The 219,935-nt window shown below is 39.1% G+C and overlaps 28 protein-coding genes, 1 long non-coding RNA gene and 4 other non-coding genes across 56 annotated transcripts; 19 read left to right on the top strand and 14 right to left on the bottom strand.

Moving 5' to 3' along the window:
- Positions 1-11,131: 11,131 nt before the first annotated feature.
- On the top strand, positions 11,132-13,130 carry LOC125500044. 2 transcript variants are annotated; one of them, XR_007277218.1, is made up of 2 exons: positions 11,132-11,655; positions 12,707-13,130. It is a non-coding gene; the product is annotated as an uncharacterized LOC125500044 (long non-coding RNA). The 2 variants fall into 2 exon arrangements; XR_007277219.1 differs by lacking the exon at positions 11,132-11,655 and adding an exon at positions 11,664-11,983.
- Positions 13,131-13,243: 113 nt separating this feature from the next.
- On the top strand, positions 13,244-50,986 carry LOC105689342 (homeobox protein 5). The gene is made up of 3 exons (XM_012406258.3): positions 13,244-19,557; positions 40,279-40,439; positions 40,568-50,986. Exons 1-3 carry the CDS (start codon positions 18,174-18,176, stop codon positions 40,625-40,627), a joined length of 1,605 nt encoding a protein of 534 aa, XP_012261681.2. The 5' UTR covers positions 13,244-18,173; the 3' UTR covers positions 40,628-50,986.
- Positions 50,987-51,228: 242 nt separating this feature from the next.
- On the top strand, positions 51,229-52,936 carry LOC105689487 (peptidyl-prolyl cis-trans isomerase E-like). The gene is made up of 6 exons (XM_012406524.3): positions 51,229-51,448; positions 51,549-51,716; positions 51,831-52,030; positions 52,134-52,349; positions 52,414-52,699; positions 52,784-52,936. The coding sequence occupies exons 1-6, from the start codon at positions 51,365-51,367 to the stop codon at positions 52,880-52,882; spliced, it is 1,053 nt and encodes a 350-aa protein (XP_012261947.2). The 5' UTR covers positions 51,229-51,364; the 3' UTR covers positions 52,883-52,936.
- Positions 52,937-53,235: 299 nt separating this feature from the next.
- Positions 53,236-55,671, top strand: LOC105689486 (malonyl-CoA decarboxylase, mitochondrial-like). The gene is made up of 10 exons (XM_012406522.3): positions 53,236-53,660; positions 53,738-53,878; positions 53,949-54,089; positions 54,167-54,319; positions 54,387-54,540; positions 54,599-54,738; positions 54,814-54,949; positions 55,014-55,226; positions 55,294-55,399; positions 55,468-55,671. Exons 1-10 carry the CDS (start codon positions 53,424-53,426, stop codon positions 55,592-55,594), a joined length of 1,548 nt encoding a protein of 515 aa, XP_012261945.2. The 5' UTR covers positions 53,236-53,423; the 3' UTR covers positions 55,595-55,671.
- Positions 55,672-55,673: 2 nt separating this feature from the next.
- LOC105689488 (nascent polypeptide-associated complex subunit alpha) lies at positions 55,674-57,733 on the bottom strand. Of its 4 annotated transcripts, none has more exons than XM_020854215.2 (6): positions 57,595-57,733; positions 56,771-57,041; positions 56,567-56,686; positions 56,277-56,372; positions 56,040-56,201; positions 55,674-55,924 (listed from the first exon to the last, which is right to left on the bottom strand). In XM_020854215.2, the coding sequence occupies exons 2-6, from the start codon at positions 57,029-57,031 to the stop codon at positions 55,910-55,912; spliced, it is 654 nt and encodes a 217-aa protein (XP_020709874.1). In that variant the 5' UTR covers positions 57,032-57,041; positions 57,595-57,733; the 3' UTR covers positions 55,674-55,909. The 4 variants fall into 4 exon arrangements, with proteins under 4 accessions (XP_020709874.1, XP_012261949.1, XP_012261950.1 ...); XM_012406526.3 differs by having other exon boundaries at positions 57,591-57,725; XM_012406527.3 differs by having other exon boundaries at positions 57,470-57,610.
- LOC105689493 (malate dehydrogenase, mitochondrial-like) lies at positions 57,621-60,066 on the top strand. Of its 2 annotated transcripts, none has more exons than XM_012406534.3 (4): positions 57,621-57,756; positions 57,859-58,355; positions 58,430-58,816; positions 58,884-60,066. In XM_012406534.3, the coding sequence occupies exons 2-4, from the start codon at positions 57,996-57,998 to the stop codon at positions 59,265-59,267; spliced, it is 1,131 nt and encodes a 376-aa protein (XP_012261957.2). In that variant the 5' UTR covers positions 57,621-57,756; positions 57,859-57,995; the 3' UTR covers positions 59,268-60,066. The 2 variants fall into 2 exon arrangements, with proteins under 2 accessions (XP_012261957.2, XP_020709873.2); XM_020854214.2 differs by having other exon boundaries at positions 57,624-57,756; positions 58,215-58,355.
- LOC105689491 (endoplasmic reticulum junction formation protein lunapark-B) lies at positions 59,715-64,744 on the top strand. 2 transcript variants are annotated; one of them, XM_012406533.3, is made up of 10 exons: positions 59,715-60,066; positions 60,770-60,811; positions 60,896-61,083; positions 61,175-61,361; positions 61,586-61,597; positions 61,793-61,952; positions 62,268-62,429; positions 62,529-62,702; positions 63,563-63,643; positions 63,728-64,744. In XM_012406533.3, the coding sequence occupies exons 1-10, from the start codon at positions 60,040-60,042 to the stop codon at positions 63,865-63,867; spliced, it is 1,173 nt and encodes a 390-aa protein (XP_012261956.2). In that variant the 5' UTR covers positions 59,715-60,039; the 3' UTR covers positions 63,868-64,744. The 2 variants fall into 2 exon arrangements, with proteins under 2 accessions (XP_012261956.2, XP_012261954.2); XM_012406531.3 differs by having other exon boundaries at positions 61,793-62,072.
- A 306-nt stretch (positions 64,745-65,050) lies between these two features.
- Positions 65,051-67,279, top strand: LOC105689330 (membrane-bound transcription factor site-2 protease). Its single transcript, XM_012406247.3, has 6 exons — positions 65,051-65,421; positions 65,589-65,861; positions 65,918-66,268; positions 66,343-66,501; positions 66,569-66,826; positions 66,896-67,279. Exons 1-6 carry the CDS (start codon positions 65,347-65,349, stop codon positions 67,256-67,258), a joined length of 1,479 nt encoding a protein of 492 aa, XP_012261670.1. The 5' UTR covers positions 65,051-65,346; the 3' UTR covers positions 67,259-67,279.
- Positions 67,280-67,931, bottom strand: LOC105689331 (LYR motif-containing protein 2). Its single transcript, XM_012406248.3, has 3 exons — positions 67,721-67,931; positions 67,519-67,659; positions 67,280-67,453 (listed from the first exon to the last, which is right to left on the bottom strand). Exons 1-3 carry the CDS (start codon positions 67,760-67,762, stop codon positions 67,370-67,372), a joined length of 267 nt encoding a protein of 88 aa, XP_012261671.2. The 5' UTR covers positions 67,763-67,931; the 3' UTR covers positions 67,280-67,369.
- LOC105689445 (arginine/serine-rich protein PNISR-like) lies at positions 67,925-72,826 on the top strand. Of its 3 annotated transcripts, XM_048651356.1 has the most exons (13): positions 67,925-68,058; positions 68,134-68,454; positions 68,569-68,757; positions 68,840-69,096; positions 69,161-69,338; positions 69,416-69,597; positions 69,671-69,916; positions 69,995-70,097; positions 70,793-70,864; positions 71,059-71,162; positions 71,233-71,389; positions 71,460-72,278; positions 72,710-72,826. In XM_048651356.1, exons 2-12 carry the CDS (start codon positions 68,361-68,363, stop codon positions 72,254-72,256), a joined length of 2,379 nt encoding a protein of 792 aa, XP_048507313.1. In that variant the 5' UTR covers positions 67,925-68,058; positions 68,134-68,360; the 3' UTR covers positions 72,257-72,278; positions 72,710-72,826. The 3 variants fall into 3 exon arrangements, with proteins under 3 accessions (XP_048507313.1, XP_048507314.1, XP_048507315.1); XM_048651357.1 differs by having other exon boundaries at positions 68,042-68,454; positions 68,843-69,096; XM_048651358.1 differs by having other exon boundaries at positions 68,042-68,454; positions 70,802-70,864.
- A 609-nt stretch (positions 72,827-73,435) lies between these two features.
- On the bottom strand, positions 73,436-75,183 carry LOC105689446 (dehydrodolichyl diphosphate synthase complex subunit nus1). Its single transcript, XM_012406463.3, has 4 exons — positions 74,868-75,183; positions 74,637-74,759; positions 74,291-74,540; positions 73,436-74,207 (listed from the first exon to the last, which is right to left on the bottom strand). Exons 1-4 carry the CDS (start codon positions 75,181-75,183, stop codon positions 74,117-74,119), a joined length of 780 nt encoding a protein of 259 aa, XP_012261886.1. The 3' UTR covers positions 73,436-74,116.
- Positions 75,184-75,333: 150 nt separating this feature from the next.
- LOC105689447 (FAU ubiquitin-like and ribosomal protein S30) lies at positions 75,334-77,211 on the top strand. Its single transcript, XM_012406465.2, is given in 6 exon segments — positions 75,334-75,472; positions 75,979-76,065; positions 76,413-76,548; positions 76,812-76,867; positions 76,991-77,008; positions 77,010-77,211. Coding segments are annotated over 5 exon segments (411 nt in total). The 5' UTR covers positions 75,334-75,472; positions 75,979-75,987; the 3' UTR covers positions 77,133-77,211.
- A 1,203-nt stretch (positions 77,212-78,414) lies between these two features.
- Positions 78,415-80,472, top strand: LOC105689337 (transmembrane emp24 domain-containing protein 5). Its single transcript, XM_012406253.3, has 4 exons — positions 78,415-78,855; positions 79,104-79,300; positions 79,552-79,618; positions 79,751-80,472. The coding sequence occupies exons 1-4, from the start codon at positions 78,664-78,666 to the stop codon at positions 79,979-79,981; spliced, it is 687 nt and encodes a 228-aa protein (XP_012261676.1). The 5' UTR covers positions 78,415-78,663; the 3' UTR covers positions 79,982-80,472.
- A 132-nt stretch (positions 80,473-80,604) lies between these two features.
- LOC105689453 lies at positions 80,605-93,830 on the bottom strand. Of its 2 annotated transcripts, none has more exons than XM_012406473.3 (12): positions 90,813-93,830; positions 87,802-89,678; positions 87,534-87,688; positions 82,938-83,483; positions 82,765-82,862; positions 82,567-82,669; positions 82,141-82,492; positions 81,956-82,069; positions 81,730-81,891; positions 81,466-81,660; positions 81,090-81,406; positions 80,605-80,997 (listed from the first exon to the last, which is right to left on the bottom strand). In XM_012406473.3, the coding sequence occupies exons 1-12, from the start codon at positions 91,194-91,196 to the stop codon at positions 80,786-80,788; spliced, it is 4,515 nt and encodes a 1,504-aa protein (XP_012261896.2). In that variant the 5' UTR covers positions 91,197-93,830; the 3' UTR covers positions 80,605-80,785. The 2 variants fall into 2 exon arrangements, with proteins under 2 accessions (XP_012261896.2, XP_012261897.2); XM_012406474.3 differs by having other exon boundaries at positions 82,141-82,489.
- Positions 93,831-94,734: 904 nt separating this feature from the next.
- On the top strand, positions 94,735-96,534 carry LOC105689398 (acyl-CoA-binding protein homolog). Its single transcript, XM_012406385.3, has 3 exons — positions 94,735-94,861; positions 95,988-96,102; positions 96,285-96,534. Exons 1-3 carry the CDS (start codon positions 94,847-94,849, stop codon positions 96,416-96,418), a joined length of 264 nt encoding a protein of 87 aa, XP_012261808.2. The 5' UTR covers positions 94,735-94,846; the 3' UTR covers positions 96,419-96,534.
- Positions 96,535-97,680: 1,146 nt separating this feature from the next.
- On the top strand, positions 97,681-99,867 carry LOC105689397 (acyl-CoA-binding protein-like). Its single transcript, XM_012406384.3, has 4 exons — positions 97,681-97,814; positions 98,025-98,126; positions 98,933-99,047; positions 99,460-99,867. The coding sequence occupies exons 1-4, from the start codon at positions 97,740-97,742 to the stop codon at positions 99,597-99,599; spliced, it is 432 nt and encodes a 143-aa protein (XP_012261807.1). The 5' UTR covers positions 97,681-97,739; the 3' UTR covers positions 99,600-99,867.
- A 230-nt stretch (positions 99,868-100,097) lies between these two features.
- Positions 100,098-101,698, top strand: LOC105689396 (uncharacterized protein CG1161). Its single transcript, XM_012406383.3, has 5 exons — positions 100,098-100,346; positions 100,572-100,693; positions 100,813-100,927; positions 100,993-101,133; positions 101,353-101,698. The coding sequence occupies exons 1-5, from the start codon at positions 100,287-100,289 to the stop codon at positions 101,500-101,502; spliced, it is 588 nt and encodes a 195-aa protein (XP_012261806.2). The 5' UTR covers positions 100,098-100,286; the 3' UTR covers positions 101,503-101,698.
- On the bottom strand, positions 101,522-103,369 carry LOC105689395 (ADP,ATP carrier protein-like). The gene is made up of 5 exons (XM_012406381.4): positions 103,164-103,369; positions 102,900-103,103; positions 102,582-102,840; positions 102,277-102,508; positions 101,522-102,199 (listed from the first exon to the last, which is right to left on the bottom strand). The coding sequence occupies exons 2-5, from the start codon at positions 103,051-103,053 to the stop codon at positions 101,942-101,944; spliced, it is 903 nt and encodes a 300-aa protein (XP_012261804.2). The 5' UTR covers positions 103,054-103,103; positions 103,164-103,369; the 3' UTR covers positions 101,522-101,941.
- A 140-nt stretch (positions 103,370-103,509) lies between these two features.
- On the bottom strand, positions 103,510-108,772 carry LOC105689394 (flotillin-1). 2 transcript variants are annotated; one of them, XM_012406379.3, is made up of 11 exons: positions 108,521-108,772; positions 107,826-107,901; positions 107,648-107,738; positions 107,369-107,512; positions 107,056-107,175; positions 106,408-106,416; positions 105,737-105,952; positions 105,457-105,644; positions 105,187-105,397; positions 104,946-105,110; positions 103,510-104,876 (listed from the first exon to the last, which is right to left on the bottom strand). In XM_012406379.3, the coding sequence occupies exons 1-11, from the start codon at positions 108,570-108,572 to the stop codon at positions 104,859-104,861; spliced, it is 1,290 nt and encodes a 429-aa protein (XP_012261802.1). In that variant the 5' UTR covers positions 108,573-108,772; the 3' UTR covers positions 103,510-104,858. The 2 variants fall into 2 exon arrangements, with proteins under 2 accessions (XP_012261802.1, XP_012261803.1); XM_012406380.3 differs by lacking the exon at positions 106,408-106,416 and having other exon boundaries at positions 108,521-108,749.
- Positions 108,773-109,213: 441 nt separating this feature from the next.
- LOC105689424 (vesicle transport protein GOT1B) lies at positions 109,214-111,334 on the top strand. The gene is made up of 5 exons (XM_012406423.3): positions 109,214-109,859; positions 109,994-110,085; positions 110,214-110,392; positions 110,476-110,596; positions 111,248-111,334. The coding sequence occupies exons 1-5, from the start codon at positions 109,835-109,837 to the stop codon at positions 111,254-111,256; spliced, it is 426 nt and encodes a 141-aa protein (XP_012261846.1). The 5' UTR covers positions 109,214-109,834; the 3' UTR covers positions 111,257-111,334.
- Positions 111,335-111,822: 488 nt separating this feature from the next.
- LOC105689423 (ADP,ATP carrier protein 2) lies at positions 111,823-115,661 on the bottom strand. Its single transcript, XM_012406422.3, has 3 exons — positions 115,406-115,661; positions 114,117-114,378; positions 111,823-113,172 (listed from the first exon to the last, which is right to left on the bottom strand). The coding sequence occupies exons 1-3, from the start codon at positions 115,566-115,568 to the stop codon at positions 112,695-112,697; spliced, it is 903 nt and encodes a 300-aa protein (XP_012261845.1). The 5' UTR covers positions 115,569-115,661; the 3' UTR covers positions 111,823-112,694.
- A 1,657-nt stretch (positions 115,662-117,318) lies between these two features.
- LOC105689393 (protein furry) lies at positions 117,319-162,727 on the top strand. 6 transcript variants are annotated; one of them, XM_048651349.1, is made up of 48 exons: positions 117,350-117,503; positions 117,985-118,056; positions 118,149-118,190; positions 118,819-118,995; positions 119,085-119,272; positions 119,330-119,529; positions 119,595-119,804; positions 119,890-120,097; positions 120,190-120,327; positions 120,400-120,634; positions 120,722-121,125; positions 121,213-121,585; positions 121,668-121,870; positions 121,962-122,097; positions 122,170-122,340; positions 122,408-122,597; positions 122,697-122,873; positions 123,672-123,818; positions 124,093-124,263; positions 124,334-124,483; positions 124,581-124,750; positions 124,843-125,114; positions 125,202-125,356; positions 129,900-130,063; positions 142,484-142,525; positions 146,666-146,866; positions 154,006-154,142; positions 154,894-154,995; positions 155,087-155,221; positions 155,298-155,566; positions 155,667-155,796; positions 155,880-156,468; positions 156,556-156,718; positions 156,796-157,105; positions 157,179-157,473; positions 157,636-158,150; positions 158,235-158,543; positions 158,662-158,830; positions 159,159-159,331; positions 159,420-159,494; positions 159,625-159,660; positions 160,142-160,315; positions 160,403-160,540; positions 160,650-160,831; positions 160,894-161,086; positions 161,166-161,423; positions 161,498-161,993; positions 162,072-162,727. In XM_048651349.1, the coding sequence occupies exons 2-48, from the start codon at positions 118,014-118,016 to the stop codon at positions 162,224-162,226; spliced, it is 9,570 nt and encodes a 3,189-aa protein (XP_048507306.1). In that variant the 5' UTR covers positions 117,350-117,503; positions 117,985-118,013; the 3' UTR covers positions 162,227-162,727. The 6 variants fall into 6 exon arrangements, with proteins under 6 accessions (XP_048507310.1, XP_048507306.1, XP_048507305.1 ...); XM_048651348.1 differs by having other exon boundaries at positions 118,134-118,190; XM_048651352.1 differs by lacking the exon at positions 123,672-123,818 and having other exon boundaries at positions 117,351-117,503; positions 118,134-118,190.
- On the bottom strand, positions 154,232-154,304 carry Trnaa-agc. Its single transcript has one exon. It is a non-coding gene; the product is annotated as a tRNA-Ala (tRNA).
- On the bottom strand, positions 154,394-154,466 carry Trnaa-agc. The gene has a single exon. It is a non-coding gene; the product is annotated as a tRNA-Ala (tRNA).
- On the bottom strand, positions 154,548-154,620 carry Trnaa-agc. The gene has a single exon. It is a non-coding gene; the product is annotated as a tRNA-Ala (tRNA).
- Trnaa-agc lies at positions 154,709-154,781 on the bottom strand. The gene has a single exon. It is a non-coding gene; the product is annotated as a tRNA-Ala (tRNA).
- On the bottom strand, positions 162,557-167,236 carry LOC105689297 (myosin-9-like). 2 transcript variants are annotated; one of them, XM_012406211.3, is made up of 13 exons: positions 167,095-167,236; positions 166,753-166,981; positions 166,399-166,662; positions 165,817-166,016; positions 165,599-165,703; positions 165,322-165,486; positions 164,987-165,235; positions 164,757-164,899; positions 164,536-164,682; positions 164,118-164,416; positions 163,882-164,046; positions 162,933-163,773; positions 162,557-162,674 (listed from the first exon to the last, which is right to left on the bottom strand). In XM_012406211.3, the coding sequence occupies exons 3-12, from the start codon at positions 166,496-166,498 to the stop codon at positions 163,670-163,672; spliced, it is 1,677 nt and encodes a 558-aa protein (XP_012261634.2). In that variant the 5' UTR covers positions 166,499-166,662; positions 166,753-166,981; positions 167,095-167,236; the 3' UTR covers positions 162,557-162,674; positions 162,933-163,669. The 2 variants fall into 2 exon arrangements, with proteins under 2 accessions (XP_012261634.2, XP_048507316.1); XM_048651359.1 differs by lacking the exon at positions 167,095-167,236 and having other exon boundaries at positions 166,404-166,662; positions 166,753-166,954.
- A 14-nt stretch (positions 167,237-167,250) lies between these two features.
- Positions 167,251-176,844, top strand: LOC105689434 (tyrosine-protein kinase Abl). Of its 2 annotated transcripts, none has more exons than XM_012406443.2 (14): positions 167,251-167,588; positions 168,024-168,180; positions 168,470-168,579; positions 168,781-169,079; positions 169,165-169,306; positions 169,421-169,551; positions 169,640-169,902; positions 169,992-170,163; positions 170,295-170,550; positions 170,716-170,850; positions 170,940-171,072; positions 171,174-171,280; positions 172,562-172,773; positions 173,060-176,844. In XM_012406443.2, the coding sequence occupies exons 1-14, from the start codon at positions 167,462-167,464 to the stop codon at positions 175,244-175,246; spliced, it is 4,431 nt and encodes a 1,476-aa protein (XP_012261866.2). In that variant the 5' UTR covers positions 167,251-167,461; the 3' UTR covers positions 175,247-176,844. The 2 variants fall into 2 exon arrangements, with proteins under 2 accessions (XP_012261866.2, XP_012261865.2); XM_012406442.3 differs by having other exon boundaries at positions 171,174-171,301.
- Positions 176,845-176,941: 97 nt separating this feature from the next.
- LOC105689435 (NTF2-related export protein) lies at positions 176,942-178,744 on the bottom strand. Its single transcript, XM_012406444.3, has 4 exons — positions 178,198-178,744; positions 177,723-177,809; positions 177,344-177,488; positions 176,942-177,259 (listed from the first exon to the last, which is right to left on the bottom strand). The coding sequence occupies exons 1-4, from the start codon at positions 178,204-178,206 to the stop codon at positions 177,084-177,086; spliced, it is 417 nt and encodes a 138-aa protein (XP_012261867.1). The 5' UTR covers positions 178,207-178,744; the 3' UTR covers positions 176,942-177,083.
- A 220-nt stretch (positions 178,745-178,964) lies between these two features.
- LOC105689433 (PHD finger protein rhinoceros) lies at positions 178,965-191,174 on the top strand. 4 transcript variants are annotated; one of them, XM_012406440.3, is made up of 10 exons: positions 178,965-179,332; positions 181,043-181,095; positions 181,180-181,697; positions 181,939-182,095; positions 182,268-182,420; positions 182,533-182,820; positions 182,920-183,093; positions 183,255-183,424; positions 183,553-183,676; positions 183,796-191,174. In XM_012406440.3, the coding sequence occupies exons 3-10, from the start codon at positions 181,237-181,239 to the stop codon at positions 190,846-190,848; spliced, it is 8,580 nt and encodes a 2,859-aa protein (XP_012261863.2). In that variant the 5' UTR covers positions 178,965-179,332; positions 181,043-181,095; positions 181,180-181,236; the 3' UTR covers positions 190,849-191,174. The 4 variants fall into 4 exon arrangements, with proteins under 4 accessions (XP_012261863.2, XP_048507311.1, XP_012261861.2 ...); XM_048651354.1 differs by lacking the exon at positions 178,965-179,332 and adding an exon at positions 179,401-179,638; XM_012406438.3 differs by lacking the exon at positions 178,965-179,332 and adding an exon at positions 179,401-179,737.
- Positions 191,175-194,112: 2,938 nt separating this feature from the next.
- Positions 194,113-198,171, top strand: LOC105689306 (protein arginine N-methyltransferase 5). 3 transcript variants are annotated; one of them, XM_012406220.3, is made up of 12 exons: positions 194,113-194,552; positions 194,961-195,081; positions 195,289-195,407; positions 195,485-195,708; positions 195,856-196,041; positions 196,125-196,334; positions 196,426-196,637; positions 196,716-196,838; positions 196,916-197,091; positions 197,185-197,388; positions 197,477-197,658; positions 197,936-198,171. In XM_012406220.3, exons 2-12 carry the CDS (start codon positions 194,993-194,995, stop codon positions 198,086-198,088), a joined length of 1,878 nt encoding a protein of 625 aa, XP_012261643.2. In that variant the 5' UTR covers positions 194,113-194,552; positions 194,961-194,992; the 3' UTR covers positions 198,089-198,171. The 3 variants fall into 3 exon arrangements, with proteins under 3 accessions (XP_012261643.2, XP_048507266.1, XP_048507265.1); XM_048651309.1 differs by lacking the exon at positions 194,113-194,552 and adding an exon at positions 194,833-194,851 and having other exon boundaries at positions 196,429-196,637; XM_048651308.1 differs by lacking the exon at positions 194,113-194,552 and adding an exon at positions 194,833-194,851.
- Positions 198,172-198,698: 527 nt separating this feature from the next.
- On the top strand, positions 198,699-200,962 carry LOC105689426 (glycine cleavage system H protein, mitochondrial). Of its 2 annotated transcripts, XM_048651344.1 has the most exons (4): positions 198,699-198,845; positions 198,918-199,144; positions 199,498-199,641; positions 199,748-200,962. In XM_048651344.1, exons 2-4 carry the CDS (start codon positions 199,000-199,002, stop codon positions 199,975-199,977), a joined length of 519 nt encoding a protein of 172 aa, XP_048507301.1. In that variant the 5' UTR covers positions 198,699-198,845; positions 198,918-198,999; the 3' UTR covers positions 199,978-200,962. The 2 variants fall into 2 exon arrangements, with proteins under 2 accessions (XP_048507301.1, XP_012261848.1); XM_012406425.2 differs by having other exon boundaries at positions 198,813-199,144.
- A 61-nt stretch (positions 200,963-201,023) lies between these two features.
- LOC105689425 (nuclear hormone receptor FTZ-F1) lies at positions 201,024-218,188 on the bottom strand. The gene is made up of 5 exons (XM_012406424.4): positions 214,327-218,188; positions 205,984-206,669; positions 204,467-204,725; positions 204,195-204,295; positions 201,024-203,763 (listed from the first exon to the last, which is right to left on the bottom strand). The coding sequence occupies exons 1-5, from the start codon at positions 215,492-215,494 to the stop codon at positions 203,617-203,619; spliced, it is 2,361 nt and encodes a 786-aa protein (XP_012261847.2). The 5' UTR covers positions 215,495-218,188; the 3' UTR covers positions 201,024-203,616.
- Between the last annotated feature and the right edge of the window lie 1,747 nt (positions 218,189-219,935).

Here is a 219,935-nt window from a genome sequence, read left to right as displayed (position 1 = left end):
AAATACATCGGAATAGAATTTCGATTTTTGGTTCCTGAAAGATCGAGAAAAAATCAGAATAACGCCCCAACGAAACGCGGGGCGCGCGTGTTAAAGATTTCCTCCAATTTTTCATTTTTCATTTTTCATTTTTCTCGAACCCCGCGACGATGATGAATTATCGGTTGCCGCTTGGTTATTCGTTCGGTGCGATAAAAAATGAAGCACTAGTTACAGGTTAGGACCATAAATTTCGACCTATAAATTAGATTTTGTTGATTTTTTATTTATTTTCTATTCTTTTCACTTCCTCTATTTTTCACACGTTTCAAAGGACCCCCGGCTAACTTTATTTATACCACGCGTACCGAATGTTCGATGGAAGAAGCAGGAAGAAATTGAAAAAAAAAAAAAAAAAAAAAAAAATAAGGGAAGAAATAAGATTACCAGAGCCAAAATGCGACAAAAACAGGAGCGCGTGTACAGAAGTTCCCGGGCAGCGTGCTTGCGACCTTCACCTGGTGGCCCATTTTCACCTTTACCCCTACAACATCATATTGTCATCCCGTAGAAGATCCTCGCCCATCTTATACATAGTAAACTTTAGTACATATGTATATAGAGTACACATAGGTGCGCATACATATACTGCACGAATATACGTATTATATATATATATATGTATATGTATACACAGATGCCAAAGTGGCTAGAAACGAGTGCATACTGCGAATTGTCTAGAATGAAGAACAGAAAGTCGAAAGAAAGGAGAGATTGTATAAAAACGCTCGGACAATCGTCTGAAAATGTTCAAAGGAATCGCATCGGCGGCACGAGGTTGTATTTCCGGGGCGGGCGTCTCGTTAGGATTTTCGTTATAGTTTCGTCGGATCGTGTCGAATCGTTGGTACGTGTGTATTTTCTCTCATTTCACTGATCGATGAGAAGTAAACCGAAAAAAAAAAAAAAAAAGGGGAAAGAAAAAAACAAGATAAAAGGTGTATAATCTTGGCGGTGTGTCGTAGAGAGGGGTGGCGGGGGGGGGGGGGGGGGGGGGAGAGAATATATAAGAGAGAAGGGGTAGTTTGGTTTGCTTATCGACCCGGTGGCTGCAACCTGTAGAACCTGCGAGGTGTGCGCTTTAACCTTTATATACTCTGTGTGCGTGCGCTTGTGTGTATACGTATGTATATATGTATATACTCATCCTAGGTGTACGGTGTATATATATATATATGTATTTCGTATACACGCGTGCGTATGTACTGAAACATTATGTGACGCTTCCCTTGACCGTTTGTATCTTGCTCGTATTATGTATACCTACGTACGGACGTAAAATATCGCCACCGCCCCGCGCGCGCCAGATTTTCCATGCCCTTTTAGCCACCCATCCCCCTAGATGGCTATAATTCAAAAACGGGAACTCAATAATAATACGACGTAAGAACCCTTTGAAAAGTTCTAACAGGAAACTAACGGCGTCGATACCCATCTTGATCACGATATTCCAAAATTTATTCGAAGATACCGAAATTAATTTCTCAGGATTTTCTGTTCTCAAGATCTTTTGTTTCGCGACGAACAATGAAACTACGATTGCAGCGATGGAGAGGGGGAAGGGGGCCGGAAATGAAAACATTTATCAAGGTTTATCAACTTGGATTTTTATTTTATTTTATTTTATTTTTTTTTGAACGTAACTTCATATAATCTGTAATTCGTATTTTCTAATAACAAGAAAAACGATAGGCGATAGGTACTCCGTCCGACTAGTTTCTTCGATATTCCCACGTCAATTGTTTAACGACCTGGTCGGAGATTATTCCGATAACGATGACGATGATTCGGTGGAGCAGAGGATGACTATATTAATTTGTATGGTTAAACTATTACTAAGAATCGTCGGATTAGTCATAAACTATAAAGTTGATTCACAGTGCGAGGTGTACACTCGGAGCTTTTTTTACGACCATATGATATACGTATACAGGGTTACGCGACGGCGCGAATCTATACGTCTATTCGTAGAGGTATACAGGGAAGACGAATTAGCGCGTACACACGGGGAAACCGTCCGCGTCATCTCGATAAGCACATGATCTGGCGTACCGTATATATATATATACCGTACGTGGTTATATATATATATATATATGTACATCGCACACGTGTGACCGCTTACACATGTGTGTGTATATATAAGGTAATAAAGCTTTGCCGACGTATGTATATAACGGCGCATCAACGTCACGTATATATAGTTATAACGAAGCACGTGCTTCTATTTGACTACAGAGAATTAATAATTGACAATCAGTAATCCGATACGGCGTAGAGGAGTTTGAACCGCAACATCATCGGGAACATCGTAGTCGTCGTCGTCGTCGTCGGGTCTTCGTTAAAGGGTTGAATATATACCGCGGTGCAGATCGCGTTAATTATCATCGAACGATATATGTGTATACATATATATATATATATATATACGAGTGACGATCCGTCACTTGATTAGTCAGCGGGCTTCGCACCTCCGTCTCTACAAATTATGCGTGGGTGTGTCGCGCGCGTGTGTGTGTGTGTGTGTGTGTGTGCGTGTAGCATTGCAACGGTATACAAGGTCAGTCCGTTCGGTGGTATCGATGAACGAATTTCGATGTACGTATGTGTATATAATATACGCAATAAATGATAGAAAAAGGAACCGCGGTGAAAAACCGTCTACATGTAGAGACAAAAGATAGGGGGTGAAAAAAAAACGCGAAGCAAGCGCGCATACATGTATAACCAGGTAGGTACGCGTATGGCGCGTTACGAGGGGAGCGAAAACCCGAGGCGTCTTTCCCCGAGCGTGTAGCCCCGGGGGTGGGCGACTAGAATTTCGGGAGCAGCGCAACGTCGTCGCTATCGTCGTCGTCGTCGTCGTCGTCGTCGTCGTCGGTGGCCTCTTTGCTGCCAGCACCCCGCCGCCCACAATTTTCCCACCCCATTCTCGCCCGCCGTCAAGAGCTGACGTCACCGAATTCGTAAGGGGTGCGGCCCGCCATATTGATTCAAACCCCCACCCGGGTGCCTCGCCTTCGTTCCATTCACAAACACTCGCCCTCCCCCTACCCCCTGCCTACCCTCTACCCCTCCGCCCTACCTCCCTCCCGCCGCTCCTTCCTTCCTCCTTTCCCTCCCTGTCCCTCCCGCCCCACTGCCCCCGACCCCCCCCCCCCCCACCCTCCGGCACGTTCTCTTTACACGCCGTCGCTACTGCAGCCCTTACATACAGATGCGAGATGCCCTGTCCCTGCGATCCCCGAACCCTCGCCAGCCCCGAACCCTTTCATTCCAGAAAAACCCATCCCCCCTCCGCACCCCTCCCGCCCCCCGCCCTGCCGCGGCCCGGTCCTCTCCTACCTCAAGAAAAAACGCGATACGTCGTTGATATTTTATCCATATACTTATACGTGACGCGTTATTGGGAGATAAAAAGATGGAGAAATTAATAAATGAGCCGGTCATTAACGTGTTTAATAAGAATAATAACGATGAGGATTATATACCATTCGCTGTACATTATATACATATATATATATAGGTGTGCGAGAGAAAATTTTCATTACTTTTTTTTATTAATGTACACGGTTGCGGTGTATAGATTTGACACGTGCCGCGTGTATAATCAAAACGAAAATAAAAGAAAAAAAAAAAAAAAAAACATTGCGTGCATATATTTGCACGTTAACCTATATCGGTTTAATTTTAAGTATAAGATAGATGTAGAGTCACGTGTTGTGATTCTCATCCGTTTTTGTTAAGGGTGGTTACATGCGTATAGGTACTGTACTATGTACGGGGCATTCCACGCCAAAGCGACCGCCTCTCAACCTCGCATCTTTCGATGGTGGACGAAATTTATGTGTGTTTTTTTTTTTTTTTTTTTTTTTAACGGAAAGAAACCTTTTCACGAAATCGAGCAAACGAGATGTTTCATTTTTTTAATAATTTGCAAAGTGCGTTTGAGAGCGAAAAATTTCAAAAAAAGAAACGTTTCGTTTGATCAATATTTTGGAAAAAAAAAATCGCAGAAAATCGTGGCGTTAGGTGTAAAAATTTTCTGCCAAATCGAAAAATGGTGGGGATGAAAGTTGGTCGATTTGTCGAGGAATGTCCGATACATGTATTTACGTATGTACGGTTCATACACAGATAGCAACCCTTCTTTGTTTACCTCCCCTACGACGCACGAAGATGATCGTAAGAAAACTAGAGAAACTGATTGTGAGCTGTAAACAGATGACATCACTACCGCTGGGCCATTCAAACGCCCACGTGTTTGATGTTACCCATACACATGTAAAATATGTATACGTGTGTGTGTGTGTGTGTGTGTTACAGGTTATGCACATATATACGGAATCCTTCCTCGTCGATTCGAACCCCGAAGATTTTGAATCCGAGTCCGATATTGCCCAGTGGTTTGCGTCGCGTCGCTCGTCGTTACTTTTCTTGTATTTTTTTTCTTTTTTCACAAAAAATTCGCACTCGGTCATTGAAAAGTTGGAAAATGGTGAAAAAGACGAAGAGCGATTCGTACGGTGCGATGGGGGGGCAAAACGCGGCGCATGAGGAAATCCCGAGCTTCGCCCAACTCAAATATACGATGGAAACTTCTCTCCCTTATTTCTATTTAAAGTGAATGACGAAGATTCTCGGTTATAACGTGAGGAAAAAAAAATTCACAATCACCTCATTGGATATTAATAATGAAAGTTACACCACATTCGAAGTCAACGCCGTCGATATTTCTTTGAAACTGGATACGAAACAGAAAAAGAAAAAAAACCTTTTTCAATCCGGAATGACATCAGATATCCTTTTCGATCATTGGAGAGAAAAAAAAAAAAAAAAAAATTTTTTTTTCGGGGTGCCCCGTTTTGCCCCGCCTTCCCCCGTACATTGCCGAGAAACTTAACGGAACTCGGAATCATATCGGACCGCGATATCTTCCGTTGTACGCAAATTTACGAACGTACCTGTGTCCGTGTTACGTTACGTGTATATATATATATATATTCGTACACACGTGTGCAGTAATTTTTGTTCGCGCGTTTCGTGACGCTCGACGTCATACACATCGTCCACACGTATACGTACGTACGTACAACCCATATACATACTGTATACATACGTACGAACGTGAAGAATTGCCACGCATTAATTATGAATGCGGAGGATACAGATATACATAGGTGAACGTGTGCGAGTTATTTATCTGTATAAATAGTACATAGTTCGACGTAGGGCCACCTATGTAGGTACGTAGGTATATATACATATATATATATATACGTGTCTATAGGTAGGTGTATGCAGGGTGTAGGTACGCGTGAGTCCTGGGCTCGGCCCAGGAACGCGATAATATTCCGCAGTATCGATCTTTTTGTGTGTGTGTTCAGTAGGGAACACAGAGCGTGAATTTCAGGTGAGTGTCGCATGGCGTAACTATATATATACATGTATATCCGCGTCTACTCGTACGTGTGAGTCGGTCTCTCTCCGCGCTGCATGCGACGATCTACGTAGGTACGTATGTAGGTACGCGGTACGCGGTACGCGGTCCGCGACTTTGCAAATCGCGTGTTGTGAAATGAATCGCGTAATCGCGAATTACCGCGAACGAACGCGACTGACGCCGTCAAGTCGGAATCGGTGAAATTTTGGCCTCTGTATACCTATGCAAAATAATTGCCACCGATTGTTTCGAAGCTCCTTGGTCGCTCCGGTTCTTCGGATGCGGGTGCGTCGTGACTCGGATTACCGACGCGACGCCCTTAACTTCGGAGTCAGCGCGAAGGGAGATTTTTGAGGTGATAATCGGGGGTACGGGGTGGCGTTGCGTAGACGCGATAACACCTGTTATGCAGGTATACCACCTACCTTCGTCGGGATGACGATTTTTAATTCTTCGGATTTAGAAAATTTTTGATTTCCTTCCGAAATTATCATCTGGAGAATTGAGCGCGGTGGACGAGTTGAGATGGAGTATTAAAAGCGAGTGAGGGAAAGAAAAGGGAAAATTTTTCGATTCGACCGTGAACAAATTTGAACCATTCGCATATCTACTTCGTTATCATCGCGATTAACGAGACCTTCGAACACCCTTGAACAAGATGCAAATAGAAACAGTTCTCGAGAACGTTATTTCGTATGTATGAAATATCAACCTATCGATTCACCCAAAGATTTAGCGATTCATTAATTATTAAAAAAAATCTTAGCTAGACTACAGAGGTGGAAGGTGGGGCAAAACGGGTTACTCGAAAGAACTTTCTTTTATTTGTGTTTTAAGTAAATGAGAAAGATTTTCGTTTACCGCTGCAGAGAGAAAAAAAGGAATATTTTTCTTTGGAGCGAAACGGGGCGCTAGCTAAAAGAGTAAAGATAAAGAACAAAAAATTCCACAAACAGAATAAAGTTAATATCATAAGATTGGGAACCCCGTTTCGCCCCCCCCCCCCCCGCCCCATCTCCCCTTTTCCTAAATGAAACGATGTAGTAAATAAATTATTTATTGAACGGATTAAAAATTTCACACACACACAATTCAAAACAATATAATGAATTGTTCAATTGCTTCGTCATATTTTATTCATATATATATATATAAATATATACACGTTATCGTATGCTCCTCTTCTGCATCAATTCCTCCCTCTCTCTATCTCTATCTCCCTTCAGCTTCCGCTATTTCTTCTTTTCAATTTCTTGCTCTTTCGGTGATTGTCACTGCGGATAAAGATACACGATATACATATAATAATAATAACAACAACAATACAGAGCCATGAGACGATCGGTTATTCATTCGTCGGTTGATATCAACCGGTTGATGCGACCGTACATAAGGCATCGAAGGAAGGGTGGTTTCCATCGAGGGTTTTCCAGAGAGAGAGAGAGAGAGCGACAGAGGGGGGGGGAGGGGGGGGGGGGGTAGTGGTCGACGTATGAAGTGCTACAGGGTGAGAAGAGGGTGAGTAGAAGGAACGAGAGAGAGAGAGAGAGAGAGAGAGAGAGAGAGAGAGAGAGAGAGAGGGAGCGACGGAGACGGAGACAGAGATAGAGAGAATAAACCGGGAACAGGGGTCGTTTGGGGGGCGTCGGGTTCGAAGGATGAATGAAGCCAGGCTGGGTTTTGGCGCTGCTCCTGCAGCCCCCAGCGAGGAACGAGCCGCGGGGGGGAGGGAGGGGGAAGGGGCGGAGGGGGAGGGGGGGATAAAAACCGCGGGGCAAGGGAGGAGGTAAGCTCGGGACGGTTGTCCGGGGGCGAGGGTCGGGGGGGGGGGGGGGGGGGGGGTGGCGTGGAACGGCTACGACGGAGGCGGGGGAAAAAACGGGGGAGGGTGGCGGCGAAGCTTGCGAGGCGGTATAAGCGGGACCCGGAGTTCTCCGGCTCTGACGTCACCCCCCGGCTCAAGGCCGCGCGCGATCGTTATTGTTGCTATTCTCCGTTTCACGATCACTTCGCGACGTCAAGACGAAGAAATTTGGCCCCCGCGTACACAGAAACTATTTAAGTAAATTCACGTAATGTCGCACACGTATCACCGTACGCACGTAACCGTTATGTACTCGCGGTAAATATGTAGGTACAGGTATCCCCTGTACGATGGAATGGAATAGAATAAACGCGTGCGAAACGGAATCAAACGGTAGGAGAGCGTGGTAAATGAAAATGAAAATATAGCTACCGTTGATCGAGGATTTTCTTGTCTACGATTATCGTTTGCGGATCTATTCGGCTGTATGCGGAGGACCGAAATTTGACGAGGAACGTCCGACGACGCACCATGGCGCGGCGGCGGCGGGTGGGCTTCCGAGGTCCTCGGAACGACGAAATGGATCCTCGTTTTTTTTTTTTCACTCATACACTCTCTGCACCGAAAATAAGAGGAGTAATTTCTTTTCATTATAACGCGGACCAACGAAATGTACGCTATATACGAGTAAGTATAATACATGGATGTACAAGAAAATTATTCTTTCCTCCCAACAATACTCTACGGGGGCGAGTCTTACGGTTTTATGTGACGCAGATGAGTAGATCCCTTAAGGCAAATTATATGGAAGTCAGGTGTACGTAGGCGACGCACTTGCGAGTTTCATGCAGGCCGCCATATCATCTACTTACACACGAGCACATATGTATACATACGTATATATGTGGTAACGTGTGTTCTCATAAAGAGCGCAGTACACGGCTCGACGTTTCCCAAATCAAAAGAATTCCTTCCGATTCTTCTCAATTATTTCCCCTTCTTCCGTTTTTCATATCCAAATTTTGCAACCCACGCGATAATTGTTCCGCGTGTGTATATAATATATTTTTTTGATTTTTCCGAATTGCACGTACACGTACGTACGTCACATGGACCGAGTGTACATATTTACAAGAGATAGAACGCAACGGGTTGCGCGAGTTCCTAGCCGGCGATGATGCTGTTTGGTCGTCCCATTGACGGCGCCCCGACGCCACGATGTCTCCTTTCGGACGCCCACGCGATCACGAAACTACTAAGTGACGTAACGTTTTCGCTACATCCACATATACATATTTATCTCCATATATATACCTATATATATACCTATATACCTATATACCGACTAATACATACTTTACACACACATCGCACGTACATATATATATATATATATATATATATATACGCAACGGTTAAAACCCCTGGCGCTACGCGCTGTATTACGTACTCTGCACCCTGAACCGTCAACGCGGAGGTTACATACTCATTATACATACGCTTGTATGCATATCTATACATATATATATATATATATATACATTCGTTTCACGCATCAACTTCAATCGCGTTCGATATACATATATGTACTGCAGCATACGATCGTACAGTTATTCTTCTTCTTTTCGTCTCAGGTAAACGAAGCACGAGAAAATCAAAAATGGACTTTGAAGACAGAGGAGGAAAAGAGGAGTCCTCCCGTACCTACGTGAAAACGTCTGTATGCGTACCCACGGATCGCGGATTACAGGTGCGGATACACGTCTACACGTTACATATATATATATATATATATACATACATACATACATACATACAACAATATTCCTTCTTCCCAAGGAAGGGGGCAATAATAGGGCAGGTCTTACGTCGAGTTAGGTTACGTTATGTACGACACGTATGTACCGTCCTATGTAACGACGCCAAGCGTCGAGAGGAACGTCTGCGAAGTTACGTACATACGTTACATATATATATATACATATATGTATATATGCACGCTCGCGACGTGCATGAAGAGGATTATATGCGCGAACGTATCGTGTAAAGGGGGATCGTTGAGAGGTAGGTAGCTAGGTTGTATACATTGGTACGTTGTACATCCAACATACCCATGTACACGGGTTAAGCTATACGCACACACACACATGCGTGTGTATACGTACGGCTAACAGCGCGTTACAAGAGGACGCGGACTGGGGCTGAGGGAGAGGAACCGGGGTAACACGGGTATGGGTGAGTAATAAGAAAATGTTGGTTGGAATAATTCGAGTGTATTATTAATACGGCAAACACGGGTGAAACGTGACGAGAGCTATTCGTCGCGTGTAAAATTTATGTGCATATATATACGGGTACATACCTGTACACGGATACACCCGTTATGTGGGTGTAAATATATATGTAGGAACCGTCGTCTCTGGTAGCGCACGGACGAAAGATCATCGGCGAAATTAGGAAATCTGGAAGGAAAAAAAAGAATGGAGGAGAGGAAGGAGCGTTTCGAAGCTATGGATTTGATATTCGATTTTGGCTCGCGTGGTTGAAATCCGGTGTCGGTGATATACACGTACTAGATCCGTCAACGGACCTATCGTAACGCGGGCTTTGCGAGTGTTACGTTGTATAAATTAACCAGATGATCACGATTTGATGTCAGCGATTTCAAGTTTGGCTTGTTAACTTTGCTACGCGCGCGGTTTTCCCGTTGGTTCGGTACATACGTCTCTTTGATACGGGTGGTGGTACGTACGTACGTACGTATCGTACAAAGGTTTACCCATACAACGTCTGCGTCGTATACCGTTCGTTCGTAACATGACAAGGGTGAAGGTTCGGTTTCATTCCACCGTCGAACTTTCACCGTGCGTCTATCTTGTATACATATATATATGTATAAACATATTATTTACACTACTTTGCAAAACGCCCTCCGGGTGTACCTACGTTCGGACTGATATTTTCTCTCCAATAATTGAGATGTTCCAATGGTTCTATTAATTCAAAGTTTTGCCAAAGATTCGGGGGTAACTTTTCAAGTTACCTCAACTTTTCGATACTTCGTATGATTCGTCACTTCGTACGAAGATAAAGCTTCGTTCGTTACATAAAATAACGAATTGAAAAATTGGCTGGAAGTTGTCAAGGGTTCGCTCGGAGGAGGGTGAAGGTGAGGGAGGGGGTTGACGGGAACAGGATTTACATCACACTGATTACAACATAAACGTATATGCATATGTGTACTTGAATGTGTGTTTGTTGCGTACGAGTGTGATTAAAAAATTAATCTGAGCAAAAATGAATACGACCGCACGCGTGTAAAACATATGTCATAGATGTGAACCTGGTGATTTTGTTCGAGGGGTTGTCATACATCGTCGCGTTCTGTACAGTATAATAACGTGTCAAAAATACGATATATAGTACAAAACGGTCTATACAAAACGCGTAAAAGTAAAGTACAGCGATATAAAGTATAGGAAAATTTCGAATGGAAGGGATGACGTTCGCAGTATAACCGTACAGAGAGTAGTTACGCCGTACAACGGGTGCGGAGGGAACGTCGGCGGCGGTGGCGGGTCGTTCGGCGGGGGGTGGCTCGGTGGCTCGGTCGGCCAGAGGGAGGGGGGGGTGGCAGGAGGAGGGGGGGGCGGAGGTCGCAGGGGTGGAAGTGCGCGACGTTCGCGATACGGGCGTAGGATTTCGCGCAGCGTGGGAGTTTAGTTCTGGTGAGGGAGTCCGTCGACTCACCCGCGCCAACCCGCGGAACCTCCGATATACGGCTCAAGCTTCTCCTGTACGGACGGGAAAAACCGCCACCGCCGCCGCCCCACCCCCGCCTCGCCCGCCCTCCACCCCCGACCCCCGACCCCCCTCACCCCTCACCCCACCCCGCCCCCCTCCGCCCGCCGTCCTCCTTGATCCGTCGCGAGCGCCCCGCGACCAAGGATCGTCCCGGTCGGCGCCCGCGCCCAACCCGCCCCCGGTTCGCCCCCCCCCCCCTCCTCCCGCCGCCGCCGCCGCCGCCCCTCGTCGACGCGGTCGCCGGTGCCGAGCTATACGGACCGACGGTTACTCACCACCTTCCGTAGCGCCGGCATATCCCATCCCGACGTACCCGTACCGTACCGTACGCGGTAGATACAGGTATATATATATATATATACCGGGTAGCGCGTACGCCTACGCCTTCGAAACGGCGAACGGCGAACGCCGAACGCCGAACGACGAACGACCACCGTCGCCCCGTTGCCGTTCCCGTTGCCGTTGCGCCGCTTTTGCTCTTCTTCTTGCCACTTCCACCACGCATAGAGAAGAGAGGAGGTGTTTCTGCCCCGCGCCGTTAAGCGGCGATCGCGCGATCCTCGAGGTATCAGTCAACCCGACCGTCGTGTTACACTACCAGACTCTGTCGTATTATAAAGAATTACAAGGCATCGCGCGCACGCTCGCCCTCGAACGCGTACGACGTCGCTGCCGCCGATACTCGAATTCGGATCGACGTTTAATTCGGGAAATACCGAAAAGACGAAACGACGAAACGAACGGACTAACGACGAACGAACGGACGAACCAGAGACGGATGTACGGAGGCGAGAAAAAAATCGAGAGAAAATTTAAATTCGAATAAACATATGCGTGTAAATATGGTACATGTATGTTAACAGATGTAGACAGATGTCGTCGGAATTGCATACGTGCGTATAATAGTTTTTCTTTTCTGCTTACCCCGATAACATTTATTTACTTCAATCGCGTGTGGGACACCCCTGTTATTTACGCGATGTTACGAAACGTAAAAAAAGTAAAATAACATGTAACGGGAAACGGAAGGGCGAAAGAGAGAGAAAAAAATCATCAATTTGTAAATAATACGTTCGTACATATGTATATACAATAAGTTTTCGTAAAACAGAAAAAAAAAAATCAGTAACAATAACAACGGTTGTTATTCTCGTTGTTATTTTCTTTTGAAAAATCGAAGCATCGAACGTTTTTGTCGTAAATGAAATATTAAAAATTGACAAAAAAAAAGGGGAAAAAAGCAGAAAAAAATCATTTACACATTTATAACGGTGAATGAAAAATAATTGTGTACTGCATACTTTCGCTCTTCCGTGCATACACATCAATATGTATGTATCTTCATGATTATTATTATTCTTATTGTTATTATTTATATTGGCGACATCGTGGAAAATATTTCTATTCCAATTACGAACAGAAATAGAGAGATAAATGTAATTGATTTAAATATCGTGGGTATTTATTTTATTGACGAGCAAAGAAAGAACGAAATAAAAAACGGAAAATATCTATTTGAATATACGTACATATATATATATATATATATATATATATATATGAATATCTATATGCATATGTGTATATATTTTTGAAATAAAATTATTTAAATGCAGAAATGAAGAAGACGGAGAAGAAGCAGCTACCCAGATAGGAAACTAAACGAATATAATTAAGTAAATATATTAAAAGAAAGAAGAAGAGCGGAACATCGTCTAAGGAGAACAAGAAAAAGAAAAAAGGGGGAATAAAAAAAGAAAAAGAATTAAAAGAAGGAAAAGCAACGTACGCATATATATATATCGTAATAATAATAATAAAAAGAATAAGAAGAAGACGGAGAAGAGGAAGAGATTATACGACGTAAAAATGATGCCGTCTGCGCAGGACGCGTCTAACAAAACTACAAGATTCTCTGAAGAGCTGGTAAAAGGATATCGCGATTCGGCCTAGTTATCACCTACGTATAATATACATATATATATACATGTACAAATATATATATATCTATATTAAATAAAATAAAATAAAACAAAGAAAGTAAAAAGAAACAGGAAGATAGATAATTTTATTTCGTTTTCGTTTTTCGGTTTTTTTTTCGAAAAAAATCGTAACCAAGTAAACAAACGAGAGAAAAAAAAAAAAAAAAAAAACCACCGAAGATCAGTTGAATCGAATTGAATCGAATATTTAATACCACGGAAAGAGGAGAGGAGCAATTTTCAAAAGTGAACGAAAAAAAAAAAGGGGGAAAGCAAAGAGAAGAAAAATATGAAATACGGCGTACGCCGAGCAGGCTAATTTTAGAGCTCCTCTCCGCCGTAATAATCGTTATCGTAATCAACGGCATCATTGTAATTGGGATATACACACCAGCTCTATAGAAGTGTTGAAAGAGGATCGGGGAATCAGCAGCAGTTCTGCGTCATCGAATTTGAAAGTTATACATACGACGGGTGATCCGTAGTTCGAGGGTTCACGACAGGCTGAATAAGTATAACGTTAATCCAGTGTTGAACGTCCGTGTCACTCGCGCGTTACTGTAGTCGCGGTTATGTTACAAATGAAAAATGAATTAAAATAAAGTTAACAAATGAAACGAAGTCTGATTGTGAGTATAATTTGTAATAAAGAAGTAGAGGACAGTTGAGATAGAAACGAAAAACCAAAAACAAACTTAATAAAACGAAAAGCCGGATAGAAAACCGTTCCAACGAATTGTTCCACGGGTCGCAAGAGGGTTGAAACAAACCGGAAACAAAAACTGAGAAGAAAGTTGAACGACGAAATAATTTAAAGAAGAAACATACCACAGAATTACGTAGAGTGACGAATGAATGAAAAATAAAGTGAAGTAAAAGTGTGATCGAATTTAAAAAAAAAAACATCCGTGAATTGAATAAAACAATAAGGAACAGAGAAAAAGCAAAATAATAAAGATACGAAAATACGTGGGGACTCGATGGACTGTCAAATAATTAATCGTTATGCACCTCGTTACATCAATGAGAATAAAATCTTGCATAGGTATACAATGAGAATGATGACGATTATTATACAGTTTGAAAAAGAGTAATAAAACACCGAAAAACATCCAAACAGATAAAAAATAAAAGTGAATAGAATAAATAGATTAAATAAATAAATTAAAATAAATAAATGATTGTGAAATATGAATATAAAATACAACAATAATATATAAATCAAATATTTTACTTATAAATATACATATATATCATATGTGTATTCCAATATACGTTATTATGTGAGTTCATCTGCTTAAATAATACATATATATTATAAAGATATTACATTGAAATTATAATCTTCGATTATTGTGTTTGTAATTGTTCTGATAATAATTATGACGTTATCATTGATCGTTTATTAATATATTTATAATAAAATACTGCACAACAATATTCGGAAGGAGAATCGAACGACGAGGAGTAAAAATCGGAAGGGGCGGATGATCTTAACTACGTCCAAAATTCTTCGCACACATTCTATCTTCGGGTATAATTAACGAAAGAAGAGAAGGAAAAAGAAAAAGAAGAGAAACGCTTACACGTGACGGGGACAAAAAAACCACCCTGTCATATCTCTGTACAATTTATCGATGATGACAAATGTGTGAATAATTCGAGCACATATATTAATTATAAATATATAAATAATCGCGATTCGGTGTTGTTAAAATTGAAAATACGATAAGATAAAATAAAAATATTAACGAGAGAATTCAATTATTCGGTTTATCTGTAACATCGCCAAAATCAACCGATAATTACCGACGAAAAATACATAATCAAAAGTCAATATTTATCAATATTTCATTGAATTAATTTCATTTCAAACACAAGTTTGTTTAATTTAAACGACGACTACCACACACTGTTCCCTTGTGATAGCGTGAAAACGATAAGCCGCAAAATAAAATTGATAAAAATAAATTACCAAATTTTATGATTTATCGAAAAGGTTTTTCAATCGTTCCGACACCCCCCGTCCGTGCGTGAGTACGAGTGTTTCATCTCGCGAAAAAGATGAGAAATTAGAAAAGGAAAATGCACAGAAATAAATGAAAGAAAATAACTATACGTTAAAACGAACAACAACCTGCGCATCGAAGTGACAAACTCGAACGAACGATCTCAACTTCAAGTAACCAAAAACCAAAAAAAAAAAGAGAAACAAAAAAACGAAAACCAAAAGCAAGTATTACGCAATCAAATACATTTTATATTCACTTGTAATCGATATATTATTATATCACTGCACTATTTCATTTCACTGTACAATATCGTTGTGTACGTGTATCATATGTGTTTTCACATTAAAAGCCGGATCGGTATTTAATAAAAGAAAAAAGAAAATCGAAACCAGAGTAAAAGTATTCACCGATAATCGCACCACCTTTTATAAATAACGGCTGAGTCGAACATTGCTCGAAAAACGATGAAATAAATACGAGTAACATACAAAGATAAATAAAAAAAAAAAAACAAATACTTCGCACGTTTGTTTAACGCTGCACTTTTTTGAGGCACCTGTTGATATTCCATACGAAGAGATATGTGTATATATGTATAGATATATGTATATATTTATTTCGATAATGTCGGTATAGAAAGGAAAAAAAAAAAATTAATAATTGAATATACATGATGCAATATATAAATATATATGAAGAAATTATTTTGTATTTAGATAACAAAAAATTGTAAGGAAAACGTTAAGGTTCAAGAAGAATAGAGAAGAAGAGAAGAAAATAGAATAATCGAATAAAACAAATACTAGGTACATAGATAGACAAATTATTGCATATGCATATATTTAGATATATACATTTAGACGTACATACATACATACCTACATATAGTTTAATACGTATATTATATTATTAGCATTATTATTATCGTTGTTGTTGTTATTATTGATATTGTTGTTATGGATACATAAACGTAAGCGTACATTTTTCTATATTTTTAAGCACTTTTTGCACAGAAAAAAAAAATAAAAAACCAAACGAAAAAGAATTTAAACTTAAAATATAAAAATAAATTAAAATAAACATAAAAAAATTAAATTAACAAACTATAAAAACACATTCCGCCCAAAAAGAATGCCTGTAAAAGCAATGATTGATATATTCGTATTTCAAAATTGTTCTCGTTCAACAAATTAATAGAACAAAGTTTATTTCTACTGCGACGAGCGGAGAACAAGTTTTTAATTGTAAGAGAAATAAGAATAGAAAGAAAGAGAAAAAAAATTTTGAAACGAAAAAAAAAAAGAACGAACAACAAAAACCTTTGTAAGAGAAATAACTAAATAAAGTAACATGTTATACATAATGAAAATTATACGTGATGAATATACTGTAGATATTTTACGAGTGATAATAGATTATTATATAGAGTATATATGTAATATGAACACATAGAAGTTTTGAAGTGTCGGTCGAATTTACTTCTATTTTCTTTGATTCGATATTTTATTTAACGTTGCGTACGTAATATTTCAAGATTTAAAAAAGTAAAAATTGAAAACGCACACGATCATCGCACTCACTGCAAACTACACCGGAAAAAAAAAAATAATCACACCTCACCAACTTGTAGAATAAAAAAGAAAAAAGAAAAAAAAATCACAAAGAACGTCAAATAACCGATCAAGAAAATAATAAGCGGGCCATTAAATAAACTGAAGTTATATGAAATTGAAAAAAAAAAGAGATCGGAACCGAACCAAAAAAAATTTATACATCTGCACCGCTAAAAGCTATACTGTGTATATATAGTATTATATGCACTAGATATGAAATATAATAATTTATTTATTATATACTGTACCTTATAAATGTATATTTTAACGCACAAAAAAGTAAATATTCCGCTGCACCTGCACCGCACCACTTAGAATATCTGCACCTCAGCACTTCTGCACCATTACCCGTGATAAGAGCAAAAAAAAAATAATATACATATTTGGCGAACCCTCCTCAAAAATATATTTCACACGTATAAAGAAAATATATTACATTTTAATTGGTACCTGATTTCAGGACTAATCAGAGGCGAGCCACCAATCGTATAAGACAAGCATCTGAATCTGAAAAACAGAAAAAAAAAAAAAAAAACAAACAAACAAACGAACAAACCGAAGCGAAAAAGCAAAGAAATTAGAGAACAGAAAAACGATAGAAAGAGAAATCTAGGAAACGAAAAAAAAAAAAGGAGGAAAACTGAAAACTAGAGAAGATCCAAGAATTCAAATCAACCGAAAGTGAAAAGTCCGGTGAACTTGAAACATCCCTCTGTCACGACCGTGTGGACTGAGGTCCGGACGTAACACCTCGACGAAAAAAAGAAAAAAAACCTAAAGTTACATCTTGATTTCTCTCGGAATCTCGACGTTACAAGGAGATCGGAGATTCTCAGAGATATTGAAAGGCAAGAAAATTAAGTTCACGACTGATAACGAGAGAGAAAAGAATAAACTCAATCCAAACTTGTAGCAACCAAAATCCTTGAAAGAAATAGTGAAATAGAGAAGTAACTTCGAAAAGCTGACGGTGATCTACGTAGAAACGAGTAGCTTGTTATAACTGGCCTAATTACAAGAAGAAAAAAATAATAGTGCGAAATACTTACTACTCTGTGGTAGTAAACTTGTAAACCTTGTTAGACTGCAGATTCTAATAATAATATTAATAATAATAACAATACTAATAATAATAATAATAATAATACTAATAACGACGTAAATAAAGAAGAACTGTATATCGCTGTACGAAGGAGGACTGATTTTATAGGATATAAGGAACCTATTATACTTATATGAGACGAAGAAAAATAGCGAAAAAAAGAGAATACCAAAAAGCAAGAACGTATAACAAGGGAATAAATTAAGCGAATGAATAAACAAATGAATAAATGAACAAACAAATAAATGAATCTATAAATAAATAAGAGGACAAAATAATCACGAAGTTTTGAATCTCGAATCAACGCAGGGAGGAGATAAAATTGAACGAACAAAGAAACAAATAAACCGACAAACAAACCAACAATAGTAAAAATGACAAGTAGAACACTTTGGTTCTTCAGTTATCTAGGTGTGGGCTTAGCCCTTGCGGCAGGTAATCGTTTGGACAATGGATCCGATAGTGGAGGGGGAGGAAGTGGGGGTGGAGGCGGTGGAGGAGGAGGAGGAGGAGGAGGAGGAGGAGGAGGCGGTAGTGGAGTTGATGACAAAAATCAGGATCAAGGTGAAAATCGTGTTCCCGTATTAGTTAGTCGTGGTGGTGATAAAGAAATAGAAATAAATGAAAATCGTTTAAAAACAAATCTACACCAATTTCATCATCTGAGGGCACATCAAGATTATGGATCACGTAGTCGGTCTCTACCCACGATAGACGATGATTGGTTGATGTACGACGAGGAACCTTTCACGATCAACAATAACAATAATTACAATAATATTAATAATATTAATAATAATCATAATAAACGACCCCCTCCAGTATTATCCCAAATTTCAGGTGCAGGTTTTAGGGGATTATTAAACGTTAACGATCAAAATAATGATATTAATAATTATAATTTAAATAAGAATGTTATGAATAATAATATTAATAATAATATCAAAAATAATCGTCAGACTCGTAGGTACAGAAATATCATTTTCGACGATCTGAGTAACGATGTTAATAACAATATTAACAACAATCATCTACCGATGATTTTAAATCATCGTGGTGCAGGTACCAACTCGATTAAAATACCTATGGAAAAATTACCCTACGTGGAATACGAAGAGGCCTTCTTCCGCCATCAGCAGCAACAACAACAACAACAACAACAACAATTACAACAACGTAACAACAACAAGAAAATTATTAACAACAACAACATCGTCAACGGCAGAAAACGACCCGGTTTATCGGTAGGTCCGTTGGGTGGATTTAAAAAATCTAAAAAAGTCGTCGGTCTACCGCCGTTGGTTTACGGCGGTACGGAAGAAGAAACTCCACCGGGTCAATCGGATCAAGCTTCGTCCGGAGGTCCGTTGCAGTTTGGATCCGATAGATCGTTGAACCTCGATGATTTATTCGACAAAAATTCGGCGGCGAGAAGTACGTCGTCCGGAATTGAATCGTTCGACAACATCGGCGGTCTTCCGTTCGAACCGCCCGATCATTCGCCGCACAAGCCGCAGGGAGGTGGCATCGGATTGAGTCCACTTTTATTCGACACCGAAAAACCACCCGGCAAACGAACCGGCTCCAATCTGATCGGAGGATCCCAATCCGGCAACAACAGACAACAACATTCTTCTAACGACGGACAACAACAACAACAACAACAAATTTCCTCGCCTCCCGGCAGCGCCGCTATTGCCTCGCAATTCATGCTGAGATCTGCACGGGGGAATAGACAGTACGACGTACCACAAATCGGTGAGTGAATTTGTTCGTTTATTTATTTATTTTTTTTTTTCATATGTATCGTGTATACGACTTCCGCGTAGGCGAATATTTACACGAACGCTTTTAGCCGAAGGTGCGAAAAACTTTTTCATCTAGTTAAAAAGCACAAAACGCGATGACGCGTAGTTGTCGGAGAAAATTAAATTGCCAATTCGCAGGATTTCTCCGTCGGTTGGGGTAGAACATGCGGGGTATACTATACGCGGAGAGTAACGAAGTCATAGAAGGGAGGGTTAGTTTTCCACCTTGATTAGCTGCGAAGCTATAATTAATGCTTCTGGTATAGCGCGCTGTGTCGCCGTTAGCCGTCGACAACGAGGTTTTATTTTCGAAATCCCAGGATATTCCGACCCGCGACCGACAAGTTGTTAACTTTATTGAATTTTACTCACCGTCATAGATTGCATGGGTGATATTTGATTTATCGTGCAAAGAAAAAAAAAAAAAAAAAAAACAACAAACTATAAAACCAAATAAATAAATAAATGAGAGCATCGCGGCTAATATTAGCCCCTGAATTGGGCTGGATGTAATATAATATTCATGGGCATATATCTGTATAGAGTTAAATGATACGACATTGAGGGACTAAAATAAAAAGCCGAAGGGGCGTAACCCGTTCTTTCTCGATCGCCGGCCATTCCGCTGCCGGAAGGGCATATCCGAAAGAAAAAAAAAGAAATTGAAGGAGTAAAAAGAGAGGAAGAAAACGAGAACAGAATTCGGTATCTTCGAAATACCAAGTTCGGTATAAATTAATTCCTTTCTTTTTTTTCCTCTTCGCCGATTTTCAACCGTCGGGCTTACTTTCTCGCCTCGCGGATGTCTCGAAATTTTTCATTGAACTCACCGTGCTTTTTGCCACGGAATGGGCGTAACTTTAGGAAAATTGAAAGAATCGAATTTTCCCCAAATAAAGGTGAAATCGCCACGCCCCTGTATCATTATTTTACGATTTCGATGCTACGGTCCGATTCAGTCTGACTCGTGAAAATAAAAATAGAAGAATGACAAAAAAAACCTATTCCAAATTGTTTCGTTTTTCATTTTATTTTCTTTTCCCATCTCTCCTGCCAGAGGAGAGTCTCTCGAAAACCCTTCAATTCTTACCTCGTCCTTTTCAAAAGCAGCCGAGTTAAAATACATCGTACACGCATGTGTACGCACACATTTGTACGCAATATTCATGTATTTATGCATGTTCATAAGTAAAAGTATACCATATACTTAAATGTATTGTGTATGTAGTAGACGTACATTCTCGACCTGCTGTGGTGCACGGGTAGAATGAGATTTCGCGATACCGAACGACCCACATATGTACGTAACGTATACCCATGTGTACAAGGAATGAAAATTATGTGTATACGTATATATATGTATATAACACGAGTCGAGTGGCGTAAAAAATATTCTTGCTTACGCCAACTATAAATACAAAAAAAATATTTTTCTGTTTCGTTTCAATCTAGGGGTTTCTTTTTCTTTCCCAGTTTTTTTACTCATCCATTTATTGTTAGTTTCATTTTTACTCTCCTTATTTTTTATTTTATTAAAATTTCTCCATCTCGTTGAATTTTCTACAGAGACCACTTTTTTTGAACCCCCTTCCGAAAACTAGTCTGTCCGTATTTATATTTCGATATGAAAAGTCATCAGTTTTTTTCCGAAAAAGTCAAAAATTTTCTCGAAGATGACTTTGAATAGTTTCTTTGTATTTTTTTTTTTTTTTTTTTGTGCAAAAGACTCTCATTCGGTGAATTTTTAACAAGTGAAAAAGAAATGCTTTTTTTTTTATCAAATTGATAACTTTTTTACCGTTGTGTATCTCAGTCAAATCAAAAGATAACGATTTGGCGTGGAATGCCCCATACCTATACGTAACCTTTATACATTTTTACGTATATCTTTTTTTTCTCTCCATTTTCTTCAGTTACTTCTTCCATCATTTCTCTCTCTCTCTCTCTCTCTCTCTCTCTCTCTCTCTCTCTCTCTCTCTCGATTTATTTTTAGCCTAGAAATGCTTCGAAATTTCCATCGATATCTTTTTTCTCTGTTCATTCATTTATTCATTTACTTATCAATTTATTAGGAAAGAAAAATGTATTTCTCTCTCTCTCCCTCCCATCTCTGACGTACAAAGTACTCTCAACGTTCATTAATTATTCATCGCACCGTGCAGCGGCGATTACGTACGATATATACATTTTCCGATAAAAGTATCGTATAAAATAATTCCGTGCATGACGACGATTGTCATTCATTTATTCATCTAATATAATTTCTTCGCTCATTCATTTTTCTTTTAAATTTATTTACCGCTTCCTTTCCTCCCTCTAATTACTATTATACGACAATTTTTATTTATTCCCTTTCCAACGTCCAACGAGTGTATCGACGTCCCCGCTATCCAGATGCCCAAACGAATGTACATACGTACGTCCAAAAATAAAATAGAACCGTCCGAATAGAACCTTTCGAATATTATTCGCGAAGCGGCGTCGTCGCACTTGTTGAGCCTGCAGGAGCAACACCGAAATCGATAACTCCGGGGCACCCCGAGAGACTCTATTCCTATGTATATACATGCCCATGTACTCGCCTATATACACACGCGTACCTCTCTCTGTGTGTGTGTGTGTGTGAGTGAGTGCGAGGCGTATAGCTACGCCATATATACGTTATATCCGAGCGTTCATTCAGTCCGGGGGTTTAGTCTACGTCATCTGCCTCGCCCGCGGCTCGCAATTGATCACGGCACCGGCTATATACATTTACCAGAATATAGCCCGACCACCGCCGCATACCGTTGCGCCACAGACTTTACACCGGACGATTATTGTGCCGTTATTTATTAATTTTAATCTCGACTCCGTTTTTTTTGTTAATCTTATCGATATACGACTTTGTCACTCGTCGTGAATGCCATATGTATAGTAGATAGATGGAAAAGCGCACGCGTTTTGACACGTAACGTACTTTATGTACGAGGTGTGTGTACATAGGTATGCGTATGCCTCTACCCGATATCGTTTGAAATTGATTACCCTTTACCGTCGAAAAGGACTCGAGAGACTCATTCGCTTCCGCAATAATTTATCCGCGTACAACGTAGTCGGGGGGGGGGTTAAAAAAAAAAGGGGATAGAGAGTAACTCGGGCTTTTTGGAATTCTGGATGATTTTTTTTTTTTTTTTTTTTTTTCTCGAAATACGTCGATATAGTGGCGCGTATAGCAAAAAAAGCTTCGTCGCCGTCGGAATGTACGTATGGAAAGTTGGAGGCGAATAAATAAATCACTATAGGCGCGGTCGATCGGACGAGACGTGCGATTCGAAGAAGCGGGAAAAGAGAGACAACTTTTTTGTCGACGTTACACTAAAATCGAAGAAGAAAGAAAAAAAAAAAAAAAATAACACGATTTCGCCCACGATTGAAACGAGTGTACGTATATGATTAGTAACGAAAATGCGAAGATCACCGTTTCTCTTGATCCCCGGGGTCAGGTGATATCAGGGCAAGCGTCAAGTTCTATTTTTAGTCTCTAACCATGGCGGGCGACGCGGTCGAACGGTCGGTCGTCGTTCGTTCGGATGGTTAGGGACTCGAGACGCGACGTGACCACCCCTCAGAAATATACATATATATATATATGTATCGTGTACATGCACATAATATGTACGGATGTACATATATGTATATGTACATATAAACGTCAAAAACTTGCCAGAGGCAAAAAAGAGAGTAGCCGAGTACCTTTGTGGGCTACTCTTTCGAAAACTTGCAGTCTATTTTTTGCAGTAGAATCAGAACATGTGACGCCAAGTACCGAGACCCTTGCGCAAAAAGATGTCGGCCGGAATTCAGAGACTTATAGAAACTTTAAAGAATCTCTGGTGGCGAATAGTGGAAACACGACACCGTGCGTCGCCGCGACGCACCTCGATTTATAATTTCGCTCAATCTCGTCGACGCGGTTTCGGATTTTCGCGAAAATCAGTTGGCTCCGAGAGCACGATGGCAAAATTCTCTGTGTCAAATTTGAAAGAAATCTGCGCAACGATTCGGAAGATATCGGCGTCGCAAGCTCGGGTCTACGAAGAAAAAGAATACCGTGTTTTTCCACCATCTTTGACGACTGTAATGATTCAACGACTACTCGACGGATCCGAATGAAATTTCGCACGTAGAGTCTGCCGCACGAGGACTCTCCGTATCAAAAAATTCATCCGATTCCGTTGAATAGTTTCCGAAGTAGGATAGTCTGGCTTCGGGTAGACCGTATCGGCGCACACGGAGAACTATAGAACCGTACGTGCTATAATTTTATTTACGGTGCAGGAGACTAGCGCGAAATTATATCAACGAAACTACCGTCGAAATTAAGGCTGAATGGACTTTCAGACACGCCACCGCCGCAGATAAACTCAATAACGCCGGGATGCGGGATTAAACGTAAGACCATAAGTAAATAAATAAATGAATGAAAAAGTTTATTGCCACGGGATATAGAGGGTGCTCGATAACACGTAAAGTATACCGTTTATTCGACCACTTCTTTCATAACTTTTTCTCATTTGTTCATTTACCTTTTTCCATTACAATAGGCCGCCGAGGATTCGTATTCTCGAATGAAATAGGAACGAAAAGGAGTTTCCAAGAAACAGTGGGAATGAAAAATAAAAAGAGCGTGAAAACATTCCGCGAACGACATTCGAACCAGATTGCACGTGTAATTGAATTCGCTGGAACTGCGTTTCCTGGATCGATGTCGTCACATTTTAACATTTTTACTTTTGAAGTAACGATTCAAATATTTATATACTTACGTATACGTAAGTACCGCGGTATGTCAAATACTTCTCGCGTACGAAGAAGTAACTTCAATAACGCTTCGCGAGAAATCCGATCAAACGTAAATCAAAGGAAAATAACTAAAATTGGCAAAAACGTCTCGACCATTTTTGCTTGCTCCGGGGTGGCGGGGGGCGGGGGATTTGAAGGCGTCTCGGCGCTCCGCGGGGGCGCTGTGCTCTTAAGGGTCCGTTGCTCCCCGGGACGGACGGTTGGCTGCCAATGCATCCCCTACTGTTACTCTTCTTATAGTATTATACGTACAAATACGTATGTATGTATATATACGTCGTACATGCCTATATCCGTTTACCGCGCTGGTATACCTATACGTCTAGATAGGTATAAGCTAATGTATAGCATGCGCCTCTTACAAATATTGGCAGCATTGAATCAGCACGCTTCTTTTACTTCCTCTCCTTCTTTTTTCGACTCTTCTCCATTTCATGCCCAATCCCTTCGTTCTCGTGATTCTTTTGACTTTCTTTTCGCACACATATGAATAGACTACACGTACGTAAGTCGTGAATGGTACCACCTATGGTACCGTCACCCAAAAAACCCCTGGATAGTCGCCGTTTATTGTCTTTTCGTTAAATTCGACAAAAACCAAACGAACCTTTCATCGGAAAAATCCGGCGATTTTCCTCCCTCCTTTCCAGCTACACCGTGAAATTTCTCTAAATTTCGTACAGCATCGAAAATTTTTTTTTCTCACCACCGAATTCAAAATAGAGAACGAAACGTAGATCCCGTTGCGCGTATGCTAAAATTCACTTGAACCGCGCTGCAGTTCGGCGCATATATTTGCTAGAAAAAATATTTCATATCTTCAGGTCCTCCCGCTGATTTCGTATTCCTCGTGTGCAGCGCGCAATATCGTCTCTTCGCTAGCCACGAACAAAAAGATATATGCAGATGAGAAGAGAAGTGGAAAAGAAAAAAAAAAGAAGAAAAAAAAAAAAGAGAGAGCGTTTTGCACGTACCTCGTACGTACCGCGTGCAGTGTAACGTCGCAGGTGTACATACGCTCGGGCGTCGGTTCATCCGAGCCCCGGGTGTCTCTTGGGATTTTTTTCAAAGAGTGAGAAATAAAGGGGGTGGTACGGGGGGTACGGAGTGAAAGTGGCGGTACGGGGAAAGGGTGGGAATTGAGAAGAGGGCGGCTGCTCCCCAGGGGTTCGGTATAATGTATCTGGTTGAGTGTCAAAGGCAAAGACGACTCGCGCCGACGACGTAAAAGGTAGTTTAGCTATACACACAGCCCTGTAAGATGGCTCGCTTACTTTCTTTCCCTCATCTTCTCCGTCTCCATGTCTCTCTCTCTCTCTCTCTCTCTGTTTTTTTTCTTTCCTCTCCCCGTAGTGTCTCTGATTTTTATTCCATCTTCGGTTATCGTTGTTCCATTTGATTTTCATTTTTATTCATCTTCTCTTTGCTCGGATGAATTTTCACGTTACTCCTTCTTTTTACCTCTTTCTTTTTTTTTTTTTTTTGTTTAGTATATCTCCTTGTTCGATATCCGCTCTTCGCGCGGGAGAAAACACGAGACATTAAACATGAACGATACGCATCTGCACCTACCCACCGCGTCCCGCACGCCCTTCGCAGCGTATGCATATAATATACGTACGTACATGTAGGTGATACGCGCACCAGGATGTCCACCTCAATTTATCCTGCAGCCGATCGACGAGAAACTTGACGATCTCAATTTAACCGATCTTTTATTCATTCCTTTATTTTTTCCGTCTCTTTTGTTCGCCTGGAAAACCGTGGGAAAATAATTTATAACGCGTTACGTATGCGTTACCCCCGATGCGTCGGGTTCACCGTTTTTGTTTTACATTTTTAATCTTATGAGGAATTTTTTTCTTTTCTTTTTTTTTTCTTCCAAGCAGAAATTCTCCCTCGCACGGTAAATACAGATATAGATACTCGCGTTCTTCCGTCGAGCGATATCGAAAGAACGAAGAAAACGGATTCGAAATTGTTCGAATCGTTTTGGTGGTTACGCCCTTCTGGCTTTGGTCGCCTCAGCCCTTGATGGGTATGTACGTACAGTATGAGAAGCATATAGTATACAAGAGCGAGAAAATGAAATAAGAAAATAATAATAACAATAATGAATATAACGATAATAATATAATTCAAAAGTGCCGGAGGACTTATTGTTAGATGGGGGGGGGGGGAGATTGGCGAGGAAAAAGTGAACGGTATATGAGTATAGGTTAGCCAAAGAGCGGTTTTTTGTATCAAAGAGGAAGAAAAAAAAAAAAAAGAGGAAAAGGTTCGAACAAAATAAAAAAAGAGAATAAAAATAAAGTAAATAAAAATAAAGAAAAATGTAGGATGATGATGATAATGATAATAACATAAATAAAAAGTACTTTCAACGCGTTTTCAAAGAAAAAATTTTACAACTTTGCCCGGCAATTAATCGCGTTGGACCAAAAAATTTTACTCTGATCCCTCCAGGCTGGAATATTATCTGCCTTTGAAACTGAGTTATTAATGCTTTATGAATATAATGTACATACACGTGCGCCCAGGTGATGAACGTACATGTATACACGTACGTACATGAATCTAGATGTATATTTGAATTAATTAGATAAAATAATGAAGTTCTTGATTGATAGAAAAAAAAAAAAAAACGGATAAAAATCGAGAATCATAGAACGGATGTAGGTGATTATCGTAATACTTTCGTAAATAATTAATTGAGTCAACCGCCATTATTCCTACGCGCTTCCTATTTCATTATATTTATTATTGATCGATTTCGATGTGTACGCATGCCGATGCACACGAACGTTTATCTATCGCGGGTATTATAGGTATACATAAAAATATATATATATATAGGTACATATATACATGCGTACAAGATGGATGAAACCCAAAGTGAATAAAACAATTGGTTTCTATGGTGTAGAGGGAAAATTAAACTGTCGTATTTCATCCCTCGGGCATTTTATCAATGTAACACCTGCAGCGAAGTCGGTGTTTTACGAACGGTGTATTTTTTTTTTATTTTTTTGGGGTTTTTTTTCTTTCTTCTTTTCGCGAAGACTAACGACGAGGACCGGTTTTTAACGTCGTTAACGAAACTTCAGAACCGACCATCTTAAAATTACTACAACCCGGATGCCGAAAGATTGTCAAAATTATACGACAAATGATTCTTCGTTTCACTCTCCTCTTCGCCATATCGTTTCGTCCAATAAGTTAACTAGATGTTCCGATCACTTCGTAAACGCGATTCCCAATTTCGTCAAAACGACTAATCCGTTTTTAACGAAACTCGGGCGAATCGCACGATATCATGGCAAAAAGTGGCCGAGTATTTCATTTTTCTAAAATTTTGAAAAAAAAAAAGAAATATCACAGATCCCCCAAAAAAGCAAAATCGAAGTTTCTCGGTTATTTTTGGCTCAAATCAGACGAACCAAAGCTCAAAATACGCGGATTTCCTCCACCGGGTGACTGATCGTCATGGAATCGCAATACATTCGACGAAACTGGACAGTCATCAATTCTTCCGGTGGTAACGGGATCTGTAAATTTTTTTTCAAGATTTTCTAAAAACGAAATACTCGGGAAATTTCTGCCACGACGTTGTGCAATTTTCCCCAAGTTTCACTCGAATCGGATCGGTCGTATTGAAGAAAGTACGAATCGCTTTTACGAAGTGATCAGAACGTCTCCTATAACCCCTTAATCGTTGGACGGAGTTTTCAGTTAGCTATGAACGTACAAATACACGCACGGGTGGCGTAAGTTACATTCAGTTAGGTAGGCTATAGGTAATTCGGTGGTACGGGATCGTTCCACTTCGGAAATTGTGCACTATAGTTTCTGGTTTAAAGCCTTAATTAGCCCGCAAATGTAGTAAATACATGCAGACGGTGTTACTCTATGCACATTGCACGTACACCGCGTTACGCGGAGGTGTTATATCTACAGGGATTGCGCTCGCTACGACCCCATGTGCGACGGGGAATTATAGGTTAATTGTAACACTATAACGCCGACTGTATGTACGTACGTACGTACATACCCATGTATGTACATAGATGCACGTATCGTGCACCACGTACATACTGTACGGGAAGGATCGAGAAGGATGGATTGGTGCAGCTTTCAGGTGGTGCGAATTTGCGGTATATGCGGGACGGAAATACCTTCCGGATTAGCACACCTACACCTACCCTGTATGAAATTGGAGAACTCCACGCGGTTCGCGAAATAGAAATTAATAGTTCAACTGTAACACCCACGGATGGCGCGACTCGCATTTTTTTTTAATTTTTTTTTTTTTTTTTTTTTTTTTTTTTTCTACCGGTACAACGTGTCAACGGTGTCCCTTGAAGGCGGAAAAAAATCGAGAACGTTTCTTCGAAAATATCAAACTTTCGAAATTCACCTTTTTCGCGCGATTCGTACTCCGTCGAAATTTGTGGAAACAAAAAAAAAAAAAACCAAAACAAACGAGTAGACGGAACGGATGACAGAAATAAAATAAATAAACATGCGCGTAGAACGTGTGCAGTGAAAAAGGGGTAGTTTTATAATCTAGTTGGAGAAACGACGACCATTGTGTACAGATATTCGTGTAATGCCGTTACCTCGTATCGTCGTTACCAGCCCATTGCTGCATCGTTGTGTCAATTTGCATAATGGAGCGGTAAAAAGTCGCGGAAGCCAACCACCCATGTACGTTACATTCCCGTAACTCTTCCCCCCCCCCCCTGTATACCTACATTGAATTTATCTCATAGAGCACATGCGGGTTTTCCAACAATCCAACGTAATCTACGTACCCGTATCCCCACCCCCCTCCTGCCCCAACCCTGCAGGGTATAACAAACTTTGAATAAGCTTTTCTTTCAATTCATTTATTTATCAGTTCTCTATTACTTTTCCGACGATAATTACACCCCATCACCGGCGTATACTACAACCGACGTTATAAACTGGAAAAGTACTTTGATTGTTAATTTTTAAAACCTGAGAGGAAACGCTCTTCCCTTCTATTTTCGTTTTTGCTACATCGTCTCTCTCTCTCTCTCTCTCTCTCTCTCTCTCTCTGTCGCTCTCTCTCATTTTCTCGTTACTCTTCTTTTTCCTTCCACCTAATTAACTTTCTAAAATGTTCCATCGCCCGTTTCGCGTTCAAGTCACGCTCAAAGGTCACACAAACCATACTAACGATATTCCACCCTTGTACCCACCACTACTACTACCGCTGCCGCTACCACTACCTATACTATATCACAGCTGCGCACAATACGTAATCTATATATTTAACGTATAATATTAATTAATTTCTTCTTCATCCTCCTCGAAAATGGGAAAATCTCATTATTGTACACGTATATTATATATATATATATAATACGTGTAAATATACTACATTACAATCGTCCTTTAAAAGCGTTAAATTTTATTTCATTTCCCTTTTACGTAGCTGCACCGTTAATTAACCATGATTTTCGTCGTCTCGACGTAAGATTCTCAATTACAAAATTATCTTCACGCAATTTTTCTTCGCTATTCATTTTCCATTTCAGCGTCATCGTATAGGTATTATCGCGCGGAGTGCGGCAAGTTTATCAAATCGGAATTACGACGTCCTTCTTTCTTCGTTCGCACTAATTATTTCTTTCTTAAAAAAAAAAAAAAAAAAAAAAGACGCTCGTAGATTACACGCGTACCGTATACGCATGTCAAAATCTGTGAGAACTTTTGCATCTGTTAAAGAGACAGAGACGTAGGTGCAGGCAATGCACACGCACGCGTGGCACGCATATGTATGTACGTATTTATACGGATAAAATGTTTGGCCGAGTACCAAGGAGTGCGGTATAATGATACCTATATGCTTTATTATATATTTATGTTGTATACGTATGTGTATACGATATTATACAACCGGGGCATTTGTACCATTGTACGTAAACCGTACGGAATTCGTTCGGTGTTGGCGTATTTTCTCCATTTTCTCTATTACCACCGAGCTTCTACTACGGGCGCTTGCGGAAAGATCGAGAAAATAAAAGAAGTAGAATAAGAAGAAAAATAACCGATACACGGATGATGTAAATTATTCCGTTTATAGGACACCGCCTTCCTTTATCTCTGCGTGTGTGTGCATTTTTCGTTTTTTGCAGACGAGGAGAGAGAGAGAGAGAGACTGAAAATGAAAACGTTAATTCGATGGAAACATAAATTTGAAGGAAAAAAACAAACATTATGTCCGTGTAGCGGGTGTGTTCTACTCTTGAGATTGTTGAAATGAATTTCACGGTTTCGTTCGGAGGAGGATAATCGTCCGTTGTCGATGCGAGGAGTTGAAAAATTTCCGGAGAGTTTCGCGTAGGTTTGATTCGTTAATGTGGGGCAAGAATATCGATGATTTCTAAAAATAATATCTCACATTTTATCCATTATCAAGCCTATACCCTAGAATCCCTCTAAGGATAATGTTATTAATAATGTACGCTGTGTACGATATATACTTTCTGCAAAAGTGATTATACAAGATTACATGAATTTACTATTTTCATATACATACGATACACCGGTCTCATCGGGTATATATTTAACGGTTCATTATAACTTCGTCGTCACATGACATCGTGGCGTCTGGCGGTGAGAGGAGGTAAAATTATTTAGCACAAAGGTCCTCGGGATCTCCTTTATTCCCCGAAATCGCTCGCTATTTTCCCGGGGCTTTTCTTTTATATACACCGTAACACGCACGTACGTATATACCCACGTATAAATAAAGCCCCATTACCCGTATCGTCTCAATCAATTCTTGGAAATATGCTTCTATTTCACCGAATTAAACCCCCATCCCACCCCCTAAGACGTCCGTAATCAACTCTCAGCCGACGGACACTTGTGTCTAGCGTGAATGCAGGTAGATATACATATATGTTGTCGCCCTTTTTGTGCACGACTCGGAAATTCCTGAAGAAGAGCTTTCGAGCAGCTATTTACCTCGTCTGGTATACATATCGAAGCTGTGTGTATGTGTTAGGTATACGTGCACGTACACATACTATTATACGCGTGTACAAATCCATGCGGGGACGTAGGTACATGTACGTACGTACCTACATGTATCGCGTAGAAAACCGAAGTCGAAGGAAAACGAACAAACTCCATTTGCACCACCTTTTCTCTACGCGCATATATATATATATATGTGTTTATGTACTTAGGTAGTACATACCCATAACCTTTATTTATATACGTAGACGGCGAATGCTAAACCGAATTTTCTGCTTTTACCAACTACATTATCGATATTCTTATCACGTAGACTTTTCTCAATTGCTCTGCGGTATTTTGTGAGGTATATTTTTATATAAATACACAGCCACCTCGGCAACGGGTGAAATAAGAAGAAGAAGAAGAAGAAGAAGAAGAAGGAAAACTCGAGAAACGAGAAAATAATTTTTAATTTCATCGAAATCGCTTCGTTGCGAAGCTATTTTTAAACAACCGAGTAAAAGATGGCTGCAATAAATTTTCCGAGGTATTTCGAAAAATATTTCCGATTCTCTGGATGCAGCTTATTATTTATTATTTACTATTCGGATTATTTTTTCGAAAATATCGAGCGCTCAACCCCGACATTTGGTCCAGGGGGGGGGGGGGGGGGGGGGGGTGTTCCTTACGGATCCCCGTTGCAGTTTTCGGTTCCAAAATGGCGGACCTTACTCGTGTCGGTGTACGCGTATTTCATAAAAATCATTCGTACGGAATCCGCACGATATTATTTCAACGACGAAATTCAATACTCGTAGAAAATAATTCAGTCTCACAGTGGATCGCATTCGTCGCCGTTTTGCGGATAATAAAAAATTACACGCCTCCTCCAGTTCTTCCGTTACAGGGCAGTTCGTTTCTTTTAAGTATAACGTAGGCGCAGTGTCCGATCACGATCGGGTTCACGATCTGGGTAGTTTTGTTTTTTCTTCTCCTTCTTCGAATTTTTCATCTCCTCCGTTTTCGCATCGAGCGTAACAACGCTTTCGACGGCGTTGCAGGTTGCGTCGCCGTGTGTATAGTATATGTATATCTATAAGAATAACATATTCTATATTTTCGTATTCCGGTATAATTGGATGGGTGAGGTTTAGCGGATTTCATAGGGCTTTAGGGGGCATGTGAGTTCCATTAAAATGCAAGAACTGCTGCCGCCGTTACTCGTGTACATGTAATGGATATACACACACACACACACATGCGTAACACACTTGTACACCTGTACGTACGTACGTACGTACGTGTATAAAACTTACATACGTTATAAACCTTATCTTATTCCCTTCTCCATCCCTAATTCTTTTTCATTCCCTCTATATCCTTTACACACGTTTCTATTTATTCAGAAGCCTTATTACTACACATAATACATATATCCCAACCGATGCATCGGGATCCCCCACTGCCCAGGGATACGGCTATCAACTCATCCCTTTTTATCCAGAGTATAATGTGGGGCGAAAAAATCAACCGCCATTTTATGGGTGTAAAAATTTTTTAAAGTAAGATAAAAAGAACACGACGCGTTCGGACGAACTGTGACTTTTTTTTTTGTTTCCTTCAAATTTATAGGCTTACCGTGCGATGCGATACGTATACATATATGTATAGGTGGCACGTAAGATATGATATAATATGAGATGAAAAAAAAAAGAAGAAATTCTAAAATCACAAGATACATAATAATAAAGTTATTGTTCCTGCCATGGGGATGAAATGAGATCTGGAATGGAATGGGATGGGATGAAATAGGATAGCAGCGTACAGCGGTGGGGGATTTAGGATAAGATAGAGAGACGAATGGTCTTGTTTACCGTCTCGGTGCCGGTCGAAGTAACAGCTGACGTTATATCTATACATCTGTGTGTATATACATATCCGTGTATGCACGCCCTATACGTGCGCATGTATTATACCTGTATACATACAGTCACGCGTCTTTACGGGGTTGCAGATATCATGCTTCCGCATTATATCTCTTTTTTTATTCAATGTTGAAAACTGGAACGAATGAAATATATATATATATTTATATATACATACCGGTGTAACGTGTGTCGCGTGACAATGACGGCTAAAAATCGAGAGCTGATTAAAAATAAAACAGGGGCGCGCTCGGATACCCTCGGTGATGCGTTTCAATTTCCAACTATTTTTTTTTATCATCGTCAAATCCTGAAAAATAATTCCCTTCAATTCCGAGGCCCGAATCTCCTATTTTTTTTTTTTCATAATCGACGATGGAATCGAAAATTCCAAGTATTCTTCCTTCCTCTATTCCCCATTTCCTCGTCCCTCCTACTCGTCACAGCTTCCGGAGTTTACGACCTTTCCGCTTTTTCCATTTTCCTCCTATATGAAAATTTTCTCGGGAGTAACGTTCGCCCGGCGACTGCTGCACGCGTCCTTTGATCGCACGTCATACACCTGTGGGCGTTTTGACTAGAAAAGTAGAGGGAAAACCGTGCGCACAGGTCAGGTTGGGTACATACCTATACCTATAGCTGGGGAAATTGACGATAGAGAAGAAAGAGGGGAAACGGCGGTTGATTTTACATCGGTGCGAGGGAGAGGAGCTGGCGACGTCCAGACGGAACGTCATATTCCCTGCAGCATCCCCCCCCCCACACACACACACACACACACACACACGCGGATACACGCGGGGTGGATCCACCCCCTATGTACTTTACTCCGCTAAAACCCGGTGGCATGAGCAGCGGCGGCAGCGACGGCAGAAGCGGAGCCGAGCAGCAGCGACTCCGATATTTCCGATTCTCCCAGTATTCCAGAGAGTTATCTCATCCCATTCTGTATTCTCATCCCAATCCGCGTCCCACGTCCCCCCCCCCCTCCCCCCCTCCCCCCCCCCCGGTATCCTCCTCCCCCTCTTTCTCATCCCCCATCCATTTTATACCGTTTCTGTAAACACCAATCTTCAACGTTCTATCTAGGGCGTTTGGTCGAACGGTTTTCTTCTATCCGTATTACATCCGTATACACGATACATACACATGACACATATATGTATATGTGCCGAGTCTAAAAATACCACCCCAAAGGATCATTCGATATAAAACCACCTTGGTATCCGAGAGAAGCGAATGAAAAATATTTGCGTAAATCAATAAAAGTATGAAATAAAAGATAAATTTCATTATATCTACGGTAGAGCTGAAAAATCATTTCCCCGATGTCATAGATATTTTTCTTGTCGATGAGAAATAAGTGAAATACTTGATAAAGAAAAAAAAAAGGTAGCTCAAAATAGAAAAAATCGACAAATCAGAGAAAAACTTGAAATTAATGATTTCGAGCTAAAATCCGCGCCCATCACAGAATCATTGATACTATACACATGTGTATGTATCGTGTATACATATGTGAAGTATGAGGATCGATATGTGCATCGGTTGTGTATATATATATGTACCGTTGTATATTTTTTGCATACACGTGCATCGCACATTATACGTATATCCTATGTAACGTGGCTGTGTGTACGATATGTGATAATGATATCCGATTAATTTATCCTACATGAAAGCTGACGTGAGCGTATGACGTCGACTACGTCGACGACGACGACGACGACGACGACGAGGAGGACGACGACAACACACTTGCAGAAACGTTTCATCGATTGAAACCATTTCTCGTCCTATACCACGTACGCGACTATAGATATAATATACGTACGAACATACATATATATATTAGCGGGTATGTACGGCGACTACCCACTGCCGTATACCACTACCATTGCCAGCTCTATGTCGGTGTAGGGAACTCCAACTGTATTCCCTTTGTCATAGATAAAAACTACGACTAGGACGACGACGAGAAATAGAAAATATCTGAGAATAGGTTGCAATATACATGGTCGTACAGTGTTCTAAAAGTTTCATAGTCACGTTATCATTTGTTCTTGGTTTCTTTTTTTTTTTTTCTTTTTTTCTCTCTTTTTCTTCTTTTATTTCACTGTTAGTTTTTTCTCCACAGTTTCTATTCATAACATATTAGAACGCGGAAATCAAATTAACGTTGCTTCTGCATTTATTCCATTCGTTGGTTCTTTTTTTTTTTTTTTTTTCGTTCTCTCTTTCCCATGCTTTTCTTTCATTCATTCATTCATCCATTTGTTCGTGATGTTAGTTTTCTTTCACTCTTTCAATTTTCCCGTTCCTTATTATTGACTTTACATTTCATTGATCCTTTTACTCCCACGTGTGCAATAATTGCGTGTAACAACCTGTGGCTGTTGCGTACCGGTGAGTTTTTTTTTCTTTCTTTTCGCACGCACATCGTTTTCTTTCGATTCAACTTATTTTCGTTTTTTCGTTTCTTTTCTTCGATCGAATCCGTCGAACGTTTTCGCTTCGCTCGTCTCATCGTCAGACGTGGAAAGTTAAACGGGTGAAATGAAAATAAAAAAAAAAAATCACCTTCTCTTTGAACCCTGCTATTACGTATATCGAGTCAAACGGTAAAGTAACTTTCATATTTATCACCGATGTTGTTTCTCTCTTTTTTTTCGATCTCATTTCGTCTCATTTTTCACAGACATGCCTTCCGCCCTCGCGGCCCGACAATGAGACGGATAGAAAACTGCATATCACGCTCTTTTAGTTTTCGCTACAGATACGATGAAAAATCACGAGATAAAAGTTCAAATATCAAGCAGAGACACCCCCACGCTGCACCCACTTTCTTAAAAACAATGTCGCTAAATTTATGTCTGGTGCAACGGCGAAGATGATACAAGAAAATAAAATAAAAAAAGGAAAAACGAAGAAGAAGAAGAAGAAATGTGGAAAAAAGTGTCTCGCAGCTATTATAGCAGCTCTAGCCATTTTCTCAGGTGCTTTTCGTTGGCCATTAATTCAAAAAGTTTCCCCAATCTTTTTTCTTCCCTTCTCTTTCTTCTTCTTTTTCTCACCCCGTACAGTTATATATATATTTATATGTATATATATGCGTTTCGTATCCGTATCCTCTGTATACGCTTTATAAATGAAAGCCCAAGTTTGGAGTAGTTTTAACATCTGCAGTCGGTTACACCCTGCAGCTTGTACGCGGTATAGGTGTATAGGCGTAGACAGGTATTTTCCATAAACAAGCGAAGTTTGTTTGATAACTTTGACTTTCCTATGCGACACGGGTTCAAATTCCCTTATACTTACGCCCCGCGAAATATACTCCACATACCGCACCGGTACGTGTACAACGCGGTATAAATATAGATGCTGCTCCCCGGTCGGACGGGGGCTATAGGTTATAATCGCAACAATTTCTTACCCCCTCGGTCCCGCCTCCCCCCCGCCCCCCCCCCCTCCCCCCCTTACAGGCGAAGTTGGTATTATGGGTAGAATTTAAAAATAAAACTAAGGAAGAAAAATAAATAATGATAATCTTGATCTACACATACATAAAACTTAAGTACAGCAAAAAACCACCATATCTAGATTAACCGCGGGTGTGCTATGAATAGAGCGGAATAAGGTGAAAAGGAAAAGGGAAAAAGAAAAAGGAAGAAAAATGAGGCGAAAAAATCAACGAAGGGAGAAAAAAAAAAGAAAAAAAGCGAAAAATAAAAGCAGAGGAGAAGAAGGGTTGGATGGAACCTCCTCCCCCGCTCACTTTCATGCCTCTCTTTTCATGTCGAAGGAGGTCGTTCCAAATTACATACCCCTTTCATAAATATACTCCATATACAGACCCTGTGTATATGTATACATATGTACTGTATCATTTGTACCGGATCTATTTCAAACGACTTATATATGTATGTACCGCGTGTACGCGTGTCCGTGTGTCCGTGTGTGTGTGTGTGTACAACTTTGGAAATGAAATTTTTCAACAATAACGACGATAATTGATCGAGATAAAAATTTCAAATCCAATACCGACCACTGTGCGCGTAGATCGTACTATTGGAGCTTTTCAAGCTATCGGATTTGTTGGTTCAACAGGTGGCGTGAAGAGAAAGAGAGAGGAGGAGGAGGAGGAGAAGAGAAAGAGAAAGAGAATAAAGAAGAGCGAGCGAGTGTGGGGGTGGAAAAAGGGAGTCGGTGGTGCGAGATATTGCGAGTTTAGTCGTCTATTCTATTTATACAACATATACGTAGTACAACCTTATCGGGGTTGGGATTTAGTTTGTTATTGGTGTGCGTTCGTAAGTAGCTCGTGATTATGTCTAGTTAAAAGTATACTACTTTCCCCCGCGTCTATCCTGTGGGGAAGTAGAACTCCGGAAACTTTGGACGTTACGTACGTGTCGGTGGTGGTTAACGTTCGCGAATAATATTATTATATGCTTTCGGTGTTACACGAAAAAGGGTCCACGTGAAACGAAAACAAAATCGAACAAATAAAAAAACATGATCGACTCCGAGAAGATCATCCATCCGGTTTGAATGAGGGGAAATTTTTTCACCGAAGAAGGGGATTTTTTATTCGTAGAAATGTACACGCCTTCGAACGAATGAAATTTCGAGAAAAAAAAAAAAAAAAGGAGAGACGAAAAAAAACATGCAGTTTGCAAAGACGCGAAACGTAGAATTTTTTTTTTCGTTTATTCAATTTTTTTTTCTGTCCATCCTTTCTTTGGGAACGGTATACATGTATATCGCGACGACGATTAATTTCTCTCTTCATTTATTTATTTGATTGAAAGTAATTATTATTCATTTATTTTTTCCCCCCTTTCAATTTTTTTATCCGTCTATGTATTGTATATACACCGTTTTTATTCGACTCGCATATTCTGTACACGGGTAATGTAATAATATAATGTATATATATATATATAACGTAGAATGTTTCCAAGTTCGTCGAATTATACCTGATTCGATGTAAGTAATTTAATTCAATTCGTTAGGTCGGGTATACGCACATAGGTATACGACCAGGTACATGTACCTCACGTTCGCTTATATACGAATACATATAATTAGATGGGTACATCGTATATATATATATGACTCGGAATTACGAGAACCTTTCACGCACAATTAATTTCCGTTCCATATTCATCTAATCATTTCAAAATTTCTCTTTACCTCCCGAATCACCGACTACCCTCCCCCCCCCCCGATGCTCGTCCGTGCGCAACCTTATATTCTCTTCAACAAATTAACGTTATTATTAGAACTTGATTCATTTTCAATTAATATCGAGGTAATTATGCCGTTTAACGACCAACCCTCCGATAATCCGGAAATTTTAGTATACGTGTTGTACAGAGTTCCGTATGCCTAACAGGAATATAATTGTATGTTGGGCGCGGAAACCACATGGTTTTTTTTTTTTTTGTTTTTTTTTTCTAACATTACAAGGAGGTGGTCGTTGTGTAGCAAAAGATGACAGGTAAATATGCGAACGGTGCGCTTGCGCGCCTATCTCACCCTCAGTAAGTCATGGGGTTGCGATAAGTTCGGCTAGGATCGTAACCAGGAGCTTCAACAGCCCCTAGCCTCGAATGTACAGTTTGAGGTCACCCGCTATTCAAGTCCCTGGTTACGATTCCAGTCGAACTTATTTCGACCCTGTAACGAAGGGTGAAAGCGGCGACACCACCTAGTTGTGAATTTCATTCCATTTTTCGATATGGTTTCCGCCCGGCAATACGATTATCTACCGTTACATCGATGCAATGGTGTATAAATTGATTCTTCCCAATTATTCGTTTTTTCTTTTTCTCTTTGCCTTATTCTTTCCAATTCTTTTGCCCGCGCGACACGAAGAAGTTCCGTCCGACCTCCGATAGAATTTTATTCGGAAGAACGAAAAGTTTCTAGAAACTTTGCAATTTCCAGTCGGAACCGATATTTATTTATTCATTTTCGATGCGACGACAATTTTTCGACCGCTCATTATTCAAATGGGACACCCTTTACGTGGGGGCGAAGTACGCGCGAAATCGATCCAACTAAAACCCTGACCCACCTTGACCCTCTCAGACTCGGTTCAAACTTTGTAAAATGTTTGCCACGGTATTATTATAGCCATATACCATAGATATACGTATTGTATATCGACGTGTGTATAACGCCATGGTTGGCAAATTTGATTCGAAGAGAATGACTTTTTTCTTTTTTTTTTTCAAAATGTGGTTCTTTATCCATTTACATTCTCATTTGCATAAACTTTGCACAATCTAGCGGTATCGTTACCGATTGCGAGGTGAAACTTACAATTAGATTAGGTATGACTACCAGGTGTACATAAATGAATATACACATGTATACATACGTATACGTGAATCATCGTACACATGAATGAAAACGTCGTTGATTGATATTACGTAATATAATCAGATTACGTGGTTTATATATAGGGTTATATAAGTGACCTTCTTCCACGAGCTTTGGGGAAAATCTAATCTCGAAGCTTCGTGGAATTTAATAAAACTGTATTACCAGCTATAATAATAATAACAATATTAATAATATTAATAATAACAAAAATCCTACATGGTTCATAATTCCCACCAATCGGCGTTAAGAAAAAGAAACGAATATACATATTCCACGGAATTTTCGGAACTCTGCTCTTTTAATCTTTCTTAAAATGAAAATCAATTACGTGTACGGGTTCGAATATTCGAAAAATAAAAAATAACGGTAATAATACTTGACTCAAAGAAAATTGGGAGGACGAGATGTACGAAATGAAAAAATTTGATCTCTTCGAAATCTGACTCGCTGACTGATTATCGCTGTTATTATCGTCGTTATTGTTGTTTTGAAATTGTTATTCCTTTTTATTGCAGAGTGTCCATCTTCGGAGGACGGAATGGAAAGATTCGCGTGTCCAACTCCTGACCGTATGGGAAGATATCGTTGCATAGACGATCACGTGTTGTGCGACGGTTTTATAGACTGTCCGACAGGCGAGGACGAGGACAGACAAGCCTGCATGTTCTACAAAACGGTAAGAATACAGAATTTTTCTATCCTTCGACATTTTTTTTTTTTCTTTCATTTCAATTTCGAATAAATTTTCTTCAATTCACTCCAGCCTTCACCGCATTCGTTAATTTTATTATACAATTATTACAGACAAAAGCACATCTCGACGTATTAGCGGACGCACTCTTACGGTGGGCAAGAGGACGCTAATATATTACGATAATTATAATAATAACAATAATAATAATGTTAAAATAAATCCGAATCTACCGATGATAAATCATAGAAAACTATACCGATTGATTACCAACCACGTTATCACACGCGACTACATAGCTACATTTGTTCACACGGATATATGTATATGTATATATATATATACATATACATATATATTCTATAAAAACAACAATGACATAAAACTATAGCAACATAAACAATTTAACAACAACAATAACAAAAGATAATTGGTAAATTTGACAAATCATCAGCTCTCCTAATATCGGAAAAGAATGTTACCTATTTATTTATTTATTTATTTAATTAATTGATTAATTCATTCACTTTCTTAACCGAGGAAACGATGAGATGTACAACCCCTTATTCCTAACCAGCGAATGGTCGTTTGATACACCCTCTCCTCCTCTCCATCGCCCTTTTTAGCAAATTTTTCCTCGCCCACGTTTGAGAAAGACAAGTAAAGAATAGGAAATAGGGAAATGAATAAACAATCATAAAGGACTAATAAACTTTGTGAATCTCAAAAGCTTCCGAGGCAGCCTTTGAATTAATTTTATGTTACATACATATATGTAGATACACTGCGTAATATATTACATGGATATACTATATGGACAATATGTGAATAACGTATAATTATACATCTTTTAAAACAAATTGTATTTATACGTTATTATACATTCCAATCGAATAGATATCCATTTGCATAACAAAATTCACAACTTATACAAGGACAAAGAAATGGCGTAGGTTCGTTCGCTGTCGAGTGGAAACAGTTCGGAAAACATAAAGATAAAACAAAAGGGAACCAACTGCGTCAAGCATCCATATCTAATGATAATTATATGGGGGCGATTGAAAATTTACCAACGATACGTGGGCTTAAAAATTGAATACGTAATAAGACGTGACCAGAAGAAAGAATCGCATTACGATTGAATTGAATCTATCGAGATATGATATAAACTTGTAGCAATCGTAACCGCAGACCTACGCCAAAATCTGAAAAACTAAAGCAGAGAGTGAAAGAAGTGAAAGAAGATCTGAATATACTGTATCTATGTAATATATAATATAAATATACAGACACACACGTATATAATATACTTACACATAATTAATGCAACGTATATTAATTACCGACGGACGGTTCTTCCAAAAAGCAAAGAAAGAAAGAAAGAAAGAAAGAAAGAGACAATGAATTGAAGGAGAAAAGAAAAGGATAACCGAGAAACAAATAGAAAATGAAGAAGAAAAATGTGAAAACAAAAAAAATAAGACAAAATAGTTATTTTTCTATGTATTTCCCTTAATTAATCGTCGTTGCGGGCGTTTTACGACCTCGAGAATTGATAAGAAATAATTAAAAAAAAAAAAAAAAAACTAACTAAAAACTGAAAAAGCAAACAACATCAACCACAATACAAAAGGAACAAAATCTAATGTCAAACTGATCTACGTGTAGAGGCTCTTTATTAATTATACTGACCCCTTGCTCACTTCTTTGAACTATTATATCTATATTTATAAAATATAATGCGTATTACACACTTTGCGTACTTCCCTTTTTACCTTTCACTTTCCTTTTACCCTCCTCTCCTCTCTCCCGGACCTTCTTCCTCCGCCACACACACGCACATACACACACACACTAAATGTTCTCGAATCTTTGCGAATCTGCAAAAAGTTTATAAAGAAATTGAAAAAAGAAAAAATAACAAAAAACAACGTAATATTAATGACTATACCGATAACGTTAGTAATAATGATAATAATGACGCTAATTCTGAGTTTAATTTTAATCATAACGTTATTCTAAGGATATTAATAATATAACAACTAAGAAGCATACTGTATAGGTAATGATAATAATAACAATAGTCATGAAAAAAATAATAATAATAATAATAACAATAGGAATATGTTACAGTGATGACAACACAGAAAAAGAGAGCAGGCGGAAATAGAGAGAAATTTTTTCACGTTTAGTTTCGTATAATCTGTTAATTTTTTGGTCCTTGTAAATTTTCTCATGGGTACGTGTAATTACTTACAACGGTCATGATGATGATTCATCGTGGAAAAAAAAGAAAGAAATTTTCAGTGATGGTAGAATAAATACAATAAAGCATCAGAAATTATTATTGGTATTGATAAAATCGAAACGGACATAGAGAAACAAAAATTGAGTGAAACAGAACAAAAAAAAAAATTGTCAAGTTGAATATTATTTATCAAACAATGAGGAAACGATCGAGAATAAGTTTAAGATAAAAACTATAAAAGCAAAAAAATAAAACAACTAAATTAATGAGCATCGCGTCGTAACGACGGATCATTTATAATAGGTAAAACAAAATGAATGAAAACTGAAAAAAAAAACCTCTTTCCATGTTAATATGATACTAATACTTGATGAGAGACAGGATTAGTATGGAATTATTGTCGAAAAAAATTCGATAAATGACTTAATCAATACATTTCTAGATATTAGGTTAGGGGCGGTAAATTCACTTACAAATCAATTTATTCATCAGTTTATTTATTACATGAAATATAATTTGCTTAGGACACAGCGAGAGTTCAAGTGAGAAATATTGAACGTGGAAATTATAGCGCGAATCGATTCAAATCATATGATTTCACGAATAAGAAGTTCCAATATTTTAATACAAAATATATTAAACATTATCTCAAATCATTGTCATTACGTCGCTATCGCCATCACCATGATCTAGTATTAATCATCATCGTAACCGACGTCGTCATCGACACACAAATATTATTAGAATAATCATCTCCATCAATAATAATAATGATGATAACAAAGATTGAAGAGAAATAAATAAATTAATAATAATGATAATAATAATAATAATATCGTTGTCGTTGTTCTTGAAGTTGTTATTCCACTTATTGTTGTTGTTATTGTTCTTGTTCTTTGTATATTCTTGTTGTTCAAATTATTATAAATACACTATATATTTATACATATATATATGTATATATATATTATATGTATACGATAAACGGAATGTCTCTGAAGATTGTCGATGTAAATTTCTTTAAAATTTTGCATTACAATAATCGTTTCGAGCCTTGAGAAAAAAAAAAAATATTAATAAAAAGAAAATTGTTCTATGCGCATCGTACGTACGTGTACGCATATTATATTCAATTACATGTTAGAAGGCAAATCACAAAAAGAGAGAAAGAGAAAAAAATCGACAGAAAATTAAACAAACATAAAATGCCACTAAGAAGGTTTCTATATAGTATTATATTATCTTATATGTGAATGTATATATATATATATATACATAAGTATGTATGTATATATTTAAATATATCTATTAATCTGCAGTCACTCGAAAGTATCTGACATTTATTAAAAGAAAAGAGATGAAAAAAAATTTGAAAGAAACAAAAAAAAAAAATTAACAAATTAAATGACATTACATAAATTAAAAAAAAAAAAAAATCCGTAACCAAAAAAATAATAATAATTTTTTCAATTGTAATATTACGGATACATTATGTGTACCACGTATTGTTATTATTATTACTATTATTATTCGGATTATTCTGATCATTATCCATTTGACATAAATTTTATATTACGTTTCAGTACCTATTTTTGATCATCATTATTGTCATTACGTATTGTTATTTATTATCAGATATAATTATTATATCATATAATCATAATTATAATTTTGAACGCGAATCAATAATGAATGGAAAACGATACAGAGAGAAAAATAAGGAGAGTGAGAGAGAGAGAAAGAGAAAATGAAAGGGAGTGAGAGAATTTAGAAAATCATATTATGAAACGACAAGGTAATTGTGAGATCGAAATCAATTGATGAATATTGATGCGAAATCATACGTACATACCGGAATCGAGTGGGTTTAAAAATAGGTAATCGATTGAATTGACTGTCCGCGTCACCAGCAGTGACCAGTCTGCATGCGATCATCATAATGGCGGCTGTCGATACAAAGAAAAAACGAAGGAGAAAAAAATTCAGAGAAAAAAAAACCAAAAAAAAAACATGAAAATCCAAAAAAAAATAATAACGATAATCCTAAAAAATACAAAATATCGAAAAGAACAAAAAAAATTAAATTGCTTAATAGTGCTGAATATCGCCTATAATATATCTGTACATCATATATAGCTATATGAAAATTATCATCGTGTTATTAGAATATTGTCGATGTTCGTGTTCATAGTATACATAAATATACTCTGCATATACGTGTATACTGAAAATATACCTATATACCATATGAGAAAAGTAAAAAGGAAAAGAGAAAGAAAAAGGACAAAAAAAAACAATCTGTTAAATAAATCTAATTGTATCGTATTTATCATACGAATTCTTATAAATATATATTATATGTGTTTGTAAGTGGAACTTTTCATGACGACGGTCGCCATCATATATGAATGTGTAACACTACCTATATACTATAATATATTTAAAAATCATGATTACATGAATTGAAAAAAAAAATAAATAAATAATTGAATTAAAATAACGGTTATCGCATTGCAAGATGTTGGGTGTTACTGAACTGGTGACACTGACGTCGTGGTTGAAATGAGGAAAAAAAAAAAACAAAAACCAAATTCACTCGTTCGGAGGAAAATTTCATAATTATATGTGTAATATTGGCAATGATGATGAAATACGTCCGCACAATGGTTGCCGTATACATAGCGAGATTGTTGTATGAATGGCAGAAATTTGTCTATACAATTCAAGCCATGAACGTTGTCATTGTTCACTTATTTGAAACGTGAATTGAGAGGAAAAAAAAACAACAGAACAATCACACGTCAAATAAGTAGACAATACAAGAATACGAAGATGACGTGTTGCCATAAAGGTTTCATGCATTATATATACGTATATTATAGTTAATAGATATTTAACATTATTATTGTAAAACTACGTAAAATGCCGTTAGGTCCAGGAGGCTGGGCCGAAGGATGTGCCGTTCGGCGAATCATTTGGAGTGTTACTAAATTTTCAAAAGGGAAACAAAAAATCAGACAAAATTTTAGCACGAATATTATTATTCCTAAAGTTATGAAGTCCGGGCGATGGGGTGGGCCAATTATAATATGTGCCCCAACCATCCTGAGCCACCCGGTTCTGAAAACTGGCGGAAGAAAATATGGTTAATATATGAAGAAATACTTTGAGAGAAGGATGAAAAAATCGTTGAAATCGATCGACGAATAAACAGCGTACTGTATAATTGGTAATAAATTGGTAAATTCTTTCGGCATTGGATAAAATTTAAAGAGAACCAACCGGAGTGGTGGGTCAGGTTCTTGGGAATTGATCAACGAACGAAAAACCTCCCAGTGAAATAAGCTGCGTCACGATATTCTCGGTACCATGGAACTCTAACGGCTACCGATTATGGAAACACGTCAAAAATCAGGAGACGACGACGAGGATGGGAAGAACATAAATTGTATATGATTCGAAATTATAGGTGCATGATCGTTGATCTGGAGTGAAACAACAAAAGTGAAAACTAAAATGAACGGAAGAGGAAGCGAGACTACAACTATTAGGGGATGAAAATGACGGAATTATCACATTCTCCTTTCATAATTGATTCGCTATTAATGATGATTAATTTTCTATTCCAAATAAGATAGAAATAATTGAATATTCTTCATTTCTAAATTGAAATTCAGCAGTAAATACATGGGCGAAATTCTTCTTTTTTTCAAACGTTTTCTTTTTTCCCCTAGATGGAGATCGGATGAGATAGCGAAAATGATAATAGATAGGGGGTAGTTTTAATTATAGTATTGCAATATGTACATACATAAAAGGTGACGTTGCGTTACAAAAAAGCGAAAGTATATTAAAAATGATGTGAGAAAAATAGTGACACGTACCACCAAAGTAGAAAAAATAATTGAAAAAAAAAACTGAACAAAAGGCAAAAGATGAATATAACCTGAGAAAGAAATAAAATAGAAACAGAATAGTTTAAAAAGAATAATGATCAATCTCAGAATGACAGCATAATATATAAGGATAAAAAAATTATTCCAAACCAAACTTTACAAAAGTCTGAATTCATATATAATAATTACATATTTCACCGGTATGTAATTATATTATTATATAATATACTAGATAGAAATCCTTGGTCAGAAATATATAGTTCCCAACCCCTGAATTCGATATTATAATTATATCATCGTCATCATATTATAATTCATACGATTAATTAATCATATAACAATCGTAAAAAATTTCAGCATTCAAAAGGCAGAAAAGTAAAAGAAAAACAAAAAGAAAGAAAAACAAAAAACAAAAAAACGAACAATTCATTCCCTTGATTGATTGACAGACATGATATATTTATAATGTATTGATAATAATGATAATTATATTTATTAAAACTGACAATGAGAAGAAAAAAGTATATATATATATAAATATGTATATATATATACATATACATATATATGTATATAATATTATATTAAACCTACTCTCGTATCCGTTCCCCAACCCCTCTCCACAATTATCCCCTTACCCTATGATATGACGATAGGAAAAAAATTAATAATAATACTAATAATAATAATAAATAGTTTGAAAAATAAATAAACAAATAATAAGAATAATAATAATAATAGTAATAATATATTATACACCGATGCAACTCAAAGGTTCGATAATTGTATTATACTTAAATAAGACTGCCGAGTATTTAGAAAACAAACAAAAATTAACAAACCGAAACACAAACAAAGAGGAAAAAAAAAACAAGAACAAAACCAGAAGTAATGAATGAAAAAAATAAAAAGATTGGAAATAAACGCTCGTAATTTCATTTGCTTTCTGATTCGTGAATATAATCGGTATATACTAAATAAATTACCTAAAGAAAGAAATAAGCAAAATGTGTTATCTATATGTATGATATGTATATATATACACACAAAACAAAATCCACAGTTACCACTACCACTATGAATTTCCAATACATTATACATACACATATACATACATACATAGTACGTAAATGTATTCATATAACAAACTAATTTCCCCGATGACCCCTTTTATTTGTTTATTCATTCAGTAATCTGTTCGGTAACATGCACGATTCTTACCTCAATTTTAATTGTTGCAGAACAGACCTCGAATTACATAAATTATTATATATAGATATACATATACGTATATATATTCGATAAATCGATATTACATCATTGCAATAAAAGACGACCTGTTGAATAATAAATTTAAGCACCGCGCTGTCGTCGACGTCGTACAAAAAACCGAAACAAAAATGAAAAAAATTAATAGCAAAACAAAGCGAAAATAAAAAATAAATAAAGGAAACAAGAAGTAATCAACAAACAAATACACACAACGCGTCATATGCAATCATTATTGAAATTCCTATAATTAACGAAACGAGAGAAAAAGAAAAAAAAAACAAGAAGTGATAAGTCGCAAAAAAGAATTAAATAAAATTTCATTTCCCTGAAACTTATACCTATATATATGCATATAATTATATACCTACGCCTACTTTACATTACCTATAAATTATCATACGGTTCTTCGATTCCTATTATATTATACGTATGCTATATACTATATATATGATAACACTTCGGAGCCAATCATTTATATCCTTCTAATTAAATACCTACAGGTATACGTCGTACATCTATATATGTATGTACGTGTGTATGTACGTGTGTATGTGTGTATGTACAATGATATTACAAAATTTAAAAGCGAACTCAAGCAGTTTTCTATGTATATGCACTATATTATATTAATACCTGTGTAAAGAGAACTTCTTCTAATTTTATCGCCATATTGATCTCTGTGTGACCCAAGAATAACGTGTGTAAATAAGAAGAGAGAGACAGAAAAAAAGCAAAAGAAAAATCAACGTGTACAAACCCAAATAATTAACATAATGAATGAATATACGTCAGAGGCCCTTTCCCTCTTTTTTCTCTTCCTTCCCCTTCACCTCGGCTCCATCCACCTGCACTTCTGTCCAAAAATGTATCTATGATTTTGAAAAAATTAAATAAAAAAAACAGTGTACACATACCATACGTACGCATATTACGTTTGTAAAAAACAAATAAAGAAAAGAAGATTAATCGTACAATATTATGTTACAATAATAGTGATAATAACGATTGTTGGATATTATTATATAATAATGAGAATTGTACGTACTATAATTAACATGCAAACGATAATGAGATTAGCTAATAATAATTTAAACATCAAGAAAGAAGAACAAGAACAAAAACAAATAACCATATAATCGAATGGATCTCGATAATCATTGATAATGTTGTTATTATTATTGTTATTATTGTTATAAAGTGCGCTGATTGCATGAGAGGAGAGGCGAGGAGGAGTGGGAGGAGGAGGAGGAGATCGTTGGAGAGTTATAACCGGGTAGAAGTGGAGAAGAGATTAAAAATTTATTGCAATCAACTGAAAATTAGAAACGGACTAACACAAAAGGAATATTAAAAAAGAAAGAAGGGTGGGGAGAAAACTTGAATATCTATGCATGATTATATCAGGAATGGATAGTGAAATTGAAGATCTATATTTATATACATATGCATACCTATAAGTTATATATGTATATACATGCTATGTGTATATAGGTATGTCGAAATATCGATTACGCGAAATATTAATATATATCCCTATAAATATACGAATGGGGTTAATTATGTCGGATGAATTACTAATATTGTACTAACTACCTACCCCTGGAGCGCAGCGACTGCCCTCGCCAAGAATCCGCTTTTGATGGCGGTTAAAAAATTATTAATTATTATTATACATTACATACATAACATAATCAAATTGGCAAATTTTCAAATATCCTGCAGACATTATCTTATGTAATAATTATAATAAAAAATAATAATTATTACGATAATTAATAAAAAATAATATTCCAAAAATATTAATAAATTAATATCTATTAAAAATAACGATGATGATAATAATAATAATATTAACAGTAATATTATTATTGATAATAATAATAATCATGACAAAAATATTAACAGTAATTAAATTTCCGAAACTGTTGAATGTTTCGATCGATAATTCCAAAGAACAAATAGGTAATTCGAAACCCAATTAATTGACGCTAAAAAGAAAAGAAAACACACACACACACATTTAAATATAGATGTATTTGATACATGTACCTATAGTATGTATATGTATATTTTATATATGAATAAGTATTCAATTAAACTCTTTCTTTATACACACACGTAATACTAAATATTGTATCTGGATCGCGTACTTGCGTGTTGTGTGTGTGTTATGTTTTGTGTGTTGCGCGTGTGTGGCTAACTTGAAGCGTATAATCTGCGAATAGAAAGATCATACTTATAGGTACGGTACCTACGCAGGTGAACAAGAAAAGCAAAATTACGCAATACGAAATCTAAATTTGAGAGAAAAGTATGCAATATCTCGAAGGAAGATAAAAGGAAACAAAGTCTAAAGAGAATAAAACAAAATTAACACTTGAAACAATTACGAAGAGAAAACTGAACGGATAAAAAAAAAATAATGCGATGCATATACGATAAATTACATGATTATACAAAAAAAAAAAATCATTACTTATTATGTGTATATTTTACTATAAAAGTAAATGATAATAAAATTTATATATGTACGTACATACCTATATACATGTATACGTATGTTACACAGGGAAAAAACGAAAACGAAAACGTAGACCAGATGAAATAGATTGGAAAAATTCTGTGAAAAAATTGTCATCGTAGTTCATACGTATCACCGAATTTTTGTCAATCTATCCCTTCATTATATAACGATTTATTATCTACGTGCGTGTATACTACTCGTATGCATTTGTTACATGTATATAATAAATTGGGGAGAAAGAAAAAACACGATTAAACGACAAACGAAAAAACAGAAATCGAATTATAATAAAAAGACGAAAGAAGAAAACAAAAATTTACCCAACTACCCACTTATACTATGACAAATACAATCTGGTAGCATATACGTAATATGTATGCACTGTAAATGATGATGATACGATGCAACTTCAAGTGCAAGTGCCGCCAGATTGAGAAAAACCAAGGAAAAGAAAAAATAACGATAAGAATTACGAATGGATTATATTGTGTATAATAGGGGTGGAATAATACGACGAAACCCTAGAAGAAAAATCGAAAACACCTGAAATATACTGATTTCAATGAATAATAATTGATAAAAGAAAAACAAAACAACTAATAATTGAATATAAATAAAATAAATAAATATATTATATATGTATAAAAATAAATGCCTAAGCCAGTGAACGAGATATACGTGAAAGAGTATGAATTATTTTTCAAATACCTTATCCCCCTTCATCCTATGAGATATGTTAATTTTTCTATTTCGTAAGATGAAAATTTTACAGTGAAAAATCTAAGCAGGCCATATAGTTTTCAAACAAAAGAGCATTTGGTCCATGGGGAGGAAATAGACGGCTCAGAATTGACTCAGATAGAAATTAGTAACCTCTAATGAAAATTATTTGATATTTAATCAATTGAAAAAAAAAAAAGTGATAAAACCTTTAAGCGATTAATTTTAGTAATATCAAACCAACTTTATAATGAAGATCGACAAATTTTCGAAAATCAAAAAGAGGAAATCGAGAGAACGTGACCGATGTTTGCCAGAAATCAATCCTAATAAGGTGCGTTATAAAAATATCTTGAATTTTATCCATTTTTTTGTTTCTTACTAATCTACATCTTCGCATACATTTTAAATCATTCTACAATTATTATATACAGATCGATCTGTCATCCGTCACCGCTAAGATTGACAATAAAGCACCAAGATTGAATCCTGAGAGTTATTTAAAATCTCGACAACTATTGGAAGACACAGATCGTTTGAGAGCAATAGATAGAGAAAATTTACAGCTTGTACAACGTATAAATCTGATTCACCGCTTAGGTGTAGGTTAATCAATATGTCTTGACGATAAAAAATAGAAAAGAGAAATCCACGAATAGGTATTACGATAGATAAATCGTAAAAAAAAAAAAACAAAACCCTTTGAATAATTTCAGGGCAAAGTTGACTGTTGGTTCACTCCATCTGATAAATCATACAAATCAAAATTGATTGAAATGGAATCGGATAGAACAATGATCACTAGAGAGAATAAAAAATTATTGAAATCAATCAATTCTAGTAGATCTTCATACCCAACATCGGAATATTTGAAAGATTGGAAACGCATCGAATCAAATATGGAACATACTGCAAAGTAATAAATTAATTTGTGACACTTTTTTTTTGATTTCTTGCATCATATCGTAAGACAAAATTATGTTGAACATGTGCCGTAATGATTGTGTCGATTATCACAGGTGCCCATTAATTTGGAAGAGTCCTAACGATAAGAATGCAATAAGCGGTGGATCGACATTCTCAAAAAATCTTTCACATTGTTACTTCGACATAGAATTAGCAGAATCTTCGGAAAAATTAGGTCGCATAGTATTTGAACTATACCTTGATATAGCACCTATGACTTGTGCAAATTTTGAAAAGTTGTGCCGCGGTACAGAAGGACTGTCTTACAAGTAAAAGACAATAATAATAGATAAGATGTAAATGCCGTATCAACTATACAACAATGAATTACAGGAAAACACCGTTTCATCGGATATTACCAAATTACTGGTGCCAAGGGGGCGATGTGACGAAATTTAATGGTGCCGGTGGCAAATCGATTTACGGTGATAAATTTGAAAATGAAAATTTCACTCTTAGTCACATCGGTCCGGGTGTTTTATCGATGTGTTGCAGCAATAGATCGGAGGATAATAAATGCGATTCGAAATTCAATATCACGTTTAATTCGCTACCAACGATGGACGGAAGAAGGGTAGTTTTCGGAAGAGTAATCAGGGGGTTGTGCAACCTCTATAAGGTATCTCGGAGCACGTTATTTTTTTTTGTATAATTCTGCCTTTAATTGAAAGATTATAACACGTATCTCATTATGCCCGAGCAGATTGAGGAATTGGGATGCCGATCGGGTAAGCCGATAAAAAAGGTGATCATATCCAAATGTGGAGTACTGTTACAGGGCACGACGAAGAAAGATTATTAACAGAGCAACTCGATTGGTAGAAGAACATGGAATTTTTTCTTAGATAATAAGCAGTACCCCCGTTACAGCTGGAATCATCAAAGATCAATAAATAATCAGCGAGGAAAATTCTATGCTTAAAAGTATCACTGATCAGCTGCAGTGTGTAGGGTGTGAGTAACGAATTCAGAAAAATCAGAAGTCTGAATTCGTTGTTCGAGAGTCATATCTAACCAGCTAACTGTGTTCCAGCGGATAAGCTTCATTATTCATCAGTTAGGAATCAATGACACTGCAGTGGCTTAACAATAATGACCACGCATAATTTATGAACTCATTGTTAGTTCGTACCCGCGTCCACACGTTACCTCTCTGGAATCATTTAACATGGGTACCTAACCCAATATTATAATCTGAACTAACCTGTCCTGAGATAACAAATGATAAGGAGTGATCAAAGTAAGATTACTCTCAGTATAGCTTATAATTAGTGTATCAGAGTCACTTTAGGCTAAATTTGAATTAAAAAAGTTTCTATGCGTGGAACGGAGAATAACCATCGATGACAAGAATGTTTTGTGCAGTATCCGTTTTGGCAAGGTTGATACCAATAAAAAGAATTTCAAATAATAGTTGGCGTAGTTTTAGAGTAGTTTTAGATCCCACAGCAAAAGGCAACATTCCAAATTACATCATGTCAGCTAAGATTGGCACCAGTAATAATCTCACAATCGTCAATCAGCTGGAACAACTATTTAAGCTCAGGGAGCTACCCAATACTAGCAATTGGATTATTGAGGTTTGCAAATTACAATAAAATGATACCAACCATCTGTGCAGATTTCCTGATGGTTAATTAGCCTGATAATTTTCCAGGCTAAGGTTCAAGCTCTGTGTAACACCTATAAGGGTTTATCTCAGGATGAGAAAAAAACATTCCTTCGAACTCTGGCCACCGGGTATGCGGTTGATCACAAAGTTGTGCATCAAATGGCAATGAGACTCGTTCAAGATGAAGTAAGGAAATAAAACTCCAAGATCTGTTGTACTTCGAAGAGTTTATTGAATATTTCTTCTCTTTTCTTAGAAGCAAGATCAAAGGCAAATTATAAGCACTGAACGTATACTGAGCAATTCCTTGACACCTCTTTACCAGTGGCTCTTTTTGCTCACTGGAAGACTCAAAAATGGAGTAAAGTTTCTTGTAGACCTTAGGACAGATGTTTTGGTACGAGTAACAAGATAGGTGTTTCTACTCCATTGCCATGTAATCTACAGATTTTACCAAGTTCTATAAACTCGTAGGAGTTGATGTTGGAACTAAAAGACCCGGATGAAACTATTGTAGCACAGCAACTCAACATCACTCTTCGGAATCTACTATTGCAATGGTTCTCTGTCGGATTTTTCGATCTTGAACGTGTCACCTGGCAGAGCTCCTGTGAAATGTTGGAAAAGGTTTGTGAAACCACAAAGTTCTCGTTTATTCAATTGGTAATGGTTATTTCATTTGAAATACCACCAGATTTCCGAATACGAGATGATTCACCCGATCAAAAATTGGACAGATTTAAAACGGAGAGTTGGGCCCTATAGAAGATGCTATGTCTTTACACACAAAGCGATGCCTGGGGAACCTGTGGTAGTTTTACACACCGCTTTGTGCAATACAATATCAAGTGAGCAAAGTAATTACAATGGTAGAGGACCACTGTTATTATCTTTATTTGCACATAGGTACTGTAAAAGAGATTGTCAAATCGGAACCTGAAACTCCTGCTGAGGAATCGAAGAATGTATCATTCGGTCAGGAGGATAAGTCAAAAATCAGGGCAGCAGTATTTTACTCCGTAGCATCTACCCAAAAGGGTTTACAGGTGATTGAGAGAATATAAAAGCGATAGTAGAGAGCAGCTGTGTCCAACGTTATAACATTAATATTGATGTTTAAGGGCATCGAATTGGGGAATTATTTAATCAAGAACGTAGCTGCCAAAGTTTTGGAGGAATTCCCTCAAATTGATCAGCTCTCCAGCCTTTCACCGATCCCCAATTATAGGACCTGGCTGTTAGAGAGGATAAAACATGGTAAAAAACTTTGATAGTTATACTCCGGTCAACAGATACTATAAAACTCGCAATTTGTTCTCAGATGCGAGTGAAATGATCACAAGCAAAGAACGTGACGCCATAGAAAACCTTCTACCAAACACAGACATTTACTCAGCGATGAAAAAAATTTTAAGTAACTCACTGTGGATGAATGACAAAGAGATAGTCGAGACACTAAAAACTCCATTACTACGTGCCTGTGCTCGATACTTGTACAAAGAAAAACGAAGAAATTACGCACTGAACAACGTTGGTGAGTATTATTTATTGCTCAGACTGAAAGTCACGGGGTATAAAGTAACTGCCTCTGTTTCTTCCAGCTAATTTTCACTTACGAAATGGAGCAGTCATGTGGAGAATAAATTGGCTTGCCGATCCATCTCCACGAGGGGCTGCTAATAGTTGTGGAATTATGGTGAACTATAGGTGAATGAAGGAACCGATACTTCAGCAGCTGCGACCTTGCGATACATAACTTAAGTCTGTATTTTCAGGTATTACCTACATGAAACCGAAACGAACAGTAGAAATTACCTTGAGCGGTACGTAATCAAAGCTTCCGAAGACGTGGTCCATCTGGCAGCCGAATCGGAAAAATTATTCCAAAAGTCGCGGTTGTGATAACAGAGGAACTGGCTGTATTTAGTTGTAACAATAATATGCAATACTGCTAGAAGAAAATCAATTTTTGGAAACAAGGTGATGTTCCATGCGTTTATTTTGTTATGAATAATGTATATACATGGGTTACTTCAATGTCCTGCAACTGCAGCATTACTGCCAATGCCGATCCAAGTACAATTTTTTTTTTTTTTTGTCTGCGATGAGATAAAAATGAATGATTGTTGGCTTGTGCACTGTCCATCAAACGCTGATGACGCAGTGCCTGTGTGTCTGTCTGCCTGCTGCTGCATATACAATGTGTGAGCAGCTTCATCACATTGTCAATTCCTGGAAAATGGGAAAGCGAGATTCAGCAAAGTATAATACAAACACAAGGCATCAACTCTCTGGGTGTGTTAATAAGCATTGACATATTGATCAACAAAATACTCAGCAGACTTACCATGATCGCATTAACGATGTCGTTCTGATTATTTTTGAGAGCTTTGATCGCCTTCCCTCGACTAACGTTAGCTTGGGACACAACAAGGTCGACGTCTTTTTCTTCAACCCCCGTCTCGTCAACTTCCTCCTCCTCCGACTCCTCTTGGATCGGCACTACCACCTGGGAATTAGACTCGAGGTTATTTGTCATCCCGAATAAAAGGATACTATTGTTTCGATGTGAAAATATTCATACCGTCGTACGACCACCGGCTTCTGTAGCAGGAATAACTTCTGGTGCCTTGAACTTCTCGGCAGCAGCAACCTGTGCCTGTTGGCTGAGATCTTCAATCTAAAATTCCCATAAAATCTAATTGAAATCGCTTCATTTGACAAAAACCACTCACAATGTGTGACTTTGATCATTTTCAGTCTGCCAAGGTTATCTTCAAGGTAAATTTCAGCCAAAAAAAAAGCGAAACTCAGTTGGTATCATCACAATGATCAACTCTTGTCTTAGCTTAATGCACTCCATCTGATAATTACCTTAGCTTCGCCAAAAACAATGTACGTGTCTGAAGCCGGATTTTTGTACACATCAGGTTTGTTGATTACAAAGAGAATATTCTTTGATTTTCGGATCGTTACCCTGTTCACTCCCTGGACCTACACAAAATCAAACAATACATATTAGTAGCTAATGGCCACAGATTAATGGCTACGAATGAGTACCCGCAGGCGATGACTTACAGGTTTGAGCCCCAGCTTACTCATGAGTTTTCTGGCTTTCTTTTCTCCGCGACTTTGCTTCGCCTTGGATACCATGTCGATAGGCAGCCCAGTGACGGTACTACCGGGAAAACCTCCTGCACCAGCAGATCCGGCATCTTCGAGCTCTGGGATCGTATCATCGGAATCTGAGTCAGTTCCAGAGCCTGCCGCAGCTGCTGCTGCCTCAACTTTGATGGGCTCAGAGGATGCGGCCTTGTCAAGCTCAGTCAATTCCGGCATATTTGTGAATCTGTTAGACAAAGATCCATAAAGAAACTATCATAGTTGAAGGAAAAAAAAAGCAAGGCTTTGGCCTCGAAAAAAGAAATTCCACATTTCAGTCTGCCAAGATTTTCAACATTTATTACATATTCTGATAACGTAATTGTTAAGCGAAACCTTGATAGATGTCATCATAGTGAATAATTAATTAACTGATAACGATTATGATAAATTGTCGAACGAACGACCGAAGCCAAGGGATATTGTCATGGCGGCGGAATTCCGGTTCCAGGGAGTTTAGAGACGGTCGAGAAACTCGTAAGTGATCAGTGGAAATCATTATTCCAATATCGACAGCACCGGGGATCAGGAGATAATTGCGGTGGAATATAACGGAGGGTATATAAAGATCGGCGCTTCATCTACGTGTAAAGGCAAACGTTCGGTGTTACTAACGTGCGCGACAAACGGCTCTGGGAACGTTCGGTTGAAATCGCATTTAGATATGTAACTAAGATGTTATTCTTTTAACCGTTTCATAAAAATATTTTTTCATTATTCCAGATTTTATCCTCACACACAGTTGATCGCTCAGCTCTACGATGCCGATTTTACAGTCGGATTTATCCAAGATGATCCCTCGGCAACGGGCAGACACAATTTTACACACAAACTGAGGCCGATTCACATTTACTCACTACCTTTCTGGGCAACTTGACTTGAATCTCTCTAACTGAAAAATGGTACGTACGACTATCGAACGGCAGCAGCACAGTCGACTGCAAATTTCTGAAAGCGCGAAAACTTATGAAATTACTAATTGACAACCGAATCGTTGACCTAAGATACGAACCTTCAGTCACCGACCGGATTGATGTTGACCGAAGATGAAAAGAATCAGATTCATTAAAATTTACTGTTCTCGTGAGTACGAATCTGATAAGCCGCATAATTACCAAATTCAGACAAAGGGATCAGTAATATGACGAGTCCGATACTACAAGGATATTTTGGAGGAGCATTCCGTTTTTATGTTCACAAATTTTCTCTCATTTGGTCTTCAATGAGACCCATAAGTAACCGAAACGAATTATTTGTTAAAAATAAAGCTACTCAAATCGATAGTAACGAGCGAACAGTTTCGGTCGCTTTAGTTGGAGGTGGAAACACGCCAACTTATACCGCACTGTTTCTAAAACAGGAACCAATTATAAAAGTTGTGCGCGTAGCTGATGTTGGTAATAAATCTGCAGCGGGCCATTCGCTAGATGCAAACCATATTGACACATCCCCAAAAATAAAGTACTTCAATAAAAAGAATATGATAGAAGGAATTGAAGAGGTATAACGATAAACAGAAAAGTTGCGAAACTTATTGAACCTTTATTCCAAATTCTATTTTTAAAACAATTTCAGGTTGATATAATCGGGGTGATGGATGAGGAGGATTTCACTCTGGGAAAAGCGAGTTCACACGGTCAGTTCTTAGCCGGTTCTCAATATGTTAAAGGTGTGGCTGAAAAAATGGTGAAGACCTGTCCAACAGCACTGGTTGTCATTTTTGCGCACCCCGTTACGGCTATGACGCCCTTGGTTTCTGAAGTCTACAAATCTGCTGGCTGGTGGCATCCTGATCGTATCATCGGTTCGTTAGCCATTGATTCCATGCGGATTCGCGCCATGGCTGCAGATCTATTTTATCTGAATCCAGCGTACATTCATGTACCAATAGTTGGAGGGGCAGATGCATGTACAATTGTTCCTCTTTTATCACTGGCTAGACCTGCCAATCAATTCTCCAAAGTTCGTTGACGAACTTCATGAGTCTTTAGAAAGTTTCGAGTATTCTACTGAGTTTGTTTCATTCTAGGAGCAACAACACTCACTCATCAGGTGCCTTCGAGCTGCAGACAACGAATTAGCAAGCTTTAATGAAAATTGTGGCAGTTGGGGCAGGGAAGCCGGTCCTAAATTGTCTTTGGCGACAGCAGCATCAAAGTTTATTATTACATTGGCCCGAGGGTATTGCGGTTTCAGAAACTCCATTGCATCCGCCTTCGTTCGATCCAACGTTTTAACTGCCAGCCAATTTTTTGCTACGGAACTGCAATTCGGACCTGGAGGGGTTCAAAAAAACTTTGGACTTCCCAAAGTTTCCAACATAGAAGTTGACCTGATAGAACAAGCCATTCCCTTGATCAATGCCAACGTCGATCTGGGTGTAAACTTCATAAAGGAAAATTGTAAAACTTAAACAATTATTTTGAGATTTAAAATGAATTAAAACACGTCGCGTTCATCTTGTGATCCCACAAAATTCAAATGCTGGATGCTCTCTGGCGCCGGAAGCGCTGACTAAATCAAACTGAATGGATCTCCGAATGCGCAACACTCTTTTCGCCAGTCGATTCATGCCTCTCGTGCAACGTGGACGAATGTGAATCGGTGTGCTGTAATTGATGTTTCAAAATCAAAATCAGAATGTCAAATAGCAAGCGTGGCGGCGATTCTGATATTTTAAAAAATGTCTAAAGTTCACTTGACCTATTCCGGTGTTCAGATAACTATTCTGAGATGATTACGAGGTGTGAAATTAACCCAGATTACAGCTATTCCCAATCTGAATCCGAATAAACAGCCCGGCAGCTAAACGGCGTGTCTCTTCGTGCATGTCATCGCAGCCTTTGAGGCCTCCCGTTTCCACCGAGCTATAAATACAAAATTAAGAGACATTTAAATTTGGACGCGTTAAGTATCTGCCCGTTGCCGGCGAAAACAGGCCATAGGCAACACCAGACCGCAGCTGAACTACAGCCCCGACTTCCTAATCTATTTTAAACCGCGCAATCACTCTTTTCATACTGACGTGTTTGCATGCGAGTCGTTCCGAGTCATAACTTTTCAACGTTGTTTGTAACTTCGCTTTAAAATTTAAAGCTGTCAAGATTTAATTTCTTAATATCAAAGCACGTAAGGTTGATTCAGCAGGATTTACATCGGTCAACAATAACGCTGACAAATACACGATGGGGTTACTATTTTCCAGATTTCGAGTAAGTCATTTACTCATCCTTCTAAAAAAATGACGTGACTATCAGCAAATGTCACTTTTAATCGCCCAACTGATTTCAAGGTTAAGCGTCTTTACAACCATGTTTTCCATTTTCCCTCATTATTATTCTATCACCTATTTATCTATTGTCGAGAACTGAAGTTTAGCTCAATTCCCAACCTCTTAATTTTTCTTACTTCTCTTCACTATGTACTCGAATTTTCAAGATTCATTTATCAGATGTAACAATATCAACATACTTATAAAAAATTGTGTTTTTATTTTCATTGATGTTACCCACATTATTTCCCCTTGCTCAAATTGATTCTTCGGACAGTCATAACCACCTTTGAACCGATCTACTGCACAATTTTGACAGCAGCTCAGCATATTATAAAAAATTTGTAATTGAAATATTGAGTGCGAAGGAAAAATGACTTCTTGTTTCAGTCCCACAAAGTTTAATTTTCCACTCGCAATGATAGAGCGTAATAAGTGAACAGAATTAATTACTTTCGAATACGTAGTGAGAACAAGAGACCGACATTAACATTGAATATAATGTATAATTTGATTCTGAATATGCTCACGATAATGAATATTCAGGGGTTCTATTTTGAGCTCTTTACCTTTTTGGTTGATGCAGAGCTCCGAAAGGCAAAAAGTTTTGGATCAGTAAATTTGGGTTTGTTTTGTGATTTCAGAAGAAAAAAGCGACATTTGACATCCTGGAAGATCTTGAAACGGTAATATTTTTATAAGTCCAATAAAACTCCTTATGATGTTTATGAAGCAATAAAAAAGATGTTCAACATAATTTTTGCAAACAGAAAATTCAGGAAATCGAAGAATACAGACAGAATACGGAGCAAAGGCACAAAAAGATTGTTGGAACGCTGATAGTCTATAGCGTGGTTCTATATATCATAGCTGCGCTCGTATTTTACTTCTACTTCTTCCCAGCTGCTTTATACGACCAAATATTTTACATGACACCATTACTCATATTCCCAATAGTGTACGTATCTAAAAATGCGTTTGTTGCACACTTGTGGTTTTTAGTACTATTCGTTAAATAATAGATAAACATGTGCCTTAACCATATTTAGGATACTTTTTACCAAGAAGCTTGTATCCTGGTATTACAAGCGCAAGATATCGCGCAATAAAACGAAATTGTCGACAATGCAGCAAGAGAAGAGAAAAATCTTGGACGAAGTCATAGAAACTGAAACGTATAAAAAGGCAAAGGAGATTCTCATTAAATTTGCTCCTGACCGACTCAGGATGACACCTGTACGTATAATTTTATACTGCATTCCTCTTGTCATGACTTAGCTCAAGTGCCATTGACAAAAGTGATTCTGTGTTGATTTTTAATTCGCAATCATAATTATCTTTCCGTTTACTGTTGAATCATCGAATGTTATCTAATTTTATTCCACCCATCACTGTCTCAAATTATTTTGCCCTTTTACTAGCATTGATTTACAATTGTGTCTTTTCTTTTCCATTTACAGCTCTCCCCTCAGGTTTGTACATTGCTTTTGGATGCTAATATATTTTTAAAAGTGAATCCAGTTAGCTTTCAGTTCTATCGGTATGTGAAATCAATTTATGACAGCATTTCAACGACTTTATTTCATTGCTTAAATTGTTATTCAGAACTTGAACACTCGACTACGTACTGCGCAAAGTAATTGAAAAATTTCGTAAACTCCATTTAGCCAACGCCAGCAAAGTCTGCTCCACAAAACGAAACTCCTCGTAGGCCAAGCACCCCTCAAGTTTCAGCACCTGTCAATGCCGCATTGCCGGGTGGAGGTGCAACTGAACTGCGGCGAAGACTTTTACCAGTTTCTAGTCTCTCTTCCACAAAACCAATCGGTAGGCTCGGTAATTCTGGTGTAGTTCCAGTTGGCTTGGTGCCTCCACATACTCCACAATCAGATAATATCTACCCTGCAATGGCTCCTAGGCAGTCTAACACTCCCGTTGTTACTCCCAGTTAGTATTTCGAATATTTTGATTTTTTTCTTTTCCTTGTTTTCTCCATCTGTTGCTCTTCGTTCTCTTCAGAATTTATTTTTAAATTACATCCTTGCTGATGCAAATTATAATAACTCATGTGACTAAAATCTGAAATTTTTGCAAGCCAATGTTTGACGCTGGTAACGATTGGTCTTAACTTGTTCTACCTAGAAGCACCTTTGCCGCGTCCGATTCTTCCGCAACAGAGAAGTTATCTGGATCGCTTGGTCGAATATTTAGTTGGGGATGGGCCATCGAACCGCTATGCGCTGATATGCCGGCAATGTGATTCCCACAATGGAATGGCGTTGAAGGAAGAATTTGAGTATTTTGGTACATAATAAGTTTTTCTCTTTACTTTTATAATTTCGTTCATTACTACTGCTTGTCTTATCAGCGGATAAAACTCATGTGGTCATTCACAAATTATAGGATTCAGATGTTGTTATTGCAACTTTTGGAATCCAGCTAGAAAACAAAAACCATCCGCTCCTAGGCTCGAGCATGATGTTAGTGGAATGATACCTGTGTCTCCAAGTTACAATACCAGTCAAGCTCTGTCAGCGCCAAAAATTTCAGAGGGCTTATCGAATTCCTCAGACACCGGTGAGTTTGATCCAGCATTAATAAATAACTTGTAAAAAATCACCTTAAATATTAATCTCGCTAAGTTTGTCATGTCCTTGTGGTCTGGATCTACTAATGTACTGGAAATCTGAGCTCCTTTTTTGCGTTTCATTAACAATACTTGTTTCATTCATTTATATTCTCTTGCAGTGTATGAAAATCCAAAAACTCAAGTATTCCTGAAATCCAATCATCAAAACCTCACTGAAAAATTTAACCCACTGAAACCTGCTAACGTATTTGCCCTTGATAATATACAAAAACCGGTTGTCTCTGAAGTGTCGATTGACGAACAGTTGAAAATAAAACTCAATAATTTACGTAACCAAACCAAAGTACTGATAAAAATGAACGAAAAGAAAAAGCGATTGGAAATCAAAGACTGTAAATTAACACTCTATAATTTAAGCAAGAATATATTTTCAGAGTAAATCAATCGCGTTACTGTATTAGTTTTTGTGATGTATTTATAAAAAAAGATCCAAACTTCCAATAAACCTTACCATATCGAGTTCCGCTACCATGATATTGTGTGTACTGTTTACAGCAATGTTTCAATAAGTTTATGCTTAGTCACCCCGCTTGGTAAACCTTGGAAATTCAAATGGTATAAGTTACACTATCCTTGCCCATTGAATGGTATAGATTTACAAGCGCAATTACAGTATTGATTACTGCTAGCTCTTCATTCATGTTCAGATACAATGGAGATTTCTACTGCCGTAATAATTTGTTTGAAGCTGGTATTAGCTAATAGAAACGTTAATCACATAGGAAGCAGCTTCCGTTATCCACAGCAGAAATTTTTCACTAATTTGCAAAAATATTCTTTATTGTAGATTCGGATATCGAAGTTGTCGAAAAGCCTGAAAACACGGAAGACAGTACGGAGGAGAAGTCCGCCTCTGAAAAGGAAGAAGGTATAAAAAAATCTGTTGATTTTTTTTCTCAACGTTGAAAAATACTCGAAAAATCTAATAATGCTTGAACTTTTCTTTGCATAGAAAAAACCACCGTTGTAACCGAGGAGGATTTCAAAACCGAGGCTGCAACGGAAGAGCCAACAGAGAAGGTGGAGGAGAAAAGTATAGAAGACCTACCAGAAAGAGAAACGGAAAAAATGGAGGTGGACGGATCTCCGTAAAAAGAAAATTTTTATTCGTTTTCCAAAAGTTTCACGTCATTAATTTATCTAAAGCTGATTATCCATTGCAGTAAAGACCTCACTGGATTAATGATGTCTAATGCCTTTGCAAAACTTGTTCTTTTCATTAGATCTTCGTTATTCCGAAAATTACCTTTACTCTTTTCGTCTTACAGAAAACTAGTTAATTCACAGAATTAACCCAAGTAGCAGAATCGGTTTTCAAAAATGCCTACTTTCTCTCTTCCGATACAAGCACCTGAATTGAATTTCACTACAAACTTAGCTACTGGACGTGTGCATTTTCCGCTTTATTTTATATCTATATGAAGCAAAGAAGAAGACCTAATACCTGTTTGTGTACTTACGCCTTATAACTAGAAGACTTTTGATTTATCTTCCAGAATTTGGGTATCTTCTTTGTTACAGTAAAGATCGCAGGTGGTATTCGAGATTTACTGTATTTCCTGTGATCTTAATCTATTAATCGATCATTTTACTATACTTGGCACTATTATGTTATTGTCATCCAGGCTTCTTAACTGACCTGGTTTCTGACCCGACTGCTTGTTTGTTTAATGCTGATTAATTATTATTTAGGCGATATTGTCGTGATTTTAGATGTAAGTATTACAGTTTTTTGCAATCACGGTTACGTTTATGCGTCTACATAAACTTTCCACCGTCTAAAGTATAAATAAGACTTATTTTCATATACACATAGGCTAATAAAACAAATCTCGCAATAGAGAACACGACGTATTTATAACAGATACAATTATTTTCGCAAATATTGTAATTAATTGTAATTTACAACGAAATCCGAAATAACTCACTGCACGTATTTTATAGGCAATAAATGATATTCATTTAATAATTCACTAGTTCTTTTCAGACTTAAGATTTTATTTTATCCAATGAACATAGCTATTGGGCTCTTATGGTATAATTACGAGATTCCCAATCCGATTTTCAAACGGACCGATCTCAAATAATGAAGATTCACTCTCCGTTTTTGGATTAAGAAAAGTTTTCAGATTATCAAAATTAGGTGCGTTTGAATCTCGTCAAAAAATATCTGGATTAATAGTGGGATCAATCGAAACATGTTTATCTAATTCACTGGTAAATACATACTTTCCACAGCAAAAGAGTTGCTGTCTTCAAAATTCGTAACTACTTGAGTTCATGTATTCCACCGTTTCCGATCTTATATCCAACACCTTTCATATCACACGAAAACAAAACCAGACGAAACTCAGTGATTGTCCGCTGTCTGATCCGCATGCACATGTAGACGAATGCGGTCGCAGTGTTTACGGATTTGACAGCACTTGGGATCAGTGGCATTTAAATAGCTTTAAAGGCCGGTACCGATACGTGATTCGCTTTAACCTCTCCGATAGCAGTGAGTGAATTTATAAGATGAGGAGTATTATTTGAATGAAGAAAGATTAGCCGAATGGTTGAAACTGAAAGATGGATTCTATCAATATTCTTATCGGAATTGGTCTCATTCATTGTACTTTATTCTTCTTTGACACATTTTTCAAGGTAAGAATATTTAACCTTTTTGAATTTTTCCGAATTGAGGTACTCGGTATTTGTGACTAATTAATAATATTTGAAAGTATTTCCGGTGTTTGGAGGTTTAATATTCAATGTCTTCAATCTTGAAATCAGCATTGCGATTTTTATCGTGTTCTCATATTTATTTCCAGTCATGTTCTCACTACCCATATCTCTATTTCCTCGAGAATACCGGCCTAGAAATTCAAGTGTTACGAGTCAAATGGTATACAACGGCTTGCAATAGGATGATCATGAAATGGGCAATGGACCGTTCTAGGTTCTGGTTAGCGTGGTTCAACGCAGGCGTTATTATAACTGTTCTCCTATTGCCCATTGCCTCGTTCATCATACTTAAAATGACATTCAGTCTATGGATCGGTCAATCTCCGAAAGACAGTGGTATTCAGACACTGGAACCTATGGTAAATTGCTGTTACATATATTTTGAACACATACTCACCTGTGTGGAATATTTCAGTTACCCGGAGTGAATCTACCGCTAAATGAAATTGGCTACTATGCTGCAACATTGGCTCTCTGCAGCATAGTTCATGAGTTTGGACATGCTCTAGCTGCGGCACGGGAAGATGTCCAGGTTTTTGGTATGGGTTTACTTGTGGCATTTGTTATACCAGTTGCGTGCGCCCATCTAAACAGCGAACAATTAGGAGCTCTTCCAATTTATAATCAGCTGAGGATTCTTTGTGCCGGAGTTTGGCATAACATTGTACTTGCAACTCTTGCCGCTGCTACCCTAATTTTAACCACCTGGTTATGGGCGCCACTATTCACAGTTGGACAGGGAGTCACTGTAAAGACTATACTGCCTGTAAGATAGTTTTCTGTTCATTCTGATTCTGTTAATAGAATTTCAGTAATCCAATCAGTCTTTTCTGCAATTAGAACTCACCCCTGTTGGGGCCTACTGGACTTCTGGAACGCGATACAATCTACAAAATCAATGACTGTCATGTCAACGACGGGGATGATTGGTATCATTGTATTTTGACTGCAGTGAGACAACCCACACCTGGCTACTGTATAACACAGAAACTTATCCAGGTAATTAATGAGTAAGCTGTTTTTGACTTTGATTTTATGCCTTCAAAATTGTACATGAAAAATCTAGGATCATGACGAGTCTGTACCAGCCTGGCACATGGCTAATGGAGCGGTAAGTTGCTGTGGCGACGATAGCGAAGAAGGTGGAAGTCTTTGCTTTGAATACATTGAGGGGCCGCCAGCAGCACCTTTACAGCTTCCACCCCATTCTTGCTTACCTGCGAGATTAGTGATCTTAAACACGCAACGTTTTTGTCAATATAGTCACCACTGTGCACCACATGAGATGCACTGCATGCAACCATCTTTGGATAATGTAACAAAGGTAGGCATCAAGATTTTCAACTGTACAAATTGACGTTTTTATTTCGGAGGTGTGATGGGAATTTTGCAGGTTGTCCAGATAAAGAGGAGAGAGGGAAAGGACGTGTTGTTCATTGGACATCCCGGAGAAATTTATCGCACCGTTGACGTTTCTGATTGGGTTCCAAAGTATAGTTTTTTAAGTTCAGATGTTCCAGAAGCCTTGGCTCTTCTCTGTAAATATGTGACAGTGTTTTCTGCTGGCTTGGCTATTGTAAATGTTGTACCATGTTTCTACTTTGATGGACAATATATCGTTGGGGCACTTTTCTTACTCAGATCTAAGATACGACACAAAAGCTTACGCCAGGCTCTAGCTCTATGCGTTACTTGTATAGGGACTCTATTGCTCGGTGTTAACCTTCTGTACATATTTGTTAATAAAATAATTTAGACAATGCCAATAGAGACCGAATCATGAGATGTCGATATTTTTATTTTTCCATAATAAACTAACTACATAAATAAGGTTTATTTTCTCAGATGTTAGTTGCAACAGTAGCTTTCAGGATCCCTTTGTTCGACTAAGATTTTTTCGTAACTCTGCGAGCGAATTCTCCCCATGTACTATTAGGGATTTTATGGCAAACTGTAACAAGACCATGACAGAGTCAGCAAAGCAACTGGGATTTCATGGGTATCGTAGAAACTCACATCGTCTTTGACGTCTCTATTTGTCCTGAAGTCCGACCTTGCCCAATCCCTGAGATACTTTTTATCTTCTTCATTGGGCACCTCACGTATAGCCTTCAAGATATTTCGGTACAATTTCAATACTTCCTGGTGTACCATGAACTGAAATATTTCGGTTTCACGTTTATTTCTATTGCATGGAATCTTCAAAGCTTATATTGACCTGCTTCAAGCTCATCGCTGACCGTGGTAACTTCCCAGACATTTCGATTTTTCATTGATCACTGAATTTTTTTCTGAAAGTCATCTAGTACTTCCTCAGCAGAAGCCTGTAAATTAATTGAACCATGTGCTAAACGTCAAATGTTCATTGACATTAAAGTGAATTACATAGTATGTATGAAATTGAAAAAATGTCGGAGGAATTGTGAAGTTGACATAATGTCGACAATCGATATTTTGCAGCTGGCTACTTCGCCTCACTTCTTGCTTGTGACTAGCGAACAATGCAAATGGCCGAAGCGGCACCCCGGTTTCGTACGGATTGATCGGTGAATATAGGTATTGTTTAGATGTTATTGACACGTGCAATTTAAAATCGAGGAAATAACCATTTCACGAAAACAATTCTTTCAGCTATATAATTAGTTTTTCAAGTGGTATTATTCGACACCATCATCATTTGTGTCGTGAAGAACTGTTTGTTTTTGGACTCCCTGGTGCTTCAGAATCATCGCTTGTATGGCCCCGATTTTGATGCTGCTGCCATGTTGTGATGATTGAGAGAAGAATAAAATGAAGATAAATCCCAGAGAAAGTAATATTCGATTTTACAAGACTCGCGTTCGTGAAAGAAATTGCAGATGAAGATGAGCGGCGAAATGTTTGAGGGCAAAGATTACCCCACTCAGTGGGCCCTGAACCCTTCTGCATACCAAAACATGAGTAATGACCAAGGTACTTCAAAATCTTATGCGATTTATTTACTGCTATTTCGCATTCACACTCTGATTTGAATGGAAAGAATGTATTCATATACAGAATTATAACAAATTAATTTTCACATCACAGTCGACTGGGCGGCTTTGGCTCAGCAATGGATAAAAATGAAGGAAACGGTCGTTCCTCCTGCTCCTCCGCCTCCCACAATCGGGTTAAACCAGGGAAGCGAAGGAGGTGGAGGTGAAGCACCTATGGATATGGATACTAAGGAAGATGAAATGCCTCAGGCACCACCTGCCCCTGGTATCAGTGGAACAGGTGGCTGATTAATTTATTTTATTGACTGAAAGAAGTCTGGATTTCGAGCATCGAAATATCCCGTTTATTTAATTTTCGTCAGAAGCATGGAATCAGTGGAATCAGTGGGGCCAATGGAACACAGCAGGGCCAGGATCTACTGGTTGGGAATGGGGTGGAGTCCCACCCCCTGGCAGCACTTTAGGCCAAGATGGAAAACCTGTGACTGTTCCTGCCAACTTACCCTCGGCGCCCCCTGCTCCAACGATATCTGGAACACAAGGATTCAATGTTCCGCCACCCACTGCTCCACCCTCTTACAATTATAATACTGTTTCACCCACTCAAGCTTATAATCAGGTGAGCTCCTTGTGACTTTATTGAACAATTTCAAGAGAGTGTAACTCATGCTGCGATTTCTCAGGTACCTGGTTACTGGACAAGCGAACAGTCCCCTGGAATCGGAAACGTGCAGCAGCCTCCACCTTTCATGAAGGGTGTGAGACATTCTAATAGACTTCCACATATGCGAGGTGGTGATATGGTGAGAGGACGTGACGAGAAGGAAAAGACTCCGGAGGAGGACACGAGTACCACCATAGGTGAGGAGAAATCGATTTAAGATTCTATAAAGTCGAAATCGTCTGAAAATACTTACTAACCATCTCACATCATTCAGATGCAGCTAAAAGGAGACAATTACCGGCATGGATTAGGGATGGACTTGAGAAGATGGAGAGGGAGAAACAGAAGGCGGTCGAAAGAGAGCGGCAAGAAATTTTGAGAAAACAAGAACTAGAGGCACGCAAAAAAGCCGAAGAAGAAGCACGGGCAGTTCTGAATCCCGCAAAAAGCAAATTTGTATGTTGCGACCTAGCACATACTAACTTTTGTTTGTTTGCTGATTTAATCTCATATTTTCCATTGTACCTAGGATTCTGACTCCGAAGAAGAAGCTGAAGCCGAATCTGAGTCTACGTTCCGTGGTGCAGACAAAGAAATCGACAGGGCCAATGACAAGAGTCCAGAAGTTGTTGTCAGAGCACGTCGCTCACGGTTCCGTGATGCTGCCTCACCCGAACCGCGAAAATCAAACGAAGAAAGTCCGCGTTCTACTCCCGCTCCCATTCCTATTCCAGCTCCTTTCAAACGTTCCCGAGAGGAGGTGCTGCAGGATGTGGTAAGCAATTTTCTTGACTCTGTTGCATCGCTTCTTTTTTCATCATTTCAAAACGCAAAATTAATCCGCTTTGTGTAGATGTTGAAGGTGCGGAGATCGCTGACTGAAATTCTACTTGAAGTAACCAATGAAGAAATAACTGCTGTCTGCAGAGAGGTTTGGAGCCGCGCACGTGCCAAAGGTACCCCAGATAGACCCGATAGACTAATATACCGAATTTTCCGATATTTGCCGGCGGGAATAAAACGTAATTCACGTTGTCCCCTCTCCGCATTGTACACAATCTTGAAAGTATTAAACAAGGTTTTTTTAATTCATAGGCTTCATTATTTGACATTTTCAAGTATGCCCTGTTTTACTTTTTCAGGATATAAGCCTTGATTTATTACTGCTTAATCTGAATATTTTAGTTACAGCTTCCAATCAACTTTCATTTTGAATATAATTATCGCAGAAAAAAATCAGTCGTAATATTTGATATCGAAACATTTTTGACAAAACAAATGATTGCTGGATTGCCTGTACCTTACATAAAAGGAGGTATCTCCAACTTTCGTGCGCTCGCAGATTAATTGATCCATGCTCATAATTTATTATCATTTTTTACCTCATAGAGTTGGTAATATAGCATGAAAAGTTTTTTAGTTGATAAAATAGGCTCTTCTAGTGAGCGTTGGCTATTTTTCATGTTGATTAATCCCAACTCTTTTCAGTAATTGGAAATTAAGTATTGTATAAGGCATATCATATTAACAAGGACAGGGAGAGCGTACATACTCTCCCTAACGCAGACCAATCAAGACGGTTCAAAGAGGGGGGGGTACCCAGAAATTGGGTGGCGCATCGATTGATTACTAAATGCGTGTGTATTGTAAGCCCCTGCAGGACAGCCCCCCGTCGCATCCCTCAACAACTCGGCCCCTCTTGCTCAGATCACCCGCAAACTTGGTAAGTTTTTTTTAACCAAATATACCCTATCCTGAGAGACTGCGGGGATCTTTTTCACAATAATATCTCTCTTCCTATATATTCGATACCCGGATAGTTGAACTTTACTCTCTTTTGAAGAAACATTGTCACGTAGGAGAGTGATGCGATTTTGTTTTTTGAGTTTGGTATAACTTGGAGTTTGTGTGCGGTAGGTCTGGGCATCTATGGGGACAGCGACAGCGAGTCTGATGATGAGCAGAGCGAGGCTGAGCAGCACCAGGATGTTGACAGTGATGAGGAGCTTCTCCAGCTGAAGGTGAGTGCTCTGCTCGTACTAGTGGTAGCTGTATTTTTCGTTCCTTTTTCTCAATTGTCTTTAAAAATAGGAAGTTTGGAAGCAACGGCAGCAGGCATTCAAGAAGGTCGAGGAAGAGATTGAGGCGCAAATCGCAAAGGAAGAAGAGCAGGAGCTGCAGCATGAAGAGGAGAGTCGTCATAAACAAGAGGATAATCATATTGGTAATACTAGCAGCAAAAATCTAGGTACGTTCTATAAAATAACATTAAGTTTTTGTTGTAATTATTGAGCGTAATTCGTGACGTCATACTTTAGTTGATGAAAAAGAAACGATAAATAATCAAAGAGAAGCATCAGAAACACTATCAAGCGGTGGGCAAACGCCCCAGCAGCAAAGTGTTACCACAGATACTGCAAAGGCTAGTTCATTATCAAGATCTGTGGACTCTGAATCTAGCAGCGAAGAATCGAGCAGCTCCAATTCAACTCATAGTTCTCCAAAAACTAGCCGGAAAGCCAACAAAAACAGCGACAGGGGTCGCAGAAAAAAATTATCGAAGAGTAGGAGCAAGTCTCGAAGTAAACAATCCAGATCACGTTCAACCGATCGTAGCCACAGACATAAATCTCGTTCGCGATCACGTTCAAAGTCTGCCAAACGCCATCGTTCAAGATCCAGTAGTTATAGGTCCAGTAAAAAGCACAGATCAAGATCATGGGAACGTAAGAGATTGCGATCCCGATCTAAGGACAAAAGAAGGTCCACATCACGTTCTAGAAACCGCAAAAGATTCCGATCACACTCTAGAGACAAAAAGAGGTCAGTTTCTTACTCCAGAGAAAGAAGAAGAAGCCGATCTAGATCCAGGGATACAAGGGACAGAAGAAGGAGTCGGTCTCGTACCAGGGAACGAAGGAGAAGTCGTACCCGCTCGGGCGACAGAAGAAGATCTCGATCTCCGTCAAGGGATCGTAGGAGATCCAGATCTTATTCTCCTAGAAGCAAGAGAAGGAGTCATTCGAAGTCTAGAGATAAAAGAAGGTCACGATCCAAATCACGTTACTCGAGCCACCGTGACGGTAAGAAGTCGTCACGTCGGTACAGGGATTGAGCTTGTCCATCATACAGCCAAGGTTGTATTTATATTCTCATTGTTCCAATCACAGATTAAAACAGACACACATTATATGTATGAGAAACTACGCACAACGTGCACGTCGTGTTTATCATTCGTTCAATTTAATCAAATATTCAATTACGAACTAGAAAATCTTTACCATTATGGTCAGGTAAATCAGAAGCGGCATGCTAATGGGGACATTCATAAAATTACAAACGTTTTTATGGTGCCAGATAAAAAACAACTTTTTAGAACTGACTAACTGTTGATTGAAACGCTATCATTCTTCTTTAATCATCTGTATTAATCTGTTTCGAAATAAAGTAATTAGTCCGTAGTGCCATAAATTGATGTGCAGTAAAGATAGCATTGCGAACACAAATTTGACCAACTAGGCAATGATTGGATTTGGGGATGGGTCTTTTGAATATTTTTTTGTTTCAGCTGTACGCTGCCATCGCGAGGTCACTTGTGTTTATGGACCCCCAACTTCTAAAACTCCAACTTTCTTTCATCGAACAGTTCAACACAGTGGTACAGTTTTCTTTCAAATAATATTTAGTCTTTCCCTACCTCTCTCTCTCTTTCTCTATAACTCTATCCGAGATGCACATGACTTGATATTCTGCTAATAATAATAGTAATAGTGTTCCATTACAGTTCAAGTTGATATCAGTCAGTTGCCAAAAAAAAAGTAAATGAAATTTAAAAACAAAAATTTATACACATATTTAAATAAAACGTTAACATGAATTTGCAACGTTTGTGTAAATAATAATAAATATATATTATAACCACGTCGATAATTAATAATCTTATTTTTCAATTACCTGCATCGAAAATTAAATTTAATAACTATATCAATCATCGAACGATAGGACTATTATAAGCTTCTGCATGACGAAACGACGAATAATGAATAAATTATCGAATCAATCATATTATGAAATACCACAGTTTATTGGAATAGTTTCATGGGTGATTATGTCCCATTCTAAATTACACAGTGCGTACATTCATCATCTTGATTTTTCAATTATACACACCTATGTATTTTTATATATGTTGTATATAAATGTATATACACCGATTCATTGTCACCCGAAGAATTGTGATAAATGCAACCGGACAAATATTTCACGAATATTTCGGTCCTGGAGCAGCTTGATATTTTTTTTTCATTTTTTCAAAATAAGATTTAATTAATATCATTGACAAAAGTACCGTAGAATACCCGTGCATTCTACATCTCATTATTGTTATGTAAAATTCTAACATTTACATCCTGGTGGCTTAATAAACATCAATTGAACTATTTATATTTACAAGTTAGATAAATATTCAATTCACCCCTTCTTAATTTACCTAATATAATTATCTGGCGATCGTTTTTTTCCACAAAACGATGGTGTATATCTTGGGTACATAAATACTACTCTTGTCACCATATGTTATCTTTCTGGAACTATGATTGGGAAGAAGAAAATAAAAAGAAAAAATAATGACAGGTATCACTGACCACGACCCTAACTACATCTGTGTCACTCAGAGTTGCGCTATATCGTTTTATTTACAATTTAACAGAAGTCCTTATTCCCTGTTCGTATATCTAGAAACAAGGTTCTAGCATTCTTTGAAAATAAAATAGATTGAAAGAATAATGGCCGCATATATTTACATAAAAACAGGTGTTATATTCCCATCCCTTGATAAATCACTATCCCAACTCAGTCTTTTGTCATAATGATTAGTTCGGTTGAGGGTCTGGGTCTCGTGCTTTCATACAAAAACCTGATAGGCCTGGATAATTTTTTCATTCGTATTTTGCACTCTAGAATCTAAGCGCACTCATCACTTTCCATAACGCTGTTCACACTTAGTGTACTCCTCCAACAGACTCACAAAATCCACGACTCGTAAATTGTGATGCGTATCCAGTTGTCTGTAATGAATGAATTTATTCGGTAATAAGGAAGTTACGAGTACATCAGCTAAGTAAGGGACAAAATAATTTTGCAAACTCACAGGAATTCGGTAGTTCTTATATGCCATGGAAGAAGGCCATAAGTACTGCAAGTTTTACCACAAACAATAGCAAGATCAGGATCAGGCAGCATTCCCAGTCTCAACTTATTTTCAAGCAACTCTGGCCCAATTTCTTCTACTTTCAGGGCTCCTGCAATTACTCCTTTTCCAAGAGACTGAGCCAGCAAAGCCACCTCTCGCTTTCCATCCATATAAGATAGTAACTGCACTTGTATTTTGTGCTTCACTCCTAAACAAAATATAGAAATTTCAGGAATCAAATCAAACTCAATATTGGGTCAAAATCTGAACGGACAGAGATTCTGGAAGCAAATGTTCAGCTTACCATTGATTCCGTTTCGAACTGCCTTTACTGGACAGTCTGAATTCCAGTTCACATAATCGACTAGCTCCGGCTTTGATTCGGACAATACTTTCCTAGCTTCATTCTCGCTTTTCCTGAGGAGACCTGGAGATAAAATGAAGGGTTTGGAATTGAAAATCTTCTTCGAGATTCTTTTACAAGCCTATAAACAAAAAGTGAGACTAAAAGAATAAATTAGAGGTGAAATTTTACCATTGTGATCGTAGAAACTGACGCAAGGTATGCCGGCAGTTGCGCACCACCCAATAACCCGGACGATATCTTGAAAAGATGCTCGTTCGTGTCCGAGAATAAGAACAAGATGCTTTGGAAGTTTACTTCGTTCTATCCTTTTGACACTGTGAACTATGACCTCCGTTTCCGTCTTCGCATTTTTCAACGATTCGAAGAGTTCAAAGGCGGCGATGAAGTTCCTTCGTAAATCGGCCCACACTCGACGGAAGGTTATTATAATAGAATAGGCTATGTGCAGCAGCGCAAGAACCACGCGGTAAATATTTATTAACATATTGTCCCGTTTTAACACAAATTATTTTAAACAGCATAATAAAGAATCGGTAAATTTAACTGTTATTGTATCACGGGCGTTCCGGGGCAGACGACACTCGTCACGGGTGCATCATTGTGATGCTCGATTATTTTGTCGTTCCACTATTACCGGAACACCGATCAGCTGCCTAACCACACGTCAGTCGATCAGTGGTCGTTGGTCGGAGCTGGTTACAGGAACGGTTTCCCTAGATTCGGTCTTTCAACTTATAACTTTTCCCTAGGTCAACGGTAGTCAACGTTAGAAGGTTTGCACACCGTTTTTACTTCCTAATCATTTAGCTAATAAATTAATTTTCGCGTACATGAAATCAAATATTTTTAAGTACATTGCTGAATCCGATACATTTTTTATGGGTGAAATTATCTTTTCGATATTCCATGGGCCGGTCATCAATTACTCAAAACAATACCATAATTCGTAAAAAATTAGTCATTTGATTCGTGCGTACTTCCGGTACAAATGGAGGTTCCGTTTTCTTTCTTTACGTCGTGACCGATCAAGTGGAGGTGAGTATTCCGACTATCTCTTCAATATTATGCGCCTCGTGTACGAAATCGCGGAGATTAATTCGGGTTATTCTATTACACGGTGTAAATAAACGTGCGACCTCTGAAAGCTGATCGCTTGCCTGGTGATTTCGATGACGATTTTAACGTTTTTATCCACACGTGTTGTTCGGCGTGGTTCACTCGATTATCTGCCAAACTTGTATGATTTAAAACTGACAGTTTTCTCTTTATTCTGTTTCAGATCATCGCTATGATGCAGTTACACATTCGTGGACAGCAGTCCCACATCCTTGATTGCAACGGGGATGAAACTGTTGCCCAAATAAAGGTATCATATTTCATCGATCATTGTTGATTCTCAGGATCTTTTCTGCGTAGCTAGAAGGTCAAAGTCGATAAACACAATTCGACGTAGCTCATTTCATGACATCTAATACGAATTCTTCTTTTTTTCACAATTCCTGTATGCATTATAATGATAACCTGACAACAATTAATTCTGTTGTGGTCGGAACGAGCAATAATGCTAGATAAATAATTTCATGCCTCAGGGAGTCCAGAATTGTGATTTGATTGTGGGCTATACGAAGACATGGAACAATTATAACTAAGCTGTAACAAATATTATGTTCGTACCTCATTGTGGATAGTAATAACAACTTTTTGTAACTTAAGGCCCAAATCGCAGCCCTTGAAAATGTCGATGCTTCAGAACTTAGCCTTTCCTGCGGAGGAGCTCCACTCACCGATGATTTTGCTGTTGCCGAGCTCACATCCTTCTCTCTTGACCTGACGGTACCGATGCTCGGAGGTGGGTTTATTTTTGATTTTTAACATTTAGATTAGTTTCTTTTTCAAATTGCATTAAAATGATAACCTGTTAGACTGTCCAGAGGTCTGATGGAACGAGCAATAATGCAAAATTAACTATCACGCGGTTTAAAGTGAGTCTACAGCTTATTAGTGGCTCTAGTCTTTCATGAATTAGCGACAAATTATTACAACGAACAAATCTTGTTAATTCATGAAGTCTGAAAAGCTTTTCTTGACTAAATTTTACCATTTTTTCATCAGGTAAGGTCCACGGATCCCTCGCTCGTGCTGGAAAAGTGAAAGGACAAACCCCCAAGGTACTTTAAATGATTAGAAATTTACAGATCTCTAAGACGAATAACAAAATCGTTGTATCCGTAGTGAGAATCGAATGGTGGTTGGGAATTCTTTTGCGATACATAGTCTGCTGGGTGTTTTAGGTCGAGAAGCAAGAGAAGAAAAAGAAGAAGACTGGTCGTGCGAAGAGGCGAATTCAGTACAACCGACGATTCATTAATGTCGTTCAAACCTTCGGTCGTCGTCGTGGACCGAACGCCAACCCCAACTCGTAAAAAGTTATAATCTGTCAACGAAGGTGCGCTGCGTATCTGTAATACCATGTAACTAGCAAAATACTGATAATACAAATACGTCTCGCAGAGACCTGGCTTAATTATTATTACTACCATTAATATCAATTACTAATACATGAAATAAATTCTATTCCATTACCGAAAATCCAATCCTGATTTACGGGTATACTAAAGCTCCTGTGATAATTGCTTACCGAAGACAACCAGCGGGGTTGAGAGGGTTCGGTGTACGGATATTTCTTACAGTTATCGACCGGACGGATTAAAAGAATACTCGAAATGATCAATTTATTCGTTTTTTCCGGCGACTGATCTTACATTCTTTATAAGGCCATTACTTGATCGCCCGATATTCTTACAAGCTCCTGTGTGAAAAAATTATCTAAAAGACCCTAATTAATTGATACGAAATGATAAGTCGCATGAATGACCAAAAATCAAACACAGCTAAACAATAGGAGTGCGTTGTATTAACAAATACGTGCAAACGAGCTTGGTTCACAGCAAAGAGGATAGGGGTCACAGGAAGTCCTTTACGCAGCCTCTGATTGGCTCGAATAAAACTGCAGTGGTTCGGTTACCGAACGCTGATGCAGCGGCGCCATTTCCTCGTCGAACTTCGAATTGTCAGCTTCGTCTCCACGGAACTTGTTGCTCTAATCTTCAGTCAACGCGTAGCTACTTCAACCATACGTTGTAATATTGGATCATAAGACATGTAACAATCAGCTCAACAATTGATTGTAGACTTCTGTCTCATCTGTGCGTATAAGTGGCTTCATTCAAACAAGTTGAAAATGGTGATGTGACAAAACAAAGTGAGTGGCTCTAGTGTAAATAATTTTCGAATTCCTGCTACAACTTCTGCAGTTGATTTGAAGTTCATACTCGATGTATACGAATGCTTCCGGATCTTTGCTTTTCCTACTTGACGGAAAATGGTGAGTTATGATTTCATTCATTATTTTTCTGCAACGGAACCAGGTACCGCATGGCAGCCGAGACCATCCGATTCGACTCGTTACGATTCGTTCGCACGTTCGAACTGCCCCAGATGCAAATAAATTATCGAGCATTAATATTTTGATTTGGGATGAACATTTTTTTTTTATAAAGCCGCGAGCGCGAGAGCTTATATGGAGTAGCGTGAGTTTTCTTATTTGTCAACAATATCCGCTATGTCAAATTATGAGCGCGCCAATTCATAATACGTTACCGCGCCTGCTCAGAAAAGACGAGGATATCTCCGTCGTGTAGTGGAGATGGAAAATTACCTTTATGTATGAGTGCGTGTCCTGTGATTTGTTGTGTGTGAAACCGTGTACTGGCTTGAGAATCTCTACAGTTGACCAGATAGCGGTTCTTTTTCGTATATGAGAATAAAAATGTTACTGTATCGTGCTGCTCCGGCGAAAGCAATTACATTAGTTATTCGGAGTGGGGATAGGTAAAGTTGTTCTTGTTAGTAGAAATTTTGGAGATGGACTTTAGTTCTCGTTCTTGTTAAATATACAATCCTGATGCGTTTTATTGTGGAAATACTCATTTTCGGAGCCCTTTTGGGACTCGTACAATCGCAACCTTCCACCCAACCTTGGTATGAGACTCTTCCGGCTGTTGCTATGGATTATAAAGTGCACATAGATCCCGGCAAGGAAGACTGCTACTTTCAATACGTCAACCCTGGAGCAACTTTTTATGTCAGCTTTCAGGTGCGAGATACACAAATTATGATTCGTACCTGTCAAACTAACATATGTTGCAATTCAATTGATGATCGACTACTCTGATTGTTTCTCTTCTCACCATATGGAATAATGTTTTCACCCTCCGCAAACCTGATCACCAATGCATTATTGTATTACGTATCACAGAAAACTATATCACCAAATACCGCTAACTATATTTTCTCAATTATTCATGTACCGAGCTGATTTGGGGAAGTAATTCTTCTAAACAGGTATTGCGAGGTGGAGACGGAATGGCAGGTTTTGCAGTTCGAAATCCCAGTGGGCAAATAGTCTATCCTTACCAATGGAGAATGAGCGCTGATTATCAGGATCAATCCGTTACTGGAGGCTATTACAGTGTCTGCATAGATAATCAGTTCTCTAGATTTGCCTCAAAATTGGTTAATCTTTACCTAACTGTGATTAGGTAAGTTGGCGATAATATTAATTGCGCTCTCATCTCCCGTAAAAAATTGAGCTATATCCTTTAATACAGCAACCAGTAAAGTTTCACTTGCGATCAACCATTTTGATTGGCTATATATTTTCTCAATGTACTTTGAGTTTGGTGAGAAAATCTATTTCAATCCATTGAAATCTATTTGATGATCAAGAAGATTGTTTGCTGACCAGTTAGTTAACTTCTGTTTGATGATTTCATTGTATCGTTATTGACAGATATGATCAGTGGGATAAATTCACAATGGAGCTCGCGGAACTGAATCTCTCCGTTCAGAATTTCACTGTAAGTATAATTTGAAAGTTAAGGAAATTTAGTAGACTGATATTTTTCAGTATGACGTTTGAACCAGCTTGCAAGAAATTCACAAAGCCCGGTTAGCATCGGTCTATTTCACCGAATCTCATATTTTTTCAGACAACGATTGTTGGAGTTGAGAAAAATATCAACGAAATGCTCCAAATACAGCATTTGAGCCGAAGTCGAGAAGCGAGAGATATAAATTTGTTATTAGACAATAATTCGTATGTTCAAAATTGGTCTATCATACAATTATTAGTAATAACAGCAACTACCACGCTGCAGGTTTACTTTGTGAGAAGACTGTTTGAAGTCAAACCATCCGGATATTCTAGAGTAAGGATATAAACGCAAAAAGATTCCATTGAGAATAGCGATCGAGTAATGATATTTTGCAGCAAGTTAAAATACTTGAGAAAAAATGCGTGGAAGCGATTTGTACTTCCTGCTCAACTTTATTGTCACCGAATCCTCGATTGTGCCAAACTTTTCTTATGCGTTTGACTGAATTATGCCCATTATTACCTTACAAATCTTGTTGCGGCTTTTGCAACGGTCAACTTTGGACAATTAGTATTCTGTAACACATGCCCGGCTAAGTTATCGTCTTAACCCTCCAACATATTAAATATTAACCACACCCAATCACAGAATGTAGATTGATATTTTTTGTCATTCCTCGTGCAAATGTATTATTGCATTCCTTTTAGGCCTAAGCTTCATCGACTGTATACAATCTATATTTATAAATGAGATGATTAAACTGAGAGTCTGCTCTATGTCTACAATTTTCAAAAGATATGATGAATAAACTTTCACATAATTTTTTTACCTATAAATAATCTTCATTCATTTGAATCCATGGCATTTTCCTTCTTTATAGAATGAGTATAGCCAAAAACTGTGAGGTGCTAACAAGGTTTTCTTGAAAGCTCTTGGATTTGTCTTTAATAGAAATGATACGAATGCGGTACATAGTACAATAAATATTATTATAGTATTTACAGTGTAACAAATTTTTCAATTTAACAATATTTGAGCACTGGATCATGACCTCCCTCGATAAATAGCACTATTTCAGATGTGCGATTGCTTTACGTATCCAGTCGAGTCTGAATTATTTACATGGAATTTATTTACTGTGCCTTTGTGTCAGTATATGACGTTACTTTTACCCCTTTTTCGTAGAATATTTCCTGTCACCGCCAAAAGACGATGTCTCTGCTTGAGATTTCTTGCACGGACATGTTCAGAACCCACTTCTTTTGTATAATTTGCCGGAAACCAGCCTTGTTCTCCATCTAAGAGTTTTTCTCCATGATTCCAACCATCTGTCATTTTCCGTAGAACGTTTATAACATCTCCTTCAAGAAAAAAATTCCATAGTTTGAACGAACGTCATGAAATATCATTAGATTACCAACTTTCATCGCCAAGAAATCAAATCCAAGCTTACCAGGATGTAAAGCGAGCTCGTCCGGTTGTACAGGTGCATAGGAATAAAGCGCCATTACCTGAGGGCAATCCCAACTTTCATAGAGTGTTTCACCAATATGACTAGATCTTGGTGGAGTTATAACATCCAACCATCGCATGAGCTCCGTGTCACTGTCACAGGTCAGAATGAACTCAACTTCACGACCCATGTGATTTTCTAGCAATGTTAAAATCATTGCATGCCGTCCCACCCAAGGTGAATCATCGGGAACCGCTTCCATCGTTATCAAATTTCTCTTACAGGTATCGATAACTGTGTAGTTCTCGTCAATGGAGCTAATGAAATCAATGAAATTGAGTATTGGATTTTATAAATCCAGATATTAGTTACCAACCTTATTTTCGGTTTCGTTACTAGAACGTAGTCTGTTAGCAGAAAGAGATACAGCGGCGTCTTGTTTAGTCTTTTCCCAAAAGTGAGCTTATAGTCTGCATCTGTTTTTGGCAATATTTGCACGACCCGTCCACTTCTAATTAAATGTCGACCTCTTAGTGTTATTGGTGTAATTTTGGACGCGTACTCCAATTTTCTAAAACCCAAATATGGTCAATGCCTGTGTCTAATCTTCATTCGAATACAAATTTCGCCTTATGATCACCTCGCCAATGCCTCCATTTCCACTTGTCTTCCAGCTGCTCTAGCTCCTTCGTTGCATTCTGCTACGACGCTACTCAGACTTGCCAAAACATTTTCCCAGGAAGAACGCTCGGGATGCTCAGATAATAATTTAGTCAACACTGCGTCAGCCAATAAGGGTAGTCTGAAATATGAGATAGTTATTCATCTTCAATTTTTACCAGGCGTTATCGACATAAATATCATACCTCGTGACTCTCTGCATCGGTAACATCAAAAATGAGTGCAGCGACAAACTGTGACATGCAGGATGTGCTTCAATGGTAGATAAAACTTCGAGGAATTTTGATCCTTTTCTTCCTCTGAAAAGATGTTGATTTTGAAATGAATTATAATCTTCAATTATTTAGTAATTTCCCGAATCTTTCCTTACCTCAATTCTTTCAAAGTAGTATCGATGCTGACTTGGTTAGAACAGTATTGTACGTAAACGTTGCGTGACGTTCTAGCATGTTTCAGTAAGACATCTGGTAGACCATGCAGCATGGGGTCTTCGGTCCAGACGATTTCAAGGTCGGCTAGCAATCTTTCAGAAGCTTTTCGTATACCAGGAACACCTCCGAAGAGTTTTTCCTTCTCAGATGGAGTTAAAATTCCAGTATTGGCCTCAAAGTTCTTTACAAATTCTTCTTCTAAAACCCGTAATGAGCTCAGGTATGACGCCTCTGAAGTTAGGATTTCAAATTTTGCTTCTTGTAGTTTGCGCTCCTCAGCTGCTAATCCTACTACAATTGAACGATATCACCGATTACCTTTGCTTTTCGAATTAGAATCATTTTATGAGTAATAAGCTACTCACCATGGAGACCATTATTCACCACTTGAGGTGTTTGACACCATAAAGTTCTGTGTCCAGGTTTTGCAAGGTCTGTTGCTGCTTGAGTTGGAATAAGATCTCTCACCTGTAAAGATCAAAGTCAAATTCAGCCTATTATAAACTGCTTTTCACCAAAACAGCTGTATCGTATTCAGGCTACGTTAAAGTAAAGATCTTCACCTCTTCGTAGCCATCGGAATCTGACTCAAAAGCAACCCTGGCTGCTGCAGCGGCATAAAATTGGTACAGAGGTTCTTCGGCAAGAAGATTACAGCGGTCTACAATGTAATGAAGCATGTCAAAGACATAAGCATATGCGATACGCTCAAGCATAAATCTGTATTCGGACAAACCTGCGTTACTGTTCTGAGACTGTATAGAATCGTCATCTTGCCAATTCTTCAATTCCCCGCTCGACCAATTGCCATTGCTATAAGGTCTCTCGTCTTCATCGACATAATTGGCAGTGAACTTGTTTTCATTATTATCCAAGTAGAATGTTGACAGGCCAGTAACACTCTTACGGAAATGTTTCTTGAAGCTAAAGTATTTTTTATTATCCCCTGAGTTAGTTACGACGTTATTAGCCATACTGTGAGGATCTCTTGGTATCGCCTCTTGGTAAATGGGTTCATTTTCCCCAGGAATTTTTCTGCGAATCCTGCCCAAGCTCCCTTTAGTCAGACTCCAAGTACGGCGCAATAATTTCATTTTTCTACCCAAAGTCTGGGTGAGGCTCGCCTCCCTCGGAGGAGGTGGTGTAGGACGAGAAGGTGCCTCGGAATAAATCTCATCCTTACCAGACGAGGCATTTTCTTTTTCTACTTCAGAATCCGAGCTAAAGTCATCCGGGTGAGAAGAGTACAGAGATTCATAGTTGCTGTTGTCAGACCCTGAATCTGAATAAAATGAAAAAAAATACATACATGTATATCGAATATTGGAAATTAGAAAACGCTGTTGAGAAGTATATGTATAGTGCTAATATATGTATCAGACACAGCAGTATACGGCAGTATATCAAGTGGGAAATTAAAGGGACAGCACCATATTAGTGTTGAATATTCCAAATGCAGTTGATGGTTGAAAGTCAAATTTTGGATACCTGATTAGCCTGGAATTTGTTCGAACAGGTTTCCGTTCGATCCAAATGTTTATAAATTATTCACAACGTTCAAAAGCGAGGGCTACTAGGAAGTTGGTGGGAACTTTGGGTGTCTAATAGAAGCCACGTGACTGGTAGTGTCATAAATAACGATATCTCTTATTAGGACCTTGATCAGTAACGTAACAGGATAACTCTTGCACCTCTTTCAGTTCATCGTTCGAAACCATAAGCCTTAAGTGTACCGTGCCAGATTGAAGATGATTTTTCGGTTGATCCTTGTCCACCGAAATATCCTGTCGATCATTATCGAAGGATTTCTTCTCCGTCGAACCAAAGAGTAAGATCGATCCGGTTCCAAGGCTGACAGCGACTTAAAACGAATCTCAAGGTTACCGCGTGATCTCATCGTGTCTTTTCTCCTTATTCAAGACGTCGCAATGCCGCGTCAAAATAAATCGACGATTATCGAGTTAACAAACACTATATCTTTGCCCAAATTCTAAATAATTCATCACAATCATCATCGTGCTGTTACTTACCCTGTGTGTTAGGCCTCCGCGACAAAGTTCTCAAACTTTCCCTCATATTGTGAAACATGTATGATTAGAATTTGAAACTCATCGAGCTTCTCTATATACCTGCACGACGGTTTTGTTTTTCAACATTATTCTCCTATCATTCTTCTCTTTTTTTTTCCCTCTCATCGATGCCGCCTTATTCAACCTTGTCCTCATATACCATATCCCTTCGTGAGACGCGACTGGAATATATACGTATGTTTTTTCACAATTAATTTAATACTGTGAATTAGAGAATTATTTTATGGGTTTCTACGGCCGCAACACAACCGGTGCAAACAACAAGTGATCGCAACGCCTTGCTTCGGAGGCTCAGAAACGACTGAGAAACGCTTTCACCTTGTCTCTTTATCTGCTGGATGTTCAGTTCATGGAAGCCGATTTTTACTGCCTTGTGCCGCGGTGTGCTATGCTATGCGTAAACGCCTGCCGCAAAACGGAATCTTGTTTTAACGGAGAAAAAAAAATAAAATACACGCCGGATTTTTGCAACCCGTTTTGTCAAGAGTCGCGTTTCTGTAAGCAACAGCAAACAAACCTTGGATAAGAAATCGACATTTTTTGGCGTTAACTCGATCCTTTCGAAAGATAGATCAATTTAAAGAACGAATTCGGATTCTTGAGCTAAAAACATTTTAAAATGCATCGAAATCCTTGAAAGAAAAACAACAAAAAAATATTGACTTTTGACCCAGAAACGAGAAGAGCGTATCCCTTTAGATTTTTGCAATTTCTGAGCCAACAATCAACATTCCTCTTGGCACACTTGGTTTTTTTTCAAAGTAACGCCAGAACGCAATGCTAATGTCGAGGAACGGAACCGGCGGAAAGTTTGAAAAATTCAAGGAGAAATTCATGGGATAATTCTCCCCCAAGTCACAGCGCAACAATAAAATAATTCCAAGTCATTTGAATCGAGGCGTGTTCGATTATAATTAGAGCATACCTTACGTGAATTACTCGTTGTCAGTGAAAGTGTTGAAAGCGTAGTTGTTTTGTTCAAGAACTGATTAACTGGAATATAACGAGGATAAAATGCCGGAGACCTCTTCATTTCTAATCCCTAAATCCCCCGAGTAAATTTCACTACACATTTATAATTATTCCTCTCGTGTTAATAATTGTTCATTACGCTTTAATAATAACGCGCGAAGAACCGTGCACTAAATTATCATATTAATCCATACGGTCAATTAGCATCTTATTCTTAATCTTGAAAAAAATACTCAATTGTCTCAGATGAACGCACAAACGCGACCATGCGCGATATGGTAGACGTACAGCGGGATGCGTCGAGTCCCACGCGTCTTGAATTAAATTATCGAAATTAATTCACAAACAGTCGTTAGATATAGTCATCGTTATATGGGCGCGACGGGGGTTCACATCGTGTAAACTTGCAACTTTATACCATCTCGTAACTCGTCGCTTGATTTATTCCAAAGATTTTCTCCTGCATCGAAACACTTGCAAACCAAATAGAGACGATCATTATTTCATCTAATTTTTCCATTTTGTTAGAACCGTTTCGAAATTCTGCCACTCACGCGTTACGTGTAGGAAAACAAAAAAAAAAAAAAAAAAAAAAGAAAAAAAAAAAGACAAGAGAAAAGTAATCGTAAAGATGGAAACGCGACAAAACATTACAGCAAATTATCGCGTCGTTTCTTTAGACTAATTGCAAGTGGACGCGGTTAGCCAACTTCGAGCATCGCAGCTTTGTTGTGTAATTAACAATGGCTTGATCAGCTATGTGTACTTGTAAATAAAAGCTATTACATTGAGCGGGATGTATAGAATTCGATAATCCAAAGTCGGCGCAGGTAATCCCCAGTAGTAGAAGTGCAGGTCACGGTCGAATATATATCGATTCTGATAGCACCGCGTGACGCGTATAGTAATAAGAAAAAACTTTTACTTATTTGTATGTATGTACATGTAACACGTACTACGTGACTTGGGCACAGATCACTTTCACAATTATCAGTTTTTAACGGGATATCTATATCGCGGATCTAACAGACCTCTGTACGTACACCTTCGTTTTACGGGCCAGGTGGTACGGATCGTAATGATATTCAAATCGCATTTTCACCATGCGAAATAGAATGCTCCATATTAATGACCGGCGATTCTCCAAAGATCGAAAAATCGCGGGCTCGTAGCGCGAATAAACATATTCACATACTCGCGACGTATACGTGAAGAAAATCGCGCGTCAACGATCATTGTATAATTCGAATCATGACGCGAGAATATAAATATATCGTTGATGCAGCTTTCCAAGGTTTCTAAAATAATGATTATTCTTCAACGTTGAATTTTCAAATTTCTCAATTCCGCCACCGTTATAATATCCTTACGGAGTACGGAGTGTTTTTTTTATAAAAATATATCACACGTTACAGCATGCATATGTATATGACACCCGCATAACACACGGAATACCACCGAATGATGTACATCGAATTCATGCAAATCTCAAAGAATAATGTAAAGAGTTAATTATTCATCTGCAGAAATTAGATTGGATTAGATAAGATTATATGGTGTAATAACATGCGGAGAGCATATGATATATGGAATGGGATGGATGTATAATGGTAACATACTACCGAGAGATAGAGTACAGAATAGTGCTTTATTATGCTGATATATCACAAAGTCTATGTATACGTATATATATATATATCTATCTATGTATCTATCCATCTGCATAGGTATGCGCGTCGTGTATATAGCTAACGATAAAAAGTGCATTGCGTATGTGGTGTGAATGAACATGCACATGAAAAAAGAAAAAAGAAAAAAAAAAAAAACTATGGAAGATAATTAGTAAAAGCAAGTGACTAACTAACACCCAATCGCGATACCTCGTACCGCCTACATACGATCGGTTGAAACTGTAATTGCGTACGATTTCATCTCATTATACCATGAAAAATGTCATTCCAATGGGTATCATGCATCGTCGAATTCCAGTCCGGAATGATCGACCCCAAACCGAAGCGTTTGGATGCGCCGGGAATTGTTGATAAAAATGAAGAATCGTAAAGTGTATAGTTCAGGATTTTCAGGGACTATAAGGTGAAGTGTGCAGATCAATGGGTCGAAGTTGAAAATAAAAAGAAGGTCGAAGCACTTCGTATAGCTCGGGTCATAGGCTGATTGCGAGCCAGTGTTTCAGTCGCAATGAGGCGATCCCCTGTGCCGTGTTTTAAACATTGCGATTATACGGTTTACTGTAGAAGATTTTTGCTCACCGGCCGAGGTGTGGTCATGAGTATTCCGCTTCGAAGATCTGGCGGAATTTTCCCGCGACGCTTTCGAACGCTGTCTTCGTACCTTGTGCGACCACTTGTGGGCAAACTTTTTTTTCGAAGGTGTGCTCGACTGGAAATCCCCAACGGATTTGGCGCTGAAAATGATTTTCTCAAATTGAATGGAATAAAGCGTAATCGAATCATGATTTCTTTTCGCAGATTGCGGCGCTTCGGAGAAAAAAAAATGAAACTTATACGGATTTTTTACCTGATTCCATTCCTCTGAGGCAACGGCAACGGCAGCGGGGCTGGTGGCGGCGTTTCATCGAGATCCTCCCATTCGGATTCCTCCCTGGTTGGCGACCCGAAACCCACCAGGGTTCCCCCGTACAAACTGTTTATTCTTTCCTGGCTGGGCAGTCCTACGTCATCGTAAGCGTCCCCGTCTGCCGCCATTTCTTCCAGACTCGAATAGTTGTTGCACTCGACCATCGCGTACGCCTTTTTAGTTTCCAAATTCGAGTGACGGAGTTTCACCTCTTCCGTCTCCGAAAACTTATCGCTCGGGTGAGCGGTTTCCGATTTACCTACGAAGGGAGAATACTCGGCGCTGTTCGCACCGATTGAGGCGTAGGTGTTCGGCGGCATCACGTCGTCGTAGACGTCGTCTTCGGGGTCGACCTTTTCCGAAGACGTTGTCAAGGGCGTCGTCGTTTCCACGTGATCGTAATCGTCGTCCTGATCCGGAGGGGGCGAGTCGACGGCGAGTTTTGCCGGTCCCACGTGATCGTACTCGTCGCACTCCTCGTAATCGTCGTCATCCTCGATCGTGGAGTTATCGGTTTTCCGGACTTCCGTAAATTCGATCGACTCTACGCTCGATTTTTGCGAATCGTTTTTTTCGCCGCACTCGCTCCGAAGCGTTGACCGCAGCTCCGGAGGTTTCGTATCGGGGACTTTCGTTCTCCGTTGTTTGCTCCAAAGAAAACTCGAATTCGGCAACGGTTTTGACGGTAAATCGGCCATGCACTCGTAAATCTTATCGTCCTCGTTATCGTCATTTTCATCAACTACGACCTCGTTCTTGTCCGTAGATTTCACCACCTCGGGGTTCGTATCTTCCTCAATTTTCGGCTGGGGAGACACTTTCACGGCCCTTTCGGCAACCACCTCTACTCCGTTGACGCGCGGACGTCTGAGAGGCTCTTTTTTCGTCTGGTGCGAATCGCGCCTGAAACGATCGAAAAACTCGGTTTTTGACTTGACGCTCGAAAGGACGTCCGGATCGGGTCTTGGACTGACCGGACTCATGGGAACGTATTTCCGATTTTCGACGTTGTTCCGTTCGCCATTTTTTAAATTCTTCAAATTTTCCCCCAACTCGGCGTAAAGGTGGGGAAGAGAGGCGTGTCTCGAATCCCGATTAAGGGCGGACGAATTCTCGTCGTTTTTTACGAATTTTGGTATCGTCGCGGACACCAAATGCACGAAATTGGTCGGTTCGGATATGGTGATGTTCTTCAGATCCCCTCTGGAAAGGCTCCTGATTTTCGAATTCTTCAAACTGATTTTTTTCAAGTTCACGTTCGCGGTCAGTATTTCTTCGGGAGAAATTAATAACTTGTTAGTTTTACCCATTAGTGGGTTAATTTTGGGTAACTTTACAGTAGCATAACCAGTTTCCTCGTTATTCTCGTCTAATTCATCGAAATTTTTATCGTCCGCCGATTCCTCTTTCGAAAACTTTCTAGAATATTTTATCACTTCAGATTCGGATAATTCCCTTTCTTTGATTATGTTCGTCGTGTTATCGTTCCTATCTTTATTCGCTCCGTTATTTTCATCGCGTTTTTTCAAAATCTCTCCCTTTTCCTCCACCGTGTTTTTCAACACCCGACCGTGCTGTCTGTTGTGTAGTTCCTCGATTAATTCCGGAAGGAGTTTTGGCACGTTTTGGTTGTGTAAATATGGCAGTATATTTGTTATCCCATTTTTCATTTGTTGCTGCTGGTTTAAACTCTGTTTGCTACCGATTGCACTTTCTTTCTGAGTATTTTCATGCTGTTGAGGCATTTTTCCACCTGTTGCAGCTAACGAGGTCACCTTGTGACGTTGCTTCCAATGTAGACTCGAACCTGGTCGAATCTGGTAAACGACATAACATATAGACTTAGAATTCTCATCTAGTGGGTCACAGAGAAAAACATACATAAGGTTACAGATGATCCCTTGCGCTAGTTTAGTTTTTCACCGGTGCATTGCGTGAGATTTATGGAAAATTTTTTCCATGAAAATTATTTCTTTGAAATAGAATACCGCAGACGACGACCTTCCGCTTTTACAGCGTATAAAAATTCGTTGGTTTTGTGGGATCGAAATTTTCCGGGTCATTGCTCGGTGATTTGTTTATTGATCACAGTAGAAGAGGGATCGGCATTTTTTGAGGTAACCTAATTTCCAAAATTTCAAAATCTCTAACGCCGATATGCTAATATCATTTCGAAAAAGCAGAACACCGCGTCGGTGCGTCGATCTCAAAGTCGGCTACACACTTTATCCGTGAAATAATGATAATTTTCATCGAAGAAAGTTCGGTTCGTATATATCGTTATTAATCTTCAGGGCAGAAACGACATATATCCAGGATATCCGTATTTCGTGGCACCCATTCGCTCCCCTCGCTTTCAATTTTATTTCCAACATCTTTCTCTCTTTACAGCGATCGCTTTCTGATCACGGTTTGGAGTGCTTCAAAATTAAACGCCCCTCACACGATCAAGCATGTTATGCACGAGGTGAATGAATATATACCAAAGTAAAGACCGATGTGTAATCGCCGTCGTCATTTACAAAAAAAAAAAAACATATATATATCAACACCTGTGTACACACGATGTGACTACGGCACATCAGATACCTGTTTTATAATTCGTTATTGTAGAGGAGATTACGGCGCGTTTGAAGTTCACATGAATCGCACTCACGATCAGGGTCGATCAGATAGATACAAAAATAAAATAATAATAATAATAATAATAATAATAATAATAATAATAATAATAATAATAATAATAATAATAATTGACGAATAAAGGAGGAGGAGTGAAGGCATGAAGGAAAAACCAGTCGATGGGCGCATGGCTTAGATCTGGAGACGAATGATATGATAGCGTATAGAAGAAGGCGAGGTTTGCGGAAAAGGAAACCGCACGCGCGGTTTTTATGCCTGAAAAGTTCATTGAAAAAATAAAAGTAAAAAAAGGTCGGAAAGAATTTCACCTTGAAGCTGGGGCGTCTCGACGAAGTCCTCTTGGAGTTGTTCGACTTTTTATCCTCCTGATCATTCTTGTTGTCAGTCTTATTGGAAGGAACGTTATCATCGTCGATGCGACGATCAACGTCGTCGTCGTCGTCGTCGTCGTCGTGGTGGTGATCAGGCGGGGGGACCAGTTGCAGCGGTAATCTCGTCCTTTTTAGCGCCAAACAATCTAACGTCGCGTAAACAATTTTGTCCTGACAATTGTTGGCGGCATTATTTTTTGATTTAGTTGCTGCAACGGCGCCGGCAGAAGCGGCATTCGATCTTATTGTAAGATTGGAATGAAGGAAGCTACGATTAGCAACTGCTTCGGTACGCGGTTCCTCTGAACTACAACTCTGCATGGCTCACAATCAGCGGAAGAAGCATAACACTCCGAGGGTACAAAACTATCGCAATAAAAAAACAATATAAACAGATACAACTCAACAATGAAGAAACATCGTTTCAACGTAAGAGCAAATATTGTACTTTGGCGGTTAGTCAATTTCGAATTACACGCCCGCGATCTCATGGAAAAACAACCGTTCCTCTTCTCTTTACTCTCGTGTTTCCGTTAACTACGTGACCTGCACATCACTCGTGTCACCGACAATAAACACTAATAGTATTTTCAGAACGTCATCGTCATTTTTCCAGTCATTCCCCTCGGCTCTGATTATCCCGTTGAGTGTGCTCTTTCGAGAACCTATCGATAGAGAATAATTATCAAAAAAGGTACGACGTTTACGCGTATTGATGCGATAAACCCATCGACTTCTTCTTCTTCGTTTTTTTTTTTTTGTGTCTTACATATTGTCAGATAAGAAACGTCATCACTTCGACCGTTATCACCGTGTCGCATCCGTTACAAACCGTTCGCGGTTAATATTTACCTCATCACTTACTTCAACATATAATACTATGCAGCTCGGCGCTGAAACACTTGTTATTATTAATAAAATGTCAAATGTTGTTTGTTTATAAATCTTTGTTCGGTTTTTGATTTCTTCTATTTGGTTACAGGACATAGGCGACGTGTGTTTTTTTTTTTTTTTTTTGTACTCCAGCTTTTGATGGCACTTGTATTTTTGTTTTTCCTCAAATGGCACTGACGAATTTCACTGTCAGTCGATCGGTTGACTCGAACGATCTTTCTTTCAATTATACTTTGCTAAACTGTTAAGTGTATAGTAATAATTAACACACATCGGAATTTCATCTCGCACACAATATAATTTTAATAGTATCGCAACGGCAGGAATTCTGCGACTGCGATCGCGAGAGAATGTTTCTCGGAACGTTGAGTAAAGCTCGGAGGAAAAAATAATGAAAAAAAATAACAAAATGATGACACAATTTCTTGTCACGGTATAGAAAAAAAAAAAAAAAATGTTTGCACACGTGAGTCAATTAGGAATTTTATCGCAGTGAATTAATTAAAGGCACGTTTGTACAGGTTATAATATAAGTTTTGATATTTCGAATCGATTTTTGAAAGCACGATTATTATTTTCTTTCTATTATTTTCTCACACAGAACGGATCAATTTTCAACACTGCACTTTTTTGTAAAATTTATTCATATCAGAGGCGGGATAGATCGGAGAAACGTGACAGACTCGAAATTATAGTTACGTATTTATCGGTTCATCGGTATTAAATTGAACAATTTTTGATTCTTGAGTATTTTGTTGAATCGCAAGTACCGCGCGACGTCGATTTGTCACACCTGGGAATACGAACGTAATTGAAATGGGGATAAAAAGGAATGTAACAAAAAAAATAAATAAATAAATAGACGAGGACCACGCGCGGCTAGGTCTGCGGTACTTCCATGCAGGATATTCACTGCAGATTATAGAAAAGTGCGCGACGCGCGACTCGCGTGTTGTTGTCCTCGGCAATTTCTGCCTTCTTCGCCTCATCAGGTAACCGAACATGCCAAACTTCGACACAGTTCGTTCGTACGGAACAACTTCGGCAATCTTCGGAATAAGTATGAAAGTGGTGCGTCAGAAAGCGAAGAATTCTCACATTCCTGCGCAGGTGAGCAGCGGCAGCCGATGTAAAAGTACGAAGTTGAGTTGTCAGCTTTGCGCGTTCTTTTTAACAACCTCCTTTTCTTCTTCTTCCTTCCTTCTTTATTTGTCGTTTATTTTTTCCTTTACAACTGCAAATTTTTTTTTCACGAATATAATTCCATCAGCAAAACTGTTCTTTCATTTCGTTTTTTGTTCGGTTCATTTTTTTTTTTTTTTTTTCTATCTTTCGAAAAGCAACGTTATCTCTTCACGTCTCCGATTTCTGCTGCGTGTCTCGTTGTTGTCATACCCGACCGACGAAGAGACAAAAAATTCAAAATGAATAAAAATAATTGAGGCTGCACCAACTCCGTACACCTTAGTTTTAACAAACTAGTTAGATATTATTACACTTTGTAGAATCTTGATTTCTGGTGGACGACTTTTTTTCGTCCTACGTTATCAAGTATACCTATGGGTGTGTGTATTGCATACCTACCTATCGGATTTGATTCTCAGCACATTTTTGACCTGCGTGACTAGCGATAATAAAAGAAAAATTACAGAATATACAACTCGTTGAGTCTACGTGTAGCTACGTGACGACGAATACGTAGGGTATGCAATATAAAACTGGTATAATTATAACGGTAAACTCGAACGCAAAATCTTTGCATTATTATTCATCTTACCATTATTGTATAAAATCATTGAGTTCGTTGGCGGATTGTCAAAATTTGTAATACCTGTGCGTACGCGGGTACATGTGTGTGAATATTTCAAACAACCCGCATGCAGACGCCCATTTTTCTACTTTTATAGAATTTGTAGGTGAAGAAAATGAAGAACAATCAATAGTACAAGATCTTTGCTATCTTGAGCTATGAAGATACCAAAAAAAAAAACAGGCCTGCAAAGGCTTATTGAAAGAAAAGTGAACGAAGAATTGTGTGAAAATAAGGTAAATTTTTCAGGGCAACAGAAAGAATTATCAAACGAAAGGGGGATTGAAAATCGATGATGGATTCGAGGAGAACGTCGGATTCGTCACGCTGCACAGAGAGGCCTTCGAATAATTACGTAATTCCCAATGATCTTCCGGAATTTCTGAAAATTCTCTTACACACGCCATACACTCATTCCGCGGTTTTTTTTCGAAAGTTAAAAGACTTCGCTTCGTACTATATTTTGTATACCCTCTCATACGCATGATTAGATTATACACGTACACGCGTTTTTATATCGCGTGTATGATGTATTACGTCAAACAGATTTTATCCGATTAGTCACTATCTGTTATATGGGGCATTTCGTGGCAAATTTTTTACTACAACCTGCCACAGGCCCCGACAGTTTTATCCGAATTTTTGCAATTTTTGGTGATCCGATTCCAGAAAGCACAAAAGAAAATTTCTGAAGACGCATCGTCAACGGTATTTTTTTATTTTTCTTCCCATCGTAAAGATTTTCTTCATTTTCACGAAATTCAAATCAATACCATTTTCGGAGCACCTGTACAGCTATATAACTGCGTAATTCGTCGTACAATTATTACGGAGGATAAAAAATTACAATTCGTTTCCCTATTTCTTGGAGTGATTACTGTCGTATCGGATAAATTTTCATAGTTTTCCGTTATTTCAATTTTCTTCGCGGGGTCGACCGGCCAAAATGCCCGATACATGCACGAAACGTTAGTCAGTCATTAAGTATATTAAATCGCATGTATATTGTCCAGCAGATAACATACGGCATTAATATGTACATATTAACAGCTATCAGGTCGTAGTGATCGTACTGCAACAGGTAGAGTGAGGCAAAAAACGTCAAGCAGATATACATGGTCTATGCGATTTTTATCATTATGTTTTTTTTGTTTTTTATTTATTACCACTTTGGGAGTGGGGAAGTTGAAAAGGTACAAGGCAGTCGTCAGTCTGCCACCGAAGAAATCGCATCATCGTTGTCTTCGCCGCACTCCAATCCCTCAAAATGTCTCTAGATCAGGTGAGCGCGGCCGCTATGAACGTTTTAGTCAAGTTTATTTTGTATATTTTCAACGTCGCATCGTTGTTAGAAATTGAAAAGAAAATTCTTTCTGAATTAATTTATTTATTATTTGGCGAAGTTACGTAATATGAATATGGATGTTATATGATACGTTATTGTCCACGTCGAGAATTATTAAACGCTCGTATTGAAAAAAAAATTGCATCGCGGAGACTTTGTACAGCTGTATGTATTAAAAATATACCGAACGAATAATAATTTCATCGTGAATTGTGGATTGAATTACGCGGATAATAGAAAATCTGAGAAGATGAACGTACAGTAAATTTTTAGTTTTTAAAATTTGGTTGGTTTCGATTAGCCAGCCCGAAAGTTTCCCACTCGGTTGTAATTTGATTTATCCATTTTTCTCATTGTTTCTGAAATATAACGTGATATCAATATAAATGAGTAGTTAAATAAGGTCCGATAATTTCTTCGAAAATCTATCGCGAAAGCTGTCTTATCTCTGCAAGTATACATTTTGTAATTAAATCGATCTTATTTATCAGCGACATAAGCCCGATTCTATCGATAGCATAATTTTTCAACAAAACCTGTTTATCAAATAGAAGGAAATAATATTATATCATAATTGAACGAAAGAGATACGTGATATTTAAATTTGTCATTATTAAACAAAATCGAAAAAAAATTAAAAAAATAATCGATCGATCGCATGTCTATGACAGTTACTTTTAATTACACGATCGCATTGAATATAATAAAAGGAATGCTGCAGCGCGGCAGAACAAAAAAATGAAAATAATTCGCAAGACCGGCGATTCGTAAACCGTTAACCCTGCAAGATTTTAAGAAAAAAAAATTTTTATACACAGCTTATACTTATGTAGATACACAAAATAATTATCCTCGTTGATGTGCAGCATATACATAGCTGTAAATATCATAGTTACTAACCGGAAGTCTGGTAAAAATTATATACCGATATACGTCGAACGCGAACAGCTATTAAAATGAAGAAAACAAAAACAATAAACAAAAAAGAACTTGATTCGTGAATTACTTATTCGTATTGCTGTTGTTATTATTTTCATTAAAATTATTTCTTCTCGGCGGACAGAAATTTGAAGCCGCAGCTCAAGCCGTCAAAGGTTTGACAAAACGGCCAACCGATGAGGAGCTTTTAACTCTTTACGCGCTTTACAAACAAGCCATCGAGGGCGATAACAACACACGTAAGTTATACATGATGATTATGAATAGAAAATCTAGACGAAACTTCAATGGCGAACGAGGGGAGAAAAGCTGAAATAAATTCATATACTATAGAGAAATCAAGAAATACAATTTACAGACCTTATGGTTTCATTCTTTGCCTACTGTTCATAACTTTAACGATATTTCCCATTATTTTTAGCGAAACCTGGATTGCTCGATCTGAAGGGCAGAGCAAAATGGAATTCATGGGACGCGAAACGAGGAACATCAAAGGACGCGGCCAAAGAGGAATACATTACCTTCGCAGAAGGTTTAATGGCAAAGTACAAATAAATTTTCAATCTTGAAGGGATATTTTTCTTTATAAAGCGTAAGAATTTTGTGTACTTTTTTCTCGCATAATATTCGATACAAATAATATATTTCCAAAATCAAGTGATTTCACCATACATATTGCACTTTTAATGATTTTTTATGTTTTGATTTTATAATCAATTAATTCAACTACACCGACTACACGCATACGCCCTCACCTCACCAGAGAACTTAACGCGATACAATCGAGTGAGTGAGAAAAAGAAAGAGACGAGAAACAATGTGGATGATTATAATTCTGATGGTAATTAGTGCTGCGGCGGCTGGAGGGGGAAAAGGGGGCTGAAGGCGATAATCTAATCACGAAATATTATCCGCACAAGCTTTGTTTAAAGAGCACGACGATCATCATTTTATCATGATATCAGTGGACATGATAAAGAACCCCATAATTTTTCTCTCCTCGTTCGTTTATGTTTTTTTTTTACTTCGAAACGCGCCCGTTTGTCTACTTGATACGCCTGCACTTTGTGATATTGCGTATGGTTATGCACATACCGTTATATAAGCAGTCCGTGAAAAAGAAGTCGAGAAAAAAAAATTAGAAAGATATCGAACTTGTTTACGCGAGTAAATCCTTCATTACTAATAATGCGATGTGTAGCGCATTAGCACCTCACTAATAGTGTTACAGGTTACAATTTTGATGCCTATAAAGGATGCGATTTCAATGAAGAACTTGTACTTGAATTTGTTCCGCCGCGCATGTTGTTTGAAATGGGATGGCAGGAGACGATGAACTGATTTAAATCTTGATAAAATTTCTCTGTTTCCATTCATTCCGGATTTAGAATTAAATACGCGACCTGCTTAAGAATTCGATCCGCTGTTTGGAATCTATTACTTCCAAATATCTCATGCTTCCTAAAATCTGCGAATGGTAAAAGAAAAAAAAGAAAACCAAACAACTTTCGACGTTCAGCGATTCCAATTTGCGGTTTCACTTTTCACCGATGACTCCCAGAGGCTGGGAAAAAGCATAAGAAGCTGATCATCGCATCGAAATTCCCTCCTCGTAATGTGTGTCTAATGAATCATGATATTAATCTCAAAAAATAATTCTATGCTTTTGAGTTCCGTTCCATTTCCACTTCCATGATGTTGAATCGTGACGTCTAATCGACGCGCGCAACTGGCAGACCGTCGATTTTTTTTTTTTTTTTTCAAACAATGCAGGATTTAAATGTATATGTAGAGATCAGTGAGTATTTACGTACGTATATACATACGTACACAAGGTGCATACATACATGACATACATACTATTCACACACCACATATGATCAGCCCGGTGGCCTCCAGTGATACCACACTCCGAAGTTGCCGCTGTGAGTCGTTCTCAAACAGCCGAACGGTGAGTACACGTCGTTTGTTTCCGCACAGAAATGGATTCCATCCTTTTTTTTCTCGTGCAAACAGGTTTTCATCAATTGATTATTTCATCGTTTCTTTGCCCACGTTAATCAATGTGAACGCACAATCAGTCCATTATTTCATTCATTCCATCGGATGTATGTGTAGATTAATACAGAATATATGTTTTTATTGCGCTGAATGCGGGCAGGTAGAGCTGCCATCTCCTACTGGAACGAGAAACTTCGTCGATACGGAAAAATATAAAAAAACAAACAAATTACCAACAGCAAAAATCATGTCTTTGGACGAGGTAGGTTGAATTTGAGAATGATTTCTCTTTTTTTTTTTTTATAAATTTAACATCTCCTCGGTTATCAACTTGGTGTTTCCAATTCACAAAACAAAACAGTTTTAAGTACTTACTCTCATAGTATGACGATGATGCCCATCCTCTTTGGTGTCATGCATGTATAAGATTTGCTCGGATTCAATATCCAATCTAATCAAAGGAATGAGAAATGCGATTCTTTTCTTTTTCCATTATCTTTGGTTCTTGACGCACTTAATACAGTCACATTATTATACATATGCTAATTTAGATGAATAAAGCGAAATGTATCGATAAAATATAAACGGTGTGCGAAAAAATTTGAGAACCGTTCCGAAAAATGTTATACTGTTCATCTCTGCATCGAAATTCCACGCCCATAAATACAAACACGTCATAAATTAATTGATAGGAATTGTTCGCGTTACAGATGCATACGTATGTATGAAAATGTACTTGAGATAACCTTCAAATTGAATAATGAAACTTGGAATATTTATAACTTTTAAGGTGGTATTTTTTCTTCCTTTCGAGTTTTTTTTACACCAAAGATTAATTTTTTTACAACCTTGCACGCGCGTGCGATACATCATTGTTAATTTATATATCTGATGAATTTCGTTGAAGAGATGAAAAAATTGTTCATGGGTATATTGGGATAAAAAAAATAATTAAAAATCGTCAAAATCCGATTTTAAAAATTACAAATATAAAAACATATTGCGCAATTTCAAAAAACGATTGCGTCAATTCATATTCGAAATTTAGATTTGAATAATATTCTTCAGAGATTTAACGCCGCCGCGAAGGAAGTGACGGAATTGGCTACCCAGCCCTCCGATGCTGAACTTTTGGAAATTTATGCACTTTACAAACAAGCGACAGTCGGTGACGTAGACACAGGTAATTTAAAATTGTTCATTTGCCGATAATTGGAGAATGAAATTCATCGCTGTGTCCCATGAGACATCATATTTTGAGGTCATAGGTCGCGATGCAAAAGCTGTCCTTCGTTTCTCTCCCAAATTGACTTGCACGACCGAAATTATTGGGAAAGAAGTTAATGCATGTGAATAACGATGAAAAGAAATTTTAACGACAAACAACCTCGTCAACGATGACCGCAAAACTCGCATTTTAGCGACCGTCGAATAAATTGAATGTATAATTCAATACTACAGATAATGTAAATGCCTCGGTAAATACAAACGACTTCAGACTTACATGCTGAATCGTTGGTAAATATCCGAGCAAATGATGAACAATATTTATACATACATTAAATTATTAATTTTTACTCTTTGTTTGACAAAAGCGCGTCCCGGCATGTTGGATTTCCGTGGTAAAGCTAAGTGGGACGCATGGAACGGAAAAAAAGGGATAAGCCAAGATGATGCCAAGGAAAAGTACATCGCCAAGGTCGCTGAACTCGTAAATTCCATCGGGAAAAAATAAACAATTCTACAAAATATATATAATTATATATTTATATTATTTCATAGGTCGTTTTGTTTTTCAATTAGATTATTACCGGGTGTCTGATATCCTAATTAATTATGGTTGTACAATTTTATATACCATATGTATAGTATATAAATTATTTTTTTCCCTCTTCTTTTGAAAGTGATGAAAACGCACGCACAATTATTGTGATAAAATAAAACAAGGAATTTATAACTGGAATATGATTAATAAAAAATTGATATAATTTTTTGGTACAGAACATGTTGTGTGCTTCATTTTCGAAAATCCTGTGGGAATCAATGACCCTTGAAAAGGTTTTCCTCTCATGCCCGCAAAATTTGACAGATAGATCAAGTTGAGCCTAATTATGGGCAACTCTAAAGTATACATGGAGCAATTTTTCAACGGACCACAAAATCAATGTGCTTTTACCGACGTGAACGTTGAAGCGTTAAAGTTCCCAGCAGAGCAGCAGCAGAGGACAGAGTCAGCTGTCAGGTGACAGAAACTGCGTGGAAGGGTATTCAGGTGGTGTTGAGTTTTGGTTGGGGATTTGACGTTTCACTCCCCTTCGGAATTACAATTCGTAGAGAGCTCTATTGTAATTAGATCGTCTGTTCCAAAAGGATTCGAAAACTCGGAATCCAAACTGCTCCCCAAAATAACTCTTTCCTCACTATGTGGAAATACGTGCTGCTTCCGTTGACCATTGTTTTGATAAGTTTCTCACAATCAGAGGTTAGTTTTGAAATTTATTTTATTTGTGTAATATTGGATGCTCTGAAGCGTTACGTTTAGACTCTTTATTAATGGAGTAAAACCTTGTGATAATCTACTCTGGATTTGGTACATAACTTATTGACTTCAAAACAGTCTTTGCTGGTATCCTTATGGTATCTCATCCAACCGCTGAACTAACTCACCTTTGTATAATATAAATCCTACCCCTTACGTCTTCTACAGGCACAGTCTTACGACGACAAGAGATGTAAATGCATATGTCCAAGCGTTTCATCCGTCATAAACACAACTCAATCATCTCCTGATAGATTGAATTTTATTTCAAACGTTCCACCTTCGAAATGGTGAGTTTTTTCAACTGCAATTTAGATAGCTTCGCTCGTGCAAGTTCACGTAAAGGAGTCATAGTGGTATGGTATGAAATGACATTTGAAGATGACAAAAATGTTCATGTGTTTCACAGTAATTGCGACGGTGTAATATTGCCACGTCTTGGAGATCAAATTAAAGGGCAGGAACAGATCTTTTGCCCAAGATGTGATTGTAAATACGAAAATAGAAATACCACTATAATCAAGGTAAATTGATCACGACTTGATTTCATTTTATCTGTATTTCTAGCAAAAAAATTATTTTGTTATAGATTGTTGTAATAATTGTTATCTGGGTTATCTCGTTGCTTGTGATCTACATGCTGTTCCTAATATGTTTGGATCCACTTCTAAACAAAAGGATACACAAGGGCACAGCCAGTGGCAGTTATCAAGAACATACAAATGAAGAGGTACAGCCATTGCCATTGTATTCTCCATTTTCTATCTACAAGCAGGTCAAACGACCAGTTTACACTATAATCAATTAAAACAACTCAGAAACTTCTACCTCGCTAATTTTTTGGTGACTCTATACAAAACTGTGATGTTTATAATACAATGTTAGTGTTAAATAAATACTATATTCACTAAAAATGGAAAATCAACAAAATTTTCATTCGTGTTAACAGGATGACAGCTCAGTCAATCCCGGAACATCACACGCTATGGGAGTGAGGGGCAATGTTTTAAATCGTGTTGGCCATCAGCAAGACAAATGGAAGCGTCAAGTTCGAGAGCAGAGGCGTAATATCTACGATCGCCATACGATGCTTAACTGAATCAACAATTGTTTCTTGGAATAACAAATTAAATATTCTTTGACACAAAGTTATTTGGCAAAAATTAAGCTCGGTGTTATCGCATCATCTGCATCTCAACAGGTACGACCATTCGAAATTTTATTATTTGATGTATTATATCGTTTTATCACATAGAATAAGGCATTAAGTTGAAAATAAAGTTGAATAACCATTACTCAGGCTGCAGATTTGTTATATTTTCTTTCAAGCCTCTACACTGTCCAGATTCTGTACGTTTACACAGTTATCGCTGAGTCGAAAGCAGGCTGAAAGTTTGTTCTATAAATACTGTATTTAAAATACTAACCTTTTGATCTCACCTCCAAGATGTCAATCAGGGAATTCCTCAGAAAGTAAGCTTTCACATTGCAAGGTGCCTCAGAAATAATTTTTGCATTTTATTTTTCTTAAAAAAGACTCAAGATATTGCCTTGTTAATACCCCATTTGACAACATCATAAAGAGTCAATACAAGAGCTCCACCTGTACCCCTTAATATGTTTGAAAATGCGCCTTTGAAAAAGGCTGCAGATCCTTCTTTTTGCAATACTTTGACCCAACAATCCAATGTGTTTTTATACATCATGTCTTCTTTGCTTCGTCCTGACTGCATCATCATTCGTCTTCGTACCGTATCAAAGGGGTACGAAATAAGACCAGCTATTGTTGTCACTAACTAGAATCATCAAATTCTAGTGTGGATATAATCGTGGATTGTCTTTGCGACGTAAGATGAAAAAAATTTAGACTCACTTCAGCTATGCAAAAGTTGATATAAATCGGAGTGTTCTTTGGGTCAGGTAACATTGACTTTGCACTGTCGTAAAATCCAAAATATGAGGCACGGTATATTATGATACCTTGAACACTGACATTGAAACCTCGGTATAAGCCAATAGGTCCATCGGCTAAGAATATCTTGTACAAACAATTTCCCATTCCACTAAATTCTCTAGTTGATCCTTTGCCGACATCTGCGGCTAGTCTGCAGGACTTTTTGTATTAACTTTGGTGAAATTGTAGAATATTTAGAATAATTACGGACTTAAAGAGATTACCTCGTCCTTGCAAAGTCTAGCGGATAAACAAACAACAGAGATGTTGCTCCAGCAGCACCACCGCAAGCTAAATTTCCAGCAAACTGTCGCCAAAAGGCATCTTTTGGAACGCCATCGAGAAATATTGCTTTATACTTATCCTTAAAAGCGAAATTTAGAGCCTGCGTCGGAAAATATCTTATGACATTGGCTAGATTCCCTCTCCAAAAACTCAAAAATCCAGTCTCTTTGGGTATTCGTACAAAAACATCTATCATTCCTAGAATCAGAGTTATTACATGAAGTCAACATCAGACACAAGTAGATATGTTTACACACCTTTGTACCGTTTGTCTTCAGGGATTTGTGTTGATGTATGCTGAACTTGAAGCAATAATTTAACACGCTCTATTGGTGCGACAACAGTCTTTGAAATAGCCGCTGATATACCTCCGGCAAGAAAATCTACCAGAAATGCTTTGGTCTCAGCCATAGTAAATAACGGTATGACAGATGATGTTAAAATTCTCGGATTGGAATTCTCTATAAAAGTTTGGAAATGTATTTGGATAACCGAATTTGAATGGAAATATGTTCAATTACCCTCCTGACGTAGGCTTTGAATCAATTTATGCTATCAAACAATTTGTCACATTATTAACAGTGATAATAACGCCATAATTCTAGTTGAACTGGTTGTTTGGTAACGTTATTCAAACCAGAGACTTTTAAACGCATCTGCACGAATGCCTGATTATAAAAATTTTCATTTTATGATCAAATCGATAATTTGCTTTACAAATATGAAATTAACTTTTGAATGTCAAAAGCATCTTTAACATTTGAAGATTGGTACAGAAAAAAATGGAGCTTACTTCATTCTTGTATACTATGACCAACGAGGAGATCTACATTTCATAAATACTGTCTGAAATACCAAGACGCAATATACACAGAACATATAATTATGCTTTATTTGATAAAATGCAAAATGTAAAGATAATATTGTGTAAGGAAATACATGAATCTTGATACTATAAAGACTAGATGAAGGAAGAAATTATGTTTGTACAATTATTAAAATAACTAAGTTTATAGGTGATAGCATTTATATATAGTCAAAATAGGTTGAATTATAAAAATTGTTTGGTAACATGATTCATAACATCTCTCGACTAATGGCGAATGAGATTCTACTTTAAATGATTTTGGGTCCGCCTGAAACTTGACCTTGTTGACATTGAATAAAACTAGAACTAAAATTTTTATCAACAAATTATCACCATAACAGTAAATAAAACGAAATGAGGAGTATGCACGGTATTTGGAATGGTTGACGATTAGATGCTGAATTATCGACAGCGTACGTTATTTGAATACTTTGACTATCTATAGATGTGCATTTTCCTACCAGTAAAAATTATTTTCATAGGTAACACGTTAGAACGTAGGTTGTACATCTATCATTATTCATTGCAATAGCTATTTGTGTATATATTAGTACGAATTCATTGACACATATTTTTTTTACAACAAAATTTAAATGAAATTTTCCCAAAACTCGCCTCGCCGTGCTCATGCAGGGCGAACAAATTCTTATTAATTTTACTGCCATTTTACAGGCTGTTCAACGTCTTCCTGAGACGTGGCACACTTTCATGGCACTGATTCAAAGCCACAAAGACACATGGGCGAAAAAAAATCGATGGAATATTTCATTTTCTAGAAGGCAAATAGAGAACAGTTAAAAAATAGAACACCTTATTTTCATCTAGGTGTTTCCAGGTGGCAAAATCACGACTCACGATTGAATATCAAAATACATGTGTAGTTTTTGGTGGCGATCGACCACCTTTTCTTGGATAATATAACGTTACCGAGTACTATAAATAATGGTAGTTATTGAAAAATTTATGCAGCAATTTTTTTTACGAGACAGTAATACGGGCGTTACTGTGTGCGTATGAATTTAATGCATAGAAATGCATATGGAGTAGGTGAAACAAAGTTGTTCTCGTTGAGGGAATTCATTCGTTTTCTAAATGCAATTACCAATAGACTATTGGTACAATAATTTTGTGTCCCCAACAATTATAAATCTACTCCCATCTACCGGGTGAGTTTATGTCTGTGTGTATTGAACATTTAAAGGTGTAAGTATTTTGTATAAGTGTATATATCTTTGTGTATATATATTTGTATAGTATATAATATAGAGTTATGTTTGTTCAATATATATTCTGGCATAAATTTTCATTCAATAAGTGTAATATCTAAAGGTTCCTCGTCTTAATTTCTTCATGCGGCGTGAACTGACTGAAATTTGAAGAAATTATTTTTTAAACTTGTCTCTTTCTATTCGTCAGCAGACTAGCTTTCACTTACCTTTGCAATGTCCACTCCAGTCATCTGCTTGACGAGCTCTGGTACCCGGGCGACGATGTTCAGTACCTCGGAAGTGAGTTTTTCTGCTCCAACTGTACCATTGCCGCTGGAAACCATGGTTATTTTTTTCGCCTGTGACAAGGGTGCAGCTACTTCAGCAGCGACCTGTTGAAAAAATCATTGTTTTAAGCATCGATGGCGAAGGTTCTGATCGATCAGGGTTTGAAAATTGATTAAATACCCTTGGTAGAGTTTCAAGCATCATATCTATCATGGCTGCACTCTTGTACTCTCCCCAAGCATCTGCTTTCTTTGCCATCTGTTCAGCTTCAGCTTTAGCTTTAGCTTCTATGGCAAAGGCTTCGGCATCTCCTCTGATTCTTATGGCCTCAGCTTCGGCTTCAGCTTCCATTATTAGACGCAATCGGTTTGCTTCAGCCATCTTTTCCAATCTGAAAATAAGAATAGTCAGTTTTGGTCCAAAAATACGGGATGATGCGATAGGAGTTACCTGTATTTTTCAGCATCTGCCGGACGACGGACTGTAGCATCCAATTCGCGTTCACGACGCGTCATTTCTTGTTCCTGTACAGCAATTTCTTGAGTACGTTCGACAACCTTGACTTGCATTTGTTCCTCCATTATCCGCTGCTTTGTCTTAGCTGCTTGAAGTTCGTAAGCCATCTCCGCTTCAGCTTTCTAAATTTTTCCCAAATAAACAAACGAATATGTGAAAGCAAGTTTAATCAACAAAAATATACGAATTGTAGTTTGAAAGAGATCAACAATACCTTAGTTTGCACTTCGGCGTCATAAGCAGCTTTTTTGAGTTCAAAATCTCGCTGTGCCTTGGCAATTTCAGTGTCATTTAAGAAGCGGGAAGCCATACGTTGTTCTTCAGCAATAGCTTCACGGATTTGTGCATCTTTGCGAGCCTCCGCTTCGCCGATTCTGGCATCCCTTTTGACTTCTGCAGTACGTGCCATACCAAGAGCTTTGAGGTAGCCCTATAATAAACATGTGATAATTTGTTACGTAGGAAAGTGAAGAAATATCAGATTTATACAACATAAAAAAATTAGCCATTGGCTCAGAGAACACACAATATAGTTGTTAAAAAGCATATGAAATTAAATAATGACAACGTCGAAATATTTCATCATGCAAAGTTCACAAGCTAACTAGGAAATAGCCAATGTTTTTACCTCACGGATGCAAAAAAACTAATGAAACTTTCTTCATAATTCTAAATTTTCATCAACAAATTATAGACGTTCATTATTTCTAGCTGAAGACGACTTTCGTAAATAATGTAATAAAATGTAAACACAAATGCCGTTCGAATATCAAATGAAGGGGAAAATAAATGGTACGAAATAAAAAAAATTAATAATGATAATTTAGTGGTGCGCAATAAATCAGAACTTTTAACCTAGTGACGGAAAAAAAACTTCGAACATACCTTTGCCCCCTGTAAGTAGCATAACAAAAATTTGATGAATATATTTATACCAACTGAGGTTGCTATGCTATTTATGTTAGTATACCGAGCACATCGTAGATTTAAAATCAAGGGAATATTAACAATGGCTGTGTCCTATAAGCCATGGTGAAATTCGAAATACATATTCATTCATAGCTCATGTGAGGGAAATGGAAAATTATTTTTAACATACTGCTAACTTCATTGCACCTAGGAAAAGTTAACTCTCAATCTATTGACATAGAGAGCAATTGAAAGTATTTATGCCATCGGGTTGTTTTGGAGGTTTTTTTTTTCTTTTTTTTTCAATAGTAATCATAGAATATCAAGCAAAAGTTCACTGGATAGCTCTCATTAGCATTAGTCGAATAAAAATATGTTTAAAAATGAATCGTCACTACCAGAATAAATAGGTACTATGAAGCAAATGTAAAAATATAGATAACAGTATTCAATATGGATAGTATTCTATAAAATATGGTATGCGTGAGACGTAGGTAATAAGGAATGTATGCAGTCTGCACATTTAATTCATTACATCACTACACGAATCAACTTTCTATGGATATACCTATAGATAATCGAACATACTCCAATGATCAAACGAAATTTTTTTAAATAACATACCTCTTCATCTCGAATATCCTTTAGAGTATAGGATACGACGGTGATTCCCATGTTGACGAGATCACTGCTTGCAACCTCGAATACTTCTTTGCTGAACTTCTTACGGTCTTTGTAAATTTCCTGAAAATATTAAGGAAATTCGTTTCAAAGGGGTTGTTGCAATGGAACGAAAATTTATGGTCAAAGATAGCTAAAATTACCAGAATTCTTTCGCAATTGACGCAAATGGAAATGTTTTTGACACATAGAGGAATTTATTAAAAATTTTGATCGACGGAATCAAGATCTATTGATACTATGGCACTTGACATACCTCGACAGTCATACTGCCCATAATTGCCCGCTGGTGACCCTCCAACGTGACTAATGCAATGTTGTGAATTTCGGCTTCACTTTTTCCAAGAAATTGTTCGCAAGCTGTTGATAACATCTCTTCATTCTGGCCCTGGATCTTGACCTTGTTAAAAATATGGGACATTATTAAAGATCGTCTAAGTTGAGTTATATTTGATTATTCAAAGTTTATGTCATTTCAGAGAAGTTTTCACTATCATTTATTGCACACATTTTATCATTAAAAATTGATGAATACCTGAGCGATTCCTGTAACAGATATCGGTACTCCCTGGCAAGTGTAAACAGTGGGGCTCTCAACCTGGAGAGTCATTGTGTTCAAAGATATTCTGGAAAATCGAAAAACCGATAGTATTTATGAATGTAATAAGAGGCAGCAAAGAATTAGGTGAAGGACATTCAACTTTTCATCTCACTTTTGTACTTGCTGCACAATTGGCCAAACAAATACCCTTCCACCAGGTACCAGCAATGGTTTGCTGTAGCAGCATCCTGAAATTTTAGAATTCCTAATGATTTCCAGCTCAGTCTAGAAGGTTGCGGTCAATCATACATAGAGTTTATCTTTTGTGTACTCTGGCTCTGAACTATGTACCAATAAATTATTTAACATGTTCAGTCAAACAAAAAATAATTTTACGAACACCGGATTTTCTACACGCTCAATTATAGCCAAATTGTACGATTATTGAAATCAATGGGTTGATTCTATACAAGGTCAAACGGATAACATCAGATAGAACGATACAATATTCCTTAGTTAAAATCAAATTAAGGCGTTATTCGCGGTGACGTCGCTATTAATTGCAGACGAATAATTGCTGTAGATTAGGCATAATAGAATTACTTCACGCTTATAATTGATGCGGTCTTCAAATATGGCTTCAAAAATTTGGATAAAATCATCTGCATAATTTAATAAAATGTATGATTGAAAATCAATCAGAATTTATCGTTTAATAATTTTATTTTGTATAGATACAAAAATTAGACTCCATTTGGGTGTCCATATTACATAACAGCGTCAAAAGAATGTCAAACTATTAATTCGCAGGTACCGCGACGACGCGTGAGAGAGGATTGAATAAAATTGATTCGACTGATCGTTTACCTGAAACAACGAGAGCTTCGTTTGGACCACACGTAACAAATCCGCAGCTCATCTTGTGGAATTCCTAGTACGAAATACCACTATTAACACGTTAACACTTGTAGAGATTAAAGGAAAAGCGTCGGCAGATCAACAATACCCCGTCTTGTATTTCGTTGCAACTAAACTCTGACTAAAGATTTGGAAAGACGGTCAACAAGTATCGCGAGTTTACGCCCTCTCAAAACGCGGTGACCGGTTGTGGGAACTAGTAGACTACTTGCAATGTGAATTCAGATCTATTTCGTTGCTATTTCTACCTCTACGACGATATTAGGCTTTAGGTGGAAGAAATCGATCGAAAATTATAGCAAAATACAATATTTTTACCCGATTCGATAATTACTCCGATGCAACGTGCTAACAAATAAAATAAAAGGTTATCTCGAACGAAATCCAAATCTGACATATTGATTGACAAGTACTAGCATTCGATCAGCGAACGGGGCGTTCGGCGGTTACATTTGAAGATTTGAATTTGAACTAATTATTTCAGGAAGTTTCAAAAAACTACACACATTCACTCCGGTAATAATATAACGCTAAAATATAAGGAATAGTCTAATTAAGAATCACCTTTCACACATGTGATATCTGCCTTACCTCACGACGTGAAATATATTTGACCTCAGTGATAGGAATCGATTAATTATTTTTTAAATTAAATTTAGCAACGATGAGAGTCGTAAAAATTGTAAGCAATGTATTGTGTCAACGTGTACATTTTTATGGTTTGCATTCAAAAATAGTTCGAAGAAAATTACAATAATTTCTTTCATAAAATATCATAAATTTTGAAAACTGTAAAATCTCATTGTCAGGTTCTGTAGTACCGAAGCAGAGGAGACTCTAATCTTTTGTTTTGTTTATATTGCTAGTAAACTAGGGGTCTTCTACGACCCTCAACTACCACAAACCCCCCAAAACCGCTTACCAAAAATGCCGCGGCTGACTGTCTTTAATCTTCAGAAATCTTCAGTTTGAGCGACAGCGAAAGTCGTGATAATCATTGCCATGTCCGTTCTGCGTCGCTATGTATAACCGTTCCCTTAATTATGGTTAAATTCGAGTAGAAAATAATAGGCGTTAATTTATCTGATGTGATGAATTGTTTTTTTTTTCATCGCGTACCTGAATTATAAGTTCGTTTATCTAAAGTGTTAGCATCATAACGAATGACGTGGATTTAGGTTAGGTTAGAATCGTAGTTGGCGGATGTGAACGGATCATTAAACCGACAAAGATTACGTTATTTATTAGTAATCGGTAGTGAAGATGTTCGAAATAACGGATACACAAAGTGAGTAAGAGTTTGAAGAAAGTTTTCATAAATGTCGAGAATAGTTCTGTGACCACTGCTGTGCTCAATCCATATGAAATTGTAGAGGTCGGCTTGAAAAATATTGACAGGTTGTTGATTGTTGTGTGTTTCAGAAATTGGAGTTGGTCTTGCTGGATTTGGGATAGCATTTTTATTTCTCGGAGTTCTCCTTCTATTTGACAAGGGTCTTCTCGCTATCGGAAACGTGAGTTGCACAATCTTTACGATCGGATTATAGTATCCCAGGTTATGAATATTTACTCGGTCGTTTGCAGTGGTGGCGAATAATTATCAATCATAGATGTGAATTGAACTCGTTCAACTGGTTTACAGCTCCTGTTCATCTCTGGTCTTGGCTGTGTGATCGGACCCCTCAGAACTTTGAATTTCTTCTTCCAACGGCACAAATTAAAAGGCAGCGCTGCATTTTTGGGCGGAGTATTAGTTGTCCTTTTAGGATGGCCCCTTGTGGGTATGATCATTGAAACATACGGTTTCATTATTCTTTTTAGGTGAGAAAATTACTTGCTGCATTAATCTATGAAATATCGTAATTGGTGCCTATTCTGACCATCCGAGAAATTCATTTTTACAGTGGATTTTTGCCAGTCGCAATCAACTTCCTCCGGAGAGTGCCAATTCTTGGAACTTTTTTAAATATGCCAGGTATAAGCCGTGTGCTGGATCTGCTGGCGGGGGACACAAATAGAACTACAGTATGACCTTTTGAGGGCTATTTTGAAATACTTTCATTCAACCACTGTAAATATATGTTACACAACAACCCTATTCGTTTCTATCACGCTCCGCTTTGTCATTCCAACATACATAGTTAGGCAACACTTTTCTATCGATTAGTAGATGTTATGTATTTCATACAGTACTTCAGCTACGAAGTACAACGGTCTTGACTAAATTAATTAATTGACTAAGCATTAAATTTTTGAAATTGGTACATTCCTGTTTTCATGATTTCATTATTCAACATGTTTGAGCCAAAGAAATGAAATCGATCGAACAAAAACGGTTGTGGAAGTACAATTCTTTCGAAAAATTACAATTCATGCTTACCCAGGACATGACATTTAGAAAATTAGCAATAAACTAACGTCAGATCATTCAAAAGTGGTAGGGGGAGGGGCGGGGATGAATTAGGTGTTTCAATTATGTTGCGAATGCAAGCAGTAACGCATTGTTCATTATTCATCACCAGTCAATAAATAGAAATCATCATCCATCATCCGTTGTAAAATTATTGTTTAAATAATGAAGAATTTTGTGGGATTTATTAATGTACGTACGTATGATAACTTAAATATAGTCCGCTGTAAGAATTGTATCTATTATTTTTTGTAATATTGTTTCAGGAATCGTAAGGTTACTGCAAAAAATCTCTATAATCCAACCTACATGTCAGCTAGTTGAATTTGTGGTAACAAAATTTTCACAAAGTATGCCTATCTTTTTGTTATGATTTCTGCCTCCAATGAAAAATTTCAGCTGAAAATAGTTTATTTTCTAATTTTACATTATTCACATTCATGCTACCGATTAACTCCCACCTGAAGCAAACAGTCGGTGTGACGACATAGCACGTGAATCATGACGTCTAAAAAACTAACGTAAAGCGTTATAATAATAACAATACCATGCTCCAGATGACGTCAGACCGAGTATTTCCTCCACGTGGCAATGCTACAGTGGGTTTTAAACGATGCACGCATGTAGATAGATTCCAGATAGTAACGTGGACGCCCATTACTTTCCCGCCTCTTCTTGACCCTGACCTGTAGTTTTAGCCAAACGTGATATGATAAATCGGGAATCTAAGGAATTTTGATAATCTCCTCCCATTGAATTTCGGTTATCAGACAGTGATTGGGAAGGATAAGTAGTGGGTACGGGTAAGAGATTTGAGATTAGAAGTAGCGGACAAAGTTTGTCTGTTTCATTTGAGTTTTATTGAGTTGCTGCATACATCCCAACATGAACAGAGTAGATGCATACATATAAAGTTAACGTTTATCTTACATGGAGTCGTCTGTCGCGTGAAATTAAATTATTTTTTTTTTTCCAATGGCAGATTATTACTGATATCATCGTATGATCAATCCTGTTTTATTCAATTACCATTATTTAATAATTATCTACAATGGGCCGAGGATAAGGGCGGGGGGCGGCCCTGGTCTACGCGCCCCGCCGTCGCCGACATCGTAAACCTTTGGACGCGCGTCCCTCTCGTATCTTGATCGAATGTTTTCGCGCCTAAGCTAGTTCCCTGACCGTCATCCAATCTTGCCTATCGTGTATTTAGAGGGTTCGAATCCGAATCCTTATTCTTTCACTTTTCCCTCTGATTCCTCATACAACATACCTATGCCTCTTGTTTTACAATAATTACCTCTAAGTTTATTACCTATATTATTCGATTTTCACCAATTTCACAAATACCTATTCAAAGCAAGATAACTCGCCACCAAAGAATGCCGAACTCGGCAAGGAATCAAGCAACTTATATTCTATCTCTAGAACGTACGTTCGCCAAAATTCTCGCATTTTCCCTGTGACACCCGTGTAATCGGAGTGAAAAAAAATAATATATATACCTGCGACGGTGGTCGGCTAACCTCGTTACTCTTTCTTTATCCGTTTGGCAAAGGTTATTTGTGAAATTGTCGACTATGCGATTTCTATCCGGCCGCCACCTGTAGCAGGCCAGGCAGTGTGACGATGGATGCTGTGTGGGTAGTTGCGTTAATATACTGGATGGTGGAGAGGACAAGGTGATATTGGGTTTGACGTAGCCTTGCTGATTTACAGTAGATTTTTGATCTCGTCGTAGAGTACGAGTACTAGGGCACCACCGGTACCACGGAGAACGTTGGAGAATGCTCCCTTGAAGAAGGCGTTGCCACCTTCGGTCTTGTAGATGGTGGACCAGCAGTGGGCGGTGCTCTTGTAGAGGATCTCAGCCTTGGCACGTCCGGACTGCATCATCATACGCCTACGTACGGTGTCGAAGGGGTAGGAGACGATACCGGCAACGGTGGTTACGCACTGCGCGATACCCCACGATACGAGGAATGGAGTCTTCTTGGGGTCGGGGAGCATGCCACGGGCGGTGTCGTAGAAACCGAAGTACGCCGCACGGTAGATTATGATACCCTGAACGGATACCCCGAAACCACGGTAAAGACCGCCGAGACCGTCAGCCTTGAAGATCTTGGTCAGACAGTTTCCAAGTCCGGTGAACTCCCGACTGCCTCCAGCTTTGCCGACATCAGCGGCCAACCTGTCGAACGATCGTCATAAAATGTCGGAATATCGTCGATTCAAGCGCGCCCGCGAACCGTAGATTCTATTCGCTCGAATTGAGGGAACCGATTCCGCTAAAATGTCGATTATGGTCTCGCTAATGAACCCCCCTGGCCAGAAATTCGCTTTTCAAGCATTGCGTAAACTTGAAACTTAAAAATTTCGGGGATCGAGTCAGCAGTTGATTTGTTCACCGCTGACAAGGCGTTAGTTTGATATTTTCATTTTTCATTTTCTCATCACGTTCCTATCAATAAACGGTGCAGGATATTCGAAAATCTCGAACAAATTTGACAAAAAAAAAAAAAAAAAAAAGAAATGTATTCAGTTTTTCCGAATTTTGCCGACACCAAAGGTGCAAGGGTTCGTTGACTTTATCGCGGCTGAAGATCAGAATTCATTGATAATTTACACATCGGAACGTCCCCCTCCCTAATCTTCATTAATCGTAACCAGCCCCGGCTAGTTTTGTACAGTGTTTGTAACGAGTGCCGAGAAACGTGACCCTGAGTGAGTAAGCCAATTGGTGCAGAAGTTTATTGGGATTGAAGGCCAGCCAAAACCCTCAACGAGATTACCGCTACAGTCAGTCAAACAAAGTGCCAACAACGATAAGATAAAGTCGTAACGTAATTTCTACGATTTTGAGGAGACGGTAGCGCAATTCGCGTCCATCAAATCTGGCTGGCGTATGGATATCTGAATGGACTAGTTTCAAAATAACGTAGGGCACGCTTTGTTCGTAATTTCCCTCAACTTTTAGACCCAAAACTCCAAGGTTTTCACCCTTATCTTTCAATGTCATTTACTCTGGCCCGATAGCTCGAAACTTCCTCATTTTTTTGCCAGCAAATTCGCGAGTGTTGAGAATTTTCAATTTCGAAATCGTTGGAAGATGGAATACAAAATGAAGGTTCTCACCTAGTTCTGGCAAAATCTAGGGGGTAGACAAAACAGAGGGAGGTCGCTCCAGCTGCACCACCGGATGCGAGGTTACCGGCGAAGTAACGCCAGAATTGGGTGTGCTTGTCGACACCGCCGAGGAACACCTGCTTGTACTTGTCCTTGAAGGCGAAGTTCAGGGCTTGGGTTGGGAAGTAACGGATCACGTTGGCGAAGTTACCACGCCAGAAACTGAGGAATCCTTGTTCACGTGGGATGCGGACGAAGCAATCGATCATACCTGAAAAACGGGCAACGTGCTTTCGATTAAAATCCCTGTACTTTCTTTACGACGAATCCATCGTCTCTTACGAGAAACGAGGTTTGCCGATTACGCAATTCGGTCAACTTATAAATAACTCTTGACACCTCTGCGGAAATCGAGGGCTTTTCCACGGCCGTGTCAAACTCGAGCAGATTCTGTCACCGAGAATTTTCCGATAACTATAGCGTTGCGATGTATTGATCGTCGCACGCTTCGATGCGAATGAATGGTCAAAGTTTTCTCACTTTTTCATACATGAAATTTCATTCTTTTCATTTCAACAGAGACAATTACGGCATTACGTTTTTCCTGTAACAGAGAACGTCCCGAATTCGCGTGTCCATTGCCGGTGAATCCTATATTTTATTTTTCAATATGGCGGACACGAGGCAGCGTCGGTCTGACAAGTTCTTTGCCAGAGACAAACGAAGACCGTTGAAACGAGTAGCTCAAAGGGGATGACGTTCGAATTCCCGGAGGCAGATAACAGCGCCGATAAGATGCATAGGCCGGTTGCATTCTCCGTCCGATAAAAGTATCGGGCTTCGGGGTTCGCTCGATGACCATTGTTCAGCCATTTTAGCGCGAGTTGATACCGTCATCGATTGGCAAAAGGTTCCGTTCTTCACAGGGTGAGGCGGGGGCGCCGCCATCTGGCAAATCCACGCGCCGCCACCGCTGCTACTGCTTATCGACCCATTAACCAAGCGTTTCGTCTACCCCACGACGACCTGACTTTAAAAAGTTATGTAAGCGCCGAAACCATACCGTGCGTTACATAAACCAAGACCAAGTCTGCCCGCGTCGCGAAGGTACGAAATGTAACTAGGTCGCGATTATTCCTAGCCCATTTGCAACGACTCGTTGTTGCATAACGGAATTCAACCTCGTGCTTTTTCACCCTCGATTCCAAACATGAGACTATCGGGCGTCCTTCTGTCACTTGTTTCTACCGTTTTTCACTGATTGCAAGAACGGAGGAGAGTAGCGTGGATGAACTTACCCTTGTAACGTTGGTCGGCAGCGATTTGCTTGGAGATGTGCTGGACCTGAAGCAGAAGCTTGACACGCTCGATGGGAGCAACCGCGGTCTTCGAGATAGCGGCGGCGACACCACCAGCGATAAAATCCTTGGCAAAAGCCACGGGGTCCGCGAGACCAGACATGATTGTGTGTTGGGTGTGAAACGGGTTGACCAGAGGAAGAGGAGAGACTGACTCCTATAACGGACGCGCGCCGGACGACGAGTGAGCGAGGCAAAGCTTTTCCTTCAGATCCGACCTCTGCTAAGAATAGCTGCGCAGGTCACGTGAGTTACTTTGCGCATGTACAGTCAATCGCAAGATCGAATCGACGACCCTTCACCTCGAAAGATTGAGGTATTCTATGAATTTCAAAGCTCACCTTCGTTACCATCCGTCTTCGGTATGCACGTATTTATCGTCTGATATAACGTTGCGACCCTACGGAAAACTTTCGCGATGCACACCTTGTTCTTCAAATGTTCCGCTCGAACAGAGATTTACGTCACTTCCGTTGTTTCCACCAATTATATTCTGGGTCATGGCGCCTGGCCCTCGGTGGCCCGGTCACAGAATCTGCCATTCTGGATTCCGGGCGATCGGTCGCAGTTCTGTCTTTACCAGGTAACTACGTTATTCGCTGACTCTCATCAAGATTGGTGAAAATATCTTCTTCCGCACCTAATCTGAGTCATGACGGAGACGATTGCCTAGCCGATGGGGAAAATTATACGAATCGAATTGGTCGCCGAAGACATGGCTGTAGATTTGACTAGGTTTCATTTCCCAGCGGCACCCCATCATTTGTTCGTTACGTGCGCGTGGCCTTAGCACAAAAAATTACTCCATTGTTTATTTCTACCCTAACCGAGCCTCTGATCGACGCCTGCCAAGAGGCAAGATTCTTCACTAGTTTTAGGACTAGGTCATAGGAAGGTGTCTCAAGGTCAATCAATTAGGCAAGGAGGTCAGAAGAACGAAACTAAACTGATTGCGTAACCCCAGTGACTCTGGGCCCGCTGCCAGTGCCGGAACAACCGTCAAAGTTCAATGGAGCAACCAAGATCCAAAGTCGACTATATTTAAGCACCTTGACGCTGGGACAACAATTTCAGAGCTGCTGGGATGCACTAGCGTTTTCGAAAAAGAAGATGACGATTTATTTCTTTACCGCCCTCACACTACTTTGCCAAAAACTATCCAGTGACGTGAAGATTCAATTACCTTTTCTCATAATCTAGATTATCATAATTCGGGAAAACGTATTCCACACGCTTGAAATGCTCTGCCAATCGGTGTAAGCGTATACAATGTTTCATATTTAGTACGACCTTCCAACAAAGAGTTGTATTACCTATATTCTATAGCACAGCTATTTCTGTCCACTACATTGATAGAAATCGATTGCAGTACTGAGATTCTTTTCATTCACTACGTCATTTTATAAAAAGCTACAGTATGACAATCGATAATTTGTGGTATGCCAATTATTCCCTGTAATATATCGTACAGGTATACACAGTGAAGTTGTAAGTCTTCAATCTTGTTATGTAATACTCATAAGCTGCGAATTTATCCATCAGCTGACTACAGAGGATTTTATTTGAAGGATAAACAGTCCATGGAATCAATTGAGACTTTAGGAATCAAATCGCAAATAAGATTTTCCATTTTTATTCTCAGAAAATCTGCTCTTGAATTATTCAATCTAATTAGAAACTGTTACCGTTGAATTCTACGGTCAATGAATTCTCGTTCATTCTCGATTGCAGAATGCAGTGGGAATATGCTTGGAGGCACCTGAAAATATTTACATATTTTTACAGTTGTCAAACCGTACCGTCTTGAATTCAGAACGTTCAGAACGGCTTGATTTTTTAAACTTTTTCCTCGTTCTAGAATAAAGTACAGATAGGGAGTCATACAAATTGTAGAATGCCGCGTTGTTGTTTTTGAACACCTCGGAACAAGGGATGGTGGAACACTTTGGAACAGAACCGATTAGAAGTCGGTTGTCAAAAGTCAAAACGTCAGAAATATATAATAATTCGTTTTACGAATAGTGAATACGGTGCCAAGGTAATAACAGGTGATCTTTGTTTACAGTGTGATTTGGTGTCGATAATAATTTGTGCCTGTGAGATTTGAATTCTCAAAATTTTCCCCGAACTCTAGTTGACAATCGAGGTTATGTCGGTAGTTCGATTTTCCTTATTAACAACGCAGTTATTCGATTATGTTTATAATTTTTTCACTTGTCAAGTATCGTGAGTCATCACACTTGCGCTTTATATTAGTTTATTTGTCGTGAACAATGAGAACGATAATTTTTGTTCTTGATATTTTTTCGTGTCCGGGTTGCTTTTATTGTTATTTACCTTAATCATCGAATTGTTTAGGCCTTTGTTATTACATATTTCATGAGCCGTTTGTCAACTCAAGTGTCGAAAATTATCCGGCCTGAACGTTTGTAGATCATGGATAACTCGGACCATATATCGGGGTGGTGGTGATTCCAGAATTTCTGTGATTTGTTTTAAAAGTTTTTTTCATGTCATAGCAATGGTCTGAGAACACGGTTCAGTGAAGATGTTGCCTGAAGGAGAGGCAAATGTTGAAGATATGACAGAAGGTTCGAGAATTTAACTGAAAGTTTTTCTAATCTGATCAGTATTTGATCTTGGTAGTGTGAATTATTTTTCATCGTAGGTATGAATTTTACAGGGGGAGAAAATCAACCTACTACTGGAGACGAGATTCAAACCGGTGAGTTGAAGTATATATTTTCTTCTCAGACGTATTAGCTTCCTCCACTTGATGGATGAGTTTGAATTTTGTTTTTACACTTTGCCCGTATCGTCTAATCGAATAGGTTCCTTCGCATTCCAAATATTTCTCCGAAATGAATTGAATGAATAATTGCACAATGCTAGATCTGTAATGTGTTAGGCTTTACGTTTGGTGTAATTAAGTTAAAGAATTATCTGGGCATCTATTACGATACGAAGCAGGGCTTCATTTCTGGTTTGGTTTCATCATTTTTCCTCTAGTGCTGCTCTTGCTATTCTGTTTACAAACTTGACCCACCTGCTTATGTGCGTACCTGGAAACTTGAGTGAACGTTTCCTTTTATCGGGATTAGTTTGACCTTCTGTTCAACATTTTGTGTTAAAAATCAAAGGCTTCAACATGCTCTGTCTCCAAAGTTTCGGCAAACAATACTGTTTGATAATTTTATCCTTCCTGTATCATAATGAATATTAGTTTATTTCAATAACATATTGTTAGATGTTATCAAAATTCGAAGTATGACTAGTATTGCTTGATCTATTAAAAGTTTTATTCCGGCACAGCTCAAGATTCGTTGTTATCTTTTCCCCTCTAAATTTTACAGAAGCAACAGAACCAGTGACAGTGCAAGGTGGAATATTACAAGATGGTTTAACCGAAATTATACCCCAGACAATTGCTGGAACGAATCAGGATGTTATCACGATTCACGGTTCTAGTCAAGGAGAAAGTAGCGATGCTGCTAGTATTCATACTGCTAGTACTTCTGTTTCCGGAAATGGTATATATCTCACTGTATTTTGCAATCAATAGATACAATCAAATTATTCACCAACTTCCTAATCTTTGATTTTTTTATGTCTCTTGAAGAATCAACTTCGAGTAGAGTGAGTGCAGTCACGGTAGTATTACCTTGGGGTGCCCAAAAAGAAACAGTAAGACCACAGCAAATAGGAGACATGGACATGCGACCTGGGGAGTATGTGATGAGAACACTGTTTGCAGATTTTACTATGCAGGCTGAAAAGAAAATGGAAGCAGTGATGACAGAGCCGCAGGTATTTTTTCTTGAAGTTTATTGCTGTTTCGTATTTCACATTTTTACTTTTGAATAGGAGAAGTCTCTGTCAAAAGTTTTACAAAGAGGAGAAGATCCACAATTTGATCAATTACTCTCAGCTTTTGGCTCGGTTGCCGAGCATTGCCTTCCATCTATATTGCGAGCACTTTTTAACTGGTATGAGCGCCAGCTTGTCGATCATGGAACTGAGCAGAAAAAACCAACAGCTGGAAAAGAAGATCAGAGAGGAAAAAGGTACATCTATTTTATGCTATATCCGTTGACGAGACCCTTCTTCACAATGATTTCCGTTATTGCAGCATTATGTACACCATAGTATCAGGAAGTGTGGAAACTGTAGAAAGAAGTGAAGCTGATTTATTGCAAGAGCGGAGAGATCTAGCTGTGGAATTCATTTTCTGTTTAATGCTCATCGAAGTTCTTCGTCAACTTCCCTTCCATCCAGGTCACGAAGATCTTGTATCCCATATTGAGCACATTGCTTTCAAGCATTTTAAATACAGAGAGGGGTGAGTCCATTATATCAAATAATTCTAAAGTTATCATCAGTTTCCGAGAGTGGAGGAATGTACACATTTAATTGTTGTGATTTAGGATACAAAATGAACCAAATGCTGCTAATATCCATATAATAGCTGATTTGTACGCTGAGGTGATAGGAGTATTAGCTCAATCTAGATTTATGTCTGTGAGAAAACGTTTTATGGTCGACTTGAAAGAGCTACGTGCCAAAGAACCTGGAACACACACCACGCAAAGTATCATCTCTCTTCTTATGGGAATGAAGTTCTTCAGAGTCAAGGTAACAGATTGTTATGATCAACTACAAAGTAAACGTTTTGTGAAAGTTTTAATTAACTGTTTGATTATAATTTTTTTGCTTCTTTAATTCAGATGGTTCCAATCGAGGAGTTTGAAGCATCCTTTCAATTTATGCAAGAATGTGCTCAGTACTTCTTGGAAGTGAAAGATAAAGACGTGAAACATGCCCTTGCTGGATTATTTGTTGAAATTTTGGTCCCAGTCGCGGCGGTAAGTTCCAATTACCTGTGTTCGTTATTTCTTTATTTCACAAGGTTTATGTATAGAATGATTTTTTTACAGGCCGTTAAGAACGAGGTTAATGTTCCATGTTTGAAAAATTTCGTGGAAATGTTGTATTCCACAACCCTAGACATGTGTACCAAATCCAAACATCGTTTGGCTTTGTTTCCTCTCGTTACCTGTTTGCTTTGCGTTAGTCAGAAGACATTTTTTCTCCAGAACTGGCATTACTTTCTCGCCATGTGTCTCTCGCATCTAAAGAATCGAGATCCAAAAATGTGCAGGGTTGCACTGGGTGAGTCAGTCTTGAATAATTGAATTGCAGAGAAATAATTTTGCTTTTTTATTCGTGCTCATGTTGTAACATTTCACAATATTTCAGAGGCATTATATCGTTTACTGTGGGTATACATGATTCGCATAAAATGTGAAAGTAATTCAGCTACGCAAAGTAGACTTCAAAGTATAGTTCACTCTCTATTTCCAAAAGGATCGAAAGCAGTAGTTCCTCGTGATACCCCGTTGAACATATTTGTCAAGATAATACAGTTCATCGCTCAAGAGAGACTGGATTTTGCCATGAGAGAAATTGTGTTTGACCTGTTGTCTGTTGGTCGCCCTATAAAAATAATTCTAACACCGGAGCGAATGAGTATTGGTTTGAGAGCTTTCCTTGTAGTTGCTGATAGTCTTCAGCAGAAAGAGGGAGAACCTCCAATGCCCCGCACTATGGGTGTATTACCCAGTGGCAATACGATGCGAGTTAAAAAGACGTTCCTAAACAAGGTATGGCCCCTGCTTCTAAGTTAGTGCGTGAGATTTCCTCATTTTGAATCATCAAATTATCTAAATTTTTGTTGTCATTTTTGTCAGATGTTAACAGAGGACACAGCCAGGAGTATTGGTATGTCCTCGTACTTTCCATATGTGAGACGTGTCTTTGTGGATATTTTGCGGGCACTAGACGTGCATTATGGGCGACCACTCATGATGACCAGTACCCAGAATGTAAATAAAGAGCCTGATGAAATGATAACTGGAGAAAGAAAGCCTAGAATTGATTTATTCAGAACATGTGTGGCTGCGGTCCCTCGACTTATTCCCGATGGCATGACTGGCGCTGAATTAGTTGACTTACTCGCACGACTAACTGTTCATATGGATGAAGAGCTACGAGGCTTGGCCTATCAAAGTCTACAGACGCTGGTCCTTGATTTTCCTGATTGGAGACAAGATGTTATCCTTGGTGAGATCGGTTAACATGTGACAGATTCTTAATTGAAAAGATGTATAAAAACTGGACTCATCGATGTTGATCCACTTTTCAGGATTCACACAATTTCTTGCCAGGGACGTGCAGGATACTTTTCCGCAGTTAGTAGACAACGGCTTGAGAATGTTGTTGCAACTATTAACGAGTTGGAAAAATGCCTTGTTCAGCCCAAGTGTAAGAGCTAAGGATCAGCCTGCAGAAACGATGAGGACTTCTGTTCGTGCTGAAGTTCAAACCAAAAAAAGTGAATCTACACAGGTTTGTTGTTACCATTATTCTACCATGAATTGTTGAGAAATACCTGAGACGCATGAAGTTTCATAAATACAATCGAATATTTTTCTTCCAGAAAATCGAGTCTGGGTCCAGCGTTTTTCATTTAGTTGAAGGATTTGCTTTGGTCATGCTGTGCAATTGTAGATTGTATCCCCGTAGATTGGCCGTTCACATACTCCGTGAAGTCAAGCTGCTCTTAAAGACCCTAGGTCAGGCTGCCAGTTTTCTGAGTTACTTATTGTACTTAAAATTTTGTCTAAAGTAATTCCCTTCCTCCGTAGGTGGTCTCGATGACGATCAACCTGTAATAGATGTAGTAGATGCTTGCTGTCCTGCCGTATTAGAAAAATGTTATCACATGCTTCCCCCTGGAGAAAAGGCTGCGGCAACATCAACGTCAAATGTAGATCTGCAATGGATTGCCGATAGAAGTACCTGTGTGTGGACTGCAGGTAGATTACTGATCAACTCCATCTTGTTTGTTTCAGACTTTTAATTAATGCTTATGATTCTCTTTAGGGTTCCATGATGAAAATAACACCAAAAGCTCTTCAACTCTGAATCTTAATGGTGCTGATCCGTGGAGCAGCTGTTTGTTTGCTTTCCTCGAAAGAGACCGAGTGCTTACTTTGTGTCCCAATGCAGTGGCTCATTCGTGGCCTATTGTATTCACAAGGATAAACTCGTTATTCACGGTCGTTGATCCGACGTAAGTTTCGTAAAAATTTTCATAATTACAAACACGTTTGTTACTTCAGTTTTAGAAGCTTAATGTAGGTTTATGTATGTGATTTCTGTTTTTCTCCAGGCCAGTTAACGATAACAGAGCGTCACTGTTGCGAAGTTCAACCGCTGTCAGGAAACCTGTGAATGAAAGGGATGTTTATATGCATGTCTGGAAGAATTATTTGACATTTGGCTACAGAGTTGTGCCTCCGATACCTAGTCCAATTGTACGATGCGCCAGCCCAGATCTGAGCTTAAGGTAAGACACGTTCACTTTACGCAGCAGACCTGAACCTAGTAATTCGCGTACATCAGAGCAAGTAGCATTAGAAGCATAGTGTAAAACAGTAATCTTTGGTGAAAAAGCATTAGAATTCAACGGATAATTAGCATTTGATACTCTGAAATCATCCTATTTATTAGGGATCTAAATTGGCTAGGATTCACTTATTTATCCATCGAAAATTTTGATGTTTCATTATCTAGATTAGAATTCCAGTGGATCAGTTTAATTACCAATGTATGCTTCAATCTAAGTTTGCCATATATACTTTTGGTATAGAATTGATTTATAATTGTTCATGGTTGTACTCGGTGTTGGATTATGTCTGCTTATGTCTTTGTGTTATCAAGCCTATTTGTGAATCACATAATTGAACGCTTCGTACATACGATACGAATGGCGTTCAAATCTCAAAATATCCGTATGTCCTTATCAAGAGCACAGAGTTCAGGTAAAGCCTTGAGAATTGAATAATCACGCCATTCCCAAACCCCACTGTGCTCATAGCTCAGAGTATGACAAGCAGATCCTTAAAATTCTTATTCACAAACGGTAGTCTTTTCCATTTATCCTCATTCACTGCTGTTTTCCCTTACGACGTGGGCACTGTTCTTGAAAATAGAATTTATTTTGAGAGCCGTGAGTACTGTTTAGTCATCCGCTTATAGCTTTCTCATTCTGTGTGTCTCCTGTTGGTTGATTGGGTAGAGTAGTTGTCAAGAGTAATAATCTCTGATATAAGGAGCATTGGTGGTACTGTATTGCATACTCTAGTGGTCAGCAAACGGTGGAGTTTGGTGTGTTATGCATGAGTAAGGAGTTGAGTCAGAGCCTGGAGAACCTCGGCGGGGCGCAGACCCTGCCGAGCCGCTTCTCTGTCCCTTCCATATCCGGCATCTACACGAGGCATAAGCGGACCAGGTGAGCCATTAATTGTTGCGACCAGTATCGCTGCAAAGTCAGCATTCAATTGGAGTGATATTTGTTGGATGGTAGGAATCTAGAATCAGATATGAAAATTTATTACAATCAAATCGCATGACTTTACAAAGCACATGTAGCTCTAAAATTATAATGTGCTGTATATTCATACTAGTGAATCAGTTTGTCGCGTATGATTGATACAACATAATGACTTGATGGCGTTAGTTTCGATATCTTAATTGTCAAAAATACATAGAGTTTCTTGTCGCAGCTCATCGCCTGACAGTCTCTCTGCCGAGCGAGGCGATAATAAATCTCCTGGAGCAAATGCCAGCCCAGCAGCACTCTATAAACTTACAGTACCCTTACTTCGAGTCGAAGCTATGGATGTCAGAGATGCTGCTGTTCAAGCGATTGGAAAAGTCAATCCTGATGCTTTAAAGTAAGTAATGACAACTGTTGAGTTAGTTACGATCTGTTTCGATGTATTATACCACGATTCCCTTCGATAGAGATTTGATGGAGGAACTGGTGCCCTATATTCGTGAAGCTGTAGATAGAAAACAAGAAAATATGAGGAGAAGACGACGACGAGATGCTCTGAGGCTGCAACTCGTCAGAGTATTAGAATTGATTGCAGAATACGGGACATTTGGAATTTGGTAAACGAATTATAATCATAGCAAAAAAATCACCTTCGATTCGCAATATATCCGGATCTACAGATTTTTTATACTCGTTACTTATCACTGATTTCAGTCCTTCGGTTTTGGATCGTGAAACGCAATCTTTACATCCAACCTTTGTAGAATACATGGATGGCGCACGTTTGTATTTAGAGAACGAAACGGACAAGGAGGCTCCGGCAGTCCGAGATATTAAGCTACATTTCTGCAATTTTATTAGAAAAATGATAAAGAGCTTTTCACGTAAGGAACCATGTGCTATGAAAGTACACCCTGATTTTTCAGCACTTATCACAATCACGAAGTTTCTCTGACCGATACTTTCCGGCTTTCAGTTGAAACCTGTCACACGCTTTTGAAAAGAGATCTCCGCAGCAATTTATTTACATTATTTGCTACATGGGCTGGGCCTTATGGAAGACCATTAACCTGTAGTTCCACTGCTCATGAAGAGGAGAAGTTTTGTTCCGAACTCCAGCTCTCAGCGCTACAAGCAATGAGTGGATTATTATGCTGTGGACCTTGTTTTAATCCCCAAACATTATCGGAGGAAGGAGCGATATTGTATCAGTGGCTCGATTTGCTGCTGGCCAGCAAAGATGAAAAGGTAACTGCAAAGCTGCGCTTGTCTGTTGTTTTCAAGGTTTACTTGAAAGAAATTTTTATTCAAGTCGGTGTTACATTCCTATTACAGATCTACGCTTTGGCTCGTGAAACGGTCGTTTTACTTTTGGAAGGAAATCCAGACATTGGAGCTCTTCTCGACTGGGTTGTAGATCGTTGTTACACCGGTGCCCCGCAAGTTGCAGATGGATGCTTTCTGGCTCTCGCCACTATCTTTAGCGCAAGGTAAGACATTTGAACTGTGTCAATTATTCGTCATCGGAACCTCAGAATATTTAGAGAATAGTCTTGCGTCTGTCGAAGCAACTGCTGTTGATATATCAATTGCATTTGAGATGCAAATCGGGGAAGTCCACGCCCCGGTATCACCCGGAATTTGCAGTAAGGAGAAAGGTTGGAATCTTGGTAGAAAAATTAAGTTCAGTTAAATTTTCTAATCGGAATTCATATTCGATTCAGGCTGGTACGTTGCGGAACGGTTAATTACTGTTGGAGTTTCGATGTTCTCCGCTAACTATATGATACCAATTAGTAATCTTTTTTTTTTTGCGAAAAAGCGGTATATTTTGGGAAATCCTCACATCGTTATGCAGTACAGTTGGCATCATCTGCAAATCGGAAGCGCACACGCGAATTTCGTTGAGCAACAGTCGTAAAATGAATGACATGCCTACATCTCATTTCAAGTAAAGGGTTCTGAATGTTGCTCATCCCGTAAATCAAAACTTATCCAAATTGGGTAATTTGAAATTCGATTGTAATTGTTATCCGAATGGTGCTTCTTTCTCAATAGAGTTAGTGGTCGATAACAAGCCTGAAATTGAATCAAATAGTTGATTTGCACAGTTTTTGAAAATGCCCATGCGCAGCGGAGTTTAAATTTTGTAGCTGACATTATTAGCAGGACGTAGCTGACTGATCATTGTTCGCTTTACGAATGACTAATTGGATTACCAGATTTTGCTACAATTTGCGAGAATTATACACCGTACCGAGCGGCTAGCTGAATATTGATGTACCAGCGAGTAGGGGCGAACACCCGCAGTTTAATCATTTCCAAATTCCTATCCACGCGGATAGACAATATCTCTATTAAAGTTACCGACTGCTCGGATGCTGGGGTTACTGGGGTTACTGGGGTTATCAGGGGTTATTGTTCTTACCTCCACATATGGCTTAAGTCGAATAGTATCCACTTTGAAGTTTCCATGCAGATCGAATAAAGTTTTAGGTGAAAAGTCACGAGAAATTTTACGTGGAGAGTAAATCTTGGAAGACCAAAGTTTTATTCGCCAACACCATTAAAAATTAAGAACAATCTTACGCTTTACCGACATCGACTTAGTATGAAATATGAGCGAAATATCTTACCGAGTCATCCACTCTTTGACGTTGTATATCTTTTAGCGTAAAACTTTTTTTTCGGATTATAGAATTTTATCAGATTTGAGCACCCGTTTTATTATGTGAATTACTGGGTTTACACCCTCTGGCTCGGTGTTCTTGAAAGCGATAACCTCAAGGGGTTTGAGTTTCATGTGTGTATAGTTTTGTCTGCAGGAAAACTCCTCGTAACAAGCCTGAGGGGTGCTCCTTCAAACTTTTGCCTTTACTCATTCGTCTTCGCCTTCATAATCATCATATTCTTCTTCCCCACGTCCTTCATCGTTTTACGGTATCATTAACGGGAAGTTGTAGCGTCAGAAAATTGGCTCATTCAATTCGATGGAACTGGAGAACGAAAGGAAGCCAAAGAAAGGAAGTAGCTATAGAAATATAAAAAAAAGAATCCCGGAATTAAATCTGCATACATATACCCACCTGTCGTACGCAGATGAGTTGGTTCCCTGAATATAATATGAACATGAGAAAAAGAAAGGAGAAAAAGAACTACGCATCTATAAGGGACAACCGTAGCTAAGAGGAAAGGGAGGAAAAAAAAGATTGATATTCTCCGCCGGGGTGCCTCTTGCGCGGAGCTGAATAATCAAATAGTGATTTTATTGATAGCGGCTGATAGCCTGCTTTGTATTTGGATGGTGTTTCCCATTTGCTTCAGCACGGTGGCTCGTTACTTCTCAAGATATTACGTCTGAGTTATAGGTAGAGTGGATGTTCTTAAGGGGTGTGCGCACTTCAAACCAGAAGAGAACACACGGTAAATCGTTGTTTTCACTTATACAATAAGAATGAAGATTAATCGAGGTACGATTTTTTGGCAAGGACAATTCGAGTCGACGCGTAAGCCGGTTTCCCTAGAAAAAGAAAAACCTAAGACTTATCGAATCACATCTTTTTCGAAACCTCCTCGCATCTGTACTTCGATCCAATATATCACATCAATTTCGATCTTATCAGAAATGTTAAGGAATTTCATGACTGGATATTACACATAACGAAACTAACTCGAAGAAGTTGAACATCGAACGCTATTTATTTAATGTATAAGCACCACAGCAGAATCACTTTCGCGAGATAAATGGAGCTGGAAAACGTATAGTCGGATATGCCGGCACTGCACCGGGTTAGCTCGGTTTGTCATTTAAAATTTACTGGATGAGTTTCGGTTTGCCTAAATTTTAGCCCCCCCCCCCCCCCGAATCCCGTCAAGTTTGTATGAAATTTACAGTAAAGTTAAACCTCGAGAGTGTCGGTTGTATCAAGTATACACTGTAATTATACTTGTTCAAAAGCATCCCCCGACACGGTTTATAAGTTAACATCGTGTGCATATCTATATTGTATATCACGTAACCTACGCAGGTGTACGGTATAGTTATAATATACGGCTGTACACACGTATAAATCGTTTTGTTTCTTGGTGTGTCGTCGATGTTATTCTTGTTTGGAAAACCCCAAAATAGCATAAGGCATGGTCTAAAGGCTAAAGCCGTACTAATTATTGCGTGTGGGGTAAACGGGGAAGGAGTTTATGATAAACGGGGAAGCTTATTGTCGTATTTATGCGTTGTGTAAGGGGGCGATGTGTAGAAGTCGTTTAAAACCTAGGCATAACACGCTCGACGGCTGTTTTCTTCGAGTTTTCAAAGCAAATACAAATTAAAGTGGATCCTTCATTAAACGGTTTATTAAATTTCCGGTCGAATTTGTCGAGATTTCATGAAAAAGAACTCCGATTTACACCGGCTATAGGTCTCTTATATTTAAAACTCCTCTCCCTTCCATTACTTAGCTAACTCGAGAATGAGCCTTCGGTAAAGTTTTTATTTATTTATTCATTTTTTTCATTCATTTTCACATCTTTTCGTATGCATAAATTTAAATGGCGCCTAATTGAAAATACGCGTCTGGCAATCCAATTTGTTTGCTGCAGAATTTCAAAGTGGCGAACGCGTTTATGGCAGGTATTTTTTCTTGTACAACAAACTCGCTTTTCGGCGCAAAAAAATTTAGATACCTCAGTGGGTTCGATTCGTGGATCAATTTGAGCGACGGATTTGTAATCGTTGGCATTCAGATTGGAGTGGTTTAGTCGCGAAACTATAACTTTGTAATTTCATAATTGGTGCAGGTCTGTAACGCAGCTGATAATAAACCATCAGTCTAGATCGAATAGAACCTTCTATATATATACGTATACAATAGTATGCTACAGGTAAATAGTATATCTGTATATCCCGCGTTTTACTATATCGGGCGTAAATCTCGAAACAAAATTAGATTTACGAAGTTACTTTTAATCAAAATTACGTAGCGGGAAATCTATAGTATATCCGCAGGTTTTCGTTCACTATTTTCTAAAGATAACTATAAAATCCCCGTAGTCTGTTTTTGGACGCTACTAAATCTTCGTTCGATGGGGCTATATATTTGTAGGTTTCAACTCGATTTTGGGGATGAAATAAATCTTGCGTACGTCGAAAGCCGATGTCGAAAAACCTTTCAGTTTCCTTCCGTTTCTTTTACAATCTAACTGTTTCAATTTCAACGAAGATAGGATTTTTTTCATATTAGAATAAAACTTTTAAACGTTTCTCGACTATAACGTTGGAGATATTCGCGACGTTCTCACACGTCAGAAAAACTATTGTCAATTACATTTTATTTTATCAAATTTAAACGGATATACAAATATACCTGGGCGTACGTCGCCGGATGCTGACATCGTGTATCAAAAAGTTTTCGAATTTCAGAAAACTTTCGATCCTTCCGTAGATAAACGCGGTCGGCAGATAATGAAATTTGGAAAATCCTTCCCCCACGTCACATCTGTTCGCATAATCTTCTCGGCTCTGTATTTGCCTGCCGAATTTCGGGAGGGGGACCCTGCCGAACGATCGCAGAAGAGGGTCGAACCGGTGGTGCTTTTTTTACACCACGTCAACGGTGGATCAAGTTTAGTTGTTTCGTTTATTTATTTAGTTTTTCCCTCTCCCTCTTTTTCTCCTTTAAAGCTCTCTCAGCTTCCGCTCGGATATTCACGGCTGAGAGTTTTAGGATTTTGAGGTAACCTCGCGCGACCTTTTCAAAAACTTTGGCCAACTTTTGAACAGTCGCATCTTTTCAGACCTTCTAATTTAATCCCTACTCCGAATTCTCTTTATGCCGATTACATTATGGTAGGTGTATGTATACCACCAACTTCCTGCGAAATTGCGATGGCGAGGCCTCGTCGATGTTTTACTTTTTCAAAACTTGTTTCGTTTTGTGTAATATCAGGTGTCTACCTACAATTTCACGTTCCGTATTCATTCGCAATAAGTTTATTAGATGCACAACGTTAATAAAATTTTGTTTCTTCTTTCAGAGAATACCCATGCGATCATTACACCAGTATTATAAACGTAACACTTATGAATACCGGGTGTCCGAGAGCTCCGGTGCACGACGCAGCTCTCCAACTTCTTCAACTTTTGGATCAACGTTTCTTCGGAAATGTCGGACCGCTGCCTGCAGCCGACGCCGAAGCTGGTGAGTCACATGAATAATACAAACCCGATCTCCATTTTTCTCGAAACGTTCAATGGAATTTTATTGAAAATTTCATTAGAGTATTCTCCTCTTGTCTGTGTTCGAACCCTAAATTCTATGTGTTAGACACAATGCGGTAACTGCACAAAAATAATCAAACGAGGATGTCAATATTTCTTGAAACTTATACGAACTTCATCGAAAAAGCTTTGAATTTCTTCCTCAAATCTCTTCGGCGAAAATTCATCCCACCCATCTTGCTATTTTATTCATAGTTCCGAGAATTAACAAGTTTTAATCATCCACGGCGAGGTAGCGAGTGGCTCATCCGTAGAATGAGATACGTTTTTAGTAAAATAGGTCTAGACCGATGGTGTCGCCGTGCATTTTTAATCCGAAATTCAAGCCGCAATATCTCTTCGTCGCTCATTCAATATTCATTCTTTTTTTTTTTGTTCGAATTAAAATTTTTTAAACGGATTTAACGGATCATCCCGTGATCCTCGTTACAAAGATTATGTAGGTTTACCCTGGATTAGGATTAAAAAAATTGGGGTGGAAAAAAAAAAACAATCCCAGACATTTCTTACCTCGGACTTGAAGATATTATAATTGTTGATCGTTGCACTTTGTTCATATCTCTAATCGGGATCGTTTTATTTTATTCAATTTTTAATAAATATATACACCTGCGATCGAGACATTTATTCGAATTGTTTTACATCATATATCTATATGTATTATATACATTTTAAATTCGTGACAGATTGTTATCTGTACGTGCAGGTGATGTAACATATACAAAGTTAAAACGCGATTCGCGTTGCACACGGTACACATGATTATCAAGATTTTATATAATACCTGTATCTATGTATATATATTTTTTATTTTTCATAGGCCTAATTCTCGTAGAGATCTTTGTAATATATGATCTTCACATAGATGCGGTATTGAAAATTACTCTTCTTTTTTTCACATATCATACATATTTCAAGCTTTATTTAATTTTATTATAAACGAAAGAAAAATCGCCGATCGATAACATGTAATAGAACACAGATAGATTCGGTGCATTATGCGTACATGTGTATATGATTGAATCAGGTATTCCAATATACACGATACGACAGGTGATATTTTGAAAATAGACGATGCGAAAATTTATCTCCCTATCTCCTTTATCTTGTACAATAAATACGATGAATATGTGTCGAAAAATAACAAACCTCTTTCCTTTTTTTATTATTTTTTCAATCGTAACTATTTCGTTATATTTTCACATACGAACAAGAGGAAGTCGACAGCGGATCGAAAATCGAAAAACCAGTGAGTTGCATAGGCTGGTAATTTTTTGTTGCTCGCACAAAAAATTAAAAGAAAAAAAAAAAAAAAACATAATTTCATCGACACGACCTGATATAATATATTTGTAATCGTTGCGTGAATTTCTCATTTTTGTGACATCGCGTGAAGTTCGTGTGCGTCGCGCCACGATCCGTTCAAAGTTACGGTACGACGTCGGGATAACGAACCGCTGGATCTCACGTACTCGGACACTGAAACAACAAAAATTCACGAATTAATCTACGATATGTTCCGTTTTCTCCTTTTTTTCCCTACTTCTTTCCCTCCGAATCAATTCCGAGCTAACTATTCGTCAACTTTCAAATTCACGCTCGAATTCGACGCGCGATTATAGACGGATGTCTGCATAATTTATTGAAAATTTCATCCGAATAAAAAGGAAAGAATATTTCTAAAAAGAAAAACTTCAATGATCAATACATATTCAACGGAATATTTATTTACCCATACCGTACATAATTCGCCTGAGAAGAGGCACGAATATAATTTACGTACAATATAAAATATTATCGTATGCGCCTCTGTTGCTCGCCATCTCAAGCTTCTGTGATTGCTGATGTGTGTGTGTGTGTGTGTGTTTTTTTTTTTTTTTGCTATCAAAGGAAAACTCAAGTAGATACTCTTTTGAATTCGGGGGGGTTGTTGTTTTTTTTTTCTTTTTTTTCTTACCCCTGCGCGTTTGTCGTTCGTACCCCCCCCCCCCACGGCGAAACAACCGTGAGGGGACGAGGAAAAAAGAAAATGAAAATGTGAAAAAAAATGAAAGGCATTTGAAAAAAAACTTGAGAAAAAAAAAATATCAAATGTACTCGTACCACGTACATGTGTAAGTGGATCTTTGTTGCAACGAATTAGTTTAGATCAGAGAAATTCCATTCGCGTTTTTTCAGCTTTCTAAAAATATGAGAAAAATTTCTAAAGCTCGGGGCGAGAGATAAAAAATCGCCCGCACAGACGCCGGGGTAAAAATAAAAAATGAACACGTCGAAGAAACCTGAATCTCACTTCTCGTTTTGAGAATATAGATTCGAAAAATTTGCTATTTTTAAACGTAAAGTATTATACCGCGGAATTTTTCGCCGATAATTGGTGTGAAATAGAAAGAAAAAAAAAACGAAATGTTCCGTACCGCGCGTATCGTGCGCACGTCTAATTCCTGGGATTATTGCTGGCTCTGTGATAATTAACCGCAGGATTGCCAGAGTATTCGCGTACCTTTATATCGGTATGTGAATCGCAATTATGTATTATATACATGTACGTACGTATGTACAGTGAAATTGTCGAAGTTCGTAATAAGGTCGATGTTTCGAGCATCATGTAGACAGACGTGTCTGTCATTCGATTGACGCAGTCATTCATTCTTCCGTCACCTTTGTCGAGGTTGCGGTCGCCCGGGGCGCCACTTCGAATTTTCCTCACCCGATATACGACGCACGCGAATCTCGAACATCAACCCCTTCAAACCGCAGCGCACGAAACACACTACGCACCGTCATTTTTTTTAGATTTCTCGGTGTTCCTCCGACGCAACGTGAATATATTTTTCTTTCGTTTCCTCGCTTCTTCCTCCCTTCTCCTTTCGACCGGTGAATGCTCGCCTTTATTCGCGTCGATGGTACAGGGAAGTGAATTTTCAAAATCTAACTTCGAAGCTCTCGCAATATGTCATTATCGGTTCTAAGTTATTTCCGTAGGAAATATGTGTTATTATCGGTAAAGGGTTTATGTTCGCCGAAGCAGGCCTAACGCGGATGATATGAACCTTTGAACCTTTTCGTTCGATTCATCATCGAGCTGTACAGGGTGTCCCATTCGAAACGTACGATTCGAAAACTATCAGTCGTTCGTCGAAAGATAATTCCTCGTCAAAGTTGGAGACTTCCGAATTAGAAACCGCGATATGGTCCAATTGGTTTCAAACTGCGGTCGACGCCATTTTCCAGAGATTATATAGGAGGTTTTTTTTTCTATTGTTTCCCCCCTTTTCAATAAACCTCCTTTTTCCACCGAGTCAAAATTTTGGCTGGTTTCGCGACGTATGGAACTAAAAAAAAAAAAAAAAAAAAAAAAACAAGAAATGAGTAGAAAAAAAAAGGATCAAGGACTCTTTCCACACGTCGCCTGCGGCAACCGCGAAATTGCAACCCTTTGTGCAATTTTTGAGATGTCATAACTCCGCGAGTATTCGGAGCTGTGGAAAAGTTCGTCGTTTTTTTTTTTTTTGTCGTCTGTTCGATTCGCTATTTTCAGAATTTTTATTCACGTCGGAAGAAAAATTGAGTACCATTCCAACGTAAGCCCGCGAGATTCGCGAGATTTCACGAGAGTGACTCGTCGGCACAGTTTCGAATTGATCGCCTCATATTTCTCGAAATCTCACAAGTTTGATCTGGTTGGCAATTTTTTGATAGATCGAATCGTTTTCGCGATCATCGAATATCTTCATTCGCAATTTGTCACCCTGTTTGTTTTCTACGGATCCGTGTGTAGGTCTTATAGGTATGATATAATATAACGTACACGCCCTCCACTGGAGCAAAATATATTGACTCTCAACTGCCCTTCTGCCATAGCCAGAAACACATCGTCTCCCTTTTTTCACCTTAAGGTTTTGTTTTTCTCTTGGTTTCTTATGGTTTTTTTCGTCTTCCATATTTCACGACGTCTTCAGAGTATTTTAGTTGCTCCGTTAAAGGTGCAAGAATTCTGTACGGATTGATCATATCCATTTGTCAAAATCGTCGTCTAGAATTCTATGTTACACAGGTATAGGTATATACACATACATCTACATATGTGGGTGTATCTTCACATGGTATATTTATTTTATAATGCGGATGAGCTATGGGACAAAGACTTGAATTTTTCAATTTTTTTTTCTCCTCATTCTCTTCGCGGTTTTGTACCGTTTTTCTTTTTTTTTTTTCTTTTTTTTTTTTTTTATTTTCCTGAAAATGATCAAGGACTTTTTGCGCCCGCATACGGAAGCGGTCGGTACTTTGCTGCACGCATCGCGCTTCTTCATTATTCTCTGTTACATTTCAAAGAAAATCCATTACTCTCTGCCAATTAAACTCTGTCTGTGATTAACGATGGTTCTCGTATATGTGCAGCTTAGATATAATTCGGATCTCTGGCTGGCCTAATTTTCCGGGACGTATCACTTTCTCCCTAATCGCGGTCATTAGTTCCTCTTTTACTCCTGAAAATGACAAAGTTAATACGCGTGTAACCTATATGAAAATTTTTTTTAATTCGAATTATTTTCTTCTTTTTTTTTCTTTTTCGTTCGTTCAACCCGCTTTTATATTATAATTTTTTCAGCGCCCTTCAGGATGTGGGTATCATGCTAGACTGATTTTTTAACGTTATTATAAAATGGCGGAAAAAAAATCCCCCCGGCCGCCGACAACTTATACGCGTAAATATTATACTAACTGTAATATCAAAGGCCCGTTTCGATGCAGTTGGTTTGATTAATCCCCTGGATGCAATAATACGCCGCGGTGTATATAGAGATGAGAATTTTATTTATTTATATTAACGTGTAAGTCAACGCCGAGATCGATTATAGTCGAGCATAATATTATCCTGTTTTGGTGGCGCTCGTGAAATATGAGGGCGAGTATCAGGGTGTTAAACATTCTGTAATCTTATACTCTTTTGAAGCGATGTGTTTGAGATTAGGACCAAAATCGAGATACGCCAAAGTCAAGATATATGTCTTCTGATTTATATCGCGTTATTAATTTGTTCAACATCTACCGTCTTCTTCTTCGTTTCCTTTTCCTTTCTTTTTTCGCTCTCTCCATCTCGTCATCAGACTAATTTCTTCATACACCTGATTGGGTGTTGTGCTTTGCGTTGCAAAATCATGAGAAAAATTTTCCTTCGTTTAATACAGAATTGTTTGGGAAAATTAAAAATTTTTGTACAGTAGAAACCGAATATCGAGTTCAAAATCTTCGTTTGTTGAATTTATTTTCTTCAAACCTCGAGACGATCATGAGATTTTTATTTTATTTTATTTTTTTTTTTTTTTGAGCGATAAAATTGAAAAGAGTCGAGAATTTCGTACGGGTATCTGGTTGGGAAGTATGATTATCTCATAGTTCAGAATGCTACAAATATAATTTAGAGTGGCTGGTAGATCTGTACGTAAAAATCTCCTTTTTTTCCTGTCAACCGGACGAACTCTAAATTTTCGGAATTACAACGTTCCTCGCGGGCATCGCGAAGTGCATAATTAATTCACTTCCGCTTAACCTGCGTTGAATTTGCCTTCGTTATACGAATGAATTAGTAACCATCGTTCTTTCAACGTTCAAATTAGCTCGATCTTCAATTGAAATATTCATTTAACGTGTTAAAATCTCGACGAATACGCCAAGGATTCACCCTGTTGCAATATATCGCATTAATCGTTAATTAACAATTCAACGAATAAAATAAATGGAGCTCGTGCGATAGATTCGAGAAACAAAAAACTGAAACAAAAATCGCGTAACTTTTCAGAAACCAGAAAACGATCTACGATTAAAATTTTCTAACTAGATTCGAAGTTTCGTTATTTTATACATAATCTTTCGTGAATTTCTTCGCTAATTTTTGCGGCTCATGTTTACTTTCAATTTTTAATATCGTCAACTCTTCACAAACTTTGAACACTTTGTTCGCCGCAATTTCCTAGCGCCTCGTCTCCTTGTATTCTTGTGCCTTCCGTCAACAGCTCGACGAATGTGATTCAGACTGGTTGGGAGAATACTTTGGCAGAAAAAATTGTTTCCGTGTTCCCATTGACCTCCAATGTTGTTGTATGATACTTACTCGTGACTTGTGTCGTGTCGTTGCGACGTCTGGGTCGTGGACACAGCATGTGACCTACCGCTCTTCGAAAATTTTGCCCACTGACGCAATAGAGGGCAAAGTTTATTCCAAAATTCGTGTGGAACAACAAGTTACATACGTGCTGCACGATCACGGTACTGTGCTGGGAATCCCCCTGGAAATCGAAACACGGAATAAATTTATCTGTCGTCACCTGTGCAACCAAAAATTGGTAATAACGTCGATGGAATGCGCGAATAAACAAACAAAAAAAAACAACAAAAAACACGCGTTATAAAACGATAATTATTCCGAACGGTTGGTAAGGATGGAATCGGTATTGCCGTGAGATGAAATAAAAATAATAAATAATGAACCTAATTATTCATTTTTCGTGTATATCGTTTCGAAAAACATGAGAAGCACCTTTGATAAATGAGGTTTTTGTAAAGATATGAAAAAAAAGTGGCGCCTCAAAATTTAGAGGCTGAAGAGAAAGTTCACGATTCATCGTGCCGCGTCTCTAACATTTACTTGTACACTTCCGACATATGTACTTGGTAAGATTTCCCCCGGGGTTTTCGAAAAAGTAAAAAACGAGAAAAGAAAAAGAAGAGCAACGCTCGCGGTATTCGCTTGTATATTTTCTCGCAACTTTTTCTTTTCATTTCAGACGAAGTGTTGCGTTGTCTTCCGTCGAGATCCCGGTTACTTATAATACGCGTTTCTTGACCTCGTCAAAGTACATAGTTTCTATATCGGGATGAAAATTAGTCATACACCACGGTTTTATAATAAGATACGTTATTAATAATCTAGGAAAACCTACGATACCCTCTAAATCCGTGCACCGGGTTATATGCGTATATGCCCACTTTATATATATAACCATATATTCATTATTCATACTCATCCAACTTATCAACGGCTCTATTTCAATCTCTAGAAAATCTACGTCATAGTCAAGAAATGGCATATAGGTATACGTAAACATATAAATTACATTTACTTCCATCCCCATGAGAACTGACGAACGATCAAAGTTTTAGCCTAAGTGGTACCGACGTATATATGGAGAATCCCACCTCATTTTAACGTCCCAAAAAAAAGCCACCCTCTCCGATTTTTGCAGTGATCGATTTTCCTTGCGGACAGCTCTTGGTTCGAGACATTTTTGTCATTTTTTTTTTCTCCAAATTTTTCCGGTCCAACCATTTTTGAGTTATGAATTTTTGAAAACTCCAAAAAGCGCTGAGATCGATTTTGTGAAAGAAAAGCGGAGAGTTTTTTTTCCGATTTTTTCCCAACTTTTTTTCAATTCTCTTTCCGCAATGAGTCAACAATTGACGCGTCGGAAAAAAAAAATAGACAAAAATCTTTCCACTATTTTTCTATGAGCAAAAAATGTTCGTCGTTGCCCGCAGTATTTTTTAGAATTTTTGTCAGAAAAGAAAAAAAATCGATCACGGCGGTGTTTTGAGTTTTTCACTAGAGTTCAAAGGATATCCGGCGCTGTTTAATAAATGCCGTCTTTACTCGAAGATGGATCTTCTTAAGCGTATGAGATATCGGAGCTTGTTTTATAGATTTTGATCAGATCCAGCTGGGTACGATAATTTTTTCATGAACATACCGTACGTGCAGGGAATATCATAAAAATCACCCATATAAACCGATCGGCTGCCTTTCGAATTTAATCATCACCAGACCGCCCCTCCCCCCTATCCCCTGATTCTATATACATATTGTGGGTATATACGTATAGTATGTATATCAACTGTATCACATAGTCGAGCTTCTGACGGTTAGCTTAAGCTCGTATCCCCGGAGATTTGCTTGTACAGTATTAATTAATAATAATTATCCTTACGCATATGAGTCGCGTTAAAGTTAACTGTCCAATTTAAATTTCATGCCACGATTTTCAAAATATTTTCATACACAGACCCCGTTCGATACCAAACACGTGTAAATACAAGCGTGGTAGTTTTTTTTTTTTTTTTATTTTTTATTTATTTTTCAAATTATCAAATATGAGAGGAATGTTGTTACATCGTTAAAGCGCTGTATCCATTTTTCGTTGTGTAAATAGTTTTACAGATGCTTATTTTTCACTTCGCTTCATGTTGAATTCATTTAGTTTTGCTTATCGCCTTTTTTCTTCGCGTACGAATCGTTTTTTTTTCTTATCTTTTCTTTTCTTTTCTTTTCTTTCCTTTTTATCCTACTTTCGTAATTCGAAGGGACGAGGCTGGAAACTGAGTATTATTAAAACCGACTAATGCCATTTCCATAATTGTTCGCATTCCTATCTGTATTATATCGTATAAAACGCGGATTATACATACAACGTTTTTTCTTGAAGACGAAAAAAGACGAGTTTCGGATGCGAAATCACTCCGTAAACTTTTCTCACTCAGAGTCAGCCCCCGATGTAATATTACATCTGTACCCGTAACCGAGGTGGACTTTGAAATAACGATTCATTATCCTGCGACGGAGCGAGTGGAAAGGGATAGAGAAAAAAAGAAAAGTAAGCCGAAGAGAGGTAAAGAGAAGAAGAAAAAAAAAACAAAAAAAAAACAATCGAAACCAAAAGTACGTCTGGATTACAATTTCTTATCGAATTTGAATAAAGCTCTCAGTGGCAATCAAAGTAATTTATTTTTACGGCAGCCCGAGCGTTTATTACTATATCTTGAAATTCAAACTTGCGACGCGCGATAGACAACTTTCTCTTCCGATTCGATTTATTTACTTTTTTGTTTTATTGTTCTCTCTATTCCCCCCCACATCACTCGGAACATCCGCGGTGATTATCGCTATTGTATTAAAGAATTAGAAAATTGTTAAGTTTTTGAAAAACTACCGACGCCAATCACATCTCATACATCGTTCGCGTACGGGGTTGATCACCGCAGCATCGTCGCAATAAATTATTAATCTTTGCTTCAGAGATTTCCCGTGAGATATTCTCGAAAGCTTCAAGACGTCGGTTACATTACGTGTAAATATTAGGTAAATTCAAAGTACACCATCCAACGTAATTATTTTTTCATCCGAAATTTCCGTCAAAGAGAGAGAGAGAGAGAGAAACGAAGGTGAAGAAAGTTGAAAATGGTCGCCGGGTCCGTAACCCTAGTTTTTTTCAACTCTCGCTCGAAAAAAATTCATCGAGTTCTTCTTTTTTTTTTTCTTTTTTTTCGGCTTTTCACGAGCGCGGATCGCCCGTCGACGCGGTCCACGCGTGCGAAGGGCGGGGAGGGTGCGATAGTGGAATAAATTGCGGGAACTTTTTTAAGGATGAACGATGACGGCTCGGAGATAATAATTTTATACGCCCCTCTCGAGAGTCATGGAATTCCCTAGGATTATACCACCTACAATATCCGCGACTGCATATCATTAGAGTAACTATAAAGAATACATATATGTATGTACGAAGGTATTATGCAGGTTATATGAGGTATGCAAAGCGTGCCCGCTGCAGAAATTACCGTTTATAGGTATGAACTACACGTGCAGTTCTGCAGGCCTCCACGCGAAACGCGCGTCGTGTTGCGGAAATTAAACAAATTGAAAATATCTGCATAATTATTCCGGGCTTCTTTCTTCTGTTTCCACTCAAGAAACGGACGAGACGGTTTAAATAATTCCCTCCTTTGATATACGCTAGGTAGAAAACGTCATAAATTCTCGAGACGTATACTGTACATATGTACACGCGTATACGTATGTATCGTAGAGATTGGCGTGTGGGATCTTCTTCGTTTCAATTTTTATTTACACGAGTGTTTTGTCGTTGGACAAGAAAAAAAAAAAAAAAAACCGACCACTCGGGCTTCGAATTCGCCACAAATTTTATACCGAATCGTTTTACTCGCGGTGTCCAGTTACGTCTGAACAAGTGTCATTCGGCGGATGTTAGAAGAGGGTGGAAAAAAAATGGAAAGAGAATTCCCGACGTAGTACAGTAGGGTTCCAATCTCGTCCGTACGGGTCGTATATTGCCATTTGAAATTTGTTGGATTGGAAAATCTTGGGAAATCAAATGCGTCGATCGCCTTCTTCGAATTTATATTATGTATGTTCTCGAAAATGAGAAACGACCAAAAATTTAAAGGAATATAACATTTTTTAGACTGGTACCGAAAACTGAGGCTAACAAAATAGACTAAAATCTTGAGTGCTCATGAAATATTCACCGCTCATCGTCAATTACAGGACAAAAAGTTTTCTCCCACTTGTCAGACGCGTGCAGACGACTCACGTTAGCGCACATTCGATTCCTTTTTTTTTTTTCCTAAATCTGTTGAAATTTTTTTGTCACCCGGCCTCGTTAGAAAGGTCGGAGACGCAACGTTGATTTTTCAAAATAGGAACAAAATTTCGGCGACAAACGCTCCGAGAGGAATATCCCCATTTCGAAAAAATGAACAAAAAAAAACAATTTTCAACGTTTCGTATTATACGAACTGGACTCTTAAGTGTTTGTAAAATTTAGGCAAAAAACAAAAAAACTAGAATATTTTCTCCATGTTTGTTTATTTCATTATTGTTGTTTCTTCTTTTTCTATATTCTCCCTAGTTTTTTTATTTTTTGTTCTTTCGAAAAATGGAAACCAGTCCGTTTATATCGACCCTCGGGTTCGCACGACAATACAAAGCTGAGATTTTAGGTTTTACGTATCCCCTCCGTCGTTCGATCGGGGTCGTTCGCGTCCTCGCCGTCGCGAAATTAACCCTCCGCGTTACCCCCCGGCGTATAAACAGAATCGACACGGAGACGGTTGTTCGTTTCTCTCCTTTCCACGGGTCCGCGTCTCTCGCAGTCTGCAGAGAATCGAGTTAATTTATGTGAACTTGATAATTAAACGCTATCGAATTCTGCGAGGGCCTTTCGCCTCCCTTCGCGAGGTTTACATGAGGTAGATATTCGGATTTGAGGAAATCGGATTAGTTCATCTGTACGTACTATACGTAAATCTGATTGCGGGACCTCCACGCGCTGGAGAGAAATAGAGAGAAAAAAAATAATCAAAAAAAAAACATTAAAATCGAATTAGCGACTACCTGCACGTGTCACTCCCCGCGTTAACAATAAGTGACGGACTTGAGAATGTGCGACGAACTTCTCGGCCCTCGGAAAAAGAATCTCTTACCCGATGTATATATAATCACGACGGATTCAAACACTAGAATTTTTCTCTCTTCTCTTTTTTTTTTAAAACAAACTCGAATTCACATCCACGGTGTGCACGCGTAGGTTAGGTAGATTTGGCGAACCTTTCGAAACGTGACCGCAATTTTGCTCGTTTCAATCGTATGCAAGAAGCAACAAGTGCGAAAACCTTCGGGGAACCATCTTGAACTTATTGATCGATGACTATTTCGTCTTCATACGTGAGAAATGGTTTTATTTTTTTTGTTATTTTTTTTTTTTCTTCTGTTTTCGTTCTCATCTTTCGAATCAACGATATCGCGAGCGTTGAACTATTCCGCTTTGACAATGAGAGAAAATTGAAGGGCATATTCAACCTTCGAATCGCCGCAGTGTTTATACCTCGCGATTAATCGTAAATGTTTAGAGGATTGTCAACGCTACAGCCTAACGAAAGAGATACAAGAAAATCAGCGGCGTAATTTAATCAACGAACATTAATTCCATCGAATGTCGATTAAGGGATTCTACTGCAGACGTTCGGATTTGTTGTCGTTTTTTTTTTTTTTCTTTTTTTTTTTAATCGTCACCTTAATATATGGAAATTCGTTCTTTCGGAGACTATTCAAGTTTTGAATAACGTGGTTCAATTTTAATTTTAATTTTACTTGACCTTGTTTTCTCTCTTCTTCTTCTTCTTTAACAAAAATTATCTAGAGTAATGCGGTAGTGCACTGGTGAAAGATTATCGATTTCGTAACACGTGGATAACAAAAATCTGTGTAACGATTGAGTCTCCTTGCTAATCATGGCCGCGTTTAATTTCGATAAATATATATATATATATGTCTACGCGGTGTTCAGTTTTGGAGGGGTTGTATAAAAAACTAAATCACTATACATCGCATTGCCGGTGTATAGCGTCCTCGCCTCATCTTTCATTATCTACAAAGTAAAAGTTTATTTTTTTATTTTTTTTTCCATCGTTTTTTCTTTCCCTTTTTTTTTTTTCACTACCAGTCAAGTCGTTAACGTGGAGTAATCGACTTTCTTTACCGCAGGGAAGTTCGCGAGTACCCTAAGCAATTTAGTGGCGATTACAGGTACGCTGAGATTTTTATGCATTTATTTTTTTTTTTCTTCTTCTTTTTCCCTCTTATCAATTTTGTTCTCGCTCACGGCGATTCGAAAACTTTGCGTAATAATTGGTTCGTTTTTGTATTTATCTCTAGATTCTTCGAGTTTCAAATCCGACGATTTTCGATCAATCGGTGCGGAATTTTGAACGCGCATCGTTGCCAAAGAAATATTATCGGAAAATGACGGACACTAACCGACCAACTGTACAGTTATTCAATTTCAACTTTCACCGCATATTAGATCTAGATTGAAATTCAATTGTCTCTCGAATACCCCACGACCATCTTTGGTTATAGACGGGTTCGATCCGGTCGGTGGTGCCACCCTTTTAACCATCCCTCGTCGTCCCGCGGTATGGCAAACTTGGACGATCTCGGACGATCAAATTAATTGACGCACGTTCCTCCCGTTTACCTTACAACGAAACTGTACCACTCTATCGATTAACTCTGTAAACTGATAAGCGAGGCAAAAGTAAAGAAGGTGAAAGAATGATGCAACGTTCGAAATTGTGGGACATTGAAAATTCCGTCTGGCGGTGTAACGACAACATTGGCGACTACGATCCGTAATTTGTTTTTCACTCCTACTTATCCGCGTGGTAATTTTCTTCAAAAATTTCACCCCCCCGCAGCGGTTACCGCGGTCCACCTCGATAATAGCATCAATCAAGAAAATGAATAGGCGCCGAAAGAAAAATAAACCAAAAAGACGGCCGAAAATTCCTCCTCGTCTACGTTGAAAAGTGTCGCTCGCACCCGATACGCGTGCCCTTCGAGAAAATAAATGCGAGCGGCTATTAGGGTCCTAATAACATCGTTGATAAAGCAACGAGCGCAAATCGTCCTTCGGGTTTCATTCCCGACGAGTGGTATAGATACGCGAAAGAATGCTATTAAAGATAACAAGATCTCGCTGCTCGTAGGAACAAAAAAAAAAAGGAAGGAACAGAGTCGTCTTAGAAACTAATAGCGAGGCGATAACGATGATCGATGTCCTACGACAATTATATCACCCCATAACGATACCACGGAAACGAAGAGAAAACAAAAAACAAAAAAAAATAAAAGAACACCAACTGATCTCTAGTCACCTGAAAGAAGGCGTGCAACCTCATCACGTACGCCGGAAGATTGAAGCAGAGGAAAGCGGTGGAGACGACGAGGAGCATTTTGGTGACCTTCGTCTGCGAAGCGGCGGGCCTGGGGGTCTGCAGGTTAGCCGGTTGGGGCCTTTTGGTGCGACGACCGGTGACGGTCATGGCCCGACGGACGCCCGCCAGCCTCCAAACCGCCCTGGCGATCATCGAGTTCAGGACGACGATCACCGAGAACGGAAGTATGAAGGTCAGCACGGTGTCGGCTACGTTGAAGGCGTTCGCCCACTCCTCCCATTCGTCGACTAGGTTGCAGAGGGTCGCGTTGTGCTTCGGTGTCGGCGGATGGGGGCTGGAAAACCAGAGGACGGGACTGCAGACGAAGACACCCAGGGCGGTGAGTCCGGCGAGCACGGCCTTCGCCCTGGCGACGGTGCACATCGATTGTCTGCGGAGCGGGTACTGGACGGCGACGAATCTCTCGACGGTGAAGGCCACTACGAACCAGACGCTGAGGAAGCTGCACAACGTTGTCAGGTAGATGAAGAACTGGCAGAAACCCTGGCGGTTGAACAGGCCGACGTCGACCATGTTCAGCCAGACGACGAACAGGGAGATGAGAAATCCGGTGTCGCTTATGGCCAGCGCCGCCAGGTAAAAACTGGACGACAATTTCCGTAATTTCGAACTGAAGAACACGCATACCGAGAGGCAGTTCCCGAGGGCGCCCAGGTAGACCAGTACCGGTGTGTAGTACATCTGGATCCTGTGGATCACTATCTCCGCCAGATCCGGCTCGTCGGTTTCGTCCATCTCCGCGCCAACGTCATCCGGGAAACTCGCGTTACTCGTACCGTTCATTTCGCTCGTCGTAATTTTTCCCTCGAACCTTTTCACGAAACTTACCCACCGTCTTTCGACTCTCGCATCACCACCACCCCTTCGGGATACCCGCAAAAACCACCGGGGACGCTAACCTCCTAACCACTTGTTGCCCCCTACTGTCACCGCTTGCTCTTTTCAAACCGACCGACGCCGTACGTTGAGCGAAAAGATTTCACCTGGTGCGAATCCTCGGCGGATTCCTTTAACCGGAATCCATAACGGGAACGGATTTTCTATAGCCGATGGGTGATATAACCCGACAGCTCGACGCGCTAGACTTTCGGGATTAATAAATCGATCCCGACTATCTCTGATCTCGAGTGAAAACTTTCCCTCTCAACTTTTCGCCGAAAGAAACTTTCGCGGTAACTTCGTTGGCTACATACTCGGCGAGTTGGCCGTAGTTTTTCTTTTCTCCCTCTCCTTTTTTCTTCGACCTTTTCTTTAGTTTTTTTCTATACGATCGACTCCAGAATTTTGACGGATTATCGTCCTCGCTCCGTTAACTGATTCCCGTGTGCGCGTTTGTCGGACGACTTTATGTCGAAACACTTTTTCTACTCCGATTTTGTGAGGGAAGGAGGAAAAATTTGAGGAACTGATTTCTCTACACGGTATATGTTCCAGGAACGGGTTCTCCGGGGGGTTTCGACGATGTTTGCAGGATCTAATCGGGGTTTCGAGTGGATCACGCGGTGTCTGAGGCACCGCGGCACCGGTTTATAAAACAAGATTATTCAAAAGTTTGTTCGACGGGAAGAATTTTCTTCTTTTTGTTTTTTTTTTCTTTCTTCTTTTTCTTTTTCTCCGGTACTCCACCACCGCCAACGCTCTCGTCGATCACTTCGAATGTACCGAATTGTTTGAAATTCGGAGAGATCGATTCCGTTATAAATATCCTATCGGATTTACGGTTTATATATACAATCTTGTTTAGAAAATCCCAAAGATTCGAAAGAAGACTAATTAGCTTCGTTTCCCCGAGTTTACTTTGAGAATTATTTAAATTCTATCCGCGGAACGTCGACCAATATTTTTCACGCTCCCCCTCGACAATCGAGAACGGCGCGGGGTGAAATTTTTTCGAATTTTTTTTTTATTCGAACGCCGGAAATTTGTCGCGCGAGAACAATTTGCTTGCGACGTTTACGTTCCCCCGTCGATATTTCCGTGACAATTTCCGGGCGATATCGAGAGCGTCGGAAAACTTCGGACGCACCTGACAAAAGTTTTCTCTCGCCAAGAAAATCTCTAGCTTCCGTTCATCGGAACTGACTTCGCGCTTTGTCGGTGGCGCGAGACTATCTTTTGCCGCGGCATTCGCGATGTGCGTCGAACCCACCGACGCCCAACCACCGCCGGGTTCGGCCGCCGTCTTCGCTTCTGCGCGTCGTTGCGCAAAGCGGCTTTACGTATTTTTCTTCGGCTTTTTTTGTCGCCGTTTTTTTTTGGAATCCCTCGCCGCCCGAAGTCGCGGAAAATCTTGCGGAACCGGGTCCCTCGCAACTTCCCCCGAAATCACCGCCGAGCGAGAGAGAAAGATACGCGAGCGAAAAGGGGGAGGTCGAACCCGACTTCGAATTCCGAATGCGCTTTTTTTACCTGCGGGAATTTGAAATTCACGCGGCGACGGGCCCGGGACCCGTTTCTACCGATTTTCGAGTCACGCGCGCCGGAAATCAGCCGCAAATAGCGGCTCGCACCGCATAAATTGAATCCGCGTCCTCCGCGCTCTTTTTCCCCGAACCCGGAACGGATTTCCACGCGGAAAAATTACCCCCGTACACCCGAGCGGGAGGACGACCGAGGCGCGGCGTGTTTACCCGCACCGCCCGTTGCTCGTTTTTTTTTTTTTTTTTTTTTGCTGTCGTCGTTCATCGTCGCGTTTTTAACGTCGCGACGCACTTTCAACAAACCCGCGTCGTCGATCCTCCGTCGCCATATCGCGTTTATCCCCGCGTTTTATGTTTCCAGGTTATATTTCCAAGAGATGCAATCGCATTCCGAGGTTGCATCCTTTACTCCCATGCGCGCAATCCCCCCCCCCCCCCCCCCCTCCCCGCTGCAGTTTACACGGATATTTCATTGGACTTTCTTTTTTTTTCCCTTACCTCATTTACAGGGCAGGAAGAATTGACCGTGGGCACCTCCGCGGTAGGGGTTCCCCCGGGAACGGCGAGTCCAGGTGGAGTTTTGACCGTCGGTAGCAGTCGCGTTGGGACCCTAGACGCTCTTCTTTCCGCCTCGTATTGCCGCAGCCAGATGTACCTGTCGCGACAATTGGCGCAGTTGCATCCGAAACTTACGATGCCGATGTTCAGCGGTAAGTACGATGGAAATAAACTCACGGTCTGAATTCCTTTTTCGGATCCCCGGGTGCTCGATAATATTTATATTTTCTCATTAGCGCGTACCGGTGAATCCAAGTTCGTACGTGTGTACGTACGTTGATTGAAAAGTTTTCAGAATCGACTTTCTTGCTTGCATTGTGCGTAACTAATTATCAAATTTTTATCGGATGGCCCCGAAAGTTTCCTAAGTTTTATCAGCTCCGGCTGCGGATTCGTTGGGCGTATATTTCTAACCGAATATCAAGAAGTTCGGCGAGACGTGTGGGTGTAATTTTGCGCGTTATTAAAAGAGCTATTGATTTTTCAGGTACCCCGAGCGGGGTATGCTTTGTGCCATTAATAGATTGTAGAAAAAAAATCGTACCAATAACGAGAGGAAATTGATATGGAATCCTGTAAAATTCAGCGATATTTGCGTCACGGTTAATATCCTCGCTCGTTTGCACTACCTACCTACCTACCTACCTATCTACCTACCTTTTACCTACGCCGTAACGTAAGTAAATAACGATACAAGGAAATTGGAAAGAAAACGTTGTGCATCGCGCAACAGATTTACCCATACACCTATAGCCTTCCTTCGTACGTTATTAAAATTTATATTCGGGTTAACGGAGAACAAGAGCGCGGTGTCTCTCTGAATTTTTTTCTAGTCTTTCTTTTTTTTTTCCCCCCTATCGTTCGATATTTTTCCAGTTTATCGGAAAGGAGCTTCGGGAATTCCGCGACGACATTGTTGCCGTAGGTACTACGTCGCGTACGGGATCTGCAAGAATTTTAACCCCGAGCTCGTCGGCAGCCCTCCGAAGGGCTCGAAAATATTCGACGTTCGATGTTCCGTTTATTGATCGCCCCCCGCGCGCCGTTTCGATATAAATCTTCCGAGACGATCGGACGTCGGATCCGACGTACGAGAGAAATTCAATGATTCGATCCCGATAAACGAGTGGGAAACGTCGAGCGAAATCGAACTCGTCAAAACGGATCGCCGCTGACCGATCGTCTGGAAAAAAGTTCTCAAATTTTCGAAATCGAGATGAAAATTAACAGCGATTGCGTGAAAATAGCTTGCGCCCGAAATCTATTTTTATTTTTGTTTTTCTTCGGTTGTTGGTTATTTTTTATTTATTCGGTTAATTGTAATGCCCCGTTTTATTGCGTTTACGTCATATTTTACCTGATATTTGCTTCTTCTTCTTCTTCTTCTTCCGCGGTTGCGATGAACGAAAGTTTGAAAAATATACGCGTATCGCCGTTGCTCGTGCATAACTTATGCCCACGCGGTACGATATCGCGTACGTGGGCATAAATTAACGCTGTGTTAGGTTTATACAACGCTCGCGCTGACCTTTGAGCCGCGCTGAAAGCTACCCTTCGTCGGCCGTAACGCACTTTTTTTTTTTTCCCCACTTCCTCTCCTCCCTGTCCACGGGGTGAATATTTTCCGACCGCACGAGTCGTAACGCGTATTACACGCGCGTGACCCACTACGTTCGTATTTTCTTTTGATTTTCAACGATTGACGTTTTTTCGTACAAATCTGATGGAATTATATGTACTCGAAACGTACGTGTAAAGTGAATGAGAAATTTCGGTCGATTTTATCCTTTGTTAGTTATTGCCTTTTTTTTTTTTTTTCCTCCATCGGAGCAGGAGTTTTCGAGTAAATTATTTATAGAGATTTCGAAGAGTTTACCGATCCAAAATCTGTTGCTCTTCCGTTATATAGACCGACTGTACGCGAGCAACCTTCGTCATTTTTAGTTCAAACTTTTAACAACGATTTTCAAACTCCCTCTAACTTCTTACCGGACGGGAACAACCTGCATCTTATTTGAACGATAAAGTTGAAAGTATATCGTACGAATAAAGAAAGACAGAATAAATCTATTGCAGTTTAATGACAAACCTTAGATTTTCTAGCCGAAGCTTTTTTTTCCACCCCCCCATGCAGTACATCGATTCACTGTGGGCGTGAATTTTGTTACAACTTTTTTCTTTTTTTTCTTTTTTTCGTAACGGGAGATAATGTGATCGGACAAGAAGCTTAATTTTTTCGTGCATTTTTTTTTCTCCCCCCATATACGGAATATATACGGAATTAGAGAAAAACCAAAAAAGGTTGGTTTTTTTTTTTCTTCATCACAAGAGTAATTCGTTTAACTTTTTCGTATCGATATACTTTGTACAGGAGAGAGTTATACCTGTAATAAATTGAGATGGTGGTATTCAAAGAAAAGAAATTTTCGAAACGAACGTCGTAAAATCAGTACACATATGAAAAATCAAGGGATGTCCGGTGAGAAAAGAAAAATTAAAAATAATAATGCATTTTTTCGTTGCACTCTTAGATTTTCTTTTCCATCGCTCAATCGAAATGGAGAGAAACGCGGAAAAGGAAAGATTGAAAAAATCGAACAAGATTTGAAGCGGAGAATTTACACGTAAAGTCTGGCCACCAGTTGCGGCAATTTTTCGATTATTTTTTACGAACATTCTCGATCTTCGCAATTTACGTTCGACGCTTTCAGATTTCATTTACAAGTACGCGTTGCACCTATACCAACGGCAAGTACACGATAAATATGATGCGTGAAGGGAGAGCGGAAGCAATTTTCCGCAAACTTTTTTCTTCCACCTTTCCTCTTTTTTTTACTTATTTATTCTTTCTTTTCTCTCTTCATTTCTCTCCTTTATTTTCATCCCTTCTCCTCCGAGCCACTCGACCTGTCACGTTTTCAAAATACGATTTGCCACTCCCCCCTTGCTTCTCCTCAACCACTCCTTCATTTCTACAACACTTCACTTTCGGCTCTATCTATCCGCTCGGCTGCCAATAAAAAAAGGTCGAATAACAAACCGAGGTCTGTAACTAGATTGATACATATTACATTGATTTTATTTTCCTTTTTTCTGTTATTATTATCACCGTCATTCCTAATACTTCTCGGTTAATTGTGTTGAATGAATCTCCCAGCAACCCCTTACCGTATTGTTACCATAGTTACGACGCGTGCCGTATTACAGTAGCATCGGTTTTTGACGCGCCGCGAAGCGTCGACGTTCCTTTCAATTTTCAGAATTTTTAATTAGCTATTCACGCATGCAAAGATAGAGGAGTACGTACATATAATAAGTAATCGTCTTCCCGCGCGCCACACGGATGGATGAAAAAGTTTATGAGATTTTAAAAACAAAAAAAAAAAAAAAGAAATCTTTCTACTCGCGATGTGATTTTCAATCTTTAATTAACGTTATACACGCTGCATCCGATGAGATATGAAGAAGTTCGAATAAGAGACCCCGATTTTCGGTTTATGACAAATCCGAGCGAAATTTGAAAAAAAAAAAAGAAAGAATTTCAAATTTTGCGGTTTTCGGTGTTGGGTAAAATTTTTCTCTGTTTTCATTGCGAAGAAATCCCGTTCGAGAGCAATCGCCATTGTTTTTTGACAAGAACTCGATAAATTCAACAAAAAAAAATCGCTCCCTTTTTTGATTTTTTTGTTCCAATATCAGCCATCCTGCGTATGCATTTGTACCGCATACATCGTATAGGAGAATTCATCGAACATTTTAATCTCGTGTTTATTCTGAACCAAGTACAAATTCGCGCACTTGTTCGAAAAAAAAAAAAAATCTTTTTTACGGATGAAACGAGTGAAATCCGTAGACCGTAACGTTTTATCTTGATAGTTGATGAAAGGAGATTTTTTTTCGTCGCTTTTTTTTTTTTATTCGTTTCTCGTCGTAATTTCACTCCACGTATATATATAGAACATATGAAAACTTCTGTCCGCAATTCTGTTATAGGCAAGCTCGATATTTACTAATAAATAGTATAAACAGGTTGACTCAACGTCCTGTATTCGTTACAATCGCCGGTTTCCAAATGATGCGGAAAATTGATGCAACTTGCTTCCGTCGAGGTAAATCAATTCGAAAAGACAAACTCGTTATTTCGTTGGATCCGATGGGAACTGTAACGAACGGAACGAATATAAACCGGAGTAAATTTCATCGGAAGACGCCATTAATCTCCTCTCATTTTCTCATTCCCCTTTTTTTGTTTTCTTCGTCATCCGCGGTTATCGACTGTTCGTATCTTGACGTGTATAGCTGCAATATCGCTTACCGAAAATCTACGAAATGTAAAATTGGTTATACATGAAATCCGTGAATTTTTTTTCATCCGCACACACGTCGTTGCAAAAATCGTCGAAGCGATGTAACGGCAACTATATTCGAATATCATAAAGCCCTCCACGTCTCTGCGTCCCCAGATAATAATAATAGAATAAAAAATAAGTCCACCGCACTCCTCCGGGACGGTTAGAAAACGAAGGAAAAAGAAGAATCCGTGTGGAAATACTATGGGGAAAAAAAAGAAACGTAAAAACGCTTTCATATTATTCTTCTTGGCCGTTCAACGACGTATGCCCGATTGTCCCGTATCGAGAATCGCGAGGGCGGCCGGTATCCGTTGGAGGAGTATGACCAGGTCGGAGAAGATCAAGTACATACGCATGGCGAAGCAAAGCGGTATATACAAATCTACCTGCGAACGAAATCGCAAAGAGAAAAGCGAAAAATCAAAGCAGGGGCGCTCGCCGTGCCGCGGTTAGAAAATACGTGGCACATCGGCCTCTGGGTACCTACTCGGGGCATTTCGCGGAGGCGAACTGTGTATAACTTCGCTGTGAAACTGTGCGGCTCTGCGAGGACTTGATAACGCGCTGATCGAGCAATAAATCGCGGACGAAGAAACTGAGGGGACGAAGCTGGGCGAGGAGATCCTAACGTCGTGCCAAACTAATTACCAAAACCGATAATATACCGTAAATCAAATGGATACGTACTCTTTATATACACACGATTACCTGCAATGAAATTAAAGCGTTCATTCTCAAGTGTGTGGAAATATCAGATGTTGACGAGACGTGTGTGTTACCTATACCGGGCGTTATACACCCTTCGGATTTAGTGCGATGAAATTGTATTCCGAAATCGCTAAAGTTAACAACGTCTAGCCCGACTATCGAGTCTACCTTACAGTGTAGGTATACGAGTTTGGCAGGGCTCCTTGGGATAGGATCGTTTCAATTTGCGGGCAAACCACGACGCTGCCATGCCCTAGTGGATTTCTGTTTGTATAATTGAACTACTTTTGGATTCAAAAGTTCACCGCTGTAAATCTTTATGGATTTACTTCTGTATAGGGTTTATAGATAAATCAGAGGAGGGGGGGGGGGGGGGCTCGATACCGAACCTTCGAGATTCTAATTTCAATTCGTTTTACATAAAGGGATAAGAAGAGCGCCATTTTGGTTCTTACCGTTGAACTTGTACGCGGCGCGGAGGAGAAGGCGAATAAGAATTTCGGAGAAATTCAAGCGTGTTATAAGTTAGTTCGTGAGTAAGTAATCGCAACGAAAAGTAAAAGGTAAAACGTCGGTGAGGTGCAAGGTATTAAATTCGCGGGCTTGCACGAGCCAAGAATTATTTGGACGATTTATCGCGCCCCGTCTTTTATTCACTTATATTCAGACAAAAGAGCCAGATCGGGTAAATTTCAAATATTATGAACCTTCGCGTGTACCCCTACCTCGAATATTACACATACCGCCGATATTGAATCCGCAGGAAATTTCTAACTCGAAAAATCGAAGATGATGCGTATCGAGGTTTATTTTTATAGGACGCGTATCGTGTACGTTTACGTTATACCTTCCGATATCCATCCCTGCCGACCGCCGTCGCTTTGTTTGAATGTTTTTTTTTTTCTCTTTTTTTTTTTTTTTTTTATTAAAACCGAAAACTTACACTCCCGCTGATTAATTGTACTATTTCCATGTTTGTTTCGCGTACACTTCCTTTCGCACAGGGTGCAACTTCCGAAATTGAAAAAAAAAAAACAAAAAACAAAAAAAAAATAGGGCTAATTATCACGGCTAATTATCCATTTTGTTCCGCACGCTCGTACGCCGGATTCCTCTCCGTTGATTATCATCCTCTTCTCTTTTTTGAAAACAACCGTTTTCCTTTTATTACTTTTTTCTTTCTTTCAACTGAAAAGTTCATCTATCCGCTTACTTTGACGTGCATACACGATAAATGGCGAAACTATACGTAGAAGGTTTTTACCTAATTAGATAATTAGTTTACAGCCAAGAAACATACGCCTCAATTTCTGTACACCGTGTCTGCACTTGCGCTGCTGGACGTATAAATTTACAATAACGAAGAAAAACAAACACTGAAATTGGAGTAACTGCTTTTACATATTTATAATAAAATAACGGACTATCGTCGAAAAATACGTTCGTTATGTGTGTCCGTACACGCAGCAAACATTCCATACGGAAATTGTACGCTAATAATTTTGCGCTAATTGCCGTCATGCGCGCCTTTTTATTGTTTGATTTCGGTGTAGTAATTATTATTATTATTATTATTATTGTTGTTGTTATTATTATTAATGTCATTACCGTCGTTGTTGTTATGATTTTATTTTAGCTGAAAAGTGAAGTGGAGAACAAATGACGTGGTGTTAGTAACGGGAATATACGCGTTAACAATTTGCCGTCGTTGATTGAAACTGATAAATTAATTGATACCTTTATCAGTGGTCCGATATGCGCTCTAATTGCATCGAATTCATGATCTTCTATGGTACCTCTCCGACTGTAATCAGTTATAGACATTTCACCCCACGCGTGCACCAGCCGATTCGTTGTAATAATTCCATTTGCTTTGTTCCTTCTCCCGTGTTTCTCATCTCTTGTTTGAGCTTTTTGTTGATACACGGCGATTTAACGATTCAATGTAAGAGAAACAGCCTATGTAGGGAATCGTATTATCGGTGTGTGCAACCAACGGGACGAGGTAATCGTCCGATGTAGGATAAATAACTAGAAATGAATCAAATATACGTATATCTTGGTAGCAGATGTCACGTGCTTGGAAGACGTATGCGGGTAATGGAAAGGAGATTACTATCGTTTGGAACTAACCACTTCTATAAACCCACATCGCGTCGACGCTTTGTTGTGGGCATCAGAGAATACGTACTTGAATAATATTATTTATAAATTTGTTCGATATGTTTCAGAGATCACACACAGATTTCAGACCGCTAGACGTGAAGTTCGACAATTACTGCTTCAGTATCTTCTTCCTTGGCTTCACAACATGGAATTGGTGGATCCTAATGTACCACCGCCCTCCAATCCCCTCAGCTATTATCAGGTAAATCGACGCTTTGTTCCGTGTATGTTTTAATTTCAGCTTCTTGGGGGTGAATTTAAGAACAAAAAGGAGGAAAAAAAATATATTCTTGGAGGCGCCGGGTATCGATCCCGGTACCTCTCGCATGCTAAGCGAGCGCTCTACCATCTGAGCTACGCCCCCGGTGATCTACATCGCGTACACGATCGTTTCCATTGTCATTGGCCGATCGACTGACCCAGTTTTGGGCCCAAAATTCGAAAAAAGAATTCTGGAGGCGCCGGGTATCGATCCCGGTACCTCTCGCATGCTAAGCGAGCGCTCTACCATCTGAGCTACGCCCCCCCGGTGATTGATAGAGTATAATCGATCGTTAAGATCGGTAAACTGACCCAATTTAGGACCCAGAAACAAAAAATTCGAAACTGGAGGCGCCGGGTATCGATCCCGGTACCTCTCACATGCTAAGCGAGCGCTCTACCATCTGAGCTACGCCCCCGGTGATCTACATTTCATGCACGATCGCCTCGATCGTCGTTGATCGGTAGACTGACCCAGTTTTGGGCCCAGATTTTTAAAAAGAAATTTGGAGGCGCCGGGTATCGATCCCGGTACCTCTCACATGCTAAGCGAGCGCTCTACCATCTGAGCTACGCCCCCAGTGATTTTTTATCATCTGATTATTCGATTACCCCGACTTGATTGGCCCCGTTGAGCCGAATGTTATGCCTTTTTGGGGGAGAGAAAAATATAATCGAAAATTTACTTTCAGTATTACGCAAGCGACGTCACACGAGGACCTCGAAGAGAAGGATGGGGTAGTGCTGAGGCTACGGAGATGGTTTTGAATAATTTATTCTACATAACTGCAAAGGTATCGGTATGCCATACACTAATTATTCAGCGATTGAATCTTTGCAATTCACTCAACGAGATGAATAGGTAACCGAAAATATGTTGTGCAGTTTGCTGACGAACATCCGAAGGAAACCGAAGAATTGTGGGCAATGTTATGCGGCTGTTGGCCAAATAATTTGAAAGTCATTATCCGCTACCTGATCATTGTTTCCGGAATGGCTCCTCAAGAGCTACTTCCATACGTAAGTGCCTTATGACATCCGAAATACAATCAGTCGCCCAGAGTCCGGGAGAATTACACTATAATTTTATCGACAGGCTAAGCGTGTAGTTCTTTATTTGGCGAGGGCTCGTCCTGATCGTCTTTTGGACGAAATGATGACGGAATTGCAAACGGTTGAAACGTTGAACTGTCTCATAGAACGAACGGAAACACCTCCGTTCTACAGGCTTACCAGCATGCGGAAGGCCTCTTCTCACAGCGATGCACCCGCTGCAGATCCGGCAAACCCTTCGAGAGATTTGGCCGTAGAAAAGGGTACCATACACACAAAACGACATTCCGGAGAAGATCCCATAAAGACAGGGTAGAGTAATTATTGACTCAGAATTGAAACAGACTCATCAATTTCAGCCCCAACAGGCGGTGGTAATACAAATCATATTTATACCCTGCGTTTGTTACAGAGGTTCGAAATCTGACACTGCCCTACGAGCCTTGGCTGGATTTCCAACGCCACGTGTTGAGAAAACAAGAACGTCGAGTGGTCCAGCGGGACTTCCGGATGATTTGTCTACGCCTACGACCGAGGCTGAGGTAACGTTCTCTTCAATTCGCGGTTGTTAGCGTAAAGAGTTCTCATTGCTCTTCGGAAATATTCATGAATATCTGAATCGCAGCTTACTACCGACGAGACTTGCTACATCCCACGCAACCCAGTCGGTGGAATCAACAAAGTTATTTGCCCAGGGGAAAAATTTGACATCCCTCAACCACATCCGTTACCCATGCCGGAGTATGGAGGCTACTTCGCACCTCTCACCGAATATCTCCCCGACAGTTCACAGCCTATCAGTGGGTTCCACAGGTGCAACATTGCAGTGATGCTGCTCACCGATGTGGTTGTTGACGGAGTTGAACTTGATTGGGCAATTCACGTGCCGTTGATGCTTCACATTGTATTTTTGGGCCTCGATCATTCGAGACCGTTAGTGCGGGATCATTGCAGATGTCTTCTGCTGAACCTTTTGGTCGTCCTTGGAGATCATCGAGACCATTTAGGAGTCGCCCGAGTGCTTCTTGCGTCTCGTACGGAACAACTCGGACTCGGACTGACCACACCAGCGTTACCAGTTCTTAAGCATAACTTTACCGAAGTTGATCAAGAGTTCGACAGTTACCTGTTTGTACCACCCCCTCAGCCAACCAACGCTGCCGTACCTCAATCAGTTGCCGAAGACTCCAAGGAATTTATTGTTCCAGTGTTTGGTAATCCGGATTTATATTTAATCACCGTAGCACTCGTAGATCACTGCCAGTGCTGACGGTGTAATTGAATCATGTTTGATTTTCTAGAAACTTCAGCAGCTAGCAGCAGCACCTCCTCTGTAGGCTCGACCGGTACAGTACCCGTTATTGTTACGCCGGAAGATTGTGCCAACTGGACAGGTCCACAACCCGGGCCTAATATGCCTATTCAAGATGTAATTAAGTCACTGATCAACTTCCTGGCCTCTAGGTGCGAAATATTTTTAGGTGCAAACTTAGTTACGACGTGCATGACATTTTCAAAACGATTATTTGTTCGTTTCGCAGAACAAATCAACCGCTGTGGAATTACGAAGACATGACTGCCAAAGTTTGGTGGGTACGAAGTGCGGAGCAATTAACTGTGTTGTTACGTCATGTATTGCGCGTATTCAGAGACTCTCTTCCGCACGCGCTTGTTAGCCAAAGATGGGCGCAAACTGCTCTACAACTAGGTCTTTCTTGTTCATCTCGACACTATGCTGGAAGATCTCTACAAGTTTTCAGAGCATTACGCGTCCCTATTACCTCTAGAATGCTCTCAGATATTTTGTCAAGACTTGTTGAGACTGTTGCTGAACAAGGAGAAGACATGCAGGTAATAATAATACGTTTGAATTGGATTGAAATTCCTGATGTTTCCTTGGATAATTCGAATTTCTCTTCGTCAGGGATACGTTACAGAGTTGTTATTGACACTTGAAGCGGCGGTGGATTCACTCGAATCTGACTTCAGGCCTCTAGACTTTATGAAAGAGATTTTCAAGTCAACGCCAAATCTGAATAACAAGGATCCTGTGTCAGGGATTATCATTGGTGGCAAGCGTAGTCCGGGGGGTGGAAATTTTTATCCGCCAGGTCCTTTTTTCTCACAACTTAATCAGGGTGGTCACACTCGGAGCACAAGTTATTCAGTGAGCTACTGCATGAGAAAATCGAGCGGAAGTCCGGCAACCGATTCCAAAGGTATTTTCTAGTTTAATCCAGTATACTAGTACAAGATTTTTATATTGTACAGAAATCAAATTACTTCTGTGTTCATAATCAAAGAGCCCTCGGGAATCACCTGCCTATGAATAATCGCTTAATTCAACAAAGGAGCGGGAGTTGACTTTTTCATTTTTATAGAGCTGGAAAATCGAACTGGTTGCAACAAATATCCAAATTCCAATCTCTCGAGATCCAGATCGGCGCAGTCTTTAAAACTTTTGGGCGATTCAGCAACTCAAGATGACAAAATGACCATATTGGCGCAGTTATTCTGGCTCTCTGTATCCCTTTTGGAATCCGATTACGAACACGAATTCCTCCTTGCTCTGAGACTCCTGAGCAGGGTGCTGCATAGATTACCACTAGATCGTCCAGATGCTAGAGACAAAGTGGAGAAGCTGCAGCAACAATTGAGATGGAACTCTTTTCCAGGTGTTCATGCGTTATTGCTAAAGGGGTGTACTAGCCCTAATACTTATGAACCAGTGGTCACCTTATTATCACAATTCACTCCTTTGCTCGATCTGCCAGTCGTTGATCCAACGCAGAGTTTGGCATTTCCAATGAATGTAGTCTCATTACTGCCGTACATGCTTTTAAATTATGAGGATGCCAACGAGTTGTGCATCAGAAGTGCCGAAAATATTGCACAAGTAAGACGCGATATGCTTTTCAATATCTCGATTCAAAACATTGCGTCTATTTCTCGACCCACTTCATTACAACTCTTTTTTCAGGTAAGTTCTGAGAAAGGTAAAAAATTGGAGAACTTGGGAACGGTGATGACACTGTATAGTCGTCGTACTTTCAGCAAGGAAAGTTTTCAATGGACAAAATGTGTCGTTAAATATCTGTACGACACTTACGCTCATCTCAGTTTCAACATGCTCGCATTTCTGATAGAAGTACTCGAAAAAGGGCCAGCTAGTGTCGCATTACCAGTTCTCAGCATCATACACTGCATGCTCCACTACGTCGATCTCGCTTCTCAGGCTGCACAGCCCATCAACACAGAGCTCTTGAGAGTAATTTCTAAATATGTCGAGGTAATCTAACTCCTGATCAAGTTACGTGCAATGGAAATTGACGTTCGTAAACCTTGAATCAAAGTTGATCTTATTGATCTAACTACAGAAATGGAGGCTTTTTTAATTGTAATTTCAGGGCACGCATTGGAAAGAAGCTCTGAAGATACTGAAACTCGTTGTAACGAGATCGTCAACTCTTGTTGCACCGCCTATATCACTCCATGGCTCGTCATGGGAATCATCACTTGTTTCGCCGCACCCCAGTTTCACGGATACTGAAATTTTTACGAAAAAGGAACTACCTGGTATGTGATTTACGTCAAGTTGTAATTCCTAACTTCTATTGTAATCGAACGATTATTTTGTTTGTTTCACCCCTCCGACGGCACTGATTGCATGCATCTTCAAACTAACACTCAGGTTGTGACAAAAATAATAATAATGATAAACTAGATTCTATCAAAGAATAAAGTTTATTTGCTTATTGTAAGGTGCGCTTTTTCATTGGTAGGCTGCATTGATTTCACTTTTAAAATAGTAACAACATTTCCTCTCTCCAACTAGTGGTCACAGATCCCCAATCGTGTACAATTTAAGTGTTTCATTAATCGCTCCGATGCTGTATTAATTCAGGGAGAACTATGGACTTTACTTTCGATCTATCCCAGACACCGGTAATTGGTAGATGTTGGCTAATACGTCAAATTGGGGAAGACAAATCAGTGACATCACCACGTCGCTCTCTGTCTCTTTCGCCAGCTGATAGCAGCGCAATTGCTGGCTGGAAACGACCGTGGATGTCTCAGGTAATTATTGATTGTTCAAGATTGATATTCCAAGGGCATTGAAAATTTGTTTACGGTCAACATTCACCTCTTATGATTCAACCTACAGGGACGAGTGAGGGAATGCTTGGTGAATTTGTTGACAACTTGCGGACAGCGGGTCGGACTACCTAAGAGCCCATCGGTGAGTTTTCAAACCAATAACAGTGATTTGATTTTTCATCACACATAACTCGAAGCATTGTCTCACATTTTTTCCATCCCTGACTTGTCAACGTGTCTAATTAACTGATTGCTTATCTCCCCATTTCTAGGATGAACATATTAGCTCAATGACATTATACAGCAAGGTAAAATTTCCATAGAAAACTGATGCATCGCTATCACAAATCCACAAAATTATCCTCCAGCTTTTTCACTGCAAACCTTTTCATATCTTTCTTTATTTCACTCTTGTCCATATTTTATTCTATCAATTTCACTTTCATATCCTGATCTCGGATTTGCATTTGATTTTTATCATGGTTTATGTCTGGCCAGTCCTAATTATCGTTTATTTTCATTCCACGATATCCACGGAAATTGCCATTCTGAAATGCACGAATGGGCTGTGTGAATTAAACACAATGTAGGATTTGTCACATCGTGTGTTGTGTGCGTAATCTATAACCACTATCTCGTACATTTTGCTGCTTCTCAAATTGGAATAACAAGTCTGTCACATTCAAGTTTCATTGTTAGTAATAAACATATTACGTTAGTTTTTTTGCGCCCAAGGTAACATCTGTCAACCAATAGTATGTTGTTCTCATTGTGCGTGTTGCATACTAGGTGATATTCAGTCAAAGTTCGGACCTAATGGAGAGGCAGTCTTCGATGGCATCTTCGACAGAAGAGGTCTCGGGAGCAAACAATGATTTGAGCGGAGGATCTCGGAGGGATGACGAACAATTTGGAGTCTTTAAGGACTTCGATTTCCTTGAATATGAGAGCGAAAGTGTCGAGGTAATGTTGAAATGTTCGACATGTTTTAATATATAAATTAAATTTGCTGTAGACCCATTCGCAAAACTATTTACTTTCATTTTCTAGGGTGAAAGTACAGACAACTTCAATTGGGGTGTAAGACGAAGGCCTCTCAGTGAAGGAGAAGAGAGAGAACCGAGCTTGAAACTGCTAGAGGAAAGTCTTAGCGAAAGAACGCCATCTTCTAGCAAACATACTACGAGGGTGAGTATCATTTTGTATTTTGTCCAGTAAGTTTTATCAACATGGTTTCATACCAACATTGCGACACAAACTTTTGGGATCTGAAACGAATGTTCTCTGTAAATTCTAGCGAGGTGTGCTGGAAGAGTCATCGGACGATGAGGTAGGTTCAGAGTCTCCGTTAGACGAATCACCCGGGGGACCTGGTGCAGGTCAAGAAGTCGCCTCGATGCCCGGTATGTTTCCGCCGTCCTCGCTATCTCTGATTCAAGGACGCACAAGGCATGACTCATCGACGAGATCGGATACCTCGTAAGTTTCTATTTTTAATATATCAAATAGGAATCTCACTCATAGACTTTGCTCGATTCCAGAGGATCAAGCGCAGGCGATTTGGGAGATGTAACGCCTTGCAATGCATCACCAAATCTCTCATCGTTGATGCCATTCAGACAAGTTGTCAGAGATGATGCCGAGGAAATATGGAGACAACAAATTCAAACTCTAACGACTCAATCTCCCTATAACAGCTTAGATTTCTTCCAACTATTAGGAAGAATTTTACGAGTGAGCAACATAATTCTGACGAAAATACCAGTCTCTAAAAAGTTTCAAATCAAACGCCACCTCATTGATATTATTGCAGGATGTAAGCAGCAAATCTGTTGGCTTAACGCGTGAGGCAACAGCTCTACTGAACACTAGCACTCCAGCCTCGGCTCAGCTCGGATCTCATTTGTCTAGTCATGCCGAACTACTAAGCTCCAAGGCTGAACCGCCGTTAGTTTGGTTTTCAACCAGTATTTTTGCTAACCAAAGACTGAGTGAATCTCTACGTTTTGGAATGCTGGAGATTCAAGAACACTTGGAAACTTTCCTTGATCGGAAGGATCATGCGACAGAGGTACCGATAATTCGTTTTTAACAAACATTCTATTGCTGGCTCCGGACTGTGCTAAACTTCTGTTTCCCGTCTAGTTTCTAGAAGCTGTGAAAGCAACGAGCAAGCTGAATATGCTCGGTGAGAGTCATGCTGGAGAAACAGGGTTAGAAGAGATACTATTAGACCTAGGAAGAGCTCTGTATAAGTTGCACTTTCAACTTTTGCTTCTCATAGAAGCTTCGAACAAAATGCTTTGTGCCCTGACTACAGCCGCCAACAACGTCCCAATTCAACTCTATGACATGTCAATAGAGGTAGCTTCGATTAAGATAGCACTAAGCAGGGCTCTCGAGGAAAGTACGGAAAGTGAACGAGGCACTCCCACACCCACACCGAGTCCATCACCTGGGATCGCTTCGGTAGAAGAAGCTGCTAGAGTAGCTGAATTACTCAGATCAGCACGATGGTCTGCTGCTCTCGAAGCCGTGAGACTTCACAGAGTTCAATGGCCTACAGATCCTTTTCACGATGACGACGATGTAACGACTGCGGTCAATATGTACTGTAGACATTTGAGTCAAGACAGAACCGGTAAATATGGAAATGAAAATTTCGCAGTTCTTTGAGGGTCGTGACAAGCCAGAGCAAATTCGTTTTATTTTTTTCCAGATGTCTTTGTGGTAACACGAACCGAAAGGGAATTGACAGATGTATTTAATAAGCTTATGGAAAGTCTATTTCAAGTGTTAGCTGCTATCACAGGACTAGAAGTGTCGGCCAAGGCAGCAAGGGCACAGACTGAGCACTCTAATCCACAAAACTGACTGCCAATTAGCTATATTATTTTAATTTAAAATACGTTGGAGTAGATAAATATCCATCGCAATTCACATTCAAATGTTATGTTGTCGCATTATGTATGTACTACATCATTCGCGCACCTCTTTTTATTGTGATCAATAAAATTACTCTAATTCTACGTTACAGTTAATGTGGATTTCAATTCATTATGGATTTGAACAAGCCTCCCTGGTGTTTGCGATTTGCGACACTAGGTATAATATTCTCGCAGGGCATCAGAACAATTAGATTACCAAAATGAAGGAGTTTAAATCAATTAATGAATTCTGTAAATAGATATGACATATCATTACTGTGAATACTTGGTGGCTATCGCACAGAAAAGATCTATCATTCAAGACTGTACTTACGTACAACTGGCTACCGGTAGTAGGTTGCGAGATTCTGATGAGATCTTGATAAGAACATTACCTGTAAAATGAATTGCAAATGAAATAAAGATACATGACCTTGATGAAGATAAATCTATCTTGAATTTTTTACTTTTCAGAGTGATAAATTGGTGATCATTCGATCGATTTTGTAGCCGAATCAATTCATATTGCAGGTTTCAATTCCGTGGCACAAAATACAATACATCAAACAGTGCGAAATTAACGGCTAGACCAACTTTTTTCAATTTCTAAATAAATATTTTTACAATCCATCATCGCAATTTTCAAAGCTCACCTTGGTAATGGTACTTCACTCTAAGGTTGACATTCGCTGATGTGAGTGCTTAGTTCTCGAAAAACTACGAAATCCATTAATATTCGAATTTTGATCACAAAAATTTATTTCCAATTTGGATACCTCCATTCTTTTATTTCTAAATTGCACTATAGCTTCATTCTTTTATTTCAGAACTAAAAATGGGTGATTGTCAGATTATTTTCAGAGATAACAAATCACGAAAACTACAAATTCGGTCCCTCTCGCGCCTGCGCATAATCGAACTAACCTAGTACGAACGTTGAGAATATGTTGAGAATAGGCAGGTATACGAAATAGTACGACAACGGTACAACGATTGAGAGTAGATAGGTAATCTATTTGTCAATGGTACTACTCGTAGTATGATTCGTAGTACTACGCGTAGTAGAAGGGGTATTCGTAGTAAACGCTGATTGGCTGGTGCATCTCATTCATCAATGCACTCAAGGGTGCTTTGGGTCAGAGCATGACAACATGACCCCCGACACCTGCGCGAAAGTGATCATCCTTCAAACGCTCATAACTTTCTGAAAAATGCACTTAGATGAACGAGATTTGAACCAAATTGGAGCTTGAACTTTCTACATTCGGACATCTTTAGATAAAATATTGTCTCATATTTTCAAACCGATAATTTGACTTTCATTCTGTTGAAGTAAATCTTTTATTAATCATCATTATACATTGACTGCAGCGTTTGAAGCATTAATTATTCATTCAGGCTTGAGATTCGCTTCTACGATTTGTCTGCTCCGCAGCTTCACGTCAGTCCGGCTCAAAACCGACGTATCTATTACTTCATGTTCCACGAAGAAGCCTTAAAAATTTCGGAAAAATTACTAGTTATTTTTAGAGAGGTTCAAGGAGATTTTCCAATATTCGTTGAAGGAGGGATGTAAAAATGGACCGAACGACTTGAACTAACCAGTAATTTCTGGTTCTTTTCCGTATTTGAGCTTCGATTTATACTCCGAGATGTAAGTCTGGTACATATCCTTCGCCCTTTCTTTTCGATCCTTGTCAAGTTCTGGACCCCCAGCACCAGAAATCATGGCTACCTTGTGACTGACTTGAGAGAGTAAGGCCAAACCTGATGAAATCGAAAATGATCATTAAGGTCAGGAGAGTTTTACCTTTTTCTTGTTTAAATTATGTACTCACCATTTGTCTCAGTTTTTACCATTTGCGGTTCGTCTGCAGTTTCATCCGATTGTTCTTGAGCTTCCCGTTGCTGTTCCTCCGATACCTTCTCTTTTTTCTCCTCCACCGCATCACCCTTTTGTCCTTTACTTTTCATACTTTTTGACTGTACGCAGGTTAACATTTCGTTCATATTCTGTAACGCAGCTCTTATGTTCATTAATAATTCTCCACGAACTTTTCTCATATTTTTCATATCAATTTCTCGCTTTCTTTGCGCCTCTAACTCTTCCAGCATCTTTTTTTTCTCTGCTTTGTATCTGTGAATATTCATCCGATGAACGAGATAATAAAAAAGCGCAATTTTTTATAAATGCATTTTCTCTTTTTTGTTCCCTCTTTCGCTTAAATTGTTTTTTTTTTTTTGCAATCAACTTACTGCGCCGTAGTGGATATCATGCTGTGCTCGAGAGTGGCGAGAATCAGTGTTGCGTGATATTTTTTATTAAGAAATCCGTCCCGGTCTCTTATATTGTGATTAAACTGCGTTATAAGACGTGATTTTTGTCGCATTTGCTCTTCAAACCTGATTTTTCATTATCAAATGACATAAGAAAATTACGGGAAGAGAAAAATCAATAGCAGGGAAAGAAACGAGACCTCGGGAATATTTCTTCGTAAGAACGAACGAGCATCGATTCCTTTATGTTTTCGAATACCTTTTCCAGGTCTTTAATCTCCCTTTGAAGATCGTTTTCACTGTTCGCTTCGTTGTCGGTCAACTCGTTGAGATTCATTTCGCTCTATCGAACGGATACAAATAATGTAATTGCGGTGGCCTTCGATTTCAAATTTTTTGAAATTTATAAATTCACAAAAATAATAGCAACCTCTGTTCTAACGAGGGATTGAAGATACGCCCATAGATCGTCGACTTGAAATCTAACGATGTTTAGCGTTCTTTCCCTTTCCTTCATATTCACGCGTACGTCGCGCTCTAGATTTTTATATCTTGTTCTTGTATCGTCTAAATTTTCAGTTGCAAGTTGACCCATTTCAGTTACTTTTATCAACACTTTACACTGTGATTTTCGATCCTCTACTAAAGCGTCAAGAACAGCGTTGAAGTATTTTGCATCCTGTAATCGAAAGAAATCTTAACTGTTTACTGAATTAGTTAAAAAATGAATATCCTGCTAATATCGCTGATCGGCAAGCACTTCACCTTTTTTAAAATGGTCAATATGTTCTCGTAAGTGCGTCTAATTGCTGCAGCCGCACTTTGTTTCGCCATAGAATGTTGATATTGGTTAGTTAGTTGCTGATGACCATAATCTGGAATATATTCCTTTTCACGTTCATATTTATCTCTAAGTAGCGCACATTCCAGCTGTAATTTCATGAATAGTAATCATGGGGTACCGATTTCATATCAACTGTACGACGCGTTAGGTGGAGGAAAAAAAGCGGATTGAAAAAAAAACTTAATGAAGCAGCCGCACCTTCAGGTCGAAGAATTCTTTCATCTTTTTTTTTTTAAGATAATATAATTTGTCCAACTGCCTACGATTCACGTCGTTACGTTGATAAATAGCTTCGTACGCATCCTGGAATGAAGGAAAATGAAATGATACGATAAAGTAGATAGTGAAATGCAGGGATGGTCGTGAAATCAAAACTTTCATTGAAAACTCCAAAAATTAAAAAATTCATAACGTACATCAGGCGGCATATTTTGAAAAGCCAATTGGTAATCTCTGTGATGTTGTAAGATTGTCCTGAGACGTCTTTTGTTGCCATCGATAGAATCGTGTATAATTTCTCGATAATTTTGAACATCCTTAGTGAGGATTTTCAGATCCCTCGAGACTTTTTTTTTTATTCTACCAGCGTTGATAACTTGTAGCTTTTTTTCACGAGCTAAAATTAGGGAAGGAAAAAGTTCTTCTCGTGCCTCATGTTGAAGATTATAGAAAATATACCCACATGCGGCTCATTCTTTAAAAACTCATTACGGTTTTTTAATTTACCACCTACTCCACTTGTAGCATAAAATACTTTTATTACCCGCCTGGAGAAAATTGATCTTAGGTGAAATCAAAAATTTTCAAATCGCTATATTGGTTCAATTCAACCGCCAATTTTTCGCAGGTTGTACTATTATCCATATTGTAGTAATTATACATTTTGAAATGTAATAGATTACAGATTAAATGGATAAGGTATATCAAATAATGTCCAAGCGAGCCTGTGCCGCGGGTTTCGAAAGAATGAAGAAGTAAAAATATTGATTTTTATTCACCGTACAACTTAAGAATCCCTCGATATTGATGGAGCTTGTCTCTAATCGTCCACCTTTCGTCTTTCATTCCATGGATTTTGACGTTCTTAGCGTTCATCATTTTGATTTTAATAGAAAAAATTAAAACTGTTTCTCAAAAATACAGCACTTGTAGCAATTCTACGACGGCTGTAACCAGAAAAAAGTCAGCAAGAAGACATCTCTCACGATTGAAGCTGTCTGAATTCAGACGTTTGGAGAAAATTCAATCCAACGATTGAATACCTAAGGAAAAACAAAAAAAATAAATAAATAAATAAATAAATAAATAAATACAATGCAGTGAACGGTATCCATTTATCTCTTATCACGTACCCAAACTAGGCTTTTTGTTGTCCCTGCAGCAGATTAATTCGATCACGAAGGAACATTTGAAAAATTCAAACCACTGTTTCGGTACACTGTTTCAAGTGGTTTCAGTAGTAGAGTTCGATTTCGAGCTTCATTTTCGATGTTCAGAAGTCGATGTTCTCACCAAGTTCCTACCTACCTTCACTATTCTATTGCAATGATTGGAAATCGAAGTAGCAGTGGGGTGGGAATGCTAGGATAAAAACTATTATTTTTTTAACATCAGTTCGATCGTTTCTCTACCATGTGTTTGGGGTGAATTCCAAAAAAATGCATCGATCGGTTGGTTGTTGACAAAATTATTACCGTCTAGAGAAGGTATGAGATGTCATTGATCAAAATTCTCATTCAAAACATCGGACATAAGGCTGCAGATTGAAGTTGCACCACTGTGCTCCCTTCTCCTTACCGTGCTGCCCCACATTAATGCACTGCCAAACTAAATAATCGACGTCAAAACCTGTCAAATATGGCGAACAGTGTGATATCAAATTGACACATAAGAATGTAAATGGGGAGGTGTGTGTCGTGGTGATTCAATATTTAAACCAATATACCAACCATCCGTATGATGTAAAAGTAAAATATAGTGTCGGAGGTTGATGTGCGAAGCGGTTGACCTCGGCGTACTTGCAGCCGGGGCTGAATATAAGGGCATGTTAATCGAAGAACTATGGGTGCTCAACAGACTAAAGACAGAGTGATTCCCACCGGGTCTGCTGTACGACAAGCTAGGAAACAGCCGCGAAACTCGAAGGAATCCCGGCTTATTGGATCGAACATATTTACGGAACACAGCGGTAAAATTAGACCTATCTTTATTCGGAAACACCACCCCTCCCTTTTTTTCATTATTTCCCTTCTCACTCTCGTTCAAGCATTTCTGCAAGACCAACAAAAACCAATACAACTTTTGTACGCGTATTTCTTCTTTCCTTTTGCCTTTTTATTTTCTCATCTCTTTCGAATTCTCTTCTCGTTTGCTGAATAAAGATCCATTCTGTTAATACGTCGATCACCTATCATAACATATTTGGCTGACCCCTCCGTCTGTTGTTGATGTTATAGGGAGTTATTATACTAGTTACCTGCTATGTTTCTCATGCGTGATACAAAGAAATGTTCAAGAATTAGTTGCTACTTCTTTCCTGAACCATCCCTACCGAGTCACTTCAATCGCTACAATTACAGATCCTAAAATTAATAACCTTATGAAGCTGTCTTGCATTTTTCAGAGGCACTGTTGCAGAGCAGACCTCTTCCTCATATACCAGCTTTACCCGAAGGAGATCCACCGAGCGGTTCAAGTTCTCAATCAATTTCACAGCAATCTTCAAGTCTACAGCAACACAGTAGCATCTCCAGTGCTGGACTTCTCGAAACTGCAAATCGGTAGCAAAACCAAAAAATTATACCTATATTTTCATGTGCTTAAAATATTATTAGTTGTGTGTCTTATCTATACACTATTTTAAACTGGCGACAAAGATTTTGGTTCTATGTGCCATTTTCTGTAACATGCATTATGCAACGGTTGAAGTTTTGAACGATTAGATTTCAGTCGATTTCTTAGTTCATAAAATAGTCGTCAATCTCATCTAATAGATAAAAACTGCCAATAGCAAGTCACATGTTGATAGCATTTTTTTGGAAAACTTTTCACTTCACTTGTCGATTATAGATGGACAAGCAAAGAAAATCTATTGGCCCAGGAAGAAGATGATCCACAACTATTTGTCGCATTGTACGACTTCCAAGCTGGTGGTGAAAATCAACTGAGCCTCAAAAAAGGTACGATTTTGTAAATGTCATGTGTTATCAGAAACCATTTGAGCACTGTAAGTTTTGCCTCTATTTCTTCCAACAAACAGCACAATTCAAAATCATCAGATGATATTTGAGGGCTAAAATTTAAATCACAGTCTAACAGACAAAATCAGATGTCAAGTTCAACCAGTATGCGATGTTACCATTATTTATCTATTCGTATAGGGGAACAAGTTCGAATATCGAGTTATAACAAGAGTGGAGAGTGGTGCGAAGCTCACTCCAGTACTGGCCAAATTGGTTGGGTTCCTTCTAATTACGTAACCCCAGTGAACTCACTGGAAAAGCACTCTTGGTATCACGGGCGGATATCAAGAAATGCGGCAGAGTATTTACTTAGTTCGGGTATAAATGGAAGTTTTCTAGTTAGAGAATCTGAAAGCAGTCCTGGGCAACGCAGTATCTCATTGAGATACGAGGGGCGTGTCTATCATTATAGAATAAATGAAGACAGCGAAGGAAAGGTCAGTAACTATTGGAGAGGCACAGCATACATCTCCCCAACCTGATAATGTTGCGTGCAAATCTAAAAACGACCTACTGTTTTAGATGTTCGTAACAACAGAAAGTAAATTTAATACATTGGCTGAGCTAGTTCACCATCATTCCATGTTGGCCGATGGTTTGATCACTCAGTTACTCTATCCCGCCCCAAAGCATAACAAACCTACTGTATTTCCTCTTAGCCCAGGTAAGATGCAAAAGCATAGACTTATTTTCCTTCGAGTATCAAGTACCGTGCGAAATGTATCTATAAATATCTGACATTGGATCGAATTTAATCCTCACTTGTGATCTTTTTTAGAACCTGATGAATGGGAAATAAATCGAACAGATATAGTAATGAAACATAAATTAGGTGGGGGGCAATACGGCGATGTGTATGAAGCTTTATGGAAACGATATAACATGACAGTAGCTGTAAAAACGCTAAAGGTGAGAGCGATATCTCCGTATCACTGATTTAGACCATTTTTTCTATTGCTCTGATACTTAATACTGGCCTACTTGTGCTTTTTCACAGGAGGACACAATGGCGTTGAAAGACTTTTTAGAAGAAGCAGCAATAATGAAGGAGATGAAGCATCGAAATTTGGTACAACTGTTAGGTGTATGTACCAGAGAGCCACCATTTTATATAATTACCGAATTTATGAGCAAGGGAAACTTACTCGATTATCTACGTAATGAAAGCAAACACCAAATTAACGCCGTTGTTCTGATGCATATGGCTACGCAAATAGCAAGCGGTATGAGCTACTTGGAGAGTAGAAATTTCATCCACAGGTAAAATTCTAACTACTACTTCTTTGGAATTTATCCATGAACTATTATAATTTTAAACATGAATGATCGGTTGAATTCTCAAAAACTAGGGACTTAGCAGCACGTAACTGCTTAGTTGGAGAAAATCACCTGGTGAAGGTAGCAGATTTTGGCTTAGCTCGACTCATGAGAGACGATACTTATACAGCACATGCGGGTGCCAAGTTTCCAATAAAATGGACTGCTCCCGAAGGACTTGCTTATAACAAGTTCTCAACAAAAGTAAAAGAATATAATTTATTTTTATAAAATGAATAGAACATGCCTAACCTAATCGAACCTATAGTTTACTGGATCTAAAATACCTGCCAATATTGATTATTAAACATTCAAATGATTTTACTTTCGAACAGTCCGATGTGTGGGCCTTTGGTATATTGCTATGGGAAATAGCAACGTATGGAATGTCTCCGTACCCAGGTGTTGACTTGACTGACGTTTATCACATGCTAGAAAAAGGCTATCGCATGGAATGCCCACCTGGCTGTCCACCCAAAGTATATGACCTCATGAGGCAGTGCTGGAAGTGGTCTACTTCGGAGCGCCCCTCTTTCAAAGAAATACATCATTCCCTAGAGAATATGTTTCAGGAGTCTAGCATTACAGAGGGTAACGATAGCACAATATAGAAATAATAATTCTAATTCATCTTATTAAATGAACAAAACTAGCTTGAACTCAGTGACGACAGAGTCGAAATTCTATTAATTTGACTAATTATTCTCAAATCATTGATAATACAGTGGGGTAAATTAATGGTATGACTTTATTTAGAGGTAGAAAAGCAGCTGCAGGGAGGAGGTGAGATCCCGTTACTTTCGTACAAAAAATCTCAGACTGGAAGTACCGGCAACATTCATGGACTGGTTCTTGTGACTGACCAATTATCTTCTACCAGTTTGATTCAAGGTAAATTCCTCATGTTCATTGTATCATCACAAGTTAAAAACTCCTATCATACTGGAATGTGATCGACGTGAATCATTTTTTTATTTCAGACAGCGCGTCGGTCAATAAATTGAGCACGTTCATGGGAGGGTTATCGAGCAAAAGTAATAGCAATATTGTACAAATGCGTCGTTCTACTAACAAAAAAGGAAAACAGGCTCCGGCGCCACCGAAACGCACCAGGTATGTAGATCGTACTTTTGTTATTGGTTATTGAATTTGACACAAGTAATTACCTTTTGTCGATGACTTTGAAAACCCACCGATTCGATTCATTGTTACAGCCTGCTGTCATCCTGTAGTTCTTTTCGTGATTCGGCGTATCAAGAACAAGACCAACACAATGCAGATATGGGAACGCTCACGCTCGATGATGGCACAGATCTAAATGGTATTGATAAGATTTTTGAAGGTATTCCATTACAATAATTAAGCATAAAGATGTATGCACGCTGTTCTGCTTTAATTGCTGCTCTAGTATTGTTTCGCATAATTCAAAATTACCTATTCGGCATTCCACTCAGCAGATATGAATTAACATTAGATGGATCCTGCTTGGAAAATTTAGTAACGAGAATAACTTCAAGTGAGAAAATTATAAACTTTCTCAAGATATTTATACAACCCACTGAACGTTGCAAAGCGCCGTATATTTAAAACGATAATACGAAACACTCGTACTGTATCTCTGTAATATTTAGATAACGAGTAAGATTGCATGTCATTAACAATAACAATAATTTTGGCCTAGAGGTACAAACATTGCTTTCTATCCATGTATGTACGAAACAAGCCTAAATTGACACACCTATTCTCAGTGGAATTCAATCATTTTCTGTTTATCAAGCGTATTCCAATGTTCATTCTTGTAAAAATATAATCATCCATTTAATCGTCGGATCATCAATCATGAATCGTGCATCTTTCATTGTAGGTACCATGTTATGATACTCGACTCTTTGAATGTTCTAAAGCTTTTGGGACTTTATATAAAATATGAATAATCAAATACCTTTGCGGTACTTTGTACACTTTTTCCACAGTGATTATTAAATGAGATATTTGCTAGGCATAAAATATATTATAAGGTGTTTCATTTCTCTCTGCAAGAAGCAATATTCTACTGTTAACTATGGCAAATTATCGCTTTCCCCAAATTTTTTGCGCCTGGAATATAACATGCGTAATAACTCGACCTTGCAGGCATTGGTTTATAAATTATAAATCAAATTATTTCCTGTCTAATCCAATGATATCTGAAATCTAGTTTGTTGAATCATCATTTTGTTATGTCCAGTTTTTTTCTTCTTTGTTTCTCTTCTGCATCCCTAGCGGATATTCAATTTGTTCTTTATTTTCCGTCGTAAACACATTTACAAAGAGCCGTTTGCTCATGAATATCAAGCAGTGTTATATGAATTTACCAATCGCAATGCATATGTCATAATGTAATTTGTGAAGAAAATGATTACACATTGCAAAACCCATAAATGAAATCAATTTTTCGTTCTCACATTTGAACAGATCAATTCATTCATCTTTAAATTCACGGCTCATGCATAGGGGTTATCAGATGTTGGATCCCTTTCATAAAATCTAGCTTTACCCAAACATCGCCGTCATTCCCAATGTACAGTATATACCTCATTTATTTTATTGAATGACAACTCAGGTATCACACGAGATCTTGTGACAATGGCTACACAGTCAATTACCACAGGAGGTTGCGAAGCAGACGATGACGGAGATGGATCACAGGGAACGGCCGAGCATAATTATGTTCCTCAGCCGTCTACCTCGCCAGAACCCTTAACCAACGCACAGAGCAATCAGAAACAAATAAAAACACGAGCATACCCATCTAAGGACACCCTACCACAGAAGGTATAATAGATGTTGCGTGGCATAGGTATACCGAGTGAAGTAATTCATTTACGTTAGTGAGAAGATACTTAGCATAAATTGGTAATGGAGTACAACATCATTCGAGTGTATTTTTCATTTGTTTCTCGATCTAAACTGACGATAATTGCAATTCAATTAATGTAAATACCGTATTTGTTATATTTGACATTCCTCTGTATGAGTAACGAATGGTAAATGCATACAGCACTGCTTGAATGCCTCGTTCGCGTATGATGTTAACTCTAATTTTTCAAATCTGTTTCAGCTAGTGCAAGTAGGAGCTCTGGAGGTGCAAAATGTTAAAAGGGCAATTAATCGTTACGGCACTTTGCCAAAAGGTGCGCGGATCGGAGCATACTTGGAATCACTTCGACAGAGTGGAATTCCCTCGAATCAGGAAGGAGTATCTACGCCGGTTGCTCTGTCTGCTTCTGTCGAGCAACATGAAATCGCGAATTCATTGGACACTCCGCAACATCGTTCTTTGTCTCCACGCCAAAATAACTTACGTAACCAGCCACAAATGACACGAAGCAACTCGTCCAGCGGCGTAGTCAACACTTATCAACCGCCAAGTTCGCCAAGAAGCAGGGCAGTCACTGCTCGGAAAAATAATTCTGAAAACATTAGCCTGCGGACATTCCGAGCTCCAAACACATCCACGTTCAGAACTGCCAGTCCCTCGAGAGCGGTTCAACCGACACTTGCAGATTTGGAATTTCCTCCACCACCCCTAGACTTGCCACCGCCTCCTTGTGATTTGTTCAATCCCACCAATCCGTGCGATTTATTACCTCCGGTGAATGCATCTCCTAGCAGTGATACCTCGTATACCAAAATATCTGGATCTCCGATTGGGATGAGAAAGGCAAACAGCGAGCGAAAATCTAAGGATGATTCCAACGAAGATCCTGATGAGAGAAACAATGACGTTAGGAATACAGAACCATCGGTGAAGGAGGCTAGCTCAAGGTTTGGTGTGAGTCTACGACGCCGGGAACCATCTGGCGAAGTCGCCTCCAGCATCACTAAATCCGGGGAAGACAAGAAAAGTACATACAAATCTAAGGAGCCTTCAAATTTGAAATTGGACGCTGCTAGCCCGATTTCTCCTCCGGAAGAAGCACCACCCCCACCGCCACTTCCACCACCTCTACCAACAAATACAGATACCGTTGATACTTTCATTTCGAAGCCTGGGATGAAAGAAATGTTGGAATTAAAATTAATCAACGAAATAAAACAGAGTGCTGATATGAAATACGGAAATCCAACCAAAAAAACAAACAATTCAAACAACTCGACATCTGCACCATTAGACCCGGCATCGCAATTACTCTCTGAACTGTGTGCTAGCTTTAGCATTGATAGCAGCAGACAGAATCCACAGAATGAATATGCAAGCACTATTCCTAAAAACATTGAAACGCCAGGCGCCGTACATGACAGACTGACAACTTCGCGTAGTTCAACCGAAAAATATGGGAGTTATAAAGACGCTGTTCATGTGTCCTCCCCTGTAACGGAAGGAATTTTGAATTCTGGAAATGTTGGTTTTAAACTGAAAAAAATTGATAAGAGAAGTAACACTCAGAAAGAGGAAGTTGCAGAGGGGCAAATTATCGATTTTAAAGCAAGGCTCAGAAAAGTAGATAACACCGACAAATCCGATGACAAAAATAAGCGCTCCGATGAATTTGGAGGTAGCACATTAACAGATTCTGTTGTAGACTCAACTGTCGACGAGCAAATGGACGACAAACGTCGGAGTACAGGAAGTATTAGCAGTTTGAAAAAACTATGGGAAAATAAAGAAGCCTCCGGGGATAATCAACCACTTAGCCCGAAATTGAGCAGCAAGGGCGCCAGCAGACTGGATGATCCCGGTGAAGATTCGCCAGAGGATCACAGTGCAGCTTCCACGCGAAGTTCAACGAGTAAAGGTGATCCAAGGGTCTGGCCCCCCACAGCATCCTTTGACATCGAAAAACCTGTTGTTCCCGCTAAACCACCCAAACCTTTAGTATCCACTAGCAAACACTTTGGTTCGTCCATTTACGCAACTCCAAATTGCAACAAATTTTCATTACCGTCGGAGGAAGAGACGTGCAAGCCAACCAACGACACAAAAGGTACGAAACATAATGTAATGGAGATTTCAAATACAATTGAATCTAGTATTCTTAATCTAAAAGGTAACCCTACTATTGTAATGGCCAATTGGCTGCAGCTTTCCGATAAAGTTGGACTCCTTCATGGCAAATGTGCAAATCTAACTGATATTGTTATAGCGCCACAAGCAAGGTTTCAATTTCGTGACTTGCTCAGTCGGCTAGAATTACAAGCCAGGCAGTTGAGAGCTGCTGGTACAAGAAACGTTACTGAGAATTCAAGACTTCTGAGTGAAGTTCAGAATACAATAAAAGATGTAGTAAACACAGTGCAAAGATAAAGATATTGATAGCAAAGAAATCAAATTCATCATTTAACTATGTCTTGCAGCGGTTCATTCATCATTTTCGTGAGGTCAACAAAGAGAAAGAAAAGAAAAAAAAAAGAGAAGGCTATTGAATTGATTGACTTGACGACGTATCTAAGTCACTAGTAAGGTCCAAGTGGACAAATTTTTCTCCTGGTATGCAGACATCGCGTTTTTTGCGACATCGAATAAAACTAATGTCAATAAGTCTTACGAATAATAATTTTACAACAATCCATAATCATTTATACCAAGTATTTTTCTTCAGATGAGGAAATGGAAATGTCTCCAAATTCCAAATTGAAAGATTGAGTATAATAAATTTCGTATCCAGCATTTGAGATGAATCACTATTTATATTCGTTCCTATTTACTTCCGCCTGGTGTTTTAATACAGTTGTGATTAATTAACTCATCCAAGTGACCCTCCAATGAGAAATTATTTTTATGAGATATATTTGTTTCGCCATTTATTTAGATACGATTTGAAATTATTATTATTATTTTTGAAATTCATACCTGAGTGTGAGAGAGTGGCGTTGGCATATTCTGTGTGGTCCGAATCTTATACACAGCATGCAAGCCCTGCCGACTAATGGTGACCGCCTGGAAAGGCCACCACTCATTCTAGTAGATAGATCTAGGAAACACACAGACGGGATGTTAATAAGCATAATTCGGACCAAAGCCATTGAATACTGCTAGGTAATAATTATATTCTTAAGTTGCCTATCTATCGTACACAATCCCATTTTACATGTACTTTTATACACATACATGAATATCGCTTAGAATACTATATGCGAGATTGTAGAGATTAGATTATAAAGACGGAAGTTACTGTTAAGTCATTTTATGTGTAACGTGGGACAATATAACACTTTTGTATTTGTATAGAACAATTGTACAAGTATAATGGCTATATTAATTATCTGAAAATCAGTTTAAATATGATTATACAGGATCTTAGTGTTATGTGCTGCAATTTTCATCAGGGGAATAGAAACAAAATAATTAATGTTCTTCCAAATTATGAAGAGAATTATTGTCTCAAATTTATAAGACATTATGCGTTTTATTACACTGCCTATATTGCGCAATCTGGGTGATGATAAATTGATCTAATACCGTTGCGTTTTTTTTTTTTTTTTTAATGACAATGATGGTTTCAACTCGGTAGTCCAGTTCAATCATATTATTTATACCTGTGATAAACTTACCCCATCTGTTTTTAACTTTTTTTTCTTCATTTCTACCATGAAGTATTCTTGTGCTCAACTTATTCAAAAATATACTTTTAAATAATATTCCCAAGTCATTGAAACTACATTTGGAAGAAAAATTGTATTATTGAAAGAGACATGAGAATCAATGTTTTATATAATATGTATTATAGTAAATTTATCATTATTTATACCTATATTTATTTTATAATTTTTCATAAAATTATCCCTGTGAAAAAAAAAATTGAAAAAAATTGACCAACAAACTGATCCACCGACAGACACTTAGAAAATTTTAATAATGCTTTATACATTGACATAAGATTGAGAATAAAAATAAATACCAAATTATAAGCGTTATTGATTTATAATTCCAGGATTTGACGCATATATAGCAATTGTACAAAAAATACGATTAAATGAAAGAGGAGGACGAAGATCATCGTAAGATTCTTTAACTTTATTGGTAGCAAAAATAAATCATGGACAGACAATTATCAGAGTTTATTATTCAATGTGCTTTCTTGCAGAAATATCTTCGAGCACCATTTAATATCAGTGATCGATCAAAATACTATGTCATACTTCTACGCAGTACTGTCTAGGGCTTCTTGCGCTCTGAAGCAATCGCTAACAATTTTCCATTTATCTCCCACCGCCGTGATGAGGAAATTCTGATTGAATGGTTTTGAAGGTTTTTCGTGGTACTTGACTTGACCACTAACTTTTACCAGAAATGTTAGTTGATTCGCCACAACCGGACCTGTAAAATAAGTAATGGCATTTTGTTTAATATTATTTCTCCCGTAACAAAATCTGCCTACGATCACTCTTGAAAGTTAATTACCAGTGATGGGTTGTGCATCAAGAGTTGTGATTGAATGGTCCGAGGCAGGCAGATCTATCCAAAACTTTTGTATGTTATCTTTACCTTCGATACCATTACCGTTCCAAATTAATATTCCTGTGTCGAGGTATAATCGTGATATCATCTGCAATAAAAAGGGTTTTGTACAACTCTAGTGGCATCCAGAGGTGAAATAAGCTCTTTCTTTATGGAGCAATAAGGCACCCCAAAAGAGGTCCATAATTTAAACTGTGAAGGAATTTCACAAAAGTACAACTAATCAATCGTCGTCGTACATCAATAGCTCTATCTCATTTGATTAACCTGATCAAATTGGTTCTATGGTCAGTGGAAGTAGAAAACAACGAACTATACTCACGTATCTTCGTTTGTCAACGCTTTCGTAATACAATTTTGTAAATTCTTCAGCCGTTCTGCAGGCAAGGTCGATTTTAGCTTTGATATCCTGAAATCATTGAAAACATATATTTGTACCTCACAACGCGATGCAGTAACAATCTTTCTAGCCGTGATGTATTCAAATTTTTTACAAAGCACGGAATGCAACAGATTGCGATCTTAAATACTCAAATTGAAGAATATAAATAGCTAACACAAGTACTTCAAAATCTATTTAGCAGTACCCGTTGCACGTATAACCTATAACTTTACGTCGACAATCCGTCGAGACGTATGATGCAATACAGCGTGGAGATGTTTACATGATAGAACTCAGTCGAAAATAAAAAATATTTTTGATCATCATCTGGCAGGTGCGTTGTTCGCTTGGATCACAAAGTAGAGTAATTCTTAGGTAAGAAATGATTGAACAAATCAAACGACAATAACATTACCTGCTCCATTTTCAAAATCGTTGATGTAAGGTACTTGTCAATTACATGCGTGTGCACGCATGTGCGTCATTGGATTAATATTTACGAGCAAATAAGAGTACAAAATTTCTTCCCTCCGTATAATTGTATTATTACTAAATTGTTCAAGATAGTTGAACAAAAATTGTCAGTTTATTCGGTACACTACGATCTAACAATCGAAATGCATCCGTTGAATCAAGTGCATATTCAGATTAAGAGCACGCAGAATATTAGAAATTGACAATGAAAAAATTCCAGTCTCCCCCCCCCCCCCCCCCCCCATACCCGTGATTACCCGATTATAACCGTGCTTGGTGCATCGGCCATCGACTTCTGCTTTGGCTCGGCCTTTAGCCAATAAAATATCTCGAACGCCATAACGCGAAACGTCACTAACGTCACCAACGTGACGTTTGCGCGGCACGAGCTGCACTCGGATCCTCGGATCAGCAACTTTGCTGATCGCTTGTGGCTTTGCGTTCGCGCCTCGCGGATTGACGCAGAGCGTCGTATACTGAAAAAAGAGGTCGTCGGTGATTCGTATCAAGTATTTCAGATTTGGAAAACTTGATAAATTTGAAGACACCCGGCAGACTTTAGACTGTTCGTCGCCAGACGCCGGAGCATCGGACTGCTGTCCACGATTAGGATATGCGACCGTTCGAAATAGCGCTCGAGAGAATTGAAAGATGTTGAAGGAGAAATGAGAATCAGGATAATTCATTTGGTTAGGGGCAGGTTGGCACTTTGGCAGAAGGGCACGCGACTCACGCCGTGTAAAAAGGGGGCGTACCGTACCGGTCGGTTTAGCCATGTTTGCTTATAATTTGAGGATTTGGATCTTCCTTTGCTTTGATCTATCTACCTACGTTAGTACTTTTACTAGTGGCTATAGTAAACACTAATCTGTGAATACGAATTGCGAGATCTCGTTGCATGTCACGTGACATGTTACTTCTACAGTTATTTTTTCAGGCATGATGGCGCCAAACGCTAGTATCCCCTTTTATGTAAATATATTATTGATTCGGTGGATTTTGAAATCAATCGTAATTCAACGCGGCGAAGCGAATAACTTTTAATAACTAAAACTGAAACGTAGGATCGTTCAAGAGTGAGTATGGATTGACTATATGTTGGTGGAATAAATAATGAGGACATGTTGGTTAGGCTACTGACAGAGAGACGTACGCACTTATCGTTGACGGAGTTGCCCTTAAGAATGGGTCCCCATCGGGTAACAATAATGTTTTCGACTTTGGATATATTAAATCGCGCGTATTTATCCTCATAAAAGTATATCCGGCTAATAGATCAATAATAAGGTATTTAATGGATTTCGAGTGTGTAGACTTGTGTGGATTGGACGGGTGCCGCCATCTATATTGTCAATGTTGTTGGGCAGCAGCATAATGGAGCCGTGAGCATTTTCTCCGTGTGAACATACTATTTTCTGTAGTTTTCTGTATATCATGCGATTTTATGCCGATTGTGGTGTTGTTACTATTCAGTTTGTGCAGTGAGTGATAGTTATTTACAAAGAATACCCTATTTATTACACGATATCGCTTCGTGTCAATGTTTACATGCTTTTAGGATGGGAGCAACCTTTTACGATTTTAATCTCTTCTGTGATTCTCCAACTAAATTCATCAAACCAAACGAAAAAACAGTCATTCAGATTACACCTCTCATAGATATACACGCGAGTGAACGATTTGTTCGTCAAAATCAGTGACTTTTTTATAACCTCTTTTTCTTTATTCATTCACCTGTAAAGGGACTGAATTCTCCTCACCTAGCCACCACGAATTTGTTACGGTGACTATCCATACCTTTACTCATTCTCAACCACGGTATTCTATGACAGAAACCATCCATGGACACCGGTATTTGCATGCCCAACTTTCACTTCATCGATGAAACCCCAGGAATCCACATTTCTGCGCCACGAGACCGACTACCCTGCCTCCACAAAGATTCACTGACCACATTCGTTCTCTCTTCTTCTCAAAGTTATATTCCAATTCAGCAGAAGCTGCTGTTGTTTCCCCAAGCATTTCTAGCTGGAACAATACTTCCAGAATGTCAGTTGACTCTATTGTTACCTTAACCTACTACCGCGTCGCTGAAAACTATATGCAAGCGTCATGCCAAATTTTTATTCCACGTCTCCAGGCCGGGCCCTTGATTCAAGCTTGACATTTGTAAAACAGTCGATCAACGACATGGCGATGATTACTCCAACACACAGGCATATCTCAGCACTGGCTTTAATTATTTCACAGTTGTGAATAGTATTTTACAAGTATCTGCTATTTATAGAAACTTGGAATGTCCAATCCACAAGATTTGTGGCCATATTCTAAACATTCAGTAATCTTTAGCCAAGGTGCATGACAATGTTAAATACATAACAATGCGATAAATAAATTTGTTTGATGTAGCCAATACTGTTCCCTAGGATCTTTGTCTCAAAGGATTATTTATCTCAGATCATTCCCTCCAATTGGTCAGTTATAAACTAGTTTTCTTCGTGTAGTGCTCCCATTTATTGTGTTAGTTTAATTTCACTTCCAATCGCATCCTACTGAAGCTTATTCTAGATTGCAATGAAGTACAGTAATAGTTGAGTCGTTCGCTGTCTCGTAATAGTGAACACGAGTAGATATTACAAACATTATTTGAATGCACACTTGAAATACACCTAGTGTTCACTCATGATTTTAGTTATCCCAACCAGCGTATACATCGTGTAGTCTTTGGTACCTTACATCGCTCGATGCAACATATCTAATGATTGTTATTTTTTTCTTCTTTGCAGTTGGAAGAAACATTCGATTTCCAGATAATAAATATCCTATGGACAGCTATGTAGTGAGTACTCAAAAATGGTTGACAGAGCTATATTTTCTTCCCTGGCAACATTTGGAGACAAACAACGCTTACTAATTATTCCAGGGTGTGCACAGCCCACCTGCATGTGCCACGTATCACTAGCTTACTTGGTCTAGTAGAATGGCACAACGAGGGAAAAGAATAAACAGAAGTGACAATGATCTGGCGTCTTGTCCGGGCGCCATTAAACGACGTAAGTGCCGTCTGGGCCCAGCAGTCCCCAGCTCATCGACGGCAGCAGCAGCTTTGGGGCCCTCTGAGGAGGAGGAAACGATGGCGTCATCCAGCCAAGGGGGAGCATCCTGGACCCCCCGTCCCCTCAGTGATATCAAATCTACAATCTATAATCGTTCCGCGACTGAAGCTCCAGCCGAACTGTTTCGCAAAGACCTGATAAGCGCTATGAAATTGCCAGATAGCGAACCCTTAAGTCCAAACGAATATTGGGTTATTACAGATCAGTGGAAACAAGAGTGGGAAAGAGGCGTTCAGGTGCCTGTTAATCCCGATTCTCTACCTGAACCAGCAGTCACTGTGACACAAGCTTCACCCTCCAACAAGCAACATGGTGAATTTAAACTGTAAGTAAAACCTTTTCACTGTACAATTTTTATTCTTTTGAATAATGAAATCAAGAGTATTGCATCACTGTGAGTGTATGCATAACTCTGAGCCACTTTAACACAATCTGTTTGAATTTATTTGAGATGGATAAGAAAAGTGAACTTGAGAGTGACTTATAATCCTTATCTGAGTATTTGTCATTGACAGTCTGTTGACTAAAGGATACTGTTAACTAAAAGGAGATGTATGTTCTTCTAGACCAAAAAAATTCATCAGAATATCACGGGACGACTGGTTTAATTCAGAAGATCATCATTTGAGTACCACACCTGCACGTGCCGAAAAAGCTTGTGCATACGATCTCGATGACACCGATATTGCATGGCTAGGTGTGCTCAACGGGGAAAGAGCTCAGGTAAATTAACAGATTCTGTAATCACCTAATTTACGCGTTGATAACGTTGTTTTTCTCCATAAGTTTTGGGCTATCGGTATGTCAGCCTGTTGATTCTTCAGCAAACTCATACTAAAATGGAGTTAGTACCATTGTTCGTCTCATTTGCAAGGCCTAAATTTTATGATCTCAGGCGGGACAATCATCGATCACTGAACCACAACTGGAGCGTGTTATTGAAGAGCTGGAAGTTTGTTGCTGGGAACGAATACAGACAATTGTGAAAAATGAAGAAGGTCTTGGCATTGAATTTGACGAAAATGTCATCTGTGATGTTTGCAGATCTGTGAGTATTTTGCGTGAAACGACATTGATAAAATTTCTTTGATGAGTAACGCAGAAGTCGGATGATGAGAGTGCAATGGTTGATGGTACATGAGCAGAACGTTTGGTTACAGCCTGATTCCGAAGAAGGTAACGAGATGGTGTTTTGCGATTGCTGCAACATTTGCGTACATCAGGCATGTTATGGAATTACTTCAATACCCGAGGGTTCCTGGTTATGCAGGACATGCTCTCTGAGCCAACGTCCAGATTGTGTTTTGTGTCCCAACAAAGGTGGTGCCATGAAATGTACACGAAGTGGACAAAAATGGGCGCATGTCTCCTGTGCTTTGTGGATTCCTGAAGTCAGTATTGGCTGTGTAGAAAGAATGGAGCCAATCACAAAAATATCTAGTATTCCGGTACGTTGAATATTTAAAAACTTGGCTAGATGAGCCGTTAAGGATTATTGACTGCTTATCAGCTATCGATCTATTAACCGGGGACATAAATTTTTACAGCAAAGTCGATGGGCACTTATATGCGTGTTGTGTCGTGAGCGTGTGGGTGCGTGCATTCAGTGCAGCATAAAAACTTGTAAAACAGCGTATCACGTAACTTGTGCTTTCAAACACGGACTCGAGATGAAAGCCATTATCGAAGATGAAATGGCCGATGATGGTGTCAAGTTGAGAGTAAGTTCTTTTTCTTTTTTCGATTTCCACCGTTTCAAAATTTGACTGAATTATTTCACATTAAAATCTGCACACCTATAGATCGTGGAATTTTCCCTCATTCAATTTTCTCACACTTGGAATAGGACGCTAAAAAATAGAGTTTTATGATTACTTTGCAGTCATACTGTCAAAAACATAGTAGAACCAATACTAAAGACAAAGTCGGTGTCGGAGGAGCTGTGGGTAGCACTAGTGGCAAAGGTGGATCAGATTCTGAAGACGGTGAGGCAAGAAAGCGTAAGCGCAAGGATATGACGTCGGAAGAAAAAAATCAAGCACGTGCAGCTAAGTAAGTAAAGGCGTTTTTTAATATCGTTTCAAAGTTTTCATTACTATTACGACATTTAATCACGAATTGAAAAATCTTGGACGCAAAATAATAGAGGAATCAGTATGCTAATAGTCTACTTCATCTAGGCTGCAAGAAATAGAGGCAGAGTTCGACAAGCATGTCAGTCTAAAAGACATTACTTCCCAACAACTTGACGTGGACCCAGATGGCATCGTTTATATTTATAACTACTGGAAGTTGAAAAGAAGAGTAAGTCAACTGTCACTGGAGTTTGTCTGTTATGAATTATTCCTACACTGAATGAGCGTAACCGTAGCATGAATTTCAGATATTTAGTCCATTTTTTTGAAACTTACGAATATTTTTAGGCTGGACATAACAAACCGCTGTTGGCGCCACGATGTGGAGAACTGTCAGGTGCTGGTGCTCGAGCTCAAGGGCAAGCTGACTTGGAGAAGCTGCGTACGTTTGTCCAACTGCGACAAGATCTCGAACGTGTGAGAAATCTTTGTTATATGGTGGGGAGAAGAGAAAAACTGTGTCGGACATTCTTGAGGCTACGTGAACAAACTTTTCATAAACAAGCTCTGGTAATGTCAGGGCCATCTTTACCCCCAAATGCCGCAGCTGCCGTCTTAGCTGCTAATCATGGCCCTTCTATATACGATCGCTTGTACTCTCATCCGTACTCTGAGGACCATACCCACGATTTCGATGTAATTGTTGCAAGAATTGCTGGCGTTGAATCGCCCACACCGGTATCGAGCGACGAGAAGAAAATACCAACAGATTTCAACGGAGCATCGAAAGAAAATTCGAAAATGGATAATCCGTACAAGAAACTCTACCTTAATGGTTCGGTGAGGAGAAAAAATTTGTACGGTAGCGATTTATCTTCCATTAGCGCCAGCGAAACGGACACGGCTGAACCAACGATTAAATCACCCACTAAGAATTCGAATAAATTAAAGAAGGAACTTAACACAGATATGAGTACAGACGAAGAATCTGCTCCTTCTAAACCCAAGACCGATAGAAGAAAAAATAAGAAGGGTAATGTATCTGGACGCAGTCGGACCGTACTACGTGATAGTAGCGAAAGTGATAAAACGGAGACGCAAGCCAGCAGGTTACATACTTTGCAGCAAATGGAAAGAGAACTCGAAGGAGGTGCGTCTGCCAGCGACAGCGACGACCTTTTACCTCTAAGTAGTACCTCAGCATCGCGTCTCGGACCCTCCGATGCTGCCGCCATATATTCAGATACTGATTCCGATTCACAGGAGCATGCACATGGAGCGGTTCTCCGAACAAAGGCTGCTGTAAAAGAATTTTCAGCTGCCGATATTTCTAAAAATTCACAGAAGAGTTTTGCGAACAAAGATTTACGCCAAGATCACATGGTAGATGAATTGCCGAAGAGTAAGGACAACGTGAAAACATCAAAGAAGAAAGAGTACGTACCGACGGCTTTGATAGTACCTCAGAGGCAAGCAGCTAAAAAGGCATCGGAAATCATGCAACGTGCTCAGAGCAAAAAGGACACTTCGATAGAGCCAGATGTAACAAAGTCACCAGCGGAAGAAGTAAAGATTCCCAAACCAATGAAACAAAAATCTAGTAAACAGAGAGATGGTAAAATTGGTAAGGATTCGAAGAATAACGATATTTATGATTTTGATAAAGAGTTTGGCGATGGATCAGAGATTCTCGCCTACGTTCCACAACGACAGGCAGCCAAGAAGGCCGCTGAACATATTAAAAGTGGAATGGGTACCAAGGCTGGCCCAGCAGAAGCAGAAACACCTGAGGTTAAAGTGAAGAAGGATTCTCCGGAACAAACGAAAAAGAAGGAGCCAAAGAGAGAGGAAACACCGAAGAAAATGAAAAAGTTGCCGGAAAGTTCAGCCCTGTCAGCGTTATCTAGCAACAGTGATAGTAGTAGCAGTAGTAGCTGTAGCAGTTCCTCAGAGAGCAGTAGTGACTCGGACGAATGTCCGAAAAGCACAGCTCCTGTTGTTCCTGCTCCTCCCATTGAGCAACCCAATTCGCCTACAACCTCCTCAGACACAGATAACAGCAGCAAAGTTAAGTTCAAAACGCTCAATAAACGACACTATAATAAAGCTGCGGACAATGCAACGGACTCTGATACTAACCAGAAGAAGTCGGCTGGCCGAAAAGTCAAAAAGCTGCCCGATAAGAAGCTTAAAACTTCCGACGGGCGGCATGGACCCGAATTTCAGCCGCCGCCTTCTGAAAGAGAAGAATCAAGTAGATTCTCAGTGTCCAAGGAACAACAACCACAGCAGCAGCAGCAGCAGCAACAACAACAACAGCAACAACAACCACAGCCACAACAACAACAACATGGTAGAAAGTCAGATCAAAGAGAATCAACCAAAAAAGTCGTCATCCCACAACAGCCTTCAAACCAGATCAGTCCACTTGGTGGGAGTCGAGATAATGATGGGACACGAAATATTCCTGGGCCCAAGTCTGCAAAGAAGTCAAATCAGGTTCCCAAGCAGCCACAACAACAATCAACCTCTACCCGAAAAGACGAAACAAGTGCCATTACAAAAGCAAAAGTCGATGCTCGTAAACGAAAATCAAGCGAAGTTCCCCAAAAAGAGGAAAAGAACAGTAAAGCCTTGGCTTCGCTCAAAAAGATGGAAAAAAGAGCGACTGACAAATGGATAGATACTGACAAGTGTGATACCAAGAATGACGTTAATATTATTGAACCTGACACACCTAAAAATCCATCTGAAGATATTGCCTCAAAGACTGATGATAAGAAAAACAAAAAGACTGCTGGTAAGAGCACGGTAAACACGCTAGAAGAAGAAATAAAGCAGAGAAAGGCTGAACGAGATAGTCCTAAGAAATCGTCTAGGGGATTGGATAAGCTCCTCGAAAAGAGGGAACACCTTGACAAACTATCTAAAGCAAAGAGCTCTGATTTTAAATTAGAAAAAGAATTATCTAGGGATGAAAATACTCCAAAAGAAGATTTGCATCCCAAGGTTGTCACGACGGATACGGTTAAGAATGAACATCATAAGCATCATCAAAGCAGTCATAACGATGTCAGAAAATCTTTACCAAATGCCGACAGAGGTGCGAATGATTTCGACGATGTACTGTCTGACCAATGTTTAGACTCGAAAAAGAAAAGTGAGGAAAAAGTGGACACCCACACAGAAATAGCAACCCACGACACAGAAATGGCCACTACTGTCGATAGCAAAGAAACAAGAGATATTGCACTGTCAAAATGTATTCCCGACAAACCTGAGACAAGTGAAAAAGACAGCAAACGAAGGAAATCATCGAATCGTTCAATTTTCTCACCACAGCATGCAAGTAAAGATCCAAATGTATCGGAGTTCTTTGACTTTGACCATGACATACTAACTGTCGATGAAATGGTAAATGAGGATGGCTTCAGCATACCACGGGATCCAGAAGAACGAGCTCCACCCCTCACATTTTCGTTCAACAACGAACTTTGGTTCAAGGAAGATTCTAAAGAGGATAGTGCAAGAGAAACTTTACATCTGGTAGAAAAGCTGCGAATGGAACTCTCGAAGAAATCAAACTCTGGACAACCTGAGCATGAATCTGTGGTCAATGAGAACGAGATTAAAAAGGAAGAAATAGTACATGATAAGCCTGTTGAACCAATTTCTCAGGACAAGGAGCTCACAGTCCAAGAGGCAGAGCCTGAAATCCCGCCTGAAGTGAAACACAGCGATAGTATTAATCAAGTATCCGACGATTTGAGTGTCAAAAACCAATGTACAGAGGAAAAAGATAAATTGTGCTATCCACACAATGAGCCCTATGCGCCATATAATAACGAAGATCCTGAAACTGGCAAAGTTACAGTTGCTGAAAGAGAAAAGCTGGATAGAGGTGAAGCAGATGAAAGATGGGTACCACCGAGCATGGAAAACTTCAACCCTAATGACGTACAGTTGAACACACTCATCGAGAGCCAGAGTCATTGCTACAGTGGGCATCAATTTCCCGGTGATACTGTCATGTCGGAGAGCAATACCGACGCACTAGTTCATTCACAGATGAATATGAATATTGAAGAACAGTACCAATTACTTCAACCCTCGCACCAGCAGCTCATACGCCCCCCGCAACATGTTGATCCTCATTCCGAATCCAGAGTACAACCCATTCAAATAATCGATCATCAAGCTAACTTATTGCCGAATCAAATTGTTGATGAAATAACACCTATGGAGATGGTCAACCGGCACCTCAGAGAATTACCAAATTCGGAAGAAGATCATGGCAATGATATGGAAGGTCATGTTCTGGAGAAAGAAGAAATGTCATCGGACATCAGACAGGATTACAATCAAGGTGGTTCACCTTACAACGATGTTGGCATGTCGCGACAGGATACCCGATGGGTGGAAAGTCAATTATTGCCTTCGCGTAGGTCTACCTCCTCATCCATCACATCAGCTTCTTCTACGGAAGATCACTCAGCTATTCCATCATACAAAAACATGGCCCCAATACCTTTTCCACCATGCTCTATGGAGACGGGAGCCTACCAATCCTATTCAGAGCCGAGCACATATGCCGGCCCAGTCTCATTATTTCCACCTCAATCATTGCCATATCCGTCGCCAGGCACAGCTATGTTTCCTCCACCCTTCGGTGCACCCTTCCCTACTTCTGGATCTCTTCTGCCACATGTGTCGAAACCTCTGGAAGATTCTCTCAACATGCAAGCATCTCCTTGCACAGCTGCATTCACATCCTCGTCGCACAACATGGCACTGACTGCCGCCATGGTATCGCCTACAAAAATTTCTACTCCCCCACCGCAACCACCCACGATACCCGAACAAGATCAAACTCAAGAACTGACCCAACAGCAACAACCACAGCATCTACCACAGCAACAACAACAACAACAACAACAACAACAACAACAACAACAACAACAACCACAACCACAACAACCACCACCACAACAACCACCACCACAACAACAACAACAGCAGCAGCAACAAGCACAATCTCAGCAACAATTACCACCAATGCCCAGTCCTCCTGTTGCTCCGATGGCATTCCTAAATAACATGTCAGAAACGCCAGCCTCTGAAGCAGTAGTTGACAATCTGCAGGAGATACCAGTCGAGATCAAATCAACGCAACTTGGTAAAAAATCTCCTGCAAAGCCTACAAGATCATCTGCCAGAGTAACATCTTTACAAGGAAAGTCACCTGGAAAATCGCCTCGTCAGGAAGCTCCCAAGGCTGTACCAGCGTCGAAGGCACGTAGCCGAGCATCCAAAGCCACACAGCAAACTGGGTATAGGGGTCGTGGACGAGGAGGTCGGGGTCGCGGACGAGGAAGAAATAATCAAGGAGCACCTGCTGTGTTGAATGCAAGCCTAGTGAATGCGTTACATAATAACGACGACACAATACGTAGCAAACTTGTCGGTACTGTGTATGATTTCGACTTTGATGATGATTCTGCAAATGAAACAAATATCGCGGATCTGCGCACGATGCGCGAGAGGAAAAAATCAACGGATGTAAGCGAAAAGCGGGAAGGCTTAGGTATACTGAATGAGGGAATGCAGCCGTCTCATTTATCTAGTCCTACTTTACATAAGAAATATGGCGACGAGAGAAGATTGTTGTCGCCTACTGCTCATGACAGTGCGGGTGCAGGAGATTCTGAAGCTACAGCTGGACAAACATTTACTGATACTGTACTGCCTCTACTACCAGGACCAGTTGATATGCGGACGTACAATTCAACCATCGACGCACAAACTTCATCGCTGCATGCACAGTCGTACACGAATCATTTACTTGGTGCTTTCACGAGCGGGTCCGCTGACCAATCTTTGCCAGACATAGAAGAAGATTTTGAGAAAGAATTACATTCCGCTCTTATAGCAAGCAAGCAACTTGACCCGTCCAGAGATCCGCACATATCTAATCCAATAGCTGAAGCGCCATTATCTAATTTGGGCGAACCCAACAAAGTGTCACTCACAGATTCTCGTAATCAACTAAAAGTCAAAATTAAGGGTCCATTCCTGGATGCTAATTATGTACCAGCGTCTTCCGCACCCCCACTTGCACAGCAGGCTCCGGTTATAATAACTCCTGCTGCCACAAGCGCCTCTGTTGCTTCTGGAACTTCAAATCTGCGTAGGATGCGAAAGAAGGAACTATTGAGACAGTACTGTACGCAAGATATGAACATGGAAGATTCTACTTCAGGCAATATAGCATCAGCACCAATAACTTTGCCACCTGTTAGTCGGACTGTTATCACCATTCCCAAAGCAGTAAAATCTATGACAAGCTTTCCAACTAGAGAAGACTACAAAGCAGTCGTCGATGCCAATATGGAGAAAAAGCGAAGAAAAGAAAGAGGGGGTAGTTTCCTGGATGTACTGGACGAAGAGGGTGTTTCAGATAGTCGACGTGGTGTTGGTGCCAGTAATATAGATAGAAGAAGAGGCCGGCAGACCAGACCATCCGCTGCTACGATAACAAATAGTGGACTTGCACCTAAGCTTAAAATAAAAATTGGTAATAGCATTATTGGACAAGAATTGGGCAACGTGCAAGATGATCGAAGTAGAATACGACCGCCAAAGAAACGATTAAGCAGTATTCCCAGCTTACCGAGTATGGAGGAATTAAAACGAGAGAGTATGAAGTTCCGTAGAATGATTATGGCGGGATTTGATAATGACGAGAAACCAAAAGTAAAAAGTAAAAGGGATAAAAATGGTAAGAGAAAGAAGAAACAATCCAATAAGAAAGAAGGGCATGTAGAAATTGTCGGGGTCGGAGCTGCACCCCCGAAACTAATTATTCGACTGGGGAAAGGCAACAACTCTGCAACAAATATAAACGAGACGACCTTTAGCGAAGCACCTACCACCAAACCCCCTGGGGGAATTGACGGAGCAAAAACTACGATCAATCCTTTGGAAAACCTGGATAGTCGAGTGGGTCCCCCACCTCCCGAGCCATCCAAAGAGGAGGCAGGATATCCGCTAGATAGTAAAACTGACGAGAAGTTGCCGACCGATCCAAATGCCAGTATAACTTCATTAAGAAATGTACGTTCTGCAAAAGTCACCCCTATAAGGTTAAAATTAACAAGATGCCAAGAAGGATATGAACTAAAAGCACCAGTGGTTAGTAGTGCGTGCGAAGACAGTGGAAAAGTGAACTCCAACTTGATACCTACACTGGAAGGCGTTGCCGTAGTCGATAAGGAGAGCGAGGAATCCTCGACAAAGCAATCTTCCAAGGAGGATGATATTCCTATGCTGCCACAACACACCTCCCACAACTCTCCCGGCTGTCCACCCGCACCACTTCCACAGGGATGCCAAGTTAGGTGATAATAATTGTATAATACAGTAATTAATGGTTCTTATTAAATGAAAAAAAAATTAAAATAAAATAACATTATATATATTATATTAATGTTGAGATGGAGACTCACTAGAAAAACTTTTGTGTAATATATATTATTAATGGTATGTAAATGATCTGAGGGTGAAGTGAAATGTCACAAAGTGCCCAAAAACTCACCACAATTAGCATGTGCATTTCAAGAGTAAACTGCAGGTTGTTAATTAAGGTATCATTCATTGTCGATATGTAAAATGTAACGTCATTTCAACTCATATTCTTATAAAGGCAATTGATAATGATTTTATTCAAATAACGTTTGATACCATTCTGGGCACCCTAACTTTTAATGAAACTACCCTGTACAAATATTCATAAATCACCGTTTAAAATCGTGATTTCAAACACGTTAGATTATAAATAATTTTATTAAAATACCATATAAATATATTTCCGAAGACTATTGTTAACATAAAATATTGGTGTATGTATATGTATATATATGTGTGTGTATAAATAGGATTATATGTGTGTATATATACATATACATTATACACAAGTATATTAATCAAGGAATAAGAATACATAAAATCTGTTTTGCTTTTCATTTTTCGAAAGAATTTGGTTTTGACCAATTTATTTAATGAGAAGCATTCACCTAAATTTAGATAGATTTAGATTTTTCCTGCTATAACACGCAGAATATCATGACGTGTCCTTTGAAACAACCACACCTAGGTAGATCCAACTAGTATAAATCATGTGGTGAAATTTGCTTCAGGTTTAAATCAGTTCATATAATCAAGCCTCACTTGAGTCATTAAATTAAGTTTGGTTCTTATTTTATTTTATTTTATTTTTCTTTTTTATTTTCTTTTGATTTTTTTCTTTTGTTTTCATCACCTTTTTATGTATAGTTGCAGCTATTATATGTGATCTATTGTTGAGGCGTAGATTTTATTCTGGTAATCCCAGTTGTTGAATATTTTTTTAAAACTTGTTTCCGTGAATTTTCATAACTCTGCGGTGTGTAACAGTAGCATAACTAATATTTATTTGCGCGGACATCTATCCATACTATTATACGCAGGGTGTATTATTTATTTGAAACAATTGAGCTTCAACGAGGAGATTTATACATTCGCCAACTCTTTAGTAAATCTATATTTTTTATTTCTGAACGTAGACTGGTTGCAACTCAATTTTTCTTCTATCATCTACCTACATACATAACTCTTTTATCACCTGATAATATCAGCTAATTAAAAGCAAATTCGTAGTTACAGACGGTTCTCATTCTTATAAGTAGACAGAATAGGTTCAACGCCTGATTTCTAAAACGATGGATTTTATACGAACTTGAATTCGAGCTAATGTTTCTAAACCTTTATATGAAACAGAGTGCTTGCCAAAATGTAAAAATCTCCTTGCCGCTTACTAAAACTAATTGCTGCTAACGCGTAACGAAATTATAATTTACCTGTAATGTGATGCTTCGAGGTGATAAAAAATTTCAAATTTCAATTTTTAGCCTGAAGTTGTTCCTGTTAATATCAATATCAGTCAGATTTCATTTTACCGAGAATTATCGGTATAAAATATAGTAAGAACGATTTCCCATTTCAATTATTTTTTTGATTATTATATGGAGAGATAAATAAATTCCAATAGTAGTTCTATCTAACATTTTGCGGTACCAAATTATTCTTTTTATGCTTTTCAATACGAAATTGCAAATGTAGCGAAACAAATCACTTTGCTATATTTTATTCCACAATAAATCTGTAAGATGCAATCGGACAAAGGCTCTGAACGTACAGTATCAACACCACGTCAACTATTAGTTGCCAACGAAATCACCTCTGTAAACATCACTAGAAGGTCTAATTGCAAAGTTTCAAAGTAATATAGTTGTATATACCGAATCTTTACTTATCACTAATTCGTAAAATGATCGTCATATGGTATCAAGTGCGTAACGGCTGTGTAAAATTGTTTGTTCTTATCTTTGGAGATGCGTTTTTCTAAAACAATTTGAAATTTTATTTCCCGGATAACTATTATTTATCATTGGCCAAGAGAGTTGATTCGAGACTTGAAATGGGAATATTGATCGTTACTTTAACTTACTCTGACGTTTGGAGGGAGTACAACAATTAAGGAACTACATGAATTGTTAGGTAATTAACTATTTTGATTCTTTATTATACAAGTTACACAATCACCTGTTACCAATCCAGTTTATCAAATCTATTAAAAAATTCTCGAACCCCCGAAATTTACCTATCTTGGCCGTGAATGAATTCTACAAAATTTCTATCCGAACATTATGTCTTTGACGATGTATTTTTGTCTCGCGATTTAAATTACAATTCGAATCCTCGTATTTTGCTTGTTGCCTGTGCACAGGTATGCCATCTTAATTACAATAAGCAATGCCCGACTACCCCGCACTCGATTGTATCATATGCAACACTCAACAGTCTGCTGTACATTGTCAGTGATAAGAAATAACGTTTCAAAAGCCTATATTGTACAGAATAAAATAAATATTTGATTAATTTTTAATCGTTTCGTACATGTAATTCATAATTGATGATAGTAATAATGATAATGATAACGATAATAATATTAATTATTAATAGTTGATAGTAATAGTAGCTGTAGTAGTAGTAAAAGTAATAGTAGTAAAATTAGTAGTACTGATTAAATGATGATTTAATAGTTATTATTATAATTACGATTAAAATATTAATAATAATAACGATAACAAGAATAATAATAATAATAATAATAATAGTAATAATAGTAATACTAGTAATAGTACTAGTTTATAACAACAATAATGATAAAGAATTTAATAATATTATACATATACATATTATATATATAAATATATATATATACATACATACATATATATATATACCTATATATAGTTTTATTATAATATAAATGAAGTACTATATGATATTTAGGTATTGTATATAGTGTACAAGAGAAGCTGGTCTTGTAAGATAAAGATTAAGGTGTTTTAATGTGCACATAGCCGCGTCATTGTCAATAATCATATTATTACGATTAATAATAATTACAGTTTTTTAAAAATCTGGTTCCAATGACTTATTTCATTGTATCATCGTAATTTTTCTCTACATTACTCGATCCCTGAACTTGATCCTATAACAACAAAACAATATTCTGCTTCTACCCCTCACGGAATACAGGTGAATAATTTCGAAGAAGGAAAGTCTTGGGGCTGATGAGGCGGTTGACATTAGATTCATTTTTATAACGCTCTGCTTTTGACCGATAATCAAAATTTTTAAGGGGTGGGTGAATCCAACGACGCCCGGGGTTTGAAATGCGCTGTGGGTAGTGTGATATCAGGTGCCCGAATAACATGATATCGTCTTTTTTATTGAGGAAAAAATAAGTATGATCATCCCTTAATCCGGGCAACCAGCACCGTAACAGTATTGACTTCTCATCCCTGACCATTGACACGTTGACTGATGATAACTGATCTTCAGTCAACGATTGACACAACTGTTGCTGTATGCCTATTTGAAGGGGCTGGCAAAAACTCCATGGGCTAAAGTTGCCGGTAGGAAAACTTAACATAACCAAGCATCTAGCCTCATGCCATTATTTAAGATACTGTTACACAAGACGTCCAAAGTTTGACACGGTGAGTTGCGACATCGTTAGTTTTTAACTTTACAGAATGAAATGTAACAGCAAAAACTGGAGCAGTGGAATATCGTGGCAGATTCATTTTGCAAAGAAAATGCGGGAAATTTGGAATGTCAACGTTGGGGAAACAGATACATAACCTGAAACTGTCGTCGGAATATTTGTTTTTATTAGCGTATGATTATAAATCAACCGGAATTGTTTTTTCCGATAGTATTTGAAGTACAATTGCTACAAATCTTCTCTAATTAGCGTGTGATCGCCCAATTACACTGATTCTCTAGTCACAAATGAGTTTGTTCGATTAATATTTATGGCATATATAAAGAACTTAATTAGAGCTTGATTTATTGTATTAGTTTTCATTTCATTTACTTGATCAAGAATTAAATCATCTTTACAGATAAGCCTGACACAAATCACGAAGCTGCAACTATGGCTTCTGAAAAGTTAGTTTCCTGTGGATTGGACTTTTGTTCAGTCCCTGATCTGAACAATTGTTTGATAACTGCAACCTCTGCTAGGTAAATGAAAAACTATTCTGTATGAATAATAATTCTTTGTATCACAAATCCAGCTCTGCAATGTAGTGTGCCAAGCTGACTTGTGATTAATCACACCTTCTTGTACTTTACTGCAACAATGGCACAATATTTTTCAACATCAACTTTGTACCATTGTTCTAATGTTCAATATTCAATTGAAATTATACAATTGAATGCTCTTTATAGGTATGATTTCATATGCATACCCTTGGTACATCCAAAGTTGAAAAGAGAATTCAACAATAATGATATGAAAAAACGACCTGGGCCGTTTACTAGATCCGATATGATTCTCTGTAGTTCAGGTGAGTTTCAGTAATCCCTTTTTCAAAATCTCGCTATTCACAGCCCTTCGAATAACTCAGAGGTATTTATTTGGTAGATTGGAACAACTTGGTTGTTGGCAAACTGTCGCCCTACATTGACGTTGACGTGACCGACCCCATATCGAGAAAAAACAACGAGGAGACTCTGAATCAGGAGTTGGCTTTGGCAGCCCACTTGGGTTTGCCTGCTATTAGCTTTAAGCTCACGCGGAATATAAATCGCAATATTAATTTTGCAAGAATGATGCATAACAAAGCGACAACAACCTACACTGTTCAGGTAGTTGAAATGTTAACGGACGGCATCTAAACAGATAACCATAATCATAATACAGAAATATTATATCAGTTTTGAATGATTATAGAGTATATTATTTATACACGAAAGGATAACGAGTGAGATTCAGGTTGGTATTTGACTTTGCAGATATGGGTGCAAGTTCCAATGGAAAATCCAGCAAAACAAGCCAATACGTACAGGTCTGATAGAGGAGACGATGATCCTGTGGAAAGCACATGGGAGTGGTGGAATTCGTTTAGATTAGTCTGCGACTTTCATGTAAAACTTGGAGTTGCCTTGATCGTTAGCCACGATATACCCAGTTCTGAAGAGGTATCGAATGAGATCAAGTAAATCTTTTATCGGATATCTTAGTACACTTCAGTTTTTCATGGTACGATCCAATGTAATTTCAGATAGACAGATGGCTGGGGGAACCTGTGAGATGTTTGATCCTGCCAACAACGATATTCATCACTAATAAGAAGGGTTACCCAGTATTGAGCAAAGCGCATCAAATGTTGTTAAAAAAATTCTCTCCGCTGAGAGTACAGCTGATTCTGTCCGGGTCCAATAGGCATCAAGATATTACTTTTTACCACAATTATCTTAACCATCTTGCCATGGTGAATTATATTAGTAAAATACATTGGCCGTACTTTTAGGAGTAAGCTTCGATGTGTCCTTGAAAAGTAAATTTTTTTTTTTCTCCAAAAGCAGAATTATCAAAGAAATGGACCAGTTGAAAGATTCGCCCGGGGTTACGAAGACTACTTGCAATGCCCTTTACAACCATTGATGGACAATCTTGAATCTCAAACCTATGAAATATTTGAGAAAGATCCTTTCAAATACAATCAATACCAAACTGCCATTCAGCAAGCAATTCTTAGTAAGATTCCCGAGAGTGAAAAAGATACTAAAACTCTGTGAGTACAAGTTGAGTCCAATCTTTTAAAATCATATTAACCGCATCTGTATATTTAATAATTCTTTGTTTTCTCTAGAGTTATTATGGTTGTTGGGGCAGGTCGTGGACCCTTGGTACGGGCAGCTTTGAAGGCTGCTGAGAAAGCTAAGAGAAAAGTAAAAGTATATGCAGTTGAAAAAAATCCCAATGCGGTTCTGACGTACGTAAGACTTTGTAGAATTACCTTATAATTTATCAGATATTGAAGAGTACCTAACATATCACGTTTATCAACAGACTACTTGCGCTGGAAAAAGAAATTTGGGGAGACAAAGTTACTGTTGTGTCATCTGACATGAGGGAGTGGAACGCGCCTGAAAAAGCAGACATCCTTGTATCCGAGCTCCTCGGATCCTTCGGAGATAATGAACTTTCACCAGAATGTCTTGACGGCGTTCAACATTTCCTCCAAGGTTGGCTTTGAAAACTACGTGCATTTACTTCCAGTACATGATTCATCAGCTCAACATATTACTAATTGTCTTACATATGTTTCTTGAATCCAGCTGATGGAATAAGTATACCGAGTTCATATACCTCATATGTAAGTCCAGTGCAATCCTCCAAGTTATACAACGAAGTTAGGCAGTGTAAGGACAAAGACAAGCATCCCCTGGCCCATTTTGAGACGCCTTACGTAGTTCACCTTCAGAATAAGTACGATATTGCACAACCGCAGCCTCTCTTCACATTCATTCATCCTAATAATGGTAAGCACTGATCGTCAATGACATGGCGATATTTCGAAACCGAATTCTCAACTCTTCCGGTTGTGTGCTAAGTGTTTATTCTTTCCAGAACCAATCATTGACAATAACAGGTACGAGGTAAAAAAGTTTGCCGTCACTCAAAATGCAGTCCTACATGGCTTCTCCGGATACTTCGATGCAGTGTTATACAATGACATCACTCTGAGTATCGAACCAAACACACACAGCCCTGGAATGGTCAGCTGGTTTCCAATATTCTTTCCAATCAAGGTATGATTCAATTAACATATTGTGCCAAAAATTCTTTTCAATATTCATGGACTCTCGATATTATTCGATTTTTTATTTGCAATATATAAAAAGAACGATTTATCCAGAGACGATAGTCGCAAACGAATGAGATAAGATATCTTACTGTAAGACCCCCTGCAGGCGTTTGGCACTAGCACCAGTGTTTTTTTTTTTTGTTTACTTTCATTGAACGTTGAAAGAATCAAAGATAAAATATTTTAATCGTGTGCCATTAAAGTGTATATGAATATTTCAGGAAGCTGTCTTGCTTAAAGCTGGGGATCAGGTTGAAGTACATTTCTGGCGAAGATGCAATCTGAAAAATGTGTGGTACGAATGGTGTATCAGCAAACCTGTACCAGGTTCCATTCACAATCCAAATGGACGTTCCTATACCATTGGACTTTGAAGTGAAGTGAAAGATGTGGGTTCTCAGTTCTCGATAAATAAGCCTTTAATGAATGGAGACTTCTCTTCCGTTATTTTCTACAATCTGCATCTGGTTTTCTTTATCACCTGGGTGTCCCCATTATTTATAAGCCAATATGTGCTATGAACACGAGTCTGAAATAGAACAAGATTGACGAAAGACTTTTTTTTTGTTTCATCGGTTTGGTTCAATACGACCAAGATGTTGCCTTGCGGATTATTGCTCCTGATCCCACAGGTCGCTGGTATTGCGTAGAAATTTGATAACATGTTTGCCGGTCATCGCAATGAAGAAGTGTTGTAACCAACCGATAAACTGCTGAACTCACGTGATCAGAACAGCCGAGTTATTATAATTTGCTACGCATAATTTTTTATTTAAATAGGTCCCCAAAGTTCATTTATCGTTTGCATAGAAATTTGGTTAATTTTATCACCTGTAGATATCGTTACTTCTCACCTTCTGGGTAAAGATGTATATTAAATCTTATTTATTTCACTGATTTTGATCGAACTCTATCGATCATTACATTTTTCTTAATGTATTAATGAGTCTCGAACGCGAGAGACTTGTCTTATCTGAATCTTGAAAGGTCACGGATTTGGTATCATCGTAAGAAGCATAATGATCGCACTTGCAAGTCGTCTACGCTCTTTGGATTCAGCGATAATGAACGAAAGAGGGGACAAAACCTCTGCTACTGAGATGAGAATAGAGAGAAGTGGCAAAAACATTGGTAAAACGTTGTAATAAGATCACTCGGTATTCTGTTGCTTCTGTAACTTTAAATCTGCGATTCGTTCTATAGATAGTTGGCGCGGGCAGAGCATAGCTAGCAGACGACAGGCTGGCTAGCAGAAAGTATATACCTTGTAATCAAATTTTAAAAAATGGCCCAAATCATTACACAAGTTGTACGATGTACGGTGAGAACTGTGGCCTGTGTTCGGACGAAGCAAATGTTCAGTGCAGTTCCAAAGAAATCGTCATTCATATTACGAGGAATAAGTACGTCGCGGTGCATGTCCAAGACCGGTGAGTCCAATTTGAAAAAAATCAGCTCGATTATATCGATTGGCTAAACTTCTTTTGATGTTCGTTTGATTATTACTGAAAAACGTTGGAAACCCTTCATCCTGAGATGCCCTCTAGAAAAACGCGTAATAATTTTGTAAAGTTACTTATCCTCGTTGGAGGTTATCTAAGTTATGTGAGATTTACAAAATTTCATCGATGATAAGTCTGCGATAAACAGAATCTGAATTTCATGTTCTGGTGTGTTGCCCAAATGAGAGTAGGAAAAATTACAGTTCTATTATGTTGTTGATTTTATTCTTCTATACTTGAAGAAAATATCAACTACAATTAACCTTGCGATAATCTTACAGATAGATTGTTCACGGAGAAGCACGAATGGGTAGAAGTCCATGGTAAAGTGGGTACTATTGGTATTTCTCATTATGCCCAAGATTCGCTCGGAGATGTAGTCTATGCACAGCTTCCCGATGTTGGTACTTCGATAAATCAGAAAGGTAGAATATGTTTCACATTCTCTAACACTTCTTAAAATTTCATTTCTAAGACTCGATGAGTATAGGCTCAGAAGTCTCACCATGGTATCAATCTTTCATGTTACAGATGAATGCGGAGCACTCGAGTCTGTGAAGGCGGCGTCAGAGCTGTATAGTCCTGTTAGTGGAAAAGTAGTAGAGAAAAATGTTGAAGTTGAGAGTAGTCCAGGCTTGATCAACACTTCTTGCTACGAGAAAGGCTGGCTTTTCAAAGTTGAACTGACTGATCCAGAAGAACTGAAAACTCTTATGGACGAGAAGGCATATGATCAATTTCTGAAAACTGATAGTCATTAAAAGAGAAAAGTTAAACGAACAACATGCACCGAGTCGTATGTAAACTAGGCATATATTGTTAAGATCGATTACTTCTCCCAAGGTGCATTTGTGTTACTTGAAACGCCGAATTCTCTGAAAAGCAATAAACGAGGACTATGTATTTTATTTGATAGCTGGTATGGAAGGAATCAGGTGATAATTATTGGCATCCGTATGATCTGTTATGATTGGAAAAACGATTTGATGGCTCTTACAGTATTGTCCAAATTTGTGAGCATAGTCAAAGGACTTATAATTATATTTATTATGAATAATGATCGTAATGATAAATAGACCTATCTTGGTCACTTATCGATATAACAAAATGAAAGATCCTTTGATTATGTAATGGTATATAACACAATTTTGAACGTGGTAAATTTCCTGGCGTGACCAGGAACCATTTGGCTGCAACGTTGAATTGGACACTGCTAAATATTACAGCACCAATATGCTACCAGCAATCAAGCACACTTTCATAGAAAGAATCTTCGAAAATTCCATGGGTAAAGTTGAGAGTATTTTTGGTTGCCTGCCATCAGGTGCTGTCCATTATTGATGTTGTTCCCTTGCACAGAGCCTAAACGGCGTTTGCTCTTTTTTTTCAAAAATCAGGTTCAGTCCTAATAATTGAATCGAATGATCGAAGGAGTGTGTTTCTTTAATTTCTGGCAATCAATTTTTCACACATCTATCGATTACAACATCGTATGATTCGGAGTGTCACAAATCTACCCGTAACCACTTATTCATATAAATAAATGTGCACATTTTCTGCCCAGAGACGAGATGATGTAAGAGCTGGAAAAGTCATAGGTTTTCTAAAGGGCAGCGTATCAGTATATTACGTACCCACAAAATTAAATTGTAAATCATCACCATCTCATTCAAAATTATCGGCGTTTACCATTGTGTCTAAGCAGGTACAATTGTATGTTAATAATAAAGATATATTTACAATCAATGAATTTTCTACATAATTTACAATTGCCAATTTCTAATGGCACCATCAACAATGCGTAAGAATTTTTTTATTTTTTTTTATTCAATTTAATCCCAACATAGAATTGGGTTAAATAATCACAATTATATTGGATGAATTTTTTGCCAATTGTTATTGGTAAGTGGTAACTGTACATTAAATGTTTGACACGATGTGTACATAACACCATAATAATTGTATTACATAATTATATTTGTCAATAATCAGGATGTAATGGAATTCATCGGACTATTAAACGGAATAAATATGTATGCTCGTCAGAGAGGAGAGGGTGGACCTTTTTTAGAAGGCAGTCTCCTCATCTCTGGAGTGGTGGTGACGTTGGTGGATTGTTTTGTTTTTACATGTCCCAAAAATATTCACCAGATTGTTCGTATTTTTAATTTAGGAACAAATCGCAACGCGTCAGGTATCCGAGTCAGTAAAACTGTAAAAGTACAAAAGTTTGAATATGTTAAATAGTTAAGGTAATGAGTATACCTGGGCAGGTATGTATCCGTGTTGAGTTATAGTCATTTCAAAAAACTAAAGGGACCGAGTGAATCTTTGAAATTCCCCAATTGACCATTCAAGTGCATCGCTACGAACTGGTGGATTTGATATATTTGGGACACGTTTCTTAGAATACAGCGAGTTTGGATTCAGAGTCAAAAGTGACCAACCAGAGGGCAAAATCGTTGCGCACAAAGTATCAACTCCAGCTAATGGCAACATCTATAATAGTCAATGGAACATCAACAGCAGCAGCAGCATCAGCAGTTAAGGCAAGACATCAACCTTTAATTGGTTGGAAATAGTGCAGCCTGCAGCCTATTGGGTGACTGTGCAGAAAGAGTGCACTCCCTTTTGCTATGCTGTACGGTAATTTTGATCAGAGGCTGAAAGATTCAAGTCCGTATTATTCTGAGCTTTTGGAACAGAACGAATATGTAGACATATCGGTACGTGACCAAGGAATAAGTACAGATTATTAATTTGAATTGGCGAGCAAGCGAGTAGATTGGAATAATAGAGTTGCGTTTTGTTTGAAATTTACTGACCATTGTGGGCAATTATTTCAGTCGGTTTGGCCATTTTGCGCTCAAAAGTTCAACATTTATAACGGTGCAGCTTCGATGAGCTACCGCAGGTGTCCCAATGACAACCTTCACAGCACTGAATATTTTGTTATTCCTGACTAACAGTTGAACAATAAAATATATATATTTACATATATATAATCTATCGATGAAAAATAACTACGGTCACATTCTAATCTATCTTAACATTCACTAAATATTTATTATTATATTTAACAACTTTTATTAAGACATTAATGTTCTTATGCATTTATGTATTATTAATTACAACACAATATAGGACCACATAAACCTTGCTCCGGTGATTCCGTTTCTTCTTAATATAATCTTTATTATGGTACAATATACAGTAGTAATAAAATATCGCAATTTGTGGTTATTTTTGTCCGCCACCTATTTGAAAAATAATAAAGACAAATACATGAATAAAATACTAAAATTAGTGAAGACATTAAGTAGCTAATGATTTTCAGTAAGCAACAGAAATATATTTTATTTCATTAAACTATACACAAAAATATTATAATTACATATTTAACATGATTCTGTTTTTTGTTATTTATTTCTTTTTTTTTTTTATTTTTTCCTTTTTTTTCTTCTTTATAATATACAATTTAATTGGAATGTGTTAACTAGTATTTACAAGAAAACGAGATAAGCCCTGCGGTGTGCAAGTGTGACAAAATGCAGAATTATAGGAAGTTCTAAGGATGCCCAGGTGGCCAGGTTTTTGCAACACGTGCAACATATCACATGCAAATTCACTGTATTACTCAAGTATGCCCGTTGAATCCCGTTTAGAGAACGAATAACCGGAGAGTCTGATTTATATATTTTTTTTTTCTTTCGACTGTTCAATTTCATTACCATCATTTCTTTCGTTATTTCTTCATTTCTCTCTATCTTTTTTCCGCTCACATATTTTTAATTTTCTGCTTTTTCTTTCTTTTCTCCTCGTGAACAATAGGACATCATCAGGTGAGAGCAAGGCTTCAGTGGTATTACTTAAAGATAATATTCTTTCTAATATTAGAAAAATAGCTTTACTTATTTAGACAAAAGTTGCCTGCCCTTTGACCAATATTTTGTAACCACCCTTTGTACTGTTTTCAAGGCATCTTGCTTACTATTCCCTGCGCTTATACCCCCTGAGTTAGGGTAATTTCTCCACGGATACATCTCTAAAACTTCAACATCAAATATAGAAAATATATATCGTTATGTTTACATATTTAGATACATTTTTATAATACATATACACTATGTATTTATGCAAAGTATGTACGTCTATACTTGATTCGTTTTTATTTCCTTTCATTATTTATATCTATCTTTTATGCATTTTTTATTTATTTCTTCGTTTGTTTTTTCTTAATTCCTTTTTGTTTACTTTTTTCGTCTTTCCGTTCTTCACATGCCTTCGCATAGGTGACAACACATGAACCAGCACTCCTCCATGGTTTGGCCCGATACTCAAATCTTCATGACTTTGACGTATTCTCAGCACAGCACAGCTGTCCAAATTAATTGACCATTTCATTTTCTCTTCGCGTGAAGCATCTCCATGAGAAGGGTTTGCGTCGGGGCTCCTCCGTTACAGTGTTTGTGATAAAGGTGCTCTTCGCCCCTACCCGCCACTGCATGAATGTCTGGTAATACTGTCAGCAGCTTGTGAAACTTGTCCTTGAAAATTCACGAAGAAAAAATTCCAAAGAAAATGAGTTTGTCAAATAATAATACAGACGAATAAAATTAGAGAGGGATAAATAAATAAGAACGATACAAAAAAGAAAGCAAATAGGCAATTAAGTAATTTGAAAAAGAAAGGAAAAAAGGTAGTCGATTATCAATCGTAGTTGCTTTAACGTAATGGAATTTATGGTACTTCATTGAAAGTTTTATTACGATGAGCGAATTGACTTTGCGATGTTATCGTTGTTAGAAAAGAAAAAAAGTTTATACCGCGATGCCTGATCGGAAAATAAGTAAATGCAAATTGCACATCTTGCAATACCGTAATGGATTAGATCGACCGCGTTTACGAAGGTAAAATGGAAACGGAACACAATAGGTGAATTTTTCAATCGATTAATTTATGGACAGAACTAACTCACCGGTATCGATGGATAACAGGTCAATGTGTAATCCAGCAAGGCGCGTTGAACTTGCTCGTGTCCTTCTTGTACATGTTTTTTGTTCACCAGCCCCCGAACATCTGTACAGAAGATAATTTATTTATAGAATGAAAAAAAAAAACAACATATATTCACAAAATCAAACAAAGGAAAAGAGAAGTTATACAGTTTGCAGTTTGCATCGGTGTAAAAGTTGAAATTTGACGTTCTATTTAAGAATTAATTATAACGAACAAATGACAATAAATTACCATGATTGAGCAGCATGAGGAATTTCATACAAATATAATCCGAGAGGTCGAATTTCAGCTCCTGAAGTTTGGTGGACAAGTCATTGAAGAGATCTGCTAAAGAAGGAACTCCTAGCAAGCCGAGACACAAAAGATCAAACTTTTGACCATTGTGAAGAGTGGTTTCATCTGGTAGGTTATTGTGTAACCTTTGATGAAGATGGTCAAGCACCAACATATCTGACCAAGAGTGTTGTAAAAGCTTCATTTGGTCGTCAACCTAAATTGAATGGACGAAAAAAAATTAGATATATAAATATACTATCGTTAATCACACCGATTATCGTTATTATTATTACGGTGTAATCGATAAGTGTAAATCGCTCTTCGTCGCACTTTTCCGTAATATTCATAACGAGCCTATTAAAAATCTAATTCCATTACTTTCGGCGTCAACTCCGCATCGATTAAATAATAATACATGGAGAAGAAGAGTGCTTATTTAATTGCATCGATCATTAATTTATCACAAATAAAAAAGGAACGCATCGATCGACTTTTCCGTAAAATGAAGTTTTTTTACAAAACCAGGTTTACCTATGTATGCGATATTCATTGGAAGAGTGAAAGTAAAATGGTGTTCGAGCGCATGAAAATGTGTTTGTATTGAAAAATACGAACGTCAAGTGCAGCGTAAAAACGAAATATAAATATAATGTAAAGTAACATATACGATGTAATTTATGTTTGGGTGAAGGTACGGATGATAAAATTAGTATTGAGCAATCGTTGGTATCGAAACCCCCTGGGGGTTGTTAGAAGTAGAAAGAAAATAAAAAAAAAAAAAAAAAACAAAAAATAAAATCTTTAAGGGAAATCGTTCACGCAAGTTTTTGTTTATACACTGTATCGAACTACTCTTCGCTGCGTTACATTATAGGTATACCACACCGTCTTCTATAGAATGTAAATTATTATATGGGCCCGCTTCGGGGCAGCCGCCATAACCCAGAAACGTATCATGTTATGACCTAGATATGAGGCGATGCTTGAAATCATTCACCGATTGTGAAATACCGCGGTTACCTCACCTATTCCCCCGCTCGTACTCGGCCGCGTATATTCACTCCCGTACTCCACTTTATATTCCGTACCTTATATTATAACTTCTCGACAATGATCTGGACGCGTAAAATAAGGACAGATCGAACAATAACGATATCAAACACCCTCGACGACCCACCTTATCGTACACAGGTACGTGGCGTTAAAAAATTAAAAATTTATCTTTCGTTTTCGCTTTTTCTTTTGCCTTTGAAATCAAAATTTGGACTCTTTCTAGAATTCGATTGATTCAAGGGACGAGAGTTTCGAATTATTCCTCTACGTAAAATTTCGTTTTTTCTCAAGATTATTTTTCATTTCTTTAGAGAAAAAAATTGTCCGTTCGCTGCACGCAAGAGGGATATGCATACATATATATTGCGAAGCTTAACGTAACCGATGCCGTTTCTAAACTTAGAGAAGACGAAACGAACCTTCAGATCCTTGAAGAATACGGAATTTCTCGCCCAGTCGACCTGCGAGAAGAGATTCTGGTCGAGCACTTTGCACATGAGTTCAAACAAGTCCACTTCACACTGATTGTACGTTTGGTTTTGCAAGAGGGTAAACAGTGACGATTGCCACTCCCGATCATCTACGGTTTGCACAAAGTCTCTGATCATGGGACTAGTTTTAAGGGTACCAGTGGACGGCGTTGTCGTAGCTGTATGCGGTTGCTGTGATTGTTCGCCAAAATTGAAAGCCTTGGGGCTAGGAGTCGTAGAATTGGCTGGCCACAGTTTACTCTCTAGGCTAGGATTGGCGTTGTGGAGGTGATTTCCGGCGGATATGGCCGGTTGGGAAGACGGGGCTATGAGCTGATGTTGTCCAGCCCCGGCGCCCGGTTGCGTCGTCGCGAGTCCAGCCGCGACGGCCGCAGGCGATGGGCTCGAATCCGGCGACGATGTGAGACTCGAAACCTGAGGTATTTGAATCTCCTGCTTGATATGAAGGAACGGCGTAACGGCGGAGGGATAGCCAACCTCGCTACCGAGGCCGCTTCGTATCGTTTGAAGGGCAAGTTGCCGCTGTCTCATCAATTGCAATTTCCTCGCCCTGTCCCTTTTGTACATAGGTCCGAACTTGTTCCTTCCTCCTCTCATCCTGTCCGCTCGTACAGCTGTAAACATTGCACGGATATTACACTCGATTGTACGTAGGAAATTTGGCGTACTGTTCTTATCGGACTAGAATACACGAGAATTTCCCACATCGTTTATACAAGATGTTGAAAAATATTATACTTCTTTCGCAGAGATAATTTTCCAAATATTTTTCAAGGTACGAACAAGATTACCGTACCCTCTCGGCCCATGCTATAGCTAATACGGTTGCGCCACTATAGGTATAGCACGTAGTGACGCAAACTTCTATCTCGATGCCTCCATGTATGCTATGTGCGTTGCCTCAATTTCACTCAATATGTGTACGGTATAATCACGTCATGGACTCTCCGTTTCATTAAACGTCGAATTTTTATTCCGAACCCAAAAGACTTTCGTTCGATAGAGTCCGAATAAAATCATCGAAATTAGGTCACCTAATCGTTGTTCTGCATCCGCGCGGGGTGAATTTAAGAAAAAAAAAACAAAAAAATAAATAATTCTTTGCTCGCGAATAATTTGTCAAACGATCTCAAAAATGAATTTGAATGGTCGTTTTTTTTTTTTTTTTTTTTTAACGAATCCGAAACGGTTGAAACAGCCCAGTTCGCATATAAGTGTTGAAAAAAGCGTATCGCCAATTTTTTAAACAATTCTTTTTCGATACCATTAAAAAATATTTTCATCGGACGGTTCGTTCGTTTTTTTTTTCTTCCAGCACGTTGGTATTTATATAGCAGGAAAAATTTCCCAATTTATAATAATTCCGCAGCGCGAATGGGTGTTCTCGTACATATCTAAAACACATTCCATCCACCTGTGACGAATTATTAAACTTTCCAATGGTCCAAACGCCGAACTAACAATGAATCGTTCGTGTATATTTGTTTATATATATGTCGCTTATGTAAATAATAAAAAGTTGGCATTATTTCTCAAGAATCAGGTAGGTGGGTATACTCAAAAATTTCAATTAAAGTTATACGATCAATTTCAGATATTCGGACTAAAATTTATATTACACGCACACGTGTATACTATACGTTTGTAAATATATATATATATAGGAACGATTTTATAAACTGGTTTGCCGCAAAAGTCTATACATCCATTCTTAGGAAACCAAAGTATAATCGTTGCGATTTAAGGGGGAGCGAAATGATCGCTGTACGCAGAGGGACATTTCGTATTCCGCAATAATCCAGCTGCCTTTCGACTATATATCCCCCTTCTTATTTCCCCTTATATATTTTATGCAGACGCAGCACCATTACCCGATTGATGTATTACGAAAAACGAAAAAAATATAAACTTTCCTAAATTAAATAAACCATATGACTTTTCGAAAGTAATATATATATATACATATCGTAAATAAATTGCATTCGAATTATATACCCGATACACGCACGCGTTGCAGTTGGGGTGGTTTTTATTCCCGACATCTTCCAACTTTCATTTCAATTCTTCCAACAGTCACAGATTTTTATCTAAATTTTAACCCCCGTCCCTATCGACTTCGCGAATTTCCCCATTTAAATAACACACGGGATTTTTTATCGTTGAACATTCAATTTTCTCCTACGAAAAACGACGTAGGCTTTATCCTCGTGATTTTTGTGGTTTCTAAGCTATCGTCAATTAAAAAAACAAAAAAAAATAAACTACACGAATCAATAAAAAGTCAAACATAATATTTGACGAATGATCCTTCGTCAAATGTGGAGTGACGCGAGTTCCGAATGTATAGAAACTTAAATAGGTCAATAATTATTTCTCGTTAACTTCGTTGAAGATTACGGTCGCATGCGATACCCCGGGCGCGTCAAAGGAAACGAAAAGGGGATAAAAATAATTCTTTAGAGAATTTCAAGAAATAGGTCAAAGTAGTCGGACATCCTTTGTACGCATTTCGGGTCCGTAATGAAATATAAATTCCTGTATACAGGTGTGCTTCCCCCCTCCGATTCGCTCCCCCCGTCTCCCCCCCCCCCCCCCCCCCCCCGTTCCCCCTCAGTCCAAATCGGGTTCTCTCACTGGAAGGTCCACGTCAGCTCGTCTCTAGTTTTACAAAACACTCGATAGAACGCTAGGAACGTGAACTTTTACGGGTTGGGTGTATATGAGGATCCTATACGATACATAAATCGTTCCGATCCCCGAACGATTGTAAAATCGCAACGCCGCGACTCGCGCGGTTTTTCAAGCGAACGAAACGCGAACGCGGCGGCGGCGGCGGCGGCGGCACCGAAGAGGTTGACATCGAATTAGATTAGATTGTCGAACGAACGGGTACGTTATACGGATACTCGCGCACGCATACGTGAGCATACGTACGGTACGGTACGAGCGGTAACAAAGCGATCTTTGGTGCGTGGTCGCATCGCGCAGTTGGAATATATAACGTGTTAATAATTTATTATACTCTACGCGAAACAGGCCAAACACCTCTCTCGATTATTTTCTCTCTCTTCCTCGCGTCCTCGTTCGCGAATATCAACATCCCTCTCGTCCGAAAATGAGAATAATGCCCACCGCTATACGCTCGAACGGTGTCACGAAAATATATATATATATATATATATCTGCGCTTCTCGATGCTGAAAGATAAATTTTTGTCAATTCGCTATTTACCCCAATTCTTCGTCCTTTTTCCCCATCTCTCTCGGATTCCAAATGTTTTTTTTTTTTTTTTTTCTAATTTGCAGAAGTAATTTTAGTTTTTTTTTGTTTCTTCGATTTTTCGTTTTCTTCAAAAAAGATCGCCGAGTATATACGGGGAGGCGCGGGGCCCGCCGAGAAAGAAAGAAAGACGGACAGACGGAGAGAGGAAAAGAGAGAGAGAGAGAGAGAGAGACCTTTGCCTGCAACGTTGCCTATTTTCGAGTCGGGTTCGATATTTTTCTTTCCATTCTTACTGCACGGTACATACAACGCGCGGTACTGAAAACGAGTAAAATGGCTGTGAGAGAGAAACACCTTAGTGTGTCATATTTACAAACACGTATAAACCATATACGAATGCACGTATTACACAGGTATACACCGCGGCGTAAGCCCCGTTGAAAGTGAAAGGAGGTTGAGGCGCTCGACTTGCTCGGCCCACTCCGCGCCTTCCTCCCTCCCCTCCGTCACCGCCCCGACACCCGACGGGCCCAACCGACCGGGGCCCCTTCCCCCCTCCACCTCGCACTCTTTTACTCAACGCTTCGCCAATTCCCCTCCCCTCCCCGCCCCTCCCCTACGCCCCTCCCTCCCCTTTCTCGCATCGTTCGGCCGAACGTTTTTTGTGTTTCGTTATAAAACGTCGTACCTTGTGATATTTTAAATACACGCATCCCCGAAGACCGAGCGCTCTGCCGTTTGTACGCTTATTGCGAATATCTGTATATAGATTATCGTTCTTGATCAACGTCTTTTGACTTAACCCACTGATACGGTTCGCGGCCAGAGTGTTTTTCACGATCCGAAGGAACGCGGAGAATCTAAGGCTCGGTTTTATTTTACTTTTGATCGCGGTAGGGACCGTTCACGTCTCTCGACGGATAATGTCAACGTGTATATAGAAGAGCTGCGGATGGACACGTCAATGAAACGACGACGTTCATTGATCGACGAATCATTTCTTTCTTTTTTCATTTTTTTTTTTTTTTTTTTTTTTCACACTAATTTAAGGATCGAAAGCGAAGAATTAATTTTGTATGCAAATGCGAATGGAACGATAAATCAACCCTTCTGCTCGCCCGTAGCGTCTCCCCGGTTTTATAATTATTTTCCATTTCAAAATTATGCAGAAAAAATAACGAGCGATGTTCTTTATATGAGATACGATACGCGTATACATATACGCGAAATACGCGGATGACAAAATGGCGGCATCCCCAAGGGTTGATACAATTTCGAGAAAAACTAAAATCTAACGTCATATCTACGTATACATATCTGATATTTAATTACCATTATAACGTCAACGGATAGTAAAACGTATTATATCTATATATAGCGCATAGTATATGCATCGCTGAAGTATATCGATCATCGTGAATAATACAATAATTTGAACGGGAACTTATGGCGTTGAAGGTCATTTTCTCTTAGGTAATTCCACGACATAAAGTAGACACTCGTTGAAAATTCTCCTTCCGTATATTATATCGATATGATAAATATCGTGTAAGATTCATCGAAATCCCAGGGTGTGAATATGTTCAATGTATGTATGTATGTATGTATGTATGTATTATTATTATCTGTATTTTTATTCGAAATTATCGGCTTTGATTATTTGAACATTTATTCTATCCCCGCAACTCGATTTTCTTTTTATTTTTATTTTTTCTAATACTTTTACAGCAATATCGCCTAGTTCGATTGAAAAAAGGATGAAAAAGATATACATAGATTATATCATAATAACGTAGACTTCGCTACGGATGTATACGTGTATATCCTTATTTCAATGTCACGGACTGCGGGACGCGAGACGTCGATTGAGATCCCGGAACCGGAAGTCTAAACTTGCACCGATCGCCTCAAGGGGATCGCGGAAAATTGTCGTAAGATTTCGCAACAAGACGGTCAAAAGATATATGATTGGGGATAAAAAATAAAAGCGAAATCCCGAATAATCGAAGAAGAAAATTAGAAATTTTTGAATTTCTTCAAATAATTAAGGTTTTCAGGGATATTAATGACAGAATATTATCAATATATCGTTTCCATTAAAAGGACGAATTACTCCTCTCACTTATAATACATTAGAACTAAATGTTTCAAGGTCATTTAATCGTTTCGGCGCAAAGTTTGATATTTTACAACCGTAATTTGCGATAAATTGAAAAAAAAAAAAAAAAAAATTCCAAAATTGTAAATCAATTAATATACAGCACATAAAATCCGAATGAAATAGTAAAAAAAAAAATGTGGAATCTAAAAATTTAAGTATAGGTACATATAACGCGATACAATTCACCCGCGACACATACTACGATACATATAAAACACGGAACAACTACTCATTGACGCGAATCTGCATCAACATCGAACAAGAAGCGTATAATAAAATAAATCTCCGTGTCGTACGATAAAATGATGTCTATACGTGTATACGTACAATACACATAGGTTTATAAATTCTCCATTTGCGGTATACTACGGTCGGGTCCGTCCGGGCAGAAACGGCTGCTGGGACACGCGAGATTCTGTTTCTCGTTTATACAGGCTATATAACCTTGGATCAACCTTATCCCAACGGCAACAACCTCGCGCGAGATATACATACCTATATATATATATATACATATATATATACAATATCCCCATATATACATGTATCAAATACGTACATCCGAATACATTATATGTATATATACGTCCACATCGCGCGCACACTTCTATCGAACAAGTTTGTACAAAAGCTATGCCAAGTTTCCGCGGTCGCGCGAGCTAAACTGCATCCCGCAGTGCACGCGGGGCACATGCAGGTGATTTTGACTGCAAGAATGACGTCACCCCCTCCGAGATCGCGTTGCACTTTATTGCATTCTCCATCGCCTCCTTTCCACCGTCGCGTCGGCGACGAGCCGCGCGCGTTTCTTTCTTCGACTCTTTTTCGACTCTACACTTTGTGAACCGCGCGCGCGGTATGTATGTATGTATGTATGTATGTATATAAACGTGACGTATTTCACGCTCCGCATATATGCAAGAATTTCGAAGCATCCGTTTCCACATAAAGGGCAAAGATCGCGAGAGTTGAATAAATCGGGCGCCTCTTTCATTCCATTTTTTCAATCCAGTCTCTCCTCTCCCTCCACGCGTGGCGTGTCGCGCACGAACGCGATACGCGAGCAACCCTTCGTCGCTGTACACCCGGCCGACACACGATTCCGGAGCGCCCCCGAGCGCCCGTCGAATTGTCCAAATTTGTCCGGAGTCCGATTCGGCCGCGACGGTTGCCACGATCGAGCCGACCGGGTGTACCTCGCCTGTACCGTGTACGTGTACCCCGAGAGTTGTGCGGGGCGACGTAAGTTTTAAAGAAGACGCATCGGTAACGATCGCGCCGCACAAACGAAGTTGCACAACCCCGCCTCTGCCTGTATCACCTTTCTCCCCACCCCGGGAATAAGTCAGTAAGCCAACCGGGCGAGCAGCATGAAGGCAGCGGCGGTACGCGAGCCAACAACCATAGGCGCCCATTGCAACATGTCGGAATAATTATGAAATTTCCAACTTCGGTTTCTAAATTCAGCCTATTATACACGTACAATTGAAATTTCCGTTGTCCCTCGACGCTATACGCGCGCTCTTTGTGTGGCTCGTTGCACGACGTACGTACGTAGGACGACGTGTCGTCGTCGTCGTCGCAAACACAAGCGTAAAACAAACGCCAAAACCGTTCGAAACCGACGACGCATCCGTCGAAATTTTCTACCGCCCCCCCCCCCCCCCCTCCCGATTTATACGTATGTCTCCGTACACCGCAATCGCCTCGCAATTTTCTGCGTATATAAATCAAAATTTTCTCGATAATTATATTGCCCGTAATCCGGCGATGTACATACGTGCATACGCTGTATACTCGATATATGTACGTACGCACGTACTGTACACACGTATACAGTATAGACAAAATGAAATTAGAAACTTTAATGCCGTTGGGCTAAAAACCAGCACTCTCCAAAATTATATTTCAATAAATTTCCCCGACAAGAAAAATTTTACGCTATACAGAACGTCTGTTTTCAATTAGGGTTGTCAAATTATATGGTCTCTATATACTGTAGTATACCGTGTATATACTAGGTATACGCATATAATACGAAGGTTTTGAAAAATTATTAGCCCTCTAAACTGCAATTACTACAATAAATTATGTACGCGACGTTCTCATCCCTTACCCTTAAATTGTAAAATTTTTCCCCAAATCCCATATATACGTGTGAGAGAGAAAGAAAGAAGATTGACTATATTTGTGTACACTATGTAATACGAGGTAGCTGTAATTAGTTGAAATTAGCTAATAATTTGTCGTTGAATAAATTGAAAAATAAAAAGAAAAAGGTATAGAGAAAAAAAAACAGATTACAATAAATAAAAATAAACGAGTTCGCGTATACGGGAATAGCTAGAGAGAATCGGTGGAATGTACCACTACATACGTACGGTGACTAAATATGATTCAAAAATGGGCAATATACTGTGAGATTAGGGAGCTGTGATTTGTTGAAGTTTAAGTTAGGCCGTTGCAAAACTGTGAAACTGTGAAACCGTCCACTTTCCTATATACTGTACAGTAGCGTACAACACGGTCGTTTTACGCTATGCAATATGGCGAAACCGAAATTTATTAGGGCGTATAACTGGCAGACTTTATAATTGTGTGCGTAAACGTAGGTGTGCGGTTACACGACCGCGTGTGTATTAAGTGTGTCCCGTATACGTGTACGTCGCGTTTAACTCTGTGGGAAATTCGACTCATTGGAGAAAACTTGGTCGCGTCGGATGAAAAAAAAAAAAAAAAAAGGAAAAAAAAGAAAACCACGACAAACTCCGAGGAGAAGAGGATCGCTCATCTCCGATCGCGATCCACGGTAAATAACGAGCTCGACTAACCAAAAACCTTCGAATAGCAACAATCTAACAGCAAAATTAACAATTGTTCAAGCTTACCTTCCAGTTTCATGCCGACCTCGAGACATTTTTGAAATCTGCAGAACGGACATCGCTTCCTCTGTGTCTTGTCTATGTGACAGGACCTCTCGGCTACGCAGGTGTAGACCTTTTTATTTTGGACGGTACGTTTGAAGAATCCCTTGCACGATTCGCACGTGAGTAAACCGTAGTGATAACCGGATACCTTGTCACCGCAAACCGGGCACAACTCTTCGATAATGTCCTTGGCGTCCGCGAAATCCGAGGGCCCCGGTATCGAGCCCGTTACAACACCGATACCGACCCCAACCTGCCCCACGCAACTCCCGCCAACCCCCATCCCGAGGGCGCTGTTGCCGACGTTACCCATCCCCCCGCCTCCCCCTCCGGCGCCCCCACCGCCCCCACCGCTGCCTCCGCCCCCACCTCCTCCGCCCCCACCTCCCCCTCCTCCTCCTCCCGCACCGCCGCCGCTACCGGCGGAACTTCCGCCCCCGCTACCGGCGGTGTTGTTACCGCCGCCGGCGTAGGTCCCGCCATCCATCCCCGAGGACGACCCCCCGCCTCCTGTTGGTGAGAACAAACACGTGTACACTTTCCTACTTATAATCGGTGAACTGTTGCGTTTAAAGAAACCTTTGCATGACTCGCAAGTCAATAGTCCGTATTGGTATCCTGACATTTTGTCACCGCACATCGGACACCTTTCCTCTAGGCAGGTCGCGTCAAAAAATGCGGCCTCAAGACCGGACAAACCGAGCGCTTGGGCCTGGGATTGAGATTGGGACTGAGATTGCGTTTGAGATTGATTTTGCGACTGGGACTGACTCTGTCCCTGCGCTTGGGGGTGTTGTTGTTGTTGTTGTTGCTGTTGTTGCGTTTGGGCCTGTTGATTCCCTTGCATTTGTTGCTGTTGGTTGCCGTTATTGTTATTGTTATTGTTATTGTTGTTATTGTTGTTGTTGTTGTTGTTGTTAGCGCTGCCGTTACTCTGCTGATGGCACATGGCCTGCGGCGGACTCTGGGCGCAGTAGGATACCGGCGAACCGTACTGACCGCCCCCACCGTTACCGCTCCCGACCGACTGCTGACCCGCGGCCCCCTGGGGGCTGCCCTGCGGGCTCAACTGAAACGGTGACATGTTCAGCGACATTAGGCCAGAGTGTTGTTCCATCTCCAATAACATCACACAACACCTGATTCACTACTTGTTTCTCCCTTGTCAATTGTTATTCTTCTACTACCACCGCCGCTACCGCTCCAACTCCTCGGACGCGATAACCACCACTTCTACCACTACCGCAACGACCGCGAAAACGACAGCTCCTGCGACGATATCGCATAAAGACAGTTTTTCCTCTGTCGCAATCCTCCGAATTACGGTTGATACAGAATTCCGACAACTTGCTAAGAATATTTCTTACTTTCATCCACATATATATGGATCACGCGTTAGGTTGATTTGTTGTTTTGTTTTCTCCTTGTCTTTCGACATCTAATCTACGCGACGGTTAACCACCCTTTATGTATACGCGTCCATTCATCAAATGTGTATATTTGTTACTATCGTTTCTGGATCGTATTTTCGGAACCTTCGCACCGGCACACACCGCGCCCCGTCCCTGTCCTGCTCAACACCGACCGCTACCGTCGACGAAACGCGCGATCTTTCACCTGCACTACGTCACACACACCGTCGCCTCAACGAAACTTTTCGAACTCGTCGATTAGTTTGTTTTTTTTTCTGTTTCCGTTTTCTTTGATTTGACGAAATTCGAAAATACGCTGCTACGGTCACGTAGATCGCTGCTCACTTTCGGTTGATCGGTATCAATTACCGTCACTAAAATTGAGTAACACTGGTTTTATATTTATTATAACAAACAGCGTCCGTCTCATCGTGGGAAATGTGATATAAACTTCGAGGTTCGACGCGTTAATTGTACAACAAATTTTGACTATTGATCACGAATATGCGTTTGGTAAACCGATAGTGCATAACGCACATGTGAACGTGTCGATGTGTATCGTGTCACTGAGCACAGTTGTTTGTTTGTTTGTATGTTTTTTTTTTTCTTAATTATTTCCTTTTTCTATTTCACTGTAATCCAAATTCTCCCATGTACGGCAACGACGACGACGAACGCACACAGATATGTCTGAAAATGCAGTCCAACCACTGCACTTATGTCACTTTGTTAAATAAATTTTATCAATATTTCATTTATTTATTTTTCAACAGAATCCGTATTTCGGTTTAGTCGTATCATTTATAATCCATTTGCAGTTGAGGCAGAATAACGAGACGAGGAAAAACCAGGTCGAACTGCGAGTCGCGGAGATATATATGATAATTGTTATTATCACAATCGACAATAACGTGAGAGAGACGAGGAATTTTCGGAATCGCGAAGTTGCGCGCGGTTCTCTCGAAAAAGAAATCCTCGCGTCTTTTGTTTTTTAAGGACGATTTTCCTTCTATCTCTTCTCTTCTCTCTCTCTCTCTCTCTCTCCCTCTCTCTCTCTCTCAGGCAGCGACGCGACGATATCGTCCTCCGAGTTGTTACCTCGCGGTAACCTTCTTTGTTTCGTTTGTTTTTTGCGAAAAAAAAAACAAAACAAAACGAACGAGGAAAATGAAAAACTTCTGTTTTTTTTTTTTTTCAAAAACTGATAACGCCGACACGATATCCGCGTTCGATTGATAATTTCAGAACAATCGCGTAACACATACGTTGCACTTTGTTTAAATATATGTATATAAATATCTTCGACGAATCCAACGACTCGATGGCGACCGAGTCAAACTTCCGTTGGTAATATTCGTCGGTTTTAATCGCGAACACGAAATGGAAAATAAATAGAACGGAAGGGTCGGATGAATGCGGGACAATAATAACAACGATGAAAATATTCGAAGGAACGGGTAAAATAAATAAATAATTTAAACGGTATCCGAATGAAGCGCGCGCGACTAGACGTCTCAGTTATCCGTTCTTGACTAGTTGATTCGTTCTTCTCGCTCACTGATCGCTCGAGTTCTCCACCACCCCTCCTACCCTCGTGCGTAAAAAGGTGGAAGGTGGGCAGTAGGTGGTAGGTGGATGGATGGATGGATATAGGTGGGCCTCACGGCGGTCTACGACGTGTCCCTGTAATCCTTTCTTCCGTTTTTTCACCCTCTTCTTCTCTTCCTTTCTTTTTTTCTTTCGGCCTCCCGCGGCTTTTTTCGCCTCGTTTCAAACGAATGAAAGAACAAACAAAAAAAAACACCACTCAACGTATGCACGTGTCTTTTTTTTTGTTTCTGACCGAGTCTTGTCCACGAATTTTGTCCAAAATCCCGCCGCACCGATGCACGTACGATTTATTCAATATTCCTCCTCTTATTTCTCTCTCTCTCTACGATCGTCGTTTATATTTCTTTCGTCTATTTTATCCCTCGATACAGTAATCCAAAATAAAAGAAAACCAACGAGTACACACAATCACACACATGCGTATATAAACTGAATTATATTTATCGAAAAGTTGTACGTTTTATTTTGTTTTTATTTTTCTTTAATTACCGTACATATTTGAAAAATTACGTTTCTTTAATTGTTGTTCACAAATTGTGAAGAGACGATCGACGATAAAACGGGGGGGGAAAAAAAAATGCGAAAAACCCCTTCCTCCTTGTTCCGTTCCGTCAGTTTTTGTTCGCCTCTTTCCTCTGGTCAATTTAACGTACTCTTTTATTTTTATTTCGTTTTCAGTACCGGACCGACTCGGGGGAACCAGCACAGTGCACGGCATAAGTGAAAGTGATTCAGCAACAGCCAGCGCATGCCACCGCGGGCTCCGCGCGACCAGGTGCCCGAGGGGGAGGGGAAGGGAGAAAGAGGGAACAGGGGCGGTTGTTCGGAGGGAGGGGGCGGGGGGGATGGGGGGCGAGGAAACGAATAAAAGAGACGAAGCGAGCGAAGCGGCGTCGCCGCGCGGTTCGGAGGGAGACAGCGCCGCGTCGGGGGGTTTCGCTGCAGCGGGGCGGGGAAGGGGGCGGCGGAGGGGCGGAGGGACCCGGCCCGGGGTGGGGATGACCCACTTACGGAACCAGGTCTATGTCGGCCGGACAAGTATTGGCGTCTCGAACGCTGCTGCCTGCGCCTGTGCTTTCTGTCCCCGCGGTTAATTCTTCTTATATATATGTATGTGTATACCGGTCCTCTCCATATATTATAACGTCCTAGCGCACCTCATGGCTCGGCGTTTGCACCACGCCACGTGTGGTCGATTCATGCCCCAACCGCGATTATCGGTCTCCACGATACGACATCGCGTTTCGTTTCGTTTCGTTTCGTCGAATGTATGTGCAGAGATCGATCTGACTTGGGCCGCCGATTATCACCGTACTCGGCCCACTCGATTCTCAACCCCCCCCGATTTTTTTTTTAGGTTATCTCCCTTTCTCTATTCGGAGTAAGCGACGTGCAATCGGGACGAGTTTCTCGCAACGCTTTGTGCGACCGGTGTTGAAATTCCCTGAAAGAATCACGTCTGGTCTGGAACTCGGTTCGGGTCCAGAACTTGGACAAGTTTCTCTACACGGTATAAGACGGACACCGCGGACGAAACGAAGCGGTCTCCACCGCCCGTTATTCCTCAAATTCAGCGTTCTCGAGGGACTCGAAGGAAGGCAGGATCCGAGCGCATCTCCCTTGGTCGCGGATTCGCCGCTACCAAGTCGGCGTATAACGAAGACGGGAGTTTCTTGGGACGGGCGTCGCGGGTCCAGGGAACGGGACGGGACGGGGCGGACAACTCTTGCTTTCAAAGAGCGACTTCGGCTGGACGGAGGCTGAGGCGGAGGCAGGCGAGCCCCGGTGGTTTTACAGCTGGGTCAACAGCAACGCCGTTGGCACTCCCGTCGTCGAGCAAAGCTCCGGCGCGCCATGTGGATGCGAGCGGCGAGCTACTCCGCTGGAGGGGAGACCTACTGACCCAGTTCGACGAGAGCATGACGCAGCCGCCGCGCGGCTCGACGAGCCCTCCGCCTCCGCCGTTCCGTTGCCTCGACCCTCCCGCCCCTTTCCGTCCCCGCGACGCGCCGGCCGCTCCGTGGAACCGAATCGAAGAAAAAAAAAAAAAAAAAAACGTCCGATCGCAACGGGTGCGTTTCGCGGCGAGTCCTACGCGCGCGAAGACTTCTTCTCTTCTCTTCTCTTCTCTCTCTCTCTCTCCCTCTGTCTGTCGCTCTATCCCTCGTTATTCCCCGCTCCTCCGCGCCCCCCCCCCCCCCCTTTTCGCTCCCTTGCTCTTTTTCGCTCCGCTCGACGCCCCCGCCCCTCGCCTTTATATTCGCTCATCGGCTCATCCGGCGTAAGTAAACGTGGATACTGCAGGTACCTAACGTGTCTTTCTGTATGTACGCGTTACGTGTGCACGTAGAGGAGACACACTCGCACACCATCAAGCATGCTAAATTAATATGCCGTTGGCACACAGACGCGCGTTTGCGATCGCAAGTTTAATAACGTTGTGCATTTCATCTATACCTTCGGGTGTACCTTACTTTTTTCTCTCTCTCTCTCTTTCTCTCTCTCTCTCTCTCTCACTTTTTCTCTCTCTTTCTTTTTTTTTCTCTT

This window comes from Athalia rosae, chromosome 2, assembly GCF_917208135.1.
Source record: "Athalia rosae chromosome 2, iyAthRosa1.1, whole genome shotgun sequence".
NCBI lineage: Eukaryota > Metazoa > Arthropoda > Insecta > Hymenoptera > Athaliidae > Athalia > Athalia rosae.
The sequence above is the reverse complement of the archived record's forward strand: the minus strand, read 5'-3'. Positions and strand labels throughout refer to the sequence as shown.

What these genes read in the sequence shown, in the direction of transcription:
- LOC105689342 (XM_012406258.3), top strand. Translation starts at nt 18,174, where the DNA reads ATGACAAGTAGAACACTTTGGTTCTTCAGTTATCTAGGTGTGGGCTTA. An exon ending in GTACGACGTACCACAAATCG is followed by an intron (nt 19,558 to 40,278) that starts GTGAGTGAATTT and finishes TTTTTATTGCAG; the next exon opens with AGTGTCCATCTTCGGAGGAC. An exon ending in CCTGCATGTTCTACAAAACG is followed by an intron (nt 40,440 to 40,567) that starts GTAAGAATACAG and finishes CAATTATTACAG; the next exon opens with ACAAAAGCACATCTCGACGT.
- LOC105689487 (XM_012406524.3), top strand. Translation starts at nt 51,365, where the DNA reads ATGAAGATCGACAAATTTTCGAAAATCAAAAAGAGGAAATCGAGAGAA. An exon ending in CAGAAATCAATCCTAATAAG is followed by an intron (nt 51,449 to 51,548) that starts GTGCGTTATAAA and finishes TATTATATACAG; the next exon opens with ATCGATCTGTCATCCGTCAC. An exon ending in AATATGGAACATACTGCAAA is followed by an intron (nt 52,031 to 52,133) that starts GTAATAAATTAA and finishes CGATTATCACAG; the next exon opens with GTGCCCATTAATTTGGAAGA.
- LOC105689486 (XM_012406522.3), top strand. Translation starts at nt 53,424, where the DNA reads ATGACAAGAATGTTTTGTGCAGTATCCGTTTTGGCAAGGTTGATACCA. An exon ending in CTAGCAATTGGATTATTGAG is followed by an intron (nt 53,661 to 53,737) that starts GTTTGCAAATTA and finishes ATAATTTTCCAG; the next exon opens with GCTAAGGTTCAAGCTCTGTG. An exon ending in GTTAGAGAGGATAAAACATG is followed by an intron (nt 54,950 to 55,013) that starts GTAAAAAACTTT and finishes ATTTGTTCTCAG; the next exon opens with ATGCGAGTGAAATGATCACA.
- LOC105689488 (XM_048651361.1), bottom strand. An exon ending in GTAAGCTGGGGCTCAAACCT is followed by an intron (nt 56,687 to 56,770) that starts GTAAGTCATCGC and finishes GATTTTGTGTAG; the next exon opens with GTCCAGGGAGTGAACAGGGT. An exon ending in AAGCCGGTGGTCGTACGACG is followed by an intron (nt 56,202 to 56,276) that starts GTATGAATATTT and finishes TCTAATTCCCAG; the next exon opens with GTGGTAGTGCCGATCCAAGA.
- LOC105689493 (XM_012406534.3), top strand. Translation starts at nt 57,996, where the DNA reads ATGACGAGTCCGATACTACAAGGATATTTTGGAGGAGCATTCCGTTTT. An exon ending in TGATAGAAGGAATTGAAGAG is followed by an intron (nt 58,356 to 58,429) that starts GTATAACGATAA and finishes AAACAATTTCAG; the next exon opens with GTTGATATAATCGGGGTGAT. An exon ending in CTGCCAATCAATTCTCCAAA is followed by an intron (nt 58,817 to 58,883) that starts GTTCGTTGACGA and finishes GTTTCATTCTAG; the next exon opens with GAGCAACAACACTCACTCAT.
- LOC105689491 (XM_012406531.3), top strand. Translation starts at nt 60,040, where the DNA reads ATGGGGTTACTATTTTCCAGATTTCGA. An exon ending in GGAAGAATTTGAGTATTTTG is followed by an intron (nt 62,430 to 62,528) that starts GTACATAATAAG and finishes CACAAATTATAG; the next exon opens with GATTCAGATGTTGTTATTGC. An exon ending in ATCGAATTCCTCAGACACCG is followed by an intron (nt 62,703 to 63,562) that starts GTGAGTTTGATC and finishes TCTTTATTGTAG; the next exon opens with ATTCGGATATCGAAGTTGTC.
- LOC105689330 (XM_012406247.3), top strand. Translation starts at nt 65,347, where the DNA reads ATGGATTCTATCAATATTCTTATCGGAATTGGTCTCATTCATTGTACT. An exon ending in TTCAGACACTGGAACCTATG is followed by an intron (nt 65,862 to 65,917) that starts GTAAATTGCTGT and finishes GGAATATTTCAG; the next exon opens with TTACCCGGAGTGAATCTACC. An exon ending in TAACACAGAAACTTATCCAG is followed by an intron (nt 66,502 to 66,568) that starts GTAATTAATGAG and finishes TGAAAAATCTAG; the next exon opens with GATCATGACGAGTCTGTACC.
- LOC105689331 (XM_012406248.3), bottom strand. Translation starts at nt 67,762, where the DNA reads ATGTCTGGGAAGTTACCACGGTCAGCGATGAGCTTGAAGCAG. An exon ending in CAGCGATGAGCTTGAAGCAG is followed by an intron (nt 67,660 to 67,720) that starts GTCAATATAAGC and finishes GAAATATTTCAG; the next exon opens with TTCATGGTACACCAGGAAGT. An exon ending in ATAGAGACGTCAAAGACGAT is followed by an intron (nt 67,454 to 67,518) that starts GTGAGTTTCTAC and finishes GTCTTGTTACAG; the next exon opens with TTTGCCATAAAATCCCTAAT.
- LOC105689445 (XM_048651356.1), top strand. Translation starts at nt 68,361, where the DNA reads ATGAAGATGAGCGGCGAAATGTTTGAGGGCAAAGATTACCCCACTCAG. An exon ending in AGGAGGTGCTGCAGGATGTG is followed by an intron (nt 69,917 to 69,994) that starts GTAAGCAATTTT and finishes CGCTTTGTGTAG; the next exon opens with ATGTTGAAGGTGCGGAGATC. An exon ending in TCAGATCACCCGCAAACTTG is followed by an intron (nt 70,865 to 71,058) that starts GTAAGTTTTTTT and finishes TGTGTGCGGTAG; the next exon opens with GTCTGGGCATCTATGGGGAC.
- LOC105689446 (XM_012406463.3), bottom strand. Translation starts at nt 75,183, where the DNA reads ATGTTAATAAATATTTACCGCGTGGTTCTTGCGCTGCTGCACATAGCC. An exon ending in CAGTTTCTACGATCACAATG is followed by an intron (nt 74,760 to 74,867) that starts GTAAAATTTCAC and finishes TTTTATCTCCAG; the next exon opens with GTCTCCTCAGGAAAAGCGAG. An exon ending in ATAAGAACTACCGAATTCCT is followed by an intron (nt 74,208 to 74,290) that starts GTGAGTTTGCAA and finishes CATTCATTACAG; the next exon opens with ACAACTGGATACGCATCACA.
- LOC105689337 (XM_012406253.3), top strand. Translation starts at nt 78,664, where the DNA reads ATGCGTTTTATTGTGGAAATACTCATTTTCGGAGCCCTTTTGGGACTC. An exon ending in CTTTTTATGTCAGCTTTCAG is followed by an intron (nt 78,856 to 79,103) that starts GTGCGAGATACA and finishes TCTTCTAAACAG; the next exon opens with GTATTGCGAGGTGGAGACGG. An exon ending in CTTTACCTAACTGTGATTAG is followed by an intron (nt 79,301 to 79,551) that starts GTAAGTTGGCGA and finishes CGTTATTGACAG; the next exon opens with ATATGATCAGTGGGATAAAT.
- LOC105689453 (XM_012406473.3), bottom strand. Translation starts at nt 91,196, where the DNA reads ATGCAGAGTTGTAGTTCAGAGGAACCGCGTACCGAAGCAGTTGCTAAT. An exon ending in TCATGACCACACCTCGGCCG is followed by an intron (nt 83,484 to 87,533) that starts GTGAGCAAAAAT and finishes CATTTTATTCAG; the next exon opens with ATTCAGGGTCTGACAACAGC. An exon ending in CCGATGCAGAGAGTCACGAG is followed by an intron (nt 81,892 to 81,955) that starts GTATGATATTTA and finishes CTCATATTTCAG; the next exon opens with ACTACCCTTATTGGCTGACG.
- LOC105689398 (XM_012406385.3), top strand. An exon ending in CGAGGGCGATAACAACACAC is followed by an intron (nt 96,103 to 96,284) that starts GTAAGTTATACA and finishes CATTATTTTTAG; the next exon opens with CGAAACCTGGATTGCTCGAT.
- LOC105689397 (XM_012406384.3), top strand. Translation starts at nt 97,740, where the DNA reads ATGATCAGCCCGGTGGCCTCCAGTGATACCACACTCCGAAGTTGCCGC. An exon ending in AAATCATGTCTTTGGACGAG is followed by an intron (nt 98,127 to 98,932) that starts GTAGGTTGAATT and finishes AATATTCTTCAG; the next exon opens with AGATTTAACGCCGCCGCGAA. An exon ending in AGTCGGTGACGTAGACACAG is followed by an intron (nt 99,048 to 99,459) that starts GTAATTTAAAAT and finishes GTTTGACAAAAG; the next exon opens with CGCGTCCCGGCATGTTGGAT.
- LOC105689396 (XM_012406383.3), top strand. Translation starts at nt 100,287, where the DNA reads ATGTGGAAATACGTGCTGCTTCCGTTGACCATTGTTTTGATAAGTTTC. An exon ending in TAAGTTTCTCACAATCAGAG is followed by an intron (nt 100,347 to 100,571) that starts GTTAGTTTTGAA and finishes CGTCTTCTACAG; the next exon opens with GCACAGTCTTACGACGACAA. An exon ending in GAAATACCACTATAATCAAG is followed by an intron (nt 100,928 to 100,992) that starts GTAAATTGATCA and finishes ATTTTGTTATAG; the next exon opens with ATTGTTGTAATAATTGTTAT.
- LOC105689395 (XM_012406381.4), bottom strand. Translation starts at nt 103,053, where the DNA reads ATGGCTGAGACCAAAGCATTTCTGGTAGATTTTCTTGCCGGAGGTATA. An exon ending in TGAAGACAAACGGTACAAAG is followed by an intron (nt 102,841 to 102,899) that starts GTGTGTAAACAT and finishes CTCTGATTCTAG; the next exon opens with GAATGATAGATGTTTTTGTA. An exon ending in TCAACTTTTGCATAGCTGAA is followed by an intron (nt 102,200 to 102,276) that starts GTGAGTCTAAAT and finishes TGATGATTCTAG; the next exon opens with TTAGTGACAACAATAGCTGG.
- LOC105689394 (XM_012406379.3), bottom strand. Translation starts at nt 108,572, where the DNA reads ATGAGCTGCGGATTTGTTACGTGTGGTCCAAACGAAGCTCTCGTTGTT. An exon ending in ATTGTGCAGCAAGTACAAAA is followed by an intron (nt 107,739 to 107,825) that starts GTGAGATGAAAA and finishes TCGATTTTCCAG; the next exon opens with AATATCTTTGAACACAATGA. An exon ending in GCAGATGCTGAAAAATACAG is followed by an intron (nt 105,398 to 105,456) that starts GTAACTCCTATC and finishes TCTTATTTTCAG; the next exon opens with ATTGGAAAAGATGGCTGAAG.
- LOC105689424 (XM_012406423.3), top strand. Translation starts at nt 109,835, where the DNA reads ATGTTCGAAATAACGGATACACAAA. An exon ending in CGAAATAACGGATACACAAA is followed by an intron (nt 109,860 to 109,993) that starts GTGAGTAAGAGT and finishes TGTGTGTTTCAG; the next exon opens with AAATTGGAGTTGGTCTTGCT. An exon ending in GGTTTCATTATTCTTTTTAG is followed by an intron (nt 110,393 to 110,475) that starts GTGAGAAAATTA and finishes TCATTTTTACAG; the next exon opens with TGGATTTTTGCCAGTCGCAA.
- LOC105689423 (XM_012406422.3), bottom strand. Translation starts at nt 115,568, where the DNA reads ATGTCTGGTCTCGCGGACCCCGTGGCTTTTGCCAAGGATTTTATCGCT. An exon ending in TGCCGACCAACGTTACAAGG is followed by an intron (nt 114,379 to 115,405) that starts GTAAGTTCATCC and finishes CCCGTTTTTCAG; the next exon opens with GTATGATCGATTGCTTCGTC. An exon ending in CTAGATTTTGCCAGAACTAG is followed by an intron (nt 113,173 to 114,116) that starts GTGAGAACCTTC and finishes ATCGTTCGACAG; the next exon opens with GTTGGCCGCTGATGTCGGCA.
- LOC105689393 (XM_048651348.1), top strand. Translation starts at nt 118,014, where the DNA reads ATGTTGCCTGAAGGAGAGGCAAATGTTGAAGATATGACAGAAG. An exon ending in AAAAGACGTTCCTAAACAAG is followed by an intron (nt 121,126 to 121,212) that starts GTATGGCCCCTG and finishes CATTTTTGTCAG; the next exon opens with ATGTTAACAGAGGACACAGC. An exon ending in CGCCTACGACCGAGGCTGAG is followed by an intron (nt 155,797 to 155,879) that starts GTAACGTTCTCT and finishes TCTGAATCGCAG; the next exon opens with CTTACTACCGACGAGACTTG.
- LOC105689297 (XM_012406211.3), bottom strand. Translation starts at nt 166,498, where the DNA reads ATGATGAACGCTAAGAACGTCAAAATCCATGGAATGAAAGACGAAAGG. An exon ending in AATCCCTCGTTAGAACAGAG is followed by an intron (nt 164,900 to 164,986) that starts GTTGCTATTATT and finishes TCCGTTCGATAG; the next exon opens with AGCGAAATGAATCTCAACGA. An exon ending in TACGAAGAAATATTCCCGAG is followed by an intron (nt 164,683 to 164,756) that starts GTCTCGTTTCTT and finishes ATGAAAAATCAG; the next exon opens with GTTTGAAGAGCAAATGCGAC.
- LOC105689434 (XM_012406442.3), top strand. Translation starts at nt 167,462, where the DNA reads ATGGGTGCTCAACAGACTAAAGACAGAGTGATTCCCACCGGGTCTGCT. An exon ending in TAGCTGTAAAAACGCTAAAG is followed by an intron (nt 169,552 to 169,639) that starts GTGAGAGCGATA and finishes GCTTTTTCACAG; the next exon opens with GAGGACACAATGGCGTTGAA. An exon ending in AGTAGAAATTTCATCCACAG is followed by an intron (nt 169,903 to 169,991) that starts GTAAAATTCTAA and finishes CTCAAAAACTAG; the next exon opens with GGACTTAGCAGCACGTAACT.
- LOC105689435 (XM_012406444.3), bottom strand. An exon ending in GCGTTGACAAACGAAGATAC is followed by an intron (nt 177,489 to 177,722) that starts GTGAGTATAGTT and finishes TTTTTATTGCAG; the next exon opens with ATGATATCACGATTATACCT. An exon ending in TGATGCACAACCCATCACTG is followed by an intron (nt 177,260 to 177,343) that starts GTAATTAACTTT and finishes CTTATTTTACAG; the next exon opens with GTCCGGTTGTGGCGAATCAA.
- LOC105689433 (XM_012406440.3), top strand. Translation starts at nt 181,237, where the DNA reads ATGGCACAACGAGGGAAAAGAATAAACAGAAGTGACAATGATCTGGCG. An exon ending in TCAACGGGGAAAGAGCTCAG is followed by an intron (nt 182,096 to 182,267) that starts GTAAATTAACAG and finishes TTATGATCTCAG; the next exon opens with GCGGGACAATCATCGATCAC. An exon ending in ATGATGGTGTCAAGTTGAGA is followed by an intron (nt 183,094 to 183,254) that starts GTAAGTTCTTTT and finishes ATTACTTTGCAG; the next exon opens with TCATACTGTCAAAAACATAG.
- LOC105689306 (XM_048651308.1), top strand. An exon ending in ATAACTGCAACCTCTGCTAG is followed by an intron (nt 195,082 to 195,288) that starts GTAAATGAAAAA and finishes TGCTCTTTATAG; the next exon opens with GTATGATTTCATATGCATAC. An exon ending in ATCTTAACCATCTTGCCATG is followed by an intron (nt 196,335 to 196,425) that starts GTGAATTATATT and finishes TTTCTCCAAAAG; the next exon opens with CAGAATTATCAAAGAAATGG.
- LOC105689426 (XM_048651344.1), top strand. Translation starts at nt 199,000, where the DNA reads ATGGCCCAAATCATTACACAAGTTGTACGATGTACGGTGAGAACTGTG. An exon ending in GCGGTGCATGTCCAAGACCG is followed by an intron (nt 199,145 to 199,497) that starts GTGAGTCCAATT and finishes ATAATCTTACAG; the next exon opens with ATAGATTGTTCACGGAGAAG. An exon ending in TACTTCGATAAATCAGAAAG is followed by an intron (nt 199,642 to 199,747) that starts GTAGAATATGTT and finishes TTCATGTTACAG; the next exon opens with ATGAATGCGGAGCACTCGAG.
- LOC105689425 (XM_012406424.4), bottom strand. Translation starts at nt 215,494, where the DNA reads ATGTTATTGGAGATGGAACAACACTCTGGCCTAATGTCGCTGAACATG. An exon ending in TATTCTTCAAGGATCTGAAG is followed by an intron (nt 204,726 to 205,983) that starts GTTCGTTTCGTC and finishes CATTCAATTTAG; the next exon opens with GTTGACGACCAAATGAAGCT. An exon ending in CCTGTTATCCATCGATACCG is followed by an intron (nt 203,764 to 204,194) that starts GTGAGTTAGTTC and finishes TGAATTTTCAAG; the next exon opens with GACAAGTTTCACAAGCTGCT.